The 274,289-nt window shown below is 41.8% G+C and overlaps 1 protein-coding gene and 1 non-coding gene across 6 annotated transcripts; both read right to left on the bottom strand.

The window, feature by feature from the left end:
- Positions 1–73,028: 73,028 nt before the first annotated feature.
- On the bottom strand, positions 73,029–233,640 carry ARID5B (AT-rich interaction domain 5B). Of its 5 annotated transcripts, none has more exons than XM_029059590.2 (10): positions 233,249–233,640; positions 232,589–232,843; positions 212,987–213,212; positions 168,029–168,259; positions 118,758–118,870; positions 108,745–108,949; positions 106,823–106,851; positions 98,822–98,919; positions 82,492–82,690; positions 73,029–79,122 (listed from the first exon to the last, which is right to left on the bottom strand). In XM_029059590.2, exons 1-10 carry the CDS (start codon positions 233,267–233,269, stop codon positions 76,957–76,959), a joined length of 3,543 nt encoding a protein of 1,180 aa, XP_028915423.1. In that variant the 5' UTR covers positions 233,270–233,640; the 3' UTR covers positions 73,029–76,956. The 5 variants fall into 5 exon arrangements, with proteins under 5 accessions (XP_028915423.1, XP_001510085.2, XP_028915424.1 ...); XM_001510035.4 differs by having other exon boundaries at positions 106,823–106,875; positions 233,249–233,639; XM_029059591.2 differs by lacking the exons at positions 232,589–232,843; positions 233,249–233,640 and adding an exon at positions 231,174–231,342 and having other exon boundaries at positions 106,823–106,875.
- Positions 233,641–263,035: 29,395 nt separating this feature from the next.
- On the bottom strand, positions 263,036–263,173 carry LOC114810371. Its single transcript, XR_003758071.1, has one exon. It is a non-coding gene; the product is annotated as a small nucleolar RNA SNORA7 (small nucleolar RNA).
- Positions 263,174–274,289: the final 11,116 nt, after the last annotated feature.

Raw genomic sequence — 274,289 nt, 5'->3', positions numbered from 1 at the left:
GCAATTCCTAGTATTGCGAGGGGCCTTAAGGATGTCAGTCTAGTTGAGTTTATTACAACTCTGGTCTAGTCCATAGGGCATTCTGTCAAGCTCAGAACAGCACAACTCTTCTTCCCTAATCAATAACCCACCCCATATTCCATTTAGTCACCATTGGCTGGACAAAATGAAAAACTGCAGAGCTTGCACAGGCATGGTCAATACTAATCAATAAATGGAGTTTATAGAGTGCTTACTGTGTGCAGAGCACTGTACTAAATGCTTAGGAGAGTACTATACAACAAGGTTAATAGGGAGTAGACACTCAGTGAAGACCATCGATTGACTGAAAACCTTTCTAGAGGTTTGGGTGGGATGGGTTTCTAGAGGAAACAAGCTTCCATTGTTAGCAGTTGCTGTTTCCCCTACACCCTACGCCTCCCACATTCCATCCCCCAGTAAAGCCAAGTGTAGATTAAAGTAGAATCTTGAAGTCAATCTTTTTCAGGATTTATTCATCACTGTTAAAAGTATTTGTATTAAGCTGACTCCGTTTCTTAGTTGAAGGTTGAACAACATTTGCTTTTGTTGTCCACCCATAGTCATAATTTTTCATAGTAATAATTTCCATAGGCAGAAATTTCCATAGCAACCAATCCCAATGAAACAAACAAGATTATGAATTCGAGGGATGAATTGTAAACAGCAGGACAAGGAGTACTTCATAAGGAACAAAAATCCTGTTTTTGTGCTAATGTTCCTGAGAAGCAAGAACAAAGAGAAATTGAGAAAAATGAACCAGTTCTAAATCAATCTGCATGTGAAATGGGAGTAAATTGCTCACATTTGGGTAGAGCCTCTGGAGCACTGGACAAATAAATATTATTAAATGTTATTTCTAAGCAATTGTAACAGGTTCAGGGCTATGTCGGTTTATGACTTATTCAATGAAGTAAGATGGAGCCTGAAGAATGGTGAAGTGTGTAGTGTCTTTTAAAAGTATTTTCCCCAGTGACACTTTAACTGCAAGTCTTATTTCCAAGAAGTCTCTGATAATTTCTGAAAGAACTACAGTAGAACAGGCTTATCCTGCAACCATACTACTGCCTATAAATCCAAAATGCCACCCTATCCAGCCAAAATACACGTGTCCAGAAAACGCAGTATAGCTGGGTGCAACTGAATTATTTCCAAGGTAAATCCTGGCAAGGGAATGCATGTAAGTACACCAGAAGAGGAAAAATATTGGCTGTTAAAGCTTCTGTCAAATAGCAAGTGTACACATGCAGTGGGTGAATTTGTATCCCTTGGAGCAAAAATTTTGCTACAATTATAATGCATTTGTTTAGCATCAGAATTCAGTCATATGAGGTACAAAGACTGCTAAAGAAATGAGCAGTGCTACTAGTAAGATCAATAGTCCATCAAGCACAGTCTTCATGTCCAAGTATTCTTGCTTCTATAGGGTCAAAAGTATGCATAGAGGAAGGATAATTAAATGATTGGCTTAGTTGACCTTGAACCTAAAAGATTTTTTTTTTCCCCCTACATCTCTAATTTTCCCTTTAATAGGAAACCAGCATAAAAACCTATTTTCCTTTCATTTTTCCAGACTCTTCTTGAACCCACTGATATTTTTCCTGTGGTTGTGGCAGTTTCTAATGCTATTAAATGTTTTTTAAATGATATTTCTTAAGCTCTTACTATGTGTCAGGCATTAGTAAGTTCTGGGGTAGATTCAAGAGAATCAGGTTGGACACAGTCCCTCTCCCATAAAGGGCTCACAGCCATAATACCCATTTACAGATGAGGCAACTGAGGCACAGAGAAGTTAAGTGACTTGCCCTTTTATTTTGATAGTAATTTTTAAGTTTCAGTGGGTTATTATTTGTTCTGGTCCTGTGACATGGATGAACAATACTCCTATCTTTCATGTACATTTGTCATTTGTAGACTTCATTCTTATCTCTCCCTCAGCTCTCTGCACACTGAAAAGTTCTAGCCTTTTTATATTATCTCATACAAAATGTCCAGTTACCTAATCATAATTTCTCTATTCTTTCTCCCAGTCTAATATGATTTGGAAAATAGGGTCACTAGTACTGCTTGCCATATCTCAACATGGGCATGCCCTGATTTTCTACCCTCTTCCTGTTGATGCTAAAATACTTAAAAATGTTTTTTGTCTCCTTTGGCCCTCATGTGCCTGCCCTCCAGAAAAAACAAAACTAAATATTTTAGTTGAATATGCTCTGGCTTTTTTTAATTTAAAAATAATTGGAAAGGGGTTGAACTGAACTTTTATGGTACAGTGTTTCTTATGCATCAAAAGTTGATGCAGTTACCTGTCAAAAAATTTCCACAGAAATCAAAGAATTTGCATAATAACTGTCAAGATGGTCAGTCAATCCAAAGCAGCACGTCATTTAAAACAATTGTTAAATTGTAAATATCTCAAAACCTAGTGTCAAATATGCTGATGGTTTCCTCTATTGGACTTAGAATTATGGCATTTTAGTAGTGTTTGGTTAATGCTTTTAAAACTAGAGTTGTTCTTTCATTCGTCTTGTTTACACCCATAAATTATTTCTTAGTGTATGATGCTTATAAAGGGAAGGGAGGGTTTTTAATGAATAAACTTGCCACTGAATCATGGCAACAAAATGAGCTTAGTTCTCATAGTTGATGGAAACAGGTACTGTACATGGCAATTGAAATGAATGTGCTATGATCAGAAGAGAATGTTATCTTTGGTATTTAGTATTTAATGAATTTTTATACCTTTTGCCCATTTAAACATAGGAATACATTTAGTGTTCTAATGCAAGTAATGTCACAGTTCATTGCAATAAAAATAATAAGGGGAGAGATGAAGAGGAAATGAATATAAAGATGTAAAGCTGAAAGATATTGTTAGCAAATAATTCACATATCCTAACTAATGGAAAAAGCCTTTAGCCTTTCAGCAAATTACACATGCCAGTTTTCCAGTTCATTTTGCTATACATTCACTTCTTCTATAATATGTCCTGGAACAGCTTAGAGCTCTGGGGAAATTGCATTTTACATTTAGTGACCAATGATTTGTGGAAATTAATAGGTTAGAGGATAGGTGGTTCAATGATCCAAACTCCTATATTATTATGTCCACCACTAGCAGAATGCTATACACCCTTATTCCTCATTTTACTGTCTAAATATTGTTAAGTTGCAATAACACAAAGAACTGTGGGGTACGGCAAGACTGAGTCAGAGGCTGGGTAGCATTATACGCCGATCAATGCAACACACAGACCCAAAGCTGTTTCCTCTTGCACTGAACCTGCTTGCACAATTTGTGGATCGTGGTCTAGCGGCACAAGCTTGTTGTGAAAAGAACATTTCCTAATTCTGCCATCATGTAATGTACAAGTCATGTAATGAAACCAGTTAGAGAGCTGGATGTGGGTTTTTTGTGGTATTTGTTAAGCACTTACTATGTGTCAAGCACTGGGTTAGGTATCAGTTAATTAGGTCAGACACAGTTCTTGTCCCACATAGGGCTTACAGTTTAAGTAGGAGGAAGAACGGGTATTTAATCCCCATTTTTCAGTTGAGGAAACATAGGCTCAGAGATGTGAAGTGACTTGCCCAAGATCACATAGCAAGCAATTGGCAAAGCTGAGAGTAGAACCCAGGTCCTCTGACTCCCAGACCCGTGCTCTGTCCTGTAGGCTATGCTGCTTCTCTGGGTTCATTTTGTCTCTAGTTTACCAATATATCAAAGAGCTCTTCTTGTAAGCGGATTCAGTCTGCGTAAAATGTGTCGATGTGCAAATGTTTTACTTTTGGCTTGTAAGGCTCTAAAATTTTCTTAGTAGTGTCCTTGTGAATGCAGCAGGACAATACATAGGAGACAATGTACAGTAATCACTTTCTATAAAACTTTTAATAATTGGGTAACTTGGCATGAGTTTCACATACAGAGGTGCTTTTGTTTTTTATTTCCATTTCACCCAGTCCTGAGTTTAAGAAAGAACAGTCTTTAATCAGAAAACATAAAGAATTTTGGGTTTTGAGTTAGACGCTAGGTTCGCTGACCTGAAAGGGTGAGAACTTGGAGTTGTTGCCGTTTGTCTTCCTTCAAAGTTGCTACTGTCCTTCCTCTTTGTTAGCACTCAATAACTTGACAGCTCCTAATCCTTTAATTAGAGTGTACCTTTGCTGTTGTTAAAGCCCTGGTTCTCCGCTGAGGAGTTTCTGCATATCTGCAAACTATCAATATCAATTATCAGCAAACAGACAGTTCTGTTAGAGGTGTGAGACCATTTAATCATGATAGTTTGTAATCTTGAACAAGACCTTTCCACTCTACTGTTGCCTCTGAAGAGCTTTGTTTTCAACTAATCTTGCATTCTAGCACAGACTGAGCAGTTGGGTATCCATTCCTGAACATCTTTATAAAATGTGGATAAGAAGATGTGGTCATCATTCTTAATGTGTTATTAACATCTTAGTATGCAATTTCATCAGGCTTGGGTAATCTGGGATCTAATTGCACTAAATGGGATCCACAAATGTCACTGGAATTTTATTAAATACTATTATCCTTTCCTGTTTAATTCCCCACATACCTTACTCTCTTAAACTGTTTGCCTACCAGATTAAGTGTATCAGGTCTGCCATGTGATCTGAGATTTCTCTACCGCGTGGTGTTGCTTGGGTTACAGCATTAGACTTGACGTTGGCTAGCTTTCCAAAATTATTGTTAAACCTTCACCTTCCATCAGACAGTAAACCAAAAAATCATATTTACTGTTAATGACTGACCAATTCATTTGGATTTTACCACCACCTTTATCATTGCTAGTTTCTCAATTTTTCCACTGCCTAATTATCTGATGTACTTATAAAATCCAGTGGAAAACAAACCCTAGAAACAAAACAGATTTGCATCCAACTACCATAGCTTTTCTCTCAATATTGGCACTCCTGCCACGTGTATTTTCTTTCATCTGGAAAAGAGCAATTATGGCCTGTGAGCCCCATCAGCTAACTTTAAAAGCCGCTAACTGAAAAGCCACACAGGTAGGCTTTCAACCTCAGTTTAATAAAATCAGGGCATTCAGGTGATCAAAAGCAGGATTTTTCATCTTTAAAAAATCTGTATCTTAGATGGATTTTATTTGAAAGAACACATGGCCAAATTACTCACAGAGGATCAAAATACTCCAGTCATGTGTCAGTATCCGCCGATTTTAAATTCCAGCATGTTCTGGCATTTTACTGTGTACTAAATGCTCCATTGAAATTAGCGCTCTTTGGAACATGTGGCTGAACGCAGGTCTTCCTGATCTTTTATTCAGCTAGTCACTCCTTTGGGAATGTGGATTCTAATCCTGGCTTTGCCACTTGTCTACCATGTGACCTTGGGCAAGTCACTTCTCTGTGCCTCTATTACCTCAACTTTCTAATGTGGACTAAGACCGTGAGCCCTGGATGGGACGTGGCATGTGTCCAACCCTGTTATCTTGTACCTAGTCCAGCGTTTAGTACAGTGTTTAACACACAGTCAGCACTTAACAAAAACACTAAAAAAAAGCTGCAAAACAAGAGTACTAACCTTCAAATGGACGATTTGTGGAAGGCCATGGTAATAGTATTTATTATACACTGAGTGATTGCAAAGCTCTAACTGCTTGGAAAGGTACAACAAAAGCACGAGACAAATTTTTTGCTTACAAGGAACATACAATCTTATGTCTCATATGCGGTGAGTGGCATGAAGACTCATCTGTCATCTACTGTCAACGAGGCTCTACCTTTCCACATTTCTCATCTGATACAGATCACATCTCAGCACCCAGTGTAATCATTGCAAAGATACCTCAAAGCTTTGTTTTGCCCTTTTATAGGAAATAGTAAGATTCCTCATTGAAATATTTAAAAATTCAATATTTAATATCAAAATATTTCAATATTCCTCATTGAAATATCCAAGTTTTTGTGTTGCACCTTCAGATTAATCGATTGTAACTGAGCTGTGTGCAGAGCACTATACTAAAAGCTTGGGAGTGTACTCAATACTTGCAGGTTGCAGCCAAACCACATTTTCCAGGCCCAACTTGTCACTCTCCTATGCAACTTATAGGAGATAAGATTATAGGGCTTATAGGAGATAAACTTAAAATAAATGAACATAAATGCTTCATGTAAGCATTTGTTCTTCATACCTACATGGATGATCACTAAATTAAATAATTTGGTTAATTTGAACACTTAGATCTCAAAGACTTACTCTTGGTCAGTGGTAGGAATGATAGACTCTTTCCAGGAAGCATGTGTACAAGATCACCTAATGTGCATTAACAATTTGTCATTTAAAAATTCTTTTTACTAATTGAAAAACAACATTCTATGAGCTCACAATTTAGGGAGAATGTTTTATGCTGAGAATAATAATTAAATTCCTTCTTCTTGTATGACTACTTAAACCAAAAGATCATGCTGAGTTTTTGAATAATAAAACCCTTTGCTATACAATGGAACTAAGTAGCCATTTGGAGGGAGAGAGTGAAATTATCCACCCAAATAATGCCTTAAAAGTGAAATAAATGTAATTTGTATTTTTCTCATTTTCAGGATATTTGACTATGCTATTTTCAGAATTTTTTGATAATCCTTTTGATAATGAGTTCTCAGATTACTAGAGTTTTAAATTTAATTCTGCCCAACCATACTTTGAATCTTCTAATTATAAAACCATAGTGTTCAAATAACCTCCCTATCCACTCCCAAAGGTGAGGGGGACTCTTGAAAGCTAAATTCAGTAACGGCTTGCTACTGAATCTTAACAGAAGCCCAGTCCTAGTTTCAAACTACATTTGAGTATCAAGAGAGTCTATCTCTTCACCTCTAGTATGTATAAACTAGGTCATGATTGGTTAGAGTTGAAATACTAGTTTGGATTATGATTCAAATAACAGTAATAATCATAATAATAATGCTTATTAATTGATTACTATGTGCCAAGCACTGTTCTAAGCATTAGGGGGATTTATCCTATAGCTAGATATAATTCTGTTTACAATGTCATTTCTACTCCAGAACTTAGCTTAAAAATTACAGTGCCTTTTCTTAGATGCCTGTCTATTTCATCTGGGTTGTCTCTCCCTGGCTTAAATCTCATGGCTAAAAATTGTATTATGTAGATCCTCCACCAATTTTGCACCTGAAACTGCAGCAGGAAAATACTCAAATCCAGGAGACTATACAGTAATCATTGTTTAGGACACTTTTAATAACCAAAAAGGACAAGGCAAGAATAAGAGTAAAAATGAGGAAAAATATCACCTTTCACTAAGAGGAAACCATAAAAAACTTTTAGGTGACAGCCAGATAGTTATGCAGTACAAATCCTCTGGCTAAAAAGATGCTATATGTCTTTGGAAATAGGCAATTCAGTGATTGTGCTATTCCCACAGCAAAATAATAAATACAAATCCTATAGTTAAGGTCTACCCATAATAGGAACCATTTAGAAAACCAGTTAGGTCTCACTGCTGGAGTTCAGATGAAGCAAATCAATGTGGTGTTCTCTTCCTAAAGGTCTCACTTTTGAGTTCTGTTTCTCCCTAAACACTTCGGGTTTTTACCCCCAAAGACGATGACCATGGCCCTATTCTTATACCCTAAATGTTGTTTTAGGCAATGTATCACAAACTCATGTTCTCATTGTGGCTGCTTTGTACATAATTGCTTCAAACCATCACACTCCCAGAGTAGCCTGTCATAAAGAGGAATTGCTTTCTACTAGTCATCTCTATATTCCTCCTCTGCCCCAGAGATTTCCCTTTTGTTTCCACACACGCACACACCAAACCCATCTCACAACTTTTGTGGTGTTTTGGCCTTCTTGGATTATCCACTCTGGATTTTGTCTTCAATGATGACACTGCCTTGAATCTGTTTTTCCTGAATCATTTAGTGACTACTGCCTTGAATCTGCTTTTTCTGAGTCAGTTAGTGACTACACTTTCCTCTGACCTGAGATCATTTCTGGAAGGTTTCAGACCTTGGCTCCGGAACCTGACTTGTGCTAATTTTCCCTGTCCAAGCAGAGATTGCCCCACCACTCTAGTACTAATAAAACTGGAAATTGTGATTAAAGACCACTAGTTTTAGGTTGCTTAGTCATGTTTATATTGTCTCAGCAGGCAAGTAATCTTTCATTTGTGTAGTCAAGCACCTGAGCTAACCACTGAGAAGTCAATTACTTTAGACCAATGTAATGTTAGAAGCTGTTTGAATGGCATTTAACATAAATTGAAGCAAAACCCAATCATGTGGGATAAAAAAACACTAGGGAGAGATACTGGAAATAGAAACTACTGTGAAATGCCATATAGGTGGTACTATTAGTAGAAATTTAACACGTTGTTTTTTCAGGAGTGAAATATTTACTTCTAGTTAAATTTTAATGATGTCATAGCCTAAGTATTCCATTTGTTTTGAACTGATTTTTTGCACTTGAATTTCAAAGCATTAGATGAATGTTTACATAGTTACTTTTAATTACTTCATTGGTACTAATACTGAAATGGATCATTCAGATATTGTTTTTCAACTAACAATTGTGTATGCACTGTTTTATAGAAAAAGTATCCATTTGGAAGTAAATGTATAAAGAATTGTCATTTTTGCTTGGAAAAATGTATATGGATTACTTTACTATTTTCTAGTTAAACTGTGTCTTAAAGAGAATTTGTGCATTAAAATGATTCAGTATTCAATTCACTTGATTTTCTTTGTACTAACCATAAACATCCCAAGAGATTGTCCACGTAATTCCATGATTTCAAGGTGTAGTACATAATTACTTTTCTAACTGCTTTTTTCTTTAGAATATCACTGGCTAATCTTGGTGATAGTAAACACTGGTGGACTTAGTCACAGCACAAATACCCAACAGCTAATGTTAACTGCAATATTTAACATTATAAAAGCCTGATTGGAACATTTAATATGCTGTCTTCTTTGTACATAACTTTACATTTCATCACTTTCTCTTTTTATAATAATTTACAGAATATAGTATTTCTAGGAAATAGTGCACCCTAAAGGCATCTTTCATTGGTGTCCTCAGCTTGAAAGAGTTCACTGGTCTCCAATCAATTAATTGTATATATATTGATCATTGTATTAAGCACTTGGGACAGTACAATATAACAGAGTTCACAGACACATTCTCTGTCCACAACGATCCACCTAAGAGCCTAATATTTCCAGGAATACACATAAGCATTGGAAAGAATCAAATCTTCTGCTTTGAAGTAGTTGTTTGCTAGAATGATACAGTGTTTCTGAATGGAATTTTCCAGTCTGTGGACTGACCTGGATGAAAATCAGCACATTAAATATTTCCTTTTGGGAGTACTTCATTTATTAAATAATCTCCCTGCCCTACAGAGGTATGTCTGCTAATTCAACCATAAATGCCAGGACAAATAAGATATGTTTTGGTTCAATTAGCATAAAAAACTAATAATAAGCCATTACAGAGCAATTACAAACATTTTAATTTCAGTATGCTTGATTGATTTATCTGACTCTATTTAAAAAGCCCCAGAATGTTTGATAATTACAAAGCAAAGTAATATAATTCCATGATTTACTGAAAACTGTGTTGCATTCGGAGTCGAAGCAGTTTGCTTTGAGGGCTCATGTCAAAATAGGATATGATCATCTCTTAATATAACCACTACTGAACAGAATTATAGTGAAACCTTCCATATGTATATTATGCATTCACATAAAATTCTGTCTTCAAGACATCAAAATAAATTGCCTTTTGTTGAAAATATATGTCTTCTGATCATTTATATCAAAATATCTTTTACATTTTTCTTTCTGTAACCTCCCAGAAGATAAAAAGATTAGGAAACAAGGAAAGAGGCTGCTGGGAGGGCAATTGCCTTCATAAATATATTTGAAAATCCTGAAAGATAATGAATCCTCCTGACTCATAGGAAGGCAGGAACTCCAAAGGTTATCTGATCCTGCCCCTACCCTAAAATGGCATTTTATAATTCAGATGGATAAGCTGCCCACCCACCAATCATTCTGAAATGTGTTTTTATACTTTTTATCTCCAGGTATTCTCAATCGGATATGAAAAGTTCCTTGACAAGGGTAGTGTATTAAATGTAGGGAAATGGGGAGGGGAGGGTGATGAGAGTGGTAGATGTGAGAAAGTATATACTCAGGAGAACAGTAACTTGTGATCTATCCCAATATATTACGCATTAGTTTTGATAGCGTGAAATTTGTGTAAGAAGGAATTTTTTTTGTGGGTGGACCTTAGCAACAGCATGCCCAGGTGGTAAAAGGTTATAGTAAAAATAAGCTAGCTAAAACTTTGTTACTTCCCTCTCCCCCTTCTCTTTCCACCTCCCACCCTTAACCCAAGTCCACTTTCTACTCTCTCCCCCACAGCCAAATGTCACCCTTCACTGAAATGGTCTGGTGACGTTGCTTATTGTGGACGAGCTCTCTCAGCTGCAACAAGTGGTATCCCTGGGGAAATATGAGCCAGAATTGATTTCTCGTTTTCAATCCAATTTGCTCCATCTCCATTTTAAGATATCTGTTTCTCCTTTAATACACTTAAACTTTTATTTATATCAGGAAATCACCTTTTTCCCCAACTGAACCTTCTAGTAAGAAGCTCCACTTTAGACCACTTCTACATAGCATAAGCCTTTTTTCCATGTATCATAGTTTAGTCAATAGGGCTACAATACCCCAGAAAAGAGGCCCAAACCACTTGGACTACCCCAGGAAGACTAGTCAGTGTCAGCATATACTCCACCCTACCCCTCCACTATTGTATTGGTGGCCTCATAAGAATCCCAGACCACCAAGAAGAATGTTCACAGCTTAGCCACTTTCTTGTGGAAATTGTTGTTAATTAGAAGTACTTACAGGCCCAATGGGAGGCACATGTGAGACAACTGTGACAGACACCAAATGCTGTTGTCTCAACAACCGTAACATCCTCAATTGTGAACTGCAACTAAAAATACTAATTCCTGTTAGTCCCTGAATCCTTTAAAGTGTCTCAGACCAAGGTTCTAAGGTACAAGACTGCAATTTATCCCATATGGTTTTTAGTGAATACTGGTGCTAGTGGTAGAGAAACCAGAAAAAGTGGCATAGAACCCTCAGATATTCCTCAAACACACAGAACTCTGTCACAAAACTTCAGCCTGATGTGTAGAAAATAAAAAAGGGAAAAGCAAAATTCCTTCCAAATGCTCACGTATCACTAGACTGGCTTTGACATATAATCTACTGTAGAAGACACAAGCAAATTTCTTTAGATAGGCAAATACCCAGCATGTGTACTCACATATAAATATGTGGATCAGCATTTCCATAGAAGTCACCAGATAAGGTCCCAGCAGGCAGGAAAAAAATAAGCAGGCTAGCTCTCTCTAACACTTCAGGACTCTGCTCAATTTACTGATTGGGTCTCATTCCAAGGGGCTTCTGGGAAGTATTGGTTCCTTGGGAGCAGGTGTTGCCAGAATAATCTGATTACATCCTCTTCAGTCAATTAATAGAAATTCTGTCTCCATAATGGGTCTGAACATTGCAGACCTCACTACGTTTCCAGTATAGACTGTAAACTAGTTGTGGGCAGGAAACTGGTCTACCAACTTTGTTATAATGGTACAATGCTTTGCACAGAGTAAGTGCTCAATAAATACGATTGATTGATTGATTCAAATCCCCCTTGAGCTGCATTTAAATCAGAACTAGAGATGCTGTGGCATTTACTTAGTTTTTTTTAGCCATTATTAGTTTGCCTCTTGTAGAAAATACTCCCCCACTACTACAGAAGAATGCTATCTGAAAATGTGGTTTAATCATTAATTATATTGCAAGGTAGGTTTACTCGTAGATTTTTACTTGTTATAAATTGGGATCTGTTCCAGAACTTCTGGAAAAGTAGTGTGAGCTACATTCTGTGCGCTGTAATCTGTAATGATAAGCATTACTAAACTATTGTTTAAACTATATCGAATAAATTCAGAATATAATATCTCACTACTAAATAGGGCATTATAATATGATTTTGAATCTTTGCAGGAGGGTGCTGCAGTAGAAATCTGTTCTGCTGAGTGTAGAAAAGGATTTTCCAGTTTAGTGAAGAGTATGTCCAAATGAAGGAGAACAGCAGACTTCTTCTTGAGATTGATTCATCCACTTATTCATTTGTATTTATTTAGCCCTTACTGTGTGCTTATTATGTGGTAAGCTCTTGGAAGAGTACAATACAGTAATAAGCAAATACAATAAGCAGACACCTCCTGAATATCTCCACACATCTTTGAACTCCTCCCTCTGTAAGGATCTTCCTCAGTCATACGTCAATAATCAATTGTGTTATTGAGCAACTTCTGTGTACAAATCACTGTACTAAACATTTGGGAGAGTACAATAGTTGGTAGACTCGAACCCTGCCCACAAAGAGCTTATAAATCTATCCACTTACCTGATAATTGATGGAAATTTTTATAATCCCCAAATTTCAATTGGTGGAGGAGAAACCATAACTGCTTCACCTGTTTTGACATCTTGCAGTAATGTCTAAGTTTGATGGGGTCTCCTTGGACAATGATTCTCCTGCATGAAATACAATTAACTCATTGACATCTGCATTGTCTATTTCTACATGAAAGCGTGTTCCCAGTTCAACAGCATCTGTGATTATCTCTTCAGGGGGGCTATTTAATGCCTTAAAGTTTTTCAATCAATTGTATTTATTGAGCACTAATTGTGTGCAGAACACTGTACTAAGCACTTGAGAGAGTTCAATACAACAAAATTGATAGACTGTAATCTCCTTATGGGCAGGGAACATGTATACCAACTCTGTTGTATTGTACTGTACCAAGCCCTTAGTGCTGTGAGCTAGTTGTGGGCAGGGATTGTCACTGTTTATTGTTGTATTGTCCCTTCCCAAGTGCTTAGTACAGTGCTCTGCACACTGTAAGTGCTTAATAAATACAACCGAATGAATGAATGAGTGAATAAGTGCCCTGCACAGAGTGAACACTCAGTAAATGCCACTGATTGATTGATTAATTGATTGATTGAAAATCTGACACAAGCTGAGAACAGAGCTTCCTCTGAGATCTATCACTGTTGATTGCTTAATTTCAGCTCAGAGGGCAGAAGATGGGGAAGGACTCACTAACCAGTGAAGTCCTTGGCCAGAACTTTGGGGTCAGTTGGGTATAAGGGAGGGCTAGGCCTCAAACAATGCAGGTTATGTAATAATAACGATAATAATAATAACATAGAGGTTTTAAGTGATAAGCACTGTACTCAGCACTGGGGTAGATACAAGTTGAGGTACTCCTTTTAGGCACCAAGGGTATATATCAGTAACTGTAAGCGCAGGGCCTTTGAGGCACAAAGTCTCAATGGATGAAACTAATTAGAAAGAGGAAGTGTCGGCGGAGACATTACTGCTATTTTCTGAAAATCACTTTCATGACTGGATCTTACAGTTTGGTGGTGTTTGAGTTCAAACTAGAAGCTTCTTAGATTTCTTAATAAGCAGTGAAGATAGGCTGAATCCTGAGCTTGTTATTGACAGTGATTCATCCCCACTTCTGCCACAGGATCCCATGATATTCTCTGCTTTTCAGATTTTATATTTGGAAAACAATCCATCATTCTTCAGTCACGTTCACTACTTACCTACCTCACAGGAAATTTGAGGTTGGGTGAATCGCAGTGTCAAACATTTCTATCCACTCCAAAGAAAGATGCTGTGTAAGGGCAAATTATCATATTATTATTGTTACATTAAATGGCTAGGAAAAGACATTTATGCCTTAGGGTTGCACTGGCATTTTGATACACTTGAACTGTTTCATTTAGTCTCTTGTGGTATGAGAGTGTTCTCCCAGAACTGGGCTCCCTTTTCGTAAGATTTTTGCTCATGCCTTCTGTCAAGCAAGATTTTCTCAGCCTTTGATTTTTATCAAGATTTACTTCACTATGTTCTTCAAAGCATTTAATTCAAAGTTCACTCCTTTGTGGGTGGATTAGTTAAGTAACTGAAATACCAGCTTTGAAAGCTATAATAATCTGTTATTTCTTTTTCATATATACTTACCAAAAATGTGCGTTTATTAACTAAAGGGAGATAGCCATCCAACTGACACGAATGAGGTAGGTAAAGCAAGTTACCTGTTAAGTAGTGAATGAAATTTAATGTTTGGGGCATTGAAGTTCCAAGAAAATCAATGGGGGTTGGGATTGAAGGAAGCTATGTTTCTGTTTCTGTTTCTCCAAAAGGGAGAACTTTCTCACGTAAGCAAATAAATTTACATGTTTTAAATGCTCTATTTATGTTTTTTATTTATTCATTGAATGATTCTCAAGGAAAATTAGCAGACTTTGTAATTAATGAAGATGTGCCCAGATAGCTTGTCCAAATCCATTAGCCTTAAACCTAATTAAGGCTTTCATTGAAAACTAGCAGTAACTGGTAAAAGCCTGTCAAACTTTAAACCAGAATTTGCTGGTAAATATTTGTTTAAGCCCCCAGAGCCCAAATATCCATGCTCCTAGCCAAATGCTGACTAGTTCTCAGGGCTTTACTGACTGTCGTAAACAAAGCTTTTCCTGAAATGTTTATCTGCTCTGCATGTGTCCTTTTAATATTTTGCTGAATCAATCGATCAGTAATAATTATTGAGTGCCTAGCACTTGGAAGAGTTCAGTAAAATAGAGTTTGTAGAGACAAACCTTGCCCTCAAGAAGTTTACAATCCATATTAAAATAAAATACAGATATGGGAAGCAATCAATTAGTCGATGGTATTTATTGATATTACTATTTATACATATTACTATGTTATATTGAGAACACTGTACTAAGCACTTGGGAGAGTACAAGTCAACAGAGTTGACAGAAACGTTCACTGCCCATATGTGCATAAGTGCCGTGAGGCTGCAGGTGAGGTGAGAATCAAAGTTCTTAAGGGTCACAGATACAAGGACAAAAGTAATACTGAAAGGAGGGTAATTAGAGGAAATGAATAGGGTAAATAGGAAGTTAGTCACGGAAGGCTTAATGGAGGAACTATGATATTAATAGTGAATACAAGAAGGCCTCTTGTAATTGCTACATATAATGATAATAATAACAATGTTGGTATTTGTTCATTCATTCAATAGTATTTATAGAGCGCTTACTATGTGCAGAGCACTGTATTAAGCGCTTGGAATGTACAAATCGGCAACAGATAAAGTCCCTGCCCACTGACAGGTTTACAGTCTAATCGGGGGAGACAGACAAAAACAATAGCAATGAATAGAATCAAGCGCTTATTTGTTAAATGCTTACTATGTGCAGAGCACTGTTCTAAGCGCTGGAGTAGATACAGAGTAATCAGATTGTCCCACGTGAAGCTCACAGTCTTCATCCCCATTTTACAGATGAGGTAACTGAGGCACAGAGAAGTTAAGTGACTTGCCCACAGTCACACAGCTGACAAGTGGCAGAGCTGGGATTCGAACCCACGGCCTCTGACTCCCAAACCCGGGCTCTTTCCATTGAGCCAAGCTGCTTCCATATGGATAGATTATATATGGATAGATCAGGTTATGAAGCGATATGTGATCTTCTTAAGCAGCACCCAGTTTCAAGTTTTGATTGAGAACCCCTCACCAAAACAGGGAAAGTAGCCAATGAGATCAGTGAAAGTTGGAAGGGCTGAAAGGAAGATACATAATTTTTGAGCAAAAAGAGTTCTGCTGTTGGGCCAGTGGAAAAAAAGCTCTGTTCTAGGTATCAGAGACCTGGGTTCTCATCCTGGTTTGGCCTGCAGCTGGCTCACGTGGCCCAAGACCGCACGTAAATTTAGCAATACGTTGCATCCCTGCCTCTCGATTCACTGCATTCCGTGCTCCAGTGGGAACACAACTGGAAGAGACAAAATAATCCCAGTGACACTACTGAAACCATTAGCATTATAATCAGTTACTCTGCACGGTTCTCAAGTCTGAGGACAGAGGCTCAGCTAGACCTCCTGACAGGCCATTCCATCATAACAATGCAGTTTCCAGAAAAAAACAGAAGGTCACTCACTTCCACTGCCCCCTCTGGGGAGTTCCAGACGGATGAGAGATACTGTCTGCCAAACCATGCCTTCAATCAATCAAGCCAATGGTATTTACTGAGCATTTACTATGTGCAGAACACTGTGCTAAGTGCTTCGGAAAGGACGATGCGCAAAATTGGCAGACCTGGTCCCTACCAACAACAACAATAACAATAATAATAATAATAGTAATGGTATTAAAGTGCTTATCATGTACCAAGCACTGTACTAAGCACTGGATAATGAGCTTAGAAGCTAGAAGAGGAGCTATACATTCAGATAAATAATAATGTACAATATATAATTTTAAGATTTGTACATCAGTGCTGTGGGGTTGAGGCTGGGGTGAATATCAAATGCCCAAAGGTCACAGATCCAAGAACATGGATCAATCAATGGTGTTTATTGAGCATTTACTATATGCAGAGCACTGTACTAAACACTTGGGAAAGTCAAATACAACAGCACTAGCGATCACATTCCCTGGCCACAGTGATGATGCAGAAGGAGAGGGAGCTAGGGAAAAGAGGGCTTAATTGTGGAAGGCTTCTTGGAGGAGATGTGACCTTAATAATGCTATGAAGGTGGGGATAATGGTTGTCTGGTGAATATAAAGAAGGAGGGAGTGCCAGTCTAGGGGGGAGCCAGTGGAACGGAGTCAGTGGCAAGATTGATGAGATTGGGGCACCGTGAGTAAATTGGCATTAAGGGGGCAGAGTGTGAGGGTTGAGCGGTAGTAGATCAGTGATGTGAAATAAGAGGAGGGAGAGCTGACTGAGTGCTTTAAAGTCAATGGTCAGGAGTTTCTCTTTGATTTGGAGGTGGAGGGGAAACCACTGGAGGTTCCTGAGGAATGGGGAGACACGGACTGAACAATTTTTTAGAAAAATGATCCATGTGACAGGGAGAAATATGGACTGAAGTGGACAGAGGCATGAAGGTCAGCGAGGAGGCAGATGCCATAAGCAAGGGGGGATAGTATAAATTCTTGGATCAGCGTGGTAACAGTTTGGATGGAAAGGAAAGGGTGGATTTTAGCAATGTTGTAAAGATAGAATTGATGGGATTTGGTGACAGATTGAATATGTGGGTAGAATGAGATGAGTCAAGGACAATGCCAAGATTATGGTCTTGCAAGATAGGGAGGATAGTGGTATTGTCTGTGGTGGGAAAGACAGGCGGAGGACAGGGTTTGGGTGGGAAGATATGTTCAGGTTTGGATACGTAAAGCTTCATTTGACAGATTTTCTCTGAAATGGTATTTCCATAAATCTTGACAATTCTTTCAGGCCGTTATTCATACTTTCTAAAAGTTCATTCATTTGGCCAGCAAAAATATAAAATTTAACCAAATAAAACAGTCTTTATTGGAAACATTTCAGGATTGAATTAGCAAATGGGTCAAATGAAGGAACATCTCATCATACAACGGACCCTGACCACTGCTCTTGCTCATCACATGAAAAGAGTTCAATATTATTCAATCACAATCAGTTGGGAAGATAATAATGATAAATGTGGGATTTGCTAAGTGCTTACCGCATATGCCAAGCACTGTAGTAAGCACTGGGGTAGATACAAGATAATCAGGTCTCACGTGGCGCTCACAGTCAAAGTTAGAGGGAAAACAAGTAATAAATCCCCATTTTACGGATGAGGGAATGGAGAAACAGAGAAATTAAGTGACTTGCCCAAGGTCACACAGCAGCAAGTGACAGAGCAAGGATTAGAACCCAGGTCCTCTGACTCCCAGGCCTGTGCTCTTTCCACTAAGCTACACTACTTTCCTAGTAATAAGACCAATAAGATCTACCGTGCAGTACAACTCCTGGCTTAGATTCAAGCAAATTCACCCCATGATGAAAACTGGTTCCAGGAAAGACAGCTGCACTTATACTCTACCTTACACTCTAATGGGGGGAGACTGGCAAAAAGGGAGTAACAGTGAAATCAAGATCAATAATAACTGCAAGTAAAATGGAAGAAATATATATTACATCAGCACTGAAGATAAATGTGAATAAATACCCAAGTGCTAGAGATAGCTAGTGTGTTTATATGATTTGGGCTGCTGGGAATTTATTGACTTACAAGTGCTACAGTGCACTAGTAAGACCAGGAAGGTAAAGAATCAAACATGAAAAGTTTCCTGGAGGAGGAGAATTCTTATAGGGTTTGAGAGTTGGACAGGGATAAGGTTGGTCTGGTTTGAGGGAGAAGCTAGTACATTCTATCCTGGGGAAGGTATGAGCAGTGGCTTATGGATGGGAGTGCCCTAAGCAAGCAGAGAAGTAGCGTGGCCTGGTGGAAAGAGCACAGGCCTAGAAGACAGTGAACCTGGGTTCTAATCCTGCCTTTGTAATTTGCCTGCTGTGTTACCTTGGGCAAGTCACTTAACTTCTCTCAGTTTTCTCAACTGTAAAATGGGGATTCAATACTTGAGAAGCAGCATGGCCTAGTGGACAGAACACAGACTTGGGAGTTAGAAGAACCTGGGCTCAGCCACTTGTCTGCTGGGTGACTTTGTCAAGTCGCTTACTATCTCCGCTACCTCATCTGCAAAATGGTGATTAAGACTGTGAGCCCTATTTGGGAAATGGACTGTGTTCAAGTCGATTTGCTTAGATTCATCCAAGCGCTTAGTACAGTGCCTGGCACACAGTAAGTGCTTAACAAATCCCACTATTATTATTATTATTAGACTGAGAGGCCCATAAGGGATAAGGACTGTTTCTGACCTGACCTTGTACCTACCTCATCGCTTAGAACAGTGTTTGACAGTCATTAAATGCTTAACAAGTACCATTTAAAAAAAAAAGGTGCAGCTGGGAGGTTAGCTTGTTCATCTAGTTTCTTTGATCCCAAGCAGAGTTATACAGAATTGAAGTCTGGGTGGTCCTGGCAGTGATTTATGATATCTGGCAAATGAATAGAATTGATTATAACTTTAGCATCTGTAAACACTGAAAAACCCCAATCCCCAAAACCCCAGGAAAGATTTTTGTAGGGGGGAAATACTACCTCACTCATCCGCTGGATATACCTGGAGGAGTTAACAGCAAGCATGTGAATGGAAGGGTGCCAGAAGACATAACAAATTGAGATTTTCAAAAGACCTTTCACACATTACCATATCAAAGTCTTTGAAAACTGAATAATTATAGAACTGTAGAGAAAATTTTTGTCATCAATAGAAACCTGAATAAGAATTAAGAAGTAAAGGCAAGCAGTGAACAGTCACTTGTCAAGGTGGAGAAGTGTAAAAAGTGGGGGACCTCAGAGAAGAGCATCAGATCTGGTTTTAATATTTTTATAGAAGACCCAAAAGAGGGAGGGTGCAATGAAAGCCTCAAGTTTGCAGGTGACATTGAGTTCTTCTGGGTGTTGAATACCAGGTAGATGGGAATAAGTGGCAGGAAAGCCTCATAAAGCTGTGTGTACTAAGCTGGAAAATGGCCAGATGAACTTCAGTGTGAGCAATTCCAAAATACTGGAATTAGAAAAAAGTCATCCAAATTATAATTACCTTAAGATGGGCTCTGAGTCATCAGTCATGACTCAGAAAAGTGATGTCACAGTCTTTGATAACAATTGTGATTTTTTGAAGTGTTTAACTATGCACCAAACATTGTAATGAGCACTGAGGTAGATACATGATAATCAGGTCAGACACAGTCCCTTCCCCACATGGGCCTCACAGTCTAAGAGAAGCAGCGTGGCTCAGTGGAAAGAGCATGGGCTTTGGAGTCAGGGCTCATGAGTTCGAATCCCAGCTCTGCCACTTGTCGGCTGTGTGACTGTGGGCAAGTCACTTAACTTCTCTGTGCCTCAGTTCCCTCATCTGTAAAATGGGGATTAAGACTGTGAGCCCCACGTGGGACAACCTGATTCCCCTATGTCTACCCCAGCGCTTAGAACAGTGCTCGGCACCTAGTAAGCGCTTAACAAATACCAACATTATTATTATTATTATTAAGTAGGAGGGAGTCCAGGAATTGAATCCCCCTTTCTACTGAGGAGCAAACTGAGGTGCAGATAAGCTAAGTGTCCAAGGTCACCTAGTGAACAAAGAGCAGAGCTGGGTTTAGAGGGCAGGTCCTCTAGTCCCCGGGTCCATGCTCTTTCCACTAGGTCACTCTGCTTCCTAAATAATAACTATTTATTCAAACAATAACATTTATTGAGCACCTATTGTGTGCAAAGCACTTTTCTAAGCAGTTGAGAGATCACGATACAAAAAGAAAGTGTGTTCCCTCCCCACATTTTTTTTTTTTTAATTATCAGCTTAATGTGGAACAGGAACAAAAAAGGCCAACCAAATCCTGGGCATTATCAGGAAGGAGAGAAAACAAGCAAAAGATCTAGTTCATCCATGGCATAAAACAAAAATTCAAGCTCTTTAAGAGCAGGAATCCTCTCTACTAACTCTATTGTAGTGTACTCTACCAAGTTCTTAGTACAATATGCACTCCGTAAATGCCACTGATTGATTGAACTAGGACAGTGCTCTGCACATAGTAAGCGCTCAATAAATACTATTGAATGAATGATTGAATGAATGAAACACCCAAGTTTGAAATTCTCTGTGCAGTTTCGTGCATTTTAGGAAAAACATAAGTGAGCCAGTGAAGACACAGCCAACTAAGATGATCAGGGTAGGTGGAGAAGCATCTACTGTCATCATAGGCCAAAGGAACGGGATTTCAGGCTAGAAAGATGCAGACGAGCAAGGGAATTGTCTTCAGGTTTCAACAATGCTGACACAGAATCGTCGTCCACTAAATCTCAAAACATAAGGAGGCACCGTTAAAGTTCGAAGATAGCAGCTTCCAAACAAACGAAAGGAAAGACATTTACACAGCGGATGATGAGCACATGGAATCAGTTTCCACAGGAAGATGGGCAGCCAAAATATATCAGTAGGTTCCAGGAAGTCTGGATAAATTAATTGATGAGCAATTCAAAATGCACTACTAAAGGGAAAGTTAGGATTGAAGAGGAAAAAAATGTAGATATTTAGATGGAACATTCCCAGTTATTAGAATCAATATGAAAGTGGATAATCACTAAATTCCTCCAAGCATTCTGTTGCCACTGTTAGAGCCAGAGTAGACAATTTGTCTGACCAGAAATGGAACTTCTTATTGTTCTTACTGTTCAGTATCAGGATTTGGCTCATTTATAACAGAGGGGGAGGAGAATAGAGAAAGAGCAGAGGACAAATCCAAAACAACCATCAAAATGGTGGGATGATTTTTGAATTTTAACTTTAATTTATTAAATGAGAAAACCCCAAATGAACCATTTGTCCATTGACTTAAACTGTGCTCGGTTCATTTTGTGTGAATGGAAAAGTAAACAAAGCATGCAGTTTCTTGCCTGTCATTCTCAGACCATAAAAAATCTACCTCATTCACACATTCCTCCAGAACCAAATAGCTATTAGAACGTCACATCCACTCTCAGAGAGGAGAAATTGAAAGATTTGAGATGGTAGTTGGTATTTTATTCCTCATTTCATCCTGGCAACTGTATCTTGAGTTCCATGTTTCTTAAATCCATTTTCGTTATGGAATGACTGGTATTCTAGGGGAATGAGATTTAGTCATTTGAGGTTTTCAACCATTTGGTATTTTGGCAAGTAAAATCCATGTCTCACTAAGGAATCCGAGAAAGAACCTTGTCTTATGAAGCTCTAAGGAGTATTGAGTATTTTGGATAGTTTGAGCTCAGTTAGGTTAAGTGATGTTCAAAGGTTCCCATTTCCAAACCATGGAGGGGAGAAGAGCCTGCCTTTGCCCAGCTCTGAGATTCCTGGAGGTTGCCAAACTCCCTCTCTCCGGCGGCTTTCCACATCCGTTCCAGGATCAGAAGCAGAACCAAGAGCAGCCCTTTCGTGTGGACAGGGGGCTCAAGATCTTGAAAGCCTCAGGGTCCAAGGAAAGTACAAATGGACCCAAGCCCCAACTCTAAGCAAAAAAAGATCTGCAAGTACGAAGGTTGGACTATGGGAGGTTGAAGCGTGCTTGGATGGGGCTTTAGGGCTACGTATTCGTGTAGCTTCGAATTGCACATACTCCACACCCTGTCCCAGGTTTTGACTCCCAAAGGCAAAGACACTTCTTTCTCTCAATGATGAGAAGCGAGGACAGGGGCAAGAAGAAACGATTCTGACTCGCAATTTTGCCCTGGGTCTCAAGGAAGTCGGTCGGACAAGCATGACCCCAGAGAATTCTGGGACTGCCCACTTCTTGACTTCCTTCCCAGCTTCCCTCCAACAAAGCTAATAGGTAATAATAATAATAATAACAATAGTAATGATGATGATGGTATTTGTTAAGCACTTACTCTGTGCCAAGCACTGTTCTAAGCACTGGGAGAGATACAAGGTGATTAGGTTGTCCCAGGTGGGGCTCACAGTCTTGATCCCCATTTTGCAGATGAGGTAACTGAGGCACAGAGAAGTTAATAATGTTATTTGTTAAGCGCTTACTATGTGCCGAGCACTGTTCTAAGTGCTGGGGTAGATACAGGGTAATCAGGTTGTCCCATGTGAGGCTCACAGTCTTCATCCCCATTTTATAGACGAGGGAACTGAAGACCAGAGAAGTTAAGTGACTTGCCCAAAGTCACACAGCTGACAAGTGGCAGAGCCAGAATTAGAACCCACAACCTCCGACTCCCAAGCCCGTGCTCTTCCGTCCCGGTCACATGGCTGCAAAGCCGCTGGATCGGAATCCCTCTGAGCTTCTTCTGGCACCATGCTGCTCTCCTCGACAGTAGGGAGAATTAAGCTCATTATCTCATTTTTTCTTAAAAGTTCATCCTTGAAAATAAGATTCCTTTGGTCACAGAAAAGAGAGGACATAAAATAGGAAGACCTAACGAGTTAATTTCATGCTTCTTCACCAAAACATGCCACTGTAGCTCTTAAAAGCAATCCCCATTTTGCTGGTCAAAATAATTTACAATGGATAGGTATAAAGTGGACTAACCAACTTAGTCTTATTTTCCCTGCTTGTTAGATGTATGTTTTACACTTCAGGCCTAGACAGCATTTTCCAAATAAAACATATATTTTAGCAAGCAAATGCTCTTTGTGGTAAAATTCCAACAGCTCAAATGTAGATTACCAAGACAAACATTTGTTTCACTAGCAAATGTTTTCATTTCACTAGCATTTGTTTCAAGTGTTGCAGCAAACAAACATTTGCTTTAGACAGTTAAGGCGGCCAAAAGTTTTTGCAAATATTCTCACAAGCTGGCTTGTACTTGCCTGGGCATCCTTCCTCTTCAGGTATTTTTCAATTGATGAAGTACTCTTGTGAGAGTTGGGAGATGCCTGAGGAAATCTTGCTACAACATTTGGGCCATTAGGACAGGCAAAGTATTTTGAAAGTGTTTTTAAAAAATCTGTGTAGTTAAGACATGCCAGCTTCAAAATGCTATCAATTCTCCACAGGGCTTTTCTTGCCAGTGTAAATTTGGCCTTCCTATAGATGCCTTTCAGAAAAGGAAAATTTTCTTTCTTCACAGGTTTACATGAAGCTAAATCGCAGGGATGCTCAAAAGATTTGTTACTTCAATACATATTTGTGTTATTTTGAAGACATTATTCGAAGCCACAGACCACAAGAGCCAATTATGAGAATATAACTTGATTGTATTTAAGCCTGTTTTAACATCTGTTCTTTATCCTGCTGAACAAGATGTGGAGTTTCAGTGTAAATACAGATTTATAAAACTTTTCTAAAACCCATCCCCCCACTGTTGCTAGTAATGACTCCAGGAACTTAAATCCTGTTGTCCTAACTGCTTTTATAAATGTCTTTTCAGTGAATCATTGTGCTATAGAAAGTCATTTATTTAAACACTCGTGCTCTACAACATGAAGATAACTTCTCTCAAAAAATCCCACCAAAGATGGGGTATCTAAGCAGATCGTCAGAGATTGATTTTCTGATGAGTTCTGGTGAGAAAAAATGACCAACCGGGAGTGTTCCTTAGTAGAAAGAGCAGGGACCTGGATATCAGAGGACCTTGTATCTAATCCCAGCTGTACTGTTTGCCTGCTGTGTGATCTTGGGCACGTCACTTAACTTTTCTATGCCTCAGTTCCTTCATCTGCTAAATGGGGATTCAATACCTGGTCTCCCTTCTACTTCGACTATCTGGGATCTAATTTTCTTGTATCTACACCAGCTCTTAGGATGACACTTGGCATACAGTATATGCTTATTAAATACCACTATTATTTTTCCTTTTTATGATGACGTTGGCATTTGTTAAGCACTTACTATGTGCAGAGCACTGTTCTAAGCGCTGGGGGAGATACAGGGTAATCAGGTTTCCCACGTGAGGCTCACAGTTAATCCCGATGTTACAGATGAGGTAACTGAGGCACAGAGAAGTTAAGTGACTTGCCCACAGTCACCCAGCTGACAAGTGGCAGAGCTGGGATTCGAATCCATGACCTCTGACTCCCAAGCCCAGGCTCTTTCCACTGAACCATGCTCAGTGCTTACTATGCATAAAGCACTGTTCTAAGAGCTGGGATAGATACAGGGTAGTTAGGTAGGCCAGAGTCCCCGTCCCACATTGGGGTCACAGTCTAAATCAGAGGGAAGGGAATTTAATCCCCATTTTGTAGATGAGGTAACTGAGGCACAGAGAAGTTGAGTTGCCCACTGTCACACAACCGACAAGCGGCAGAGCCGGGATTAGAGCCCAAGTCCTCTGACTCCCAGGTTGATGTTCTTTCCACTGAGGCTTGCGCCTTCCTCCATTAGGCCACGGGTGGCCTTGTAAAAGTCTAATCAACTTCCTATTTGTTATGGTTATTTCTCTGGAGGAGCTGAATGTTGCACTGAATTGCCAAGGCAAGTTCTAGTCCTTTTGGCCCATGGGTACATAAGAGCATAGAGGCAACATCATTACCAGTTTATCCCAAGCCCAGGATTGTGTCTCTGATTGAGGCACCCAACTGATTGGAAATGACCCTCAGGGACAATATGGGCGGGGAATTGTTTGTTATACTGTTATATTGAAGCTGCGTGGCTTAGTGGAAAGAGCACGGGCTAGGGAGGCAGAGGACGCAGGTTTGTTTGTTATACTGTTATATTGAAGCTGCGTGGCTTAGTGGAAAGAGCACGGGCTAGGGAGGCAGAGGACGCAGGTTCTAATCCCGGGTCTGCCACTTGTCTGCCGTGTGACCTTGGGCAATTCGCTTAACATCTCAGTGCCTCAGTTACCTCAGCTGTAAAATGGGGATTAAAACTGTGAGCCCGTCGTGGGACAACCTGATTACTTTGTGTCCACCCAAGAGCTTAGAACAGTGCTCGGCACATAGTAAGTGCTTAATAAATACCATCATTATTAGAGAAGCAGGATGGCTCAGTGGAAAGGACCCAGGCTTGGGAGTCAGAGGTCATGAGTTCGAATCCCGGCTCTGCCACTTGTCAGCTGGGTGACTGTGGGCAAGTCACTTCACTTCTCTGTGCCTCCGTTACCTCATCTATAAAATGGGAATTAACTGTGAGCCTCACGAGGGACAACCTGATTATCCTGTATCTACCCCAGCGCTTAGAACAGTGCCCTGCACAAAGTAAGTGCTTAACAAATACCAACATTATTATCATTACTCTCCTAAGTGCTTAGTACAGTAATCTCCACACAGTAAGCACTCAGTAAATACAATTGACTGGCTGATTAATGTAGAGAGATTTTCCTCTCATCCTACATCCCTAACTTTTCCCCTCTACATCTATAACTTTTCCTCTAGTACCCTATTAAGGCCTTCTTGTCCATGGATTTATACAAACCCTCACTTCCCTGGTGCACAAACTTCCCATGGTAATGAATTCCATATGGCTTTACACATCTCCCCCCACCTTCCACCCCCTCCACTCCCAGGGTAAAGAAGTGATTCTCCTAGTAGCTCATGGGAGTGGCTCAATTTCAGTGGTCTAAATCTAAGTGAACTAAGTGAAATTCAATTCCCCCTCACCTCCCTTTGTGTCAAATAATCCCCATAAATTTTGTGCATTTATGCATCAGAAGGTAAATAGTGAAATGTTAACACCACCATTGTACATACCAAATTCTGCAGTTAATGTGAAATTGCTGCATAATTACATTCTTCAATTGGCTGGCTGTGGGAGTGCAGTTCAAATAAACCCAGCCATTGCAGTTCAAATTAGTTGTCTAGTTGCATTTGAAATTTCTCATTTGTTGTTGGCTTGTTGGTTAAAGGTGAAAAGTTTTAAATCTGATTTTTTTTTTTGTCGGGGGTGGTCAGGATCAGGCATTCCACCTACCTCATCTTTCTGATCTCTTACTACAACATTTCACTCATCTCATGCCAAGTTACCACATCTCCATCACATCTGGCTTGGTGATGACCCCTTATCCACATCAATCAGTCAATAAATCATATTTATTAAGTGCTTACTGTGTGCAGAGCACTGTACTAAGCACTTGGCAGAGTATGATGCAAATAGAGTTGGTAGGCCCACAACGAGCTCACAGTCTAGAGGGAGAGACAGACATTAATATAAATAAATAAATTACGGATATGTACATAAGTGCTATAGGTCTGAGGAAGGGGTGGATAAAGGGAGCAAATCAGGACAACACAGAAGAGAGTGGGAAAAGAGGAATTGAAGACTTGGTCAGGGAAGGCCTCTTAGAGGAGATGTTCCTTCAGTAAGGTTTTGAAGGTGGGGAGAGTAATTATCTGCCTTGATATGAAGAGGGAGGGCATTCCAGGTGAGAGTCAGGATGTGGGCAAGAGGTGGGGGGCAAGGTAGACGTGATCTAGGTCCAGTGAGTAAGTTGGCATTAGAGGAGTGAAATGGGCAGGCTGGGTTGTAATAGGAGAGCAGCAAGGTGAGGAAGACAGGGCAAGCTTTAAAAGATGAAGGTTCTGTTTAAGGTGGAGGTGGAGAAGCAGCGTGGCTCAGTGGAAAGAGCCTGGGCTTGGGAGTCAGAGGTCATGGGTTGGAATCCCGGCTCTGTCACTTGTCAGCTATGTGACTGTGGGCAAATCACTTTACTTCTCTGTGCCTCAGTTACCTCATCTGTAAAATGGGGATTAACTGTGAGCCTCATGTGGGACAACCTGATTACCCTATATCTACCCCAGCACTTAGAATAGTGCTCTGCACATAGTAAGTGCTTAACAAATACCAACATTATTATTATTATTACTAACTATTGGAGGTTCTTGAGAAGAGTGGAAACGTGGACTGAATGTTTTGGTCGAAAAATGATCCAGAATGAAGTATGGACTGGAGTGGAAGAGCCAGGAGGCGGGGAGGTCAGCAAGGAGGCTGATACAGTAATCAAGGTGAGATAGGAGAAGTGCTTGGATTAACATAGTAGCAGTTTGCATGGAGAGGAGAGAGTGCATTTTAGCCATGTTGTGAAGGTTGAACTGATGGGACTTAGCGATATATTGATTGTTTGGGTTTAATGAGAGAGAGAAGGAAAGGATAATGCTAAAGTTATGGGCTTGTAAGACAGGAAGGATGGTGGTGTTGTCTACAGTGATGGGAAAAATAGGGGAAATATAGGGTTTGGGTGGAAAGATAAACCATTAAACCACCCTGAGAAGCAGTGTGGCTTAGTGAAGAGAGCAGGGGTTTGGGAACCAGAAGGACCTAGGTTCTAATCCTGGCTCTGACACATGTCTGCTGTATGACCTTGGATAAGTCACTTAACTTCTCTGGGCCTCAGTTATCTCATCTGTGAATTCGGGATTAAGAGTGTGAGTCCTTTGAAGGTCAGGGGCTGTGTTTAACCTGATTAATTTGTCTCTACCCCAGGGCTTAGTAGAGGGCTTGGCACATAGTAAGTGCTTAATAAGTACCATAGTAATAATTACTAGTATAAGGATTCTGTTTGGGACACACTGTGCTTGAAGTATTTTGACAGCAGGAAAAAATGTGAGACTGCAGAGAGGGAGAGAGATCAGGGCTGGAGATGTAGAATTGGGAATCGTCCACATAGAGGTGGTAAATGGAAGTCATATGAGCAAATGAGCTCTCCAAAGGAGTGGGTGTAGATGGAGAACAGAAGTGGACCCAAAAGTGAGCTTTGTGGAACTCTCACAGTTAGAGGACGGGAAGCAGAGGAGGATCCCGTGAAAGAGACAGAGAATGAGCAGCCAGAGAGATAAGACATCCAGGAGAGGACAGGGTCAGTGAAGCCGAGGTTGGGTAATGTTTCCGGGAGAAGGGGGTGGTTGACAGTGTTGAAGTCTGCTGAGAGGTTGAGGAGGATTAGTGTGGACTAGAGACTGTTGGTTTGGCAAGAAGGAGATCGTTCATGACCTTTGAGAGGGTGGTTTCTGTGGAGTGAAGGAGACGAAAGCCAGATTGAAGAGAGACATGGAGAGAATTGGAGGAGAGGAACTTGAGATATCTCAAGATCTCCTCTTGAGATACTGCTGGGAAAGATGGAAAAGTTGAAAGTGGGGCAGGAGGAGACAGAGGAGATTGAGACTTTAGGGAGACTATGCCTGATAGTTTCAATTTTCTCAGTAAAGTAGGTGGCCAGGTCATTAGTACAGTGACTAGAATTGATGAGATAGAGTGTGTGTCCAAGTTGGTGAATGGAAGAGCTGGGGTGGAGCAGGAGGTCACTGGAATTGAGGATTGATAGCAATCTGGCAGAGGAAGTGTCATCAGGAAGATCTATGTGGATATTGAAGTCCCCAAGTATCAATGTAGGGATGGAGAAAGATAGAAGGAATGCGAGACAGGGATCAAAACGTCCAAAAAAAGTTGAAAGGGGGGTGTGGGGAGCAGAAGATGAGTGTTACTAGAATCTGGAGCGGTTGGTAGCAGTGGATGACATGGTCTTTGAAAAAAGGGAAAGAAAGAGATGGGGAAGGTGGAATGGTACGAAAGCAGCAATGGAGAGGAAGAAGGAAGCCAACTCTTATCTGTTTTCCAGTGAGTCTAGGGGAGTAGGTGAAGATGAAACCCCCTCTGGAATGAGCAGCAGGGGAAACTGTGTCATCTGGGGAGAGCCAGATTTCAGTGATTGGGAGGAGAAGCAGTGACTGAGTGAGGAACAGGTCAAGGATGAAGGGAGGTTTTCCCATAATGGAGCAAGGGTTCCACAGGCCGCACTTGTCTGGGGCTGTGGGGGTGGTGCTGGGGGAAGAGACGGTGCAAGCGGTGAGGATGGGTTGGCTGGGATTTAGCTGATGGGGGTCGGTTCAGCGGGAGGGAGGGAGGGCGGCACTGGAACAGGGTACCAGGGATGGGAGTGGGGGAGGGCCTGGGGCAGAGCAAGGAACTGGAAGGGGGTGAGTGGAGGGGGAAGATGGGGTACTGGCTGAGGAGGACTAGGATAGACTGACTGGAGTTTGGCGGGGGAGGAAAGGGGACTGAAGGGTTATGGTGAGGTCAGGGAACCCTCATCCTCCCTAAGGTCTGGAATTCCCTCTCTCCTCATAGCCAAAAGAACACCACTCTCTCTAGCTTCAAAGCTCCTCCAAGAAGCCTTCTCTCACTAGGTCTTCATTCCACTTCTTCACTGTCCCTATTTTCCCTCCCTTCTGGGTCACAAATACACTTGAATCTGTACCTCTTAAAAACTTGATATTCTCACCACCCCAACCCTACAGTTCTTATGTACACTTCCTTATACTCTGTTTCTTCTCTTATCTGTAATTTATTTTAATGTCTGTCTCCCTATCCAAACTGTAAGGTACTTGTGGCAGGGACTGTATCAACCAACTCTGTTGTATTGTAATAGCCCAAGTACTTATTACAGGGCTCTGCACACAGTAAGCACTCAATAAATACCAATGATTGACTGATAGTTATGGCAACTGTAAATATCCATGAAAAAAAAAATCCATCAAAAGGAAAAGAAGTAGGTAAGGTAAAGCACTAAATTAAATTCCTGCAAGTTCATGAGGACTAGAAAACAATGGATGCAGAAAAAGTTTCAATGTGCCACGGCATTAATTAACCGTTAATGGAAAAGGGGCAGTAAGGACGCCTGGCAAGCAATGACCTTACACTGGACATGTCGGGAAAAAAAATATCGTGTAAATTACATTTACTCTTATACTTAAAGTTATTATTATCTTCCCACCAGGAGTCAAGCTCTACAATCTTGACTTAAGATTGAATAATACCAAATTCTTCCACCCCCTGCCCCTACACCCAAGATAAACAAACTTCAGGAACAGCCAATGGGATTTTCCAGTTAAATTAGCTCAGCAGGAAACTCCATTGTTCCATGATTGCAGTGAAGTTCTATAATGAGCATTACAATGGAAAATTAATAAAAGCTCAATGAAGCCCCCCTCTTTTCTCTCCTCAGCCCACTCACGTAATTTTTAATTCATAGTGGAGTTCACACTAAGGCTGGAGCTGAGAAATATCTAAGTCAATTTGTCCCTTAATGAATAATGTGAAGAGTTTTTCACTATGGAAAATATTTGGCAAGAATTAAGCTGATAAGAGTCCTGAATAAGAACATTCAAAACTGGATGAAGGATGCGGCTCTAGGATTTTGTATTTTTATGACAATCTTCCTGTTGCCTCGATCTGCAAAAGGGATATGTGCCAGTGTCAAAATAGATCGTCTCTGGCACAATTCAAAAACAAACAAAAAAAGCAAAACAGAAAGCCTCAACCCCAACCCCAGACCAGGAGACAAACTGATTTCTCCATCTTAACAATGAACTGTGCAAAGCCTTAAGGAGATTCCCCAGTTAGAGTGAACTTTTCACCTATTATCATTAAAATATTTATCAATAACTATCTCTACAGAGTAAGGTGAACCGACACTATCCCTTACAATTGAAGGCAAGTAAAACTATGCAGATGATCATATATGGCCATTTCCTGTTATACTAATCAGAATTTTAAATTCCAATATTACTTAGTGCTGTCTCTCTCTCTGAGTTAGTGCTACCAAGTTTAATTTAGCCTAAACGCTTCCCTTTTCTTTAAAAAGGGTCCACAAAGGATTATTGTCATTTTGAACTATTGCCCATTTATCTGGCAAAGTCCTCCAAGATGAGTGGATAAGCCGCCGCAGTTTCTCACCACCTCGTCCATTGTCTAAATGGTTTACACTACATTAGCCGCTGCTCTAGTGAGAAGGGGGCAGGATCAGGAGAGAAGGAGGTGGGGTCATTCCTTTGAGCCCACATCTACCCCTCCGCGAGTGGCCTCTGTTCCCCTTCACCAACACCACCCCTCCCAAAGCCCCCCTCCAGTTTCTCTCAGCCTCTCTCTCAATCTCTGTGCCCTCCGTGCCTCTATGATTTCACTGTGTCAGAAGACTGGCGGATCTTCCAATCAACCAATTGCTGTCTTTGCAAACCAACACCTGCTACTGGCTGGAGGACAATCAGATTCAGGTGCCCATTAATCCCCGCGATCCAAAGGTACCTTAGGCAATTCACAGCTGAATTCCCCCTTTAAATAATTTTGCCTACTTGGAGTGATTATAACCCATTTCAATTTAGCATTGGCTACTGACATCTATTTCATTCATTCATTCAATAGTATTTATTGAGCGCTTACTATGTGCAGAGCACTGTACTAAGCGCTTGGGATGAACAAGTTGGCAACAGATAGAGACAGTCCCTGCCGTTTGACGGGCTTACAGTCTAATCGGGGGAGACGGACAGACAAGAACAATGGCAATAAATAGAGTCAAGGTAAATCTCTAGTTTGTTAACACAAAATACCTTTATGTAGCAGCAATATCAGTATGAGTAGTATTAGTATTCATAGGACACAGTTTACTATAATGTACTGTACTAGGTGCTTGGGAAGACCAGAATTAAAAAATGTTTCCTCCCCACAAGGGGGTTATAATCTAATGGGAAAGACAAATATCACTCTCTGCATCAAAGAGGATCTTTTCACTTTGGGCTCCAAGGTTCTCCTTCACCTTGCTCCACTTTATCTCTCTGCTCTCTTCACCCACTGTTTGCCAATTTTCTCTCTGTTCCTTCTAAGCCAAACTTCTAATGGTACTTCACTCTTGTCAGTGTTCCGCCTCTGCCCCCTTACTCATGCTGTTTCCCCAGCTTGGAACATCCTCTATCCCCAAGTCCAACAGACCACAGCTCTCCTCTTAAATCCCACCTCTTCCAACAAGCCTTCCCTGATTAATTTCCCAGTACCCCTAAAGCCATAAAAACCCATTTGCCAACTCTAGCATTTATAAACTTATTTATACCATTCTCACCACTCGTGTACACATTTAAGCATATTTAACCTTTTATTCTGACCACTTTAGTTGTAAATATTTTTATATTTGTCTCTCTCACTAGAGTATAAGCTCCTGGTGGGCAGGGAACACGTAACTTATTTATTCTGTACTTCCCAAGCACCTAATACAGTGGGCTCCATCAAGTGGGGGCTCAATCAATACTGCTATTGCTATTACTGTGACTATGACATAAAAATGTTTACAGAAGTAGTCAAATAAATAAATGTACACTTGAATAGATATATTTGCACAAGAATGCACAGATTTAAGTTTGGGGATCTGTAGTTGAGAGCTATAACTCTGCTCCTAAGAAGTCTTGAATTTCCAAAGCCTTAGGTAATGCTAAGAGCCTGAATTTCATTTCACTGCTCCTGAGGGTGTTCACTGAGGAATTTATGGAACATAAATGAAACAACTGAAGAAGCATGGATAGGGTGGACAGTGACAATATTCCTCAATATTGGGTGGTTTTGGTCAGCCCAGAAGTCACAGTTAGGCTGCGTATGTTTGGCAGGTTACCCAATGTTACATAACGACCTCGTGTAGAATGACTTCGTAGAGAAGCCGTGCTGCCTAGTGGATAAACCACAGGCTTGAGAGTCAGAAGGATCTGAGTTCTAATCCCATCTCTTTCACTTGTCTGCTGTATGACTTTGGGTAAGTCACATAACTTCCCTGTGCCTCAGTTACCTCTTCTGAAAAATAGAGATTAAGATTGTGAGCCCCATGTGGGACAGGGACTGTGTCCAACCTGATTTGCTTGTATCTACCCCAGTGCTTAGAACAGTGCCTGGCATCGAGTAAGCGCATAACAAATACCATAATTATTATTACTGTTACATGGAATTTGTTAAGGAAATCCTCGGAACCTATACCACATCCCTGAAGGGCAGTGGGGGAATCATTATGCTACGCTCTTGCTTACTGTAAAAACAGGCACCGCTTCCAAACCACGGGACTCAGCTGCTGGGGCAGAAACAGAAGGAGACCAGGCATTCAAAATAAAAATAGTAGGCATAAAAGCATCTGGTGCCATATCGGTACTGAATAGGGAATAAGCCAGCTGAAAACTGGACTGTCTCCTATAAAATCAGATGAATGGCAACTTTAGACATGGGGAGAGTAAACAAAAGAACCAGGAGGGGAATATATATGCTACATTAATTCTATGATACATTCCTTTCTCAAAGATCCAGTGCAGCTGTTGAATAAAATGCATGAGTGAAAAGGTTCAGTGTCTATAATTAAACAACAGCAAAGGCCTCATCTTCCTTGTCTGCTTCAGAAATAAAAGTGAATTCTATCTAGTGCAGGCATGCACACGCACACACCAATACAGGCACACACACACACCACCTCTATACAAATTCACTTTTCCTCACTGATACCCAGGTTGTCAGTCATCCTGGGTATCAAAGAAGCAGCCTGGCTCAGTGGAAAGAGCATGGGCTTAGGAGTCAGGAGTCATGAGTTCTAATCCTAGGTCTACCACCTGTCAGCTGCGTGACTTTGGGCAAGTCACTTAACTTCTCGGTGCCTCAGTTACCTCATCTATAAAATGGGAATTAAGACTGTGACCCTCATGTGGGACAACCTGATTACCCTGAATCTACCCCAGCGCTTAGAACAGGCTCAGCACATAGGTGCTTAAGAAATACCAACATTATTTTATTATTATTATTATCAGCCAGGAACACATTTTAACTACCCATTATATAATTCCAGTAATTGGAAACTGCAATGGAAAGGCTGGAGGACCGGGCCTGAATACACCAGCATATATTTTGTAGGCTTGGCAAAGGGATTGGTTTTCCTTACAGAACAGGACAGACAGTATGAAGTGATTTCTATGGCACCTTCTGAATACTTTTTTTTCCCAATTTGTTGTTCTTCCCGAGGTTTTGTGTGTGTGAGGAAGGACAGTGGGGGCCATGCCACCTTGGGGCCCATGGGCTTTATGTGACTGGTCTGCTGGGAAGGTAAGTGCCATCTCAACCTGCGCTCTCTCTCTCTCTCTTTCTCACAAACACACTCACACACACACACACACACACATACACAGAGAGCACAAGGCACTGAAACAATGTGGATATGCGAGCCAAGCATAATTGGAAACAAATGTCCAGGTTGCTCTGATTTAAAGCTCAAGAGACAGGAACGCTGATTTCTTCGAGTCATCGCTGTACAAAAATAACATCCTTGTTTTAAAGAACCAATCCCTCTTCCAGGCAGAACTCATTCAGCCTAAATTCAGTCGCGGGGTGTATTTTGAACACAGAGATCAAAAGAAGGTCATCATGCCCCTCGACTTCAAAATAAAAACTCAGGAACCCTAGCAATAGCCCCATGACTCTCTGTTTATCCACCCAGCCAAGATGGCATCAGAGTTGGAGGTGCGGGGCTGTCCCTGGGAAGATTGGACTGGGGCAATTAATTGCTCCAGGGTCAAGGTGTCTGGGACACCTTTCTAACAAGCAAGTGTGCCAGATTCCTTAGATGAAGGGTTTATTGGTCTCTTGAATCAGTGGTTCCATCTTGTTCCTGGAAGGGGAAGAAAAGTCATTTAAGGGTGAAATGACCTTTTTTTAATGATATTTATTAAGCACTTACTATGTGCCAGGCACAATTTTAAGCATTGAGGTAGAAACAAAATCACCATATTGGACAGAGTCCCTGTCCCACATGGGACTCACAATCTTAATCCCCACTTACAGGTGAGGTAACCGAGGTACTGAAAATAATAATAATAACAGTGATGGTATTTGTTAAGCGCTTACTACGTGCCAAGCCCTCTTCTAAGCGCTGGGGTAGATACAAGGTAATCAGGTTGTCCCACGTGGGGCTCACAGTCTCAATTCCCATTTTACAGATGAGATAACTGAGGTAAAGAGAAGTTAAATGACTTGCCCAAAGGCACACAGCTGTCAAGTGGCGGAGTAGGAAATACAAGCCTTGACTTCCGGCTCCCAAGCCTGTGCTCTTTCCACTGAGCCATGCTGTTGAAGTGACTTGCCCAAGGTTATACAGCGGATAAGCGGCGGAGCTGGAATAAGAACCCAGGTCCTTCTGACTCCCAGCCGGGACAAACAACTCCCTACCAGGAAAGATGTCTTCAGGCCCAAAACCATCCCCTTGGGAGTGGGCCTTTTTGGGGACCTGGGGCTCTCCCCAGGACCATTTGGGGAATTCAGTGGATTCATCTGAATTGCCTATAATAAATTGTATACTTTTCATTGCAATTTTGCTTTGCCCAGTAGATATGTTGAGAAGCAGCTTGGCTCAGTGGAAAGAGCCCAGTCTTGCGAGTTAGAGGTCATGGGTTAAGCTAAATCCGGCTCCTCCCCTTGTCAGCTGTGTGACTTTGGTCAAGTCACTTAGCTTCTCTGGGCCTCAGTTACCACATCTGTAAAATAGGGATTAAGACTGTGAACCCCACGTGGGACAAGCTGATCACCTTGTATCCCTTGATCACCTTGTATCACCTTGTATCCCGCCCCTCCACCCCCCCAACACTTAGAACAGTGCTTTGCACATTGTAAGCACTTAACAAATGCCATCGTCATCATTATTATTGTTATTGTGTTTAAGAACAGACTTTTTGGTAAATCAGAGGAGTTTTTCACCTTTAAGTTAGATTTGGATTTAGATTCAATAGCTCTGAAAAGTGGGGCCTGAATGGTGATTATGGTGGTTACTAGTTTGGCTTCTAATGCTCCCACTGTCCCAGGGCTCCAAGATTCCCCAGTACACAGTTTTAAAGGCTCGGTTACAAAGCTGGAGTATCTCTAGGATGTCTGGCACTGCATTTCGGTTGAACACGCAGGAGAAGTTTGAAAATACATCACGCTTTTCTCCTCCACAGCCAGTGTCTAAACACTTCAATACAGATGGACACAGCACTACTGTCAGCACACAATGTGGAATGTATTTTTGCTATGGAACAGATGCTTCTAAAAGAAAAGAAAATCTATCTTTAAATATGGAGTCATTTGGGAGGAATACTCTGGATTAGGAACCAAAATGCCTTTTGGTCCATAACACGTCTGTGCAGAAAGAAAAAACAAAAAACAAAAAAAAAACAAAAAAAATTCCTTCATGGAGTGAGATCACTGAAAAAGATCCCGAATCATCTTCAACAATGGAACGCCCTCAGAGAATTCAAAAGACTTTCATTTGGGATTTCAGTACCAGACCAGACCAGGCTAGCCAATGCTGTAGACCACTGGAGTTGTGGACCTGGCTCATCTGAGTAGAAAATCATTACCATCGGGAATTTGGAGACAAGCTATTGCTTTGGAATCCCCCCCGTAAACATTTTAAAGGCTCTTTGGGCACCAAGAAGAGGACTGGAAGTCAGGAGACCTGGGTTCTAATCCCAGCTGCACCAGTTGCCTGTGTTCATGGTTTAGTGGGTAGAGCACGGGCCTGGGAGTCAGAAGGACCTGGGTTCTAATCCCAGCTCTGCCACCTGTCTGCTGCGTGACCTTGGGCAAATCACTTCACTCTGTGTCTCAGTTAGCCCATCTGTAAAAAACTGGGGATAGGAGTTTGAGCCTTAAGTGGAACAGGGACTGTGACCAGCCTGATTAACTTTTATGTACCCCATCACTTAGAACAAGCTTAATACGTACCACAATTATTATTATTATTATTACTTAACTTCTCTATGGCTCTGTAAAATGGAGTATAATTCATCAATCAATGGTATTTACTAAGTGTTTACTATGTGCAGAGCATCATACTAAGCACTTGGAAGAGTGCAGTACAACAGAATTAGCAGGCTCAAGATGAGTTTACAGTCTCGAGAACACCAATTTCCTCTCTTCCTTAGACTGTGAAGCCTGTTTGGGGCAGGGACTGTGTCTCATCTGATAATCTGATCCAAGACATGGCAGGTGAAGCCCCTGCTCCCAGACAGAGCTAGGATACATTTCTTACAGAATGAAAGGAAAGACCAGCTCTTCAAGAAAAGGTTTTTTTTCAATAAAAAGACTCTAAACAAGTGACAGACTCGTGACTAGCCAGACTTAGAGATTCAAGGTGAGGGCCCGGTTAGAAACTGAAGCTAAGCATTTGGGCACTGTGCATTAGAGAGAGATGGCTAGGAAGTGGGGATAAAACTAGTTTTTCCTGGAATTGCTCTATCTTAATCTGGAGAGTGTCTTGCCATCAATGGTATTTAATGAATGCTTACTGTGTGCAGATCATTCTAACACTGAGAATGAAGACCACGCCTATAGAATGTGACATTTTCCTTTGAAACTCAATTTTCTAAACTATCAATCTTTGCTTCTCATCTCTCTCTCTCCTTACACACAACTACTCGCCTCCCCCCCACCCCATATTTAGCTAATGTCCTTTTGGTGACTCAACTATCTTGCCTGATGTTTTTGTTTATTCTTAATATTTCAGTGTTCCTGAAAAAGTACTGCCTTTCATTTATCATTATTATGTTTAATGATAATAATACTAATAATAACTGTGGTATTTGTTAAGCATTGCTAAACTTCCAGCACTGAACTTAGCCCTTGGTTAGGATAATGAAATCCCAAACGGGGCTCACAAAGTAAGTAGGAAGGAGAACAGGTATTGAATCATCATTTTGCAGATGAGGGAACTGAGGCACAGAGAAGTTAAGTGACTTGCCCAAGACTACCCAGTAGATAAGTGGATAAGCCAGGAGTAGAATTCAGGGCTTCTGACTCCCAGACCCATGGTCTTTCCATTAGGCCTCACAGAAATTGACCAATCAATAGGATTTATTGAATGCTCACCGAGTGGAGAGCACTGGACAAGGGTTCTAACCTTGGCTCTGTGCCTCAGTTACCTCATCTGTAAAAATGGGTATACAAACTGTGAGCCCCACAGGGACAACTCTATTACTTTGCATCTACTCCAGTGCTTAGAACAGTGCTTGGCACATACTAAGCACTTAACAAATGCCATCATTATTATCACTAAGCATTTGGGAGAGTACAATACATCAGAATTGGTTAGAGGGGGATACAAGCATTATTATTATCGTTATTGTTGTTGTAATATTTTAAGTGCTTACTATGTGCTAAGCACTGTTCTCACCTCTAGGGTAGATTCAAGGTAATTAGGTCAGACACAGTCCCTGTCCCACATGGGGCTCACCCTCTCAATCGTGTCTGACTTGGCTCAGTGGAAAGAGCTTGGGAGTCAGAGGTCGTGGGTTCTCATCCCGGCTCTGCCACTGTTCAGCTGTGTGACTTTGGGCAAGTCATTTTGCTTCTCTATGCCTCAGTTACCTCAGCTGGAAAATGGGAATTAAGACTGTGAGGCCCATGTGGAACAACCTGATTACCTTGTATCTAATCCATTGCTTAGAACAGTGCTTGGCACATAGTAAGCGCTTAACACATACCATCATTATTATTAGAGAAGCAGCGTAGCTCAGTGGAAAGAGCCCGGGCTTGGGAGTCAGAGGTTGTGGGTTCTCATCCTGGCTCCGTTACTTGTCAGCTGTGTGACTGTGGGCAAGTCACTTAACTTCTCTGTGCCTCAGTTACCCCATCTGGAAAATGGGTATGAAGACTGTGAGGCCCACGTGGGACAACCTGATGACCTTGTATCCTCCCCAGTGCTTAGAACAGTGCTTTGCACATAGTAAGTGATTTTAAAATGCCATCATTATTATTATTATTATTTATCTCCATTTCTATTTAGTTGCCTTGATTCTATTTAGTTGCCATTGTTTTTGCGAGATGTTCTTCCCCTTGACTCTATTTATTGCCATTGTTCTTGTCTGTCCGTCTCCCCCGATTAGACTGTAAGCCCATCAAAGGGCAGGGACTGTCTCTATCTGTTGCCGACTTGTTCATTCCAAGCGTTTAGTACAGTGCTCTGCACATAGTAAGTGCTCAATAAATGCTATTGAATGAATGAATGAATGAATGAATACAGATGAGATAACTGAGGTGACCTGCTTAGTACAGTGCTCTGCACATAGTAAGCGCTCAATAAATACTATTGAATGAATGAATGAGTACAGATGAGATAAATGAAGTGACCTGCCCTAGGTCTCACAACAGACATGTGGCAGAGCCAGAATTAGAACCCATGTTCTCTGACTCCCAGGCCCGGGCTCTTTCCACTAGGCCATACTGCTTCCCATATATTTATATTTACACTAATACATCTATGTTAAGCCTGATTATCCTGTATCCCCCTAGAGTTTAGTACAGTGTCTGGCACAAATTAGGTACTTAACAAATACCTTAAAAAATCGTGGATATTTACATAAGTATTATGGGGCTGAGAGGGTGAATAGCAAATGCTTAAATGGTACAGATCAAAGTTTGTAGGTGACACTGAAGGGAGAGGGAATAGCAGAAAAGCAGGCTCAATTGTGGAAGGCTGCTTGGAGGAGATGTGATTTTAAAAAGGTTTTGAATGTGGGGAGAGTTTTAGTCTGTCATATATGAAGGGGGAAAGAGTTCCAGGTCAGAGGGAGTATGCGACCAAGGAGTTGGCCGTGAACTAGTTAGAATCAGGTTTAGTGAGTAAGTTAGGATTAGAGGAGTGAAGTGTGTGGACTGGGTTGTGGTAAGAAATCAGTGAGATAAAGTAGTACAACATGGCTGTAGTGGAAAGAGCATAGGCTTGGGAGTCAGGGGAAGAGGATTCTAATCCCTGCTCTGCCACTTGTCTTCTGTTGACCTTGGACAAGCCATTTAACTTCTTTGTGCCTCAGTTATCTCATCTATAATGGGGGACTTAAGACTGTGACTATGTGACTGTAAGCCCCACGTGGGACAACCTAACTACCTTGTATCTATCCTAGTGCTTAGAACAGTGCTTGGCACATAGTAAGTGCTTAATAAATACAATAATTATTATTATCATCGGTAGTAGTAGGGAGCCAGCTGTTTGGGTGCTTTAAAGTCAATGGTAAGGAGTTTCTACTTGATGAAGTAACAGATGGGCAATCAATAGGGATTCTTGAGGCGTGGGAAGATATGGACTGAACTTTTTTTAGAAAAATGATCTGAGCAGCAGAATGAAGTATAAACTGGAATGGGCAGAGATAGGAGGCAGGGAGGTCAGCAAGGAGGCCGATGCAGTAGTCAAGGTGGGATATAAGTGTTTGGATCAACATAAAAGCACTTTGGATGGAGAGGGAAGGGCACAGTTTAGCGATGTTGTGAGGGAGAAGCAATGTGATTTGGTAACAGATTGAATATTTGGTCAAATGAGATGAGTCAAAGATAATGCCAAGATTATGAGCTTCTACAGGGGAACGATAGTGGTATTGTCTTCAGTGATGGGAAAGACAGGATTTGGGTGGGAAGATGAGGAGTTCTGTTTTGGACACGTTAAGTTTGAGGTGTCAGTAGCTCATTCAGAGAAAGCTATCTTAAAGGCAGAAGGAAATGTAAGACTGAAAAGTAGGAGACAGATCTAGACTGTTCTCCCCCTCTGGTCTGTTTTCCTCAATGTGCGCAGAGAACGTATCTACCAATTCTGTTATATTGTACTCCACCAAGCTCTTAGAACAGTGCTCTGCACACACTAAGTGCTCAAAAAATATGAATGATTGATTAATTGATTGACTGTCTGGAGAGATAGATTTGGAATCACCCATGTACTTGAAGTCTTTGGAGCAAATAAGTTCTCCAAGGGAGTAGGTATATGGAGAAAATAAAGGGACCCAGACCTGAACCTTGAGGGACACCTTCTCTTAGAGGGGGAAGGCAGAGAAGAAGCCTGCGAAAGAGACTTGAGAAGGAGTGGTCAGAGAGATAGAAGGAGAACCAGGAGAGGACAAGGTCAGTAAAGCCAAGATTGGATAATGTTTCAAGGAGAAAGGGGTATACAGTGTTGAAGGCAGCTGAGAGGATTAGGATGGAGGCTGTTTGATTTATCAAGAAGAAAATCATTAGACTAAAGTTTCCATGTTGTGAAGAGGGAGGAAGCCAGATTGGAGAGGGTCAGGGAAAAAATTGGACAAGAGGAAGTAGAAGTGGTGGGTGTAGACAATTATTTCAAAGAGTTTGGAGAGGAATGGTGAGGGTGGGGCGATAACTGGAGGGAACTGGGGGTCAAGGAAAGTTTGGTGTTTTTTTTAGGACGGGGATACAAGAGCATATTTGAAGACAGTTGGGAAGAAGACATTGGAAAGTGAATGGTTGAAGATGGGACTCAGGGACAGAAGAAGGGAGAAGGCAAGTGGTTTGATAAGGGGCACATTCCTTTTGAAAAGCAGCATGCCCCAGTGGAAAGAGCATAGGTCTGGGAAGGCCTGGGTTTTAATCCTGGCTTCACCATTATGGATTAGTGATGTGAGCTCGGTGGGTGGACAGGGGAGTGTGGGAGCTGAGTTCAGTGGAGAAAGCGGTGTTGAGGATATCAATTTATGTATTAAGAGAAGGTAGTTGGGGTATGGAGACCAAATGGGGCATGATGACTTTGAAAACTTGGAGGAGGTCAAAAGATTGGAGGTCTTTGGAGAAACAAGACAGATTTGTGGGGAATGGGTGGGTGAGAGAGAAGGCAGGTGAGAAGGTTGTGGTTGGATAGAGGAATTTTAGACTTGGTGAGGTTGGAGAATGTAGAATGATTAGAGATGATGAGTGGTGGTTGAGTGGGTGAGGTAAGGTGGAGCAGGAGGGCAGTGGAGTTGAGGAGTGATAAAAAGCGGGCAGGGGAAAGGTCATCAGGAACATCTATGTCCCCAAAATCAATGTAGAGATGGAGAAAGAGAGAAGGAATGTGAAAAGGGATTGACACGGTTCAGAAAGGTACAGCCTGGGGGACAGCGATGATCAAGACTGGTAATGATTTCTTTCATTTAGCAGTGATTTCTTATATTATTGAATATATCCTATTATTTCTACCCCGATAACAATGCTGACCCTTGTTTCGTTTCCGAGTTCAAATCCAATTTGAATTTTTTCCCTATTTTATGTTCCCCCAACTATTTTTCAAAGAACTAAAGTACCTAGGTACCAATATTCTCGAGCAAAATATGATGAAAATGTTGAGCTTTCATAACTCATCCTCTGGCACATTAGCTCCTAAAGATCAGATGTCTCTCCCAGACATCTTTGCTCCAAAATATCAATTGTGTATACAACTGTTCTTCTTTTGGGATAACACTAAAAATTATAAATGGAAAAAAAATTGTCTGCCAGTTTAACAACTTTGAATGGAAAATATTTTTCTTGTTATTTTTAAAACCATTGAGGCCAGGGAAAAATGTTATGGACCACATACTCTCACAGGAGAGTTCGTTTATGTGTAAGTTGGTTTCTCTGCTATTTTAACAGTGCCATAGAGATCATTTATTTGGGTCCCAGTTTAACAGTTGAGAGTTGAAAAATAGTCTTGTTCTCTTACTCATCCCTTGCGAATGGTAAAAACATCACCGAAAATATGAAAATGGGGCCAATTTCATGTCTCCTCATGATTCAGGCTAGTATTAGCAACTCAACTCCTTTCTCCTCACTCTTGCATCGCTCGGAGAGCAGTCTCCTGGTCTCCTCGCCACAGCCCCATCTTGGTCCGTGCAAGGGCAAGAGGAGCTTCAGCAGCTTCCCTGGCAGCTTCCCTGCACTCACAGTGGCCAGGGGTTAGACATTCTCTCCGGGTGAGGGAGTCCAGTGTGAGCATTCAGGGGTAAGGGGTTGAGGGAAGGGGGCCTGGAGTGGAAATAAAATTCCTGGGAATTTTCGGTCCTGTTTCGACGACCACCATCCTAACATCCATGCCAGTCTTCCAGAAGGGATCAGTGATTCAGGTATAACTTGCATCCATCTAGAGAATGTGTCTGTTTATTGTTATTGTGTACTCTCCCGAGTGCTTACTACAGTGCTATGCACACAGTCAGCGCTCACTAAATACGATTAAATGAATGAATCTGGTGGACTGGCTAGATTCAGCACTTAGTACAGTGCTCTGCGCCCAGTAAATACCACTGATTGATTCTCTGCTGCTGCTCTTCTCATTCATTCAATAAATAGTATTGATTGAGCGCTTACTATGTGCAGAGCACTTGACTAAGCGCTTGGAATGTACAATAATAATAATAATAATGTTGCTATTTGTTAAGCGCTTACTACGTGCAGAGCACTGTTCTAAGTGCTGGGATAGATTTACAGGGTAATCAGGTTGTCCCTCGTGAGGCTCACAGTTAATCCCCACTTTACAGATGAGGAAACTGAGGCACAGAGAAGTGAAGTGACTTGCCCACAGTCACACTGCTGACATGTGGCAGAGCTGGGATTCGAACCCATGACCTATGACTCCCAAGCTCGGGCTCTTTCCACTGAACCACGCTGCTTCTCAATTCGGCAACAGATAGAGACCATCCCTGCCCAGTGACGGGCTCACAGTCTAATGTGACTGTGGGCAAGTCACTTAACTTTTCTGTGCCTCAGTTACCTCATCTGTAAAGTGGGGATAAGGACTGTGAGCCTCACGTGGGACAACCTGATTACCCTGTAAATCTATCCCAGTGCTTAGAACAGTGCTCTGCACATAGTAAGTGCTCAACAAATGCCAACATTATTATTATTATTATTATTAATATCATTATTAAACAGGGGAGACAGACAGCAAAGCAAAACAGAACAAAATAAAACCAAAAACCAGACAACATCATCAAGAGAAATAGAATCAAGGATATATACACCTTATTAACTAATTAAATAGGGTAATAAATAATATATACAAATATATATTGTATAAATATATGAAAATATATGAATACATATATAAATATATATAAATGTTTATATATATATATATATACATATACAAATATATATATATTCTCCTGCCTACTGGGAAGATTGCATGACTTGCTAGAGCCATGGGAACAGATGGTTCTGGAGAATATCATTTTGATACCACTTAACCTTCATCCAGGTCGGCCCCTGGGACGCAAGAGGGTTCTGACACCCTCCAGAATGATCTACTGGTGGAGGAGGGAGGATCACAAGTCGATCATCACAGGATCAAGTTCACGGAGCCAATGCTCAATAAATTCCATTACAACAATTACTGCTGGTGGTGTTACTCCAACTACAGTCACTTTTCCTCCTACTGCTGCTGCTCCCCAAAGCTGCCTCTACTGTTCGATGTACATTGGACTATTTTTCAAATTGCTAGTAGTTCAAATAAAAACGTTTAGAGTTTGCAACTACAGCCACAAGATAACCCAGCTAGACCCATCTGAAAGTCCTTTAAAAGGCCTCTATTTCAGGGTGTCAGATCTTTCCCAGCATCCTAAGATTGTGAGTCATTCGCTCATTCATTCGTATTTATTGAGCACTTACTTTGTGCAGAGGACTGTACTAAGCGCTTAGTCAAGTTTCTGCCTGCGAGGAGGGGGCAGGGTAGAGTCTGTACCATTGAAATTCATATTTTTTCCAAGATTTTTCATTTTTAAAATTTCTTCTTTCCCAAACCTTTAGATAATGATGATGATGAGATGACAAGACCAACACTGCTGAACTCTGAGCTAAAGAGGGGGCTGATGTGGATTTTTCTTTCAGATATTTATTTCAGAGTCTCAGGGCTAGTTAGGGGTAGAACCAGGCCTTTGAAGCCAGAACAAACTATGCTGTAAAAGGAAAAATATTTTCTATCAACTTGCTGCCAAAAGGTAACACAATAAAAGATGTTCCTCTAAGCTGGTGCTCTCTCTCTGAAGCTAGTGAACACATTTGCTCCAGTGTTTCTGTCAGGGACATATCAGCAATTAGTCAACCGAAAACTAGGTGAGTGCATAGAAAGGCATCACTTTTAGGTTCTTACAAAATGGACTAATTGGAAACTCTTTCTCCCCTCTAAACTGTAAGATCATTGTTTGCAGGGATCTTGTATGTCTACCAAGTCTGTTGTTATTCTGCTGTGCTGTATTCTTCCAAATGCTTAGTACAGTGCTCTACACACAGTAAGTGCTTAATAAACACCATTGATTGATTGATTGTATCTGACAGACCATCCCTTTCTCCATCTTCAAACCTTACTAAACTCACATTTCCTCCAAGAAACCTCCCCTGAAAAACCTCTCATTTCCCCACCCTAGTCATCCTCCCCTCTGTATTTGTCTGTGCAATTGGGTTGTTCCCCCTTTAATACTTTACCCCATCCCCATCCCCACAGCACTTATGTACATCTCCTTATACTCTAATGCTTCCCTTATCTATAATTTATTTAAATGTCTGTCTCTCCATATAGATTGCAAGCTCGTTGGTGACTGTGTCTACCAACTCTACCATATGGTCCTCTCCCGAGCACTTAGTACAGCGTTCTGCACAGAATAAGCATTCAATAAATATCTGAATGATTAAATGATTGAAAAACCAGTCTCATCTTTAGGAACAGAATTGTTCTTGTCAATCCTTTGACCAAAGCCCCTAGCAGCCATTAGGTAATAACGACATTTTATTGCCACCAATGTTGGTCAACTTCAAACCTGTGACATAGTCGTGGTGGCTATATTTTTACTTGTCAGTCCCTGGAGCCATTCATCGCAACTTCCGGACCTTCTCACATGGCATGTCGATTGGAAAGTCGTGCATACGGAGGCAACTTTCAACTTCCAGAGGAGGTCCTGAGGAATCTGTGACTGATAGGGAGACCAAGTTAGGAAGACTACAACTGTAACTACTCCTGTGTTGTGAAAAATTTAGAATGATTTGTTAGTCTTCACATGCAGCCTCAATACCCAGAGTAGAAATACAAAGTTTGATTCCTGAATATTAATTTTACTAAAAGTTCTAGAAGCATTTGATCCTTTCTAGAAACTCAAGACCCAGTGTAGTTCTTGACTACAATGGGCACTCAGGAATTATGACCATAAAAGGATTATGCTACCATTATCCACCAGAGAGATTGATTTCAGAAACATCTCCTAATCCCAGGAAATTTAATTCTTGCATGCTTTGTTCCACTGGTTAAAATTCTTCTTAAAGCAGAAATCACCATGGATATTTAAGTTCTAATTGGCAGGGTTTCTAGTTCTAGCCAAACCTGGTATATGATTCAGAGTTCTATTCCTTTGCTGCTCTAAACCTCATCCCGTATCTGGAGAAATGTGCTGTCTAATGTTGTCTGTGCTGGGTTGTTTCAGGAAGCTTTTCCAGCATGGGGATTAAATTTCTAGATTTTTTTTCATGGTTGCTGACTTCTAAAGAAAAGAAAAAGGTCATTTACGTTAATGAAAGATTTGTGACTGACAAAAAAAAATTTGAAAATGCTCCCTCCAAGTGAGGATGGCCCCTACTCCCACAGGATTATAGGCAACACCATTTCTTTTAAATAAAATTTGGGACAGTCCCCTCCAGTCTGGGGTGACTAGGAGCCCTGTCCTTTTTTCTCCATGCTGTCTCTGAGTCATTTGAGATGCCTCCAGCTCCAGCTGAGCAAGAGAAGACAGTAAATCTTGGATCTGGTGAAACTGACAGTCTGCATAATCCCCCACTTTCAATATGTTTATTTTTGTCTTTCCTTATTCCTTTCCTAGGGAGGCAACCACAGAAGGATCTAGAGGTCCAGTGAAATCTCCTTCATCAAGAAAAATACATGTATGACTCACTGGAACGTAATTAAGTTGGAGACTGAATGGGCAGGACCATGAGGATGGTTCAGGGAAAGGAGAACTGAACAGAAAGGACTGGAAAGAATATGACTCATTAGTCTGGAATGACAACGGGACACGGTTGAAGTTAACAAAATCTTGAAAGGTGTGAAAGGAGGAACATAAACTTGCTGTTCCCCAAATGCGTCAACGACAGGACAAAGCGGCGCCCACTGAAGCTTGAAAGTGGGAAGTTCAAACAAGCAAAAGGAAACACTTCTTTATGTAACATGTGGTAAATATATGGAGTTTGCTACTACAGAAATTGGGACAGGCAGAAATTACCAGCAGGTTCAAGTAGGTTCAAGAGAGCTATGAATAAATTCATCCTTTAACTCATTTAATTTGGGTTACTTATGGGAAAGTTAGGAGGTATGGGTAAAAATTAGGATTGTTAGATTGGTACATTCCTAATTAGTAGGATGGATGTCAAAAAGGACAGTCATCACGTAATTCCTCCAGGCATCCTGTGGTTTCTGTTATTATTGTTCATCTGTAAAATGGGGATTAAGACTGTGAGCCTCATGTGGGACAACCTGATTACCCTGTATCTACCCCAGCGCTTAGAACAGTGCTCTGCACATAGTAAGCGCTTAACAAATACCAACATTATTATTATTAATTATTACAATAATATTGTTATAATAATTTTAATTATCATATAATTAATATAATAATACTAATGATAATGGTGATAACTGTTGAGTACTTACACTATGCCAAGCACTGCACTAGGTGCTAGGGTAGATTCAAGAAACCAAGTTGGACAGAGTCCTTGGCCCTCATTGGGCTTACAATCTAAGTAGGAGGGAAAACAAGTACTGAATCTCCATTTTAAAGATGAGGAAACTGAAGCCACCGAGAAGTTATGTGGCCTGCCCAAGGTCATACAGCAGGCAAGTGACAGAGGCAGTATTAGAACACAGGACCTCTAACATCCAGGCCTCTGCTTTTTCCACTAGACCATACAGCTTTGTTGGAGACAAAGTACTGATTTGGATGGAAAGGTCTACTCCCGAAGTGGCATTTTTTATGCTATGTTCTTGTCCCACATATGAAGGATTTGGTCTTCCCCAGCTAAGCAATCATAAATTTTAGCCACATCTTTTTAAGCTCATCGTTGACATCAATGAATATTCATGAACCACTCTGTAGTGCCAAACTGTGAACTAGACGCTTATCACAGATCATACATTCCTAACCAAAACAAGCTGACCTTCTGTCAAACAAGAGGATGCATATTGCTAAATCCTGGATTAATGTGTTTTGCAAAATCAAAGCCGGGGATTTTCTGGGGTTCTATACCTATTTCACTCAACAGAAACCTCTGACAATTTAGAGGGAAATCAGGGGGATGCAGGGGGATGTGGAGAACACTTGAAGTTAGGTTGGGAAATGAAAATGAAAGAAACTGTGAGGAGATCCCTTAGAAAGCTTAATCAATCAATAATGATATTTATTGAATTAGCAGACACCTTCCCTGCCCATATCGAGCTTACAGTTTAGAAAGGGAGGCAGATATTAATATAAATAAGTAACTTGAATAATTTACAGATATGTACCTAAGTGCTGTGGGGTTGGGAGTGGGGCAAATATCGAATTCCCAAAGGTCACAGATCCAAGTCCACAGATGACGTAGAAGGGAGAATGCACATGTGAGTTAACAAGATGACCAGAAGTCCCAAAAGAATAGTATCATTGTGCTACTTGGAGGTTTTTCATGTAAACCCAGGGCAAAACCTCACTCAAGGTCCCATTAAAGGCTGGGTGGGAGACAGAGAACTGCTCGTGGGCATGGACAATGGCCACTGATGTGATAGCCGAAGAAAAGGAGGAAAAGAAGACCTCCTCTTTTTCAAGATATCACCATCGTCAGCACTGTTGAATTGGTTCTCGGGGTCAGAGAGTCAAGTTTCTGGCACAGCTGAAAATGAATTATCTGACTACACCCACAGCTATCCCTAGTTCTGAGGGCAGATTTTGAAAAAAAGGATCCACGTGCAGATTCTTCTTGAGAAGTCTTTGCCTGAAGCCTCTAAGATGTGCGCCTTTAAGTTCAATAAATGCTTCAGCCAACCCTGATTGTTCTGTATCTACCCCAGCACTTACTATGGTGATTAGCTCAAAGCAAGCACCTAGCAAATGCCACTATTATTATTATTGTTACTGGGATTAGTATTTTTAATTTTTTATTGTCTAACCCCACAGGAAGAGTGGGATCAGGTGGTAGTGATGGGGGTGACAGCCTTGCCCTCCCTAAACTGCTGGAGAAGATGGCAGGACACAGCCACAGAAGATAGTTTTTCTAACCCTGGAGATAAGCACTCTTTGTTCTCTTCTACACTTTTCCCTTTTTTTCCTTTTTACCTCCTTGTTTTCCCTTTCCCACTCATTTTCCCTCTTCCCTTTCCCCAGTACAGTCTCTCCCAGAACTTTTCCTCCCCCTCTCCTCTTTTCTTTCTTCATTCTCTCTCTCTCTCTCTGTCTCTTTCCCCCTTTTCCTTCTCTTATTTCTTTTCCTTCTCATTTTTCCTCTCCTCCTTGGTTTCACTTGAAGGGATAAGTCTGTTAAGACAAGACTTCTGGTCACCTTAGTCTTAGAAACATCTCTCACATAAGCCACTGTATGGAATAAATGGAACAGTGAGAAAAGAAGAAAGGCCAACATGGAGACCTTTATTATAAGAGAGAAAACAAAGACACAGTCAAAGTGGTAAAGCATTCCATGGGGGGTGGGGGCGGGGGGGGGTGGGAATAAACACTGTTACAGTGAAGGCTGTTTGTGTACCACCTCACCATTATGTTTATTTACACTCTCATTAGAAGAAGGGTCTTTAACAACCAATTTAAGGTATTTCCCTCTGTTAACTAACCCACTGGGAATAAAATGACCATGGGAAGATAAATTGACCTCAGGCAGTGGAACGAAAAAACAAAACAAAATCAAACAAGGCTTCTGGGGACTTCCCTTGTTGAAGTCTACCAAAAGGAGATTCAGGATGCCAGGGGTGAAACTCAATACCCTGGCTTAGTCTGGCCCCACTCCAGGAGAACTTTGGATAAAGCAAATATTCCAGATGATGTCCATTTTTCAGCATTTCCTGACCTCTCACTAGAGCTTTGCCCAAATGGAGTATCTGCAGCCTGGTCCAACCTCAACTGACCAAATAGTCTGAAGTGAGAGCACAGAGACTTCTATGCACGGCCACTTTTTGAGTTTGCAGGGAGATAGGATAGCACAAATCATCACACTTGTCTGGGGCTTGGAGAGACCTGGACTAAGGAGGTTCACAATGAGGATGTGCACACACTTTAAGCCAGCCAAAACCTCACCCGGTCCCCCATCCCAGCCTGAGGCCCCATAGAGAATTTGACCTCTGCCTTAGTGCAAGGCCTCACCTGGAGTTGGAAACCCAAGGAGACATATTCATTCTTTTAGGCCACTAAAGGACTGTCAATTGGTAGGGAAAGTGTGTTATATTGTTACATTGTCCCCTCCCAAGCATTTAGTATTCATTCATTCATTCAATAGTATTTATTGAGCATTTACTATGTGCAGAGCACTGTACTAAGCACTTGGAATGTACAATTCGGCAACAGAGAGAGACAAGCCCTGCCCACTGACGGGCTTACAGTCTAAGCGGGGGAGACAGACGGAGAAAAACAAGACAACTTAATCACGATAAATAGAATCAAGTGGATGGACATCTCATTAACAAAATAAATAAGGTAATAAAAATATATACAAATGAGTACAGTGCTGAGGGGAGGGGAAAGGAGGGGGGAGGAGCAGAGGGAAAGGGGGGGAAAGGGGGTTTAGCTGAGGGGAGGTGAAGGGAGAGCAGAGAGGGAACAGAGGGAAAAGGGGAAGCACAGTCTGGGAAGGCCTCTTGGAGGAGGTGAGCTCTCAGTAGTATGGTGCGCTATACGCAGTAAGCGCTCAATAAATATGATTGATTGATTGATTGATTGAAATGTCCTGGAAAAAAACTGGGCCATTCTAGAATATAACCTCCTTGAGAGTAGGCACAGGATTTGTGCTTACTAACTATTGTATTCTCCCAAGCACTTAGTCCTGTGTTCTGCACGGTAAGCACTGAAGAATAAGTGCTATTGATTGAAGAACCATTTTGGTCACAGCAGCAGAAATCACTAAAAAATGACATACTCTAATGACCAGAAAGAGTTCACTGGGATGCTACAATGCCAAGTCTCTTTGAGAAATGAATTCTATCAACATCAACGGTGACATCCCTTTTGTTTGGGTTTAGTTAGGTCATTTTCCCTTTGCGCAGAGACCTTTTCTTCAAAAAGCAATTCACAAGAAAGCCTCCGCACATCACTGAGCCTTGTGGAAACCTTCCTTGGCACTAGCTGGGTCAGGGCTTTGATTCCTTGAAAAGTAAGTAGGGGAGAGCAGGTCAAAATACAAATCTACCCTTTCCTCTTCATCTGAGCTGCTACTCCACTGTCCCAAGCACGTATCTTATTCCTCCTCGACTACTGCATCAGCCTCCTTTCTGAACTCCCTGCCTCCTGTCTCTACCCACTCCAGTCCATAGTTAACTCTGATGCACGGATCAGTTTCCTAAAAGAATGCTCAGTCCACATTTCTCCACTCCTCAAGAACCTCCAGTGGTTGCCCATCCACCTCCGTATTAAGCAGAAACTCCTTTCCATGGGTTCTAAAGGACTCAGTCAGCTCTCCTCTTCCTACCTTACCTCACTGTTCTCTTACTACACATTTTGCTCCTCTAGCACCAACTTAGCTCACTGTACCTCGATCTTGCCTCTCTCGCCACCAACTCTTTTCTCACAACCTCCCTCTGGCCTGGAACTCCCCCCTCCTCCTCCATATATGCCAGACCACCACTCTCCTCACCTTCAAAGCTTTATTCAGAGGGCCTTCCCGGCCTAAGCCCTCTTTTCCCCAGCACCCTCTCCCTTCTGTGATATCTTTACACTTGGATCTGTCCCGCTGGAGCATTTAGTATTCACCCCACCCTCAGCCCCACAGAACTTACGTACATATCTATAAATTATTCATTTGCAGTAATGTCAGTCTACCCCTCTAGTCTATAAGCTTATTGTGGGCAGGGAATGTTCCTACCCTCTCTGTTGTTTTGTACTATACCAAGTGCTTAGTATAGTGCTCTTCATGCAGTAAGCACTTCATAAATACCATTGATCGATATCAAAATATGCTTCGGCTTTTTGTTTTTCAGTTCCTTGGATAGGATCTGTATGCTTTAAATGATTTTTTTTCCAATGGCCTCCATCCGTGGCAACTGTTGTTAAGAGTGACACACTCATGGTTCGGGGAGGGATAAAAATCTAATTTTGGCTAAGGCCCACTGCAGCCTACCCATGTGAATGGGGCTAAACAATTTATTTTAATGAACAGGTCATTCAGGGTTGGCTTGAACTTTAGAATGACGCCATCGAGTATTTGGTATTTTTGTTGCTCCCCCACCCCAGTGGGTGTAATGCCCTCCCTCAAAAATAAAAGCCCTTTCTCTCCATGTTCTCTTTTTTCCCATTTGGCAAAGATTAGCTTTTTCCTGAACCCTCCCTCCACCCCAAGAATACAGTTGAATTTGAAATTAAACTTAATTCGGACGACTACATTGGCGTGACTTTAATCTTCTGGTTAACTGGGCGAGCAGAGTTTACCCTCCAGCTTGTCATCAGGGTCGCAGATGTGATGGTGAAGGGATATTGGTGAAAAAGGCCTTGCACTTTACAGACCCTGGGGCCTCAGGCAGCTGTGCAGAGGGGGAGTGGCCAGTGAGGGCACAGATGTTCCCAAGCAGCTCTCTCCACCAATCGGTGGCAGATGCTGCTTTGAAGATTTTCCTGGCCTGCCAGATTAGATGGAAGCCTCAGGTAGGTTTGAATTTTTACCCTGGGGACCAAGAGAGAGTTTTGCAGAGCGCCATTACAGTGGCAGGACCGGGATTCTATGCAAGACAGTCATGCGGCCTATGGCGCTTGACTTTGTGGAAAGAGCTTGAGCTTGGGAGTCAGAGGTCATGGGTTCTACTCTCGCCTCCACTATTCATTTCATTCATTCAATAGTATTTATTGAGTGCTTAACATGTGCAGAGCACTGTACTAAGCACTTGGAATGTACAAATTGGCAACAGAGACAGTCCCTGCCCATTGACAGGTTTACAGGCTAGTTGGGGGAGACAGACAAAAACAATAGCAATAAATAGAATCAAGGGGATGAACATCTCATTAAAACAATAGCAATAAATAGAATCAAGGTGATGTACATCTCCTTAACAAAATAAATAGGGTATTAAAAACATATACAATTGAGCGGTCGAGCACAGTGCTGAGGGGAGGGGAAGGGAGAGGGAGAGGAGCAGAGGGAAACGGGGGGAAAAGGGGGCTTAGCTAAGGGGAGGTGAAGGGGGGGTAGAGGGGGAGCAGAGGGAGCAGAGGGAAAAGGGGAAGCTCAGTCTGGGAAGGCCTCTTGGAGGAGGTGAGCTCTAACTAGGGTTTTGAAGAGGGGAAGAGAATTAGTTTGGAGGAGGTGAGGAGGGAGGGCATTCCAGGACTGTGAGAGGACGTGGCCCAGGGGTCGACGGTGGCATAGGTGAGAACGGGAGGTGGGTGGCCGAGGAGCGGAGCGTGCGGGGTGTGCAGTAGAAAGAGAGAAGGGAGGAGAGGTAGGAGGGGGCAAGGTGATGGAGAGCCTTGTAGCCTAGAGTGAGAAGTTTTTGTTTCGTGCGAAGGTTGATAGGCAACCACTGGAGGTTTTTAAGAAGGGGAATGACATGCCCAGAGCGTTTCTGCAGGAAGATGAGCCGGGCAGCAGAATGAAGAATAGACTGGAGCGGGGAGAGACGGGAGGAAGGGAGAACAGAGAGAAGGCTGACACAATAGTCCAGCCGGGATATTATGAGAGCCCGTACCAGTAAGATAGCCGTTTGGGTGGAGAGGAAAGGGCGGATATTGGCGATATTATAAAGGTGAGATCGGCAGGTTTTGGTGATGGATTGAATGTGTGGGGTGAACGAGACAGCCGAGTCAAAGATGACACCGAGGTTGCGGGCTTGAGAGACGGGAAGGATGGTCGTGCCATCCACAGTGATAGGGAAGTCAGGAAGAGGACAGGGCTTGGGAGGGAAGATGAGGAGCTCAGTTTTGGACATTTTGAGTTTTAGATGGTGGGCAGACATCCAGGTTGTCAACTGAGTGACTTTGGGCAAGTCACTTAACTTCTCTGTGCCTCAGTTACCTCATCTGTAAAATGGGGATTAAGACTGTAAACCCTACGTGGGACAACCTGAATACCTTGTATCTATCCCAGCGCTTAGAACAGTGCTTGGCACATACTAAGTGCTTAAGAAATACCACCACTGTTATTATTTTTACGGCGCTGAAGGCGGCTCCAGACAGTGTGACCACAAAAGACTTCCAGTCTCATTTTTGTCCCCATCTAGAACCTGACTCTCCCAGCACTTCGAGGGTGACTGGTACTATCAGCAGATCCCCTGAAGTCGCAGACTCTGATGGCAGGGATGGAGGCTCCCAGCAGCGGTGAACCTTGGGCAACTGCTCAGTTTGCAAATGGTAAGAGCAATCAGGGGGATGGCTATAAGTCTTTAATGTTTCTTTTCCCTGAGCAAAATGTTATTCTTCCCAACATAGAAATCAGGTCTATGTGCGTTTTAATTTAGTATCCCATTTGTTCACTGGCAAAGCCTTCCCCAACTAAGCCCTCATTTCCCCTTCTTCCTCTCCCTTCTGGATTGCCTACGCACTTGGATCTGTACCCTGTAAGCACTTGATAGTCACCCCACCCTCAGCTCCACAGCACTTACGTACATATCCGTAATTTATTTAGTTATATTAGTGCCTGTCTCCCCCTCTAGACTGCAAGTTCTTTGTGTGCTGAGAATTTGACTAACTCTTTTGTATTGTATTCACCCAAGCCCTTAATATGGTGCTCTGCAGAACAGTAAGCACTCGATAAATACCACTGACTGATTGATGGATGGATACTGGAGCCAGAGCAGCTTTTAGGAATAGGTCTTAATACTGCTGCCCTGGTCCTGAGCTGGGAAAACAGGTCGCTGACTATCAGTGAACATAAGCACCCAGCATCATTAAGCACCCAGCATCATCCAAACTCTTACCATCTAACCACCAACATTCCATAATAACTGTGGTATTTGTTATGTGCTTACTATGCGCCAGGCACTGTTCTAAGCACTGGGGTCAGTACACGCTAATTGGGTTGGACACATTTCCTTTCCCATATAGGGGTCACAGTCTTAATCCCCATTCTACCGATGAGAGAACTGAGGCCCAGAGAAGTGAAGTGACTTGCCCGAGGTCACACAGCCGACAAGTGACAGAGCTGTGATTAGAACCCAGGCCCTTCTGACTCCCAGGCCCGACTCTGACTCTGACTCCATAGCAACATCCATCATGCTGTGGACTTAATTTCAGTTCCATTACAAATGCCTTTACACTGTTGTCCCTCCTACTTAGATTGTGAGTCTTATGCGGGACAGAGACGGTGTCCAACCTCATTAGCTGTATCTAAACTAGGGTTTAGAATAGTGTTTAACACATAGTTAATGTTTAGCAAATACCATTAAAAAAGGGCAATACTAGTAATGTTGGTATTTGTTAAGCGCTTACTATGTGCAGAGCACTGTTCTAAGTGCTGCGGTAGATACAGGGTAATCAGGTTGTCCCACGTGAGGCTCACAGTTAATCCCCATTTTACAGATGAGGTAACTGAGGCATAGAGAAGTTAAGTGACTTGCCCACAGTCACACAGCTGACAAGTGGCAGAGCCAGGAGTCGAACCCATGACCTCTGACTCCAAAGCCCAGGCTCTTTCCACTGAGCCACGCGGTTACCCTTCACCTCAGCCAGATGGAAATAATTATGAACTATCCACTGAGCTTATCGGATTCAAGACAGCCTGTTGCTTTTTCAGATTTGGATGTCACACTAGCCGATGAACAGAAGCAAACACTAGAGCAGAGCTTTAAGCAGATCAATTAATTTACTTCTAAAAGAGAAGATAACTCATCCCCACACCTCCTGCCTTCTTTCTTATGCTCGTCCAGTTAGGTCCCTACCAGCATCTGCCCCAGTGTTATCATTGTCTTTAAAATGGGAGAGAACTACAGTTCTAAAATGGTGGAACCTATGTTTCCTTAACAAAAAATGAAATTTATATGCAATTACCCCTCATGCCAGAAATCAATCAAAGGCACCTGTTATCATGAAAAGCATGTTTGTGGATACCTGAACGTTCTGGCTAAATCAGATGGAATTGAGTTTATTTACAAAACCTTTCCCTTCCCTTGCATTGCAGAATTATCACGCAATCATTCTTGTGGTAAAACACTAGATGGAGTGCATAACATCTTTTTAAAATAGAAAAAATGCCTTCTGTTTGTACAGTCTCAGCAGGCAGTTCCAACTGGCTTGTTAGAATAAAAATTAAAATAATAAAAAAACATAAGAACTACTGTAAAGATCTTTGAAGGAATGAACCATGGAATTCCTTCCCAGATTGGATTATTTGGAAAGTCCGTAAAGTCTCGTTGGAAAAGTGAAATTAGAAATCACTTCTGGGCTTTATGTGACCTAATGAAAGGGGATTAAGAAGATCTAGAATGGGCAGAGAGGTGATCCACGTAGATGTTGAAGCCACTGTTTAATTTGGAAGTGGCTCCAAGTATTTAACTTTGGATCATTATTAGTGGGGAACTGGATAGGATATTGACTAAATAAATCCGAATATGAAAACTAGTACTGACCTTTAGCCCCCAAGTGAAAAGAGGGGTCACATAATAGATATGAGATGGACTCTCAGCAGTAATTCTGCATCTCCTAAGGTCTCCAGATCTCACTCATCCCCCCTCATCTTCCTCCACCCCCATCGATACCGTGACAATGATGCTTACTGATGCTTGGCAAAGGTGCCAGCCATGATCACTGAAAAGAAACAAACTAAAGAAGCACAGGGTGATGTATTTCAAATATGCCCAAAGTGAAATGACTTTAGACAGGTCCTGGAATAAATAATTTCTTCTTCCCTCTCTCTCTGGCCAACTTCCCTGCCTCTAGTGCCCTCCTCCAACCTCCTACTACCTCTGGAAAAATGAAACCTAAATCGTTTTATTATTGAGGATTTTTCGGGGAAAGATGGTCGTAGAACCAAGAGAAACATGGAAGTTGTTTACATATTAAGTGAGCCATGTTCTTTGTGGAAACTTGGGAGCATTAGATGCTTTTCATGGCTGAAAAGGGGTGTGTGTGTGGGGGTGGGTGGGTGTGTTTCTTTCTCAGGTTCGAAGAGGCACTAGTTTGATTGGCCTGCGATGAAAGGATGTGAGGCTCAGAACCTTGAAGCCAGTGAGCTGAAACCAAAATGGTCACCATAGAGCTTTTCTGTCCTTCAGACTCTCTGGCCATCTGACCTGGAGAGTGGAGCCTTCCTTGTGCAGCACTGACTCCTATGGGATTACTAAAATAAAGTAGGTTGGTCTGGGCATGGATGTTTGTCAGTCTGGGGAGTGGGGTGAGTTGGTCTGGAGAAACGAATCAGTGTGTGAGGGGTAAATTCATGTAAAAAGGAGTGCTTGTGTAAAGGGGGATCGGAGTGTGTGGGGATAATCAATGGGTCAGGGAAAGGGTATGGGGCAGTTGTGACCAGCTGAACAGGAGGAATGGGGGGAAGGAAGAAAAAGGGAGGTTGAGAATGCAAGAGATGGAGGAAAGAGGGAGGAAAATGGAGGTGGGGAGGAAGCTGTTAGAAGCAGCAGGTTGGGGGAGAACAGAGGAGTGGAAGACAGAGGAAACGGGGAATTTGGAGAGAGAAACCAGGCTTGACGGGGGAAAAAGTACAAATAGTAGGCAGCTTCTGGTACTAGTTTAAGAACAGAGTAGGGACTCCTAACCTCATTCTAAAATGAACACAGGAAGCAAAGTGAGGGAGAAAACACACTTTGGAAACCAAAGTGTCAGCACCTCTTATACCTGTCCATCCCATCAGGATTTTTTTTCAAAATTTCAAAAATTTTGTGAATCTTTTTTCACAAGAATATTTGAGTTTGATACTCTTTCAGGAGATTGTTTTGAAACCCTCCAGAGAATACACCGGCTTTCTATTGAGCTTGTCTGGAAAATATCTCATTCTCCAGAATTCTTTCAAAAACTTCGCCTTGCCAGGTTAGAATCAATCGATCGATCGATCGATAGATAGCATTTTTGAGCATTTACTGTGTGCAGAGCACTGAACTAAGATCTTAGGGGAAAATTCAATAAAATAGAGTTGGCAGATATGATCTCTGCCCTCGAGGAGCCTACAAACTAGTAGGGGGATGCAGACGTTAAAATAAATTACAGATAAGGAAAGCAGCAGAGTAAAGGTTATGGACATCAGTGATGAGTGCCTGGGGGTTTGGGTGAGTATCAGAGTGCTTAAGAGAAAGTACATAAGCATGCAGAGGGGAGGGTGAATAGGTGGGAAAATGAGGGGTTAGTTAGAAAAGTCCTCTTGGAGAAGATAATGATTTTAATAGGGCTTTAAAGATGGGAAGAGTGCTGGTCTGTGGGATGTGAAAGGAGACACGGTTCCAGGTGAGGGGGAAGACATGAGCAATGGCCAGTAATGACATAGGTAAGATTAAGATACAGTGATTAGGTTGGTGTGGACAGTTGTCAGAAATACAGTCTGGATTGTACCTTAGCAAAGAAAAGTAGAGAGGGAGAGCTGGGTGGAACCCCCAGAAGAATGTTTTTGCACATTCTAAAGAGCTAGTTGGAACCCCCAGAAGAATGTTTTTGCACATTCTACTTCCTTCTGTGTTTACTGACTCAGAAGGTCTGGATGAAGAAATACTCGATGAATAGAGAAAAGTGAAGAACTAACCTGCTCAACCTAAAAGAGATGGCGATCAAATTCAAATCTTGGTTCCACTTGGATTTTAGGCGTGGTTTTTCTGGTACAGCTGACCACCTTCTCCAGTACATGACACAGTGGCTGGAATAAAGAAACCAAAGCAGACAATGACAAGAGGGAGGCAAGGAAGTGCCTTTGTGAGCTCACTGGAAAGTAGTCAAGTCAAAAGCAAACATCTCACCTCTGGGAGTGAAACCAAATCCCTTTCTGTTCCCCTGCTATTTGCAACAGCTCTGAACTTTTCAAAAAGCAAATGTGAACTTTTCATTTTCCCTTTTGTTTTCTTGGCGGCTGAGAGATTTCTGGTTTTTTTTTTTAATTTCACATCCATAGAGTCAATTCCTCCTTCTGGTTCACTGCATCTTTACCTTAGGGCTTGTGACATTGGGTAATGATCAACTAAGGTGAGGCTCCCTCTCAGGTTTTCCCAGAGTCTCTCAGGTGAATGAAGGCCCTGAATTGAAGAATTTGCATGAAAAGGTACATTGCACAGGCCTATATTCCTGGGCAATTTTCAAATTTACATTGTATCATTGCTCTCATGCAGGTTATCATTTATTGATTTTTTCCCCCTTTCATGTTTCTCCTTCCTCCCCCAACCAGAATCCTCCCTCAGAAGAAAGTGACAGACTGAGGGAAGTTCGCAGACCTAGAATGAAGAACTAGACTACTACTATTCAAATAATAATCATAATTATTATTATTGTTATTATTTTATTTGTTAAGCACTTCCTATGCTGATACATGCCAAGCACCAGGATAGATATAATATGATCAGATCGGACCCAATACAAGTCCTACATGGGGCTCACTGTCGAAGAGAGAGGGAGAGCAGGTATTGAAACTCTCTTTGACAGATGAGGTAACTGAGGCTCAGGGAAGTTAATTGACTTGCCCAAGGTCACACATCCCTCTATACTGTGAGCTCATTGTGGGCAGGGAATGGGTCTACCACTGTGTTTTACTGTACTCTGCCAAGCATTTAATGCAGTGTTCTGCGCACAGTAAGAGCTCAATAAACGCAAGTGTTAGATTGATTGATCCATCAGGCAAGAGGCAGAGCCAGGATTAGAACCACAGTTAGAATCTAGACTCTGATGCCTCCGCCTGTCCTCTTTAACTAAGCCAAACTGCTTCTGGGATGGGTTTGGCTTCTGCTTTCCTGGACTAAACATTCTGAGGACATATTAGGTCGAGTGGGTTGTGTGTTTTCAGTATTCTGTTAAGGTTTACCACAAAAGACTTAGAGGAGGGGAAGGGAAAAGCAAAAACAGGGGCCCATATCTGCTTTGGAAATCTCTTTCTATTTTATCTATAGAGAGGAAATGCTTACATAAGTATGTTCTTTTTTTATGCCCCATTTCCTTCCAGTTGTCTTAACTCTTTCAGTTAGGAAGGCCAACCCTGAAGGATTTGGGCCCATGGGAAAGCTGTGACAGGAATCTGATTTAATTAAGAGGCATCGGGTTGGTTTACGGAATTGGCTGGGCATCCTATCGATTCTATCATTCTCAAGGCAAAGGAGCTAAATTCCAGTCTAACATGGCATCGCCTCCCCCTCCCAATCGAATGATACAATCTGAGGCGCGCCCTGGTGCCTGCCCCCAGTATGCAGCCCCAATTCATGGCTCCGCCTCCTTCAACCACTTTTATGAGGTAATCTGATGTGTGGCCCCAGCACTCACGGCTCTGGGGATCACCCTTGCCTCCAACCGCTTGCTGCTGGTCCCGGGGAATTTATTTTCTAATTTCTTTTTAAATAAAAAGAAAACAAACACCAGGCTTCAAGCTCGCGGGCGGCGGGGAGTGTGTCTACTAACTCTGTTAGATTGAAGTCTCCCGAGCGCTTAGTACAGGGCTCTACACACAGTGAGCGCTCAATAAATACGATTGACTAATGGATTGATGGTCGCATGTGTTTCCGCTGCGGTTAGTACGGCTTTCCTGCTTGAGGGAAGGGAAGAGGCCCGCCTCCTGACTGCGTGTGTGTCTGTCTCCATTCACCCATAAGGCCTAGTGGTGCGGCTGTAGCATCGGCAGCTCTCTGTTAGCTCCGGCTCTCGCTCCTCGTAGTGCTTTTTCGCTCCTGGCTGATGACCTCAAGGCAGCGCAACACGATTCCTCCCGAGGAGTTGGGAGAGCCCTGACTGTATAGGCCCAAACAGGCGTGCTCCCTGCCGCGGGGATCAATTTCAGGGTCACCCACACGTGCTGCTGTTATGGAAGGAAACTCGGGCATCCCCCATGGTCAGTCTGGGTTCCTTCCTCCCTACCTTCACGGAAAGTCTTACTTCCCTTTTTCCTGGTGTCACACTGACCTCATCCCTCTAGACTGTGACCTCTCTGTGGGCAGGGAATATGTCTGTTTAGTGTAGTATTGCACTCTCCCAAGTGCTTAGTACAGGGCTCAGCACACAGTAAGTGCTCAATAAATTAGAGCAGCAACGTGGCTCAGTGGAAAGAGCACGGGCTTGGGAGTCAGAGGTCATGGGATCTAAGCCTGCCTCCTCCACTTGTCAGCTGTATGACTTTGGGCAAGTCACTTAAATTCTCTTTGCTTCAGTAACCTCTTCTGTAAAATGGAGATTAAGACTGTGAGCCCCACATGGGACAACCTGATTACCTTGTATCCTTCCCCAGTGCTTAGAACAGTGCTTGGCACATAATAAGCACTTAACAAATACCATTATTATTATTATTATTATTATTATTATTATTAATAATAATAATAATAATAATAATAAATACAATAGAATGAATGAATGACTGCTCACCAATTCAGATAACCTAGCAATTTCAACCCCAAGGAGAGCGAACACTAACCATTAAAAAATGTGGGACTTTCAGATCCTCTTAAAGGATATCATCTGAATAACGCTTCATAGAGCAAAGTGTATCAGAATATCATGGAACCCCCCCAAGTGCCATGAAACTATGTAATCACTTTCTAATTGCTCTCATCTCCCGCTATCTTCCAGCTCCTGCACCGTGCTACTCTGCAACTAGGTCCTAACCGTCCCTGCTTCTGACTCATTGCTCATGATTTTTCCCTGTACTTGACGTGTCCTCCCCAGTTCTTATTTGCCAAACAATGTCCATGCCCTTTTTTAAAATCCTCAAAGCCCTCATGCCTCTAAGTTCCCCCATCCCTACCCCATCCACCAAGTCTTTCATTTCTTAGCATTCTTGTCTATTTACTCACTTATCCACTTATGCTTATCATTTACAGTCATTCTCCTGTCCTTTCATTCAGTGAAAGGGGTCACATTTTATATCGATCAATCAATCAATCAATGATATTTAAATCCCCTCTCGACTGTAAGCTCGGGAATCTGTCTACCAACTCTGTTATTCTGTACTTTCTGTTCTGCTCTGCACACAGCGAGCACTCAATAAATAGCATTGATTGATTGATTGGTTCGTTGGTTGATAGTCAGGGAAGAATTCCTGAAGGAGATTATGATTTTAGTAGGGCTTTGAAGATTTAGTTTGTAACTTTCCCAAGGCATACCAGAGGCACTCAAGCAATACTAATGAAAATTATGATGATGGTCTAGATCCTACCTATATTTCCACAGCACAAAATGAAGGGGAGATCTGGATATTACCTGGTTAATTGAAGGACAGTCCAATTGATTAATTCAGCTAAAAACTCCTTCCACTTTGAGACTCAAATGCTCCATTTGGGCTGGGTCCAGACATCGGATTAACCAGTTAATCACCTCTTATCCATTTTTCTTTGTACTGTGTCGACACAGCCTCTTAGTCACATAGGGAAGAGAACAGCAAAGCCTAATACATTTCAGCATTCCCGATCCCATTTTCAAGAAATATTTTGTTGTCCCAAATACGATGCTGTGGTCAATTTTAAGGAAGCTCCATCTTGAAACTATTACACTTTTGCTTCCTGACAGAAATAGGTTTTACTCTCATCATCGCACAGTCCCCAGGTCCACTGTGGCACATGTCACAGAGACACTGCTTTCAACTCTGCCTTAAGAATGTGAAATTCTTATGCACAACACTGGGGTCGGGGCTTTTCGATACCGCACCGAACGGCACACCTACCTCAACCGCACGTTGGCCTCGTTTAGATATGGGATTTATTTTAATGTTCATTCATTCATCCAATCATAATTATTGAGCACTTACTGTGTGTTGAGCTCTGTTCTAAGCTCTTGGGAGAGTACAATATAACAATTAACAGAAATATTCCCTGCCCATAACGAGCTTACAGTCTAGAGGGAGTTTGCATACATCTCTCCCTTTAGACTCTAAATTCCCTGTGAGCAGGGAATGTGTCTACCAACTCTATTGTATTGTACTTCCCCGAGCACTTAGTATAGTGCACACCGTAAGTGCTTAATAAATACAATCCATTGATTGGTAGGCAAACACCCCCTCCCTCACCCTCACAGGCCCCAGGACTTAGAGGAGCTCCTGACAGGATTCAAGGATACCATAAACCCCTTTGTCGACCTGGAAGTAACAGATGACTGCTATAAGTGTATTGTGCTGGTTATGCAACATATAGTGAGAAGCAGCATGGCCTAGTGAATAATGCCCGGGGCCCCGGATTCCCAGGACATGAATTCTAATCCCGGCTCTGCCACTTACCTGCCGTGTGACCTTGGCCATTTCACTTAACTTTTCTATACCTTAGTTTCCTTAACTGCAAAATGGGGATTCAATACCCGTTCTCCCTCCAACTTAGACTGTGAACCCTATGGGGGACATGATTATCTTGCATCTACCCCAGTGCTTGGCACATGGTGACTGCTTAACAAATACCACGTTTAATAATGACATCATACGGGAAGTTTTGCGGAAGTCTGCAGAACCCGGAGCGTTTCTCTGGATGGATGCACCCCTACACCCTCCCCTTGGGCCAGTGCCTTGCCATTCCCTCCAGGTCTCTTTGTGGCTGTCATTTCTGAGTTGTGCAACACAGCCACAGTTAGTCATTCAATCATCCAATATTATTTATTGGCTTTCTTTTCTGCACACAGCACTGTAGTAATAATAATAATTATGGTATTTGTTAAGCACTTACTATGTGCCAAGCACTGTTCTAAGTGCGAGGTTAGATACAAGTTAATCAGGTTGGACGCAGTCCCTACCTCATATGGGGCTCACACTCATCCCCATTGTTTACTGATGAAGTAATTGAGGCACAGAGAAGTGAAGCGACTAGTTCAAGGTCAAACGGCAGACTTGTGGGGGTGTCGGGATTAGAACCCCATGTCCTTCTGACTTCTAGGCCTGTGCTCTATCCACTAAGTCGTGAGGCTTCCCTGTATTAACTGCTGCGATACAATGGAACTGGTAGGCACAATTCTTGCCCTCAAGGAGTTTACGATCTAGCTGAAAATATAAACACCAGACATAAAGGCACTCAGTGCTGAATCTCTACCAGTTAGGAAACAGACGAGCAGAAAATGGGACAGCTGGTCAATCTACCATGGGCTCTCTTCAAGCCCCATTTCTCAAGTCGAGCAGAATCAATTAATCAATCAATTCCCTGCTGGTCCATATATCTGAATATAGGCAGGGCAATGCCTTAAAAAAAAAGTCCAATAACTACCTGCAATCCCCATTGGAATTAGTCAATCACTCCATCTACTGAGTGCAACCTGAATGTAAAGCACCAACTGAATGTAAAACTGAATACAAACCTAAAACACTTTGGAAATTATAACAGCACCTGATTCCCCTAAGTCTACCCCAGCGCTTAGAACAGTGCTCGGCACATAGTAAGCGCTTAACAAATACCAACATTATTATTATTATTAGACATCCTTGAAAAGAAGTTGAAAAAGGGAGACTGTCTGTTTGAAAGTACATTCAAACCAAATGTACCTTCTTAAATCCAAATGTACATACTCTGTTCCTCCTTTGTAAGTGCTTTTCTCGAAGTCCCCAGAGAAATGCCTATGGGTGAGAGATCAATTAGATGTGATCTACAATAGAAAATTTCCTTAATAATTCAGACCTAAAATCACACTTTGGCCACAATCATTTATCTGGATATTTCAGTCCAAAGAAACCTCATTAGCCTGAGACGGCTGGTTGGCTAAATCCAGGCCGATGTGAATTGAGCACTGGGTAATTCTTTGATGGCTCGGCCTTATTCATTCATTCATTCATTCATTCATATTTACTGAGCGCTTACTGTGTGCAGAGCACTGAACTAAGAGCTTGGAAGTACAATTCAGCAACAAAGAGACAATCTCTGCCCAAAATGAGCTCACAGTCTAGAATGGGGGAGAGACAGACATCAAAACAAGTAAACAGGCATCAGTCACAGCAGAGTGGCATAGTGGCAAGAGCACTGGCTTGGAGTCAGAGGATGTGAGTTCTTTATAACATGGGGAGTGTGAAAGGGAGATGGGGAAGGATGATGAGACCAGGGGGAATGTGGATAAGGGCTAGGTGGATGCAGGCAATTTGGGAGATAAGTTTTGAAAACTATTCGCAAGGCTGAGAGAGAGTGGGGCCCAGTATTTTAAAACCTATTCCGGGAAAAATAATAATAACGTTGGTATTTGTTAAGTGCTTACTATGTGCTAAGCACTGTTCTAAGCACTGGGGTAGATACAGGGTAATCAGGTTTTCCCATGTGAGGCTCACAGTTAATGTTGTTTCTTGGTGGCGTGGTGTCCTCTTTTGGTCCCTAGACTCAAGGAGAGCTATCCCCTTCTTGTTGGCAGTGCACCCTACAAGTCTGTCCTCAGGAACTGACTAAGTGCTGGGGAGGATATAAGGTGATCAGGTTGTCCCACGTGGGGCTCATGGTCTTAAGCCCCATTTTCTAGATGAGGTAACTGAGGCACCGAGAAGTGAAGTGACTTGCCCAAAGTCACACAGCTGACAAGTGGCGGAGAGGGGATTTGAACCCATGACCTCTGACTCTCAAGCCTGGGCTTTTTCCACTGAGCCGCTGTTCCTAGAAATATCACTGTGTGTGTGTATGTGATTCTTATGGAGCATATTTATTTATGATTATCAATATCATATTTATTGAGCACTTACTGTGTGCAGAGCACTGTACTAAACATTTAGCAGAATACAATGAGATACATGTGTTTGCATGAATGTATATGTGTATGTGCATAAGCATATATACATATATATGTGAAAAGACATGTTTAATTGTCTTTCATGTATATTTGAGGACATCACTGATGAAGTTCACCTATAACGTGGGTATTTATGAAACGCTTACTATATGCCAAGCACTGCTCTAAGCCCTGGGGTAGATACAAGGTAATCAGGTTGTCCCACATGGGGAGCTCAGTGTTCATCCCCATTTTACAGATGAGGTAACTGAGGCCCAGAGAGGTTAAGTGACTTGCCCAAAGTCACACAGCTGACAAGTGGTGTAATTGAAAAGGCCGATGTGGCAGCCACACTGGGCACACAAAATGTTGTTTCTTGGTGGCGTGGTGAACTCTTTTGGTCCCTAGACTCAAGGAGAGCTATCCCCTTCTTGTTGGCAGTGCACCCTACAAGTCTGTCCTCAGGAACTGCCTCCCAGTTTTCCGCTGGGCTACAGCATCGAACCGTGGCTCGGTTTTCCCAGGTCCCTTAAAAAAGACTTCCTCTGCCCTCCTTGCGTTTGATTTCCTCATTTCAGCTGTCCAAATAGCAGAGGCTTTGGTGTCCTGCTCCCACCCATTCTTCTCAAAAACCAGAGATGCACAGCACTGACATTGGTGAATGTTCTGGACTTTTTAGGGAGGTGGAAAATCCCCAAAATTCTAACATTCCTGTCTACCAATTTCTCTCCAATTTATGTGTCATTCGATTAGCACAAACATTCCAAAAGGGGTCATATTCATCATCAGCGGCCTAGTGGCGGGGCTTCACCTGGTCCAGATTCCGCAGCTGCATCAGCTCTTGAAAGGGTGGGTGTACACTATCTGCTGGTATGGACTGAGCCAGTTTCAGCAGTTTCTCATTGACCCCAGTAGTGCGTTTTTTCTTCCATTTGGTCACATTTACACACCCAGAATTTTTTGATCATTGTTTTAAAATCAGTTTTTAACACTTTTTTTTTAATTTAGTTTTTCCAATTTCTTCAATTCCAAACCTTTGTGCTGGGATTCGGTCCCGTCAGGTGTGAGTACATTAATATTTGCTTTACTGGCAAGGATCCAAACACCGGGAGCGTTAGCTACAGATTAAGCTCTGGGGCTGCCATGTATGCTATCATGGAGATGATGGAAGTTTTTACTGAAAAATTCAGTCAGCGAAGGTGCATTCTGAAGGAGAGGTTGAGGAAGCTTTTCTGTCTTCAAACACCAGACCAGGGGTAGGAAAATCCAGCGTGGCTCAGTGGAAAGAGCCCGGGCTTGGGAGCCAGAGGTCATGGGTTCGAATCCCAGCTCTGCCACCTGTCAGCTGTGTAACTGTAGGCAAATCACTTTACTTCTCTATGCCTCAGTTCCCTCATCTGTAAAACAGGGATGAAGACTGTGAGCCTCATGTGGGACAACCTGATTACCCTGTATCTACCTCAGCACTTAGAACAGTGCTCGGCACATAGTAAGCACTTAACAAATACCATAACAATAATAATTAAAAGCCCATCAGAGCTTTAACACAGTCGCCCCAGGGGATGGGTCGATAGCCCTGCTCTTCCCCTCACTCATCTCACTGCCTCTGGACGCAGATGTGGCTCTCAGGTTGAAATGTTTGCCCTCCCTGGAGCAAGCAAGGAGAATGCTTACAGATGGAACATATTTTAGGGACTTTAAGCTGAACCTCTCAGGACCCAGGAGAGGGTGAATTCACCTTGAGTTCACTTCAAAGCGTTCTGTGACCTAGGTGAAAAGAGGAGCGTGGAAACAAAACCCAACCTTCGGTTGCTGCCTGTTTCAAGGACGTCTCCTGAGTCAGGTGTGTGGAAGCGCCTTTCCTTCTTGATCAGGGTAAATCTCCCAAACACCGGTAATTTTACCCAGAGTTTAGGAAGTCATCTCAGGTACAGGCATACGTCGGGTAACCCGCACCTCTCGATGCCTACAGTCCAGAGTTGCAGCTGGTATTATTTGGTATCTTTTCTCAATCAGGTTACAATCACCCCACAGATACAACCTAAAGTGTTTGTCACCTTACCCAACCTGCTATTTTGGCAGAGCACTACAGGTAACTCCCTCCTTACCTTCTCACCACCTTAGCTGAGATTAGGATCAAGCCATGGATCTCGAAGGAAGCTATGTCAAGAGTTTGCTTCCGATTTTCAAGATGCAGAAAAAAACCCTGAGCAGATAATCAAATAAGCTGTTGAACTGGGGAAACTGCTTCACCTAGAAATGGATGATGAAAATGTCTGTGAGTTAACTGCTTCTCATTCAGAGAAATTGAGGACCTCATGGAATTTTGGGAGTCCAATGCGCCACTGCAAGGTGTCAAACCAAAGAAGTAATTATTGTGTCTCCATCACTGGCTAAAAATTTTAGCATTAGGAAGTCTGCATTAATTTTAAAGAGAGCAGGTGAATTTATAGAGAAATGACTGAAGAAGACCCCAGGAGAGAAGTTTGAAGGGCACTGAGATGTGCAGGCACCAGCGTGGCTCAGTGGAAAGAGCCCGGGCTTGGGAGTCAGAGGTCATGGGTTCAAAACCCTGCTCAGCCACTTGTCAGCTGTGTGACTTTGGGAAAGTCACTTAATTTCACTGTGCCTCAGTTACCCCATCTGTAAAATAGAGATTAAGACTGTGAGCCCCACGTGGGACAACCTCCCCACCTTGTATCCTCCCCAGCACTTAGAACACTGCTTGGCACATGGTAAGCTCTTAACAAATGCCATCATTAATTAATTAATTACTTTATGAGAAACAGCGTGGCCTAGTTGAAAGAATGTGGGTTTGGAGTCGGAGGACCTGGGTTCTAATCCTGGCTCTTCCATATACCTGCTATGTGACTGGGGCAAGTCAATTAAATTCTCTGTGCCTCAGTTACCTCACCTGTAAAGTGGGGATTAAATCCTCCTCCCTCCTATTTAGGCTGTAAGCCCCAGGTGGGACAGCGACTATGTCTAACCTCATAAAATCGTATCTACTCCAGTGCTTAGAACAGTGCTTGACACATAGTAAGTGATTCATTGGGTAGGGATTGTCTCTATCTGTTGCCAAATTGTACATTCCAAGCGCTTAGTACAGTGCTCTGCACATAGTAAGCGCTCAATAAGTACTACTGAATGAATGATTAATAAATGCCATAAAAACAAAATTCTTTAATCTTCTTAAAATCTTAAAATCTTCTTAATCTTCCTAAATTGGAAAGATTCTTCATTAAAGTTGAAAAACTGCTCACAGCCAGAACAAGCTTCTACTGCAGCCTCCCTTGAAGTCTCGTAATTATACAACTCCTCATTTAATGTTGTGATGCTATGCTTTGAATTATTTTAATAAAGATTAAACAACCATTTAGTGATGTTTAAGTAACAGAATATAGCACATTAAGCAATTCCTTGTGATTTTTACAGTGTTTGTGGAATGCATCCCAATTTATAACATGTAATTCTATGGGGAAAAAGTGAAGCACAAAACAGCCATTCACAATACTGCCACATTATCCAGGAACGTAACTCCATTGTATTTTGGGATACACCTGTTCTTTTCATTGTGCTCCCTCATGGTTGACGCTCACGTTTTACTTTCTTCACTTCCACCTTTAACTCATACTGCTAGTGTCACCTGGGACAAACCAACACCACATCACTTTTCCCCGTTAGAAATTCAGTGAAATTGGAGGGCTGGCCATTTCTTTTCCTTGGAAGATTTGATCGACTCCACTGGGTGGGTCAGAGATGTGTAATGTGTAATGTCGGTCACCGTCCAACAGGAATTCTGAGAGGGGTGGGTTTAGCCTGAGGAACCTTACAGAGAGGACTATGGAAGACTCACACAAGTCTCCCCGCCTCCAACCTAGGCCTTCTTAACCCTCGGCTGCCTGAATCATTTGCCTAACGTTATTTGCCTATGTTTTCCTTCTCCTCAGACACCTCCAATGTTTGCCCTCTCATCTCTGTACCACACCACAAACTCCTATCAATTAAGCATAGTTATTGTGTGCTTACTATATGCAGAGCACTGTACTAAGCACTTTGTAGAGTACGACAGAATTATCAGACACTCTATCAGCTCGGTCACCCCCCTTTACCTATTTTCTCCCACTATACCACAGCATACATTCTGTCTTCTTCTCAAACCCACCTACTTATTTCACACTCACCCTTCTCTTTCCTTACTCCAACCCTTCACTCATACCTTTCTTCCTGCCTGTAACTCCCTCCCACTTCAAATGTCAGCTATTCCTATCTTCAAAATCCTTCTGAAATCACTTCTCCAGGTTCCTCGATTACCTTCTCCTCTCTTCTAGTTTTTCCCCAGCTACCTCAGCACTTCTACGTTAACTATTTATTTATGCACACACGACCACCTGTAACACATTAGTATAAACTCTATTAAGTACTCACCTAAATATTACTCAATCAGTGGTATTTATTGAGCACTATACTAAGCATACGGGAGAGTACAGTACAACAGTGTTGGTCAACATGTACCCTGTCCTCAGTGAGCTTACAGACTACTGCAAATTATCTCAGTATATATTGTAAGCTCCTTTAGGGCAGGCCTAGCTATTAATTTACTGTGCTCTCCTCAGTGCTTAGTTCTGTTCTCTGTCCCAAGTACTCAATAAAGATCCCTGATTGACAGAGCGATTGATTACATCAAAGGTTAACACTCATTTTGGAGGAGGATTAGAGTTGCTCCTGAGAAGAAACTCTTGGAATCAGCAGTTTCATGGGGAAGCACAGGTGGGAGCCTGAAATGATCCAAAGGAGCCTTGCTGAATGCTGAAATGTAGCCTTTTTAAAGGATTAGCAAGATATTTGCAAGATATTCCCTACAGGTCAAACTTGCCCAAAGTATAACAGACGATCAGAAGCTAAATTTCCAATTCCCCAGTTCTCTGCTACTGAAGATGATGTAAAAACCGGAGGGCCAAACAGTTCAGTGTTCAGTTGGCCCCCCAAATTCACATCATGAGAAAATTCCTACATAGAATTATAAACTGAGGCCATCGGGGAAGGAGCAATGGGAAATCCACAAGTCAAACTAGCTCCTTGTTTTGGCATCACTGCTGAGGAGCGGTTCCCCTGGGCTTGCTAAGAGTGCACCACCAAATCGAATCAAAACCTAGAGTTCTGTGATTCCCCCCTCCTCGAATTAAGAGGAATTTTATATGGCAAAACCCTCTGTAATGACTTGCACCGGGTGACCAGCAGACCGGCCGGAGCGGGGGGGTGGGGGGCAGACCTGCACCAGCAGGCAGGATTGACCGCTGACCACAGGAGGGACCGAAGCCTCCCAGTGGCACGCTTACACTCCAGCCACTCTCCACAACCACGGGAGCTGGGTTGGACTCCAATCCCAAATCCAGAGCTTGACAGATTCACCACTGCCGACCGGAACCTGCTTTCACGTTCGCAAACCGGATGGGATTGGTCGGGCTTGAAAGGAGATGCCAACTCCATTCCGGACTCATCCCCCTCTCAATCCCTCGTGACTACAGAGAGCAGTGGGATGTGGCCCAGTTCGGGCACAAGGAGCGTGCCTCCTCCAGCATTTCCCCAGTATCCTAGTGACCAATTCGTTGCTGGGTAGGGTGGCTTCTTCTTCATCATCGGTATTTATTGAGCACTTACTCTATGCAGAGCACTGTGCTAAGCGCTTGGGAGAGTACAATAGAGTTGGTAGGCAGGCTCCCTGCCCACAACAAGCTTAAAGTCTAGAGGGGGCTTGGCAGAGAGGCTTAACTAGGTTCATCTCTTCTGCTGCTTGATTGTCAGTTTCTCGAGGGCAAAGATCATATTCACTGACTTCATTGTATTATCACCATCATAAAATGATATTCATCAAGCGTTTACTGTGTGTGCAGAGCACTCAATATTTATTGAGCACTTACTGGATGGAGAGCACTGGGATAGTACAATGTCACAGTATTTATAGACACATTCCCTAAACACAGTGAGCTTACAGTCTGGTCTACTTACAGTCCAAAACACTCTACTAAGTCCTAGTGAGAGTTCTCTGCACAGAGCAAGAGCTCAATAAATGACTGAATCTGCATCACTGCTACGACTCCAGACTTAAAACGGGGACCATGTTTCCTAGACCCTCCCTCCCAGGGAGAGGGGGAATGGGGTCTATAGACTGGGGTGCTCCAGGGAAAAGTTGAGGTGTGACCCCGGTTTACATTACTCTAGTCTGGGGAGATGATCGCTATTTACTACTCAAAATCAGCTTTAACTAGCAGCATGGCCTAACGGATAGAGCACGGGGCTGGGAGTCAGAAGGACCTGGGTTCTTACCCTGGTTCCGCCACTTGTCCGCTGTGTGACCTTGGGCAAGTCACTTGACTTCTCTGGGCCTCAGTCATCTCATCTGTAAAATGGGGATTAAGACTGTGAGCCCCATGTGGGACAGGGATTGTGTCCAACCTGATTAGCTTCTATCTACTCCAGGGCTTAGTACAGTGCCTGAAACACAGAAAGCACTTGATACCACAATGATCATTATTAACAACTGATTTGGAGTGACAATTCAAGGAGTTTAACACTTTTTCACCCCTTCCTGGATAAACACAACTTTCAATTTGGGCATTTATCAAATGGCCTTGACTCCAGATGCTGGCAACATCCTGAACTCTGTCCCCTCCTCTGAGGGAAGATCAGGTACAGAACAGAGAAGCAGTATGGCCCTGTGGAAAGAGCATGGGTCTGGGAGTCAGAGGACCTAATCCTGGGCTCTAATCTGGGCTCTGCCACTTGCTTGCTGTGTGACCTTGGGCAAGTCACTTCATTTCTCTGTGCTTCATTTTCCTCAACCGTAAAATGGGGATTAAATCCTACACCCTCCTGCTCAGACTCTGAGCCCCACATAGGACAGGACTGTCCCCCACCTGATAAAACCGTATCTAACCCAGAGCTTAGAACAGTGCTCGACGCAGAGAACGTGCTTAACAGATAGAAAAATAAAAAAACAACATCATTACTCAATCACCCAATGGAACAGATAGTAACATTTTTTATTAAATATTACAGTGGATCAAAAAGTACAAAATATCTCTTGCCTGCTATGTGATTGGGAAACTATTGGCACGTAATACAGTATCAAAAGCATTAATAAGTACAATTTGGAAAACATACAAAATTGAGTGTTTATAGTTGGCTCAGCTTTATTCCTGGTAGTGTTTAAACTAATGCGAAGGTTACTCAATAACCTTTTCGACGGGAAACTATATAATATTACTGGGCCATTTTGCTATATACAAATAATCACCTTACAGAGCATATAGGTTACATAACTTGAATCACCAAAAGTATACAATATTTACAACAAAGGAAAGTTTAAAAAAGTATAAACAGCCAGGAGATTATGCTGCAATTCTTAGGACATATTTCAACCATGGGGAATGAGCGAATATCAAATACATTTACAGCAAACACGGGAGTTAAGTGCTCATGATTATCAGTTCAATGATGTGGGCCCCACTGGCTTTAAATCATTGCCATTTCTCACTAAATCAGGACAATTGTAAAATTAGACCAGATGTGACCTGACTGACCACGTGGAACAATGACTGCAGAGAAATTAGCTGTTCTCTTTGAAGGCACACTACATAAAATATTTTTTGAGACCACCTAGAAACTTCCATTAGACACACCAACATAATAAGATACAGTACTGAAGAATTCATGCACCAATTCAATAAGTTGCAAAGTTCAAAACTGGGTTTTCCCGAACTACTTCGTATGCCCTGAAAAACAAGTGGATGTGTCATCTCCAGTGCAGAAATAAATCAGAGCGTTCTGCTGTAAATATTACAATTTTTAATAATCATTTACTAGAAGGACATTGCATTCTCAAACTCCGCTTGGTTCTATTTTTAAGTTGTTTCCTAAAGTCAAACAGTTTGAAACCAGAAGTTGAGGGGAAGGTTGTGGGTTTGTTTTTTGTTTTTTTTTTTTGCTTTTTTCTTTTTTTTTTCTTAAATATATCTCGCAACCTTCCAGAATCTCTAATGAATCATGAACTTAGTGCATTTTGAATTGCAACATTTCTTGGAAGCGGTTCTCAGTAAATAGATTTATGACTCCATTGCCAATTAGATTCCACAGTTTCCTTTACAAAACTACCAATAACAATGGTTTGATTGCACAAAGAAAGGCTTGTGCAATTCCATTCAATAATAAGGCCCCTTGAACTCAAACAATGCAAACAAAGCCCCATTTAAGACTTTTTTTTAAAGTAGTTCTGGCCAATGAAGAATTCAATAGTCTTTTTGAAAGATTTCCAAGATTTCTGTTGAGAGTTTTTAAACAAATAATGCACTGCTTCTGTGGGGAATTTATACCACCATTTCTCTTCATTTGGCCTAATGCTGTGCCCAGCATCTGAGTTTCCTCCGACAGAAACTGAGTCGCCTCACGGAACAAATGAGAAAACATTTGAGTTAACATTGTTTTAAAATGGTGTGATCAAATTCCAGCATGATGTAACCAAACTGAAAGGAGATCTTCGGTGAAAATAAATGCCCCAAATCTCAAACGTTCAGGTTGGCTGAAGAACGGAAAGCACCCATTTTCTTGAATTAACTCACCCCACCACGTACAATTTGGTCTGTTTGCTACAGAGTTCTTTTTCCACATTTCTGTCATGATCTCTCATGCTTTCAGGATTCACATCTAGTGCAACTTTCTCATATGTGTCCTCACTGGCATCCTGCCAGATGAGATTCTGATTTTTTCTCTATGTCTTGTGCAAAAGCAGGATAATTTGCACTCACACATTTATATCCTAAATTCTACTCATCTATTTATTCTATTAAATATATATATATATATAATATTTTTCCCCTCAGGAAGATAATTAATGAATTGAAGCATATGGATTTTTTTAACACTGGATGACTACATTCTTTTTTTTTTCCACCTTTGGATATTAAATATATTACATTATATATTTGGCTTTATATCATGGAGAAATTTCAGTACAGATGTATGACATGCATGGCTTCATTTAAGAGCTTGAATTTTTATTATTACCAGTTTCGATTATTCTGCAGTTGAGTTACTTATTTGGAAGTTGAAAATTGTCATCAATTTCCACCCCGTAAAACATCTGAGGTAAAAGACTCAGTTAACTAGGGTACTAACGTCTACATATCACGGCAGGTGGGTGAATTCATCAGAGTAAATATCCGTCTATGTCACGGTGGTGTCCTCCGTGAACGCTGAAAGAAAATCCACCGTATTTATCGATTGGTTTTAATACATTCAGAAACCAAATGCCATGTTATTACATCTCTGTAGCAAATGTAATACAGTGGCAAAGATGACAATATAAATTCTCCACATCTTTTGACTGCTTGAACAGCTTTACCATTTCTTCCCAACGACAAGAGGAAACATAAAGCAAAACTGATTTTGAAAATGAATCTATTACCTTGCAATCAGTAGGTGGCTAACGCAAAGTCTCACTTGTCCTAGAAGATTATTCCTGTTTCCTTTTTATTTTTTTACTCTAAAGGGGCAACCCAACAGGCCAGCTAGCCACAATGAGGTGGATTGATGCTCAGCCCGCTAATTATGCAAGACTAACTGGGTCAGGCTGCACTGGAACTCACAATTCACATCATCTCAGGTTGGGGGAGGTATTGACTGGGGAAGCCAATCACCCTTTCCCTCCCCGAGTAGCCGAACGCCCTTCCTCTCGTCCCTCTCTTCCTCTCCCCACCCTTGGTCACTTACACGGGGCCTGCCCCATCTTCCATACCAACTGCTTGGGCTCTTCTAATTTCTGAAATTCCTACGATATTTTTACAACCCACAAATATGTTCTCTGGACTCTGTTGTTACTCAGCAGCTTGTTGCCAATGAGGTTTTTGTTTTTATGATTCCTCTGGTATGTAGGACAGTTTCACAGCCTAGATAAGGTAAGTACAATGCTCAACAATTTCCCATAACCCAGTACTTCAAAGCAAAGTGTTTTGGCTGGGTAAGCAATGGGTAAGCTCTTTCAACTCTGCCATTTAGGAGGAGCAAGATCTTCCAACTGCATATTTTTTAAAAAGGAACTTTGTTTGCACCATCATATATGTGATTTTCTTTCATGGATTCCCCTTGAATCAGTTGCTTCAATTTGTAAACAATAACTTTACCCCCCAAAGCTGCTCACAATGATAAGATGTGGAAAAATTACACACACAGAAACAGGAAGGACAGTCCAACGGACTCCTAGGGAAAAAAAAAAAACCCGACAAATAGAAACACCTGCAGACAAAGTGATATTGTTTAATTAACAGGGCACAGGATAAACTGGAAAATGGGACTACCTGTATATAAATTATGTGAACAAACAGTGATACAGGTAGTTTGTAAGAAGCAGGTACGTACACACTCAATTTAACAGTGTTTACTTTTCTGTTTTACTAGTGTCAGGGTGAAAGATCTATTGCAGTTTTACTATACATTGCATTGATCGAACCTTTAAAAGTCAAAAATGTGACCCCCAGACCACATCTTTTGATTGTATGTTCTCCGCAGCCCTCCCTCACCCCTTCCTTCCATCTTCCACCTCAACGTCTCCGTTTCCCAAAGCGCTAAAAATCAAGTCCGGTTTCTTTTCATTCGTCTCAGAATGTGGATGCAAATAAAACCCCTTCCCATAACGACCGTGCAAAGTGAAATGACGGAGGTGGAGGAGGCGAGGGAAGGGGGAAATGAGGGAAGGAGTTATGGGTGAAGGGCCAGAAGAGCAAAGCAGTTCTATCTCAGTCGAACAGAAGCGTTAGCCTAGGCGGGCTACCACACGTCGGTTTTCACGAAAGAAATACTGATTTCTAATTCTGCAAGACATTATCACAGGGTAAGGGGGCAAAGCCACGTTAAGCGACACCTTTCACTGGGAGGCTCCCGAGCGCAGAATTTACAGTTTTGTACTGGGGTGGACAGAGGACAGCTGGGAGGGAGGAAAGGCAGCTTGAGGATTTAGAGCAGCTAAAGGGTAGATACCGTTGTGCAAAAGGTCGCCATACGAACTTCCTACAGGTGTGGCTGCTGCGGCTAACTGTCTGTAGAGCTGTTGAGAATTGGCCGGGGACGTAAAGATTCCTCTCTGCATCACAAGCGAGTGGAAAGCCAAAGGCTGCATTAGGGGCGAAAGCACAGTCTGGTTTTTCAAGTACTGCAGTGGGTGGGAATAGCCGGCGGGGAGGCGGGAGCTCAGGCTGGAACACAGGGACCCCGGGTACAAACCTGGGAAGATGGGCGACGACAGGGGGAACTTCTGGCCCTCCGACACGCCGCCGGAGTGGGGGCCGTGCCCACCTTTGCCGCCCTCACCCTCCTGATCGGAGGCCTTGTCTTTGGCCGAGCCCTCCTTGGAGGAATGCAGGGGAGACACCACCCGGATCTTCTTCTCCGTCATCACACCGTCCAAATCCTCCAGGCCGCGCTTCAGGGGCCGAGCCGTGCCGACGGGCTGAGGGCTCGACTTGCAGCTCAGGATCGGATGGACCGCGCTCTCCATCTTCCTCAAGTTGTCGAGTCTCGTGTGGTGCGGCTTTCCGGACCGGGAGAACAGGTCCTGGTGCTTTTTAGGGGCCGACATGGTTATGGGCGAGACCCGGCAGGCTTTCGGGTGGCAGTCTCGACTCCCGGCCTGACCGCTCAAGGCCTGGAACTGAGAGAGGCTCTTACTCTCCGGCAGGCCGCCGCCCGCGTGGGACAGGCCCGCCGTCTTCACAGTCTGTTTGTGTGCGCTGCTCTTTGGAAGACTCAGATCTGTCGGCTGATCGTCCGAGGAGGCTTCCAGGGCAGTTTTTTTGTCTGGCTGATGCAAAGACGGGAGGTAACCCCCGCCGAGTTTTTCTGGGTGTTTGTGCGGAGGAAATGGCGAACTGTTTTCCGACTCCCGGTACGTGCCCCGAGGGAGGAACTTGGATGCCTGTTCGCTGGGAAGGTGGTGTTCCGTGTGTCTATAGAGGCTGTGGAGGTGGGGGGAGGAATAGAAATCGGCCAGGAAACTGGGCACGTGGGAATGATGTAGTGCCCTTTTCTCAGCCATCTTGTCCTTGCACTCCTGGATATCTGGCTTCAGCGCATAGGACTCGGCCAGGGGATGAAGGTGATGCTTGGAGAAACTGCACCGGCGGGGATCGGGACCGCTTAGAGCGTCATGCTTAAAAACATCGTTAAGAGCTTTCCGTTCCTCCGGGTTCTTGCTTTTGAAACTCTGGACGTGTTGGATCACGGAGGGCCTACTGACCGCCAGAGCATCAGAGCTCGAGCTGTGATGAGACTGCACTGACCCGGAAGAGGGTTCGTCTCTGCTGCTCAGTTTCTTCTTGCTGATCAAGGGTGGAGGGGAGCCGTAGGGATAGCTACCTGACAGGCTAGCACCGCTGACCTGCGACAGCAGCTTCTTCTTGGCCAATGGAGACATGATCCCTGGATTGCCCCTCGAATAGAGCAGCGGGGTGTAATTCAACCCAGGGTCATCGTGAATGGGTACGGGCAGTTCCTTTTCCTTAAACATATCGAACGACTGGACCACGAGGACTTTGGGATTCCGCTTCAGGGCGTCGTGGATGTCTTCGTTCCCGAGCTGATCCAGTTTCACAGTGCAGTTGGCGATGTAGTCCGCCATGGCGGGGAGTTTGTCGTCTTCCATGTCGCTCTGGCTCGGCGGCGGTACTTGGACCGGGGGGAAACCGTGGAAGGGGGCTTCCGGCGGTTCGTTATCGGAGCCATCTGTAAAACTGCACGCTCTCTGTTCTGGCTTTGGGTCAACAAGGGCATCCGGCGATGAGCGTGACTGTTTGCCGACGGTTAGATTCCGGGTCGCATCCTCTTTGGGAGGTGCTGGAGCACTGGGGAAGGAAGCTGAGCACTCTTCTTCTTCCTTGGCTGGCTCACTGATGGAGCAGCGGTCCTTCAAGTTGACTTTCGTCGGGCCCGCTTCCGTGCCTACTCCCTCGGGTATCAAGTCTTGGAAGTCTTCGGTCTGTTTCTTCACTTCTGCCATCACCAGGGGCTCCATCAAGCTTTTCTGGACTAAAACCTCTGGCTCCTTCTCTGGTTCCACTGAAACCTGGTAAAACATTTCAGAAGACAATCAGAAGAAAGCAGGGCATGCTGGCAGATTTCGTTCCCAAACCTCATATTGCCGATCCCTTGGAAAAACCTGCTTGTCAGTCACCTTTTGAGTTCTGAAAAGCTTTATTTCCCCCTGGGCCCTCCCCAATCACAGCTTTAGACAAAGAAATATCAATTTCAGAAATACTCAAATGTGCATACCCATTTTTTGCTTCTTATACGACACCTATCGAAAGAGGAAAATGGTGTACATTGAAGGTACGCGATCATATCGTTGCTTGATTCCAACATATAGTTTAAATTTGAGGTTGTCCACTGTTCAGATCAATCTATTATCCAAATGGGCTCAAAATTACATGTTGTAGTTTTATGATGTTTTGGAGATTTTTTTTTTTTAATTTCCAACCAATCCCATGTAGCCCTCTCCAAATTCCAAACTCTCCTGATAGCCAGAAATGTTCTACTTCCTGCCGTTCGGCTAAATTAATGATAGTCATTGCCTAAGTGTTAATAATTCATATTTTGTGTCACAATACACAAATACCATCAGCTGACAGCGATAGAGAGAGATTTATAGGAAGAAGGAGGAGAAAGAAAGAAAGAGGGGAAGGGAGAGAGGGAGGACGAAAACACAAGGGGAGAATGGAAAAGAGGTGAAAGTAGAAGAGGAAAGGAAGAAAATAAAGTGGGGAATGAGAGGTAAAGAGCGGTGGGGGGGGGGGGGGGGGATGACAGGCACAGAGATTAAAGAGAGATTAGAAGAGAGTCACTGCAAATTCTTCTGTCAGTTTAGGGGCAAACTATGTTTGTATTAAAGACAAAAATGAAGCCGTCAACATTCAGACAGTGTGCACTATTACAAAAATATCTTTATCATTCTTTGAGATAAGTTATAGCCAACAGGACTTCAGCTCTTTATGCATCTCCATTAACAAAGCCTGTGTGCACAATTCCTACTATTCACTGCATTATCAAGCTGGATGAACTGAGCCCTAAAGGTCATTATAACTTTCCATCAGTGACCCAGCTGACTGACAGCCCCTTTCAAAACTGCTGTCACTCTGCTCTGTCCTGCCTTGGTCTAAGTCAGTCACAAAACAGTTGTATTGTGCAGATCCACCCCCTCCTTTCCTCTGAGCATCAAGAACGTTATTTTCCAAATGCTGCTTAACGTTAAGGGTCGGGGGTGAGAGGGTGGATATGGCGTAGCTAAGGAATCACACCCATGCTTCTCTTGTAGAGATTTTAAAAACATTCTTGGGTGGCGGAGTTTCTTGATAGTCACGACCTCAGTATCTTCTTCAGTCCAAATACCATCACTAGTCCTTCAAAAAGTCTATCACTGGTCTCTTGAGCTTACACAAAAAAATACCAGACAGATGCCAGACAGATGAATACAGTAGGGGAAAAAAGGCAAATCATGTTTAATACCTCATCCTCTGCCCTTGGTTTCTGTTAAGCAACCGTTTGAAGGTTTAGCTATTTTTGAGACGCACCCAGGAGCAACATAACAAATTGTCTTTCGTCCTCTGCTACTTGGAGCAGCACAATTATATTTCTAGAATGGGCTAAAGGAAACTTCAGTTCAATGGCAGTAAGAAGTAATAACTGAGTTGTTAGGATTATTCTCCATAGCTTACCATAAGGTAATATGGCCATTGTACCTCAGTTTAACTTCCATCAAGTCAAAAAGTATGTGCCAGTAAGACAACACATTTCAAAAGGTCTGTTTATGGCCAAGCTGAAAAAGATCCCCAAAATCTGGATAGAGAATAGTACCATTTCAACCGATAATACAAAAGTTCCAACAGGATTACACCACAGTTCGTAAGCTCGATGTGGGCAGGGAATGTATCCATCAACTCTGTTACATTATATTCTCCCAAGCACTTAATACAGTGCTCCGCACATGGTAAGGGTTCAATAAATACAGTTAATTGACTGACTTGGAGGTTCCCTGCTTTGGTTGATTGATTCAGTCAGCAGCATGGCTAAGGATTTTTCCAGTATCTTGCATTCAATCTTTCAGTTCTGGCGCATCAAAGCTCTATCAACTAAACAGCAAAATCCAGAACATTGAATGCTGAGGTGCACACTCCATCTTTGGCTTCGTATGTTCTGCTTAGGCAATGCAATACATATGGTATCTAAAGGAATTCTCGGCTCTGAGAAGCCCGCAATAAATAACCAGGCACAACAGGATGAATGAAGAATGGAATGCTAGCCTTAACTCTGAATTTCCTTGCTTTTGGCAAATTATGTTTCAAGCCTGCAGATGTCTATGCATCTCAGTGTATTAATTTTTTTAACTAGGGTATAAAAAATTGTTTTGAAATTAAAAGACAAATTTCTCCTCATGGTATTGATGTGATCCACTTTACAAGGCTCTACTGGGCAAGTTAATTTCTAGTTAGGGAGGTTTTTGGTTTTTTTTTTTTTTAAAAAAAGCTAGCGATTAATTAGGTAGTCTCTTATGTGTTCATTATAAACCTGATTTTTAGGGGATTTTAATAGAAGCATAAAAATTCCCTCCGGGGTTGAATCCTGGAACACAAGATCTCTACTGAGTGCAAATATAGCTGGAAATTTTTTTATGTTCTGAAGAATTTTTATTATTCATATTAAAACACATTTTAAAACCAATGTAAATGCCTACTCACTCAACCGGCTGTAATGGTTTCCAAAGAACAGCAGTGGCCTACTGGATTCATCGTGCTTGTTTTAAAGATTCGGAAACTACCCGTTAACATGAAAGATAATAATGGGTCCAAGAGGAACCGTTTCTATCTCCCCTATAAATAACATGTGTTTACGATGTTTCTAAATACGTCTCTACACGAAGGCACTTTAGTATCATCGGGTCAATTACCTCAAGCTCGAAAAACTCTTCAAATTAAAAATGCATAGCTCTGGCCTACACGTACAAAGGATCCAGACCTTGCAGGTTGAGTTCCAACCCCCAAAACACTGAAAAATCCTTTTAAAAACCTTAAAAGACTGGTTTGGAGTGGAAACGCTAATGCATCTTTAATGCTGGAGGTACAGTTCAAATAGGCTGAGCAGGAGCGGAATCTTCCTAAATTAAATCTTGGTCATTTGCCATCAGCTCTCTGCACTATGGAGCTTGCTGGGGACTGCTTAAAGCCCATCAATATCACAGCACTCATAATGCCATGAATTACCTTTCAGCTTGGGAGCAAACTGAAAGGCCAACTATTTTTGGAATCCCGAAGTTTAAATGATGTATTTGATTCATTTTTATCGTTCTATTGGCGGAATGGGGTGTTTCAGCAAGACGGGGGCTTTACTGATTAAAAGCGGTACATTTTTAATGGAAAAGTTTCAAAGTAGGAAAGCAACTAACCTCCGATGCATCCTGGGGTTTCTGAACATTATCTTTTTCTTTCTTGCTCTTTTGGTTTTCATTTTTGATGCGCTTGGTGCCGGATACTTTTGTTTTATTTTCACTCTCCTGGGAACCGTTATCCTGCTTTCGAGGTTTCACTGGAGGCAGTGGCTTATCTTCCTCTCCTTTAATAAATCTTTCATATGGCAGGATTAATCTAAAGGATTAAGGAACAAATCATTGATCAGCTCTTGCAATTCCCGCAAAGAATTGTATTTCTCTTAGCCCCGAGTCACGCAACTAGTGGCTCCACCGTTTTTTCCTTCAACTCTGCGATGCATTTCTAGAAACCCTCCGGCCTGTCTCCACCTACCGCCTCACCACAGAAACCAGCGCGTGGTATTTTAGAAGCTCCTTGGGGACGGAAACCTTTCTTTTTGGTTAGAACTGGCCGTTCTGCCGCTCGGGCCGAGAACCCCGGGGGGATTTAGCCAAGACGACAGCAGGTGGTGCTCAGAGAAGTATGGCAGCGGCACAGAAGTGTCCTTGCAGAGTGGGAATTTGGGATTGGAGAGGTGGTCAGATCCACCCCCCTCCCCCCAAAGTGGGGCTACATGGAAGGCACTGGGCTGTCTTGTGTCCAGGGGCAGCTGCCCTGCTGGGCAGGCCAGAGGGGTGATCCCAGCAGGGGAAGCTATTGCCGGATCTCCCCTAAAAGGGCCCGGTCAGAAGGGCTGGACCCAAGGAGTCGTGAAAACTGAAGAACTGAAAAAAAGTTCAAGAATCGGAATGACATGACTTTCTTTAACAAAGTACACAAAATTGCTTTAAAAAGGAAACATCAAACAGCTCTAGTTTTAATCTGTTTTCCCTTTGCGACGTAGCTCTTGATCTGAAAGGGAAAAATAGCTGATGTAATTAAAAGGGATGGATTGCATTACAATCTCAGTTTCAACTCCAGTGATTAAAGTTTTTATAATGCATTTGGTATGATTAATGACTCACTGAGGGATTAATACAAGACTCCGACTTAAAAATATGAACTTTAATACAGCAAACATAATTTGTTTAAAATGAGACAAGTCGACTCAATGAAGAAAATGTACTTTGCTTATAAATAACATAAATCTGTTCGAAGATTGGGAATCCTAATTATCTTTAATCTAAGACTCCCCTGCAGAAAACCCTTTGGTTTAGCTGTCCCTTAGCTCCCCAGCAATCAATTTCCATCCATTCAATCTGGGTTCCAACTACTTAAACGTTCAGACAGTTTAAGCTGAAGAATGCAGCAACCGGGCTGTTGTGACCACAGCATTTCATATTTTAATACAGTGCCACCTAAACGATGTTAAAATCATAACCCAATCTATGCCACATTAGAAATAAAATTCATTAACTGAGCATGCTCTGACATGGTATGTGCAAGAAGGCGTGAAGAATACTTTCGAGCCCAAAATTTGGCAGTGGGCCAAGCAGCGAAGCTAAGCAGAGCCCATAGGGAATATTCATCTTCAGATCCCATTACAAACTGAGTTTAAACATGTTACAGCTGCTAAAACTGGAAACGGCTCCCTCTATGCAGACTTTACTAAAATAATATATGGCTGCCAAATACCTGTTTCCCACTATAATATTACAGTTAATGTTGATATAATAAAAAGCATAACTAAGCAGAATAACAGAAAAAACAATCATGTTCATACTTGAAAATTGTTCCATTTTATTTATAAAGCCCCCAATACCAAAAAAAACCCCAACAAAGCAAAACAACCAACCAAAAAAAACCCAAAAACAACCCACCTCCCATCATCTCTGATGCTGTCAAGGCCTTTGAATCTCACAGGGGTGGCAAGTTTGGGTTCTGTCCGGGCCACTATTTACATCTTATCCTCATGTGTTAAATATTTTAAATCTACTTTAATAAAAGGACATTTTATTGCAATAATTGTTAGCCCAGCAATAGGATTGTTTGACTTTTTGTTTAGTTTCCATGGAAACTTGAGGTATATTTGAAACCTGCATGTTTCAGGGGTAAATGTGCCCGCTTCCTCCTTGCTCTGCCTTCCCCTTACCCCCCCATCATTCCTGTCTCCAAATGAGATGGGGTTATTATCATGAGTCTGTCAATATCCACCAAGACAAAGGGATTATTCTTCTATGGAGGTAGGCATGATGAGGTTGAGTGGGGAGGTGGGGGCTGCTGTGGTTTGCCCAGGGCGGGGTGGGGGGTGAGGGGTGGAGGGGATGGTGGAGGGGAGAGAAAATAAGGAGAGAGGGGAAGTTGGATGGAACTGGGCCTAACAGGACAAATCATCCTTCTCATTCTTCCAGGTGGCCTTTTATGGCAATCTCTGACTGAAATTCCCTCCCTCCACCCCAGTTTTGATACATGGCACTATCACAACATGAGGGTTCATTAGATGGGGATGGTAATTAGTAACCAGGGTTTAAATTTCCTTTTATACTCTTAAGAGTTCAAGGGGGTGTGGCCAACTTTTTCATTTTAGCTATTTTCACTGAGCTCAGATGCTGGCAGTGGGACAGCAGTAAAAATACATTTCGGGATGCTGGTCAAAGGCCTAGAGCCAGCAGCAGGAAATCTGGAATTAAATGTTTCTTGTATCTGGAAAGAGGCATGACTAAGGTAAAACTGAATCAAAATACAAGGATTGCTTGTTCTAGGTTTCCAGGGTGTGTGTGTCAGTGCGGTTTTTTGGTTTTTTTTTTCAAGTAAAGGTCAGTGTATTGCTTTTTTATGGTAGAAAGATAATTATAGAGACAAAAAGAAAAAGGACAAAAAGGGAAGCAAATTCGAATATGCACTGTGAAGCTCTGGGGACTAGACCAAAGTCTGACACCACGAACAATCGCTGCTTCATATAGTGATTTCCGTTTGTTGCAATTTTCACTGAATGTTTTTTCAGTTATCCTGTCATGGTACAACACAATTACCCACAGGATATGATCTTATCATCTAATTATTAGAAGTTTTTACAGTACAAGAGCAGTAAACCTACTACAGGATTCAGAACATTGAAACAGCCAGTGTACACACAGTACCATTAAAACAAGTTAGCCAATTTAAGGTCAATATTGCCCAACACAGGAAGAATGTGGTTTTGTATTATACAAATAGTTTAGCAGAATGCAACATGCCTGAAACTAGCAGAAGATTATTTTCAAATATTTGTAATACAACTAAGATTTAATCAGTTTTTAAACAGTACAGATTAAGGCAAAAATGTCAAAAAAAAAAATCTAGCAAAGACAGAACTCATTAAACTGAAGAAATCAGTTGTACAGTATCTGAAGCAGCTTTCAGCTTTGGTTTGACTTCAAATGGGTGAAGGGTAGTGGGGAAGAGAAGGAAACAATATATTCATTAGAAAACCTTGAGATCATTCTTTCCCTCCTGATGTACTGATTTACAGGGTTGGAAGCAATACAAGTGAAATGGTTTTTTATTATCCAGATTCAAAATTTAAGATTAGCAAACTGCCTTATTTATGATACCATTAATACAGCAGGAATAGGTAAGCCGTTGTGTATTAAAAAATAACATCTTTCCATAGGCAGCAGATTTGTAGCAGCGTGAGGCTTTTTATTCCAGGAATAATACAAGAATAACATTTTCCACCCCAAAGCAGAAACAGTAGGGGAGCCTTTGCTATCACAGAGCTTCTTATTAAATCCAGTCACTGTGAAAAGCAAGGTTTTTTGTGTTGTTGTTTTTTTTTTTTAAATAAAGACAACTTAAAATTGACTCAAGTTAGATGAACAAATCAGTGCTATGCTAACCCTGATTTATCAGGGTCCATAAAACTAAAATTTAATCACATATAAATGATTAGTTTGAAAAGATTTGGCTTTTCTAAATCTCAAGTTAAATAATGGTGCACAGTGTACTGAGTTTTTAGATCAGCCTCATCTGATATTATGAAAAATTCAATGTACTTCGCTGCAGCAGAAGTCAGAGGTCAGCAAATCTATTACAGTAATGTAAGTAAGCTGGCTCTCTGCCAATTGTATTTTTTTTTAAACACTGAGGCAGATAATTTTATATTTACAAATTCTAAAATCCTCCAGGGATCTGCATCTCTTTCCTTCAACAAAAAGCAGAGACTTCACATCAGAGAAACGTATTTCACAGTATATCCAATATGTCCTCGTCATTAGCAATTCATAAAAAGAAGAGAAGGCCCTTAATCTTTATTAGTCAACATTTTCCCCAAGCAGGGGAAAAAATAAATGTAAAAATCTAATCTGAACTAGTAACCACTAATGTCTCCTCTATTGATTAATGCCTGCACAGAATGACTGAGCTTTTTGGCCAAAACATTTAGCAAGCTGTGCTTAAGAGGAGAGATGAGAATGCATCTATTTATAGAGAGAGAAAAAATGTTTCAGCAATGTCTGCGGTCAGGTTCCAACTCAGAAAAAGAAAGGAAATAAAGAGTTGGGGTACTTCTTGGCTGTCTAATTCTCCCATCTGGGTTTGGGCACTTCTGTGCATTCCAATGCGATAGCCACCCTCAAAATACTGCCAGTTCACACAAGTGAAGTCAGTAAGCGGCACGAGGAAGCATAGGGCGGCATCAAGCCCCCATCCCGGTGATCTTTTCATAATGCTCATTTTGTTGTTCAATCTAATCTCTCTCTCTTTTTTTTCTCCTCTCTTGAGGCAGAACAAAAAAGAAAAGACATATTGGTTCCATAGACATTTCAGACTCAATCTGATGTAAGATGGAGTCATTACATTTCTTAGTAGTGATTCCAACATCGATGAATTTCAAGCTTTGGCCAGACGTGTTCCTTCTTGGCTGGGAACTGAAAATGGAACTTCATTGCAGAATGTGTAAAACAGCCCAAGACAAAACATGCTTTCAAGGGGAGGTATATTTTTCTTTTTAAACTTTAAGAGAAATTTCAGGATGCCAAGGAACCGAGAGAGTTCCAACACACATGCTGTTCTACTCACCAAAAACAATGTGTGGCGGCATGGCTTAACACCAGTGCAAAATGAAGCCCTACTAGGCCCAGTCCCCAACTCTGCCATGGCTTTCTGTGGGAACTCAGGCGCGTTGCCTAACCTCTCTGGGCTTTGGTTTCATCAGCGGAGAAATAAACTTAACCTCCCTCTCAGAGTCCTATAGTAAATTCAAAGCTAACTACAGAGCACTTCGAAATGGTATGGAAGTGCCATATAAAGGAGGAGCCTAATGTGCTTCTTTGGAGCTTTTCTTGTCCTGAAAAGAAATTTCTAATTAAGAAAGTCGTGGGCTGTAGATAAAGATCTCAGTTTTGAGGTGTGAATATCAGTGGAGCGAATAACATAATGTGCCTTGACTGGTGCAAAGAGTGAAACAACCGTAACAAATAAAGAGAATAAAGAAGACCTCTTTCCCCAACTGACCAGTGTTGGGGGTGGCAGGCATCTGTCAATTGGTGGACACAAGAACCAGGCTTGAATGAGAACTACCTGTCTGGTAACACCTCAAAGACCGACAATGGTGGGGAGGAAAAAGAGCATTGTTCTGCAAAAGATTTAGCTTGTTGTCTAGCTGAGGCTTGGGTTGCTCACGGCACTCTGCAGGATGCTCTTTGCAAAGGAAACAGGTATAAATAGCATAATTTGCATCAAAGTAGCAAACTGGTGTGTGTTTAATTAGCAAAGACAGAAAAGTTCACTTTTGATCTTTGAGAAATTGTCTACCATGAAGAAATCGTTCCCAATCTCTCTGAAAATTCATTTCAAATAAAAATAAGGTGTATTTACATGTGCACGCACTTTCTCTCTTTGGCTCTCTCTCCCTCCATATCTCTCTGTCTGTGCCTACCTCTATTTTTTCCAAAGTCACTGCATTACCCTTTATTGTAAAAGCTGTTAAGAGTCTGCATCACAGACTCCGAAGAGACTCCCCCAAAATGTAGATTCAGGGAAGGCATCCTAATATTTCCTTCACAATAAATGGGGAATCTGATCCCCTTCTAGACTGTAAGCCCGGTATGGACAGAGATTGTCTCTCTTTATTGCTAAATTGTACTTTCCAAGTGCTTAGTACAGTGCTCCGCACACAGTAAGCGCTCAAAAAATATGACTGAATGAATCATATTTTATTCATTCAATCATATTTATTAAGTGCTTACTGTGTACAAAGGGAGAAGGCGCTGGTTTATTCGCTGGTTTGAGAAATGGGGCCACAGCGATTCCCAGAGACAGGATGGCTGAAAGGTGGATATACTTTCATTCCTCCAGATTACAGAATTAAGGCAGCAGGAATTGGCACAGATTTAAATGGGTTGCAGATTTCATGAAGGTGCATTGTCAACTGGTTTCCGCTCAGCAGTCTCTCATATCCTTTCTGGTGCTATAAAGATAATACACCACCTGCAATTTGCCTAAGAGACTTCTCGGGAGCAGGATCATTCACCTTCCAACCTGCCAGCAGTGACTTAATGTTTGCAGGCCTCCACTGAAAACTGATCCAACATCCATAGACTGTCAGATACCTGTAGGCAGGGATTATGTCTACCAACTGTTTTGTACTTCCCCCAGCATTTAGCACCAATAATTGCTTGGTAACCATCATCGATTGTCATCATCATCCTCAATGGCACTTACAGATCACCTAAGAGCAAAATACTTGGCACACTGGGAGAGTCTAAGAGAAATAAGATCCACGGCCTTGAGGAGTTTATAATCTGAACATAAATAAAAATATGCCACCTCCCACAGTGGAGACCCCCTGATATTAAGCTCCATACCTGAAGGCTGGAATTGATACCCAAATGAGCAGGGCATAAAAGCCAGAAAATATGATCCCTTAAAACCTGCCCTCCATATAAGTTCCACCCCAGAGGAGGCAGAGAACAATCAATCATTTTTACTGAGGACACACTGTGTGTAGAGTACTGTAATACACACTTGGGGGTGTAGAGTATAACAATACAATAGAGTTGGAAGACATTTTAATAATAATAATAATGATGATGGTATTTGTTAAGTGCTTATTATGTGCCAATCACTGTTCTAAACACTGGGGTAGATACAAGGTAATCAGGTTGTCCCACATGGGGCTCACAGTCAATCCCCATTTTACAGATGAGGTAACTTTCTCTGCCCACAATAATAATAACAATAATGTTGGTATTTGTTAAGCGTTTACTATGTGCCGAGCACTGTTCTAAGCGCTGGGGTAGATTCAGGGTAATCAGGTTGTCCTACATTAGGCTCAGTCTTAATACCCATTTTACAGATGAGGTAACTGAGGCACCGAGAAGCTAAGTGACTTGCCCAAAATCACAAAGCTGACAGGTGGCAGAGGTGGGATTAGAACCCATGACCTCTGACTCTTAAGCCCATACTCTTTCCACTGAGCCACGCTGCTTCTCTGCATAATGCGTTTACATTCTAGAAGGGGAGACAGACATGAATATAAATAAATTTTGGATCCATACTTAAGTGCTGTGGGGCTGAGGGAAGGGTGAAGAAAGGCAGCAAAGGAGAGTGACACAGAAGGGAGTGGAAGAGGAAATGAGGGCTTAGTCAGGAAAGTCCTCTTGGAGATGGATCTTCAAGAAAAGTTTGAAGGTGGGGAGAGTAATTGTCAGATACGAAGAGGCAGGGTGTTCCAGGACAAAGGGAGGACATGGGTGAGAGGTCGGTGGCGAGATAGACGAGATTGAGGTACAATGAGTAGGGTGACATTAGCGGAGCGAAGGGCGCGGGCTGGGCTGTAGTAGGAGACCAGCGAGGTGAGATAGGAGGGGGCCAGGTGATTGAGTGCTTTAAAGCCGATGGTAAGGAGTTTCTGTTTGATGTGGAGGTAGCAAAATTCAGTGGCCCACATGGGGAATGAACCCTTAAAACCCAATATCCCTCTGTCTGCGCTGGCAATCCCTTATGTCCCCTTACGGGGACAGGGCTGTTGAGGAGTGGTTCAGATCCATCACCCTATCAGCTAATGGGGATAGTCACAAATTTTTGGCTTTCTTTTCACTTCTTTAAAAGGAAGATACCATTGACCCTCACCACATAGACAAGCTGGAAAAAAACAATAAGCTGTTATTTCTATAGCATTGTAACCAGGGGGAGAGCCATGGAAGTGTAGTAATAGCTGAATCCCCATGGAATTGGGCTTTCTGAAAACCTTTGCTTGTCCATCTTCCCCTCTAGACTGTAAGCTCACTGGGGGCAGGAAATGTGTCTGTTATATTGTTGTGTTGTACTCTCTCAAGCACTCAGCACAGTGCTCTGCACACAGTAAGCGCTCACTAAATATGACCGATTGATCGATTCCTGTGGTATCGATGCCTGTCTACTTGTTCTGTTTTCTGTTGTTGTCTGTCTCCCCCTTCTAGACTGTGAGCCTGTTGTTGGGTAGGGATTGTCTCTGTCTGTTGCCAAATTGTACTTTCCAAGCTCTTAGTACAGTGCTCTGCACACTCTTAGGACAGTGCTCTGCACACAGTAAGCACTCAATAAATACGATTGAATGAATGCATGAAGGAAAGCCACGTAGAACGATGTCTCCCAAAGACTCTCCAATGTAAACTATCAATACTGATTTCTGTACCATGTCCAGCAGTTACCCCAAACATTTATCATTTAAACCAAACTCCAAATAACTTTCACAAAAACAAAATGTTCCAAGATGTTTTGAATGGAGAGCTAAGGATATGTTTTAATGGTAAACAATTACATTCTTCTGTCATCTGATACTTTTATTATTTTTTTTTTGGAAACATGCTTTCTGAATTTTCAATAGTTCCTTTGTTAAAGCATCTGTTACTCACATAATTGAAAAGATGTTTGTGCAGTGGCATGCTTGAGAGTACAGTTATTTAATCTTAATGATAAAGCCCTGAGGACAGAAAATCATAAGTAGAAACCTCTTGTTATTTATCAAAAAGAAAAAGGACCAAGACACCTAATCTATTCTCAAATTCAAATTCACGCTTGATGAAAACTATCAATACCGTATGTAACCTGCAGAGTTTTCTCAAATAGTGTGGCTGGAACTTAAGGGGAAAAGGTAGGGTGAAAGCCAAAATAAAAGAAGAGAGATAGAGCGACAAAGGAACACTGCTGTTTGGCAAGGTTTTTTTTTTGGGTCAAACAAAGAACTAGCTGTAGTTTACAGCATGACATACACACTTGATTAGTTTCTGCCTGAGGGTGTTTTCACACTCAGCAGTGTAAACTAAAACCTTCTATTAATTACAACTTGAATTGAAGACAAATCTAAGAATTATAGAAAATAGAGATTTTCATAGGCTTTTTTTTTAAGCCTGTTTTTCTACCTTGGAGCCTGACTAACTCTATTTATTTTAAAGTTTCTTGGAATGTCCACACATTAGAAAGTTATCTGAACTCTTTAAGAACACCAAGGAGTATTTGTGTGGAATGTAAAGCCCTCCTGTATTAAATTACCTCACAATATCCTTTGGGTAGAAAGTCTTTACAGCTGTTTAAAAGAAACCACTTTTGTTGATCTGACTTGGGTCCATTGTAAAAGAAGTTCTGTTCTGTGTTGAGGGAATATCAGCAGACTGGGGCTCTCCCATCTAAACTGCAGAAACCTGTGTTTGATCACCTGGAATTTCCTTGCTGATAAGGGGGCTTGTCTGTTCCAAGACCTGGGAGAAGGGGTTTAGGAAGAACACATCCCAAAGGAGTCAGCTGCTTTTCCGACTCTTCTGAAATGTGCTCCACCATGGACATAATAATAATGATAATAATAATAATAATTGTGGTATTTATTCAACGCTTACTATGTACCAAGCACTCTTCTAAGCATTGGGGTAGATACAAGGTAATCAGGTTGGGCACAGTCCTTGTCCCACATGGGACTCACAGTCTTAATCCCTATTTTACAGATGAGGTAACTGAGGCACGGGGAAGTGAGGCGACTTGTCCAACGTCACGGAGCAGACATGTGGCAGATCTGACATTAGAACCCATGTCCTCTGACTCCTAGGCTGTGCTCTTTCCACTAGACCATGCTGCTTCCCTGCTAAGCTGAACTGGATAAACAAACCTGATTCAGCAGAGCTGTGGCTTTGGCAATCAGGTCTGATGCACACACATCCACTCACATCCACTCACAAACATCACCATTTTTAGTTCTATGAGTTTGTGTTGCGCCGTTTCCTTTGAGAAAGAAATTCCCTCCGACAAGCTATCCCCATCTAGCAAAAATCCTACACCTTACAGTTTATAAGGCATCAATCAAAAGAGTTCCCTGAAATGGCTTCTCCCGGTAGGCATCAAAACCAATCACTCACGGATTGGGATTTTAAAAGCTCCCTCCACACCTAGCTGTCCCTCCACTGTGTGTGGAGGATGATAGCCATGGGAAAAATTGGCACCAACTGTTGAAATCACTCAAATGTCAGGAATGCTCATCCTCACATATATGCATTTCTTGAGAAAGGTTTTCTAGACCAGCCCATGAAAGTAAGTGGTTTCTGATATAATGGCTCTAACTAACTTCCCATGTGAAATACCAGTAGGATGATTTTTGTAGTCACATTCTTCAGGGTGGCTAAATCTTACAAGAGACTAGGAAGCTTGGAGAAGAGAATGTAGTTATTTTAAACTCATTACATCTTTCACATCATTTAGTAGATGGAGATCCAGGTACTCATATTTGAACTTCTCTGAAACTACACATCCTACTACGTCTTCCTCATAATAAACATGGAAGGTGAATGTTCCATCTGGATATCATTATTTCAGGACCCAAAGGACATTAGTTCAAGGGCCAGTTTATACCCCAGATAACTCTAAGTCTCCATTATCCCTCAAAATGGGAACTGCACCCTAAGAATGGTCACAGTGAAAGCTGAGGGTCTGATGCTAACCATGCATTCATTACACAAGAAAAACTTCATTGCTCAGTGTCTTTTTTCTCAAATACATTTGTTTATGATTTTGTTTCTAAATACTCAGAAAAGCACACATCATAAAGTACTTTTGTCTTAATGCTCTTTTTAAATCCCTAATAACAACTTCATGCACTCTACAGAAACAGACCATGTAATTTATTCAGGAAAATTAAAACCAGTAATCGGGTTTTTTGTGTGAAGGGATTTTTTTAAGAGAAGAAAAGAAATCCCCATGTGAAAGCACAACCATTAAAACTGCATTACTGTCCTAAAAAACAGACTAAAGAGCACTACTTAAAAGAGAAGTCAGCTTTCTTATTTGTTCTTCTATTGATAAAAGAAACAGATGCGGGATCCTGAAGTGAAATAAGTATTTCAGCAATGCACAGTTACGCAGCTTGGAGACTGTCTACCTAGCAGAAGTCTGGGTCAGTAGCCTATAGAATCATTTCATTATACTCCCGCCCCAGGTAACTATAAGTAAGAGTTTAGAACACTTTAATGTCCAAAATAACCACAATTCAAAAGCTTTGCTGAGTTTGAGACATCGACATAGCAACAGCCTCACGATGGGAAAGCATTAATGCTTTTTATATTGGTAATCATCTGTAACATGAGCAATTAAGTACAGTACTAATGGACTATGGCCAAGAGCCTGGTACTAATATTAAAAACTGACAGAGATGAATAGGTTTGGAAGTCAAACTAGGCTGACAAAGACATTTTTATGAAGTGCTTGGGCCTATTTGATTTAAACCAATCAGAGGCAGGTTCAGACTAGTTGGGCCTAGAGCGGCAATAATGCATTCACTGGCATTGTACGATTCCTGCTATGCTTTAAATAAAAACATCTTACTGATTCTCTTCAACAGCCTGCACTTTCATTATTACACTCATTAATAAACCAACAGTTACCCAGCTAATATACAAGTAACACTCACTGAGGCCCTGGCTACTTTTTCCCTTGTAAATTGAAAAATAAAATTTACTGGAAACATGAGCCATACTACATGAAAAATGAATCAGTGGATAAATTCATCCTAGCTCCCTTTCTTCTTTATCCTACTTTCTCCAGAAACAAACAAAAAAACAAACAAAAACATAGTCATTGCTGAGTTAAACGCAAGATTCAGCTGCCCAGAGAATAAGGAGCAACAAGCAGTGGTTTTTCTGGGTCCTAGAATTCTTGTCTGATGCGCAGCAGAGCTGCCAAGCAGTTTCTCAGTTTCCAGGGTTGAAATTTTAGGCAACTATGCTCAGTATGTGACAGTTCTACTGGGGAGGCCCTGCTCAACTCCCTCTATAGGAGGTAAAAACTTCCTAATCACTGTGGCCGTTCGCCTTCTAAGCCAGTTCTTGCCCCCTGTAACAATGAGCTACTGGAATGGCACTGCAGTCACAGAATAAATCCATTGTAACCAATACTAAAGTTTGGACGCCTCTCCAACTCATGCTCAGTTTCAGGTGGATGTACCCGTTTGTAGGAAAATGCGCAAAATATAAGGTAGTAGGTAGGAGAAGGCACTGAGGAAAGAGGAGAACAAAGAAACGGGGGCATGGATACTCCCCAGTTTAGATAATCAGTTCTGATGAGTTGAGAGTTGACTTGTCTCTTGACCTTTAGCTTGCTCATTACCAATTCCTGTATGGGAGCTTCCAGGGTCTGAATGTCCTGGTTGTCAGAGTATAAGAAAGGTCCTAGAATTAGTACTTTTAATCCCATTCTGATGCTTGATTTTTCTAGGACCATGGGAAAGTTACTTGACTTCTCCATGCTTCAGTTTCTTCATCTGTAAAATGGGAACCTGTTCTCCTTCCCCTCTGGATTGTGAGCTTCATATGGCGTAGGGATGGTGAATGATCTGATTACATTCCATCTACTTCAGCACAGTGCCAGAAACTTAACCAATGCCACAAATATTAATATCACTATTACTTTAGAGAAGCAGTGTGGCTCAGTGGAAAGAGCCCGGGTTTAGGAGTCAGAGGTTGCGGGTTCTAATCCCAGCTCCGCCGCTTGCCAGCTGTGTGACTTTGGGCAAGTCACTTAACTTCTCTGTGCCTCAGTTACCTCATCTATAAAATGGGGATTAAAAATGTGAGCCCCACGTGGGACAACTTGATCACCTTGTATCCCCCCCCGCGCTTAGAACAGTGCTCTGCACCTAGTAAGCGCTTAACAAATACCACCATTTATTTATTTTACTATTTGTAGGAGAGGCACCATGACCAGGATCCCTTTTGAGATATTCCACCCAAGTAGAGACCAATCATCATTAAATCGCTTTGCCTTTCGAAAAGGCATTATAGAAGGTTACTTGATTATCTACCCCGTTAGAGGAAATGACAAATTGACAAAGTATATTACATTCACATATGGGATTTAAAGAACTATATGTTTCTGATACCCAGGAATGGATCATAAAAGAGAAGCACTTTTACATGTGATTTGCATGAAGTGGAATGTATGTTTTATCATCACTGAATCTAAAATCTAAGTTTTTGGAAGGCAGGGAGAGCCATGAAGATGTTTTGTACAGCACTTAGCACATTAGGATTTACAGTAAAAATTCATTATAATTAAGTGTTCTCCTTGGAACACTTATCTATGTTCTAGCAGTACACTGGTACTGTGCATATTACAGGTCAGGGGAAGAAAAATGGTATTTTGAGAAGAAAGAATGCTTTCTAAAGTTAGGGATTAAGCTTGAATAACTGTACTCAAAAATGAAGCGGTCAGTAAGTAGCCAATGGCATGGCTTTTTAAACTACACTAGGGATCACGGTTAATACCACTGACCTGAAAATTTTTCTGTAATATTCCATGGTACCTTTTTTCCTACTAAAAAGGGCTCTTTCAAAAATATAGTGGCTATAACCTAATCCATTCCACTTTTAAAAAAAAGATCCTGAATCATCGCTCCATATACCACCTAGCAAGTCAAAATTTCTTTTTCTGCTAGAGGTAGGTGATTAAATTGACTGGCAAAAAGGAGCAGCCTCAGTTCAAGTGAGAGGAGGGAGTGAAGGAACTCAGAAGTGTAAGCTCCTCACTCTAGGCTTCAAAGCTCTCCATCACCTTGCCCCTTCCTACCTCTCCTCCCTTCTCTCTTTCTACCGCCCAACCCGCACGCTCCGCTCCTCTGCCGCCCACCTCCTCACCGTCCCTCGGTCTCGCCTATCCCGCCGTCGACCCCCGGGTCACGTCCTCCCGCGGTCCTGGAACGCCCTCCCTCCTCACCTCCGCCAAACTGATTCTCTTTCCCTCTTCAAAACCCTACTTAAAAATCACCTCCTCCAAGAGGCGTTCCCAGACTGAGCTCCTCTTCCCCCTCTACTCCCTCTGCCATCCCCCCTTTACCTCTCCGCAGCTAAACCCTCATTTTCCCCTTTTCCCTCTGCTCCTCCACCTCTCCCTTCCCATCCCCACAGCACTGTACTCGTCCGCTCGACTGTATATATTTTCGTTACCCTATTTATTTTGTTAATGAATTGTACATCGCCTTGATTCTATTTAGTTGCCATTGTTTTTACGAGATGTTCTTCCCCTTGACGCTGTTTATTGCCATTGTTCTTGTCTGTCCGTCTCCCCTGATTAGACTGTAAGCCCGTCAAACGGCAGGGACTGTCTCTATCTGTTGCCGACTTGTTCATCCCAAGCGCTTAGTACAGTGCTCTGCACAAAGTAAGGGCTCAATAAATACTATTGAATGAATGAATAAGCTGAACGGAAAGGATGCCTCTGGGAATTGTGTACCTGAAAGTCACTGGGCTGGCAGTACACAGTAGCTGCAGAACTGCACAAGCTTGGACACACTAGTACACAGATGCATATCCGTCAGTCAGTCAAATTTATTAAGCGTTTACTGTGTGCTGACCACTGTACTAAACACTTGGGAGAGTACCATATAACAGATACATTCACTGCCCACAGCAAGCTTTAGGAAAGTGATGTATGCAGTTTAGGAATGAGCCCTACCAAAGTCACATCTCCACGGAGCCTGTCCTGACTAATCTCTCATCTCCCCACCGTATCTCACCCCATGCCTCATACTGTATCTCCTATATATTTGAGTATGACCCTCTAAGCACTTGTAAGCTCAACTCACCCTCACTGCCACAGCACTTACGAACCTATCCTTAAATTCTGTTTCTTCTCCTTCCTGTAATCTATTTTCATGTCAATCTTCCACCATTAGATTGTAAGCTCCTTCAGGGCACGGAGCATGTCACTTTATTCTACTGTACTTTCCCAAGTGCTTATTCAGCACTCAACAGATACCACTGAGTGACCGAAGGAGGCTCCGACGTCTAATGGGATAGAGTCCCGCTCAGCGCAAAAAACTAATTTTCTTGTTTCTTAAAACTCTCCCCAAAATGTCTTCTCAGGAACAAGTTATGAAGGAGGCTAGGATAAACCCTACTACAAATTTCTCTCTGCATTCTTGCTACTGGGAAGCGATGACAAAATCTGACCAATTTTATGCAAGAACATCACATAAGATCTGGAATTTCTGATGTTCATAGAACACTGCTGAAATGCCAGTGAAGACAAGCCCTTAGCTATTAGCTGCATTTGCTAAATTTTGTTCAGGTTGCCATCTCCTCTTCTAGAGAGACAGCAGCTGTTAAAACAAAGGCACAATGTAACAGAAACCTGGCTCAAAAGCATTTACTGTATAAATGCATCTCCCCAGACCAACAATACCCGAAGGGAAGGGACAACTCCTTTAAAGACTTTTCATAGCTAGGTAGGATTCCTTGCCTCTCGAGTAAGGCTTTAGAAACTACATTTAAACAACGAAACGATCAGAGTAACGCCACCCTAAAATGCATTCTGAATATTTCAGGCTGATTTTTGGACTTGGCCTTAAATACTAAATGCTATGCGTTATGGATAGAAAGTTGTTTTCCAAATGTTGCATCGGGGACAACACGATGCAGTGTTGGTAACAGAAGAATTATTTCAGCACAGATTTCAGGTGTTTTGGGTCAAGGAGAGTGTATTTCAGTGCAAGTTTTCCTTATCGTGGCATCTATCATTGACCCAACTCCCATGGTAGAGAAGAATGTAGTGTACAAATATCAGATACTAATGGCCATTTGCCTTAAGCTAATAAAGTCCTCCACCTAATTTTTCAAGAGGCCATCTTCTCGGCTACCGGCCCCAGACACAACTGTGGGGGGCCAAATGCCATCCTAAGAAAACGAGATTTTTTCAAGACAGATTCCATGTAAGCCAAAACAGATGAACACCTTATTTTAGGATGTGTGACCTTAGAACGACATGCTCATGTTGAAATTACTGGGCGTTATGTTAATCCAAGTGCTGGAGAGAGATTTGCTGTGTCTTCAGTGGTCTTCGTCCTTCCTCTCTCTCTCTCTCTCTCTCACCTTTGACCCAAGGCTTCTGCAAATTACCATCCTATTAAACAAATGCTTGGATTAAATGTCTTACCTTTCATAATGTCTGCGAGTACATGTAGCAGCGCTTGTGCTCCCAGGATTCCCACCTAATTCATCATAAATATGTTTCCACTGTCGACGAGCTGTTATCTGCAAAAATGGCAATGAAGAGTGTAATCTTCTATCTTTAGAGATTCAACAGCATCGGCGTGCCCAGACTAGGCAACACTTAGAACAGTTTCTTTTCAAGAGGCCTGGAGCAGCCAGGGCATGAATGCATAGTGGTCTTAAGTTTTGCTTCTGGTGGGTTTTGTTTTTTTTTTACAATTCCATTCAAACCATTCTGTCCTAGAAATGTGAATTCTGCTTCCTGCTACTATATCAGAGCATCATTCAAGACATCTCATAGACCACAACAGCTAAATGTCTCCATGTTCATTCATCACCATCCTCTGTAAATCACCCCTAAGGGCACAAGAAAAAGGACCCAAACGAAACCCGAACTCAGCACAAACATAGATCAACTTGTGATTTTAAACGAATCAGGGAAATCACATTGGTTGTGGAATTCCTACCATCACAGACTGTATTTCCTTGCCTCTTCTTAAGTCCACCAAAACAAAACTGTAGTCGGTAACACTATATTTTTATCTGCCTAGGTCAGGAAAACATATACATCCAACACAAACAAATCTAAACATCCTCTACTGATACTAAGAGAACTGTGGGTTTCCCTGGCCAAGGGCAGAAAAGTTAGCATCTTGCAATATATTGAATTGCATTCCACAGTTTTGTATTCTGCACAGAAATTAAGATTCTACAAAATAACAGATGGACAATCTGGTAAAAGAATAGTTTAGGGAAACCACGTCATTAGTACATCTCTGCATGTCTAAGGTTTCTATGAAATAAGGAAGAAAGGGTAAATGCTCTCAGTTCCCTATAAAATGTTCCTAAGCAGAGTTGGTGAAAAACTGTCACTGAAATTGGGGGGGAGGGGGCAGGAGAAGTGGGGGCTTCCATTTCCAGGGGTGTTGTGGGTCCCGAGAGACAGAGACTTCTTTAGCGAATCCCACAGAGGCACCAGTGAAGTTCACTACGGAGCTAAAGGCAGCAATCAGGAAGAAAATAAATATCGCAACTTGCAATCTGAGCTCTGTAATTGTAATCTAAAGGGGAGGAGATGGGTGGTTAGATATTATAGGGTAAATGGTGGCTTTCCTGCTTCACATAAAAAGAAACCGTTCATTTTCATAAAACCTTTTCAACAAGCAAAAGTAGGCCTTGAGACAATATGTTATTTAGTATTGTTAAATTCCCTGGGAAATAGTCTCAAAGCTCTTTGTCTCGTGAGGCTTTATTAGAAATCACCCTCTCCCTCTTCTACCAGCAGGTAAAATTAAAATTAATATCCTCCTTTATTCATAGGAGGGTTTAGTTTACAATAATCAGAACTTAAAATATGCCTGTTAATAAGGAATTTATTTTAACTACCATTCTTTTCCAACCTGTTTAAAGAGAAAAATTTACTGTGACCTGATTCTTCTATTTACCAGGACTCTTTCTTCTCAAAGACTGTTGGAAGGAAGGAAACTAAGAAGAAATGACACAATTTGTCCTAACCAAACTTCTGGGGCCCTACATGTATGCTTCAGAACTATGGCACAATTCCTTGGATCACGGGAAACTGGCAGCAGACCTTTCGTGATGCAATGAATGTGTATGCATTCTTCTGCCCTTCTGCTTTGGGGGCTCAGCTATTGGGCCCATTTTGAAGCAGGCATCCAGTTTTATTATCTCCCATGGGAAAGTCATAGCAAGTCAAACCTTCCAGAAGTAGGTTGAGACTAATCTACTTACTTATTTGTTTTTGATACCTTGGTTTCTAGCAAGTGTGTTATGTCCTTATAAAAGTTTTTTTAGTTCTCCATTTTCGATTTTGGCCTTCTGTCTTCTCCCAGGGCAGGAACAAAGTACTATCTGAGTGGTACACTCAAAAGCCAAAAGGAAAAATACCACCCTGCTTGCCTTACTTAACCGCCTTTTTAGACCAACTCTTTAGCTGAAAGGTTCCCTAGCATTCTCTGTATGTATGCCATCTTTCTTGGTCAACTTCCCTTGGATTTCTGTGCTCCCTATACAAATGTCCTGTCTCCTAACCCTTTCTTCACTCTTCTTTTATTACCTCCCAGACTAGACATAGGCATAAATCGCATCCCCATTCTGAGAGGTTGAACTCCAGCTCCAACAGCAGAATACCACAAATAAAACTGGATGAGTTTTTATTCTTGGGTGTGTGGGGTTAATTAACTTAGATTTGCCAGAAATTACTGAGCGCTCTATTAAAGTACACATAGCCTTGAAAAAGACACTGAGGAGGAGTAATGCATTGATAAAGATGGGGAGAATCCTGTTCAGGGTGAGCTGAAGCTGTCAGCTGACGTCATTTTTAGCATCCCTGGGCGTTAATACGTGCTGGCAATGCTGACTAGGGAATCTGTACTTGCCTCCTCTGCTAAGTGGAGAGGTTTTCAAATAGAATTGTATATTTAATCACAAATCCTGTTAATAAGATTTCATCTGGAGTGAAGACAGGAGTTCTGGCAAGATTATCTGAGTTTTCACTGCTTCACGGTGTCGAGCCCAGGATCCTTGAACAAGCCCTGACCACATCTATGGCAAAACCTACCTCTTTCCCCAACGAGAGCATAAAAATGGGTTAGTTGCCCTGTTCTGAGTTCCTGGGTCACTTTAACACAGGGGGCTTTAGGAGAGAGCCACTCAAAAATAAGTCCGTACTTATTTAAACGTATACAAATATAAAACATATGATCTATGGTTCAGGGTATACGATGGCAGTTTTATGGTTAAGAAGGGGCTATGTTGAATTAAAACTCTAGGCTATGAGTTTTAATAGTAAAATGCAGGAGCGGAGTGGCTTTATGTTAATTAAAAGGCAAGTTTAGCCTTGCTGACGGTCAGGTGGAAAGAGTACTGCTCTGAGAATCAGGAGGCCTGGGTTCCAGTCCTGGCTGTCTGAAGCTGGCTAATTTGGGCCAAGACCACACATACATTTCTCAATGTGTTTCACCCCCGACACCTACTTGCTCATTGATTGGCAGGGACAAGACAGCAGGAGTGGCTCTGTTCAAGTCACTAACACTCTAATTAATTCCTCTGTGCAGGACTGAGGTTTATCTGTCATTCCTCCTGGAAGATGCCATTAAAAGCCAAGTTTACTAATAGTAGTAGAGCACTAATTGCCTCAATGACATATTTTTTTAATTAGGAAAAAGATTTGTATGAGGAGGCTTCATGATAGCTAACATCCCCCTGTCTCAAGAGAGAGTTTATCTGGTGGTCCCAGTGGGGATCAAGCCCTTCACATCTATGTATGTTAAAAATCTCTTTAGATTCTGCTTCTGCAAATGTTCAAAGTGCGCAATTTTCTTCTTTTATTATATCCCCAAGCTCTTTGCTCCCATCAGCTGTCTATTAAGTTCTTGCTGGTTTTATATCATACTGCGATTTTCCAAAGTACCAGGGTCTTCGAGCATCAGTCTCTCCCCATTTAAGGGAGGTAGAGAGAAATGTTTTTGGACAACTTTCTCAAGATTCATTACACAAAAACCACCTCAAGGGCCAATTTAAACTCGCTGTGGGCAGGGACTGTCTCTCTTTACTGCTGAATTGTACTTTCCAAGTGCAAAATACAGTGCTCTGCACCCAGTAAGTGCTCAATAAATATGACTGAATGAGTGAATGAATTTGAACTAAGGCAATAACTCATGTGTTATGGGCTTAGGTAGCTAAAGGGAGCCATTCGTCACACTGATGACAAATTCACAGGTACAGTTATCGCTGTGTGTGTGTGTGTGTGTGCACGTGTGTGTGTGTGTGTGTGAAAGAGAGAGAGAGAGAGATTGATTAACTGATTAATCAGGACTGGTGGAAGATTCAAGTAGTCTGGATTAACACCAGTTATTTCTTTGGCACAGGAAGACTCTCGCAAAATACTTTCCACTAGCCTCCGTGACAACTGACTGGTTGCCGTAAGACCCTAACCAACCCTGGGGGGATGGCGGAAGCAGCACAGACCTCCTCAAGAAGCAGCAGATCTCATGGCCCATCAGGCTCCTGAGGCCCAGTGAGCAAAGAGAAGCGTTTCTGGTAGTGAGGTGGGGACCTGAACCGGCCGAGCCTGACTCAGGAAATTCAGTGACAGCGGAATGACGTCACTTCCCCAGTTGATCTCTCCCAAACAGCATTGCTCAGGACACCTTGAAGCCTTAACTGTATTCAAGGAAAATGCCTTTTTTTTTTCCTGGTAGCACTCCAGGAACTCTAGCCTTTCAAAATTGCATGACATCATTTCTGGCCCAGGGAATTTCAAATTAAGCAAGAGGTTTGTCTGCCCAGAGAACCGAGGTCTTATTTGGTGCATGTCACAAGAATGATGTCAGTCCCGGACATCACATGGACAATACTGGTTCAGAGAATTGAAGCTTTTTTAGTCGTGATAAGAGGTGAGCTCACTGAAGGCCTTAGGACATGGTGTTGACTGTCCTCATCTCAATGTCCCCAGTCTGGGAATCTATTAAGTGGTTCACTCAACATCCTCTTGTCAGTTTTTGACTCTTCATCACACCGCAGCCAAAAGAAGGATCAGGCTCTCATACCGACCGAGGGATTTTCTGGAGGATAATCGTTTCGACCCCACGACTGAAGTGAGGGGTGGATTGGGCCTCTGAGAGCATCCTCGCTCCAGCCTTGACCATCCACTGGCTCTGTGCTCCCTTCAACACAATCAGAAGGAAAAGTCTGAAGTGGCTGTGAAGTGAGCGTGCAACTGACAGTCTTCCCTTTAGTTCCAATGAATTATTTTTGCGGAAAATTAAATCTATCCAAATTCATTTGTGGCTTCTCAACGTAAGGATTTGCAGATAACGCATCCATTACCAGATCTAGAGCAAGAGGCCACTGGGAATTGTGCTTAGGCTACAAGTTGGAGAACATAAAGGTTGGAATCAAATACCGTCTGTCTTTAAATTTGTCATTCAATCTGAGGGATGTGAAGGACTAAAACAAGATGATCCCACAATATGAAACTCAAACCAGAAGTTTTGAAATAGTTTATAACCACGAACAAAAACAAGCCAATTAAAATGGCTTATTTTATAACCAGGACAGATTCCAGGGAGATGTCTCTATCCCATCACATGAGTTAGAAACAGAACAGCTAAAGCTCTCTCAAAGTTTTACACTTGTGGATTCCTCAAGGCTGCCTGTATTTTCTTTCATCAGTTCCTTTCTGTCTCTTGCATGAGTTCACATTAAACATATTTTCTACAGAAATCAAGAAAAAAAATCAAGGCATTTTCAATCTTGATAGTAAGGTACTGTGGCCTACCCTGCAGCAACAGATCCTGGGGAAATGCCCATGAATATACCTAGTAATCCCAAAACCAGTTCATGGGGAGATTCAAATATCTCAAACTACGATGACTATCACTTGGACAGATCAAGAAGGAATGGGATTCAATTTTAATATGAGCAATTTATATCTGTTCCCAAGAATGGAGACTTGAGCATGGCTACGGCCTTGTACCTTAAAATAGGGCTGAACCAAGGCAGCCTGAACTTGCTGGGTCAGTGAAGTCCTGCCTGAAGGGGTGAAAACATGGATGAAAGCCAATAAGAGTGGTATTTCTCACCCCAATTAGTGAAGATTTCACACTCACTCTTCTCACATGGGTGGGGACTATCTCCATTATGTGGTGAGCTCCATGTGGGCAAGGAAAGTGTCTTTTGTTTTTGTCTACTTTCCTAAGTGTTTACTATCAACCAATCAATTGACGACACTTACTGAGCACTTATTTTGTGCAGAAACTCTACTAAGTGCTGTGAGAGTACGATACAACAGAGCTTTAAAAGGAGTTTAGGGTCTAGAGGGGGAGGCAGACATTAATATAAATATGAATTACGAGATGCGTACTTAAGTGTTGTAGGGCTGAAAGGGCATATCGAGGGTATGTCAAGTGAAAATAGACAACGCTGAAGGAAGAGGGAGTAAGATAAAAGAGGACTTAATCGGGAAAGGCTTCCCGGAGGAGATGTGATTATAATCAGGCTTTGAAGGTGGAGAGATTGGGGAGAGTACAGTGCTTTGAAATCAGTAGGTGCTCAACAGATATCACTTCTCCTGTAATGTGATACAAGTGATTCCCTACACCTCTCAAGCTAAAACATCGTCCTTCCATCAATCAATCCATATATAGTATTTACTGAGCGCTTACTGCGTCCAGGGCCTGTATAAGTCTTGGAAAAGCACAATACAATAAAACTGGTAGACAGAATCCCTGCCCACAAGGAGCTTAGAATCCACAGGGAGAGAGCGGCATTAAAATAAATTACAGATAAGGGAAACTGTAAGGTATAAGACTTTGTACAAAGTCTTATACATAAGTACCATGGGGCTGGGATGAATATCAAAGTGCAAAGGCATCATAGAAGAGAAGGGGCAGTGCTAGACTGTCAGTTTGTTGAGAGCAAGGAGTGTGTCTATGAACTCTGTTATAATGTACTCTCCCAAGTGCTTAGTACAGTGGTCTGCACACGGTAAGCACTCAGTAAATATGAAGGACTGACTGACTGATTTCTTAAAGGGTATACTGGTGGATCTGGCTAACCCCTGATCTAACGAGATGCCATGAGCAGCTATTCCCTAGGCCCATCAAAAGCCTCAACTCTGTATGTCAGAATTACACGTAGATAGATAAATACACAAGTACATATAACCTCTGTAGGTTTAGACTCATACAGAGTCACTTTACAAAGGGCATGGTGGCTGCAATTCATAAAGGTCTAGGAAACATACTTAATCTGTGTTTTAATACAAAAACTATATTCACCTCTCAAGAAACACATACCATAGGGAAAATAAAATCGATACATGCACACATACACACACATGAAAAGAGACCAAGTCAAAATATACAGCAAACATATCTAGGGTAAATGATATTCTGTGCCACATAAAACCTATCATCTTCTCCTCCCTCCCCCTGGCCCCCAAGCCTATTACATCAAACTATTATATTAGTTTACGGAGCAGTATACTTTATCTGGCAAACATACTGGTTATTACATTTAAGCTAAAATGAATTTCATTTTCTTGATTTTGTGTCTTATTGTCATTTTACTAGAGTAGAGATAATCCAGATTACTTTTTAAGGAAACAAAAAAATAATTTCTTATTCAATTGCAGTAAAAACTGTACAACTTAATCAGATCATATTGTGCAAAGAAAATATTTCCAATGACGACATCTTATGTCAATTGGTTTTATTGCAGATGTCATCTCTATGTGCTATATTAATGCAGCTCTTTCTTCTATTTCAAGATTTTAATCAAAATTTGTTGCTCTAACATTTTATTGGTTCAAAATACATGCTGTAAAATCCATGGGCATCCAATTTTCTTGTGAGCTAAAAATAAACTGTTCATGTCAGATAGAGTTAGCTCATAAAAAGTGTCAGAGACTTTTTTTCTGAATTACTTTGATAACTTCCTGTTTATTTGGTATTGACCCCTGTCTAATAAAGCTTCTTTTTTCCTTTTTGCCCTAGCAATAGGAGAAGATCCTGTTGTATTCTGTTCCTTAATGGCCAATACTGATTACTTTTGAAAGCCTTTAATACACTTCCCATATTAGACATGAACAGATGTCAGGTATGTTGCCAAGTGAAATTTCTTTTATGCAATCTTGGCTTGTTGTACAATAATAGCCCTTTCTCAACATGGGAAAAAATTACAGACCCAACTAATTTCCTTGACAAGGAAGAGTTACATATGTTTTCCACTTGTAGTTTTTACGACAAGTTTACAATTTTGCCAAACCTGGAACTAATTGGGACCATTTCCAAGAGCGACCCAATAAACCTCCAGTGTGTACAGGCAAAATGATTGTTTGCTTTTGCATTTTCTCCATTTTTGTCAAACTGGGGAAAGTTAGATTGCACAATTATTTCATTTAAGTTACTTAAACACTTACTGTTTCATATCCTCCCAGTTTTTGAGCAGCTTGAAACATAGTCCAAAGGTTAACTGTTAGAGGGACAATAAGTATTTAGATAAGCATTGCATTAACATATTTCAAAATATCGTCAATCAAACATTTATTTTCCAATGAGAGAACCCGAAATGCTAAAACACCCCAGAGAGATATATTTGTGGGAAACGATTTAACATCAAGATATACTGCTCTTAAAATATTTCTTATGGCCAATTAATAGAGCTGCAGAATGATATTGCTTTCAGGATAAGAAACACAGAATAGTTTTAGGTCTTTGGCTATCACTCAATCGTCCTTAGAAAAAAGCCTATTATTTTCAAAACAGAGTTCAGCACTGGGCTAGTATAAAGAATCCATTGATTAAGCCATAATACATTATCTCCTCTCAGTTAAGAACTCCCATAATCAATATATTACATATCTTTTAATGTGGCATTACTCTTAAAATAAAATAACTGATGGCTCTACCATATTAAAGGGCCATTCTATATTTCAGAAGAGTTTGGTGACTTCCACTGCACATACACACATATTTCAAACTAGGGTCTGAAATAATGGAGCAGATCACAGAGGGCAGAAAGTATTCGTTCACAGAGGAATTGAAAGGTGAATTGCGGGTGTACTGGCTCAATCCACAAACTCATTTGGGTCTGCAATTTCTTTTTTCAAGGTTTTCTTTGCCATGTTTGCACATATTTATGATGTTAAGCAAATATACCTAACTGCTAACAACCTCTGTTCATTTGAGCAAAATAGCACGGAACATGACATGGCCAGAACACTGGGTAGATTAGAAATATTTTTGAACTTCAAGTAATTTCTTACTAGGGGGCTGAAGAATAAAATGAAAATCAAGAAGTGGTCTTTGACACAAAACGTTCTCAAAGCCTCATTGAACCCTGTTCTGTTTCAAAGCCATCAGGAGCTTTGCTTAGGCCTTGATTTAATCTGAACCAATGCATAATGCAACAAAGCTGTTCATAGTACATTAATTTTACTTCTATTTCAAGCAACCAGTTTTCAGACAAACATTGTAATCATTCGTAGTTATATAAGTTTATAATGGCTGCTAGAGTTCTGGTGCAATCAGTGCCAATCGCTATTAGGTATGTAAATTGTTATGTAAAACATACAGGTTTGACATTCTTCATCAAAATAACACATGGTTTTCATCTCAGAAGATGCGTTTAGGGAAATAATATTTCAACCATGGATTCTTCTCTCTGGGCACACTGAATCCACTGGCAAAATTTACAGTTTGAAAATCAAAAAGAGTGCTGTGTTTCCTCTCTTCCTTTACAGGATTCTGTCTTTCTCATCGGCTCTGGTTTTTCCATCAGCCACAAGAAACTCCACAGCATTTGAAATTTACCTGTCAGAGCATTTTAAATATGCCCTTCTATGTTCAATACTGTGGATTTCTTGTGTCTTCTGAAGTCAGCTATTTGTTATCTATACACACATTTTGAGCTGGGAAAACATGCTTTCCCTTTGTGACTGTTCTGACCACCTTTAAATGTCTTCCTTTAATATCTGTCTTTTCACAGGCAACATCTGTGCATAATAAAGCTACGTCATATTATTATCTCAGAAGAAAGGCATTTAGGTTGCTGCAGATTGACAAAACAGAAAACTAGAAACTTTCAACATGCCTATTTCCAGTCATAATCAGTGGATTTAAGCCTATAAATATCTCACAGCAACTGCCCCAAAAGGGAGAGATGTAAATCTAGAGGGAAGAGATCAGTGCCTGCCATAGGAAATGTATAGCTCCAGTATAAACACAAGTCACTTAACCTAAAATCGGGTTTTTCAAATAATCTGTGTGAAAATGCTTTTCATGAAGGACCTGAACAATTTTAGAAATGGCAAAAGAAATAGGAACACAAAAGTATACTTACTCTGTTTGAAACCTAAATAGGGAATTCGTTCTATTGGTGTTTTTCTTTCTTTCATGTATTTATAAAGTGCCACGAGAAATGCCTGTTCATCTGCCCTGCATTCTTCACCAATGGCAACCTTCGATTTGTCTTCGCTCAAGCCTTTCTTACAGTTATTATGGTTGGTCTTGGGCTTGGCCAAAGTTGCTTTGGCTTCACATTTCACCTGGAAAAGGAAAATACACCACATCAAATCTGGACGTGGAACAGTTCTGGACCTTTCGTTCAGAGCTGAGGCCAAAATTTTCATCAAGCAGAGTGGACTGAGACAATCCATTCCATCTAAAAAAGCTAGCTGTCCAAAATGACATTTAGCCAAGCAGAACCTGTCCTTCCCCAAATGTGTGAATGGTTACATTTTTATGGGGCTATCCACTTAAAACACTGTGGTCTTCCGCTGAAAATCTTTCCCAGATCCCAATGCCTCTTTGTTTCATTTTTTAAAGAGACCGTCACTTTGACGAGTGAGATGCCCATACAGCCTCCATGTTTCCTGGGTCCTACCCAAGCCATTAACTCCCTTTATGCCTTTTGCAGCAACCTCTGAAAAACTATGCAAGAAAAGTCAGTGAGATCAGGAACCTTACGGAAGTTAAGAAAATGGAACTGGGCTGGTTTTGCCTTAGTTGGGAGAGAATAAAACCATCTCATTTGTCAAATATGCCTGATCTGGGCCCCTTCATGGACACTACCCTTGGAGATTTACTTTATTGAGGGCACATCTCCTCCATGAGACCTTTCCTGCCTAAGCCCTCCTTTCCTCTGCTTCCATTCCCTCTGAGTCACTGTTCCCTTTAGTCATCCCTCCTCCCAGCCCCACAGCTCTTATGTACACATCTGTAATTGATTTATTTAGATTACTGTCTGTATCCCCTTCTAGACTGTAAGCTCCTTGTGGGCAGGGAATGTGTCTGCTTATTGTTATACGGTCCTCTCTTTAGCGCTTAGTACAGTGCTCTGCACACAGGAAGTGTTCAATAAATATGACTGACTGACTCCCCGATTGTGAAAACTGGATTCCCATGCAGCAGGTAAGAGATGCTTTATATTTCGATATGTGTTATGCTTTTGCTTTTAATCAACCATGAGGATAAAATTTTCATTATTAATAATAATGATAATGGTATTTGTTAAGCATTTACTATGTGTCAACCAATGCATTAAGCACTGGAGGAAATACAAGATAATCATGTAGAGGACACAGTCCTTGTCCAATATGAGGCTCAAAGTCTAGATTCATTCATTCACAAGTGCTTGGGAGAGTCCTATATAGGAATAAGCAGACATATTCCCCACCCAAAGTGAGCTTCCAGTCTAGAGGGAAGGGAGAACAGGTATTGAATCCCTATTTTACAGGTGAAGAAACAGAGGCACAGAGAAGTTAAGTGCCTTGCCCAAGTTCACAAAGCAGACAAGTAGCAAAAGGGGTTTTAGAACCCAGGTTCCCTCAATCCCAGGCCTGTGTTCTTTCCTCCTAGGCCACACTGCTTCTCGATTACTTTATTTTAATGAAGAAATCAGCTCAGAACCTATAGATGGCTTGTGGAAAGCTCAGGAAATAAATAATACTGGTGCACTGTGCCATATTCTTCTAGCCCAACTCCTTGGACAGGTATGGAAGTTCACATATTGAGAAGATGACCTAATGTTTCTTCCTCACTGACATGAGCTATGAGCGGCCTTTGATGACTGTTCAATATATCATCAGGTTGCAAACCTTCCCTCTTTTAATTGTGAAAAGAGAAAGCACCAAGAGTCAGATTTTCAGGCTAAATGATTCTATGGGAAACTTCTATAACCCAAATATTTTCATATTCGCTTTCCACTTGCCCACATCTTTATGGGAAAAGAAGAGGGATGAACAAAGGGAAAATGTTACAAATAAAGCTGTCCCTCTCATTCTGCATTCCCTCAGATTTGCTAGTTTCATTTATAAAATAAAAACCATTTTTTTCCCCAACACTACACATGTACAAGGCCATGACTATTTATTAAATGGATACATATCCTGTTTAGAGTTTTATTTATCACTTACCCCCTAGAGTAATTTTGCTGAATTGTTTAATATCCTTTTGCCTGGTACTGGAAAATAATACTTCCTACAATTGCAACTTATTGAGCAGTGCCTTTTGGTCAGATTTTAATTTTTTAAGAGGCCGTTGTACTGTGATTAAACCATTTTTCACTGTAGATCTATTACTTTCTTTTTTCCAAACTCCAGATCCTTGTAAAATAACACAGAAACTTACACCACATAATATTTGCATTGTATACAATTTCAATGTCACCACTTGGATCTTAATTTCCAGTATGAATCTATAATTTTCAAGACTTCATTTAAATCATAAATTAATTCCAGTCTGTAATCTGCATCTGACTATAGTCTGGGAATCATCTTTTAAATATTAAGTTTCCAGTCAAAACTTGCAATTTAGAAACACATTTTAATCAAGTTCAAGGCAATAGAGAGTCTAGGATTTAAAACGGTGATTTACATATGTGCAAAGTTAAAAATAAAGTGCACATGAAATTTGGAATGTAGAAAGGCAATTTGATTTTTATCTATTACACAATGAGAGAAAGAAAGAATACAAATGGAGACAGATTTGGGAGGAGTCTGATTGTTAAAGGCACACAGCCACAGGCTTAAGATACAGAGCAAAGGTAGTTACCACGATATCCAAAAATTGCATGGACTCCACAATGAACAAAATGTTCCTAGGTTTATTGGGCAAATTCCGGGTTGGAGACAAAGAAGTCAACCCCACGTGAACATTTTCCTCATCCGCGGACCACCATGTCAAGAAGACCATGACAATCTTGAACAATTATCCATTTTAAGGTCAGTCTCATAAATCCACTGTCCAATGCGTGAGACTGCAAATGTTTTCTATTTTCTGATACTTTTCCTCCTTCCCGCTAGATCGACCCTGCTTTTATGTTTCTCATGAGATGGTTTCTGAGAGGACTAAGACTAGTCCATCCTTTTACTTTACCTTGGAAAGATCCCAATTTCCATCTTTCAGCTCATAGCCGCTTACCATAACTCCACACACACTGCCGTCAACTGGACTAAAACCTCATGCAATAATTGTAAGTTTATAGGAGACTCTTGGCTGATATGAATGTGTTCAGCAAAGCTAGCAATTTCCACTAAATACCTCTGTTGGGGGAAGTGGGGGCTGCTGTTCCTAAAGAGGGTGCTCTAAAGCAAGAGAAAAATTCTGATTATAATAATAATTGTGGGCTAAGTGCTCCAGCGCTTAGAACAGTGTTTGGCACATAGTAAGTGCTTAACAAATACCATCATCATTATTATTATTACTGTACAACTTGAACTCTTCTAAGCACTGGGGTAGATACAAGATAATCAAGTCACATCGAGTCTGAGAAGCAGCATGGCTTAGTGGACAGAGCACGGGCCCCGGAGTCAGAAGGTCATGGGTTCTAATCCCTGCTCTGCCACTTGTCTTCCTTGTGACCTTGGGCAAGTCATTTCACTTCTCTGGGCCTCAGTTACTTCATCTGGAAAATGGGGATTGAGACTGTGAGCCCCACATGGGACAGGGACAGTGTCCAATCCCATTTGCTTGTTTCCACCCCAGTGCTTAGAACAGTGTCTGACACAGAGTAAAGGCCTACCAAATACCATCATTAAAGTCAAACACAGTACCTGCCCAATATGGGTATGACAGTCTAAGGCACAGAAAAGTCACTCGCCCTAGTTCGCATGGCTGGCAAGAAGCAGAACTGGAATTAGAACCCAGCCCTTTGCTCTTTCCCCTACACCATGATGCATCTGCTTGATCAAAGGGGACCCCAAGTAACAAAAAGTGCCTTGGACTGACCTTTAGAGGCTTGCACAAGCTGGTCCCGGAGTCTTATGGCTTGGCCAGTGGTATCCATTCAATCTTATTCATTGAGTGCTTACTATGTGCAGAGCACTGTACTAAGCACTTGATAGTAAATGTGGTATCTGTTACGCATTTACTATGTGCCAGGTACTGTACTAGGTGCTGAGGTAGATACAAGCCAATTGGGGTAGACAGAGTTCCTGTCCCACATGGGGCTCACAGTCTCAATCCCCATTTTGCAGATGAGGGAAGAGAGGCACAGAGAAGTAAAGTGACTTGCCCAAGGTCACACGGCAGACAAGTCGTGGAGCCGGGATGAGAACCCGTGACCTCCTGACTCCCAGGCTCGGGCTCTATCCACTAGGCCGAGCTGCCCCTCCCCTATTATGGCCCAGCGAGACTTTGGCAGGAGATGTGGCACTGAAGTGAAAAAGCCATTGTGAAGCACTACTGAAGGCCCACCTCCTCCAGACTAAGCCTCCTTTTCCTTAGCTCCCCTTCCCTTCCGCATCACTCGAATCGCTCCCTTAGCTCTTCCCCCCATCCCTCCCCCCACAGCACTTATGTATATATCTATAATTCTATTTATTTATATTGATGCCTGTTTACTTGTTTTGACGTCTGTCTCCTCCCCTTCAAGACTGTAAGCCCGTTGTGAGCAGGGATTGTCTCTCTCTACCGTTGTACTGTACTTTCCACGAACTTAGTACAGTGTTATGCACACAGTAAGCTCTCAGTAAATGTAAGTGAATAAATGAATGAAGTGAAACAACAACAAATAGGCCTTATTACTGAAGCACTTTCTCTCACTTTAAGTATGGTCATTAAGCAGAGGGTTGCTTCCTATCTGGATTGTGGAGTCTAAAGCTCCCAGCTTGGGTACCCAAACTCACTCTTTGTTTACTTCAGGCTCATGTTGGTCCATCTCAATCCCAAAATGGATTTGGACCCTATGGCCTAGGGCTCCACTCAGAATAGACTGGGTTGGGCTGGAGACTTCTGGCTCCTGCAGGAGTCTCGATCAATCAGTAGTATCTATAAGCACCAACTCAGAGGGAAGCAGAATTTCCGTAACCCTAACCTACACCCTTTGGTGACCCTGGGACTTGTCCGCCAAACCACCCCAGGATTCAGAAGACCCTACATCTTAGTAAAGAGATGTTTGCAGAGCCACAGGTCAGACGGAAGAGGGAAATGACCAAATCCCCCAAACCAAGCCACTTCAGCATTCAAGCAGTTCTAACACATGCTTTCACTATAAGATTTGGATTTAACACAATGGAAGAATTAGAGACTATTCTTCTTATTCAAAAGTCTGATTGGTATAACCAGATCCATGATCTGGAAGTTGGAACGAGTAGGTCTGGTTGGGCGCATGGTGTCCATCAAGGTATAATGTTGCTATGCTTCCCGGTCTCTGCCTCAGTTTTCCTTACTGTACCATACAATTCTTTGTGTTTCTACAATTTTACAGCATTTAATACAGTAATAGAGTAAAAAAACAAAAATTGAGTGGCAGGGGTGTTAAGCATTCTGCTAATGATTGCCATAACAATAACAGAGGAATTTGTAGTGAAAAATGTCTGTCCTTGTGATATCTCTGAACAATCTATCCCTAGGTTCACAATTTCTATTGAATCCAGGGTTACTCATTAGTTTCCATAACACAATGCCTACATTATATAACTCTGTGAATTTATTTTTATTAATTCACTTGTATCTAACATAATTTCCTTATTTATATTCATGTCTGTCTCCTCCTCTAGACTGAAATTTGTTGTGGGCAGACAATGTGTCTCTCTATTGTTGTGTCTTACTCTTCCAAGCGCTTACTACAGTGCTCTGCACACAGTAAGTGCTCAATAAATGTAACTGAATGAATGAATCTATTAGCTGTGTTTCCACTTAACAGTGAAAAATTAATCTATTTATTTCTAAAGTCCTCTAAGCTCTAAGCTCGTTGTGGGCAGGGAATGTGACTACTGTTATATTGCACTCTCTTAAATGCTTAGTACAGTGCTCTGCACACAGTAAGCGCTCAATAAATATGATTGACCACTATCTCATCTGCTAGAGTGAGAGTTCCTTGAAATCAGGTATCACACCTGTTAATTCTTTCATATGCTCTGCTTGTGCCTAGAACAAGTGCTCTGCACCCAGTAGATGCTCGATAATGACAAAGTTTTGGGATAGAGATCTCTGAGGACCCAAGTCTTCTGATCAAGGACTGCTTGAACCTGACTCAGCTGTCATACATTGGCACGGCCTAATGAAAAGAGCACAGGCGTGGGGGTCTGAGGATCTGGGTTCGAATCCTCACTCTACCACTTGCCTCCGGTGTGAACTTGGGCAACTTCCCTGGGCCTCAGTTTCTCCATGTATAAAATGGGGATTCAATACTTGTTCTCCCTGCCTCAGACTGTGACCAACATGTGGGGGAGGGATTGTGTCTAATCTGCATATATTGGATCTACTCCAGCTATTAGTTAACTACTATTATCGTTATTACATACTAAATCTGAGCTTCATCACAGATGAGGAATGGAAGATATGGAATTTCCAAGAGTACAAGGTTTCCTTTCTCACAATGTAACTTTGAGGGGTTCCAAAGAAAGGTTTCATGACAGTAGTTAGAACTAGCTTTTCCAACTTCTACAGACAATTGGCCTATCTAAATATATTCATCTACTCTACAAAACTTCCTATTTTTCATTGGCTTTTAATTGATCTCTTCTTCATGAACGTAAAGAACCCAATTCCTCCTGAAAAACCTTTGCTGTTTCCCCGCTCAGGAGGAGGATGGTTGGAGACCGGGTGGATAGAGGGAGAGACGGGGAGGACGGGGAACAGACCAGATGGTCATTGGCTCTCACTGAATATTAAAAAAAAAAAAGGGCCTTAATGAAATAAATCTCAATTCACAGGTGTGCAAGTCATATGAGGTTTTAAGACCAAAAATCTGGCATCAAAATGTTAACGCAAAATCCTGACATGATGGAAAAACAACATTTAAAGCCACAACAAGGTCAACATCAAAATACTCTTTTTCAGCCTTCATGTGTCTATCCTGCTCATCTTCTTGCATTTCATTAATGAGAATCTCTTCGCAGGGTCCTAAGAAAGTAGCAGAAACAGCAAGCTGGCTCAATGCTGGGGAATCCAGGAAATGGGTAGTGGGACACATTCTCTGCTCTGGGAACTGGGACTTGGGCCTTTTCCTGTGACTTGCCTTGCTGACCCTCTGTTCTAGATTCCAGAGGATCCCTGCTTTTAGTGAGAGCCATCCGAGGCAACCAGCTGCAGAGAACCAGGGTTGGAGTTGTTGGGGGGGGGGGGTAGATGGGGGAGGAGGGGGGAATCAGAGCTGGTTCCATGCCTTCTTGACACCCTCAACAGGTGGGTGGCTCCCATCTGATACAAAATCAGGGACTGAGGGATCGTGTCAACCGGCTTACTGTCCTAAGCTCTTAGTACTGTGCTCTACACACAGTGAGCACTCAGTATACAGCACTGATTGATTCCATTCTCCAAGGTCCTGGAGCCAGAGCCCAATCAAAGTTTCCAAAAGCTCATACAGGGGTGGAGTGAGACGGGCAATCGATTAATCGATCAAGACTGATTAGCGGCAGACAAGGAGGGAAGAGCCTGGAGGCCTGGAGCCTAGGCATCTCTCCTATGCTCAGGGACCAAGCCCAGAGAAAGATCGTGAGGGTGATACAGATTGGCAGGAATTCTGAATGTCCAGATTTAGGAGGCAGGGTGGTCCTTGGAACACAGTGTTTTCTTTTCTTAGTTAAGGATAAAAAGTTAGCTAACCAAGAAAATCAGTCACAAATGGCCTCAACCTCATGGCCATGTCTCAGGCATGTTGTAAACTTGCATGGCCTAGTAGAAAGACCTTGGGCCTGGGAGTCAGAGGACCTGGATTTCAATCGTGGATCTGCTACCTTCCTGCTGTATAACCCTGGGCAAGTCCCTTAATTTCTCTGTGCCTTAGTTTCCTCATATGTAAAATGGGATTCAATACCTGTTCTTCCTCCTGCTTGGGCTGTGAGTCCCATGTGGGAACAGGCACTGCGTCTGACCCGATGGCCTTGTAGCTACCTCGGCACTTAGAACAGCGCTTGACATATACTAAACCCTTAACAGATACCATGTTAGTACTAAATAATAATAATCAAATCTACCCCAATGCTTAATACAGTGCTTGGCACATAGTAAGCACTTAAAGAATACCACAGTAATTATTAGTAAAGAGAAGCAGCGTGGCTTAGTGGATAGGGCATGGGCCTGAAAGTCAGAAGGACGTGGGTTCTAATCCCGGCACTGCCACATGTCTGCTGTGTGACCTTGGGCAAGTCACTTCACTTCTCTGGACCTCAGTTACCTCACTGGTAACATGGGGATTAAGAGTGAGAGCCCCATGTGAGGCAGGGACTGTGTCCACCCTGACTAACCTGTATTTACCCCAGCGCTTAGAATAGTGCTTGGCACATAGTAAGTGCTTAACAAGTACCATAATTATTATTATTACTACTACTATTACTATCGATATATGATACATATATATATATTTTCATATGTAATCTTAGAGCAACGTAATGTGCTTTACAGAACTTCCCGGCTGCATACTTCGGTAGTGACTGTAAATGACATGGGGCGGGCCCACGTTCTGCCGGGCACAGGTACAGAACATGCTGTCTCCGAAAATGATGTCACTCCAGAGGCACGAGGCAGTCCGCCAACACATGGAATTGGCAGTGAATTGGCCCTGCAGAGGGCTCCTATCCTGAAACCGCCTTGCCAAACTCTACAGTATCTTGCAGGAGCCTGCAAAAACCACATCACAGGGATTGAACCTGTTTCAGCTGACGTCTCTCTTTGCAACCTCATGCGCTCATCTCAGACTCTACCTAGTCACCACCACAGGGCAACTCGGAGATCTGGCTGGAGGTACCGCCATTCCCTTTCCTCTCCTCTCATGCCCTCTGAATAAGTTGCCCCTTCAGGATGAACGGCATCCCCGGGGAGGAGAGCTTTAATCGACTCTTCACTGGAAAAATCAAGAATGCCCATTTTTCTCCTTCCTCTCTTTGACGGCTCGGGATCCCGGAGGAACCCAGCCTGTCCGGCGAGATAGGACTCGGATGCCGCTCTTGGATAAGGCAAGAGGGCTTCCCTGTGTGAAAGTCAAGTTCTGGAGTTGAGAGCTAAAGGACGGGAATGGAGATGATTTATCTCTTAACAAACTCTGAAGGATATTTAAGGTGTTCAGGAACTGAACCTGGGCTCCTCCGTTTTTAGGCCTGTCAGTGTTCTTCGCTGGCCTTCGCAACTCAACTGCCCTACAACGAGGCTCCTGGTTCTGATCCCGGTCCTGCAGGAACCATGGCTACCCATGTGTTTCTGAAACCTAAAAAAACTCAACACAAACACCCAAGGAAGCTGAACCACAGAAATGTGACCTAAGCCTTTAAAAAGTTGAAGAGATAAGTCTAAAAATATAAGCTGACACTTCAACCTTAACTCAGACTGTAGCTAAATACTGCAATCCTACCCTATTCAAAGCCTCTTGGAATGTACAAGCACTTTGCCCGCACCAAGGACCCAGCCCACAATTTTTGCCTTCTTTCTAAATATCTTCCATTTACTCAAGCCCTGAATATCACTCAAATGTAATTTGGGGGTGATGTTTTTTTAAAAACCATTACAATGACTAATTCTAGACATTTCTAATTTCATCCTCTGTTAATCGCTGAAACATATTTGGAAGTGCATTTTAAGAGGGAGGGTGGCTCAGCTGGTTTATTTTTAATATGCACTGAGTAAACTATGTTATTGTGTCACAGAATGTGAAATCTAACACCAGATGACTGGAAGCTTAATCACTGCCCTTTATCTAACAATCCATACCCTTCTGTGTAGGCGGCTTCTCTGTTGACTTATGAAAATGTCTCTCCTTTCCCAAAACAGCGATACCAAAAGAGAACCTGCGTAGCTTTGGATACAAAAAGTCATCTTCTGAATTTAAAATTGGATTGAGAAACAGGAGCAGACAGAGAGACCAAAAGAAAAAAAAAAGATGCAGTGAAAGGAATACTACCGAGTGATTGACTGTACCTTGGCAACAGCTTTGCCATCAGAATTATTGTTGGAATCCTTAACACCATTTAATGAATCTCTTCTCTGTGGGCACGGTTTCTTTTTGCGAGGTCGGCCTTTAAGGTTTGGCGCTGAAAACAAACGGAGAACAGTTTATATACATTTTCATCTACCGGGGCTTTCTTTTCCTTTTTTTTTTTTTTTTTTTTTTTTTTACAAAGTACCCACATACGCGCACACACACAAGCTTCAAAAATCAATCCACTATAATTGTTCTTAGAAATGTAGACATCTGTATCCAGCTAGTTCTCATTATGAGCCTCTCACACTCAAGGGCTGCATCTTGATAGACTATAAACTACCGTCCCATATTTCCCAAGGCCAATCTATTATACTTTAACATATCTAATTAATATAAAACCAAGCGCTTGGCTCTAAGGGACGCTGACAGAAAGAAAATGCATTTCCCTATTGTCAGAAAAGATCTCTGAGCAGAAACATGAAGGCTTGGAAGAAAATTCAGAACTAGTCTGCAAGATGCATTCTTTTTAGTTCTCATAAATCCAAGTGATCGACCAGCCCATTATGATCTCATAGTCATGTAACCTTTTGAAAACATCTGTCGTAGAAAATATTTAGCAAGAGCTACATTTTCTCAAACAATGAAATCAATATTAATAACTTCCAAAAATAAAACTAAGTAATATTAATACTTTGTTGGCACGATCAGCCTTGTGAACATATTTGGCAGAACACGTTTGAAATCGTCACATTTTCTTTTCTATACTACTCTTAGGAAAATCTTAACAGTATTTATTTGGGAGCGCCTTTAAATCAATCACACTGAAGGTAACCTGGCCTTTATGAGGTTTTTTTTTAAGAATATGGAATGGTAATCAAATCTAATTTCATCCCTGATGTCAAACTTAATTCCCACGAAGGCTCACGTATATTAAAAAAAGACAGATGTTTATTCAATTCTAAAACTCTGCATATGCTCTCTCATTTAAAATCCCATCAATTAATAGTCAAGCAAAAGCAAAAAAAAAAAAAAAAAAAAAAAACAGCTGTAAACTAATTAATTCACTAAAACAATTCACTCCAAACCTTCAATTTCTAGGTAACCACACTTTTCATTAATCTAAAGACGAAGCAGAACAATGTCATATCTGACCACTACAAATCTCTCGGGTGCCTCTTAATGGTTGTTAATTTTACATTTGTAGACAGCTAGCCAGTGATTTCAGGACATTTTACATTCTAATCATTTTTCAAAAGCAATTAAGGCTATTAATTCGATTTTCTCCTCTGGATAATAGTTTTGCAGTTGGTAGAACCAGACAAAGCAAAGCACACTCTGCTGTCTGAAAAATTCAAGGAACAGTTTTATGCTGAACACCCAATTACCCTCCACTCCCCCCCCCCCCCCCCCAAGCCCTTTCCTGAAAGTCTATCAGAAACCCAGCCTAGAATTGTTATCTGAGGTAAACATGCAAAAAAACACGCAAAGAAAAAAGAAACTGTTACCCATTCCAGTCGACAAACATCTGCCTGATTTATATCTGTGCTCATGAATGCTACAGCATGTGACTGCCCACTACTACAACCCTGGAAGTCTCCACTTGGTGTGGATGTCAGCTTTCCACAAAATGAGCACTAGGGCTCTTTGCTCTGGGTTTACAACTCCCCTCCCCCCAGCTGCTCCATTACTCATATAAACATAGATCACTGCCTAGCACAGACTGTGGGATGAGCTCCCAGGACTTAGCAAGGGGGTTGCCAGACTGCCAGGGAGTGCTACACTATCCTACCTTCTTAATGTAGCCTGTGATTTCATCCTAATTGTTCTGTTGATTCTGACCTCTTGCACCACTCTTTGGCCTTGACGCTGGGTTGCGTGAATCCGACACCATACTTAGCCGGGAGCCAAGGTGCTAATATCTTGTTTAGAAGACACGGGGTAGGACAGAAGTGTTTCCACAATTTATTGCGATTGGGCTGAGTGCTAAAGCTATAATGACTGCAATCGACTTGGATACTTATCCATTTCATTTACTCAAATAGCACCTAAACAAAATCCGAACAAAAACTCTTTGGACTAGTTCCAGTTCCTGAGGTTCTTTAAAACACCACCACCATCACCACCACCACCAAAACACTCACGGACATGCTTGACACAAAAATATCTTAAATCTGGACCCTGTAGTCTGTTCTCTACTAGTAGCACTTCTATCATTTTAGCTAAAAGCTTTCAAGCCAGAAAGGATTCGCTCCAGGTACTGTGAACATACTGTTTAAATTGAGACTTCATTATATGGCAGAACTGGCAAAATCTCATCAGAAAAATCCATTACTACATTCTTTCAAGAACTAGTGAACATGTCTTCCTCCAGAACATTCTTACATTTGTACACCCAGAATAGATCGGCATTTTAAAGTCAATTCGAAGCAGACATGCACTAAGGATAAGAGATTAACATCTGAATAAACACAGAACAGCAGTGGTGAGGAATTTCCATAGTGGCCTCATCAAGAGAAGGTCCTATCTAGCTGCGTATCTACTATATCAACACAGGGAGGCTGTTGATTGGCTAGCGGAACACCCCACGCATGGATTTTCTGACTAATCAGCATCTGTCCTGTAATGTCCTGGAAGGAACAGAGGGCTGAGTTGGGAAAGGAGGGTCCCGAGGAGGGGCAGCGAAGAGGATCCAAGGAGAAACCTAGGTAGGGGGAACTGAAGCTGGCGGAAATTGAATTACGGGATCACGGGAAGGAGTGGATAGGACTTTCGCTGCTGCCGTTTTTCCCTAAGCGGTCGGTATTCATTCAGTTGTATTCACTGAGCACTCACTGCGTGCAGAGCACTGTACTAAGCTCTTGGGAGAGTACAATATAACGATAAATTGACTCAGTCCCCGCCCACAAAGATGAAAGCATTTATTAAGCCCTTAGTCTGGTAGATATAAAAGAATCAGATAGGCCACAGTCTCATTCGTACAAAATCGAAGAGGTAGGGAGGACAAGTATTTTATCTCCGTGTTACAGATGAGGAAAACTGAGGCTCAGAGAGGTTAAGTGACCTTGGACACAAGGTCATACAACAGGGCAGCTCGCAGAGCTGGGAGTAGAACCTGGATTTTCTAACTCCCATGTGCTTTCCACCAGGTTGGTCTGAGAAATTCTTCTCTCTCTCTTTTCCGTTCTCTCTCCCTTCCTCCACATACTTCTCCTACCAAGAGCTTCATCTTCTCTTCTACTCTCTTGCCAATATCATTGACTGACTGATACCCCCACCATGTGATGGCCCTTATTCCAGTCCACAGTAGCCTCCTAAACTCACCTAGCCCTTTCCCTCTGCTATGAATTAAAAATCAGACTGACATTTCATCTGACTGTATCTGCCGCGGTGTTTAGTACAGTACTTGGCACATATAAGTGCTTAACAAATACCTCAATTATGATTACGACTACGCACAGTAAGTGCTCAATAAATACAACTGATTGAAGTACTTCATTTTCTAGTAAGGTGCTTGTGAGTGAAATTTTATTCCTCAGTGGAGTTTCCAGGGATGACTCCACACTTTTAAAATACAGAATGACCAGACTCATAAAGTTGGGTCTGAGTGGGTCTTCAGAAAGTCCATTCAAGGGCACTGTTGAGGTCCATTCTGGGTCTTTTAGAAAGACAGGACTATGGGATTGGGATGGGAATGGGAAGAAATGGGAAGCAGAATGGCCTAATGGTTAAAGCACAGGCCTGGGAGTCAGAAGACCTGAGTTTTAATCCTGACCCCACCACTTGTCTTCTCTGTGGCCTCAGGCAAATCACTTAACTTCTCTGTGCCTCAGTTACCTCATCTGTAAAATGGGGATTAAGACTTTGAACCCCATTGGGGACATGGACTATGTCCAACGTGATTATCTTGTTTACCTCAGCACTTAGTATAGTGCCTGACACACAGTAAGCGCTTAACAAATACCATAAAAAAATCAAACAAAATAGGAATGAGGACCAAACCTATAGTGCCTGACACACAGTAAGCGCTTAACAAATACCAAAAAAAATCAAACAAAATAGGAATGAGGACCAAACCTTTGCCGAGAGATCTACTTCTCGCTTTTGCAATGGCTCAAACTTTCTGACACTGTACTTGGGAGCTCTCTCCCTCAATCATCATGTTTCCTGGGGGTGGTGACTGAAATTGAACAGGACCCCTAAAATTTTTTATGTCAAAATTCCCACCCGCACCCCAGCCCCCTTAAGATCTCCACCCCCAAAGGCCAAGGACTGGGCTCGGGAGGGTGTCCAGGTCTAAGGTTCCAGAATTAGAACAGCAGCAGTGCTGAAGGCTGGGATTGCTGTCTTTTGGCAGAGTTGTGCTGGGAAGGCTAGCAAAGCTAACAAGGCACCTACTAATATTATACATGGCGCAAGCCAATTCTTTTAATCCATCCCTTCTCAGAGAGTATTAAATGTGTTAAACTCAACCCACACATTAAATGAGAGTATGTCTAATCTACATTTATAATGTATATCCATACACACCTGCTTTCTTTCCTGAGACAGATACACACACACACTTGAACTTGCTTTATATTAGTAACTGTAGCTTGGGAATCCTTCAAGACCATTTCAGAGGCCAAAGAAACCATGTAATGCTTGTCCCACTTAAACGCCTTAAATATTGAGGACTATTTTGGGTACATTCAGACAAAAAGTACCTGGTCTCCTGCTGATCATATACTACTAAGAGCCCAGTCTCCACTGATTCAGCAGGATCATCCCGGTACTAGGTTCAGAAGACAGGAAGAAAAGAAGTTAAAACATTCGATTCATTCACTTTTACTCCTCTGATTTAGTTTCACTTGCCGTTTTGGCTAATCAGCAAAGATCTCTGTGGTTTAAACAAATATTTCCTCTCTCATCACCCATCTTCTCCTCATACTCAGTACGACGGGGAAGTTAACGAATATTCACCTCCATTATACTACGGTTGTTTCGAGAGCCAGGTCTAAACTAGAGAAAGAAAACTGGTGTTTGTCCAACTCATCTTCCCACCTCCGGCCCCAACAATTCCCGGCTGTTTTTCACACCCTGTGCGTTGTTGTTTGGGTGCGACTGTCAAATGCTGGGGAACAGCTCATAAATGGTAATGAGCATTCCCCTTGGCTTTACAACCAGCCAGGAAGATGTAACTTCCGGGGCCCAGGATGAATTATTATTCTGGAATTGATGCCACCCAGGTCTGCAAAATATTAGCTTGATATTATGACTTCACTACCCATCAGGCAAGTTGTGAAGTTACGCTGTGCAGGTGTGGGAAACTCACACTCAAGCACAAACATTTGCAATAATAAAAAAAGGGAAACGTAACCAATTACTGGCAAAGTAAATTGTTTTTGGCATAATGTTCCTGTTTTTCAACTGGGTCTTTCCTGGGGTGATAGTCTCTTTAACATTCATGCAGTTGGAAATACCATAAAGATAAACAGCTATAAAACTGGATTGACTATCATCATTTAATAACTCTTTCCCATTTTGCAAAGAGATTTTTGTTGCCAACATAGCTACAGCCTCTCTCAAGAAATTCCTTGTGCAGCCCTGCTCACAGATAGGAATAGCTCTGTGAATGAGGCCTGGATCGAGCCCAGTGGAAATCATATGCATAAGTTTTCCAAAGTTTGACACCAAAGGTCAATGTCTAGAGGAAGTGAGCGGAAAGTGAACTCATTTGATTGTACGTTTTGGCCAGAGGGCAGGAAATAAAAGTCCACTCACTAAAGTGTGCTGAGCTAAAAAGTACTGTAATGGTGTCCCATAAGTTGGTGATAATATTTTGCAATTCTATAAGGCCTTTCATCTGAGGACCTCAATGCAGTGACATACTCTCCATGGAGAAAAGAATCTTCAACTGCTTCAACACGTTAAAGGGTGGGACGTGGTCTTTCTGGAAACACTAATTTAATTTTCATTTACTGGGTTCTATTTTAATGTTTTCCTTTTGACTATTTAGAAACTTCCTCTTTCACTACAACAAAAATAGAACAAACTTTTGAGTGTTTTTTTAAGCTATGAATGTAAAAGTACAAGACATGAGTTTCGACCAGTTCTCTTTTACATCACCCGCACATGGTTTGGGATTTAAAGACTTAAAAAAGAAAACCATTTATCAGATCATCCCTTAAGGGATTCAGTTGCTTCAAGATTTTTAAAACAAAAGACTCTCATAGGCTGTTAAGTTGGATGCCTAGAAAAATATAATTACACTGCAAATTCAACATGCTCCATATGCCCTGCTATCTAGTGAATATTATTTACACTATCCATTAAATACTCAATATACCTTACATACTAAAGGGTAGATCTGGTAAGTATCTAGATAGTCTCTATTTCTAGAGACTAAAAATGCTCAAAAATAATTTCTGCGAAAAGTTTCTAGGTGCATACGCCCACATCAAACAGAAGTGCTTTTGCCACCAACATGTCTTACAAGTGTTTGGCGGTTCTGGTGAAATGAAAACATGCAATATTTGAACTTGAGGTATTCTAACCCAACTTGGTAAAATCTAGACATAAAGAATATACACACAGGCCTTCAAACATTTTATGACTATGGTTCATTTTATTATTTTTCAGATACTTCCCCTCAAGAGTTTCCCTATTTCAAATTAAGAAATAGAGTTCCCCAAAAATATACCTCTGTCATGGGAAGATTCTGTCAAAAGCATCAGCGAAACAAAATTCAAAACCAAAGCCAAAGATCCATCCTTAAATTTCTCCCCCTGGCGCCACTGCTATCCAATAGCCCTTCGTGATAATCTTAACGCATCCGCCACTGATACAACAAGGCAAACCCACAGCCAAGTTTCGTGTTTTGAACTTTCTGGCTTCTGTGGTTGTGTGTCACAGTTTAATATATCTCCACCACTTTATGCCTACTGAATTAAAATTCACCAGTCCAACATGCTTCAATCTCATCAAAACCACCAGTCCTGGGCTGTGCAGACATGTTGTTATAAGAGGATGACAAAAATAGAGTTGAACAAATTTGAGGTCCAACCACACTGGCTTTTTGTCTAAATAAGTTATGTAGCCAAGAGCCTTTAATGAGAGCAGAATACATTACCTCATTTGTCATACCTGGATCACTTAGGCAGACCAAATCCAAAATAGCCTTAGACCTCGTTGACTGCTCAACAAACCGTGTAAGTAAACAGTCGTGTACTCCGCTCTGAAACATGCTCTCGCTCTTACTCACTCTCTGTCTAACCCTACTCAACCCTGGAACAATTGTTAATGACCACGATCAAAGTTCCAGCTATTTTACTGGCCTTTGATTTGCATAGCTATTTCCTGATATGACTTCTTGTTCTGCCCTGGAGGTCCCTCTTTCTCAGAAACACTTAAAGACATAAATTATTTCTTTTTTCACCATAACCTAAACAAATCAGGGTAGCTCCTCTGTATTTCTAATTGGTTTGAGATGTGTGTGACTCCACAAGGTCTTGTCGGGATTAATATGTTGCATGGCTGTTTCTGTCGCCACAGGCTTTATCAAACTTACTGATTTTCCTCTCCGAATGATTCCCCCAGTGAGAATGGAGAAGAGAAACGACAACAGTTGCCAACCTGGACATTCACTATTGACCAACTTGTTCAATATGCTGTTTTGAAATTGTGTGAAGAGGCCCAGTGGCTGTATGATTGGACTGTGGCAGGGATGAAGATAAATTTTAGAACTCTGGGGTTGAGGCAAGTGGACACTTTGAACTGCGCTGAATAGGCAGAGAGAAAATTTTGTAATACGCTTAGTTCTGCTGGGACATGTGTTTTGATTCTGGAAGGGAATTAGTGAACGCTTACCAGATATATTTGGATACAGCATGAGACAGGGTCGGAAGGAACTGTTATGTGCATGGGCAAAGTGAGTATCACAGAGTAAATTTTCCTCAATGTGGGATTTTGCAAGAATGCAACCTCCATGTTGGGGGGGTAGGGAGCACCAGAAGCAGTTGGTAAATGACTGTGACTGAAGATGAGTCAAGTGGTACAGTAGGAATCATCTTATTTATTGAGTGTTTACTGCGTGCAGAGCACTGTAGTATGTGCTTGGGAAATACATTATAACAAAGTTAGTAGACACGTTCTCTGCCCACAACAAGCTTATAGTCTACAGGGGAGGACAGACATTAATATAGATTATGAATATGTACATAAGTGCTGTGGGGCTGAGAGTGGGGTAAATAAAGGGTGCAAATCCACCTGCAAGGGCAACGCAGAAGGAAGTGGGAGAAGAGGAGTTGGGCAAGGCCTCTTGGAGGAACTGTACCTTCAACAAGACTTCAAAGATGGGGAAAGTGATCATCTGTCAGATATGAAGGGGGGGCATTCTAAGCCAGAGGCAGGATGTTGATGAGAGTTCGGCAGCGAGACAGCCGAGATCGAGGTACAGTGAATAGGTTACCATTAAAGTGTGAAGGGTACGGGCTAGGTGGTAGTAAGAAAGCAGCGAGGTAAGGAAAGCAGGGCTACAAATCTCAGTGGTTTAAAGCCAGTGTTAGATAGCTTCTGTTTGATACGGAGGTGGATGGGCAACCACTGGAGGTTCCTGGGAATTGGGGAAACATGGACTGAACTCTTATGTGGCATAGTAGGCAGGTTTCTGGAAGGCTTCTAGCTGTGGTGCAGACCTGCCTAAGGGAGAAGAAGAGACAGGACAATTTTCCTCCAATCAAGCCCCCAACACTTCCTGAAGAGTGGCACTGAGAGGTAGATAGCAGCCCTTTCTAAGAATAACTCAGTCCTTGCCGCTGTCTCAGTTTTGGTTGAGAAGTGCAGGTCGCCGTAGTGTCCTAACCCCAAGAGCTCATGGAGTAGTCGATAGAGCACAGGCCTGGGACTCAGAAGGTCATGTGTTCTAATCCTAGCTCCATCACTTGTTTGCTGTATGGCCCTGGGCAAGTCACTTCACTTCTCTGTGTCTACCACCTCATGTGTAAAATGGGATCGAGGCTGTAAACTCCATGTGGGACGGGGACTGTGTCCGACCCGATTTGCTTGTATCCACTCCGGTGCTTAATACAGTGCCCGGCACATAGTAAGTGCTTAACAAATACACAATTATTATTATTATTAGGATTTCAATCTTTCGCTGTTCCTCCCTTTTTACACCACTCATCCTCTCCCATCAGTGAATGGGCCTGGATTTTCAAAAATTGCTCGCTTTCCAATACTGGGGCATACTCTACTGACGAATCCCAAGCTGGAACAAGGCAGGTGTGCTTAACCCAGTGGACTAAGGGGAACAGCATAAAGTAGTCCATTAAAATCAGGAAAAAGGTTTATTGTGCAAACACTACACTATTCAGACTCTGGAAAAAATGCAGGTCCTAAAATTAGAATAAAATCCCATTTTTTCCATTTTGGAACACTTCTGAAAACACAGATATGCACTCGCTTTCTATATGGAATCAACTAATAAAATTTTTTTAATGTTAACCCATAATATCCTGGCATTTTGCTGACTGTTTAAGGATCCATACCGTATATGCTTCCAAGCACAAAGACAACATTTATATTTCCTTGGTCTTAACACTGGAGTACTTTGTAAATTCAGAGAATGAATTTTTGTCATTTCTTATAATCAAAGGCCCTACTCATTCTTTTCTATAATTGAAATGTTCTGTGGACTTATAATTGAATACGACAGAACAGATTTGAAAGCTACATTTCGTATTGAATATCCTTGAAAGGAGCAGTAAATATCAGAACAATTTTCTAACTCATATGTACACAGAGTATTCTTGTTCAACCGTTTCTTCAGGTTTTGTTTTGGAAACGAGATATTCTATTCTCAACATTTGGGATAATCGATTTGCTACATCTCTTAAGAAAACATTCCCCATTTGGAAGTAACTGGAACGGACACTTTTTGCTTTGGTGTGGATTAACATGGAGACATTTAACTTATTGCAGACTCAAGACTGAAATATTATGAGGGTGATTTTGGTTTTTATCCTGGACCGTCTCTTAATAAGAGTCACAAAATAAAAAAGGCAGATTGTCACCATGCTATGGGCTTCGGCTTAAAAGCTATCCATTCTACTGGGTGAGGGAAGGATTCCAAAGGATATATCCGAAGACTTGCGATTTTTCTTCCATCCACTGACTTAGGTAAGGAAACCAAAATCCTAAATCCGTCACACCTGGAAGGTCTTTCATCACAAAGTGTTGCTCTTCTCCAATATATACGACGACTGGCCTTGCCTATCTAAATCTACATGTCTCATTCATCAGCAATTTCTCATCACCTCAGAATTATAACTATTAGCCCTCCCTCCATACCCAATATGCATAAGTGATTCATTCATTCAATTAATTCAATCTTATTTATTGAGAGCTTACCGTGTGCAAAGCACTATACAAAGCACTTGAGAGAGTATGTTCAGGACACCTCACACCACTCCTCAAAAAACTCCAGTGGTTACCCATCCGCCTCTGCAAACAAAACTCTTCACCTTTGGCTTTAAAGCAATCACCTTGCCCCCTCCTACCTCATCTTGCTACTCTCCACTACAACCCAACCTGCACATTTCACTCCTCTAATGCTAACCTCACTGTGCCTCCATCTCACCTATCGCACCACCAAACCCTTGCCCAGATCCTGCCTCTGGCCTGGAACACCCTCCCTCCTCAAATCCAACAGACAATTACTCTCCCCTCCTTCAAAACATTATGGAAGGTGCATCATCTCCAAGAAGCTTTTCCTAAGGTTCCTCTTTCCTCTTCTCCCACTCCCTTCTGTGTTGTCCTGACTTGCTCCCTTTGTTCTTCCCCTTCCCAGCCCCACAGCACTTATGTACATATCTGTAATTTATTTATTTATGTTAATATCCGTCTCCTCCCCTTTAGACTGTAGGCTTGTTGTAGGCAGGGAATGTGTCTGTCTGTTGTTGTACTGTACTCTCCCAAGTGCTTAGTAAAGTGTTCTGCACAAAGTAAGCAGTCAATAAGTATGACTGAATTGATGAATGAGAGGACGATATACCAATAAACAGACACAATCCCTGCTCAAAACGAGCTTGATTGGCCATCTCTGTTCATGATAGCATGCAGGTCCCAGCACTGAAAAAGGGGACCGGAAAAGCACTGATTTTTGGGGGGTTTTTTGTTCCTAAAAAAAAGCCCCACAGTTAATAGGGAAAGATGAGGGAGTTGAAGCTGGGGAATGGGAGGGACAGAGAAGAGGGAGATAATAGTGGTACAATCCAGTTCTCTATAATAAAGATGTAAAGACTACAAGGCAACAGGGCAAAAGCCAGTATAGTCCAAAAATCCAAGTCAGAGTGTCAAAGGGACATAGGCAATGTATTTAGGACTGGGAGTCAGAAGGAACTGTGTTCTAATCCTGGTTCTGCCACCGGTCTGCTGCGTGACCTTGTGTAAGTCACTTAACTTCTCTGTGCCTGTTACCTCATCTGTAAAATGGGGAATAAGATTGTGAGCCCCATGTGCCTATAGAACTGTGTCCAACCTGATTATCTTGTATCTATCCCAGTGCTTAGTAAAGTGCCTGACACATAGTAAGTGTTTAACAAATACCATAAAAAAGACATCAGCAGGTACCCTAGTATAAATCTAAATAAAATGAAAAAAAAACCAAAACACTTATCTTTGAACACCCCACCCCCACCCCCAACATTTTTCCCTTTGCACAGATGATTGCCTAAACCAAGAGATCAACAAACCAAATATATACACTGTCTTATCACACAGCGCTAGTGTCTCCCAGGGACAAATGCCTCCAGGAATCTGCCTGTTTCCTAATGGGGCTCATGTGCCCTGGTTCATTAACCAGCTAACGCAAGGGGGATTTTCTACTAGTACTGCTGTCCATTGGTCATAATTCGACATGGTAGGACCGAAAAACAAATAGGTTAAACATTTTGAGCAGGGTCAATTTTAGGGGTGGTTCACATATGAGCTCTCTGGCTCATTCAATCGTAATTACTGAGTGCTTACTGTGTGCAGAGCACTGTACTAAGCTCTTAGGAGAGTACAACAATAAACAGACACATTCCCTGCCCACAATGAGTTTACAATCCCTGTCCCAGGGGCTGCTGGGAGACCTGGGCTCCCCTGCTCTCTGCCAGCCTGATTCTGGAGATGTCTCTGAGGCCAAACCAGGGCATCAGTGGGCTGAAGAGACATTATTTACATCAATATTGGGAAGCAGCATGGCTGGTAGATAGACCGTGGGCCTGGGAGTCAGAAGGACCTGGATCCTAATCCTGGGTCTGCCGCTTGTCTGTAGGTCACCTCACTTTTCTGTTTCTCCAATACTTCATCTGTAATATTGGGACTAAGACTGTGAGCCCCATGGGGGACATGGACTGTGTCCAAACTGATTAGGTTACACTACGCCAGGGCTTAGTAAGCAACTGGCACATAGTAAGCACTCACAAAAGCCACTAAAAATAATTAATGGAGAAAAAAGGGTTGAAAATGTTCTCTGTTCTTCAGGTGGCTATGCTGATGGAGGTCTCATGAGGACTAGGGGTTAGTTTAGAGGTATGGGACTCGATTAAGATTGGATTTGTCCACATGGCTTAGTCACAAATAATGTTCTGTAGGTCCTTAGTGTGAGGTTTGTCCACAGTGGCAAAGCATAAAAACGGAACTTTTCATTCGGAAAAAGACCCTTCAAAAGTGATCATGGATTCTATTATCATGAGAAACAGCACAGCTGAGTGGATAGAGCATGGGCCTGGGAGTCAGAAGGTCATGGTTCTAATCCTGGGTCCATCACTTGTCTGCTATGTGACCTTGGGCAAGTCACTTAACTTCTCTGGGCCTCAATTCCCTCATCTGTAAAATGCGGATTAAAACGGTGCACCCTATGTGGGGCAGAGACTGTATCCAACCTGGCTATCTACTCCAGTGCTTACAAGTGTGTCTGACACTTAGTAATCGCTTAACAAATACTATGATCATTACTATTATTCATGCACACATGACCCATACACTAATGAATGAGAGTAAAATGCTGTTCTCCACCTCTGCTGAGAATACTAGAAGAAGTGTGCTAGAAAAGCAGTAGGAGAGATCTGGGTGAGAGAGAGGGAAGAACTTCCTGATATCACAGTTTCATTAGTAGCTGGACCTGGGAACAATGTTGGGAGGGAAGTTATCAAACTTACTTTTCTAGAAAAAACAAATGGGCTGATATACGCATCTGCCCAGACACTTAAATAAAGCCCTTACCTGAGGTGAAAGGGGTTGGAACGGATAACCTGATCGGCGTCTTTCAAGCTCCCCAATTCTAAGTGAGAAAGTCAGCGTAGAGGAAAAAGGAAGGTTTATAGAGGGATTCTCCTCCTTTTTTGACCCATAATAGAATTTTGAACATCTTCCCCTTCGCATATGGAAATGATAAATGTGTATTTAGCGTTCATCCTTTATATTACCTTCCTATAAGACACCAGTAGGGGAAGCATAAGCGCTTCACCTCCGATACTTAAAATGCATTCACTCCAGACGCAACACTATTACTGGGTTGTCATAATAATTTGCTAATGAGAGGCTCTCTTCTAAGGACATATCTGGGAAACAAGGTGGGATGGCAGAAGAGAGACATCGCTACGTGTGCTCTTGCCCGCTATTAAAACTAACGGGTCCAGAGCCTTAGACAGAGGAAACAGCCACACGACGCACCTACCGGCTTTCTTGTGGTTGCAGGCTTCAAGCTATACAATAACCATACTTAAGTAGCTAAAACCAAGGCCATTTTCCTTCGTCTTTCTGTTCCTTCTGCAGCAGCACAGAAGCCTAACCAGAGATTAACAACAAATCCAACCCCAACATACCAATTAAGTGCCACACACTCCAACCTGGATCTATTTATGGAACTCCCTGGGGGCTCTCATGGGGGGAAAAGAAAGGGAAAATCAACAGTCCCCGGGCTTTTAAACCTCTGAAATATTTTCTCTTCTTAGAAGGCAGACTTGTTGTGGCAATCACAGTAGGATGGATCAGGAGTGAAAAATTTATGACACCCAAACTGAATATACAGCGTCAAGAAAATCTCCACTCCTAGTAGAAGCTCTCAGATGAATTACAAAACCTCTTATCCAGAATGTATTCGTTTTAATAAAATCATCTGAGTGGTTCAACTGGGATACTGTTAAACAGTTTACACACCTCTGGTATGTTTCTGGTGTCTAACTATAGCCGTGTTTGTCTTCAGGCTCAGAACTCTTTCATACCACATGGTATGCATATTTCAGCATCCAGCATTATTAACTCATGACCAACTGTCAGTTGATCATTATCTAACACATGGGGTCTCCAAAAAAAATCCTTATTTGGGCAAAAGCTCTCTTCTGAACGACTATATTTTTTTTTTCCGCAGAAGAACTTTATTTGGATTATTATTTGCTGTCAATGGAAACTCACAGGAGAGGTTACATATGTAGAAATCTGAAGTCAGGGAAATAAATCTTAAGTAAGTTTAAACACTTAACTGATATTAATATCATTTCAAGCCTTGTTAGTTTGCAGCAAACTCTCAGTTGCCCTCTAGTGTTACATCAGTAACATGCAGAGGAGAAAACATGAAGCAGAAGCAGAAAAGAGGGGAAATTCAGGGACGGTAACGGCAGGCAGGTAACAATCTCCTCAGAGGGAAAAGTTACATGCTTTCACCTTCAGCAGGATTATATGCCTTAAACTGACACATGACATCCCTCCCGGGCGGAGGTCAGAGGGCATTCTAAGCTTCTGCAATCTCAATTCTTTGTCTTTCTGCGATACAATGACTTCATTATGTTCACCTCTACGTCTGCCAAATCGCGTTGATGCAACTTCGAACATTCTAAAATCACTGCCCTGTATTCTAAAAGTTCCTTCAGAACCCAGAATAGACTGATAGACCAACTAGTTCAGCATTATAGAACTGGGGAAAGATAGACGCCTGAGAATTCCCAAATATGGAAAAGTAATTGAGTTTTTAAAAGCAGCAGTTTGCCTGAAAATGGCCAACATGTGTAAAGATTTAATAGACAGAGCAAGGTGGAGACCTATCTTTTTAGAGGCTGATGTTCCCTCCATAAAAAAACCTCTAATCGTCATTTAATAATAGTTTACCAAGTTAAACTCGTACAAGCACTTTACACAAAAAATTTCAGTTCCATCTGGGCTCTCAGATTTTGACAACTTCCTGCATAATGGGACCATCCCAACAAAGTGTATAATTCTAATATTTAAACAGATTTATCATAGTGTTATCATATGTTAGGATGAGGGGGAGAGGTAGGGAGGAGGAGGAGAGGATAAGGGGAAGAGTACATGAAAATGTAAATTCCTTTTCAAGAAAGGGCTACTCGATTAATCACTATTACCTCTGACAGAATTGAGGAAAAAAGTCAGTATTAAGAAATATTCTCAATATGACCTTAGTGCTGATTAAATCTTAACTTGGTTTTCAAAATCTCACATGGAAGTCCAGTTTTGCAATAAGAGTTATTTCATTTTTTTCTTTGAATTAGCGAAGTTCTTAAAGTCATTTTACTATAAAATTAAACAGCTGTGAGCTCTTTAGAAAAACACGATGATTCTTGTTCTCCTTTCATCTACTATTGTGCAAGTTTAAAATACCCTTCCTTTCATGTTCTTTGTTCCAAAATGAATTCCCCATTTAGTCTGCTTAGCTTTTAAAAAATAATAAGGAAAACTGAAAACAAAAAAGTATTTGATGACCTCTAAAATTCTTCACTGTTTACGCACTGGGCAATTATGTAGAAGTCTACAAAAGGTATATTTGTCAATGGGTCTTTGTTTGTTTTATATTATTTACTGAAAGAGCAGCTTGACTCTCCTCCTCTCCCTTGTAAATGGGCTTTTGAGTGAGCAGGGGATAGAAAACTCCTCCTGTGCCTTCTCCTTGACAATTGCTGTTGGCCACAGCAGCCGTGACTACGCACCCCCTTCACTGCTCTGATTTTCACCACATGAAATGACCTCTCTGTGGGCAGTGGTGCCGACCAGCAGGCACACCCTAGCCAGCCACTCCATGTCGCCCCTCTTTCCCCACTCTGGACCCTTAGGATTATGAGACCCAAGAAGGGCCCAAGGGAGAGCACACCCATAGTCCTTTGATTGTAAACACCTCCTCTAGACTGTGAGCTCCTTGCGGGAAGGGGTCATGTCTACCAACTCTACTGCATATACTCGCCCGAGTGCTTAGAACAGCTCTAAGTTCTCAATGAACATCCTAGATTTACAGATCCACTAAGTATTAGTGGAAGGAAGAGTAGAAGCAAGAGTTGGCAAAAATAAGAGTATTTTATACCTGTCTCCTCCTTGTTTTTAGGGCAGGTAAGAGTCAGGCCCACCAGCACCTCGTAGAGCCCATCACAAACATCCTTAGAGAGCGTGCAACCTTATCCCCTTTTCAAAGATGAAGAAGTTGAGGTTCAACAAAATTTCTGATTTTTTTAATGCTATTTGTTAGGCGCTTACGATGTGACAGCTACCTTGGGCTAGACCAAGGTAATCAGGTTGGACACAGCCCATGTCCCACATGGGGCTCACAATCGCAATCCCCATTTTACAGACGAGGTCACTGGGGCACAGAGAAGTTAAGTGACTTGCCCAAGGTCAACCATCAGGCAAGATTTCTTGTCTCAGTGCTCTTTCTGCTTGAGGATCTCAATCCTAAGAAATAACACAATTGCAATGTAAATCTTTTCTCTATTATTACCAAGAGCTTTAGGGGCCAGATTTTTTGTAGGTGCATTACAACTGTGAAATTGGGGGGTGCTTTGGGGGTTCTTTACCAGTATCACTGAAGTCTCCTCTTTTTAATAATAAATTCAGATTATATGCATTATCTGTGGATCCCAATGTTTTAGATATATACAGACTTTCCTCCTCAAAAGCAGGTCTCTAGCAATCCAGAAGTTCCACATTGATTGGCTTTCATATGCACAAAAAAACCTGGGTTACCACTGAGAGTATTACGGATTGACAACATTCTTAGGAGTGCTAGTTCGACATACTGCCCCTCAGTAGCATTTGGAGATGTATCCTGTTGTCTACCTTCAGTAGGCCACAGAAGGGATGCAGATTTGCTGGAGCCAGAGCTCTGTAAGAACTTAACTCTTTCCATTTTGATCTGTGACAGCTAGACGGAGAATACTAATTCTGAAGAGGACATGTTACACAAATAGAAATTCTGACAACAGCCATTTCCCCAGGTTACAACCAACCCATGACACAACTGGCAAGCGGCAACCTGATGCCTTATCCCATGCTTACGGTCGGTTTACATTACAGGTTAAGTAAATACCTCCTCACCCTCTCCCACTTAAGCCGAAATCAAGGACTCAACAATGAATGGATCTTGGAGGAAGCACTGTCCGCTGCTTGTGTCAGATTTTAAAAGGGTTGAGAAATCACCTGAGCAGAGAACCAAAGAGGTTGTTGAACTAGGGAGGCAACTTGATTTAGAAATATATGATGCAGATGTCAATGAATTAAGTGTATCTCATTCTGCGGAATCCCCGCCCAGAGAGGACCTCATCAAATTTAGACAATCCAGTGCGTTACTGCATGGATGCTGGAACAGATGAGAAAGAAGTTATGGTTTCTTTAACCACCAGTTAAATCTAGTTATTAAGTCTTGCAACAATCTTCAAGAGAGTGGCTATGTTTATAAATATGATTGAAGAAGAGCCTAATGGAGAAACAAGTTCAAAGGTGCATGGAGTAGTACAGAAGGAGTCTGTCTGCTCCAAGGTGCGTAAGAAAGAAAAGAAGCCTGCTGTTCAGCCTAAATAGGACACATTCCTCACTAAAGTTGAAAATCACTATCACAGTCAGCAGGACAAGCTTCTTTTCTGCAGACTCCTGCAAAGACTCATAATCACATAACAACTCATTAATTTACAATTGTGATGTTATGCTCTGAATTATTTTAAGCAAGATTATAAAACAGTTTAGTGACATTTAACATTACAGTATATAGAGAGTATAAAGGAATTTACGCATTACTTTCCCTGAGATTCTGGAATGGAGCTTAATGTATAATTTATAATTCCCCGGGGAAACGCACCTCACCATATAAACACCCATAATGCAACCACATTTTCAAGGATCAGAACTGGTTGTATCATTGTGTATGCCTGTAATCAGTGCGGTATATGAGAGTCAGTAAGTACGCTTCCAGCGAATTCCAATGCCCAGGTACCCCAAAGGAAAAGCTTATTGGGAGAGCCCTTTCCTTTCAGAGCTGTCAATTCAGACGCAATTTAAATGGGCTGAACAGGAGAGACTTTGTAAAGGAACTGGGAGCTCATAACTCCAAATGGTTGAACACTGCCAGTTGTCATCTTGCTGCATTTTTATATCTCCCAGACCCATCTTCTCCCAGCTCCTTTCCACCTGGTCTTGGGGAAATTCTTTTGAAGTTCTGCCCTTCCAAAGATAAAGTGGTCTCCTGGTTCTACATCAATTAGTAAGCTCAACGTGAGTGAGAAGAAAAATGAAAACCCAATGGATCAAGTTGAATGAGCTGCTGTGGATTGCAGTTTATCTTGTTGTCTTTAACATCTTTACACACCAGGATTGGCCTTCGCCATTCATTCATTCAGTCGTATTTCAGGGGCGCTTACTGCGTGCGGAGCACTCTTCTAAGCTCTCAGGAGAGTACAATACAACAATAAAAAGACACATTCCCTGACTACCACAAGCTTTCACCAGAAAGACACTCACTCATACCCCTTTTCTGGGAAGGCCCATGAGACTTAGGAATCAACATTGGCCAGATTTCCTCTTCATTAAGGACTTAACATGACACTGCAAGTTTAGAGCCACCCTTTTCCTAAATTTTTTCAGCTCTGAGCATCCACCAGTCTTGTTTGACTTGCCGAGACACCTCAGGTTCAACAGAGATAATACCCAGGTGCAGGAAAATGTTCTCAAATGGGAGAAGTTGGCAGAATTTCAAAGAGGCTCTTAGAGGCAGAGGTAGTCAAAGGACCCGGGTTCTGATTCTGGCTCTGCCACTTGCCTGTATCAACCTGAGCAAGTCACTTAACTGCTCTGTGCTTCAGTTTCTTCATCTGTAAAATGGGGACTCAGTATCTGTTCTCCCTCCTATTTTGATGTGAGCCCCATGTAGGACATGGACTGTATTTGACATGATTTTCTTGTATCTATCCCAGTGCTCAACACAGTGCTTAGTGCATGGTAGCACTTAAATTTATATGATGGCCTGGAGAGTGCTATTTTAAAGCAGTTCTACTTAGGCAAAACATAACTGTGGGTGAAATCATAGGCAATCCATAATGAAGGGACTAAAACAAATTAAAATTAAGATTTTAACAAAGATCAATGAAATGGATGATTGATCTGCAGCTAACAGCTCCCACTGTGGGATGAGAGTCTAAAAATTTCATAAATAACGCTTCTGTCTTGATTGCAAAATAGCATCACGACAGAAAAACAAGGAGAACTGAGGTAGGAAATTGTTCAGTGGGAATCAAAACGTCTCACTTTACCCAGAACGAAGGATTGCAATCGCCTCTGAAAGACACACTGCATAGATCATTTACTTATAAAAGTATCCACCTTTTGACTTACTCATCAGCTAACCATATCTGGTTGGACTTTAATATATACATGCAATATTTCGAGGAGAGAGTCTGTAATTACGTCCGGGCTGGCACTGTTCTGCCCTGAAATAGCAAGTGCTATTAAACTGAGATGCAATCACATTGAAAGGGAGACATTAACAAACAGCAGACAATTGAGATGAAAATACAGTGAGCCCGTGTTCTACATGTGCTTCAAAAACCTTATATAACTATTCATTGTCTATTTCATCTGGCTTGCATCCCGGTTTGTTCTATGTTATACCAATTTTATAATAATAAAGTGCTACATAAGCTTTATGCAGTCATGCATACGGAGTGGCTGTGGATGACATTACATCTGATTATCTTTCCAGCAAAAGACTGGTGTCCTGAAATTAAACATAGCCTGGTGCAAAATTGTCTCTTCGCTTAAAAACCCAAAATGGATTGCTCAATCTGTTTCTTGAAAAATAACACATTTACAAAAAAAAAAAAAAACACCCAAAAATCCCCACCGTCAAGCTTGTTAAAATAACCACACAGCGTAAGTTTTTATGAACTCAATGTTTGCTTTATTCCTCAAGCAGACATACTGAAGTTTAAGTACCATGCGTAGCCTGTGAGGTTCAAATCTTCAGTGAATTGAAGACAAAGCCCTAGTCATTGTCGTCCTGAAAACACCAACATTTGTTGTACAGGTGAGCACTTTGGCAAAGCCGGGGAAGAAAGAATTTTTTTAAGCGGTAGGATCAACTGACACAAGTATCTGGCATATTTCCATGAAGTTAACTTTTGCTTGCCTTAACGTATTTATTAGGCAGCAGTTCTGTAGCAAAAAAATTTGAAAATATGGACAATTTTTCTTTTTTCTAAGTGTGAAATTGTTTCTGGATTCTCTACTTAAGCTTGTGGTGTTCAAAAAAAAAAAATCCCACAAATTTTCAGCCTTTGAGGTAAGCAGGGTTTCAAAATGTGTTATATCACCAAAAGGAGTGGGAGGAAGGGAAATTCCTGGGTGATTAGGAGGGTCTTATCACCCAATATTGTCCAACAATATTAGAAACCATTTTCACGCATCATTCACTATGGTTCTATGGGTTGCACTATGGTTCTATGGCTTAGACGGGGAGTTCATTCATTCAGTCATATTTACTGAGCAGTTACTGTGTGCAGAGCAGAGCTCTTGGGAGAAGACTACATAACAATAAACAGAGACATTCCCTGCCCACATGGAGCTCACAGTCCAGACGGGCAACCAGGGTTCTAACCTCAGCTCTGCCACTGACCTACTGGGTAACCTTGGTTCTCAGTTCCTCATCTGTGGGATGTTAACTGCCCTGCCCGCTTCTTGGACTCCTAAACCCCATGGAAGACAAGAGCTTAGTACCTAGAACACACTTAATAAGAGTGCTTTCACAGATATGAGCAGCGTGGTCCAGTGGATTGAGCACGGGCCTGGATGTCAGAGGATGTGGGTTCTAATTTCGGCTTCGCCACCTGTCTGCTGTGTGACCTTAGGCAGGTCACTTAATTTCTCTGGGCCTCTGTTACCTCATCTGTAAAATGGTGATTAAGACTTTGAGCCCCATTTGGGACAGGGAATGTGTCCAACCTGATTAGCTTGTATCTACTCCACTGCTTAAAACACTTCTTAGCACATAGTAAGTGCTTCACAAGTACCAATATTGTTATTATCATTATTATGAATATACACCATCCAGAAATATTCCAGAGACAGTAAAGATCTGTGATGTCAGTTGATTCAATCAAAGATGTGCCTTATTAGTACTCTGAAGTTTACTGGGCTCACTTTAGCCTTGACATTATTGTCACTATGATCAATGGCATTTATTAAGCATCCATTGATTGCAGAGTACTGTACTCTAATAGCATATTAACATTAATAGCACTATAAGGCCAGGACCTGATCCTCCTGGAACACAGACACAACTAGTCATTTGGGGGATGCACAGGGTTTGGATTTCAAATGCTAAAGATGCTAGTTATGAAGTTACCTGCTTATTTAAAATAATAGTAATAATAGTAGTAATTATAATAATAGTACTTGTTAAGCTTTTACTATGTGCCAAACACTTGTTTGAGTGCTGGTTGATCAGGCTGGACTATGTGCCAGACACTTTACTGAGCACTGAGGTAGATACAAGCAAATCGGGTTGGACACAGTCCCTATTCCATATGGGACTCATATGCTTAATCCCCATTTTACACATGAGGTAACTGAGGTACAGAGAATTTAAGTGCCTTACTCAAGCTCACCAAGCAGATATGTGGCAGAGCAGGGATTAGAACCCAGGTCCTTCTGACTCCCAAGACTTTTCATATATTTCTGAGAAACCAACTAGACCTACTAATAAAAAGGGTCAAATCAGTTAAGACTGCAGAGAGATGGTTCATCCCATATGAACACCAGTGGTTTTTCTTTTGGATGGGCCTAACTCAACCTTTATAAGAGAGAGGAGCAGTATGGTGTAGTAGATAGAGTACAGGCCTGGGAATCAGAAGGTCATGGGTTCTAATCCTAGCTCTATCACTTATCTGCTGTATGGCCTTGGACAAGTCACTTCACTTCTCTGTGCCTCAGTTACCTCATCTGTAAAGTGGGGATGAAAACTGAGCCCCATGTGGGACAGGGACTGCGTCCAACCCCAATTGCTTGTATCTACCTCAGTGCTTAGTAAAGTGCCTGGCATATAGTAAGCTCTTAACAAATACCATAATTATATAATAATGTACTGGAATTGGACTCCAAGGAGAACTGGCAGGATCTTATTTTCCCAGAGACTTCAGAGACAGGAGCACCACATGACATTACTTAGGAGCAACCTACTTGGAAGAAGAGATAGGGACTCAATGACCCCTAGAAGTCTCTCCTAGTTTTATAACCCCGATTCATTTGCGGAAGGGAAGCTGTAAATGAGCTCTGAATTTTTATTGTATTGTGACTCAAAATGCACAGCAGCCAGGTATTTATCCTGGAAAATGAGAAACAAAACAAAACCTCCCTTTTGTGGTACATATGATTTGGGTCCCTCCTCATCGGAAGTATAGGCCTCTCGCAACTTCCTGGTAATAACTGAGATTTCTATTCATTCATTTTATGCCCTTTGCTCTCCCAAAATGTTTCTTGATGGTTGCTAAGCAACTATTGTTGAATACATGCATGAGGAATTAATTGAACACTTTCAAAGAAGAAAAATATTTAAAACTGAGGGACACTGCCATATCTAAAATGAGATATTTCCTTTCATATCCTCAGCGATCACGGTCAGGAATGCTGATGGTTGTAGCATGTGGCATGGTCACGATGAGTCACCAAAATTACTCATCTATACACATCCCGGCTTCCCTTCCTCCACCTCAAAAAATATTCTAAGTGGCCTCATCCTCTAACAAAGATTAACTGGTCCCTGTCTTAATTTTTCCATTTTTCACCTCACTTTCTGTGTTTTTAACTGAAATTTGCATTTCACACTTTGATTTGCTCATGGCAGGACAACTTTGAGTTCTTTCATTATTAGAGTTAGCTGTGAAACAAACATATTGTTGAACCATCTTCTCTTCCTTATCCCAAAATGGTAACAGTAAGAATTCTTGTGTTCCCTTCTCTCCTTGAAGAGAAGAGATGCCAAGAGTTTTGTGCTCCACACCAACAAATGTTGATTTAATTTTATAGTTCTCTAAAAATAAAGCAATATTTCACCAATATGATCAAGCTCCAAAGACAGTAAACATAGAATTCCATAAATTGAATCAAACTTCTAACTCAAACAGCAGTGAGATAGCCTCTAGGTACTTTCCCTTTGGCTTGATATTGAAAACAAAAAGGAAATAGAAGTTGTCTAATGGGCTGGAATTCTCAGCAGAAAAGACAGTATATACAAATCACATACCATATTCCGGGCTCATTACTACAAGTGGCACCATTACGCTCAAATTCACACTTGCCCAACTGACTTCATTTCTGGCCATTTCTCCTAAAGAGATGCCTCATCACATATTTGGTCTGAAACAAACAGGGATAAAAGGGCGAAAGAGAATGTGGAAGGGATAAAATGTTAAATAAAATGATTCTTTCTTGATTCTTCGCATGCTGGATTATTTTTGGGGAGGGGGAAGTCTGGAATGTTATGGTCACGTGCTTTCTTGGAAAGGAGAAGTCAGCCTGAAACGATGCTGTTTCTCACATGGTGTGAATCTTTTACATGGATATAATACAGGGGTCTCATTTGCATGGCAGCAGTCAATTAGTTTTTTTTATACGTAAATGGATCATAAAATGGTTGACTTTCATGACCAAACCTGGCTTGAGGCAGTGCTGGAGAGGAGAAAAGGAGTAAGAATCCTCAATAGTGCTGGTAGCAGCCCACACACTAGAGCTGGGGGAGAGGAGAGGTAGGAGAGGAAAATGTCGGGGATGACTCCGTAAAGTCTTCTTCCCACTTACTTTTCTTAATCTAGGTGTTTTATTCTCCTGTGGGACATGTTGATTTTTATGGGGCATTTCATGTGCCATTTTCACCTCTCCCACTAAGAGAGTTAAGGGACTCTGTTCCTTTGGTTTATTTCAAAATAACCCTCTAACAGATAATTAATTGTATTGCTTCCTCTCTTTCCACAGTCATTATCAGTAAATTAATGGTATTTCTCCAAGTGCTTACTATGTGCAGAGCACCGCACTACATGCTTGGGAGAGTACAATACAATACCGTGAGAAGAAACGTTCCCTACCCATAATGAGTTTACAGTCTGGTGGACCCAAGTACTTATCATATCCTTTTGAGAATACTGGGTCAGGCTCCTCACATGTCTTCCTGTTTTTAGCCTCTCCCCTTTCCAATCCATTCGTCACTTTGCTACCGCTATCATTTTCCTAAAATGTTATTCTGCATCTTCTCTCCATTCCTCAGAAACTTCCAATGGTTACTAATTCCTCTCTGCATCAAGCAGAAATTCCCCAACACTGACTCTGAAGCACTCCAACAGGTTTCTCAATACCACTATACTATTCTATGTGTGCTTCAATCCTCCCAAACATAATTTCCCACTGTGCTTCTCTCTCGACCTCTGTTCTGGACATCTCTTTCACAGCCTTCTTCCCTGGCTCCTTCCCCAATTCACATCTGTCAGACCGTGGCTCTCTCTATCGTATATCCTCTAGACTGTATGCTCCTTGTGGGGAGGGAACGTGTCTACCAAAGCTGTTATAGTTTCCCCTCTCAAGCCCTTAATACAGTGCTCACAAAGTGCTCAATAAATATACCGTGGATTGACTGATTTAAAGCTCTGCTAAAATCCCATCTCTTCCAGTATTCTTTCCCTGTTAAGCTCCTCTTTCCCAGGCTGCATCCATCTAACCACTGCCCTTAGTAATTACACTAATATAGAGTCTCAGGTTAGACTAATTTACATTTACTTCTCTTTGTCCTTCCATGCTTACATCAATCAATCAATCATACTCACTGAATGCTGAAAGCTCTGCGTGGGCAGGAACGTATCTGTTTATTGTTATAGTGTACTCTCCTAAGTGCTCGGGAGAGTACAATATAACAGAGTTGGTAGACATGTTCCCTGCCCACAATGTACTTACAGTCTAGAGAGGGAGATAGACATTACTATAAATAAATTAGCGACACGTACAAAAATGTTGTGGAGCTGGAGGGGAGAATATAGGATGCAAATTCAAGTGCAGAGCTGACGCAAAAGGGAGTGGGAGAAGAAGAAATGAGGTCTTATTTGTGGAATAATAATAATGATGATAATATTGGTATTTGTTAAGCACTTACTGTGTGCCAAGAACTGTTCTAAGCACAGGGAGAGATACTAGTTAATCAGGTTGGACCCAGTCCCTGTCCTACATGGGGCTCACACTCAATCCTCATTTTACAGATGAGGTAACTGAGGCCCAGAGAAGTTAAGTGACTTGCCCAAGATCACACAGCGGGTAAGTGGCAGATCTGGGATTAGAACCCATGACCTTCTGACTCCCAGGCCCGTGCACTATCCACTAAACCACGCTGCTTATCTTGGCCTCTTGGAGATGTGCCTTCATTAAGGCTTTGAAGGCAGGGAGAGTGATCATCTTTGGGGTTTAAAGACGGAGGGCATTACAGGCTAGGGGTGAGAGGTCAGTGGTGATATAGATAATATTGAGATACCGGGAGTAGGTTGGCATTAGAGGAGTGAAGTGGGTGGGCTGGGTTGTAGTAGGAGAGCAGCGAGGTAAGTAGGAGGGGTCAAGGCGATTGAGTGCTTTAAAGCCTATGGTAAGGAGTTTCTGTTTGATGCAGAAGTGAGGTGACTTCAAATTTAGCCAGGGCTAAAATTGTCGATCTCCAAGACTGATCTTTTCTCAAAGTGCAGATTTTTCAGGTATTGACCCAAGGGAGTCCAAAAAACTTAGCACATCAAGAAAAGCTCCCTATGACCATGTTTTCCTAAGAACTACATATTAAAAACCGGTATAAAAGGACCATTTTTATTTACTTCTCCATGGTGGGGATGTCAAAAGAGTCATGAATTATTAGCTTACATAAAAATATATAATGCTAGAGACAAGAATGGTTGCCCCTACTGCATGAACTCCTGATTTTTTTTTCCCATCTTCCTGGCCTCATTCACTATGAACTCTAACAACAGCAACAGGTATAGAATGAAATCATCGATGGATCACAGCACTTCTTAAGGCATTTTTACCCTCGCACCCTGTCATTATGATACCAACTATTCATTTGTACATGTCATTCTCATGGACAAAGGAATTAAAATTACACCTTTCATTCTTTCCCATCCCCTCCTCTGCCTCGCTCTGTCGGCTGAAATGTCCAGATTAATATGTAATTTCTTCTCCTGTGTCTATTAACAAACACTTTTGAGTTACTGTATTCTCAAGGCCTTTATGAAGGTTCCTAGCTAGGTGAATCTGTAAGCCCTAAAAAAAAAAAGGCAATTTCATGCCATGAGTGATGTTTTGGAATTTTATTGGCATTAGTCAATGTACTTATACAAAATTTCATAATGCTTCATTCATTTTCCAGACCTGACTCAACCAGGATACCACAGGGCAAGATGAACAAGTGGGACTAATATTTTAGTCAACTGCAAGTGAATCCTACCTTTCTGCCAAGTCCATTAGTACTACCAAAAACATTTCAAAGAAATATTCAAAGCTGAATGGAAATTGCCATATTCTAAATATGTTTCTTTCCATCAGTCAATAGTACTTACTGACCACTTTCTGTATGCAGAATAATGTACTAAACATTTGGGAGAGTACAATATAACACAGTTGGCAGACATGTTCCTTGCCAGCAATGAGCTTTCAGTCCAGAACCGGAGGCAAATATTAACATAAACTGCAGATATATACATAGGTGCTGTTGGGTTGAGGGGTGAATAAAGGGGACACATCCACTTTCATTCATTCATTCATTCATTAGTATTTACTGAGTGCTTACTATGTGCAGAGCACTGTACTAAGCACTTGGAATGTACAATTCGGCAACAGATAGAGACAATCGCTGCCCAATGATGGGCTCACAGCCTAATCAGGGGAGACAGACGGACAAAAACAAGACAACATACGATAAATAGAATCAAGGGGATGTACACCTCATTAACAAAATAAATAGGGTAATAAAAATATATACAAATGCCAGCCAAGGACGACGCAGAAGGGACTGGGAGAAGAGGAAATAAGGGTCTAGTTAGGGAAGGCCTCTTGAGGGAGATGTGCTAACAAGGCTCTCAAGGTGGGAAGGGAATAGTCTGTCAAACATGAAGAGGGAGGTTGCTTCAGGCGGCCAGAGGCAGGATGTGGATGAGAGGTTGGTGGCTAGATAGACGAGATCGAGGTACAGTGAGTAGGTTGGCCTTAGAGGACTGAAGTGTGCGGGCTGGGCTGCAGAAGGAAATCCGTAAGGTAAGGTAGGAGGGGGAAAGGAAACGGAGTGTTTTAAAGCCAGTGGTAAGGAGTTTCTGTTTAATGCGGAGGTGGACGGGCAGCCCTTGGAAGTTCTTGAGTTGTGGGAAAACACAGACTGAACGTTTTTGTAGAAAAATAATTCAGGCAGCAGACTGAAGTATGGGCTACAGTGGGGAGAGTCAAGAGACAGGGAGATCAACAAGGAAGCTGATGCAGTAGTCAAGGCGTGATAGGATAAATGCTTGGATTAACATGGTAGCAGGATGGAAAGTCAAGGGCAGATTTCAGAAATGTTGTGAAGGTTGAACTGACAGGATTTGGTGACACAATCTGTGGGTTGAATGAGAATGATGAGTCTCTGTATTCTCAATGTCAGGGTTACGGACTTGTCAGACTGGGAAGATGGTGGTGCTGTCTACAGGAATTGGCAACAAAGAGATCAGTTTTACTCAGAAACTGAGAGAAGGGATATATTAGAAAGAGCCATATCCATAATTCACCACCTAATAAACTTCTCCTTTAAACTGTAAAGCAGCACTGCCTAGTGGAAAGAGCATGGGTCTGGGAGTCAGAGGACCTGGGGTCTAATCCCAACTTTGTTACTTACCTGCTGGGTGACCTTGGACAAGTCACTTAACTTCTTTTGTTTCAGTTCCCTCATCTGCCAAATGGGGATTCAGTACTTGTTCTCTCTTCTACTTAGACTGTGAGATCCAGGAGGGATCTGATTATCTTGTACCCCAGTGCTTATCACAGTACTTGGTACATAGTAAGTGCTTAACAAATACAATTATAATCATTATTATCATCTTCTTGAGGGTAGATAATAGGTGGTTTCCTTTTACTGAACAAAGCACACTGCTTCACATTCAGCAGGCTCTAGTAAATATCACTGATTGTAAGAGAATTAGAGGCTGTCTAGATAGTCAAGTAAATGGCCACCACATTCAAAGCCCTAGGGATTAGAATTCCATCACCTTGAACTGAATGGAGGTCTCTTCCTTTTGGCAAAGAAGGCATATTTTAATCAGCATCTATGAATAGCTGCACAATATCACATGCAGAATGTTTCACATATCACTCAGTCAATCATATTTATTGAGAGCCAATAATAAGCACTGTGTCTCATTCTGGGGCACCTACTACAGAATTAGTAGACATGAACCCTTCCCTCAAGGAGTTAATAATCTAGTTAGGGTGGGGGTGGGGCAAGGACAGATACTAAAATAAAAAGTGGTAGAGTATGAAGAGGTTCTATGGAAGGATGTGGGTACCCAAGTGCTAGGTGGCCTAGAAATGCTTAAGTGGCAATTTTAGGGCATGGTATAGGTTGGAGAAATGAGAGGTTAAAAATAATAATAATGGGTGGTATTTATCAAGCACTTACAATGTGCCAAGCACTGTTCTAAGCACTGGGGTAGATACAAGGTAATCAGTTGTCCCATGTGCGGCTCACAGTCTTAATTCCCATTTTACAGATGAGGTAACTGAGGGACAGAGAGGTTAACTGACTTGCCCAAAGTCACACAGCTGACAAGTGACAGAACCGGGATTAGAACCCATGACCTCTGACTCCCAAGCCCATGCTCCTACCACTAAACCACACTGATTCTCAACTAGGGAAGGCCTCCTGGAGATGAGATTTCAGAAAGGTTTTGAAGATGGGGAGAGCAGTGCTCTGCCAGATGTGAAGTGAGAGAGAGTTCCAGGCAGGAGAAAGGGTGTAAGAGGCTGGCAATTGGAGAGAAGAGACTGAGGCACAGTGAGTAGGTTAGCTTGAGAGGAATGAAGAATATGAGCTAGGATGTAGTGGGAGAAGAGAGAGAATAAGTAAAAGTGAGAGAATTGATTGAGTGCCTTAAATACAATAACCAGGAACTTCTCCTGGATGCAGAGAAGTAAAGGTAACCATTGGAGACTTGAAAAGAGTGGAGAGACATATTTGGATCAATGGAAAATGGTCTGGGCGGGAGGCTGACTGGAGAGGAGAGAGACTGGAGGCAGGGAGGCCATCGAGGAGGCTGAAGCAGTAGTCAAGTTGGAATGTGACGAGTGTTTGGATCAGTATGGTGGCAATTTGGATGAGAAAGAAAAGATGCTGATTTTGGAAATGTAGAAGAAAATCCTGCAACAGACTGAACGTGGGGGCAGTAAAAGGAGGCAAAAGTCAAAGAGTATCAGGGCTACGAGCTTGAGAGATGGGGAGGATGGTGATGCTGTTAACAGTGATGGGAAAGTTAGGTGAAGAAGAGGATTTTGGACAGAAGGAGTTTAGATTTGGATATACTGATCTCAAGGTGCTGGCAAAATATCCATCCAGAGATGCCCTACAGGGAGAAGGAAATGCAAGATTTCAGGGGAGACAGATTTTGGTAGTCATTCGCAAAGAGGTGATAGTTGAGGCTGAGGGAATGGATGAGCTCTTCAAAGGAGTGAGCGTAGACTGAGAAGAGAAGGGAAATCAGAACTGAGCCTTGGGAAATACTCGTAATTAAGGAGAGAAAGGCAGAGGAAGAACTAGTGAAAGCGATGGAGAAGCATCTGCCAGAGAAGCAGGAGGAGAAATAAGAGAGAACTGCATCAGAAAAGTCTAAATTAGATACCCTTTTCAGGAGAGGGAATGATCTTCAGTGTCAAGGGCAGCCAAGAGGTCAAGGATTAGGAGGCAATAGAGTCTGGTAGATTTGGTAAGGAGGAGGCCAATTGGTACCTTTAGAGAGAGTGTTCTCAGTGGAGTGAAGGAGGTGAAACCAAGTTGTAGAGGGTCAAAGAGGGAGTTGGAAAAGAGGAAGTCAAGACAGTGGATGTTTAAAACTTGTTTGAGGAATTTGGATAGGAATGGGGAAGGGAGATGTGGTGAAAGCTCAGTGGAGTCCACAAAACTTTTTAGGATAGCATAGACATGGACGTGCTTCAAACCAGAAGAGAAAGAACACCTCCCTTTTCAAAGTCCTACTGAGAGCTCACCTCCTCCAAGAGGCCTTCCCAGACTGAGCCCCCCCTTTCCCTCTGTTCCCCCTCCCCTCCCTCCTCATCCTTTGCTCCTCCCCCCTCCCCTCAGCACTGTGGTCATTTGTATATATTATTTATTACCCTATTTATTTTCTTAATGAGGTGTACATCCCCTTGATTCTATTTATCTTGATGATGTCATCTTCTTTTTGTTTTGTTCTGTTTTGCTGTCTGTCTCCCCTGTTTAGACTGTGAGCCCGTCACTGGGCAGGGATTGTCTCTCAGCATTATTTATTATCTGTTGCCAAATTGTACATTCCAAGCGCTTAGTCCAGTGTTCTGCACATAGTAAGCGCTCAATAAATACTATTAAATGAATGAATAAACCAGAGTTGGGGGCTGAAGGTAGCAGTCAGCAAGGGAAGAAGTGTGGGCACAAGTGTTTTTATAAGGTGAGAAGATAGAGGTAGGAGGTGCGGGTGAAAGAGATTTTGAAAGGAGGCGGGAGATTTCTTGGGAGGAGTTATGTCAGATGCAAGACATGCCCATTAATTTTGAAAGAGGAAAGGTATCTTAATAGTATATTCATTAACCATCATATCAATCAATCTTATTTACTGAAAGCTTACTCTGTGCAGAGCACTGTCCTGAGCACTTGAGAGTATAGTATAACGGAGTTGGTAGATATGTTCCCTGCTACATTTCAAATAAACTCTCTCTTCAACCACCTTTCCAACCAGGGTGCTTTCTGTAGAAACAACTACAGTTCCAATTTTGCAGTAAGGGCTTGATAAAGTTGACACTACACTGTTTCGAGTTTTCCAATACCAATATATATGAGTGGAAGGGGAACTGGCAGTTTTCAGAAAGGAATCTGGGGAATTTGGGAAAGACGATCTCTTTGTATAAAGGACAGCTAGTGTTTTTAAGAAAGAAAGGGGAGTCATAAATCAATCGGTGGTATGATTTGAAGATTCACTGTGTGCAGACCATGATACTAAGAACTTGGGAAAGTACAAAACAAATGATTTGGTGGATATGATCCCTACCCACGTGGAATTTATAGTCAAGAGGGGAAAACAGACATTAATATAGATTAAGGGTAGGGGAAATAGTAGAGCATAAGAATATTTACTTTGGTACTGTGGAGCTCGGGTGAAAAACATGAAACTTTTGATCAAGATTTAACCTCTAGGTAAAAACATGTAATGAACAGCTGGTGCTAATCGGTTTGTAATTGTTACTATAGACCAAAGAGAAAGACTACTCTCCTCAAGCTTCGGGAAGATACCCTAAGCACAGGAGTGTGGCAAGTATGGAGCTGGCCAAAGGCATGAGATGGTAGATAGGAAAGGAGGAGTCACAATCCTACCACAGTTAGCATGCCCTTCCCCGACTCTGGTCTCTTCCAGCACTCAACTCTGGCAGAAAGGGAGAAAGAACAGATGAGCAGAGAGGACCCTGAGTCATCACTCCTGCCACGGCCCTACTTCTTGCTCCCTCACCTCTAATAAGAAAGGAAAATGGCCAGGAAAATCAGTGGGCAGAAGGAAAGAAAAGGTACTGAGTGAGCACCTGAATGCCATAGATACTTGAGAGGAGAATGAGGGGATGCCTGTGGGAAATCTTGCTCTGACTCCTCCTTTGAAAATGAAAAGAGAGCAACACTGAGTGGAAACCTTGGAGGTGAATTTCCGGGTCCTGAGGGCCACATCCCAGGAATCTCGCCTGACAGGCTGGGTAGCCCGGAGGGTCCAACGAGCGGACCGCTTCTCCGACGCTCCACCCGAACGGGACAAAATCTTTCAATGTGCTAGGCAATGACCCGGACGTTCAGTGGGGCATCTAATACTGAATATACAAATGGGGAGCTGTGTGGATACTGGGAGAATCTGACAACTGAGGTAGTGATTGCTTTCATTCAACCCCGACCAAGTCTGAGGCTGCCAATGAAAGAAGCAAACCACACAGAAGTGTTAGTACTGTGCAAAACAATGAGTCAGTGAGTCCAGTCACTGTAAATATGCACCAGAGATCTGCATGAAGATAACTGAACAGGTGTGTGCTGCTTGAATACCAGTCCTAAACTGGAATACACTCATTCAACATACATACACTGTAATACTTTTACCCTTTTTTTTTCATTATTTTATGGTATTCATTAAGTGCTTACTATATGCCAAACACTGTACTAAGAGCTGGGGTAGGTACAAATTAATTAGGTCAGATGCGCTCCCTGTCCTACAAAGGGCTCACAGTCTAAATAGGAAGGAGTACAGGTATTTAATCCCCATTTTACAGTTGAGGAAATGGATGTACAGAGAAATTAAGTGACCTGCCCGAGGTCACAGAGCATGAGACTGGCAGAGCTGGGATTGGAACCCAGGTCCTCTAACTCCCAGGCCCATGCTCCTTCCACTAGGCCTCACAGCTTCTCTGTTCGGAGCTGCTAGTATTTTCCTGTTAAAGTTCAACATCCCTATCCCATTCTCATTGGTTCTTCCATGCTCCCACAGGGCCCTCTGCTCTGACCCTCCACTCTCCGGCTGATCCCTGGTCTGGATGCAGCATGTTCCTCGGCAAGGCCTCCCGCACTTCAATCGGTTATTGCCGGATTTCCGGCACGCTGCAGTTTTCTAACACCTAGACTTAGAAATCTTATTGCATTTCAGATGTGCAGCCGCATCCCATATGCCCACAAATACAATATGGTATTTTGGTGACATTTTGTAGAATGTGCCTAAAATAAACAGCACATCAAATGCTCAAGATTCATGACACTCCTCTCCTTAGAGCTATTTAGACACTGCAAAGTAGAGTACAGTAAATGGATTATGAACACGATGAAAGCAAGTACCAAACATTGATGGGATTTGACATTTGTATTCCATTTACACAGTTTCTTTCATACACTTCACACAAAACACAGCACCTCTGGCATTTAGCCACTTCTGGAATTTTAATCTATGCAAAAACCAGGGAAGAACGTGGCACAACTGTGGAGAGGTGAGAATTGTTGGCCAAGACTCCAGGAGCAAAATCCTTACTCATAGCATCTTGCCTATCCATGAAGCACAGAAATGACCTCAATTTTTAAGGTCTTAGTGATTCTGTTGCTAAGGAACAGACGCCACCCCCCCCCCCCCCGAAAAACAACACAGTTTCTTGATTTATCTTCTCTCAGAAGATACTGGCTATCAGTAGACCTCTTCGCTACGCTAGAGTGTTGGAATTTGGAGGGCAATTTGGAGTCCCTGAATTTTAAAACTCCAAACACTTCACGAAATGCAAAATTCTGTCAACTATGAAAACATTCACACAATTTGATATCCCATTTGGATATTTTACAAAGACAAAGGCCTACAAATTGTTAATAATTTTCTTCCTCTGACTTCTCGCTATTGTATCATCTCCCAATTACTGTGATTGTGCTGAATATGCCAGATTCTTAAAGGCCCAGCTATAAAATGTATGGACTAATTGTTGAGCAGAACTGGAGAGCTATTAAAACCACAATAGTACAGCACTTCCAGTGGTAGTCTATTATTTCTACATGATTGGTTTTGTACAGCTCTAACTCATGCATTGAAATGCCTAAATAAATGAACCCCTTTATTTAGACATAAACATCACATCCTTTACAGGATTAGATCAGAGTGAGCATTTTCTCTTCACACATTTCACGAAGGGGAAGTGTCATTGTTGTAACTGTTCCTGACTGTGATAAAAATTACTCTATTTTCCCTTTGAGAATATCTTTCCCCTCTGATAAACTCTTTAACATTTGCCATAGCAAACCGAAGCTGGGTTCACAGTCCTGCAAACTTTCTCTTTCATATTACTTTGTCATGTGCACTCTGTTTACAGAGCTTAACAGTCTTTCTAAACAAATACACAAGAGAAGTTCTGAAATGTACACATTTTAAAAATGACTTGGTGCACAACAAGTTTTTTCCCCAGATGTTTTACATTTTAAATTTCTCAATAAATGAACTACATACTAAAAAAGCAAACAAGAACTGACAGTATTTAGTCTAAGTTTTTAAAATGGCATAACATCTGTAGCTAAAAACAATTTTAAATAACTATATTTAACTATCAGCAGTATTAAAGCCTTCAAAATCCAGCTTTGAGACCCAGCTGTGAGACTTTACAATGTTGTCTTTAAGTTTCTTTTAATTGTTTTGTGCGCCTAAAATCCACTCTGCAGCAAAAACCCTGTTCTCCTATCTTCTGAGTTTTATATATATTCATGTGACAATCCCATGATCTCAGTTAAGTGCCACAACTGCTCATTAACACGCATCACAGTCCCCTAGTCAGTCCTGCCAGCTTTGAAACTGTGCCAGAGAGAGAGCTTCAGCAAATGACACTTTGGCCTTTTCACTTCTAACTTCAATCTTGATTAAAATCTCTGAAACTCCAACTCTGTCTCTCGTTTGGCCATCTTTCATCTCCTTTAGAACTACCAAATATTCACTCATTAGACCCCCAAACTTTGCTCCATTCTTATGTAATACTCAATCCTCTTTTCACTGGTGTTGGCTTGTGAAATGTCTTTAATTAAAAAAACTGAAGAACTCTAAATCTGGATGGCAGACTCATTTCCAGGGCATTCAGGCATGTTGTCTAATTTTAAAACTCTGACAGATACATGTAAATTTATGCTGGTTTCATAAAAGTCACAATTTCCTCATTGAATTCAAGCTAAAGAAAATGCCCAAAGCTCTTTGCTCAAATTGTGTTTTTCTGCAGAGCTCATCCTGACCATTGTGTTGGTGAGACCGCTTTTTCCTACCAAATTTCTCCAGCGTCAGGTCTCATCAAACCATTAAGTACCAAGACCATAGATTTCGCCACTGCTGATAAACAGTTTAGCTGATCACTGTTTGGGTCTCTTAAAGACAGATGGATAGAAGAGGGAAGTAATGGTTATCATGCAAATTATTTGGGTTGCGCGTAATTAACTAATTATATGTTGAGAAAAATCGGTGATTGTTCATATGAGTCATTAATGTGTTTTCATTCTTTGTAAAAACTTTCTGGCCCGCCCTTCCTATTTTGCTTTAAATAAGGACTGGAAAATATGTACAGCATTTAGAGCTAAGGGGAATGACATACTAATTCAAAGTTTGCCATTCCTCCCCCGGAGTGTAATTCTTTGAAGACTAAGGCTTGTTCTCAACTCTCACTCAACTTTTACCATTCTTTTCCCAAGAATTAGCTCCAGAATGTATCTTGTGGCTTCCTCCTTTTAGCAAATGAAGAGGATAACCAAGCTGAAACATCACTCTCCCTAGTGTTGGCTCTGACTGTTAGGATCAGCATTACTTAGCAGAAATCCCTGCCTTGGAAATACGGTAAACCACAAAACAGTGGATAACAATTCTAGTTCGTTGGAGATGTTATTAACCACTCTGTTAACAATGCTGTTGCTGCTACTGATTCACTTTCGGGAAGCAGTCTTACCTCATGAATTGAATGAGCAGGAGCTTTTTGGAATGGTTTAAATCCACAGAGAAATTCAAAGCGTGTTATGTACACCTGTGATAGGCTCAAGGTATTTAACACACCTTAAAATGAACTCAGGTAAGCTGACAAATAGCCTATCCCTAAAAGAGCATGAACTAAAATTACATTTGTTTTTACTGAAAGACGGCCTCAAGTGCTGACATGCAATGTATGACATGTGATACATAATAATACTCTTAAACCAGTTCTGACATAATATCTCCTGGGGCACAATAACCACAAATGATTGCTTTAGTTAAAAACTAGCCAGAAGCAAAATAGATCCATGTAAAAGTAGCTTAAACCATAAATACCTCAACAATATTTTATGTCACTTTGTAAAAAAGTTAAAGAAGTCCCATAATAATTAACAACAAAAACTCCATGTTCTTTACTATTGTATGGAGGTTGTGAAAAGTTATTTCATAAGCCCACAGCTGCCAATGTCGTAAATTATGCAGGCACCAAGAAGCATTAGGGAGAAATAATAGCAATTTCAACTAAGGCTGACGTCATTCATGATAAACAGTCATTGGAAAATATTACAATGTTGTCTTTTTTGAGTGGGTTTAATCAGAGGAATGTGACCATAGTCTAACATAAACCACTTCTCTTTTCCATTGTACTAACGTCAGGAATGCTGGCATATAAACTGGCTGTGAGGGTCTCTATGTGCAACAATTGCTGATTCCAAGGCCTGAACACCTCAGGGAATGTAACAATGTAAATTTGGTATTCTGATTGATTGAAAATTCTTCCAAGACAAAGCTCAAGAGCACTGGCATGCATGGTGGTCCAAAAGAGAGACTGAAATCTGAGATTCTTGCAATCCGGATGTCAGAAAGGAATACATATGAAAAAGATGCCTAAAAAAATGCTCCCATAAAATAATTAATTCACTGTCGCATCTAATAGTAACTTAAAAAAGGGCAATAAATCCCCCAGTTGCACTGATAAAAGTCAATCTTACCACGGGTCTGCTAGGTGAACTGAAAATACAACCACCCATTTTACAAAAGCAAATACTGGTTGGGGGGAAAAAAGCAAACTTGGCAACAGACTAGTAAAATACATCAATAAATCTGTTCCATATTAAAACATATAAGTGATTCCAACCTGACACCATCTTTTAAACACAAAATTGTTTACCCTTGTGTTATGCACCTAGAATGACCTACATCAGACCTTGGAAGGGCACTCTTATAACCAAGAGGAATCGCTGCGCTGCCCAGCATGGAGACTGCTTTGGAACAGGGAGGCCTCAAAACATTTACCCTGATGGACTCCATTCCACCCTGGGGAATGAAGAAAAATGATTCAAATGCCATTTGTCACTGAATATTCCATGGCTCTGAAACTCATGTGTATTCTTAAAAGGAAAAGCCAAACCGCTCATCTGTTGATTCATGCAAATGGAATGGAGACCAGGAGCAGAGAAATGCATAGACAGTCTAATGCCCATGGCTGTCTAGGACAACCCAGAGGCAGGTGAAGAAACAAGCAATTACAGATCCTGCCTATGTTTATCAGCACTAGTGATTCCTAACTAGGGAGCAGTTTACTCTGTGGATCCGATACTGGTATTTTCCATCGCAATGCAACTCAGAAGTGCCCAAGTGCCGCAAATTGTGGAGTCGAGGTATTTTAACGTGATACCGTGTCCTCATTTTGTCTCCTGGTTGGCCTGGAAGCGGTCCACCTGACTGACAGCTGCAACCAGACAACCGGTGTCGGGGGGATAGTGCAGCAGTGGGGTGAGGGAACAAGACTGAAGCTTGAAAAGCCTGAAGTGCTAACTTGCCAGTCGAATGGGAATTCTGGTGTCAGGGTTCCCAGATTAGGTTTGGAAGTGAGACTGTGTGGAAAAGTCTGGTCGTCTTTCTCCAGGGTGCAATTCCCACTAACCAATCAGTAGCATTTATTGAGCACTTACTCTCTGAGGAGCACTGCACTAAATGCTTAGGAGAGTAGCTAAGTAGACACAATCCCTTCTCCCTAACATTAAGTTGAAGCTAAACCTGTCCTGGATGAATATATATATGTATCCAAAACAGAATTTCCTGCAAAAACAATTCTCTAAAAGATATATTTAACCTCTGTAGATCTGGCCAATATCTTAGCTTTGTGGTGGGTTTCAATATATTCTTTACGGTTCAAGGATCGTTCATGATATCTGACCTTTGTATTTGACGCCGACTCCACTGAGGTTGATTTAAAAAAAAAAAAATCCATAGGCACTAAATATGGCGGGAAAGTCTGGTTCTGGATTGACATTCCTTACCAGACTGTGCACACACAAAAACCACCCCCTGTCCTGCCGATGTATATGATGGGTGGAGTCCCTGGCTGTTCAGAACTATCTGAATAGCTCTGAAGTTTCCTTTCATTCCCTTCAACTGCCAGCCCTCTGTTGGAGGTGCGGTCAAATGAAGGACAGGAGAAGAGAGAAACATCAAGAGGCATGGGCAATCCCCATATTGGTTAATCTCTCCCCCGCACCCCTCATGTCCCCAGTGGTGTCTCTGGCCTTGTCGAAATCAACTCAAGTACCTACCACACACAAGAATGGGATCATTTCCGAATCTGGATCTTCTCTACAAAAAAAATACATCTTACTTAAATATTTCCAGAAGTCAAACCTCTTTGGTCTGAAAATAAGATATATCATTTTGCATTTAAATGGACACAAATGTATTTATCTTATTTCACTACCCAGTACTTGCCTTCTCTAGCCACTGCTACCTTTATCAACATATTTTGCTCAGTACACAAATATTTTAGGTATTACAATGAGTGACAGAATGCAAAACTTGCAAATATTTATTTTTAGATGTATGGGAAAAAAAGCAATTAGAGCTAAAAATGTGAAGAATGAAGGCCTCACTTAACAGATGCAATTACATTGGGCATACAGACAGTTCTGCCATCAGACTTTTATTTAAATGTTGCAGAGCATTTTAAGAAATATCACTCACATCAAAAAAGGAAAATATTATTTCACAACTGAAAAAATTCAATCACTATAAACAACATCTGGGTATCGTTATTAACTTACCCTGCTGTTGGATTAGCAAAATAATAAAAAGGTCTGACCAAGAATTTAAAACATTTCCATTAAAAATAACAGGATTATGGTTGCAGATATGCAGACGTTACATTACATACTACTTGTGAGTGTATAAATGTGTGTATGTACTGAACATACACACACGTTATTATGCATTAATCATTACTTCCCCTCTAGCCATGTCCTGTTTTTGTTTTGAGGAAGTTTAAAATTGTAATACTGAGCTAAGCCTCTGTACTTAGAGTCTTGTATATAATTTGCATATTTTTCAGACTGGTGAGGCAGCATCCAAGAAGACTCCAGCTTCCATGCAACTACAAAGACTTGCCTACCTTTATAACATATTTATGAAAATGCTAAATGCTCAAATAGTCCAACATAAAGATGAAAATACCAACTATATTACTGCCATGCTATAATGGTATTTGTTAAGCACTTACTATGTGCCATGTACTAAGCACTGGGGTAGATGAAGATGATGAAGTCCCACCCTACGTAGGAGGGAGAAACATCTAATATTTAGATGAGGAAACTTAGGCAAAAAGAAGTTTGGTGCTTTGCCCAAGTTCATACGCAGTGGGCAAGTTACAGAGCCGAAATTAGAAACCAGGACTGAGCTCTTTCCACTGCACCATGTCGCTCCATAACCCAATACTTCGCACAAAGAAACACTCAATGCAATTTTATTAATGTGGTTTTAAATAACCAAAGAACAATGCCAAGATACGTTTTAAGATCCATAGCATAATTCCCCTCATTATTTGTAACAGCCTACTGGAAAACTGACACACTCTACTGCTTTACTAAATTCATTTCATTCCATCGAAGGGATACGTGCACAGGCTTGTTATCACAGATTGGTCACCCCAGCCAGCCAAGAAAGTGATGCATTAGTTGTTTTAAAGTTGGAGGAAGAGCAAGCACCGCAGCTTTTGTTTAAGATGTATTAGAAGACTTATGTAGGCTTTCCAGGTTGCCATAAGGAAGGGTGGGCCAATTATCTTGGATTTGGTCCCAGTACCATTATAGACAATCAAAAACAGGCAATTAAATGCTAGCTGTGTAGTTACACGGTACCTGTCACCATGATACTAATGCATGTGAATAATGTGTCCCTGCACCAAAGCTATTTTAAAGATGAGTAAACTGATGGTTCAAGAAAGCTAGGCAACTTGATCTAAGACAACAGGGCTCATCCACAATGTGAACTCAAAGTTCCTGTAAGTTACCCCATCTCCACATGACCTTTCTTCTTTCACACCCTAGTAGACAGCTACATGAGCATATCATAAAACAGAGAGACCTCAATTGGCTTCCCAGAGTTTTCCATTTTTGTCACATTTTCATTAAAAAAAATCCATAACAATGCATTCTGTCTGGGTTTTAAATAAGAACCAAATCTCAAAAGAACCAATTAGCATCAAACTTTCATTGTTTCTGAGGAGGAAGCAGGCTGGGAACTTACAAAGTACAACTTCTGGAGCCTTTTGATCTCCTTATTAAAATATTCAATCTTTGTTAAAATACATGTGGCATTCATTTTAGGAAATGAATGGGTAAAATGCTATCTGCTGAACTTGTCCTTTTTATATAAAAAAAAATCAACCTCATCCAATACTGAAAGACACCCCACATGGCCCTGAGGATAGAAAAACAGGAGTCTTTGTCCTTGCTGACAACTAACGAGAAATCCATTAACTTTCCAGACTGACTTAAGATCTAGTGGCAATTAAGTGTTCTTTACCAACTTTTCCTCCTCATGATGACTGACCTTATCAGACACAAGTCTTCTCCATTTTCCCCCCTGAATACTTGTTGGATGGAATCCAGCCTACACTGTGACTTGTGTTGGATTTGTTCCCAATCCATAAAACCTCTGCAGATTATAAACTGAAGGATCCGTCGATACCCTGCTCTCCACCGATGTAGATGCTGTTACTCATTTTCCAAACTGAATTTTGAAGCATAAGCACTGGAAAGTGGAAAGTTCATTTGGTAACCTCTGGGCATAAAAGATGTTTTGGCCAAACTCACGCATCACTTTCCTCCTCACGCGGAATGAACACAACCCAGCTTTGAAGAATCTACTTGCTCTTTTTAACAGCTTAAAGGCTCTGTGATCCCCATCAGATGACAGTGAGAAAAGAGAATAAAATTTCCTTTTGGTAAAAACAGATGTTAGGGGTTCCTAGGAGCATTTCTATTTGGACGAAGAACAAAAAAGACCCTTAATAAGAATTCAATCTATCGTGAAAGGGAAAGACTTGACTCAGTAAAAAGGCTGAAAGCTCCTAAGGAAGCAAAGACGATGAAAAAACCTTAATGTAATAAGCCTTTGCCATTCTACATCCGGATCTGAAAATGCTCCACTTGAAGCTAATCGATGACGGGGGGCAGGTGATGATGTTTAGCTTTGAGACTGGAACACATTCCCTTTTTTGCTGAACTTGGAAGCTGGTTTTCTTGTTGGAAATTAGTAGAAGTCAAGTCAGAGGTGGCTTCAGTCATCCCTTCGAGGTGTTTTTTTTTTTTTAATGGCACTTTTTAAGTACTTACTATGTGCCAGGTACTTTATTAAGCGATGGGTTAGATACAAGATAATCAGGTTGAGCACCATACCATGGGGCTCACAGTCTTCCTCGCCATTTTGCACATGAGGTAACTGATGCACAGAGAAGTGAAGTGACTTGTCCAAGGAAACCAGCAGACAAGTGGCAGAGATGGGATTAGAACCCAGGTCCTTCTGACTCCCAGACCTGTGCTCTTTCCACTAGGTGCAAGTTGGTTTGATTCTACCATTTTCTTTTTTTAATTTAGAAAAATGTGCATTTACATTTTATCAGAGAAAAAAGGCCACTGTTCTTCAACACCTCACCCCGGTATATCCTATAAAAATTTACTTGGGCCTCTATGAGGATGCAGTCCCACTTGGACTAGAGGATAAGACTGTCATGAAACTAAACTGTCTCCAACAGTCTCGACAGTTTAGCCTAGAGACAGTGGGGGAATATGTGCAAGAGGAGTAAAGGAAATACAGGGCTTCAAAGATGGACCCTATTTTTCCAAAAATAGCAGCTGATAAAATGACCTCAATGCATGGTCCCAAAATCAGGGGACCAAAGAGGAAACGATTCTTGGAGGAAAGCACTAATACCTTTCTTTTCACTTGATACTTTCAAAATATCAGTGGAGGGAGGGAATTGGACCTAGCATACTCCAAAGAGGCAACCAATGGGGGAATTCCATTTCCCCATGAGTTATCCTGCTACCCTACAACCAAGGTGAACATGGAGAAGAAAGGTGGCCAACCATCCACAAAAGATTTTTTGCATATGCAGGACAGCCTGTTTCCATGCCAGTAACTTGGCTATGCTTTGAAAATATCATTACCAAGATTTAATTTGGGCAAAGCTGTAATTTTAAAAAGGGAAATGATTTATATGTTACAGGAATAAAGAAGTGACAGAAGCAGGAAAGCTCACATGTGTTTCATTTATTGAAATTAGACCTGTAATTTTTTCATTAAATAAAGATGCTAAACGTGGTATGCCAAGACCTTCTAAGCAGAAAATTGAAGCAAGGTGTACAATGAAAGTCCTGTCAACATCCTAACAAACTAGCGTAAATGAGGACATGGACCTAGGTCTACTTTCCTGCTTTTCATCCCTTGGAGAATCCCAAGCGTTGCTAATTTTTAAAGGAGCTCTCCACAAACATCCCTTCTCTCATTCTTTGCTCATCCTACTCTCTCCTCTGTTATAGGATGTGAATCCTTGGGTACCCCTCATTGCAAACTTAGACCTGAAAGCCACTGCTGATGATCTAATTCCCTGGGGTGAGGGACATTTACCCTCCCGGGACTCAACCCTGACTCTCTGGAGATGTAAAAGGCTGGGGGGCAATTGAGGGGTATTTTCATTTTTAAAGCATTTTTGTAACTGAGTAGGTAAACGTAGTTTCAGTGTGGCTTTTCCTCTCTCCAGAGTGACTATACATATATTTCACTGGCCTGTCTCTTTCCCATGGTTTTTTTTTTCTCATGACAAAAATGTCCATTTCATTTTGTGGAAAAATATGTTGACATTGGTAGTATAATGGGATACAACTTTTCTTCTTTCTGAGATGAAATGTTTAGTGAAAGATTAGCCAATACAGACAAAAATACCTTCTTCTGGGGTGAACTAGAGTTTATTGTACCCAAGAGTCCAGACAGACTTTTTAATAACCTATTGAGCCGGGTTTGCTAAAAATGGAGTCCTAAACAATTTGAAAAGTTACTTTCATGTTTAAAAGCTAAAGAAAAAATCCACTAATCTTACCTTCCCACACACTATGCTTATGTGTGGGGCAAGATAATTTACAACAGCAACAACAAAATTATTTCCATTAACCTCTAATACAAGAGATATATTTCTATTCAATTTACTCCTTCGGTCAGGATACTCTAACTTCTGAGATCTATGCCGAAATAATTCTACATTCTGGGTTTCTGGCACACTATCTCAATATTGCATCCATGACCTATAAAAGATAAGGTATTTGATAGGCCTATAAGATGTTTTAGTCAGATTAAAATCCATATACTCATTCAATAATATTTATTGAGCACTTACTATGTGCAGAGCAATGTACTAAGCACTTGGAATGTACAATTCGGCAACAGAGACAATCCCTGCCCAGTGACGGGCTCACAGTCTTAACGGGGGAGACAGAGAGCAAAGCAAAACAGAGCAAAACAAAAACAAGACATCATCAAGATAAATAGAATCAGGGAGATATATACCTCATTAACAAAATAAATAGGGTAATAAATAATATATACAAACGAGCACAGTATTGAGGGGAGGGGAAGGGGAACAGCAGAGGGTTGCGGGGGAGGAATACAATATACAATACTGTATGAGGAAAATGTACAGTCTATAGTTTCTCTACAGCTTTCCCTTTGTAGCACTTCCACCTACTGTATCATTAGAAATGGAATTTACAAAGATAGTCAATAATGGGATGGTACCAATGTTTCCAATCCACTAACCCAACCAGCTACTTCAAAGAAAATCATATCTATGGAAGACTTGATGTCCTAAGCCTCTGCCTAACTGAACTATTATGCCCAGGCAACTAAATGTCTAAGCGGCTAGTCTTCAAGACACTTAAACAGAAAAGTCTTAGTGGTCACCCAGGAAATCTCAAGGGGCGAATGGAAATATAATAATAATAATTATGGTATTTGTTAAGCGCTTACTATATGCCAGGTACTGTACTAAGCACTGGGGTAGCTATAATCAAATTGGGTTGGACACAGTCCCTGTCCCACGTGCGGGTCACAGTCTCAATCCCAATTTCATAGATGAGCTAACTGAGGCATGGAGAAGTAAAGTGAATTGCCCAAGATCACCCAGCCAACAAGTGGCGGAGCTGGGATTAGAGCCCATGACCTTCTGACTCCCAGACTCGTGCTCCATCCACTACGCCACGATGCTTCTCTATCAACAGATGTATGCTTGTAAAGCGAGATCAACAATGAAGATTTTTTTTAAATGGTATTGTTGAATGGTTACTATGTGGCAGGCACTGTATTACGCGCTGAACACACAAATACGCTAAAACCATAAAACCTGCTATGGCAAGGGAAAATGATGTTTACTTGATATATATTCTCATCAATCTTAAGAAAGTAAATGCTTTCCCTTCCTGTATCTACCAATTCTGTTATACTGTACTCTCCCATGCACTGAGTAGAGTGCTCTGCCCACAGCATGCATTCAATACATACTATTGGTGAACTGATGTCAGCAATAACATGGATGTGTGGAAAAGAATACACAGAGTCTAGCTGGCCCTTTTTTCATCAAAATAATTTTCCACCTTCATAAAAATTCAGGTTTTCCTCCTTTACCCTCAACTTTCTTACCTATCACTGCTTTCTCTTTTCATTCAACAGGAAATAAGGGGTAAGGCCTCTGCAGAATCAAACAATCTTTCTAAAAAGTGAATAAGAAAATCTGGGAGAATGATGTTGTTGTTTTTCCATTAAAATTGTGCACTGGGTTCCGTTGTCAAGGTGTTGTTGGTACCTGGTTTGCTGAACACTGTAACTATTAAAGGTACTCTTGTTTTTCAGAGACAGTGCTATATAAATTTAAGATAAAAATAACTGTGGTCTCTTTCCCTGAGGATCAGTTGTTTTTTCCATAGTGTTTCTCACAAGGATGAGTATCCAAGAATATAAAATATATTTTCCAAAGCCTAAATTTTGAAGAAGATTGAAGGAAAAAAGCCCTTCTTTGACCTGATCCTGTTCCTTGTATAGAAATGAAGTAAACAACTAAAAGATATCAAATTATTTCACTGTTTGTTTTTTTTTCAAGAAGCTCAAATTAACTACAGAAGAATCATTTTTCAACCATCTTTAAAAATTACTTTAGTCCCATATCAATAATTTAAGCTCCCTTTTAGATTACATTGATAAATCCCAGTACCTGGGATCAACCTATTTATCTGTAATACCATTCTGACTCGGTTTAGATTTAGATGTCTTCATCTTAACATGCTAAATCAATCCACGTGATGACACTGTAAACTACTTGTACTAAAAGGTGTTGTACACTTTTATTGCTCTACTAGCAAAAACAGCAGAAAAAAGTATTTTTTTCCACAGTATAAATATAAATGATAGCATACATTTTGCAACAAGGAAATCAAATGATAAAATAAAGGATAAAGACCTGATAGTGAGTTCAGGGAAATAAGGAATTATTGCCAGATTGAAGGTTTTCATACAATAGGTTAACGCAAGGATTTACTGAACTTTAAATTTACAACTATTACTAAGGTCTAGTTTCCTACTAGTACATTAAACACCCCTAAATTGCAACATCATTAAATGTTCTCAACTTTAAATTTAATCCAATGTCCTGTATATGCTAAAAAAAAGCCTATTTGCCCTCAAGGGTACGACAGCTTAGAAATGAATGGAATTCTAGCAGACATGCATGTTAATTCTTTTCCATCACCTATTGCTAAAATGCCACATGATATGCTGATGTTACAGCTTACATGCCAAACAAAGCCTAAACCAATGAATGAATCCAAAGAAAATGCAGTGAAGAAAGCATATGGTATGCTATCAAAACCCTTGAAGCCTAAAATAACCTTTCCAAAGGATAATTAATTTTAAAAGAAAATATTTACTATATTTGGGCTATCTCAATAAAAATATAAATCAATATGCCTCTTTCGTTATACTGAACTGAACCCTGAAGAAATCTCCTGTTTGAATTTTTTTCTTAATAATTTATAATCCAACTTTCTCATTAAATATCTTCATAAAAGCACAGTGGAGATTTGCAGTAACTAGTTACAGATTTAAGGACTTCATGTTTTTCTGTTTAATTAACCACCTCTTTCAAGTGGACAACTTTAGTTCCAGCAAGCAGAAATCTATGCAGTTAACAGCCAACAGAAGGCTTCAGCCCCTTACATAATGCCAGATTAGGAATGAACAATTCCTGTCACAGTTGCGGTCCACAGCAAAGGAGAACACACTTTCATGAATTTAGGGGGATGCTAAGGAACAAACTAGAAGCCGCCATTGACCTTAGGAGGTTCCATTCTGCAGGAATTTACAAATTTCACATTTGAAAGGTGTGGTTGCTAATGTCATAAACTTTTTGGCATCAGCCATCCTTCCACCTGGTGACAGGGCTAATAAAATTTGATTTTCATAGTAGAGGCAACATAAATTACATTTGACCAATTACTGAAGTAATCAAATGTGTGTATAGAATGTATATTCTGCAGCAAATTCATCTGGTGCCCTCTGGCACTTTGGTTTTTCTGACAGAAGTGTTTCAGTCACCTGGCAGTCTTTAATATTGATAATATTTGTTTAATGCTAGTAACAAATTCAATTTTTATTGTTCTCCAACTGTTAGTTGGTTGGAAAATTATAGAAATGCAATGTCACAAGCTCATGGATTTCCATCCTTTTCTGAGTGGAGCTAGAATGTTTTAAACTGGCAAGTTTACATACAATTAAAAGGAAAATCACTTATAAAAGCTCTCAAAACTAAGAATCAGGTAAAACAAAGTTATTTTGATCATTTTTGATAACACTGCATGTAACAAGTGAAACCTTAGAGAAAAACTCTAGCATCATTTTGTATCCTAATTATTATGGCTAGTTATGCAGAAGGACAGATGTCTTTTAAATGCATTTAAAAAGAAAACCTCCACTTTTATAATCTTTAGAAAAAACATTAAAAATAAGCTCTTTCACTACTCATCTAAGGAAATGAGTTCTTTAAAAATTAGAGGCTAAGTTTTATAAGAAACACTGAAAATTAATTTTGACAGGAATTGTCAATTCCAAACCTGGAATTTTATGTAGGGCTCTAATACTATCTACTGGATATTGCTGCATAGATTTCTTTTTCCTGGAACTAAAATTGTCCACTTGAAAGAGGAGTTTAATTAAATAGAAAACATGAAGTCCTTAAATCTGTAAACTCAGGGGAATTTTTATGTGGTGGTGACTAGGGGGTACACAAACTTAAGCCCTAAAAATTGAAGTTCAAATCCTCTCCTTAATCTATATTTTTAATTAACCTATTAACTTTCATGGCATTGGCCATTATTAGATTGGAAACTTCTTAAATTACTGAATTTAGATAGCAACTCAATGACTAATAACTCCTTCATTAATTAGAGAGATCAAAACAATTTTCTGCTGCACAAACATGTTGAAACTCTAATTTTGAATACTCTCAAAGGAGGAGAGCAATACTTTCAGTTTTATTTTGTGTCATTAAATTAGGAGGTAACACTAGAGTGACAGGTTCATGTGGGCGACTTCAGTGGTCCCATGCTTAGAGTGGAAATTCCAAAAGATTAAGATTCCAAATACTGCTTTAAAAATCATTTTACAGACATGGGTGCATATATACACATATGTAATATATACTACATATGTTTTATATAGATATATATATATACACATACACACACATATACACACAGATGGAGAAAAAGAGAGAGAGAGAGGGAGGGAGAGAAAAAAGGTTGGCCTTTGTGTTTGAAGAAGACACCACTGATGGTGAAATGAGTTTGTGTATGGCTGAAAAGGTCAATGTGGAACACAGAGTTTCAACCACAGTATGCACATGAAAAATGCCATCCCTGTGTTGTCAGTTGTGAGGTTTGCAGTGTCTGGAGCTCTTTCATTTGCATAGAAACATTTTAAATAAAATAATGCACATAGAATTGCACTTCAATTCTTTGACAAGATTAAAGATGGTTTATTTGAGCAATAAAAATGTTCTTCAATGATCGAATGATGGAGTTCCAAATGGAAAGGCCACCTCATAACTCAACTGCTTCCCAGCTTCACGTAGCCACTGAACACCAAATGACATTCCCCAAACAAGAGCATCACTACCTAAACAAATGGAAAACTCTTTTCGCGATGGAATAGCCATAAGGCTCAGTCTCGCAGACGTCTAATGAGAAAGGCTATATACTATATGAGCAGGTTGGAAATGGGTAGGTAAACTTCTAGTGTTGCACAGGTCTAGGAATTATCACTTCAAAGTGATTCTGGGGTAAAATTAGCAGCCAGAATTTCTGATAAGGCAAATATTTAGAAAACTGGTAAGGCTCTCAGACCATTAACCTGTAACCCCATAATCATCTCAGGTACCTTAATTGTAGAGGTACCTTATTGTAGAAATTTGGACTAGATGCAAGTTTACAGTCAGACACACAAGTCTTTATTACAACTATCAGTATCCTACAGACTATAATCAGTAAATAAACACTTTTTACATGGTTAAAGTCCTCAAGCAGAGAACTGCAATATAAACTACCCATCATAAAGTTCAATTTCAAGGTCCAACAAATAACTTTGAACTGTATGTTGAACAACTTTTCTGTATCCTCTGCCCAAATGCACAACAGTTTCACCTGTGGTAACTAGTTTGCAATAAAGCAAAAGGAATAGGGTTAGGAACCTAGAGCCAAAGCCTCATTACACAAAGATTCGGAAGATGTTCTTGTGCTTTTCTCATACATGAATGTGAACTGCTCATGTAGAAAAAACACAGGCATTGTTCCAGTTGGACAAAAAACAGCTGTGGAACGAAAAGAGAAAGATTCTATGGGTAAAAAATAAGAAAGACTTACCATATTCATCACATATGCTCTCATTTTCTATCAGAGTTGGGTGGTCAAAAGTGTCCCGACAGTAAAGAATCTGTGGATTCTTGCTGACCACTGCAATGCCACCCAGGGCTAGAACAAACTGGTCTGTCAGAATTGAAGACGGCTTGTCCTGAATGCGCTTCAGCATGGAACGGTATCGACAGTACTGTGGATAGCTGAGGACAATAACGCTGGAGTCTTCATCATCCTCCCCTAGAAAACAAGAAAAGGAAAATGATCAGCTCTCAAGAAAAGCCACCAAGACCACAAAAGGTTCTACTAACCCCTGGTGCCATCTTGAATGTGCTTCAATCCCATCCTCAACTCTAATGTCTGGCATGTGGGGCTTTCATATGGCTCAGTTGTCCAGAGAACAGTCCATCAACCTTCAGGAACTGAACTGGAAAATACCTTCAAAAATTTCTTTTTTCATGGAAGGAAATCTTAACAGTTAGCTCAGATGTCTACGGACCCAAACATCCTCACGTAGGTTTCCTCATGTCCCATGTTTCTTTTACTGCCTTTCGCCCCTCTCCAACCGGACTCACCTTTCTTTCCACCTCTTCATTCCTATACAACTTGACATTTGCTGTTTGAAGAACAGGAGGCTCTCCAAGGCCTTGTTAATAGCTCTCCACTCATGTCAAAAGTGCTTCAGAAGAAAATCCTTCACCAAGTCTAATTAAGCCTGCTATTGCAATGTTCTTAATGTGTGTTTACTCCTCACTATGTTTAGCTATTCGTTTTTCTAAAAATACTCTCCTTAGATAGGACTTTACATCACTTTAGGCTTTATAAATAACAACAGCCTCCACTGACTTCTCCTTACTCATACAATGGAGAGCTAAATTCTGCCTCCTGTTAACTGAGTTAGCCATTCATTCTTGACAAATTCAAGACCAGTGCAGCTGAAACAAACCCCAAATATGTCACTTGCATATCCAAAGGGAAAACACTCAATATTTGAGTTCTTAGCATGCTGCAGGGATTTATACAAGACAGTTGTTAAGGATACCAATACTATCATAGCCATCTGGAAGCCAGTGGGAGATGTATTAGGAAAAAAAAAATATAATGACAGAATATAATCAGTACCAGTGGAAAGTGTGGATGTCACCTTTATAGATAGAAGGTTAATACTGCTACTTATGTTCATTTAGTTCCCCACGTTGGTTGTTTCTCTGTGAATGGAGATACTTAACTGCTTGCAATTTCAAGGCTTGCAAGATGACATTTTTTTACAGTTTACATTTTCTAGCCTACTGCTTTGTTCATGTGTAGCCAGCACTTCAGTTGACTCATTTAATTAAAAGGAAATGTGTTTACATTGGAGAAAAGTTCCAAAATTAGAAGTTATATACAAGAAGATAGAAAATCTAAAAGATGCTAATTTAAGATTTTTAAGCACACCAAAAATGAAAAAAAAATATTTTTCATTAAAGTACACACTGTCTCCAAAGTTAAAGTACCTCAAAAATTAAACTGATTTACCCCTAGTAGACTTTGTTAAAACTCAAGAGTGCATAAGTGTTATAAAAAGAGGCAGCTATAAAAGCTACAACTGTACTATTATTGAAATTCTCCTGGCAAGAAAGATTTGCAAGAAGGGTATGGCTCAATATCCTTGCTTGGATACAGAAAACTGGAAAAAAAAGTCACCAGTTGGGGGTTCTAGTGGTGACATTGTGTGGACTTGGTTAGATCATCAAATTTCTAGGTCTTGGTTTTCCCTTCCTGTAAAATGTGAATAATGAAACTTTCTCAGCTAATACAAGAGTCCAAATATTAGAGATCAGTCAGTTGATTATATTTACTGAGCGCTTACTGTGTGCAAGGCACTGTACGAAGTGCTTGGGAGAGTACAAGCATAACAATATAGCAGACACATTCCCTGCTCACAACGAACTTACAGTCTATAAAGTTGAAACGTTTCAACGAACTTAAAGTTGGTGGAGGAAGGGAGGAAAGGAAGGCCAAATTTTTGAAGTGAGAAAACACCGCCTCAATAAAACTGGGAACAAAACCAGCTGAGAGTACAAATCTCAGTACACTATTGCAGTGGAATTTCAGTGGTAATGGACTTTGTGCCTTCCTCTATAGGCATGCATCATATTATTGATGCAATATACCCCCCAATTTCTTCATGATTCTGATAGAAAGCAATGCCTTTGATCTTCTTATTTAGGGGTCATTTCTTGATAAAGAACATCTCACTTTCTTCCCAACAAAGAGAAGGGAGGTGCTACCTCTCACCTGCTAGCTATCTCTGCCAACTCAGAGAACCAAAAGCAGTACACATTCCCCAGCACCTGGGGACAAATGACCTTATCTCAGGAAATACTGGAGGTGAAGGTGTGTGGAAGACCACAGTGGCGGTAGCTGGTTTGAGGGCATTATATTCCTAGGGTCAGCCCCTTGTGGGCAGACATCGGGTCTACCAACAACATAAGCACTCAATCAGTACCACTGACTGCCCGACTGAAGCAAGTTACTTGAATGATGTGTCATCAATGGTGAAAGTGTCTGACTGAAGAACGCCCCAGAGCATTAAATAAAGTGGACGGACCCAGAGGAATCCTGAAAAATAGTAGCCAGCTACTGGACAGCGGAGGCCCTAGTGCGCACTGCACTTGGTTACTTCAGCCATCAAAGGGTTTACCACAGAAAACACCTGTGTGTGCTCTACGTTCTAAAAAATCCATACTCTGCCACATGCTGCACTCCTGCCTGCCTACCGCTGGTTGCATTCTAGCCGATTCCTGTGCGCAGGTTCTCGCATCCCACACCACAGCATTTAAGTACACAGGATAGAGCATGGGCCTGGAAATCGATAGGACCTGGGTTCTAATCATAGCTCCACCATTTGTCTGCTGTGTGACCTTGGGTAAGTCACTTCACTTCTCGGTGCCTCGGTTTCCTCATCTGTAAAATGGGGATTAAGATTGTGAGTCTCATGTGGGATAGGGACTGTGTCCAACCCAACACCTTGTATCTACCCCAGCACTTAGTACAGTGCCTGGCATTAAGCACTTAGTAAGTGCTTAACAAATATCACTATCATTATTATTATAATACCCATCTGTCATTTATTTGAGCGCCTGTCTCCCCCTCTAGTCTGTAAGATGCTACAGGGTGGGGATCATATCTACCAACTCTTTTATCACATTCTCCCAAGTGTTTATCTCAGGGCCCTGCAGCCAGGAAGTGCTCAATAAATAATAACACATATTAATAATAATAATACTAATAATGGTATTTGATAATCACTTATTATTTTCCAGGCATTGTACTAAGCGCTGGGGTGAATAGAAGCAAACTGGGTTGGACACAGTCTCTGTCTCACATGGGGCTCACGGTCTCAATCCATTTTACAGATGAGGTAACTGAAGCCCAGAGAAGTGAAGTGACTTGCCCAAGGTCACACAGCAGAGGAATAAATACCATTGATTGATTGTACTCTTCTTCTAATAACCCCTTCCCTATATGTTCCCCCAAGTTAAGCCTTAACAAGGCCTTCTGCCTCCAAGATGGAGATGGCCCAAGGTGTGATGTGACCACTTGGTCAAGGGAGGTGCTGCTCTGAGGCAGTGCAGAAGGGCACCATGAGGAAGGAGAAACCACATCAGAACACAACACCACAACATCCACAACAGCATGCCCCACAATAAGAATCACCCCGAGGCTCTACACAAACTGTTGGCCCAGTTCTGCTTACTGACATGGCCTCAAATACTCCCCTAAAACTTTCAGTGCCCTGTGGCTGGCATTTTTGTCCTTCCCTGCTCCACTTCCACCAACCGAAGCCAAACCATCCTTTCTGGAATTTTACTTACACACACTTCAAGTTGTTTCCCCGAACTACTTTCTTCTGACTTGCGCATTTTATATGTAGGTAAACAAACATTTCCATGCAAAGCCAGCCATGCAATAAGGAATGCCAATAAGTACTTTGTAGTTCATTTTTTCCCCCTTTCCAATTCATAATAGGGCCAACAGATAAATCTAAGAATGAATAAAGAATGGATAAATTGCACATTTGTTTAGTGAAAGACAAACAAAGTGTTCCTGGAACAAAGATTTTCTTTCAACCACACCCACATGTGAGAAGAAATCAAAGTACTACCCTAACAAATACAGCCCTGAGAAAAAGGAGTTTTCCTCTTACTAGCTTCAGTAGGTTTTGTTTGGTTATGAACGTATACTATTTCTCTTTGTCCACAGAAAACGATCAACAATGGACTGCATGTCTGAAATTTTTTACACGGCAATCCTGCCATTCTGTTAAAATAATAAAAAGAATCTGGCTTTGTACAATAAAAGGAAAACAAAACACTGCATTACTACTGAAATAACTAAGCCTCACTGCGACTTCAATTTAAAAATAAATTTACCTTATAAAAGTGAATGCTTAATGCATCCTACAGGTCATGTTAAAAATTCCTCCGATTCTCTGCTCCCATCACAATTCCATATTTTCTTAACCTCTCTCAATGTCAATTTTTCATTCTTCTCAATGAATTTCAAGTTCAAAACCCAATTCCATAGAGAAACTGTAATTACAACGTAAAGCCCCACCCAGGTTTTCAAACAGTAACTGAATACACATTGCCCTAATCCACAGAATGAGGTGGGGGGGAGGGTGTAGAGGTGTGGGGGGAGTGGGGTGTTTGAGAGCATAAGGGCACGCATTCACATTGAATAGCATGTTGCTCAAGTTGGCTTTGTAAGCAGAGAGATGCATGAAATAGCAAACACAATGAATTAATGGAGCACTGACTTTCACAAATCCATACTGCCATTTTTAATAGATAATGCAGGATTAATGCCCAGAATGTTAAAAACATGAACTCCTGACGGAGACACTGGAGAGCAAAATCTGCTTATGCACACACTTTATCAAACAATTTAGAAATGTTACTTTTGTGGGGGGTTGCTTGTTTCGGAAACATCAGACTATTATGGTTATTGCTAACCACGGTAATCTACTTCTAACATCAGTGAGCTTTTTTTTACTTTAAAAAACCTTCACACCAGGATTTTATAGAGCTTGATGGAAAAAATGTGCATGTTCCTTCCTGCACCTAATTACCTCAACTGCAAAAGCTGCCAAGTATTTTGCCCTTTAGTTCTCTTAATCGTATTAGTGCGAATGTATTTTGATGCCAATGGAAACAAACATTTAAAGATTTTTAGCTTAAAAGATTCCAAATATGTATTAAAACTATGCTTGAAACACAGGGTCCCCTTTGCTTCAAAGAAAATGTATAGTTATTTTAAAGGACTAATATGAATTTGTTCATGTTATAAAACCTAATGTCGAGTTTTGAGCCAATTTAAGTAAAATAATGTCAATATGAACTGCTCTCATTGATTTATGCTACCTTCTGTTACTTTATTACATTAGACATTCCATTCTCAGAGCTTTATACTTTCACAGTGCTCCTAGCAACCAGGCAGAGGGAAGGTACCCACTTTATATACCTGGCACTGCGCCAGGTTTTCCTGTTATTGATAATTATATTGAAGTTTCCATTTAATTGCTACTCTGTTGTGACATAGAATATTTGTCATAATTAAACATTCCCCATTTTCTGTCCATTCATTTTTGATATTACTGAAAATGAATTTTTATTCATGAAAACATAAGCAGAACAATGATACAGAAAAGAGCACCTACATCTGTTTCTATCATTACCAACATTGTAACGTGCTGCAAAAAAAAAAAATTGTGAATATAATTTCTCGGAAGGTAATTTTCCTTTCAGTCTAAGTGCTCTTATTCATCTTACAGTTACTCAATGATTTCCTGTTCTAATTACAAGACATTATACAGAAAGACGTTTGTAAAAGGAAAATGTGGCCGTGCATATGGCTAAATAGCTTGAATTGGTTGGAAGTGTTTAAAATTCCAAACTTATGCAACAACTTTATCAATTCTCTGATACAGCTCTGTGTAATGTGTCCATGTGTCTACCACAGATCTAAATCTCACTCAAGGCAGCCAATACCCAAGTACACATCAAAGGAGAAAATACACTTGCAGTTAAACTGTTGGGAAAAAAAAATCAGTTATTTTTTTTTTTTCTCACCAAAGCTGTTAAATTGGAAGCATGCCAAAGAGCGGAATTTTTTTTTTTAAAGTAAAATGCTCCATGAAAGGGGAGAGAAATATAGAGAAAGAGTGGGGGGCAGTGAGAGAAAGAGAAAGGTTAAAGATATTGAATTGATAGCTAAATGAATATGCCACAAACTATTTCATAAAAACATATGGTGACGTAAATTACACATCAGTATTGCATTGTTGTGGTTATTTTGAGAAATGCTTTCTACTGTAAGTCAGCTGATTTTGCCCCACCCTTAATGATTTTGTAATTCTCTATAGGACAATCAACCGAAGCAGTTCTGAAATTGCCAAGAAAGAAAACAGACATAACAGTATAGAGTTGGTAATAAAAAGATAATGTACTTTTAACATAACAGAACAAGAAGATTGGTTTTATTAACTAAAAAACTACCTTAAATGGTCCCAAGCTTGCTATTTATTTTGATAAATGTTAAAACAGATCTTCATAAGATAAGCAATAGTGGCATTGTAGGAGAACTTGAAAAAAATATGGAAAAATGATCCAAGGGGCTATGGATTTGCAAATTGAGCAAGAGATATTCTGAATGCCTAGTAAAAATGAAATAATGTTAAAAGCTTTCCTTAGGTCATTTTTTAATAAAGTACCCCCATAGGAAAGTACAAGGAAACAGTACAAAAATAGAACAAGGTCTCTTTCAGAAATGGTACAGCTCCCACTTTCAGCTCATATCAGTTCGGTTGCAACACAAACAAGGATAAATGGCTAAAAAATCCCGTGACGTTTGCTAAGCACCAGGAGAGTTACACCATAGCCAGTGAATATATTTCAGAGACCTCTGAGAAAATCTGTCTGATGATAAGGCTGCAATGATGTCGCAAAGTCCACCTGGGATACTAATTGCACTTAATCTAAACAAGCTTCTTTCATATTCCCTCTTTTGGGAGAGTTCCGTGCTTGGTTTCTGTCTGGCTCAACTGCCTGAAAGCACTAATTTTTATTTAAACTGAACTGTCCATCCCTGAGATCAGCAAATCTGATTTTTTTTCTTAAAAGATCCCCGGATGATAAAAGATGGTCAAAGATCAATCAATGAGCACTTACCATGTGCACAGCACTGTACTAAGTGATTCGGAGAGTACAGTATAACAGAGCAGTAGACATTTTCGCTGACCACAGTGAGCTTACAGTCTAGAAGGGGGAGACACTATTTACATATATAATACATATATATATATAATGTTAATAAACAAATTACATATATATACGTAAGAGCTATGGGGGGTGAGAGAAAGGTGAATAAAGGATAAAAGGGGAACTTGGAGGGGAATGGGAGAAGAGGAAATGAGGGTCTAGTCAGGGAAGGCCTCTTGGAGGAGATGCACCTTCAATAAGGCTTTGAGGGTGGGGAAGAGTAATTGTTGGGTATGAGGAGGGAGGGTGTTCCAGGAGATAGGACAGGGATGAGAGGACAGAGAAGAGATAGTCTAGATCGAGGTACAAAAATTACATTGGCATTAAAGGCGTGAAGTGTCTGGACTGAAGGCTAAGATGAGGCCTAAGATCCTGCTTTTTTGAACCAAGGTCTCCTCTCCTTAACAGCGGACCTTAAAACATAAGATGACTGGATGTTCTGCACTAAGCAGGGAAGCTTTTTGGCCACCCTAGTTCTGGTCTTGGACCTGCTGGGGGGTTGGACAGATCCTCTCAGTTGTGGTGGCAGTGATGAGGCTAAAGACTGATGTCCCCATTGAGGAGGAAGAGGAGAAAGAATCCTCTTTTTCACAATGGCAACAGTTTTCACTGCCATGGCTATCACCTCCACCACCAGCTTAGCTAAATGGACTCTTCAAGGCCGGAGAGGAGTTCTCAGAGTAGTCAAAAATGCATCATCCAGTCTCTTCATAAACTCCCACCCTTGACCCAGTAGGCTTGTTTTTGGAGCAGTTAGGTAGTCACAACCATTCACTCCTTGATGCCATCACCGCCCTTCATGGCTGGCATCCCCAAATTCTGGTCACCTTTCATTCTAAGCCAATCATCTTCCATTGCTCTGGAGCCAATAAACTAATGAGGAAATAGATTGTTATTAAGCAGATTAACACTGGGTACCTAGTTCACCACTAGGTACCTAGGTTTTCCCAACGCAATGGTGAATATCAGTGACTTCTCAGAGATCAGTTGATCAATCCCCCATTCCTGCTGTCACCACAAAGGACACTATTCAAGGATCTATGATGCACTTCAGAAATCCATGTGGACACCTGACTTGGGTTCATAAATAACTCAAAAAATACAATTAGTTAACCTAGTAAATGAAACTGCAAATCTTCATTTTAGGTTTAAGTAAGATTAGGTCACTAGTAGAATGGAAATACTACTTGGTGAAAAACACTTCTAAGGAGGAAAGTGTTCATAATCAGTTCAACCAAATGGGCAGCTGAAGTCTAGCCATGTTTGATTCACTGAGAAGTAATTATTTAATAATTACTGAACATTCACCATATCCAAAGGTCTGTAAACTCATTATAGACAGGGAACATGTCTGCTAATTTTGCTGTAGTGTACTCTCCCAAGTGCTTAGTACAATGCTCTGCATGTAGCAAGCGTTCAATAAATTCAATTTACTGATTGAATCTAAGTTTTTCAAGGGTAAGACTCCTTACTATTTCTTTGGCATTTTCCTTGGAGGCTAGAAGAGCACACAGAGAATACTCACTACATACCAGTGTCTAGAAGAGTACAATTAAGATATCAAAACAGCTCAGTGTGTCTATTTTGTAAAAGGTTTTCTTCTTTCCCTTATTAATACTTTGTTGCTTGGACAGCCTTTTGGAGACACACTCAGTTCTACCACTACACGTTTTCTCTACACAACTTGCCACTCTTCAAAACCTTCCAAAGGTTGTCCATCCATTTCCACATCAAAAAGAAACTCCTTTCCCTTGTCTTTAGGGCACTCAATCGGCTCTCCCCCTCCTAAGTAACCTCATCTCCCACTATAACCAGCTTGCACATTTCGTTCTTTTTTTCTGTGGTATTTAAGCGCTTACTGTGTGACAGGCACTGTATTAAATGCTGGTTGGCACTGTCCTTCACACCAAACTACTTCCCGCACACCAATCTCATCCCTCTTGCCATTGATTGTTGTTCACATTCTCTCTCTGGCCTGTAATTCCCTTCCACCACTGACCCCATTTTCAAAGGCCTACTAAAATCATATCTCCTCCAGGAAGCCTTCCCTGACTATCCTCTCATTTCCCCAACCTGTTCGCCCTCTCTTCTACAATCCTAGCATGAGGGTCTGCATCCCTTAAGGACTTCGATACCCTAGCTCCACAGAACTTATGTACATAAACTTATCCTCCACTGCTTCCCCTATCTGTAAAGCATTTTAATATGTCTTCCTCACTGGATTCTAAGATCCATGAGAACAAGGATCATGTCTACCAACTCTAATGAACTGTACTTTCCCAAGCATTTAATGCTGTGCTTTGCAAACAGTAAGTGCTCAGTAAACACCTTGAATGATAGAACACAAAGGCAGAATTAGGGAATGTTCTTCCAACTACACTTGTCTGTCTGGATATAGTGTAATGGGACGTCAGAAGAACCTTTTGTATGTCCACATGGCATTACACACTGTATTATTTTTATTGTTGAATTTGTTAAGAGCTTACTATGTGTCACTGTTCTAACTATTGGGATAAATCCAGGTTAAGTAGGGAGGACAGAGTCCCTGTCTCACATGGAGCTCACAGTCTAAGTAAGAAGGAGAACAGGCTTTGGATCTCCATTTTACAGATGAGGAAACTGCAGCAGAAAAGTGAAGTGACTTGCCCAGGTCACATAGCAGGCAACTGGCCTCAAGTGCTTAGTACAGTGCTCTGCACAGAGTAAGCACTCAATAAATAGATTGAATGAACTGGCAGAGTTGAGATTAGAACCCAGGTCCTCTGATTTCAGGCCTATGGTTTTTCCACTAGATTGCACAGTTCCAAGTTTTTCTTAACATGGGGCTCTGTAAATACTTTAGGGCTGGGAAACTGTCTTACTTCTGCAATGCTTAGTACAGTTTTTTGCACTCACTAGACACGCAACAAATACTAATGATTAACTTAAAATAAATGAATGCAATCCCTGTGTTGAGGAAGAATTGGGAGTATATGCAAAATGGGCTCTCCCCTCCATAAACCATCTTCATCAGAATTACAAGAAATCATATTAAGAAGAATTTTGAGAGTGAGGTAGGTAGGAAGGCTTGGTGAAGACTCACAAAAGGTTTTTTCCAAGCGCAAGGACTAGTGGATAAACAGCCTCAGAGATGGTCTCAAAGAACAAAACGAAAGGATAACATGAGAAAAAGGAAAAGATATTGTCATTGCTTTATTTTTCTAATAACCATGACACTGAATAGAGTCCAATGGCCCCACTTTTCATGTGGCTGATAATAACTTTACAGAGCTTTTGCACTTGATATTTTGCTTCTGGCTAATGACTAAAATCAATTCCAAGTCTGACTAAACTTCAACCAAAATATGCAGCCCAGGAAAAGCAATCTTTCTCAATGGATCATTTAGATCATTCTGCAAAAATAAGCTACAAGTTCCACTGCACTCCATGCCATTTTCACAAACTGCTTGTTCTTCTTTCTGACACTGTGCTAAAAGAACACCAGTCTTTTAGAAAGGGTTTTTTGGGTTTTTTCGGTCTGCACAATCCTAAAATTAGTTTAACATCTGAAAGAAAGAGATACTTATAAATCTACTGGAGACTGAAACCACTATTCAATCTCACGGTAATGCAGTCATATAAAAACTCCAGCACCTTCTAATGTGCACTCAAAGCCTACAGTTGAAGAACATTACTTTAGAACTGATGATCTGGATATGTACTTTTCAGTTTCTTTTAACTGAGTTAGTGTTGAGGGAAATGATAGGTGGCAGAGGGAGAATGGGCCCAATTCACCATATTGTCCACAACGCCCATCTCCTTAAAAATTATTTGCATTTTAAATAGCTCATTCTTCCCACACACTGCCTTCCACCCCCAACAAAGAGAAAAGAAATTAAATGTTGAAAAATAAAGTGATGGACTTAAAATGGGAGTCCACTTTCACACTCAGTGACCAACAGTTCAATAGCCCTGAACCAGGAGCTACCAAAGCCATGTGGCCTCATGGATAAGGCAGCCGCCTGGAAGTCAGAAGGACCTGGATTCTAATATCAGGTCCACCACTTGTCTGCTGTTTGACCTTACGCAAGTGACTTAACTTCTCTGTGCCTCAGTTACCTCAGGTGCAAAATGGGGATTTAATCCTGTGAGCCCCATATACAATATGGGCTGAGTCCAATTAGCTCATATTTGTCCCTGCACTTAGTATAGTGCCTGGTACACAGTAAGAGATTAACAAATACCATTTATATAGCACCAAAATGTACCTATTTATGAGGTCCAGAGTATCAGGAATGTACACAGGTTTTGGGTTCTATGAGTTCACCCATTCAATCATATTTATTGTTTTCTGTACTAAGCGCTTGCGAGAGTACAATATAACCATAGACACATTCCTGCCCACAATGAGCTCACAGTCTAGAAGGTAAAGCAGGCATTAATAAAATAAATTACAGATCTATCTATATATATATATATATGCTGTAAGGATGTGAGGGAGGATGAATGAAGGAACAAGTAAGTGGTGGCGCAGAAGGAAGTGGCATAAGAGGGCTTAGCCAGGGAAGGCTTCTTGGAGGGGAAAGTGCCTGCTTAGTCACTGTTGAACCCTCTGGCAGTCTTTAAGATGAGTTCACTCAATGTAGCTTGAGGTATTTCATTATCATCCAATGACAGCATTGACTGAGTGCCAATTTAATGGAAGGTGAAAGCAATCACAATTTACCAAACATAAAAGGAAAAAGAAAGGACAGAAACATAAATGATAAAAAGAAGAGTAAACAGATAATAAACAGTTATTCACATGAATGCTATGGTGGCACTACCAGGAAGAGAACAGGCTAGTACTAAGCAGCATGCTTCGTACAGCGTGCTTCGTACTAAGTATGAAGCAGTGTGGCTCAGTGGGAAGCAGTATGGCTCAGTGGGAAGCAGCGTGGTTCAGTGGGAAGAGTCCGGACTTGGGAGCCAGAGGTTATGGGTTCACATCCCACCTCAGCCACTTGCCAGCTGTGTGACCTTGGGCAAGTCACTTAACTTCTCTGTGCCTCAGTTACCCCATCTGTAAAATGGGGATTAAGGCTGTGAGCCCCACGTGGGACAACCTGGTTACCTTGTATCTCCCCCAGCGCTTAGAACAGTGCTTGGCACATAGTAAGCGCTTAACAAATACCTACATTATTATTATTATTATTACTAAGCGCTGTACTACAAGTGCTCAATAAATACCATCGATAGATCGATTATTCAGGGAATTCCACTTGGAGGAAGTGCAATCTCAGGAGGGCCTTAAAGGAAGGGAGAGATGTCATTTGGTGGATAGGAAGGGAAGAGTTCCATGTGGAGGGAATGGCACAAGCTATAGGTTAGGGACAGGTAAATTGTGAACAAAAAAAATCAGTTAATCTGGACGGAATGAAGTGTGCGAGTTGATTGAAAGTTTTGAAGCCAAGTGTTAAGGGCTTTTGTTACAAGAGAGAAAAAATGGGTAACCATTGGAGGTTTCTGAGGAAGTGAGTAATGTGTTCCAAATGGCATTTGAAAAAGATGCTAGACGATACGTTAGATAACAAGGCCACCTCCTCATCCATAATGCAGATTTCTGGTTCTTATTCCGTTAAAAGGGTTGAGGAGGGTCACATTTCTTCTCTAGCAAACGGAGCAGCTTCATTATCTACTTGTATTAAACACCCCGCCCCCGGCCACCATCTTCACGTATCGCTGAGTGTTGGAGTGCAGCAGAGAATACAGTCCAAAGCATGGACAGAAAAGCATGAGAAGTGGAAACTGCAAAGTCAGACGAGTTGGAAAAAAGAATGGAAAAATATAGCTGGGCCCATATCAATAAATGGCATTTAATAAAAGCTTAGTGTGTGCAGAGCACTGAACTAAGCACATGGGACTGTACAATTCAATAGAGTTGGTAGACACAATCCCTGCCCACAAAGAGCTTACTTGTTATAGTTGGGTCAGCCCAGAGATGGTTGTCCTTCTCCCTTTACTCCCCTCCCCTACCCCTCTTCCTATGAAAGGAGAAAGGAGAATCAATGTGGCCTAGAAGAAAACATACAGTCTGGGAGTCAGAGGACCTGAATTCTAATTGTAGATCTGCCACATTATTAATCTTACTTGTCTGCTGTGTGACCTTAAGCAAGTGGCTTAACTTTTCTGAGCCTCAGTTTTCTCATCTGCAACATGGGAATAAAATACCTGTTCTCCCTCCTCCTTAGACCATATCAGACCTGATTATCTTGTATCTAACCCAGTGAGGAGAACAATGCTTAGAGGAAAGAGCACGGTCTTGGGAGTCAGAGAACGTGGGTTCTAATCCCGGCTCCGCCATATGTCTGCGGTGTGACCCTGGGCAAGTCACTTAACTTCTCTGTGCCTCAGTTCCCTCATCTGTACAATGGGGATTAAAGACTGTGAGCCACATGTGGGACAACCTGCTTACCCTGTATCTACCCCAGCACTTAGAACAGTGCTTGGCATGTAATAATAATAATAATAATGATAGTAATAATAGTGGTGGTATTTGTTAAGTGCTTATTATGTGAAAAGCACTGTTCTGAACGCTGGGGGGGATACAAGGTGATCAGGTTGTCCCATGTGGGGCTGACAGTCTTAATCCCCATTTTACAGATGACGTACCTGAGGCCCAGAGAAATTAAGTGACTTGCCCAAAGTCAAACAGCTGACAAGCTGCAGAGCCGGGATTAGAACCCATGACCTCTGACTCCCAAGTCCATGCTCTTTACACTGAGACACACTGCTTCTCAAGTGGTAAGCTTCACATAGTAAGCACTAAACAAATACCATCATTACTATTATTCCATAGTAAGTACCACTAAAAGAAAAGGAAGAAAAAAGCATTTGAGAGCATACAATAGAAGACACGATCCCTGCCCTCAAGAACCCTAAATCAATCTAATGGGGAATACAAGCACAGATTGTAATGATGAGGAGGATGAGTACGGTGGTAATACTAAGAATAAGAACAATAAAATAATAATAGTGCAGTCAGTCTGTCACCAAATCCAGTTGGTTCTACCTTCTCAACATTTCAAGAATCCACCCTTTCCTCTCCACCCAAACTGCTACCCTCCTGATCCAAGCACTTATAATATACCCAGCATTTGACTACTACAACAGCCTCCTCTCTGACCTCCCTTCCTCCTGTGTCTCCCCCTCCAGTACATAACTCTAATCCACTGCACAGATCACTAAAAAAACCCACCAAAACAAACCACTCACTCCTTGTTTGCCCTCTCCTCAAAAATATGCAATGGTTGCCCATCCATCAACCCGTTGAACAGAAATTCCCTATCGTCGGCTTTAAAACACTCAATCAGCCTTCTCCCCTCCAATCTTACTTTCCTGATCTCCCACTAAAATGCAACTCTCATAGTTGCTCCTCTAACACCAACCTACTCAATCTCATCTTTTTCACTGCCAACCCCTCTGCCATGTCCTTCAACTGGCCTGAAACTCCCAATTCCCTCCGTCTTCATATCCAGCAGACCACCTAACTCCCTGTCTTCAACATCATACTAAAATCACATTTACTTCAAGAGGCTTCCCCCCTTCTTCGCCTATGCACTTAAGACTTTTCCCCTGAACCACTAGATATTCACCCCTCCCTCGGCCCCACAGCACTTACGTTTATATCTTTAGACTCTGTCACTTTCCCTCTACTTATTTCAATGTCTGCCCTCCCCCTCTAGACTGTCAGTTCCCTGAGGGCAAGGATCATGTCTAATGACAACAATAATAATAATAATAATAATGTTGATATTTGTTGAGCGCTTACTATGTGCAGAGCACTGTTCTAAGCGCTGGGGTAGATACAGGGTAATCAGGTTGTCCCACGTGAGGCTCACAGTCTTCATCCCCATTTTAAAGATGAGGGAACTGAAGCCCAGAGAAGTTAAGTGACTTGCCCACACTCATACAGCTGACAAGTGGAAGAGCCGGGATTCGAACCCGGCTACCAACTAGAGTCTACCAACTCTGCTGTACTTATTCTCAAGCACTTAAAGTACAGTATGCTGCATATAGTATACATTCAATAAATACCAGTGATTGAGTGACTGGCACTTTACTAAGCACTGGAATACATGCAGATTGGACACAGTCCCTGTCTCACACAGGGCTCACAATCTAAAAAAGAGGGAGAACTTTTATTTCATCCCCATTTTTACAGATGAGAACAATGAGACACAGAAAAGTTAAATAACTTGCCCAAGGTCACCCAGCAGCCTCATAGCATGACTGGTATTAAAATCAATGTCTTATGATCCCGAGTCCTGTGCTCTTTCCACTAGGCCATGCATTTTCAAGACATTGACTGTCTTCAATTAGTATTTATTAAGCATCTGATGGAATAAGGTTTTGAGCTACACAAGTGCACAACTGAAAAATGGTAGGATCTAATAATAATAATAATAATGATGCTATTTATTAAGTGCTTACTATGTGCCAAGCACTGCTTTAAGTACTGGTAGATACAAGGTTATCAGGTTGTCCCATGTGGGGATCACAGTTTTAATCCCCATTTTACAGATGCAGTAACTGAAGCACCGAGAAGTAAGTGACTTGCCCAAAGTCACACAGCTGACAAATGGCAGAGCCAGGATTAGAACCAATGACCTCTGACTCCCAGTCCCGTGCTCTTTCCACTGGAGATTCTAGCTGATAAGAAGACTGGCCAACTGAAAATCAAATGAAATTCTGGGACTAGGAAGCAAATTATAAAGTTTCAATCTTATTTTTTATTAAACGGTTAGCTAAATCTCAAATGACAATCTTGGACAAAAGTCACCTTCATTAAACTGGGGTTTTCTATCTGTAGGGCCCTAAGTTATGATGAGTTAAAGCTTAAAGTAGATAGGAACTGATGACTTCTGATCCAGACAGCAAATTGAGAAAGCAGGGATAGGTTATTTCAATAGCTTTGTACAGCACCTACCCTTTGCTGTGACTATTTGTGGACTGTACAGATGTACATCAGCAAACAGCAAAAATGCTCTGGGAGCCAGCGTGGCCTAGTGGATGAAGCACAGGCCTGGGAGTCAGAGAACCTAGGTTCTAATACAGGCTCCACCACTTGCCTTCTGTGTTACCTTGGCCAAGTCACAACTTTTCTGTTTCTCAGTTTCCTCGCCTGCATAACAGGGATTCAATGCCTTTCTTCCCTCCCCACCGCCACACCCTACAATTTAGTCTGTGAGCCCTATCAACATGTCAGACAGGGACTGTATCCAGCCTGATTAACTTTTATCTATTCTAGAGTTAGAACAGTGCTTGACACATAGCAAGCACTTAAATGCCATAAAAGAAAAAAAAAGCTGCCTTTGGTATTTAAAGATGGCACTTGAGACAACTGAATAATTCTGCCCTGGGCATAACAGAAATTGATGGATGGCTTTTGACGATGATAGTGGTGGTGATTGGTAATGAGGAAGAAGAAGAATTTAGATTCAGTTAGAGACAAAGTGCCCATGGAGTCCACTGGCTCAAGAACCAATGGAAAACATTCTTGAAGACATGGAGCAATGGAGGTGTTAACTCCCCAGCTCTGAAGGAGATGCTTATCCAGCTATCTGTTGCCAAATTGTACCTTCCAAGTGCTTAGTACAGTGCTCTGCACATAGTAAGCACTGAATAAATACTATTGAATGAATGACTGGAAATGCAAAAGCCATGACCCCAAGAACCTAGACAGTGAAGATATTTACAGAGTATAATTTGGAAGTTTGACCAGGACCTCAAATAGGAACTGAGCCACGGGACATCACCAATTTAAATAGCTGGTTGTTCTTTTGGCATTTGCTTTCCAATGACCTAAGAGTCTACGAGGAAAAGTGCTTTATTCTCCATGAAGACAAATGGCCAAGATCCATTTGAATAATGAAAGATAATAATAATATACTTTACCTGAAATTCCAACACGATTTAATTATTTTCCTAAAGTAGGATCTGGACATTGAACAACCAGATAATAGGTCTTATCATTCACCCAGGCATGACTGAACCAGTACTTTGTAGTTAAATGCAACTTACAAAGTGCAATTTAACAGCCCCATTTACAGACTCTTCAAAATGAAGAGTATTTCAACAGCCCCTGAATACCATCCAGGATACTAACTACCAAGCTATGCTTAAATAGCAGCAAACAGTGCTGTTGTTTTTTTTTAAAAAAAAAACCTCTGTGTTTTCATCTCCTTCTCAGGTTCAAGAAAATAGTTTCTCAGGCCCTGCCTCAAAACAAAACCATTTTAATTCCACAGTCCTAATGTGCAGCCCAAAAGGACTTTACTGAATTTCCCTCTTTCCTTCAATTGCCAGCCATCTTCCCCACCTCCTTTTATTAGCTGTTAAGCTTTCAGCAATTTACCTCAAGCTGTGTGAACACCCATACACCTTCTTCTGGTGCCAACAGCAAATCTTTCCTATCCGGGACCCTTCAGGCCTTTCAGAGTCACACTTGGGGAACAATTTAGGATTGCCTATGGCACCTCCCAAGACACTGACTTTGAAACACAGTGAGGAAAACAAAGCTCCTCCTCCACCACCTCTTACATATTTGAAGAATCCTGAGAGTCCTTTCTTCTACAGCACGTGTTTTTTATTATGCGATTTGGACGAATAGATAAAAAGAGCTACTATAACACGGCTGGGAATTGGTTATAAAGTGATGGGGCTCTGCCAAGAATGCTGTTTCAAACATATGACAGGATCTTCTGGAAATCTTGTTATTAGCCCTTCATTAACATTGCATAGGGAAATAATTTAAAATTCATTGTTTATTAGAAACTCTTTTTTAAGTCTTGCAAATTGATTCCCGCTGAACCAGTAATGACCAACACCAAGAAGAGTCAGATATGGAGCAGAAAATTGTTAGAGAAATGAAAAACAATAGCTCACTTGTTAAATTTTACCTGGTGGAAGATGATAAAGATTTATAAATTTTGTCTTCCACAGTGGTCTTCAATTTCTCCTAGGATAATCGCAATTTCAACTGTTTTTGAACCATCACTCCTTGAAGCCTTATTTCTACTGAGAATTTTTGAAAGACCATTTTTGAGTAACTCAGGGGTTTGAAGGAGTGCAACTAATCTGTGGTAAAAACATACTTGTGCTATACTCATTTACATTGATAATAATAACACTGATGATACTTGTTATATTTAGATACATTCTTAGTTAGTGCCAACAACTAAACACCAATAATTAGGTCAGACCCAATCCCTGTCCCATATGGGGCTCACAAGTATTCCTTTCCAATTATTCCTTCTGGTCACATCTCTCCATCAAACAATGTTATTTATTGAGCATTCACTGTGTGCAGAGCACCATACTAAGCGCTTGGGATGTAGTACAATACAACAGAGTTGGTAGACAAGATCTCTACCCTCAAGAAGCACACAATTATCTCTTTAAAGGTTAAAAGCCAGAGGACTATTCATGATGTGGGTGGACCACTTACCCACTTCAATTCCAAGTAGTCAAAATTACTCCCTCCCCACTCTAAATCCAGAGAACCAAGTTATCCTCAGCCATAAATGGCACTGATTTTCTCCCAAGGAGAACAGTACTGAAATCTATTGAGATCTTCTATCTACCCAAGAGATTGGAAGAGAACAGGAACAATATCTTCTTATGAGTATTAATCACTTTAGGGTTTAAAATCAGTGTCCTCTATGCTCAGTAAATATTGTTAGTTCACATAAAAGGGGGGGGAGGAAACCCCAAAACCCACCATACAATTTTCCTTGGGGCACGTAACCCTTTCTCCAAAGGGCCCAATGAAGACTCCTCCATATTCCCAGACATGAAAAATCTGAGTCAATGACTCTACTGCTGACTGTGAAATCAGGCAAGGGTACTTAAACAGAAAATTCAGTGGAACTTCTGCCTTCTTGAAAATGCAAGCAGTTGACATTCATGAGACAAAAAAAAAAAAAAGATGGGAAGGAAACAGGGGAGGAGGGGAGGTAGAAGGAGTCCAGTGATTAAGCTTTGTTCTCATAACTTCTGACTCACAGTGAACTAGAAGTCCTGTTAATTCCTGCAGGAGATCATTTATTTAGTATACTAAAAAAAAAAATCCCCATCACCTCTGAGATTCTCTGCTGACACGTTCGTGCACACAAGCAGAATCTGGGTCTGAATAAAAATAACCAATTCCTTGTAACCTCAACTCCCCAACTGTGGTACTGCTTTCACCAACACACAGAGAAGTGAGAATGATTACATTTTACCAAGCATGTCTCATTACATTGATTTAAATAAGATTTTTCAAACCTGCAAAGACATTTTTAAATATCATTTGTTTTTAACAGGCCTCCATAAAAATGGGTTAGTTAAACCTTCAGAAATCAGCTTCCGTCTGGAACTAAATTGTATCTTTTTTCCTGTGGACTTGTGACAGAAGGATAATAGGGTTTAGTAACACTAGAGTCAGGTGTTCCTTTTCTATTTAATGTTTCCTTGAAGATCCAATATAATGGAACAGATAAAGTGTTAAGAGACACGCAGTGAGGAATATGAGTTGTGGGCTTTAAAGGGATCTTTAAAGGGAAAGCAGTTTTGCTTAATCTTCAACAACATTCAGGAACAATTTTCTTAGAGTCATTTTCCCTGATGACCTTCGCACCACAACAGGCAAGATGCAGGCCAGTTTACAGACTGCCAAGTAAATCTGAAACATATATCTACCCTTCACTGTTGTTTATTAACATCACCGTCCCCATGATGCTCACAGCAAAATAAAGAAGACAAAAAACCATGAAGGAAGACTTGCCGCTGATCATAAAACCTTCCTAGAAGAGAAGGGTAGATTTATCGTGTGGAGATCTCCTAGGAGTCTATCCTTTTTAGGGCAGAACTTTTGCTCACCTTTGTGATCTTAAATTAGGTCTCAAATGGCATTGCCTTTCCCCCAGTCAAAACAACGTCTCAGGACAGAAATAGACACACGTTTTTACTTACGATTTTCAATGATTCAGTTAGGCAGTCCAGCCTGCTCACTTAAGTCTTTCCCTCCAGGAAAATGGCCGAGCCTTTTCCACTTAGCAATCTGGGGTTCCAACAGTCTCGTGGGTAGCCCTCCGTGGCCCACAGCTCTGCATGTTCCAGATGCAAATGAGCCTCTGCTTTTGGCAATCCCCTGGGCACCAACTAGTCGACATGCATCTCCCAACAAGAATCCAATTCCTTTGGAAATGAAGGCTTATGTGGTTTTGGCCAAGGCTCAGAAATACAATCATGGAGCTCTCTGCTGGTGCAGCCCCAGGGCTCCTAGCAAGGATGGAGATGGGGAAGGGAGCCAAGCACAGGTGGAAGAGAAGAGGAGCTAAGGAGATTCTTAGTGCCTGGTGCGTTTTTTCTTTTCCTGTTTTTTCTAGTCTGCCACCCCACACAGGGGATCTGAGGTCTCAACCCCCCTCATGCTTCTCCTTCTATCCTTTTTCTTCTCACTGAACAGGATAAAATGCCCCTCAGAGGGATTAAGAAGTCATTGGAATTCCCCTCAAATCCAGAAGACACACCTGTGAACAGCTTCACACTGATGAGAAAAGTAAGATTGGAGAGGGGGAAAACTACATTTTTAATTACAGAAGCTGCCTCAGGTGCAGCAGACGAAAGGCTGGTGCAGGAAGGGGTGAGGAGAAGAAAGACAAGGCTTTTCTGTGGTTGGTGACTGGCTGCCATCTGCCCGACAGGAGAGACTCCGACTCCTATTACTCTCATCTGATGAGTGATTTCTGTATGGTCCAAGCCATCTTACAAGATACAGGAGTTGGGTAGGTCCTTCCCTGCCTTCAGGGTTTACAATCTCAGCTCTGATCTGTGCTGGGTGACAGAGCACAAATTCAGCAGCAAAGCAGTTGACAGAGAGAAGCCTAGTCTGGTTTTGCAATTATAATTTCTTCATTACTCACTAAGTGGTGGTAGGTACTTACAGAGATCTGCATTGCTTATTATCATTTTAAAGAGGGGCGTATTAAAATCCTGGGCCTTTCTTTTCGGGAAGTAGGAACCTCAATGAATTTATGAGATCGGCTGCTATTTTTCTACGGTTGTAATGTAATCCATTTCATTTGCAGCTGATTTAACATGAAACATTGTTTATGAGAGGCAAATAAACAACAATTCACATTTGCTGAGCTTTCCCCCTGAACTGCCAGTTGTACCACAGGAAATATTTTTTATTGATTACAGCACAATTACATTATGGCTGAGATAAACCCTGTGAAGAATTGCCGAGGGCAACCTACCTGAACCGGTAGCGTTTAGCAGAACCCCAGAACCCAAGGATTTTAATCTCTTATTACCTTACTAGCAAACTACGAGAAGAGAGTTTCAAGAACCAACTTTTGAAGAGCTACACCATCATCGGATGTTGTGGAGAAACTGTTGAAGGATTCCCGCCATGGATCTACGTAACGTGGCACTTTTAAGATGGGATCGGGCTCAGTTTTTGGTGTATTTGGAAATGCTCAACTTTATTTTTTTTTATTTTATTGTTTAAGTGCAGTAGTTTAATTGTTTGGGGGAAAAACTTCCCTATCATAAAGAGTTCCTGGGAGATTAGTTTGCAAAGAAGATGCGGTCCCCAAAGAGAAAAAGTAAATAATCAGGAGGACAGTAGTAATATGCCCTGTTCTCCTCCTTCAGATGATGAACCAGAGCTTCTTGGATCCTGCTGGGACTACCTGGATATGCCCTGAAGCTACTGTGGGGAGTCCTCTGGCATCCCAAAGACCACAAGCACCTCAAGCGGGCCAGGGAGTGTGGAATGTTGACCGGAGGGCAGGCAGCATTAGATGTTTTCTGCTACACTCACTGGAGCTTGAACACTGCTGCCAACCCAAGAATTGCACCACTGAAACCAAAGTGTGCCAAGTGCCCACCTGCTTCAATGGTGGACTCTTAGAGGTCCTCTGCAGCTGCAGGGCAGGTTCCAAGCTGCTCCCCCCTGAAATTCTAAACTGGTGAATTAGGTTAATGAATAAGAAAAGCAGTATTAAGAGTCAAACTTTATCTGAGCTAATGGAGGGGAGCAATAGCTCAGATGTTGGAACACGGTCTAACAGTCCCTCACACAATCAGACATACAGGTGCACAGGGACAGTCCCAAAGACACACACATCCACTCTCCTCCTCCTCCTCAGCACTCGAATGCTCACTTAGCTCTTTTCCGCCCCAAACACCTTGCTGCTGTAGACTTGGCAGCCATCATTTTTGCCAGATTTCACCATCTCTGGATGGCAGAGAGCGATGGGTGTGGGAGAAGAAAGAGGACGAAGGAGAAGCAGAAGCAGAAGAGGAAAGGAAATGGAATGGCCCCGAAACCTGACTTTGTAGGGTATCCAGAAGGGAGGGTAATTGTGGATAAGCCACAATGTATAATCCACAACACAGATAATAGAGTTGACTGCGCTAAGCACTGCTCTCCCCTTGGGCAAAACTGGAAATTTAAGTATGAAAATAAGTAGGCTTTCGAATCGCCACCCCTTTCTTCATGTGAAGAAAAGGAATGTTGTTAATGATGCATAGGCTGTGCACAGAGATATTCATAAGAGTCATACCACAGCCAAAAGGTAGATATGCACTGGGGCAAATATATCAAAAAAAGGGCTTTATATTTTGCCCAAAAACTTGCTATTGGATTTTTCTAATTTCTAACTGTGCCGTTAAGTGAGCTAGGGATCCTTGAAAAATGCAGGTACAACATTCTCATCCCCAGAACACCAACTAATCACCTGCTCTACAGTAATCATGATTTTTGCTCCCATAATATTCAAGGACTAATCTCCAGTAACCACAGGCTACACAAAACATTATTAATTTATCACCAAAAAACCTATTTGTACTGTGGATTATCAATCTAAAATAGTGATTGTGAAATAGAAGTTTGATAAACTGTACACTGGGTAACACAGCTGCTTTGCATTTTGAATTCTTTATTTATAGAATAAGTTAAATTAATAACTCAAAAATGTTGTTTCAGTCAAAGTAATGGATGCACAATAAAACTATTCATTTCCTAAAAGGTCACTCTAGGAGATGCAGACGTTGTTTAAAAGCCTACCAACAATGCTATTATTCCACAGAAAAGTGAAAATATATAATAAGCAGTTAGTGCATATATCTGCACTAGAGACCTTAGGCTAATTTAAAGTACAATCACAAGGCAATCAATCATACTCTAAAATTACTTCATTTTCCAAACTGTTTACACTTTTTAAGTTACAAATCCACTTTCTGCTATTTCAACTCACGATTTACAGCTACAGATTTAGACTACTTGGCAAGCAGCCAAGCTCTAGTCATGAGGGAACTAATGATATGAGCAGATCAGTGTTTTATAATGGAGAAAAGCGCATGTAAATTTCCAGTATGTCTGCAAGTAATCAAGGCATTGCTGACTATAAATGAGGCCGTCTCAAATTTATTTTAGGAGAAATATCTTAAAGCTGCACTTTTTATTTGGGCCAAAAAAAAGCCTTTAAAAGGAACTCTGAGATTGCTCAAATTATTGTAAATAAACTGTTATGCAAACAATATGTAAAGAACAGTACAATGACTGACTTATTTCAATATTTCTTTCTCACACACCCCGATCACGATTTCTGGAATCCTAAGCTGATGGAAAGGAACAAAGAATATGCCCATCCCTTTCTCCTAACACGCTGTTGTTAACTGTACCAGCAAATTAAGTTTGTTTTAGTAGCCAAAAATGCTCTAAATAAAAAGAAGACCCTAGGGGATACTGTTTTAAATTAAATATGATCTTTATTGTTTCATTACAATGGCACAGTCAAATAATGACTTTGTGTTATTTGTACAAATAATGCAGGATACTCATTTTCTAGCGGAAATAATTACTCTATTCTATCATATTCTGCTTGCCGTCAAAACCTCCCCCTCTTTCTGTCACTAGGCGTGTGCCTTGTCCAGAGTCAAAGGGCTAAATTTAGCAAAGTTCCATGTGTTCTAACATGTTTAAAAGCAGAGGCAACAAAGCAGAGTCAGATGGGTCCGAGGCTTTAAAAATGAAGCTCGAGATATTCTTATATTTTTACATCGGAAAATTCCATTCGTCATGATTGATATTTCTGTTAAAGCATCATTACATGACTAAACTCAATTTTATAATTGGATAAGGCCAGAAACAATAAACTGGCACTGTATTGCTATAGCATCCCACATCTTAAAAATATCTGTAATCATAAATCAACCTAATTATTTGAAATACTGTCATGAAGTGGAAAAGAAAAGAAATTAAAATAAACTAGCTGTACGAACATCTCATTTTATTTTCTAAGGCCTACAGCTTTTCATCGGCATTACTTCCCGGCATCACAATGGCTGGGAAGCCATGCTCCTTTTTAGGTAAAATCATGCACATACTGAATCAGTAATGGCGATCAGAAGGATTTTTTTTTTTTTTAACATCAACAGTTTGTTTGGGCTCTATTCAGAATAATAGTATTTAAGAGTCTGGAAAACAGCACCTACATTCAGTAAAAAACGAATTCATCTGATTTTAAAGGCAGCTATGAAAGCTATTGACTGCTTTCACAATAAACTCCTCCCCAGTGATCTCCCACAGCTGATCTCACATTACCAGGGGGTCATACAGAAAATGCACACTTTGTTGTGTTTAGACTGATTTAGGCCTTTCCTATGGGGTGGTGACACCATTAGGTGTATTACTGGACAGAGTTCTACAACGTGTATAACTGGGGTCCCACGGGGCATCCCTGGGATAAGTTAAGAGGAAAAGAGTTAAGGGCTGTGGTCAGGCTTAATTCCTGGCCAACACTGGTAAGGTGAATTTTACAGAAGTTCTCAGTCAGACTCTCTCCACCCAGTAGGTTAAGTAAATTTGTGAGGAGGCAGGCCAAAGGGTGGGGTTCAGGGACAAAGTTTCCAGAGACCGGGCACATCCTGCAAATGCCCAGGCACTTCCTTGGGTTTGACTCAGAATCTTCCACACCATGAGGATGTTACCCTGACTAGAGTGACTTCCCCTGTCAACCAATCAAGTACTCTGTTTAGAAATCACAATGGTTTATAGTGCAATTTCAATCCTCATTCTCCCATTTTCTTCCCTCAACTCCCTTCTTCCTCCCTCTCCCTTCTCTTTACCTGCCTCTCATTCTATCCTGCTTCATCCCCTTGTCTTCACCGCTTCTCTTTTCTCGCTCTTCCCATCTCATTCTCCCCCTCACTCCTTCCTCTCCAGGGCTTCCAATTGGCATGATACTCCTCCCCGCTCACCCCTGCTTTTGCTGCAGAAGACCTCAACATTTTCAATACTGTGATATTCTCATTGTTCTAATCAAAAGGAAATACAGATATTACACTAAAAGGAGAGAAAAAGTAGAATTAAGTGATCCTATGACCCTTCTTCCTCAATTCGATTTTTGTTTCTTTTAACTTTGGCCAGAGAAAATGCATCAAGGGAATGAAATTTTAAAAATACATTTCACTGGGAATATATAAAAAAAGTTTAGGATAGAGCTAGAAATCCTAATACTCCTCCAGCCTCAGGTACCTTCCTGGGAATTATATTTTCCATTTCTCAGGTTATGTTCAAACTTTGCCATTTTCAGATAGCCAATATTTGGTGGGTACCTATCCATGACAACGATACAGTTAAAAACTCACAGGAAGTTAAACTCCTTAGCAAACCTATAAAGCCATTATTTTTATTGCTATTTCAGAGTGTCTAAGGGCCTAGAACTTAATTTTCAGTTATTTGTCTGTACCACCCTGAGTAATCGGACCCCAACAAGTTAGGCAAGAAAGAGGAGTTTGGAGTTCAGTTTCTTTATTCTTCACTCCAGCTAAGAATTACTATACAATTACGACACAGAATGTCATAATACAATAAACAGAACTGGAAAAGGGAAAAGAAAACATGCTCTTTTTTCTACAAATGAGGTTCAGTGCTTTTTCCTATTAAAGTAAACCAAATATGTTTCTCTGAAAATTAAAGCCAAAAGGCAGAATGCCAAACACAGTTAACAGATAAATTGCTGTTCTTGAGAGTGATTTTTTTCCTCTTTGTGTGTGTGTGTGTTTGTGTTGTGTGTCTTGTGTGTGTGTGCGCTTGACAACAAATCTGAAAGAAGCAAACAGGACACCGGATTTCCATCTTATCAATTCATCTGCATGGAAATAAGGAAGTAAATGGCTTTGGAGTATAAGATTTAACTTGGAAAATAAATGTTGAACTTACCTCTTCAAAGAACTCAATTTCATAACCAAAGACCTAACTTTTGTCCTTCCCAGTTTTGTAGGACTTTTTATTGTATTTCTATTTATCACTAAGGTCATCACAAACTAACTGGGAGTTTGTAAACAAGAATGAATCCCAGCTTTCATTTTTGGGTGCTTTTTGAACTGGAAGACCTCTAACAGTTTCCTGTTCCAACACACAAAATAGTATTACTTCTATAAACCTACCCAAGTCTCCTTGCCAGCAGTTTCCATTTAATTAAACTGACAGCAAAACAGGGACCTCACTAATGTGATCCAGACCAGTTTTCCTTCAACGTAAATTCTCAGGCATGAAATTACATCTGAAATAGACATAATAATCCCTCTATATCTGAAGCATACATTTAATCTCCAATAAAATAACAATGCCTTTGTCGACATTGCCGTTTTAGAATTCAGTGATATTTGTTTTAAAGTAGAAGTTGATGAAATTATTTAACTTGAATTCACCTCATCATCCCTCTACTGTGTGTGAAATGATGTTTGTCTATCCATGCCTTGGCTCCAGATTGTTCCAGATACAAGTCAATCCCAACGTTATTCTCAGATTTAAAGAGGGAATCACTCATTCAGCATGTAAATCGAAGAGTTGACTTTACAACCTCAGGGTGAAGAAAAATGAAAGCCATTATAAGAGAGAGAATAAGTGTTAAGCCTTCTATAATACAGAGAATGAATTGGGAATGAGAATCCAAGACCAAGACCTATTTGTGACCACCAATTGTAAAGCACCAATATGTTGATGTTGCTACAGAGCTTATCCTCAGTTGCTTTGATCAATCCAGTCCTCTTTAACTAACTTGATATCACCTATGGCATGGATTCTTAGCTTGTCCAGCTGTAAAGAAAAACCTCCGTATCTTCTCCAAGTTTATTTCTCTCTCTCTCTTTTTTTTTTAATACTGGGAAAGGACAGTAGTCTATATTGGCCTACTGTTTTGGGTGACTAGGTGTGGTTACCATCTCCTTTGCCAGATGATCTCCATTGCCCATAAAGAACTCAGCACAGTTCAAGAGTTCTTCACTGCAATCTCTACACTTGGCAAATCCAAAGTGCCACTTATGAATTCACAGTAGTAGTGGGGAAAGAATGCACCTTTGCATGTGTCAAAAGGAAGCCATCCTGTGAGCAGACTGAAACTACTTGGAGAACTGAGGTAGTGAAATTTTAATCTTCAAGTAAGAAAATCAACGCCATTGTTTTGTTGGAAATAGAAGATAAAACGTTTATTACGAAAAAAACACCCCAGAACTGCCTTCTGAATAGCCTGACAGATTCTTTGAAAATGGAACATTTCATTTATACAGCAGAAGGCGACAGTTATGGCAAGATTAGAAATCATTTCAACTCTCACAGACAATAAAAATACAGCTTTGTCATGGGTATGAAGGTCTCTTGTTTTACAGAAAATACTAAACAAACAATTCTATGGGCAGAAATATGAATACAATTTATTATTGTTCTAGGTACTCTGGTTATAAACTTTATAAGCAACACAAAGACTATAAATAGTAAGCTTTCTTTGTCTGCCAGATGTTTAAGAGTGGCTTCGCTCAAGTCCCTAGGAAATGAGAAAAAAAATTCTACCTTTTTTTTCCAAGGAATGGAATCAATTCACTCTAATGACTGGAGACCTGTTTGGATGACTGACTTCTGTAACATTTACATATAAGCAGGGCAGGATGACTTGCCCACACTTTAATAGAAATATTCATGGATATTGGACATTGTTTTTCCATTTTGGACAAGGGTGGTTTAATTATTTATGACAATACATTATATTATCTTACTAAAGTGAACGTGCTGTTGAATTAGTAATAAGTTACCTAGGGACGGCTGTCTCTTACCCATGGTGGATTTCCCAATGCAAGAGGTTCTCCTATAACCAGGGGGTTGTGTTCTTGAAGAACTGTATGTTAAAGGAAGTTCTGGTCACAGTAACCATTGACTCAATGGAATCATTTGGTTTGGGGGTAGATGGTTCGAAGATACCAAAATAACTGACATTTCTCTATTATTATTATTGATAATAATAATGATAATATTTAAGAACTTACTTTGTGCCAAGGACTGTATAAGCACTGGGGTGGATCCAATGTAATTAGCTTGGACACCGTTCTGTCTCAAGTCTAAGGAGAAGGGAGAATGGGTATTGAATCCCATTTTACAGATGAGGAAACTGAGGCACACAAGTTGTGACTTGATCAAAGTCACAGAGCAGGGAAGTGGCTGAGCCAGGATTTGAATCCAGGCCCTCTGACTCCCAGGCCAATAATAATGATGACATTTGTTAAGTGCTTACTATGTGTCGAGCACTGTTCTAAGCACTGGGGTAGATACAAGGTAATCAGGTTGTCCCACGTGGGGCTCACAGTCTTAATCCTCACTTGGTAGATGAGGTAACTGAGGCACAGAGAAACCAAGTGCTTTGCCCGAAGTCACACAGCTGATCAGTGGTGGAGATGGGATTAGAACCCACGACCTCTGACTCCCAAGCCCAGGCTCTTTCCACTAAGCCACACTGCTTCCCTTTCCACTAGGTCATGCTGCTTCTTCTGCAATATTATTATACCCCATTCCTGGCAGAATGTTTTACACACTAGCCATGCATTATTACTTTACCCAATTAAATATTGTGAAGTTACCAGAGTATAAACACATAATACAGTGTGTCTGAGGCCAAGGCTGGGAACCGAAGCAACATCACTTGATTGGTGCCACACGCATAACTGTTTCCTCTTACACTGATTTACTTGTGTAACCTGTGGATCACGTTAAACCAGATCAGACTTCTCTTGGGAGAAGTTCCTAATCCTTCCACTGTGTTATAACTAAAATGGTCTAATGAAAATACGTGTTATGGCAGAACTGGTTTTAGGTCCTATAGAATCTCACATAAGATGGCTAATTTGGTGGGAGTTGGAAGATTTTTCAGGATAAAAAAAAAAACAACTTTAAACACTGCAGTTGGAAAGAAAGGAGTAGATGTAAAATGAGTTTGCAACCTACGAACTGTCACCACGCTATAATGCAGACAGCTTGTACGGTACAGTGCAGCAAGGGCCTATGCCTCTGGCAATCTGGAGAACTCACCTCAAGGGAGTCTTGGTTGTGATGTGAAGGAAAACTCTTTTTTTTTTCTTTTAACTGAGTGGCAGTAAGCATAATAATAATAATAATAATGTTGGTATTTGTTAAGCACTTACTATGGGCCAAGCACTGTTCTAAGCGCTGGGGTAGATACGAGGTAATCAGGTTGTTCCAGGTAGGGCTCACAGTCTTCATCCCCATTTTACAGAATAGGTAACTGAGGCACAATGAAGTACTTGCCCAAGGTCACACAGCTGACAAGAAGGGGAGCCGGGATTAGAACCCATGACCTCTGACTCCCAAGCCCGGGGTTCTTTCCACTGAGCCACGCTAATTGGTAACCAGTGACAAACCTGCCCCTGTCCATTGATCACTATAGTAGAGATCACAAGTGTGGAAAGGATTGCCTCTCAAAAACTAGTGCACATCCATCGGGCATTTCTGATAAGAACACGAGTTGGGATTTCTCCTAGGAAGCGGCAGAGGTGCCACAGAATGGGACAGGGTGCTTCAAGGAAGAACTGCAGCTCCTTACTTGACTCAAGATCCTGGTTGAGTCCTTGTCTATATTGTGTCACATCTGTCACCCCACTTGCACTTTCATCTAGTTTGATAGAGCGGTAATGAGAATGATGACAATGATGGTATTTGTTAAACGCTTACTATGTGCCAAGCACTGTTCTAAGCGCTGGTAAGGATTCAACTGGACCTTGTGGGAAACGGGAGAAGCATCGAGAAAGTAATGGAATCCTACCCCCATATGCCTCTAACAAGAATTGGGAGTGGTTGTATTAACTGGAAAGGGGATACCCATGAAAAATGGTAAATTCCAGGTAGAATTGTTGATGCCTCTGACCTGGTTAAAAATAAGCAGGATGACGTAATGGAGAGAGCACAGGCCTGGGAGTCAGAAGGTTGTGGGTTCTAATTCTGCCACTGTCATTTGTCTGCTACGTTACCTTGGGCAAGTCACTTCACTTATCTGGCCTGTTACCTCATCTTTAAAATGGGGAATTGAGCCCCATGTGTGATAGGGACTGTGTCCAACCCTATTTGCCTGTATCCACCCCAGAGCTTAGTACAGTGCCTGGAACATAGTAAGATCTTAAAAACCATAAGTATTATTATTACTGTCCATTAAATAAATCACCAAAAACACCAGCATGGGAATAAAAAATAATTTCCAAGTATCTTTCCAATTGTATTATAAGCATCTACATGGATGTAATATCTAACACCAAAATGAAGGGTAGAGATGAAAAGAACCAAACTACAAAGCTGAAAACAATCCCCTTGCCCAGACCATTAAAACTTCACTATTTTATAAATCTGTACCTTGTGGGGTCTATATGTATGAAGTGAAAAATAAAATTAAGGAATGCACATTCACTCCTTCAAAAGAAAAAAAAAACCCTTAGAATTACAAAAAACTGGCTTGCAGCATCAATGTCCCTAAACCTGATCAGATGTTCAAAACACACATAGATCACTCCCCCTTATCCGTTGAGCCTCTCCAAAGCAGGATGTTTCAGATTAGAGCCTGAATTAAGATACAGTTGGTGAGTGAATACCCTAACAGGAATCTTCCCTGGCAAAGTACTCACCAAATCCAACAGCATTCTCACAACCATAGTCATCCTGTTATCTTTGTAGACACTGTAAGTGGGACAGAAAGATGACCCAGAACTTCCACTGATTCCAGAAACGTGGACCAACCCCAATTATGAGGTTCAAAAAATGTTAATTCCATGCTTTTTAAAATCATTATTACCACAACTATTACCACCAGTGGCAACTTCTAGACGGTGAGCCCGTTCTTGGGGAGGGATTGTCTCTGTGGCCGAATTGTACTTTTCAAGCGCTTAGTACAGTGCTCTGCATTCAGTATGCACTCAATACAACTGAATGAATGAATATTAAGCCCTTACTCTGTGTAATACACCATTCTAAGCACTGGGGAAGACACAAATTAAGCAGGTTGGATACAATCCCTGTTCCTCAGGGGCTCACAATTTAAGCTGTCTTACTCCAGAGAGGAGGCAGAAGTCATAAGTCATCATAACAAGTATTTCCATCTCTTCCAAATACCTTGGATCACCCTTTTCAAAGCTAAAGTTTCTACACTCAGATATTCCTGTACGCGGCCAGTCCACCTGGGATCGTGAGACAGGTGCTCGGGGAGATACAATCTAGTTCCTCAGACCACTAACGGCCACTTCTGCTTCAAAGGTGAGATTGAATTCATGAGTCTCCCTCAGTGCCTTACTTCCTACCAAGGAGGAGCTAAACCCTGTAGAGAGTTCCTGCCGCCAGTGGATTTCTACTTGGTCCACACCCAGAATCTAGATTTCCAATCTTGATAATAAAATGTTCTTCCCTTCACCTGACTTGCCCACCCTGGGAGAAATAATCAGAGCTGAAGAGGTTTCATTAAACCTTTCAACATGGACGTCCCAAAACATTGGAGGTTTGAAATATGTTACTTAATATGTTACTTAATATAGGGTAAATATGTTACCCTACTTAAAAATCACCTCCTCCAAGAGGCATTCCCAGACTGAGCTCCTCTTCCCCCTCTACCCCCTCTGCCATCCCCCCTTTACCTCTCCGCAGCTAAAGCCTCATTTTCCCCTTTTCCCTCTGCTCCTCCACCTCTCCCTTCCCATCCCCACAGCACCATACTCGTCCGCTCAACTGTATATATTTTCGTTATCCTATTTATTTTGTTAATGAATTGTACATCGCCTTGATTCTATTTAGTTGCCATTGTTTTTACGAGATGTTCTTCCCCTTGACGCTGTTCATTGCCATTGTTCTTGTCTGTCCGTCTCCCCCGATTAGACCGTAAGCCCGTCAAACGGCAGGGACTGTCTCTATCTGTTGCCGACTTGTTCATCCCAAGAGCTTAGTACAGTGCTCTGCACATAGTAAGCGCTCAATAAATACTATTGAATGAATGTTCTTCTGAGTACATGTTCTCCCTTGAAGAATGGTTGGGCAAGGGTCATAAAACCATTAAAAAAAACCACCTTTGTCCCCTTAGACTGCTAACAGCTAATCATTAGCCACGCATCTGTAATGTTTACCTGTTTGGTACATTGTTTTCATTTTTCTTCATGGGATCAACCATTAGATCTACATATGATTAACAAAAGCACATTCCTGGCCCACTAACAAGCGATTTCTGAACCAAAAGCATTTTACGGTACAAAAAGCTGAAGTGTGTCTAGGTTTGCAGTTTTATTAGCATCAGCCATGGCATTCATTTTCTTGCAAACATTCAATTCTAGTTTCTTCACGTGTCAGTAAATGATGTACTCAAAGGCCTTGCGCCTTTGTCACCCGCAAATCATTCATTCACTCAGTCACATTTATTGAGTGCTTACTTTGTGAAAAGCACTGTTCTAAGAGCTTCAGAGAAAACAATATAACAACAGACACCTTCACTGCCTACAACGAGATCACTATTAAGTCTAAGAGAATGAAGAATAAAATCACTGTCCTGTTAATCCATTATTGTACTCTGATCATTAGAACCACATCAGAACAAAAGAGCCAAAATAGTTTGTTAGACTTCTTGAAGGTTTCTGAAAGTCTTGCATTTAAACATGGCTGCGTAAACAAGGTGTTCAACTGGGGAGAAATGTTCTAGTCACAAAGAACTCAAGAGCTAGAATGAAGCTATTTAAGGAACGGAGTATTCAATTCCTGAGGCCAGATGCTCGTATAAATATGAAACTATGTTCACACTGCAGATGAAACTATTTTTAGTTTATGCATTTGAAGAGCAAAATGACTGTGTTGGTCCAGAAGTACTGTTCTGCCTTTGAAACTTATGTTTAATGAAATCCCTACACTCCACGATGAATTATAGTTCCACCTTGGAATTGAAACTGAACCTCCTGGAACCAGGGAATTAGGATTGCTATTTAATTTCCCTTTCAAGTGATCTCAGCTACAGCAAGGAAGAGAATTCTGGGAGACAAGATAAATGGGTAACAATTGTAAAAACTCCTCTTGAGTGTTTCTGGGTGGCATTTTTTCCTCCATCATACACTTTTGACCATCGGTGACCAGGAATCCACATAAGATAACCAGAAACTGTGACACGGGTTGAAAGCACAGAGAGAGAGAGAGAGTTTCTAAGCCTCATTAGCCATTCAGGACCCCAATAAAGAGATGAGGTAAGTCATCATCACACCCATGCTTCTTCTGAAGAGTCACTGGTTCGAAACAAAACTAAATAGTGGCCACAGAGGAGAACCTGGTCTTCTTAAGCCCATGTCCTGATGCCACACCACTATTGTTCCCTGATGGTCTACCAATCCATGGTATGCACCAATCTGTGTGCAATGTCATAAACTCTGTGGTTCTAGTCCAACAACCTAATGGGAAAGTAACACTCTCATAGGCCACCTTCACCAGCCTCTCTTTCCCTAGTGATGAGTAAAGCCACAGCCATGACCTTTATCATCTTGGGTGAAGGGAAAAATAAACCAAAGTCCAGACCACGTGGAGGATTACCTCTAATTATGACATTTTTTAATGAAAAAAGTAGAAACAATTTGTCTGTGGGGAGAACGTTAACCAAAGTTGCTGCCATATAGACATGCTCTGTCCTGTTCTTTCTCTCAAGACTATCATTCAAATGAGGGAAAAGTTCTAAAGAGCAAGAATTAGGGAAGATCCATGTTTCTCACAAATCAAGCCTCTAGTCTCCCTCAGACCGACAAGCCATGTATGGTAAGGAGACTGGATCTCTAAAACTGTAGGGTTGTGAAGAAGGCTGAAAATATCTCTCTCAGTTCTGGTAACATTAGAAACCCACTCTAGCAAGACTCAGAGTTTTATTATTATTTATCAGATCCCCTCCATGTATTTATAGCCTTGTAAGTCACAATTACCAATCATTTATTCTAGGTCCACAACTGTTTTTTGGCACTTTACATGTAAAACTGATACTATTAGTTCATAGATTAAGGTATGACAGCGAACGTTAAATATATTCCAACAGACTCCTGGAGTTCATTTGTCACATGTTTCATGCTACTGTTCTTTTAATGATTCATTTATCTTTAGTAATATTGTCTTCCGAAGTATGGTGCCTCTAGCCGACAGCCTCACGCTCTGCTGAATTATCTTTTTCATTCACGGCATAACAAAGTGGAGCGCCGTCAAGCTGAAGATGGCCTTTAGTTCACTGTCAGAATAATACTGCTTACCAAGCACATCCAGATACATTTCTCAAAACCACATTTAATGCTCTGACTACCACGTGCTCGTAAAATCATTAACAAGCATCTTTAAAAACGGTGAGCTCTACAAATCTGAATGTTTGGGGAAGCCAATTGGGTGGACCGGCACAACCGGCAGTAGTAATAGTACTTTCTCTGTGTACGTGCTTTCTCTGTGCGGAGCACAGTACTAAGCGCTGGGAAAGTATACAGAGGTGGAAATTATTCATTCAGTCATATTTATCTAGTGCATACTGTGTGCAGAGCACTGTACTAAGCGTCTGAATTAGATACAAGCCCGTTTTAATCCAATCAATAATGCATCACAACCTGGAGGTGAGTGGCCACCTGTAAGGAATGTGTCTACCAACTCTATTGTACTGTACTCTCCCAAACACTCTGTACAGTGCTCTGCACATAGTAATCACTCAAATACCACTGATTGACTGATTCTCATAAATCATGAAAAACCATTCCTTTTTGGTCAGCCAGGCACTCTGGGTTTGACCAAAGCTTACTGAAACACAGGCAGGAACAACCCAAATTGACAGAATTCATACTGGCAAATTATCTTCCTCCATAAAATTTAAAAGGAACTAATTTTACACGGTTCTGAGTTTTACAAACTAAAGGAAACGAGTTAATTCAATAATGCTTTCTATTCTGCTCTAAAAACCTCCTTTCCAGCACAGATTTTTCTAGGTAGTGTGACGGAAGTTGGAGACTCTGGACAGATGTAAACATGCAACAGTCTGCTCTAACAATCTCTGCAACTTCATGCATCCCCTTGTGACGGATAAAAAATGCAAGTGAAATTATCCAATGGCAGGAGTGCGAAGAGAAAGCTCCGTGTTAATAATGGGGGTCTACTCATTCATTCATTCAATAGTATTTATTGATCATTTACTATGTGCAGAGCACTGTACTAAACACTTGGAATGTACAATTTGGCATGCCACCTTAATGGGTTTTGAGCTCAGATACCTGAGGCCTTCCACATACGTGACTATGGCATTCCATAGTTGTTAAAAGTTTCATACAGGAAGGGCCAAGTGAAGGCACTCTAGAGTTCTAGACAAAGGAAGGGTTGCAGAAATCAGTCGCATCAGTAAGTGAGTAGCAGAAGAGGTGCCCCTAATGGAAAAGCACATCAAGGAATTGCCTAGTTTGCCTAATGGAAGATTCTGCCCTGTTCCCCCACATTCCTGCGTCCATCACCACTAAGGGAAGAACTGGCCCATCCAAGTGGCTGGGAATGTATCTTCAGAGCCAGAGATGGCAAAGTTGGAGACTTCCTTTGGGAACCCTACTGGAAATCCATTGGTAAGTCAACATGGAGACACCAGGAACCCAAAGGAGACACTGAGTGGGAAAATTATGTTCCTGACGTCCTTCTTGTGAAAACTGAACATTTCCCAACTGGTCACTTCACCCTTGTGGGGTGACTGAAATAAAAAGTAGTTTTTAACCATTACCAGTGCTACTTACGGGGTAACCCAGGAGAGATCATTTAACTTCTCTGGCCCCTATTTGGAAAATGGGAATGACACAGCTTGAAATAAAAGTTTTGAAGCCTTTAGGGGAGTAATCCAATGATGCTAATTTAAAACTCTTTTCTAAAAATAGTAAAGACACTGGTAAGGACTGAGCCCGGCCACTAGGGTTGCAATCTATGAATGTAAAAGGTCAATGCATAAAGGTCATAAACAAATTCCTGAAAGATGACTGCTGCAGGTGTTACCTTGTGCATTACCGGGGAGCTTTCAATACTATTTTCTTTCGCTTTTGTAGTATGCTGTATTTTTTTTCCCCTCTAAAGAAAGGAGAAATGGAGAAACAAGCAAGTAGAGAAGCATTCATTCGTTCAACCGTATTTATTGAGCGCTTACTGTGTGCAGAGCACTCTACTGAGCACTTGGGAAAGTACAATACAGCAACAAAGAGTGACAATCCCTGCCCACAATGAGCTCACAGTCTAGAGAAGTAGTGTTGCCTAGTGGATAGAGCACTGGCCTGGGAGTCAGAAGAATCTGGATTCTAATCCCGGCTCCACCACTTGTCTGCTGTGTGAACTTGGCCAAGTCACTTCACTTCTCTGTGCCTCAGTTATCTCATCTGTAAAATGGGGATTAAGACTGTAAACCGTATGTAGGGTAGGGACTGTGCCCAACCCAATTATCTTGTATCTAACTCAGCGCTTAGTACGGTGAAACACAGTATGTGCTTAACAAATACAACAATCACTATCATTATTATTATCATTATCCATCTGTCCTCCCTGCTACCTAGTCTCCAAGCAAGCTTGGAGTACAGTGCCTGGCACATAGTAGGCGCTTACCAAATGCCACAATCACTATTATAAAATGTTTGTCACCTGTCAGACAATAGATGTACCCCCACAACGTCATAGATCCTTGGTGGATGAGAAGACCCCTCTGGGATTTGGACTTGTACCTCCTCTGATATACTTTTACTAATACAAGTCAAAACTCACCTGTGCTGGGCAGCAGTGGCATGGGAGAGAGTAGAGGGTGGAGACTCAGGTTTACTGAGAGGAAGGTAAACCGCTTCCATATTTTTACCAAGAAAACTCTATGGGTACACTATCAGAACGCTTGCAGATGGAGGTGGGGTGTTCTGGGAGAGATGTGTCCACGGTGTCACTAGGGGTCGGACACGACTCGACAGCATAAGACAACAACAACAACAATAAAAATAGGAAGAGTAATTTCTGATGATTGATCAGTGGGCTAAACTGGAAGCTATAACTCACCCAGATCCATCCACCTGATTAATGGACTATGCCCCAGTCTAATCGACGTATTTCTTGAGTACTCACTGAATGCAAAGCCCAGCTTTAAGTGTTTGGAAGAGTATAACAGAAACAAGACACATGTTCCTTGCTCTCAAGGAGCTTATACTCAAATGGGGAAGCTGTACAAAAATTATTCATAAATGCCAGGAGCGGAAGGAAGGAGGAGGATGAGACAGTAAGTAGAACAAATATGTTGGGATGAAATTGCTACACAAGAGATTGAATAAACATGTATATACGCATTGGCTGAGGATGCCACTAGGATATCGTGAATTAATCAGGAAAGATTTAATGAAGGAGGGTGCATTTTAGAAGGGATGAGGGGAGTAGTGGTGGGATGGATTTGAGGGAACAGAGGGAGTTCCAAGGCAGGGGAACAGCGGGAACTAATTTTTTAACCCAAGAGCTCTAGTCTTTTTTACCTTAATAAACAGACCCATTGGGATCCAGGAAATAAAATAAGCAAATCAAACGATTTAAAACCTTACCCTTTCAAAGCAAGAGCAGAGAATGTTTGGAACGCTTTCTATCATGAAAGACACACAGCTTGCTGAAGCTGGCACAAGAGGAATCTGAGTTCTCCTATCTCCTCATGAAAGCCTTGTTTTGTTTTCAAGGATGTGCTCAGAGGCTGGCTTTGGAGGAAGTTCTAGAATTTAAAGTATGAATAAGCTGAGCCTCACAGCTCACTTTAAGTGCTCTCACAACTTGGATCATCCAAGCCCATAATGAGTGTGCTACTAAAACACGCATATAAGTCAGCATTTTACAGAGCAGTCCCCAAGTCCCTGGAGCGATTCACCGACCAGAATTAGAACAGGTTCCCAAGCTGAGTCCTTATGAAGAAGGGCCAAACTTCAGGACTCCAAGGTTGAAGCACTGGAAGAATCAAATGACTCCAGAGACAAACTGACTCAGATGTTTGGGGGATCAAAACACCACAAGGATAAGATATAAAAGTGATTTAACTTATGAAAATGTCTAGCCAAGAGGCAATGATAAAATGGTCTTCAAGACAAAGAGAGATGATACCCATTAGTTTATTGATGGATTAGACTACAAACCCTTTGAGGGACAATGTATTTTGCTTCTTCGGGATGGTTCCTAAGCACCTAGTTCAGTGGTCTGCACACAGTAGATGCTCAGTAAATTATTGATATTGACACCCTGACTCTATAAATAATTTTTATTCATTATGGACTTAGAAGTGAGGCCAGAAGAGAAAGATAAAACACTACAATCACATTAATGTTCTTCCCTCAGGATGTATCTGAAACTATCGGGGGAACAGCAGAAACTAGAGAAGCCTATCCTAGGACATACAAACTTACGCATACACATCCCCCAATTCTAAGTAAATCAAGTATCTTGAGAGAGAAAATCCAGCATTAACACACAAGGGTTAAACATTTCATATCCCAAACCCCATTTCAATTCCTAGAACCAAATCTCCTAGTAAACTAGAATCAATTGCCCAGGAAAATCTCACAATGACTTGATGGAGCAGAGGAATCATACTGACAAATGGTTTACAGGGAAATTAAAACTTTGGGCCCCAAATCAGTGTGCAGAGAATAAGTAATAAAGATTATTTCCAGAGTTCTCAGTGAAAACCCTCAAAGAGTTGTATTTTTACCTACCACGATGAATCCTGTTTAATCGTTACTCCACATCACTGAGAACACTAAAGAGCAATGGGAACAACCTCCAGTACTATTAAGCATAAGAATTATCCAGTCAAGACTTGGGCCAAAATCAGGTTTTTCTTCCAAAAATTTATTTTCAAAACCCCTGCCTACCAAGTGTCCACACATACACTGAACCCTGTTCTTAAAACAAATGGCTTAATATTTGCACTGGAAATGTATACTTGATAGAGAAAACAGGAGTGGCATTTAGTATTTTTTTTCCTAGGGTTTCATTAGGTAGAAGTTCTTCATCTACTCAATAAACTTACTCTGGGTGTAGGAGGAGAGCAATAGGTAATTCAGATACTGAGACTATTCTCCTTTGCTGGAATATAATTTTGAGCTGTCAAGATTAAAGCTGTACATGTGCCTATAAGAAGATATACCTGGCTGCTGTGCTGTAACCATCCCTCTAATAACCTGTCAACCAAAAGAGACAGATTACCAACAGCCTAATAAAAAAAAAAAACTTGCCTTTCAAGTCCAGTGCAAATTCATTTTATTTTCTCCCTCATTTTTGTCATTGCCATAATCTTGAAAAGTACAGTAATGCTTTTTCCAAGACAGAGAGAAATTAATGTGCTGTTATTACTGTATAAAATATCCAAAGGATTGAACACTAGCTATAAAATTGGTCAAAACTTTTAGGGAGAATTCTAATGAGTGATTCTCAACAGAATTGACTCAAAGATCCAGAGGTGGACAATCTTGTTACAAATAACCCATACTTCTTTAATCTACAGTTCTTCCTCCCTCTTTCTGACATCCGGACTCTACTCTAGGACCTCCAGAGGAAAAACAGCAGGGTATAGGTGATGAACTGAAGCTCGAATTTCTGAATACTTGAGACCCATGCAAATATGAGACCTGTGAGGCGGTTTTGGATGATCGGTGTTCCTGAGTTATTCGGGGTTTATCACCTCTGTTATCCTGAAAGAGTTAGCTAGCTTACCCTTGGCAGGTGGACAGATGGAACAAACAAAGCATTGGTGTGCAGCACCTGTTATATCTAGGTAACACCATACTGGACAAAAAAAGTTATTAAATAAACAAAGAAAACCCAAAACAAATACAGTTTAATTTTCAAAACGTCTTTGAAGTGGCAAAATACTTCAGACTGAAATGCAACAAGGACACCGTCCGAAGAACAAGCCAATCAACTGGTCGACCTTTGACATGTAGTGAATTAGCATCTTGAAATCAAACTGTAATATGCACCATTGGGCAAGAAATGAAAGAACCCATATCAATATGGAAGTCATGGAGAAGTATAACAGTTCTTGATGCAACACTAAATTAAATTTCCATTCACAAAAACCTTCCAGAAAATCCAAACTGCTTCATGACAGCCACTGATAAACCAATGAGCAAGAATCCAAAGAGGTTGGAAGGAGGAGGCTAAATGTTCAAAAGAAAACACTTCAGAGCAGGGATACTTCACTGGTTCAACCAGCACAGCTGCATGGAGCCCAGGTCTCCTCCTCAGAGATCTGGCTCCAAGATGTCGACCCTCAAGGGAAGCTCTGCCCATGGCCCAAGAGCCAAATGATTCTGTCCCTGTTTTAGACTCATCATAAAAAGAGGCAAAAAGGGAGTAAACTAGCATTGTGAACCTCAATCAGAAAATGAAAACCGCACAATCAAACCTTGTACAAAACAGCATCTGGGGCCTTGAGCTCTTTTTTGGTCCAGGAATGATATTTAAGTTTTCCATAGAAACAAGGGTTTTCCATGTGGATTATCAGGGGCTTTTAAAGACAGACAATTTAATAGAATCAAATTCAGCCTTCTTCATCAAAGCAGGACTGGGCTGTGAATCATTAAAAGGTGAAGAGCACTAAGGGCACAAAGCTAGAATATTAAGTCTCACCTTCAACACTGATGACTTAAAGGCATAGAGGCCACGGTCTAATAGCCCCAACAGGTTCCTCACAAGCGTGGCCAATGACTCCTGGTCTGAACAGCCAGTGGTTTGATAAATAAGCCAGGTACCAAAAAGTCAAGTCTCAAATCTTGCAAATTCAGCCAAGATGAGATCAAAATCTCATGGCACCTGGGGAAGTCCTGGAGAGAGGGAAACCTGCAGCTACAGAAGGACTTTCCGGCCTACTCCTAATCCATCCACCAGAAAAGGCAGAGAAACTGCAGCAACGAAAGTGGAGGTGAGAGGAGGAGAATGAAAGAGGGTGAAAAGGCAGCCATTTCTCAACAAAAACGAGCCCCAAGGAGGGGGTGGTTGGTGCTTAGAATCAAATTCAGTCACTGCCTCTCTTCCTCCTTCCCCAATCCTCTAGAACACCTTCCTGGTCTCTTTTCTCAATTTCAGTTCAGGCTCCTCTATCTCTTCTTTTTCAAGACACATTTAGAGATGAAACCATTCATAACTGCCTATCCACAGACAGTTTGTGGCAGCATAATTGACAACGAGCCTGCTGCAAAAAAATGAAAATTCTGTTTTAATAACCTTAGCCTAAAATACATTCTGTTGTATGCCTCAAAGGGTTTCAATAAAAAGTCAACCTGTAGAGACATATTTTCTTGGCTTAAACAACAATCCAAAGCATATAAATGTAGTCCAACTATAATGACATATTTATAGACCAATAAAGCTTACACTGCAGCTTTCATACTTCACTTAAAGCAACTCTGTAAGAAGCAGTGTTATATAAAATAATTTGGCTTTTTTCAAACTATAGCCCAAGGAATACAAAAGTGCAAGTTTGCCATGTTTACACTGCTTAGCTGCTAAAATTTTGTAAAATGAAATAATTCCTCATTCAACTATTTCCAACTTCCTTACCAAATATGGGTATCAAGTCCACTTTATTACAAAAGCTAAGTAATTCTAAAGACAAAAATAAATAACTGGAGGCCTGTGTAGTGAGTGATTTAATCAGCCCAATTCTTCTGGAAAAACAGGTTCTTATGTTCATTATGTTTATGAATAATACATTCCTCAGCCATTCTATTTTTACATATTGTTATTTCACTTTATTTTTTTAATCAACCTTTAAATGGAACAGTCAGAAAAAACCTCCACAAAAGTCAAGGCAAAATATGCTATGGTTTCATGCTGAAAACTGAAATATTTTTGAAAAGGAGGAAAGAGGAGGAGGGAAGGAGGAAAAGAAAGCCTTTTATGTGGGTTTCTTTTTCTTCCATTTTTGAGGCCTTTAAGTCAGTATTTTGTGAGAAACCCTAAACAGGACTCTAACTATTCTGAAATCAGACTCTACCTGGACAAATAATGCCTAAAGAGAATATTGATCTAATAACTCTGGTTGTTTTTTGGAGGAACAGTTATCATTTCAATCAGGGCTGACTTTGCAAACTGCCATTTTGGGCATTTCTTTTTTGCTCTTTGCAGGGTATTAATTGGTTGACGGATATTATTTATGAGAACCTCTTGTTACTATTCAGAGAGAGGCAGGAAGTGACACAAACTAGGATTAAAGGGAACTTGTACTACCCAAGATCTGGGTTTCTAGGTTCCTTAATTAGAATTTTATGCTTAAAAAAAGTCTTTAAAGACCGATTTGTTTTTAAACACACGATGAAGTGATTAATTAAAAGAAAAGCACACTACACTTTTCCTTTATCCACGGAAAGGTGAAAAGTTTCCATTTTTGCTCAATTCCACCAAAAAAAAAAGGGTCTTAAGCAATCAGACAGTTCATCTCCCTTTCTTTGGTAGGAACAATGGAGTGTTGGACTGGTTCAGATGAAGGAAAAACCTAATAAGTGTGTGAACTTCCATGAACAATGCAGTTCTGGAAGAGATCTCAGTGTGGCCAAGAGAAAGGTAGATAAGAAAAGCATTGTGTGGAAATAAAAGAGCAGACAACAAACATTTTGAATTTGCAGACAGAGAAGGGAAGGTGGTGGGTAAAGGTGTTATTTAGTTGCTGGGAATAGGACTGGGTCATAGCTAGGAACACCACTATTCCTCTAATATAAATACTACCTCTCTAGGGTTGTAAACCACAGAGCCATCAGATAATGAAAACTCATTACATTAAGGAAAAGTTTTTGTTTCTCTTTCCACACATTACAACACAATGTGCATTCCAATGGCAAAAGCTGTTTGTTTCAAATTCCCATTGCAAATACCAGAATCTGCAAGGCTCTAATCCTAACCTTAAAGGGAAATTCTTTCTTTAAAAAAAAAAAAATTATTCATTTGAGGCATTCTGCTTGCCATCCACTAGAAGAAAATAGACCAAAGTAGGCCTACTGGCCTAAGTCATTCCTTCTTTTGCCCTCAGTAGAAGTGCAGATGTCCTTCGGTATCTTCTAGAACACAAAGGGTCAAAATTCTTCACCCAAAAAAGTCATTTTGGTTTCCAACTTCTGAAATTAACTTCAAAAGGGGAGATGATAGAATGGTGTTTTTCAGACACGTCATTAATGAACAATACCATACTTTTAAAGGGAAGATTAACATGTAAAGAAGGTATTTTTAAAAAATGAATATTGCATGAAGGCCAAAATATGGCTATGTATTTGTCAGTTTTGTCTTCTTGCACCACATCGCACCATCTAAACATTCGCCTGCTCACATAGGTTTCCTGTTGCACTGTTTGTTGATAATATTTTCCACCTCAAGGAATAGCTACAAAAATGGTTAGAGTGGTAGGAAAAACACTAGGCATTGGCAGGGCAAATGAATTCAGCCATTAAAAGCACAATATGATATACATGTTTTCTGCGGGGGATTACATGTGTTAAGCGTGATAATACAGTTCTGGAGACATTTCCTGAATAACACTGTAGACGAACATCCAACAGCCCATGGCAAATTATGTATGCAGAGTTTCAACTTAAAAGAAAAATTCTGGCTACTGGGTAAACAAAATCAGTTTTGTAACTTTCTACAAAAGTGTTGGGTTTACATGTTTGCAAATGGGTGTGTTTAGGAGAGATATCTGTCTCCAAAAACACATTAAGGTTCTGACATCAGATAATTTAATTAAACCTTGAATAGTCTGCCACTCCTTATGGCAAAGAAGAGACATTCACTAGCAAACTGGGGACAATATCAATGAAAGTATGGCCCAGGTTCAATGAAATTGAATAATGGCCAGTTAAAATTAGGAATCTATTTCTTTGATACTCAAAGGACATGAGATAAGTTTCAAGGAAAGATACATTTTATCTTGTTTATTGAAAATATGGCCAGTTGAAGAGTAGGTTTAATTACTTTGACCCCCTGCCCTCTTTTAAATTGGGATGATTTCTACACAAAGGGACCCAAAAGGGTTAACAGCCTTCTCTCCTGATATTTGACCTCCCATCTGTTTATGTCATAAACTGGGAACCTCTGCTTAAGGTAGATGTTTGCACTGAGCCTCCATGTAAATGACAGGGATTTAATCACTTGGGGATGAGTTCCCATGGCCATCGACCACTCACATGGATCTCCCAGATCACACGAGTCATTTCATATATGTACCAGCTGAAGTCTATAGCCTTCAGAGACTCCAGATATTCACAACAGAAATAGGCTTACACATACACACGCATACACACCCGATTTAGAAACGGAAGCTATATTTACCAAGGTCAGCCTTTTCCTTTAGGACATCTTTGAAGTTGAGCCCGCTGTTAAGGGTAGACTGTCTGTATTTCAGCAAAGCTTCTGGCTGTCTATTCTTTCCCAATTCTTCAAGTTTTACTGGCCCAGCCCGGAGACCATAATTCCACTTGGAGAAATCTGAATGTGCCCACTTCACCAGGTCTTCGAGCTTCACAATTACCTTTTCGGAAACTGCAATAACTTCATCCTGAAAGAGGTTGTCACACAAAAACAGAAATGTCACTTTGTGGGTCTGTGATGAATGACAAATGTCCCACACCCCACCTCCGGGATCCCATTTGAAGAGCTTATCATTGGGCTGGCAGGCAATTTTTTTTCTGTGCCACTGCATATTCAAAAACTCATCTAATTCCTATGTTTTTTCAATGTCACTGTTAGTTGTTGACTTAGAACAAATATTTATGTGATAAAAAAATGTCCAAAAATATCAGGGCAGTAATCCTAATAGCAATTTTTAGTGCTGATTGCCAAACCTCATCTGTATATCCAAGAGCTTGGGTGAAAGCTAGCTTTTTAGGTGCAATTAACTGCAAATGTAAAAACTCAGGACTGGATGACTAATGGTTAGCCAGCCCTCATATAAATGGACTAAGTAAATCTTGGATTCTTGGAACTCTGACTCACCAGAAAATTCCTATGTTTATGGTACATTTTCCCTTGGCTTCTACACAAATATTGAATTTAACTTTTGTCCTAAAAATTAAATAAAACTGTGATGTAATCCCAAAAGAAATACTTCATAAATGTTATGTGTTTCCCACTGAAAGAAACTTACACATTCTCATATTTCTTAAAAACTCTGCAAGATGAGAAATGAAATGATTTTCTTAACATGCATTCTAAGAAAACAGTTTAAACAGTCTCTTCTAAGGCACATGAATTTGAATTTTAAGCATCTCTAATTGCTTTCAGGAAACAATCAACTTTCACTCAGAATAAATGAGTGATGTTAATTGGTGTCCCTACATGAAACAGAACTCGCCCCCAAAAGATTCTTTGGAAGACAAGGAAAGATAAACTCTATAGTTTTAAGTTAAATATTTGAAACATTTGACATTTCAACTTGAATTGACTTATACCCTCCATTTCTTTCCACTTCACATTTCTGAATAAAACTTGGCGGTAAAGTCACTTCGCTAGGAACATTTTTGACATAAACATTTTTTTTTTCTCCCAACAACAACAAAAAGAAGTCTCTAAGTTATTAAACAAAAGAATTCACAATTCACTCTGCTTTTCTTTTTTCTTCTTTAAACACATTTCTCCCCATTCACCCCCCCCCACCAAAAAACACTGTTCAGTGACATACAAAAAAAGCGTTTACTGAGATAAGCTTAATACAATATGGAGACCCAGCTCTGGTTTTTTTTTTTTTAAAAAAAGTAGATCTAAAATTTCACTTTTCCTTATCCTGTTCCTAATTGCTTTCTGAGCAGACAGGGTCTATTACACTGCAGTGGAATAACAAATATTTCATGAGAAATGAAAGGTACCCTTATTTCTCAGCCTTTTTTTAAACTTTTGTAATGGAATCCCTTCTGTTATCACTATTAGAAATGAACTTCCAGTAAATGACAGACAATGGAAACAGTGTTTTTATCCTTTGTTTACGAACAATTTTCAATACTTTGTAAACAATGGGGCATCCTACAAAGTATAATTTCAACGGATGATTTCATCCAATTTCATTACACCATCCTCTCGAAATAAAAGATCAGTAGTTGCCATGCATTTTATAGCTATTACATGGTGATTATTAAATGTCAGAGTAAAGAATTCAGTGTGGGTGTTGAATCAAAGTAGACTTAACAGCTTGTGGACAGACCATTTCAGAATTCTTGTTTAGGATGCACAAGAAAATAATTAAGTATCACAATGTATAACACTCAGTGTTAGAAAAATGATTTTTAGAATCAGGTTCCATAAACTATAGTTTCCCAGATTCGACATGTTGGGGAATGAATGTTATTTTCAAATAGCCCTAGTATGATCAGATGATTATAATTTCAATTACCAGTTGCTTCAAATCCTTTCCAAGAAATGGTATGACTAGCTTTGGCTGTTATACAAAGCAATCCAAACAAATAGTTTATTAACCAAGAAAAAATGCAATCCTTATTATGTCATTTATGAATAAACCCATCTTTCGATAGTCAACTCACGAATCTCACATGCACAAACATACAATTTCACACATACACACACAAACCATAAACTTAAGTATGTTTGACTGTGAAACCTCCAGTGTATTTTACTGTGAATTCATACACTGGCTCTACAACATTGCCAAATGCCAGGATTTAGAAGGAAATCTGATAAGAAAGAAAAAATAAAACCCCCAAAGCCACCCATGTGTGTGTGCTTCTATAAAGAGAGACAGAGAGAGAAGAGGTATCAGGAAACATTACTTTCCACACACAATAGCACAAATCACATGTCCATATTTGTTATTCTGAGTGGCAACCAAGACACAAAGACAACCACTCCAACAAACTACTTCGTACTCCCTCGCCAACCCTGGGGTGAGTCCAAATGCCCAGGAAAAAAATCTTGGTACCCTCACCACATGATTACATTAACGCTTCGCAAACTGAGTATTAAAACTGGATAAATACTGCTGCTGTGCTTCACACAAAACAAAAGAGACAGAGAGAAGCATTATATGAGTGCCCTCTGCAGTTTTACCAAGTCAGTTCCTAACCAATTTTAGACCATATTGCACTTTAGTGAAGGACTCCTCTTTTTCCATATTGTAAAAATACAAAGAATGGGGGTGGGAGAAATACAACTATATCCATCTAATCCATATGTCGCAGATGTTAGAGGTCAATAAACGTGCTTTTTTTCCTTTTACTTTCCATACAATGGCTTGAAACATGAGGTTAGTGGTTTGTTTTTTGTGTGTGTGTGTGTTTAACAGGGAGAAGTACTCAAATTTACAGATATTCCCTGCTTAAGAATTGAAAGGGGTTTTATTGTCTGATATACAAAGATATAGCCTCAAATCAAACGAGCTTATGCTTTATTTATGGGGACCATAGAAGGGACTTAATAATAATAATAATGGTATTTGTTAAGTGCTTACTATGTGCCAAGCACTGTTCTAAGCGCTGGAGGTTGGGAGAAGGAATGGGCAATATAAGCTTCATAGTCTGGGAGGCCCACGTTTCCCATCCACAGTCCACTCCCACAAAGTCTAACTGTAGGTAGAGTTATGCTGGAAGCGTATCGAAAATCAATACCCTACACAATTAGAGTATGCAAATAGATTGCATCACACTGGCACATTTATCAAATGCAACAGCGCAATAATTCACACTGTAGCCAACTGTGTTTGCATATCAAGTAAGTAATTCCAAAATCATAAATATTTTATATTCTTAAGTACATAAAACTATGCTAATCTAAAACAATGTTGGGCTCCACATTGTACCATCAAAGAGAAATTAACTAGAGAAGCAGCGTGGCCTAGTGGACAGAGCACAGGCCTGGGGAACCAGTGGATCTGGGTTCTAATCCCAGCTCTACCACCTGCCTGCTGTGTGATTAAGGGCAAGTCATTTCAATCCATCAATCGATCGTATTTATTGAGCATTTACTGTGTGCAGAACACGGTAGTAAGTGCTTGAACTTAATAATAATATTGACAATTATGGTATTCCTTAAGCAGCATGGCTCTGTGGAAAGAGCACGGGCTTGGGAGTCAGAGGTCATGGGTTCGAATCCCAGCTCTGCCACTTGTCAGCTGTGTGACTCTGGGCAAGTCACTTAACTTCTTTGTACCTCACTTACCTCATCTGTAAAATGGGGATTAAGACTGTGAGCCTCACGTGGGACAACCTGATTACCCTGTGTCTACCCCAGTGCTTAGAACAGTGCTCTGCACATAGTAAGTGCTTAACAAATACCAACATTATTATATGTCAAGCACTGTTCTAAGTGGCGGGGTAGACACAAGGTAATCGGGTTGAGCCCCTGTCCCATTGGGGCTCAGTCTTAACCTTCTCAACCCTCAGCTGCCTTTGACACTGTGGACAATGACCTCCAGGATACTTTATCCAACCTTGTCTTCAATGACTCTGTCCTCTCCTGGTTCTCCTCTTCTCTCTCATTTATTCTCAGTTTCTTTCCAAGGCTTTTCCTCCTGCTCCCATCGCCTAACTGAAGGGGTCTCCTTCTACTCTCCATTTATATGCACTCCCTTGGACAACTCACTCACTCCCATGGCTTCTGCTACCATCTCTGTGTGGATGACACTCAAATCTACATCTCCTCCCCTGTTCTCTGTCCCTCCCTGCAGGCTCGCATCTCCTCCTGCCTTCAGGACATCTCTACGTGGATGACCTCCCGCCACCTCAAACTCAACATCTCCAAGACAGAGCTCCCTATCTTCCCTCCCAAACACTGTCCTCTCCCAAACTTTCCCGTCACTGTAGACAGCACAACCGTCCTTCCTGTCTCACCAGCCCATAGCCTTGGTGTCATCCTGACACCACTCTCTCATTCAACCCACACATCCAATCCACCATGAAATTCCTTTGGTCTTACCTTCACAACATCGCCAATATCCACCCTTTGCTCTCCATCCAAACCTGCTACCACGTTAGTACGATCACATATTGTATTCTGCCTAGATTACTGCATCAGCCTCCTTTCTGACCTCCCAATCTCCTACCTCTCCTCATTCCAGGACATACTTCACTCAGCTGCCAGTAAAATCTTTCTATAGAACCATTCAGGGCATGTAATAATAATAATAATAATAATGTTGGTATTTGTTAAGCGCTTACTATGTGCCGAGCACTGTTCTAAGCTCTGGGGTAGACACAGGGGAATCACGTTGTCCCACGTGGGGCTCACAGTCTTAATCCCCATTTTACAGATGGGGAACTGAGGCACCGAGAAGTTAAGTGACTTGCCCAAAGTCACACAGTTGACAAGTAGCCGAGCAGGGATTCGAACCCATGACCTCTGACTCCCCACTCCTCGAAAATCTCCAGTGATTACCTATCCACCTCCATATCAAACTCCTCACTATTAGCTTTAAAGCTCCCCTTCACCTTGCCCTCTCCTGCCTCACCTCCCTTCTCACCTTCTCCATCCCAGCCCACACACTCCGCTCCTCTGGTGCTAACCTTCTCACTGTGCCTCAATCTTGCCTGTCTCGTTGCCAACCCCGGCCTGGAACGCCCTCCCTCTTCAAATCCGCCAATCACTCTCTCCCCCTTCAAAGCCCTACTGAAGGGCACCTCCTCCAAGAGGCCTTCCCAGACTAAACTGCACTTTTCCTCAGATCCCCCTCCCTTCGGCATCACCCTGATTCACTCCCTTTGCTCTTCGCTCCTCTCCCCGCCCCACAACACCTATGTATACATGATTATATCTAAAATTTTATTTATTTATATTGCTGCTTGTTTACTTGTATTGATATCTGTCTCCCCCTCTTTAGTCTGTGATCCCGTCGTGGGCAGGGGTTGTCTCTTTTCTTTTTTGCTGTATTGTAATGCAATTGAATTACTGACAACCCCCATTTTACAGATGAGGTAACTGAGGCCCAGAGAATTTAAGTGACTTGCCCATGGTCACACAACAGACATGTGGTGGAGCCAGAATTAGAACCAAGATCTTTCTGACTCCCAGGTATGTTCTTTATCTACTAGGTCATGCTGCATCTGTGCCTCAGTTTCCTCATCTGAAAAATGGGGATTCAAGACCTGCCTCCCTCCCTCTTAGACTATAAACACCATGTGGAGCAGGGACTGTGTCCAACCTGATTTATCTTGTATATACCTCAGCACTTGGCACAGAGTTACTATTCTTATATCATCATTAACTTGTGAACTAACCACACTTGCAAGCACAACCATGAAAAAAAGGCTCACTGCCAAATGATTCTACTACAAGTGACCTTTAAGGTTTACCCCAGACCCTGAATAACGCATTCCTTTTTTTCCAGATAATCAGAATGACAAAATGGAACAGCAAATTGAATCATACAGACCCAACACAAGTCTAGGCCTCAACTGCAACTTTCTGATGTGTAAGAAGAAAAAACAAAAAGAAAAGAAAGGAGACTGGAACAAATCATTGTTTTGGGTGGGTTTCAAGCCTACCCATTTCCAAAACTACTGCTGCTACCCAAGTAGTCTTTCTGGATCCCAAACCATCCAGAGTTACACAATAGCAGCAGAAGAGGTGTGAATTTCCCTTATTCAGTTTAATGGGGTGTTAACTTCAAAGCCTGTTTGTGACCATTTTAATGTTCACACAATTAAAACTAACCCCCACAAACCCCCAGCTCGAATCATTCAAATAAGAAGTAGGAGACAGCTGGGTCCCGTTTGGGTTTTTTTCCTCCATTCAATCCTATTTATTCAGCACTTACTGTGTGCAGAACACTGTACTAAGTGCTTGGAAAGTACAATACAACAATAAAGAGAGACAATCACTGCCCACCACAGATTTACAGTTCTGCTGACCCCCACAAAAGGCAAAACCACCCCACCATAGCTGTCCCTATACACTACAAGGACTCAACCAAAAACACAATGGCATTTTAACAACTTCCAACCTTTTATTCTGGGCATTACAGGTAGATTACTCTCTCCCTTGGTATGCAGTTTAGCAGGGCCTGAACCACATGAATAAATACTAAATGCGGGAAAGGGAATGCTTTTTCAATGAAAACACAGAGAGAGAGAAATCTTTCCACATATTTGGATTAGCTCTATTTTTTTTGGTAATTTGGCAAGTTAGTTTCAAGTATTCAATGAGCAGTTCTAAAGTACTTGCTCCACTGGTTAATGGCAAAGGTATATTAAGGCTATTTAGAAAGCTTTAATGTAGAAGTCAAGTAAATCTTTCTGTTTTGTGTAACCTCCTCTTAAACATAAACATATGATTTAGACATGCTCCCTCTTGTTAAACATTTTTTGCACTGTTCACTCTGCACAGTTCATGTTATTATCCTTACATGTGCAATGCCAACTGAATAATTTGAGACCAACAGCTTTATTTAATAATATAATTATCCTATATTGGATTACTTAAAAGGGCTTTGTATTTTATGTTCTAGTTTTTTCCAATACTATTGATATGCTCTGTCACAGTAAATGATTCAGGCTTCAATCAAAGAGACAGAGACTCGGTTTGTAAAAATATTGTACGTTTTTGAATAAACTAGGATTAACGCAAGAGCCAATTTTCAACCACAGTTGGTGACCTTTATACTCATGTACAATAGAGGCAGTGTGGTGCAGGGACCATACCCAGGACCAGAAAGGAGGAACTTCAAACCCAAACACATTCCATTTCTGGGATGCTACGTCACAAAAGGACATAAACCAGAATTAAAGCCAATGTGAGTCAACTTCCGTCATTAAAAAACAGAAGAGTCAGGTTTTCTCCAGAGCACCTCTTCTCCCCTCCCCCCGGCCCCGCAAAAAGCTTTACAGCACCACAGATTTATGTTTTCAGGATTTTATTTTAAAACTCATCTACACCCTTCCAGGAAGAGAAATATGTGACTCTTTCTTCAAAGCAGTTGATTTCAACATGATGTAAATGATGGAGAGTAGTTCTTGTGACATAATTGCCGCTCTGGGGCACAGCAAGGCAGAAGGCACAGCCAAGTGATGCTAATCTCTTGTGGATGTGGCTCACTCATTAAAAATACAAGTCTGGGAATTGCTAATACAATGAAAAACACTTATCATTCTTTCTGACACTTGGGCCAGGTCCACACTAGCCAAGTGGTGAGTTTCACTGTATTAGCTGGGACAGCGAAAAGTTGAGGTCATTCATTACCCGGATCATCGAGAATTCCCTCTCCCCTCCAACAACCATACTAAAGAAGGTCGACAAATTATTGAGAAAGAGAGGTGAAGGCTCAATGGAGGGTCTTGAGTTGTGTGTCAAGACCAGTTTCACCATGTAACCAGCTCCCCCTCCGCTTTATTTTTACCTGAGTAGACAGCTCCTCTAAACAGTCCTTCAATCAGATTCATTGAGCACCTACCGTGTGCACAGCACTTGGGAGAGTGCAATCGAAGAGAGTTGGTGGACCTGTTCCCTTCCCCCCACGAGCTTTCAAGTCTAGAGTCCAAGTTCAAGTCCCTCAACTAACAGGAACACTATTATTACTAATCAAAAATACTGGCGTTTAATTGCTTACTAAGTGCCAAGCACCATACTGAGTCCTGGGGTAGATATAAGAAAATCAGGTCCCACATAGTCTAAGTAGTAGGAGGAAGAACAGATAATGAATCACCATTTTGCAGATGAGGAAACTGAGGCACAGAGAGGTTAAATAATTTGCCCAAGGTCACCCAGCAGGTTAGTGGCAGAACGGGGATTAGAATCTAGATCCTCTGACTCCCAGGCCCGCGCTACATTACATGTTATGGACATGTTACATTATGTCACACTGCTTCTCACCATGACGTCAGGTTAGAGAAAACAACCAACAACATTTTCCCCGCCCCTTTCCCTCCCTCCCCCCCACCCCCCCCAAAAAAACACACAAACCAAACATTGGTTGTTGACAGTTAGACTACCAACAAATCTTTAAAAGATTAAAGAAACTTGCTGTCTACCATTGATGTCATCCATAATTATATGCCCGTGAATTCAGGCCGAAACCACCCAAGCAAAGAGAATTCATGACAAGAAAAAAGAAAGAAAATTGTTCAGCTCCTATCAGATTAGCTGTGTACTAAAGTGATGGATCTGTGAAAGCTCCACTGAAAATCTTAAAGGAAGGGAACATTTACACATTTTGGGACCACAAAGAAATTAGGTTTGCAGTTGAAAGTGCTGAACACTAGTTTCAGTTGTGCTGGGGAATTAGATTAATCTCCCCTGTAAAGAATGTTGACCAGCAAAGGAAAAAGCCTTCCCCCTCCACGCAGTTGTCTAAATCTTGAAATAATTGCCTATAAAAAAGTCACTCTATCTTCTGTTCCCATAAAATTTTTAATCTTATCTCATAATTTGAATACACCATCCAAGATTTAGCAGCTAAGTAAAATACAGCCTAAGGAAGCTAGGGGAGGTAGTTGAAAGGCAACCTGTTGATAGAAAAGACTCTTTTATTGGTTTTAGGAGATAAAATGGAGATGTTAGTTGCTTTTTAAAAGGTAGGGCTCAGGAAGGAGCACTATTATGCTGAAATATCACATCTCTGTTGTCTAAGCAACCACCGGTATTCGAAAAGAACCGAGGATGATATTGCCTGCCTTAGCAGAGAGTAACATGCATACCTACAAGGAAAAAGACTCGGCAGTTGAAAAAGTGGAAAGCCTCATTGCTCCTCTCCCTGCCCACCCCCTCTAAAGAAGATTTGTTTTAAAGGCACTTTGCCACAAGACAGCTTGCTGGAACAGCACCGAGCAAGCTGTGGAGTCCCTTTAATCATAACTTCTTATTCAGAGCCAATTTAGAGGAAAGGTTTCTTTTTCTTTAAAGAAAAACAGAAGAAAGCCTTAAAAAATTATGGCACTGAGATCTCTCAAAATTTTGACATGCTGAGAATGTTTCATTCTGCGGCTTCCAGGGGTCATTGGAGGAATTTTGGAGGTCAAAAGTGATTTGAACACCTGCTCGGCCGCCTATTGAATTACTGATCTAGTAACATCAAATATGGGACCAGGAGAAACAGGAGCCATACTCTAAAAATGCCTGTTGATAATTATAAAAGACATTGCCTGCCACTTATCCGATCAGTACAATTTGCATTAGAAAAACATCTTCAGACTTTTTATTGGAACCTTTACCACAGCAGATAGCTGGAGATGCATATTTTACAACCCCGGTGCATTGTTGCTGAAAACACATTCACCCACAGGAATACAAAACACAATTAGTCTATTATGGACTATGTTCACACAGGATAATAGAACTGTACATTTCACTTATATATAAAGGGCTCTATTATGGTCTTTATTTACACTCCCATGTATGTTCAATTTTGCTGTAATTTGGTTTAGAGGGGTGGGAAGACACAGGGCTCACTGGTATCCGGTAGAGCAAATATCTAGGGGAATCCTTTTGGTACTTGGAGGTGACCTGTCCCCCACCCGAGGTTCACAGGCCTACCGGTCTGACTACAGCCACATCGAAGGTATGGTAAGGTAGGCACTTGTCTCAGGAAATGTGACACAATCCTTAGGAACTACAGTCATGATGTCCTAATCCTGCCCCTGATAGGAGAGGGGTACGGGTGATGCAAGAGGGCGGAGGTTTCTGCTTCTCTAAACTCACTCGCCTCTGCATCCAGCATCGGCTAGCCCCCTTTTTTCCATTCACTTCTCATTCGACTCGTGTCTTACATTTCAGTAAAAACACTTTTTTTTTCCAAAGCCACACTGTGTACCAACACCTTGTAGTGCATCGTCGATAGAGAGAAATGAAAAGAAAAAATAATTGACAGAATGAAGCAAATTTTAGGGTTGCCAGGAATCCCAGATAATTAGGCATCACTGAAAATCCGATTCAATTTGACTCCACCCTTAACTCAGCGGATCAGGACAAGGTATCGGGAGGTGGCAGGATGACAGGGGGTGGAGGCGTGGGCCAAGTTTGAATAGAGCTCTATGGTAAAAAAAAAAAAAGGCTGCAACATCTGGAAGGCAGGTTTCTTCCCTCCACCTTGATTTTCTGCCATTCCGCTTATTGAGGCCTCTAGAAGGAATAACTAGTTAATGTCCTGTTAAAGCCCTTACCACGATGGCACCATCTACCGAGCAAAAGCATATTGTTCTTGGGGAGCCTCCTCACTCCTAGTGGCAGAACCCAAGTTAGTGTTATTTGGCAAACTGCAAACATTAAATATTCCAATCCCAAGCAAAGAGAGGGCTTGGGACGTCTGGAACGGCTCAAGAATGGGAAATATTTACTGCTCTCATCTAATGGCAATTGTAGGGTTGACATAAAATCTTCTGGAGGAGTTGAGAAGGCTATTTTTTCCCACAATGGCATAAGACGCTCATCCTCTAACCACAAATCCCAGATGGCAGCATTGTGGGATATCACAGAGCCATTTTGAAAAAGCTAATTAGCTTAATAAGAGGGACAACTATGTATAATTACCTTAATACATGCTATTCTTTCAGTGAAGATCTCCAGATTTCAGAACACTGCCCACTGAGGAAGCAGAGTGCTGTCCTGACCTAGGAGTTTCTGGGTAACCGCCTGAAAGGAATAGACAGACTACAACCCACATTTAGCTGGGAAGCCTTATGGTGGGATACCTTTCTGCTGCATCACTCTCGGAAGAGGGTCAAGCTAAGAAAGGAAAAACTACTTGAGTGTAGTCAATGTCAAAATTGAGAAAATGTTCCAAGGCAAAGAGTTATTCAGATAAGTCAGAAGATAACCTTTTTCTCAGGCAAATATTTTTAAAAGCTTCAAAGGTTTCTTCCAATGCATCGGTTGGTGAGAATCACATTTGCCCCCAGGTCCTGGGCAGGTATTTGCCCTCTCAATCGTAGAATAAGATGGATATGATGTGGTGTTGGGGGCGGGGGAGGGAAGAGGAGGGGAGAAACCGGAGGGCATCTATACCTTGCCTGCTGCCAAGGGTCCATGCAGGACAGACAACAGAAAACAGAAAGGTCAGGAAGCTGTAAATTGCCCGGGCGTGATAGGTCGCTTCTCGTGCTAAAACAAGTCCTTCAACAGCTTCGTTTCCGAGTGACAGCATTTCTAGCCAAAGCCAGAAATACAATGTAACTTGGGACAAAAGATAAACTGACAAACCAGGGTGAAAAGCATGGAGAGAAGGGCCCGTACATGAATCGATCAATGGTATTTACTGAGCACTTACTGTGTGCAATACTAAGAGCTTATACTATAGCAGAGCTGACAGACATGTTCCCTGAACATTTTGGATCTCCACTACAAACACTCTTTTCTTAGCGGAAATCAGGACAGGATTGAAATCAGAGGCAACAGGAATTCTGAACAAATGGGCAAACCAAAGTCAGTCAGAAAGACTTCACATCAGATGTTCTACAGATCTCAAGTGATTGTTTCAGCATGGAAAGCTGACAGACTGACACAGTGCCAATTTGATGTGTACCGTTGTAGTATGCAAAGCCTTACTCGCAGATTACATAATTATACTTTTTTCTTAACTAGAATACATTGCATTAGCAGGTTTAAATTATGCAAGCTCATTCTTTTGTCTTCTGTTGTATTGTGTTCTATTGTGCTGGTAAAACAATATGTGCTTTAATTAGCAAATATCTGTAAATAATTTACTTGCTTTTCATACAACAGAACAATGAAGCCAATTTCCACCATACATTCACTGAGCATGTACAGTGGGTTTGATGCCAGAATCTTCCATTGTTCAATAAACTATATCAAGCTGTCCAACACTTTCAGCCCATGTCAAACGACGGAAGAAAGAAACCCAAGTTCTTAACCAGTCAGTAGCAATCCTTCTTGCAAGACCGCTGTGGGGGGAAAGAACATAGGTTCTCTAGGATGGGCTAAGGTGAATCCTTTCCCTCACCTTCACACCTTTCAGCGGCCATGCGGCCCTTCTCCGAACACCAAGGTCTCGGGACTAATGTCGTCTCTGCTGATGCTCTCCTGACCTCCTGACTAGTTTGAGTACAAATAACAGAAAGTTCAATAATATTTCTCTGCATCGCACATGAGTCTGGGCTGGGGAGGGTTAAAGCCGGCCGTGAGCCTGAGCAGAGCAGAGAAAGATGTTAAATCAAATGAATGTAACTGCTCTAAGACTAGAGGCATTATTATTTTGAATAAGATTGAAAAGGCCAGAAAAAGCAATTCAAAAACATTTCAATTATGTATTTCCCAGAACTACATCTTTGGGCAACTCCAGTAATGTGAATGTTACCACCATAATAAAACTTCTTCCCACATAAAAGAATATAAAACAGGTCGAGCGGGATACACTTTATATATCATATGCATATTGTTTGACTATTAATACAAAAATTCAAAATCTATGTATGCTTTACTCTCCTGAGCAATACAGTAATTATGATTAAGGGACAAGTCGCACCAAAAAAAGCCAATTTATCTTACTCGTGCTCAGGAATACTATTGTGTAACTAAGCAACTAAAGACAAAATATGGTCTAATTAATTCACTCCTATGCTTATTTAAAAGACACAATTAGAACATTTTTATTTTCCAGTCTGCACAGTAGCTCAACATGCTTGAGGGTGTAGAATGTAAAGCCTATTATTCTCATAGACAAGAGTTTAATGTTTAGAGCATTGAACAGGCTGGGAACTCAACTATGGAGAGTAATAGGGGCATGTTTGACAGTCTGAATGCACTCAGAAAAGTCACTAGGGATGGAAAGGTAAGGGAAAAACAGGCTTAGAAGTGACCACATACACCAGCCTGCTGACTAATGGCTCACAACTTAAGCTTCTCAGAGTAATGCTTTTACCCTCTGCTTCTTTCCAATGGGTGCTACTGACAGCAGGATGGAAACCGCAGTGCACAGTGTGGAGCACATCAGCAGAAACTTCCGCATATATAAATACACGTACAGTTGAGAGAATATGTGAAAGCATGCAGACGTGAAGATCTACGCTAAATGACACACATACATCTTTAACAATGGTGTTAACAGTGGAGATGATTTCAAAAGCAGAATGAATCTGCACAAGCTATGCTGGAGATGGATGCTATTAGCATGATTTCAGAGCACTCTTTAATCATTTAACCTATATGTGTGTGAGATGTGTTGTCATTACAGATGTTGACAAAACCGGGCTGTGAGATACACACTCTGAGGTCTAAGGACTTGATTGTAATCTCAAATAAGCAGACAAGTATCACAGTGGAGCTTGAAAAATCCATTATTGTGGCAGTGCGCAGTAGCGGATTTTTCAAGAAATGCAGGAATCCATGACCACCTATCAGAGACGGGAATGAATCCTGAAGCAAACGATCAATAAATTTGTGTCAGAGTTCTTTAAAAGCCAGTTCTATTGGGAATCACTAGCTACAACTATTATTCTGAGCTAAAAAAAAAAAAATACCCTGGATGTGCAAGATGACAGGTAAATTATTTTGAATCAAGTAATGATATCTTGGGTATTGGGTAAAATAAGACTTTGGCAAATGAGCTTGGATCAGCGCCTCTATTAAGATGCCATAATGAAGAAGCGGACAATTGATATTAATTACTAACATTGCATTTACACACATGGACCTTTGTATCATTTTGAAAATTGTTCAGTGGTCTAAATGTCAATAGCCATTTTAATGGAAAAGATGAATTACAGCACTTGACCGCTACATCGTCCACTAAGTTCAGTGCCAGTGGATCTATCAGCAGATTATGTTACTACAAAACAAGACTAGGCAAATTTACACAGCTATCAACGGTATTGACTGAGTGCTCACCGTGTGCAGACCCCGGCAATAAGCGACTGGGAAGGTATAATATAACAGAGTTGGGAGAAACGATCCCCGTCCACGAGGAGCTTACATTTTCACGGGGAAAAGAGACATTGCATTACAGGTAGGTGGAAGTTAAGACAGTATAAGGATATGCACATAAATCCTGCGGGACTGAGGGTGGGGTGAATATCAAGTGCTCAAGCTATAAATCTCCAAGTCCCAGGACAGATAAAACTTTAGTCCCATAAAGTATGGCTAACTATACTGCTATTTTCTCCAAGGTCTTTTTCACCCTCTGAAAACCCCAGGATGACCTATGGCTACCTCTAGAGTTCACCACCATCAAAAAGAAGAAAGCTTCATTTAAAAACCATCGACAGTTCCGTCACTACAAGTATTTTCATTATGGAATTTGGATACAATGGAATGAAAGAATTAAGGAACGTTCGTCTCACACTGCAAGCCCACTTTGGGTAGGACATGACCCAAACGTTGGTGTAAGAACATTCAGGGTGATAATAATAATAATAATAATGATGTTGGTATTTGTTAAGCGCTTACTATGTGCCGAGCACTGTTCTAAGCACTGAGGGAGATACAGGGTAATCAGGTTGTCCCACGTGAGGCTCACAGTCTTCATCCCCATTTGACAGATGAGGGAACTGAGGCACCGAGAAGTTGAGTGACTTGCCCAAAGTCACACAGCTGACAGGTGGCAGAGCGGGGATTAGAACCCATGACCTCTGACTCCTAAACCCGGGCTCTTTCCACTGAGCCACGCCCTTCTCTAATCAGTAATGCACTTGCAGGTATCATTTGATTAAGATGGGATGCTGCTAAACTTCACAGCTTATCCATAGGCTAGCCAGTACTTTGTGTTTGTGCCACATTACAGTAGTTAGTACAGTAAAATGGCAATGAGTGGCATGGGTATGAAGCATTCTGCTAGGGGTGGACCTAATAATAATAACGGAGAGATACATTTTAAAAAATGTCAGTGATTGTGGTATATTTAAACCTTTTAGTTCCCACTGAACCGATGGCTTTTATACCAGTTTCATCCATAACATGAATTTCTTCAAGAACACAACCCAACTTTATGGAATTCACTGTGCCTTTATCTTGTACATAGGGATCTCAGAGCCTCTTGGAAGGCACAGGTATATTACCCCTAATCCCATAACTGCAGCTCATATTATATTTTTGAAGAATCAGGTTTAAGTAGGTACCAGGTGGAAAGAGCTCTGTGTTTATAGCCATTAAACAAAGCACTTGGCAACCTAAAAGAAAAAAATACCATTAGAGGGTACCAAGGATTATCACCTGCCTACTTTGATGTTTTTCTTCTCTAAAGAGTCCCTGGCTGAAGAGTCCCTAGCTGTGGGAAATAAATAATTAATTTTATCCCTTTCCACATCCAATACGCCCATTAAAGTGAATTAATGAAGACACTACTGCTGGATCCATTATGGACAGCTCAATCAAAAAAAGTGGTCTCCTTTATGATCACCTACAAATACGACCAGAACTAAATACATTAAAACCAAAAGCTCTGATCTCTCATGGGCAAAAAAAACCAACAACAAAACAAAACAAACTCATAATACTAGTCCCTTAAAAGGTGTTATTCTAACTTTTATGATAAAACCAATTTGTCTCTGAATAAACCATTTCACTTATACCAACTGTCTTTTGATCTTTCAACCCAATAGATTTACCATTCATTGTTCTAAAATATAAAAGCACTGCCATACTTTATTACCAGCATCCATAACATAATATAACCTCACTAAATTCTGCTCTGGGGAATAGAGTTTTCTTGCTAACAATTATGGTTCGCCTAGCTCTTGGATTTATATCCACATATTTCCAGAAATCTCAGAAAGATAACAGGACATTTCTATTCCAAAGCCAGCCTGGATGTCCTTTAGGAATAGATGATGTCAGTTACATAAAAGAATTATTACCCCGATTTAGTTACTTAAAATAAACTGTGCTATGCTGCCTCAATGTGCTAAATGTTTTCCTTAAGTAACAGAGTGCGACTGGCCAAGACGACTTTTTACACTTAAATACCAAATTTATCATTCCAAACTATTTAAAATCAATAACAAAAATCATTTCAATGTATAAAAACAAGTTAATGGAGTAAGTGAAAACAAAGTACATGTCTTAATGGGAGTGTTATGTTGCCCTCTCTAGGTGCCGGCTCTAAATGCTAGTTTCTGTAGGCTTCCAGCCAAAGAAGTATCAGTGTGTGCTGTTGCTGTTTCTGCTGCTGCTACTCTGCTAATGAATGACTAACTTAGGCCAGAGGGGAAATGACATCACCTGGGTGTAAAACAGATCTGCATTAGGAAACTTTCTACCTGCTTTACATTTGTCATAATTATTTTACACAATGCAACACGTATTTGCATAATTTTGAGGCGTGTCATTATCTCAATTGAAAATTGTTTTAATATGGCTGAATGATTCACCATGACATCAGTTGAAATCTTAATGAAATATACAAGTACAATCATACAGCTAATTACTAACCCTGTTAGCATTAAAAAACAAATCATGCATACTATTAGAGGATGCATATGCAGCTGAGAATTATAAATACCTCCCGCCTCCTCCCCACCCCCTTGAGTTCACCTTTAAATGGTAAGATTAATTTTCTTAGGTAAGGCTTCTATCACAAGAACATCATGACCTGATCATCAAGGCACACTAAAACGCTTCACTTCCAGTCTCTGTACCGATTCAAATAAGTCATTTATTTATTTGGGGGGAAAAAATAACTCATCATCAGCTGTTTTCAAAGATCTGACCTTCACTGCTCCATCTTTTAACCCCAAGCCAGGTTCTCGATTTAATTACACAAACAGAAATTAAAACCTGTTACAAGTGAGGTCAACGAGGGGTCTATTCAAATATCACAATTACATTTTCAAAAGAAGTGACCACAAAATATCCAGTAAAACAGTGAATAATTTCCTTTTGGGTTGAGTCATGAGTCTATTAGACCCAACTCTTTTCTGGATACTTAATCCTTCCCCTTTTTCAGATCACAGGCCATGTTGAAGTAATAAATTTGAAAAGCAAATAATAAGGGATAGTGAAGGGGGGAGGGAGACAGCTGCACGGGGAAAGTTGGATGGCGGGAGGGGTTGGGGGGGAACAGAGATATTGGGAGAAGGGAGGTCAACCTGTTGGAGTTTTCCAATAACCTCTGCATGTTACCCAACATCAACTCCTTAATTGCAGACATCAGAGAAGATGGGCCATTAAAAAAAAAATAGAAACGAAAAGTAGGGCAAGGGAGGGCAGGGGGGTGGGGGGGAGTAGTAGGGGCCAGGGAAATGCTTATTTAAGAAGAGCTTGTTTCCAGGGCAAGCTGTTTGACAAACTACAGTAATTAACAAACATATAATACTGATGGGTAATTCGATCCTGGGAGAAAGGGGGGAGTGGAGGCAGGGGGGGAGTGTGGAGAAAAGTACAATTAAGTCCATCAGACTATGGAATGCTGAAGGGGCTGGCAGCTCGGGTTGGATGAGGAGTTAATAGGTGAACATTATTAAAGGAGCCTTCCACCTACCTTGCACCCCAGGCGCCTGGCACATTGTTAGTAAGTTGCATTCGGCCACAGTCTGATTAACCGAGCTTTTTTCTCCCCCCCTCCTCTTTTTTTTTTACCCCACCCCCACCCCCCACTTGCCATGCAGCCGCATCCACCTCGCGCCGTGGGCACACACCCTACCAAAATAGTTCCCCAGGAACAGAGAGGAGTCAGCTGACAGCAGGAGCCCGCAGGACTGCGGTCATACATGAAATTGCAGATCTGGAAGAAGGCAGAGCGGAGCCAGCCCCTTCCCCGGGATCATCGGGATTGCCATCTGCCAAGGACCTGCACGTCTTACACCTTGCTTGCCTGGATGGCCCGGCCGGGAAACGTGACAAGAGAGAGGAGGGGGCGGGAAGAGGCTGGGGGCAAGAGTGGGGGTAAATAAGGGATGCAGACACCGGAGAAAGGAAGGTAGGGTGGTCTCCTCCCTCTCCTCTCCCCCTCCCCTTCCACCATTCATTCATTCAGTCGTATTTATTGAGCGCTTAGAGTGGGCAGGGCGTTGGACTAAGCGTTTGGGGAAGTACAGTGGAGCCTTAGAGACAATCCCTGCCCATAAGGAGGGTCACGATCCCTGTCCCACATGGGGCTCACAGGTCTCCATCCCCATTTTGCACCCTTTCTCTCATCCATCCTTACCCCCCTGGCCAAAGTGATGTCTGGAAAAGGAAAATCGTTGGATTTTAGGGGAATGAGTGAGACTCCCACACCCCCTCCCTCTGTTTTCTCTCCCTCCAACACCCCGCACCACCCAACCCTCCCCCCTGCACCCCCCACCCCTTCCCCTATTCACGTCCACTATTCTTGGAGTAACTGAAAACCATCACATCAAATGGCACGTATCGGAAAAAAAGAGAGAGAGAGAGAGAGAAAGATAGTTGTTAATGCTTAACGTGTTTGTGCTGGTTACACGACTGCTTTGAAATACGCCCGGGCGGATCTGCAAGTTATTTGAATGTATTATTCCAGTACCTGTCATTTATCACTTTATTCAACACGTCTTTGCCAGCTCAATAGCTTTTGATCTCCCTCAGCCTCCATTTCGTAATTTCCGCCCTCTTAAACATAACCAATACGAAAAAAAAAAAAGTGAACAATATCGAAACCCACCGAAAGAAACCCAGCCCCGACCGAGCCAGACGAGGTAAGGAGAAGAAAAAAAATCAGCAAAAATACCCCCCCCCAAGAAAAAAATGCATGTGACGTTCAAAGAGCAGCAGCAGCGAGAGCAAACGATCTGACACCCGGAGAGATCCTTCGACAAAAACCCCTCTCGAATAAGTTATTTGATCGTTTGGGAAAATGAGCGGTTGGATCGGCGGCGTTAAGCTGACAGCCAAACTCTGACAATGGCAAAGTGCTCCAGCCCCAGATCGGGGCGCTACCCCTTTAAAAAGCGTCTCTCATGCTGCCCTGCATTAGTGAATACAGTATTTCAAGCCTGCCCTGTATTAAGCATGACCAGAAAAATAAAAAATAAAAAATAAAATGAGACACACACACACAGAGCGAGAGAGAGAGAGAGAGAGAGAGAGAGATATGTTTACCACCTCGCCATGGTCGCTATTTCTGCCCTGGGGAGTATCTTCTGGGAGGAAATAAAGTTTGGAGCTGGATAAAAGTTGCCTGCTAGTCCTCTCTTCCCACAACAGCTGGAGCTCCGCTATGCAAATCGGATCCTTTGGCTTACATCTTACAAAGAAAAAGTCGCCAAGGGACAAAATTCTTGGTCTGCCTTCAAGGTGGAATTGAAAAGCCTTGTAGAAAATGTAAGGTCCGTGCAAACCACACGGAGAGCCGACCCACTGCAGGGGGAAAAAATAATCAAATAAATAATGATCATAGCACAGACATGCACACACACAGAGAGACACCCAGCCACTCACCCACATACATCAGATATAAATTGGGTAGAGAAAAAAACAACACATCACGCAAGCTATTTGCCTTCCTTTAAAAACTCGCGCCCCCCTCCCCTCGCCCCCCACCCCGCCCCGACCCAGGAGGTAAGATTGCATATGGATGTAGGAGGTGTGCAGGAATTTTTTTTAAAAAAAAACAATAAAAATGATTTTTGGAGGTGCAGGGGGCAAAAGTTTGGTGAAAAGTTTGTAGAGGGGGCGAGGGGGGGGAGATGCAGGGGCATGGGGGGGCTGCAGGGGCAGGGGGATCGAGGGGGGGGGACGGAGGAGCGGAGGAGAGGAAAATACCTGGAGTGAGTTGAGCTCCATCTCGACGTTCTGAATTGATTGAACTCAACATTCTCTCCAAACTTGTTGGCTTGAATGGATTGCATCAGGTCCTGGAAGGGAAAAGCCTGCCCGCCTGCCACCGGGCGCCGACACTCAATATAAAATCGCCCCTCGGCCTCCTCGGCTGCACCAAAATGTCAGAAAAGCCCACCCAATATTTCTCCACGGCCCCGACTTTCCCTCCCTGTCAAAAGAATCCGACTTTTCTCGCCATTCCCCGGTGATCAAATTGATAATAGGGGAAGAGGATCGGTCGGAGCCCGGAGGGTCGAAGGCTAGATCAAGGCAGAGAGCGTTTCTTAAGGCCGATCAAAATATCTTCGGTTAGGGAACCGTCTGCGGGCAGGGCTCACCTTTTCACCCATCTCGTTTGGGTTTCTAGTTTGCTTTTTGTATTTTTAAGGAGGCCGAGTGTGGGAGAGTGTCGCTGTGCATCTGCCAGGACCTGCTTGTATATGTCTAATATAAAGAACATTTCCTGCAGAGATTCAGGGGCGCTGCTCTTCTTTCTAATGCTCTTTAGCAGATTTGCTTTTATTAGACATGTAGATTTGTTTGATAGTTAAATTACGCTTCCTCACTGCCATGTTTTCCAGAACTAATCTGTTAAATTATCTTTTGATGCCTATTTACATGGAAGGGAAAAGTGGGTTATCGATTATATAAACATATAAATATTAATGCATTTGTTCGCTTTGCGAAAAAAAACACTCAGCAAAAAAAAAAAAAAGAGAAAGACAACTGAGCGGTGCACACATATCACGGGATTTTGCAAACAATATTGAACGGACAGCGACTGCATTTAGGGACTGGAACAATAAACGATGCATGATAAATCAATAAATGGGAGCAGCGGGTCTGCTCGGAATATGAATTCAGCCTCCCGGTTCTGCGTGTGCATTCTTTAATTTTGAAGTATATACACTAGTACGTGTTTACAATGCTGATGGACGCCAAGGGCGCTCTCAAATGATAATGTGTTTATATAACCCAGTGCTACAGGAATAATGTACTGAATGACTCTCTACCCCCGCCCTCCCCCCAAAGGGTGTGGGGGGGGGGGGGCGCTGTCTCAATAAATAGTTTGAAACTGAAAAAAAATCCATTTACAAACTAGTTAAATACAACTAGAAATTAAGCTGTTTAAAACCGGGGGCATGAACCGTGAGACAATAAAGGCTTTAAATGTGTATATTTATTGTTCTTGAGCCTTGGAGCATTGAGAGGCTTGCATGCAGGGTTATTATGCAAACAGTGAGAAACTTAAGAGCGACAGAACAAGGAACAGGCAGAGAGTCTGCACAACCCAGCTCCGATCCAGCTGCCGGAGCTCTTACCAAGCTTAGATTGCATTTTCGCAGTGTTGATGTAAAATGGTGCACGCTCCCCCTCCCCATCCTACTCGTCCTCCCCCTTCGCCCCCCAATTTTATTATGTTGGCACCGATCCCACCAAAGTAGGTCTTCTGGCATGCCCCAAAGTAAACATGTAATATACGGGGAATAAGGTCTGTACAGTATGACAGTTGAAATTTGATCTGTGATAAAATTACAGGATGTTGAAATTACTAGTAAGCTATTTTTAACGCTTTCGCAACGTTTCACCTCTAGTCACAGCATCTAGTTGAAACAGGATTACTTTAATGAAAATTATATTCACATGGCTGAAGTTAATATATCCGACAGAGAACAAATGCTTGATACTCACTTGAGGTAGAGAGAGCTCATGCATTTTTTCATGTATTTTTCATAATGTATGCACCCACTGCAGTAAGAATTAGGGTACTTAACATTATCTAAACCACATTTTTTTTTCTTCAGAAAAAACATGGGGAAGTAATAAAGGCACAGATCTATCTCGTTTCTGTACACAGGGAGATAAACGAAATAAAATGGCAGATCCTCAAATTACAATAAGTAATAAAAGCCTATGCCAAAGAGCAGGGATCCTGAGAGCTGTCGAAAACTATTTTAATAATTTAAAGTAATATCGCAACTCTGCACCATCCAGGAAGACAATATAACAATTTGCTGTCTCCCCATCTTCTGCATTAGCCAAATTATGGTGTGTGCATCACTCTTTAATTATCTTTCTTGAAATTTCATCTGATCTTTAGATTTCATAAACATGGGTTACGAAAAGAAATTACAGTTTTTTTTTTTACTTTATTATACAGTACGCCCTGAAAATGTTTGATTAGAGTAACCTACTTTGTTCATGTTTTTACATATAATGAGTGGATCTGACTAGGGATCAGTTTAAATATTTCTTTAAACATTAGAGACTATGGATATGCGTCTTTGCAGTGCTTGTGAAAATAGACCCCCCCATACACACAGACACTTCAAGAAATGATATTTTAAAGAACTTGAGTTGCAGTATTTTGACAAGATCATATTTGAGATTGACTCTGAGTCAGTTTCCTGTATGACCAATGCAGCAGCAGTTATGCAGGAAACCTCAATAGAATGCTTCAGGGCATCCCTCTATTGTATATTAAATCTCTCTCTCTCTCTCTCTCTCCCTCCCTCCCTCTCTCCGTCTCTATTCCCTCCCTCTCCCCTCGCTCTCCACCCCCCCATCCATATATTTATCAAATACACAGATACCCAGTTCTTTTACAGCAGCTGCCAACTTCAGTCCTGTTTGATGCAATGGTCTTAAAGTGTCTACAGGAGACTTTAATTGGAAACACTGTACCTGCAGGAGCTCCACTGATTTTTTTTTTAATATAAACCCTTAAAAATATACATGATAAGATTTTTGAGATGTTCACAATTTCTGGGGAGCCAGTTTGACTTTCTAAAAAAACAAACACAAAACGAACCCCCAATCTTTAATCAGATGAGTGCTAGATTCAATATCGAGCCATGGGGGTATCCGCTCCCCAAAATGATTGATAAGAAATCAAGCTCCGCATCCAATCCCCTGAATGGCCTGTAATAAGACACATCACAGTTTTGCGTCAAACCACCTCGCTTTTTACCTCCTTTTAATGTGCCGCTTGCTAGCACCTGTAAATTATCTGCGCAGCAAATATCCATACAAAGAAAGTTTCAATTAAGATAAGTAGATTGTATTGAAACTGTTCTTTGAAGTAATGTAGTTAATAGCCTGTTTGATTTCTGCTTGGGAGAGAGTAATAAGGCGGATTCGAGGCTCCATCAATCACAGAGCAGATGTAAGACATCAGACACTGACACCCAGGGGAGAGAAGCTAACTCCTGCCGCGCAGGGTCTCTCTACTAATGTAAAGTAAATACTCATAAACAGATTGAATGTTGTAGGAAGGCCATCCATTCAGGACAGTTATAATCATGAAAGCGACTGCTTTATTTATATCTCTAAACCTATAGCCGGGACTCACTGGATAGAAAGGAGGAGAGGGATAAGCAGTTTGCAGCTCTATTTCTCCACTTTATCTGGGGGGTTTCTTCTTCCAAAATGCGCTTTATTTCTTCTATTTTGATGGCTTTTCGGCCCAACTTCACTCTGTCCCTTTTTGAAAAGTGATTTCGCTCCTTGCCCAGAAAAAAAAAATCATCAAGGGAAAAGTGGATGTTGTTCAGCGTTTCTGTGAACCGTTTCAGAAAGGATCAGGCAGATTAAGTAAGTTGCAGAAACCAGCAGTGAAATAATGAGGCAGCTTGGGCTATAATAAACACGATCATAAAAAAAAAAAAGGAGAGTGTGGAGAAACAGGACATTCATTTTGAAAATGCAACCACCCCCCCACCCCCAGTTGCAAAAGAACTGAAGCATTTTTGACCTTGACTTCAATAATACTTCATGTTTTAGTACTTTAGTCAGCAGTTTATCTACTAATTGCTACACACTACCGCATGTGGCTTGAATCTGTAATTGCAGCTCTCTTTCATTGGGGAGTGAATTGCTTGATAAAGACTGGGAATTGAAGCTGGCTGTTTTCTTTCTTCCTTGCTTTCTTTTTTTCCCCCCTTCCCTTCTCTTTTCCTTTTCTCATAGCCCCCCCCCCCCCTTTTTTTTTTCCTGGCGACAGCCAGATCAGAACAGAGAAAGCAAACTGTCCGCTGATCTCCATCAACATGTCAGACATGTCCGATGGGGAGGGAGGAGGAGACAAAAAATAAAAATAATAAAGGTGGGGGGAAGGGGAGAGTAGATGTGATTTGGAGCCCCCGAGTTGTGCCGATGGTCGGGGGGTCACCTGGGGAGGTGGAAGCTGGATCCCATCCCATCCCGAGCTGCAGCGCTGAGCCTGGAATTCGGGAACTTGAAAGCCTGCGCTGTCCAGAGGTCAGCACCCTCTGCCCCTCTCCCCACCTCCGCAGCTCTTGCCCTCTGCACCGCTCCCTTTCCTCTCTCCGAGTCCATTTTTTAAAATTCCCATCCCCCCTTGATTAAAAATGGGATGGCTAAAGGGAGCCACCGCCAAGAAGGGCGAGTCGGTGCAGCAACAAGTCGGTGGGCTGAGAGGGGGACGCCCGGGGTCATCGCTTTTTCCCTGCGACCTCTAGTGTCCAAAGCCTGTGCAGCACGTTGGGTTCGGGGCCGAGCTTCTGTTCGCTTCTGAGGGTCGCCTTCTCCAACCTTGGGCCTGGACCCATTCGGTCTTTCTTCCTTTCGATCGGATCTATTGAGCGCTTACGGTGGGCAGAGCACTGTTTGAATGATGTATTGGCGAAGCTCTGGGCCGAGCACTGTTCCAAGCGCTGAGGCCGAGATAAGGTAGGGTGTTGTCCCCCCGTGGGGCTCACAATCTTAATCCCCCTTTTACAGCTGAGCCCCAGAGCAGATGAATAACGATGATGGTATTGGTTAAGCGCTTACTGTGTGCTTACACTGTTCTAACCCCTTACACCGCTATAAAATAATCCGGTTGTTGTCCCCCGTGGCGCTCACAATCTTAATCCCCATTTTGCAGGTGAGGCCCAGAGAATAATAATGATGACGACGGTGTTGGTTAAGCGCTTACTATGTGTTTACACCGTTCTAACCCCTTACACCGCTATAAAATAATCCGGTTGTTGTCCCCCGAGGGGCTCACTGTCTTGATCCCCATTTTACAGGTGAGGCTCGGAGAATAATAATAATGATGATGGTATTGGTTAAGCGCTTACTGTGTGTTTACACTGTTCTAACCCCTTAGACCGATATAAAATAATCCGGTTGTTGTTCCCCGTGGGGCTCACAATCTCAATCCCCCTTTTACAGGTGAGGCCCAGAGAAGAATAATAATGCTGATGGTATTGGTTAAGCGCTTACTATAATAATGTCGGTATTTGTTAAGCGCTTACTATGTGCAGAGCACTGTTCTAAGCGCTGGGGGGATACGGGGTGATCAGGTTGTCCCAGGTGGGGCTCACAGTTAATCCCCATTTTACAGATGAGGTGACTGAGGCCCAGAGAAGTGAAGTGACTTGCCCAGAGTCGCAGAACTGAGATTAGAACCCACGACCTCGGATTCCCAAGGTCAGGGTCTTCCCACTAAGCCACGCTGCTTCTTCTTTCCATCGGATTTATTAGCAGTCCAGTTTAGTGGAAAGAGCCCGATCTTGGGAGTCAGAGGTCATGGGTTCTAAACCCAGCTCCGCCACTGGTCGGCTGGGTGATTTTGGGCAAGTCACTTCGCTTCTGTGGGCCTCAGTGACCTCATTGTAAAATGGGGATTAAGACTGGGAGCCCCACATGGGACAGGGACTGTGTCCAACTGGATTTGCTCGTATCTACCCCAGTGCTTAGAACAGTGCTTGGCAAATAGTAAGCGCTTAACAAATACCATTATGGTTATTATTATTATCAAGCGCTGACCGTATGCAGAGCACTGTGCTAAAACGGCATGACAGAATCAGTGTACGATGCCAAACGCTTAGTATGGTGGTCTGCACCCAGTAAGCGCCCAGTAAATACAGTTGGGTTCCAATCCTGGCTCCGCCGCTTGTCAGCTGTGTGACTTTGGGCAAGTCACTTAACTTCTCTGGGCCTCAGTTACCTCATCTGTAAAATGGGGATTAGGACTCTGAGCTCCACGTATTTGGTCATGAGCTCTGGGATTCTCTCGGCCGCTAGCCGCTTGACTTTGAGTCTGATCGGGTAGGGTCGGCTCGTCCCCCGACCCTGGTCATCGCCTGCTTATTAACACTATTGTAGTGTGCCTTACTGTAGCATGTTGCTATATTTGCGATCTCGCTTTTTATTGTTTATTGTCGTCAGATTTTGAATTTGATCAGGTCACCCCTTAATCGAGTCTACCCCCGACCCTGGTCATCACCCCTTTTATTAACACGACTATATTGTATCATACTGTATCATGTTGCTATATTAGCACCACTGTATTGTATCATATTGTATCATGTTGCTATATTACCGATTTCGTTTATTACTGTTTATTGTTGTCCGTGCTGCCACCCACCTCTCTGGCCTCGCCATGTCCCTCCTCCCCCCCTCCCCCCTCCCGCCCCTTCCTATCCTCCCCTTCCCCTTCCCCTTCCCCTCTCTCGCTCAGCTCTTTCCCGCTCTCTCCTCTGTCTCCTCCCCCCCTCCTCTCTCCCGCCCTAGAACCCCACTTTACCAGCGCTACCCCTCTTCCCCCTTCCCCTACTCTTCCCCCCACCAAACCCCCTCTTCACCCCCTCCCCCCTTCTCTCTTCCCCACCCATGCTCCATCCCAGTCCTCTTGTCCCACCGCCACCCCTCATCCCCCTCTCCCCGTCCAGGGCCCCGCCACCTCCTTCCCATCCAAACCCTCCCCTCCCCCCGCCCTTCCCCCCCTCCTCCCCTTGCACCCACAGCTACTTTCAAGTGTGGCCTCTGGAACCCCCGCTCTATCACAGGCAAGCTACCTTTCATCCATGACCTTTTCCTCTCCCGCTCTCTCCTCCTCCTCGCCCTTTCGGAAACGTGGCTCTCTCCCGAAGACACGGTCTCCGCCGCCGCTCTCTCCGGCGGAGGCCTCTCCTTCTCCCACTCCCCCAGACTCACCGGTAAGGGAGGAGGCGTCGGCTTCCTCCTCTCGCCCCGATGCCGCTTCCGCACTATCCCTCCTCCCCCCCTCCCTCTCCTTCCCCTCCTTCGAAGCCCATATCATTCGCCTCTACCACCCACTCCAGTTACTTGTCGCCGTCATCTACCGCCCTCCCGGTCCCACCTCCGACTTCTTCAACCACCTTGACCCCTTTCTCACCTTCCTCCTCTCCTTCTCTCTGCCCACTCTGATTCTTGGAGACTTCAACATCCATACGGATGTACCCGACGACTCCTCTGCCGCCCGCCTGCTATCCCTCCTCGACTCTGCCGACCTCCTCCTCCACCATACCGCGCCCACTCACCGACTCGGTCACACCCTCGATCTCGTCATCTCCTACCGCTGCACTATCTCCTCACTCACCAACTCTGAAATCCCTCTCTCTGACCATAACCTTCTCACCTGCCTCATCTCTCACACTCCCTCCCCCTGCAAATCTTCGCTACTGCCCCACAGAGACCTCCGCTCTCTCGATCCCATCCGTCTTTCCAATAGCATCTCGCCTCACCTTGCCACCCTGTCCTCTCTTCCCACTCTCGACGATCGGGTCTCCGCTCTCAACTCCACCCTCTCTACTCATCTCGACTCTCTCGCCCCCCTTTCCCTCCGCCGCTCTCGCTCCACTAACCCACAGCCCCGGATCACCTCCTCCGTCCGCCTCCTACGCTCCTATGCTCGAGCTGCTGAGCGCTGCTGGCGAAAGTCCAAGCCCCGAGCCGACCTCACACACTTCAAATTTATCCTTTCCTGCCTTAACTCTGCCCTCTCCTCCGCCAGGCAAAGCTTCTTCTCCTCCCTCATCGACACCCATGCCCGTCACCCCCGCCGATTGTTCCGGACCTTTAACTCTCTCCTTAGGCCCCCTGTTCCTCCCCCTCCCCCATCTCTCACCCCTAATGATCTGGCCACCTATTTCCTCACGAAAATCAACACGATCAGGTCTGAGCTCCCCAAAGTCACCCCTCCGCCTCTCCCCTCCCCCCCAACGACCCCCTCCCCTACTTTCCCATCCTTCCCTGCAGTATCCTCAGAGGAGATCTCCTCCCTCCTCGCAAGTGCCACCCCCTCCAACTGCGCCTCGGACCCCATTCCCTCTCACCTTCTTAAAACCATCGCCCCTGCCCTCCTCCCTTCCTTAACTTCTATTTTTAACCACTCAGTCTCCAAGGGCTCCTTCCCCTCTGCCTTCAAACATGCCCACGTCTCCCCCATCCTAAAAAAACCCGCTCTCGACCCCACTTCCCCCTCCAGTTATCGTCCTATCTCCCTACTACCCTTCCTTTCCAAAATCTTAGAACGAGTCGTCTACAATCGATGCCTAGAATTCCTTAACTCCCATTCTCTCCTAGACCCCCTCCGATCTGGCTTCCGTCCCCTCCACTCTACCGAGACTGCTCTCTCTAAGGTCACCCGTGACCTCCTTCTTGCCAAATCCAATGGCTCCTACTCCATTCTGATCCTCCTTGACCTCTCTGCTGCCTTTGACACTGTCGACCATCCCCTCCTCCTCCATACCTTATCTCACCTTGGCTTCACGGACTCCGTCCTCTCCTGGTTCTACTCTTACCTCTCTGGCCGATCATTCTCGGTCTCCTACGCTGGAGCCTCCTCCCCCTCCCATCCTTTAACTGTTGGAGTTCCTCAAGGGTCAGTTCTTGGCCCTCTTCTGTTCTCCATTTACACTCACTCCCTCGGTAAACTCATCCGCTCTCACGGCCTTGACTACCATCTCTACGCAGATGACACGCAGATCTACATCTCCGCCCCTGTCCTCTCCCCCTCCCTTCAGGCTCGCATCTCCTCCTGCCTCCGGGACGTCTCCACCTGGATGTCGGCCCGCCACCTAAAACTCAACGTGAGCAAGACTGAGCTCCTCATCTTCCCTCCCAAGCCCGGTCCGCTCCCAGACTTCTCCATCACCGTGGATGGCACGACCATCCTTCCCGTCCCGCAGGCCCGCAATCTCGGTGTCATCCTTGACTCGTCCCTCTCGTTCACCCCACACATCCTATCCGTTACCAAGACCTGCCGGTTTCACCTCTACAATATCGCCAAGATCCGCCCTTTCCTCTCCACCCAAACGGCTACCTTACTATTACGGGCTCTCGTTATATCCCGGCTAGACTACTGTGTCAGCCTTCTCTCTGACCTCCCTTCCTCCTCTCTCGCCCCGCTCCGGTCTATTCTTCACTCCGCTGCCCGGCTCATCTTCCTGCAGAAACGATCTGGGCATGTCACTCCCCTTCTTAAACAACTCCAGTGGTTGCCTATCGACCTCCGCTCCAAACAAAAACTCCTCACTCTAGGCTTCGAGGCTCTCCCTCACCTTGCCCCTTCCTACCTCTCCTCCCTTCTCTCTTTCTACCGCCCACCCCGCACGCTCCGCTCCTCCGCCGCCCACCTCCTCGCCGTCCCTCGGTCTCGCCTATCCCGCCGTCGACCCCTGGGTCACGTCCTCCCGCGGTCCTGGAACGCCCTCCCTCCTCACCTCCGCCAAACTGATTCTCTTTCCCTCTTCAAAACCTTACTTAAAAATCACCTCCTCCTAGAGGCGTTCCCAGACTGAGCTCCTCTTCCCCCTCTACTCCCTCTGCCATCCCCCCTTTACCTCTCCGCAGCTAAAGCCTCATTTTCCCCTTTTCCCTCTGCTCCTCCACCTCTCCCTTCCCATCCCCACAGCACTGTACTCATCCGCTCAACTGTATATATTTTCGTTACCCTATTTATTTTGTTAATGAATTGTACATCGCCTTGATTCTATTTATTTGCCATTGTTTTTACGAGATGTTCTTCCCCTTGACGCTGTTTAGTGCCATTGTTCTTGTCTGTCCGTCTCCCCCGATTAGACTGTAAGCCCGTCAAACGGCAGGGACTGTCTCTATCTGTTGCCGACCTGTTCATCCCAAGCGCTTAGTACAGTGCTCTGCACATAGTAAGCGCTCAATAAATACTATTGAATGAATGAATGAATGAATGACAACCTGATTACCCTGTATCTACCCCAGCGAGTAGAACAGTGATTGGCACATAGGAAGCACCTAACAGATACCATCATTATGAACTGAATGAATGAATCTGTAGCTTCTGCCTTGGAATGTGGGGGCGGAAAGAAAGACTGTGGAAAGGGGATGGTAAGATTATTCATTCAATAGTATTTTCATTCAGTAGTATTTATTGAGCGTTTACTATGTGCAGAGCACAGTACTAAGCGCTTTATTAAGCTATGATCGTATATCATAGTAAGGTTATGGGTGCATTCTGTGGACGAGGGGGCGAGGGAGGTTGGGAGAGAGAACTGGGATTGATTGATAGATGAAGAAGGAGTTGATTAGAAAGCTCCATAGCCTAATGGGTAGAGCACAGGCCTGGAAGTCAGGAGGAACTGCGTTCTCATCCACTCATCTGCTGTATGACCGGGGGCAAGTCTCTTCCCTTTCTCTGGGCCTCAGTTACCTCCTCTATAAAATGGGAATCTTGACGGTGAGCCCCATGTGGGACAGGGACTGTGTCCAACCGGCTTAGCTTGTGTCTACTCCTGCTCTTCGTGCTTTACACATACTCCGTGCTTAAGAAATGCCGTCATTATTATTGGAAATGGTAGAAAAAGTCCACAGCTCCTTTCTCCCAGTAAAGGTCCCGGCTCATTTACTCAAGCCATCGACCTGAGAGAAGGAGGCCTGGTGTCAAATTATTTTAGAACAACAAAGACAGAATGGAAAAACAAACTTTAATAGCGAGAAATTTGTGTAAAATCTGGTTTGGCCTTTGGAATACACTGGGTCAGAATTGCATTAAGAGCAAGCAGAGTACTTTAGAGCATTGATCTGGGTCTCTTTCTGGTGTTTCTACTCCACCCTTACCCCGGTACCTTAATTTTAACAATTCATTCGCATCAAAGAACCTTTGCCGTTTCTCAGGATATTTAGTTTGGAAGTAACAAAGCGTTAGGTATTTAAAAGCAACACTCACTGACAAAAGCCTGTGTGACTTTCCACTGAATTCTGACCTTGTTCCCAGATCGGGAGCACTGCACACTTTCTATTTCAGATAGCAGGGTGCGAGGGAGAAAGTCTGTAGGTGACGCATTAGACATTACTCTTCCTTCAGAGTCATTTGTGAACTAACATTAAAAAAGCAAAGTGCATACAAAGTGCCCCTGTATGTGCTGAGGGTGCACATCTTCTTTGACTAACTTAAAACTGAGGTCTCAGCCACCTGGGGTGATTAAAGATCTTCCCACCCTTTTTTTCTTTAAAGATACGGACTTAGTGTCTTGCCTACATCGGGAATCACATCCTGTCTACTTTAAAATTCCTCTTTGCAGTTTCAAATGGACGTTAATGATACCGTGTCTATAGTGATTTATATCTTCAAATTACTTGAAGAGCTCTTAGTAACTCATTAATTAGAAGCAGAGTGGTAGAATGGGTAGATTACCGGACTGGAAGTTAAGGGGCTGACTTCTTTTGGATGTGATTCCGGAGTTTCTTTGGCCCAGTCAGAGGGCTGTCCGTATGTAAATGCTCCTGTGTGAATCTTCTGGGCATGGAAAGCCACTGCTTTCTTCGGACCAGGAGATTGTGCAGCATTCCGGACGGGCCGGGGAGAGGAGGAGCAGCAGGGGAAGCTCAGGTTCATATCCCCCGCACTCGGGGTCCCGGTCCGTCAGGGGTTGAGGTCAGGTCTGAAATCATCTTGCACTGGGAGTTTGCTCTGGGCTGGGAACTCCCCGTCTAAGCTCTCATTCATTCAATCATATTTACTCAGCACTTACTGTTTGCAGGGCACCGTACTAAGCGCTTGAGAGAGTACAGTACAACAATAAACAGACACACTCCCTGCCCACCACGAGCTTATAGTCTAGAGTGGGGGAGACAGACATTAATCTAAATAAGTAAATGACAGACATAGGTGCTGTGGGGCTGGGAAGGGGGAAGAACAGAGGGAGCAAGTCAGGGTGACACAGAAGAGAGTGGGAGAACAGAGAGAGGAAGGCAGATAGAGGAAATTACTCTCGCCCCCCCATCAAAGCCTTATTGAAGGCACATCTGCTCCTAGAGGCCTTCCCTGACTAAAACCCCCTTAACTGTAATTTATTTTAATGTCTGTCTCCTAACATAGAATGTAAGCTTCTTGTCTTCAGGAATCGCCAATTCAATCATATTGCATTTTTGCACAAACGGTAATAATCACAATCATAATCATAATAAAATTATAGTAGTCATTCAGTTATTATTATATTCCAAGCACTGTTCTAAGTGCTGGGGTAGGTACCAGCTAATCCGGTTGGACACAGTCCCTCTCCAATATGGGACTCAGAGTTTTAATCTCCATTTTATGGGTGAAGGAACTGAGACCCAGAGAAGTGAAGTGACTTACCCAAGGTTACACAGCTTACACGTGTTGGAACCAGAATTAGAATCCAGGTCCTTCTGACTATCAGACCCGTGCTCCATCCACTAGCTCATACTCTGCACACAGTAATCACTCAATAAATACCGTGATAGATTGATGCTAAGATATGGCTGCCATCCCAGGGGTTCAAATGGGAAGGAGAAGTTTTAGGACTTCAGATGGACTATCATTCATATTTATTGAGCACTAACTGTGTGCAGAGCACTGTAGTAAGTGCTTGGAAAGTAAATTTGAGCAATAGAGTAAATCCCCACCCACACCAGCTCACAGTCTAGAAGGGGGGAGATAGACATCAAAACAAGTAAACGGGCATCGATAGAAATAAATAGTTATAGATACATAAACATCAAAATGAGTAAACAGGCAATAATATAAATAAATAGAATTATAGGTATGTACATATAAACAAAAGTGCTGGGGGGGAGGGGGTAGAGGAAAGAGAGCAAGTCGGAGTGACGGGGAGGGGAGGGGGAGCTGAGGAAAAGGGCCCTGGATTTGAGGGGAGTGGAAAGACTCAGAACCATCTCACATCCCCCAGCAGCTCCATATTTTAGGACCTGGCTCCAAGCAGGTCCTCTTCATCCCTCTTCTCCTCTTCCTCCCCGTCAATGGGAACCCCTAGGACTGTTCTGGTACAACTCGGTGTCCCTGGATGTAAAGACTCTACATAATTTACTAATGATAATTATGGTACTTGTTAAACGTTTGCTTCATGCCAGGCACTGTACTAAGCACTGGAGTGGATACAAGCAAATTGGATTGGACACATTCCCTATCCCATGTAGGGCTCGTGGTCCCAATTCCCATTTTACAGATGAGGTGACTGAGGCCCAGAGAAGTAAAGTGACTTGCCCCAGGTCACACAGCAGACAGGTGGCAGAGCCGGAATTCGAACCCGTGGCCTTCTGACTCCCAGGCCTGTGCTCTAGCCACTCTGCCATGCTGCTGGCCCACACTGTTCATTGACCTGAGTTGGCAACTAGCCTCCCTCTTACCACCCTGCCTTAAAATCCCTACTGTTGGACCTGGGATGATCACTCCGGGGGAGAGGTTAAGGGGAAGGGAGAAGTAGGTGGCCCCTGCAGTTCAATATCTTGGTAGTTGATGGCCAGATCAACTTAGCTGCTGCTCTCAGTGTGACCCAAGCAACCTTGCTTATGTCAGAATTATTCTGATAATTGAGAGAACAGTGGGGTGATTTAACTGGACGTATGAAGATTACCCATTTATTTTACCCTCCTGCAACTTGAAATGTGTAGGCTGAGCATATGTAAACTTGGGCTAGTGTTCTGCTTCAGCCTCCATTTTGCCACCTGGAAAAGGGGATAACAGCAGTTAGGGTTATGCCTTTTTATATGGCTTTTGCCTTTTCTCTGTGCCGGTGCTTAGAACAGTGCTTAGCATATAGCAAAGGTAAAGGGGAGGGATTGTCTCTATTTTTTGCCGAATCATACTTTCCAAGCACTTAGTACGATGCTTTGCACACAGTAAGCGCTCAATAAATACGATTGGATGGATGAATGAATGAATGGAGTACAATAATCGTTGCCAAATAATATCATCAATTGCTAGTTCCTCACTTTCTACCAAGGAGAGTATAAGTGCAAATGGTGAGTCAGCCCAACTGATGTACTGTTTAATCTGGAGTAGATTAAAAAACATGAGTCTGGGTTCATTTAGACACCGTCCTGCCTCGAAACAGGAGGATGAACTTGATGACTTCTCAGAGCCTCTTCCAGGCCTTTGATTTGATTCTCAAACACCTCTGTTGGAAAAAGAGCCTCACTGCTCTGTGGTGGAGAAAATGGAAGAGCCAACGCAGAGTTTTGAGCGAGTGACTCAAGGTCACAGAAGGAGACAATCTGCCTATGAGCCAGGATTAGATCCCAAGAATTCCTGACTCCCAGTTATGTTTCTCTGACTACGGGGTGATAGCTCTTTTCTTCCTTACGGCTTATCCCAGAGTGCTGAATAATTTTGTTGGGCGCTGTAAAATATTTATTGCGTTTCACCTCGAATGTGGCTCTGTTCTTCGATGTGTTTGTGTAAGTGTGGTGGACCCTTTAGGATTAAAGGTGCTCTATAAATACGGGATTATTGAGCCTCTCGTGGTGGAGGTTGAAATATGTAAATAGGCTCACTTGCTAATGTTCTCTCAGTCCACGTATCTGGAATGCCGTACTTGTCAGCATTATCTCATCATTCGAATGTAATGTCGTCTACATCCTTTTTTTTTATAAAATGTCCAATCAATTTTTTAAAATGAGGAAATGCGGTGGAAAAAAAAAACTACTTTAATGCAATACTTCAGCTGAAAGTTTAATGACACAAAAGGCAGGCAATTCAAAGTTATGGTTCCCACAGCAACTGTAACTCTGCTATATAGCACATTTAGGCATAGATTTCACAGCATGTACTGCAATACAAAATACTACATACTGTGCATGCAAGGGGGCAGAGTTATGGTTGCTATGGGAACCATGACTTTGAATTTCCAGATTTTTTGAGAGTTTAAATTCTCAACCAGAACATCGCGTTAATAGTGCTTTCCGCATTGAAAATAATAAAGGGTGTATCACTGTTTCCACTGTAAATTCCGTCTCAAAGCAGTTTAGCCCATCGCCTAATATAAATACACACCCAACAACACTTACTCTTCTTGCTGAAATTAAACACATGACCTCAGTCCAAGAGAACATTTTAGTTTGCAAATTTAAATGGGATAACTTTCATAGCATTAACTAAAATTATCCGGTCTCTCCCAGGCGTCCCTCTTCTCTGATGCCCTCCCCTCCTTATCGTTCAATCCCCACGACGAGGTCGGTATAAATTGAGATTAACCCCTTCAGGAGATAACTATCTTCCTTCTGCTGTTCAGGATGAACAAAAGCTAAGTACCTTCAGAGGTCTGAGAGATGCTCACAAAGTCTTTAAGGCCCAGCTATGTTCCCCGCTATAGTTTTTCTCCTTCAGTTCAATTTTTTACCCTTCAAATTTTGATATGCAACACACGTTTTTCTAGCAGAATCTCCGTGCTTGTTTAAAGTTCTTACTCTGTTGATGTTTGGAGAGCGGCTATTTTTGATAACATACCATATGGTTTTCCCCATGTTGGTTTTTTTTTTCCATGGTAATTGTTAAGCGCTTACTAAGGTGTCAGGCACTGTATTAAGCAATGGGGTAGATACAGGCTAATCAGCTTCTTGAGAAGTCACATGGTCTGGTATAATTCCAATCGCTTAGTACAGTGCTCTGCACATAGTAAGTGCTCAGTAAATACTAATGAATGAATAATGAGCACAGGAGTGGGAGTCAGATCAGAAACCTGGTTTCTAGTCCTGCCTCTGTCACTTATCTGCCGTGTGAACTTGGACAAGTCACTTAACTTCCCTGTCCCTCAGTTTCCTCATCTGTAAAAATGGGAATTAAATGTCTGTTCTCCCACGCCTTGGAGTGTGAGTGCCATGTGGGAAAGGGACTGCGTCTGATCTGATTGTACTGTACCTATCCCAACACTTAGCACAGTGCTTCATAAGGGCTTAATACATTATTTTTTAATCATTATTACTATTATTATTAAATCCCTGAAGTACAGAGACTTTGTTGTGATAGTCTCTGTGACTTCCCTAGAGTCCACGACAGGACTCTAAATCATTCAATCAATTGTATTTCTTGAGCGCTTACTGCATGCAGAGCCCTATACTGAGTGCTTGGGAGAGAACAAAGTAACACAGTTGTTGGATATATTCCCTTCATTCATTCAATCTTATTTATTGAGCGCTTACTGTGTGCAGAGGCACTGTGCTAAATGCTTGGAATGTACGATTCCGCAACAGATAGAGACAGTCCCTGCCCGACAATGGGCTCACAGTCTAAAAGGGGGGGGATAGCACAACAAAACAAGTAATCAGGCATCAATACCATCAAAATAAATAGAAGCATAGATATATACACAATATCCCTGTGTATATATTCCCTGCCCACAAGGAGCTTTCAGTCTAAGGGGGGAACATTAAAATATGATATAGTTGTGCACTTAGGTGCTATGGAGCTGAGAGTGGGGTGAACGAAGGGTAAAAATCTAAGTGGAGGATGAAAAAGAAGGGAGAGTGGGCTTAATCAGGGAAGACCCCTTGGAAGAGATGTGATTTTTATAAGACGTGGAAGGTGGAGAGACTGCTGGTCTTTGAAGAGGAAGGGAGTTCCAGTTCAGAGGCAGGACGTAGGTGAAGGGTTGATGATGAGTTAGATGAGATTGAGGTACAGTGAGCAGTTTGGTGTTAGAGGAAGAGAGTGAGCATGTTGGGTGATAGTAGGGAATCGGCAAGGTAAGGTAGGAGCGGGCAAGGTGATTGAGTGTTTTAAAGCCAATGATTAGAAGTTTCTGTTTAATGTGGAGGCGAATGGGCAACCACTGAAGGTTCTGAATAGCATAGGTGTCCTCTAAATCCGTGTAATAAATGGACAGATTTTCTGCTCATCTATTTGCAGGAAAGAATAACAGAGGTGAGAAACCCAGTGCATAAGCAAAAATACCCATATTGAAAAGTTATTGGGTAAGTTTTTCCATAATAATGAAGTTGATGTCCTGATCTTTTGAGGATAAAACACATAATGGATATTTGATTAATTTTTACCACAGTCTAATTTTTATTCCCATTATATAGCTAGTGAAACTGGGGCAGAGATGTTGGCCCAGGAAGATCAATCAGAGATGAGATCCTGAATTCCACATATCTGGTGTCCCAGTCAGCATTCTATCCACGACTTGGCTACATCTCCAGCTCTCTGGGTTTTAGCTCTCTGAAAAAATGACCCCCCCCCCAAGCCCACCAAATAATAATAATTCACTTCTCATAAAGATGCTGTGAGCCTTGCTTTGAGATCCTTGATTCAAAACACCATTTCATTTTCCACTTTTTTTTCTGCTTCCCTGAGTTACGCAAGGCAGGAGAATAACTTGGGGAATAATGTGATCCTGAGGAACAATCCCAGTGAAACTTGGGTCAAACGAATCATGCTTCATAATGTGCATTTACATGGTTCACCATGCCTGTAAGTCATTCTGCTGGGTGCTGAGAAGGATCTATAGAACTTTGCTTCAAAGACATGAAGTATTATCAAAGCCATTTAGCTTGGATTGAAATACAATTAAAGTAGAAATTGAGGTAATGCATTAAGTCACTTCCTAATTTTGAGAAACAAATTAAAATTCTAAACAGATGGATACATTGGTGGATGATAGGTTCTCCATGAATGACCAGAGAGGTTGCCAGGAATGAAATGGGGAAAGTTGAGGGCTATTTGATGGGCGTGGCCTAATGGATAGAACAGGGACCTGGGAGTCAGAAGGTCTTGGGTTCTAATCCCGCCTCTGCTGCTTGTCTGCTGTGGGACCTTGGGCAAGTCACTTTACTTCTCTGTGCCTCAGTTACCTCATCTGGAAAATGAGGATTAAGACTGTGAGCCCCATGTGGGACAGGGATTGTGTCCAACCTGATTTGCATGTAGCCACTCCAGCGCGTAGTACAGTGCGTTTCATACAGTAAGCACTTAACAAATACCATAATTATTAACTCTTGGAATGAAATCAAGGAGGCCGACAATGTAATATTCCTCCAAGGCACCTATGGTCATCTTGGGACGTGGCCTACTAGGTAATAATGTTGGTATTTGTTAAGCGCTTACTATGTGCAGAGCACTGTTCTAAGCACTGGGGTAGATACAGGGTTGTCCCACGTGAGGCTCACAGTTAATCCCCATTTTACAGATGAGGTAACTGAGGCACAGAGAAGTGAAGTGACTTTCCCACAGTCACACAGCTGACAAGTGGCAGAGCCGGGAGTCGAACTCATGACCCCTGACTCCGAAGCCCAGGCTCTTTCCACTGAGCCACGCTGCTTCCCACTAGGTACTAGGTACCCTAGTCAAGTAAAGACACCTAGCTTCTTCTCCTCTCATGTAATGGAGCAGGTCCAATCAATCAATTGTATTTATTGAGCACTTATTGTGTGCAGAGCACTGTAGTAAGAGCTTAGGAATGTACACTATAATAGAGTCGGGAGACACGTTACTTTCCCACAGAAAGCTTACAGTCTAGAGGGAGACCACGACAAGGCTGTGGCTAAGAGCAGTTAGTCATTTCAAACCTAAATCTCATTTCCCAGTTTCAAGGTGCCCCCTCACTCCAATCACCTACTGTGAATAATTGGGCCTCAATTATTGATTCCCATTTTTTGTGTGGGGAAAATGAGCCTTAGATTTTTCTTTTTCTTTTAAAGATTTGCCTAGTGTCAGCCCCAGTGGCCTGATTGCACCAAAACCTCACTTTTCACTGAGGTATTTCAAGTGCCCCAAACACACCAGTGCGACAAATAACAATTAATATCCGATCACAGGGATTTGGTGTGTATGTACATGTAAACGTATCTCACTGGGCTGCCACTTGTCAGCTGTGTGACTGTGGGCAAGTCACTTAACTTCTCTGTGCCTCAGTTACCTCATCTGTAAAATGGGGATTAAGACTGTGAGCCCCACGTGGGACAACCTGATTCCCCTGTATCTACCCCAGTGTTTAGAACAGTGTTCTGCACATAGTAAGCGCTTAACAAATACCAACATTATTATTATTATTATGTTTGAACATGCTGCTGGTGACTGTTGTGGTTATTCATGAGGATATGGATCTTGTTCTTGGTAAGAGAGTCATTGGTTTGCAGTATCCAATGCTAGGAATAAATAACCAGGGGCCTATCTTGCAAGGAGATGGTAAGTTCCTTGAGGGTAGGGAGCATGTCCACTTATTCTACCCTATTCTCCCAACGGCTTAGTGCAATGCTCAGCATATAGGAAGCAATCAATAAATACTGTTTATTGATGAATTGAAAGAGTGCAGTTTTTTCTCAAAAACTCCTCTTTTACCCTCTGTCCCCGTGAATGAGGTTGGGGGTGGGGATGATGACTCTCCCTTTAGAGAGTGCAGAAAAAATTGGTACCACGGCCTAGTGGAAAGAGCCTGGGCCTGGGAATCAGAGGATTTGGGTTCTAATTCCCACTCTGTCACTTGTCTGCTGTGTGACCTTGGGCAAGTCACTTCAATTCTTTGTGCCTCAGTTCCCTCATCTGCAAAATGGGGATTCATGTGAGCTCGGTGTGGGCAGGTTTTGTCTCTCTTTATTGCTGTATTGTACTTTCATTCATTCAGTCGTATTTATTGAACACTTACTGTGTACTTTCCCAAGCAGTTAAGAGCTCTGCACACAGTAAGCGCTCAATAAATACAACTGAATGAATGAATGAATGAATACCTGTTCTCCCTCCTGCTTAGGCTGGGAGCCCTGTATGGGACCTGATCATTTGTATTTACCCCAGGGCTTAGTACAGTGCTTGGCACATAGTAAGTGCTTAACAAAAACCACTATTATTATTACAATTGTTAAGAAGATAATTAACTACCTGTTTTCCCTTCTAATAATAACATTGGTATTTATTAAGCACTTACTTTGTGCAGAGCACTGTTCTAAGCACTGGGGTTGATACAGGGTAATCAGGTTGTCCCACATGAGGCTCACAGTTAATCCCCATTTTACAGATGAGGTAACTGAGACACAGAGAAGTTAAATGACTTGCCCACAGTCACACAGCTGACAAGTGGCAGAGCTGGGAGTCGAACCCGTGACCTCTGACTCCGAAGCCCTGGCTCTTTCCACTGAGCCACGCTGCTTCCCCACTTAGTGTGAGCCCCAAGCCGGACAGAGACTATGTCCAATCTGATTATTGGGTATCTACCCCGGTGTTTAATCCAGTTCTGGGCACATAATGTGTTAATAATAATAATAATGGCATTTGTTAGGTGCTTACTATAAGCCAGGCTCTGTTCTAAGCTCTGGGGTAGATACAAGCAAATCGGGTTGGGTAGAGTCCCTGTCCCACGTGGGGCTCACAGTCTCAATCCCCATTTTGCAGATGAGGTAACTGAGGCCCAGAGAAGTGAAGTGCCCTGCCCAAGGTCACACAGCAGACAAGTGGTCGAGCTGGGATTAAAACCCATGACCTTCTGACTCTCAGGCCCGTGCTATGTAAGTTCTTAACAAATACCACAATCATTATTATCATTATCAAGTTAAGATCAAAAATCGGTTGAGGGGGTTCCTGGAAACCCATCCTACCCCATGTCCTTCAGGAAGCTGGCGTCTCACGGAAATATTTTGTCACAATTATTTTTCCTCAGAGATAGGGCCTAATCATTTGAAACAGATCTTTTACCGTCTGTACCCAGTGTTCAGTACAGGAGATTGGTTTGATTATTTCTGATTTCCAGTCAGCGCTAGTGATTCCCATCACAGCGATTTATTAAGCACACTACAGAGCGTCCATCACCTTACATGGTGCTGTGGAAAATATAATAAAGACTAGGTAGGAGCTCTCTCGCCAAGACGCTCAACCTAAAATCGGGGGAGACGCATATAGGCAGAAAAAGTTCAACTCTCAGATTACAAGAAACCCAGGTGAGTCAGGAGCAGTGAGTTGTTAACAGCCTCTCTAGGACAGCTTGTCCGCTCAGCCTCAAGGACATAGCTCTCTATGACAACTTTGAAACAGAAACAAGACCTCGTGGCCGACTCCTCGCGGCCCTATCTCCTTCCCTGGTTGAGGGTGTCGTCTCCTCTGGCCCTTAGTGGTGATGGAAGGTGAAGGAAAGGGGCCAGTGGTTGGTCTCTCTCCACAGCAAGTGAGCCCCATCTGTGGCAGAGAATTCTTGGTCAAATGAATGTCACACCTGTAATTAACTTGGACGTTACACACTGGACCTGGTAAATATCTGGACCTAACTCCTTTTCCTTCCCCTCATCCCTGTTACCCCAGCAGATCTCATTAAGAGACTCAGCAAACTTCATCAGCAGTGTGACCTAGTGGAAAGAGCATGAGCTTGGGAGTCAAGGGACCCAGGGTCTAAACCCAGCTGGGCCACTTGCCTGCTATTTGACCTTAGGCAAGTCACTTACCTCCTCTGTGCCTCAGTTACCTCGTATGTGAAATGGGGATTACATACCTATTCTTCCTCCTACTTAGAATCTGAGCCCCTGTTGGGACAGGGACTATGTCTGGCCTGGTTATCTTGTATCTACCCCAATGCTTTGTACAATGCTTGGCACCTAATAAAATTTAACATAAGTAATAATAATAATGGTATTTGTGAAACACTTACTATGTGCCAAGCGCTGTTTTAAGCAATGGGGTAAAAACAGAGTACTCAGATTGGGCACCGTCCTTGTCCCATCTTCCAGTCTTAATCCCCATTTTATAGATGAGAAAACTCAGGCAGAGAGAAGTGAAGTGAGTTGCCCAAGGTCACACAGCAGACAAGTGGGGGAGCCAGGATTAGAACCCATGACCTTCTGACTCCCAGCCCCATGCTCTATCCATTATGCCACACTACTTCCCAGCTGTACTTCTTGGGTGCGGAGCACTCAACTAAGCACTTGGGACTTCATCGCAGAAGTTAAAGATGTGAACCACGAGAAGCAGCGTGGCTCAGTGGAAAGAGCCTGGGCTTCGGAGTCAGAGGTCATGGGTTCGACTCCCGGCTCTGCCACTTGGCAGCTGTGTGACTGTGGGCAAGTCTCTTAACTTCTCTGTGCCTCAGTTACCTCAACTGTAAAATGGGGATTAACTGTGAGCCTCACGTGGGACGACCTGATTACCCTGTATCTCCCCCAGCGCTTAGAACGGTGCTCTGCACATAGTAAGCGCTTAACAAATACGATTATTATTATTATTATTATTGGGAGTCAGAGGTCATGGGTTCGAATCCCGGATCTGCCACTTGCCAGCTGTGTGACTGTGGGCAAGTCACTTCACTTCTCTGGGCCTAGTGATCTCATCTGTAAAATAGGAGTTAACTGTGAGCCTCACATGGGACAACCTGATTACCCTGTATCTACCCCAGCGCTTAGAACAGTGCTTGGCACATAGTAAGTGCTTAACAAATACCAACATTATTAACCTTCCCTTGAAGATCTACATACATAGGAAGGCAGCACGACAGAGAATGTGTCTGCAGGTAGTTATTTTGTATTCTCTCAAGCGCTCAGTACAGTGCTCTGCACACAGTAAGCACTCAGTAAATACGACTGATTGAAAACTACGATTGATTGATCGATTTGGCCTAAGTGCTCAGTAAATACAACTGATTGAAAAATACGATTGAATGATTGATTGGCCTAGTGGAAAGAGCCTCGGCCTGAGAGTTGAGACGCTGGTTCTAGTCTCAGCTCTGCCACTGGCCTGCAGAGTGATCCTGGGCAGGACACTGAACCTCTCTAGGCCTCAGTTTCTTCATATATAAAATGTCTGTGTGGACTAGAGCTTGTGTCCAATCTTATTTCTTTGAATCTACCCCTGTGCTCAGCATGCTGCATGTGGTAAATTAATACCATAATTATATTATCATTGTACTCCAATTGGGGAGAAAATATAAACTGCAAAAATAGCAACAACTGGTGCAAACATTAAAGCTAACATCTCAAAGGACAACGCTTTTATGTGAGCAATGAAGCCGGGTCTGCGGGTCTCACAGTGGCCTTTTCAATCACCCACACACCAGGCTTATGATAGTATATTCATCAGTTTATAATTGTCCTTCACATTTGCCATTGACGTATTTCAGTGGCAAATGGGGACGACGACTATAAACTGACGAATATACGTCGTAAGACTGAGAAAATAGATGAAAATGAGAGGCACCGGGAACACATAAACAGATGAATAGTTGGGTGGTGAGGTGATTGTCGAAATGGCAAAACTCACGATGCCTGGAGATTAATCAGAGAATGCCTCCTGGAGGAAGCGATGTTTTAGGATGGCTTTTCATCTACGTACATTGTGCTAAATTTGACTGAAATTCTTACCCCAAAACTTATTTATAATTGATGAATTTTTATATGTCTCTCCCAAAATGGGGAAGGGGATTTGCAGGCCCCAAGTCAATGGCAACCAACATCTCAAATCTCACGTAATTCTAGATTTGTTTTGATATTTTCAATACTGATGGTTCAGGGCAAAAGAAGTAAAGATCAAAATCTCTGGCCGCGGTTCTGTTAAAAGAGACAAGGAAAAATAAGAACAGTGTTTGCCAAACTACCAAGGGCAATATTGGTGGAGGAAAGAATTAGATTCTCAAGCTACTAAGAATTTATTACAAACAATGGAATTAACTATGTCTTTTTAAACATGCACGCTTTTTATTTGTTCCTCTCGTTAATGTGATTGCTTATGGAAGGTGCTGTAAAAATTTCAATTTTAACCTGCAGACATTTTTTATTTTATGCTTTGGGCAAGACACACACATTTTCACTTCATTGGGGTTACCTGGAAGGTTAAAGGAGAAGCTTGAAAAAGGTCAGGTCTCTTTAAGATCCCATGCTAATCTGAACTGCAACTCAAGGCCTTGATGATAACAAAAAAAAAAAAGAGAGAGAAAGAAATGGAGTGAAAAGAGAAAGAAAGAAGAGGGATACAAAATCCTTTCCTCTTCTGTATTAGGGAAGTGTTTTTCTTCCTCAACCTCCCGAGGAAAGGAGCTAAATCTTCCCTTCCCTTTACCCTTCCACATGGGGGTGAAGGGAAGGGAAGATCTGTTATCCAGTGAAATCTCTCCTTAGTTAATACCTGAGTCTTGTTAGTTAAGAGCTTTGCTCTTGATATAATTACATGCAACCTACATTCTTTGGGAGACTGATATTCATTTCTGGTGGATATGTCTGTCTAAGAGACAGCACTAAAACTACATAACACAACGTCTTGTCTTATACTGTCGAGTCGTTTCCGACCCACAGTGACTCAATGGACACATCTGTCCCAGAAGATCCCGCCTCCATCTGCAGTAGTTCTCGTAGGGTATCCACAGAGTTTTCTTGGTAAAACTACGGAAGTGGTATACCATCGCTGCCTTCTGCACAGTAAACCCAAGTGCCCTCTCTCAACCTTCTCCCATGTCTGCTGCTGCCCAGAACAGGTGAGTTTTGACTTGTCACCTTTCTCCATCACCGAGACCTGCCGGTCTCACCTTTATAATATCGCCAAGATCCGCCCTTTCCTCTCCACCCAATTGGCTATCTTACTGGTACAGGCTCTCATAATATCCTGGCTGGATTATTTTGTCAGCCTTCTCTCTGATCTCCCTTGCTCCTGTCTCTCCCCACTCCAGTCTATTCTTCATTCCGCTGCCCGGCTCATCTTCCTGCAGAAACGCTCTGGGCACGTCACACCTCTTCTTAAAAACCTCCAGTGGTTGCCCATCAACCTCCGCATGAAACAAAAACCTCTCACTCTAGGCTTCAAGGCTCTTCATCACCTCACCCCCTCCTACCTCTCCTCCCTTCTCTCTTTCTACTGCCCACCCTGTAGCCTCCGCTCCTCTGCCGCCCACCTCCTCACCATCCCCCCATTCTCTCCTATCCCGCCGTCGACCCCTGGCCCACGTCCTCCCGCTGTCCTGGAATGCCCTCCCTCCTCACCTCTGCCAAATTAACTCTCTTCCCCTCTTCAAAGCCCTACTGAGAGCTCACCTCCTCCAAGAGGCCTTCCCAGACTGAACTTCCTCTTTTCCCTCTGCTCCCTCTGCTGCCTCTCTGCCCTCCCTAACCTTCCCTCAGCTAATCCCCCCTTTCCCCCCCTTTCCTTCTGCTCCTCCCCCTTTCCCTTCCCCTCAGCACTGTGGTCGTCCGCACATTTGTATATATTTTTATTACCCTATTTATTTTGTTAATGAGATGTACATCCCCTTGATTCAATTTATTGCTATTGTTTTTGTCTGTCTCCCCCGATTAGACTGTAAGCCCATCAGTGGGCAGGGATTGTCTCTATCTGATGCTGAATTGTATATTCCAGGCGCTTAATACAGTGCTCTGCACATAGTAACCGCTCAATAAATACCATTGAATGAATGAACTTGTAGCAGATTGTCTTCCATTCACTTGCCACTACCCAAGCTAGAAATGGAATGGGTATACCTCTGCATGATTCTCCCTCATAGCTGAGACTGGTAGAGTCCTGGAAACTTCCCAGGTGCGATCCTGAAAGGGGGACATAGCAGATGGCAACTGTCAAAGGTAGAAATTCTGACTTGCCCCTGTTAATTTCTAACTACAGTAGTTGGTTAAATGCTTTCATCCAAGGCAGAGTTTGATAGAGCCTAGATTACCCTGAATATCTGGTCTTTGTTTTCTGATGTCCTGTTTAGGACATCTGAAAAGGGATAGGATGGGAGCAGGGTGGGAAGAAGAGGGGGTACAATTGGCTCCATGTATGTTTGACTCATGTTTGTGAATTGTTGGTCAATCAACACTGTGTTTTTTATATTCCCAGAAAAGCAGGGCTTTTTGTGTTTGAGTGAAAAGCCCAGACATACATAGAACACAAAAACCTATTGTGAAAAAGTCAGTCTTTATTAAATGAACAATCGTGCATTACTTAAAGCCCCATAATGAACTCTGTGAGAGTGTTAAGTGTAAATTATGGTTATTAATGCATATATATGCTTTTGTATTAAGAGATATAGTGTTGGGTAGGGGGGAGGGGGATTTCTGAGGCTCAGCTGCTCATTCCCCTTTCCAATGGGGGAGCCTTTCTTGAGGTGGTGGGGAGGGGGGATGTTGTTAAAAGAAGCTTTGGAGAATAGTCCTTTTTTTAAAGGTATTTGTTAGGCGTTTACTGTATGTCAAACCCCCCCACTGGGGTAGGTGTAAGCTAGTCAGGTCCGACACAGTCCCTCATGGGGCTCACAAGAACAGGTATTTAATCCCCATTTTATAGTTGAGGAAACTGAGGCACAGAGAAGTTGAGTGACTTGCCCAAGGTCACAAGGCAAGCAATTAGCAGAGCGGGATTAGGCAATCTTCAACCCAAGTGCAGCAATGACTCCTTGGTTGGATTGGAGGGGAACCACCAGCGGGTTTCAGCTGGGGCAAAATCCGTGCAGGGGAATGAGCCGCAGCCTACACAAGGCCTTTGACCTCAGTAATCTGGGCTGGAGACCCCTCAAACCCACAATGACATTGTCACGAGCCCCCGGCTTGTACTAACCAGGACTTTCCTGGAATGGGGGAGCTTTGGTGACACGTAGTGGAGTCAAACCACACCAGCAACCAGCATGGGTACGGTGGAAAGTTTTTTACTTAGTTTTACCAACGTGCAAGGGAGTGACACATACCCACACTCTCACTCCCTCCACCAAGGATCCAGTACCAGTCTTCTGGTCAAGGGAGCCCATTCTGTCCATCCTGCCATTCTGCAGCAGAAGTTGGGAGAAGCTCCCGGCAACACAGACCACCAATACTGCAGTCCTCCTCCGTACATTGCATTCCCCCAAACACTGCTTCTACTTCATTCCTCCTCTCGACTGCAGCTTGCCCTCTGCATGTGCTTCCTCCTGATTCAAAACTAGCTCCTTTTATCTGCCTTAGGCATCTCAGGTGTGGCTCTACATGACAGTCATTGATTGGTTCAGGCCCATTACTGGTTAGAGGGGAAGAGAAGGCCACGCCACCCTCCACGTTCCACCCCTACAGGCTGGCAACCTCATGTCCTCAAGTCGAGCCCATCAATGCCTTCGTGATTCTCTTCCTCGTTGTTGTTCGTGGGATCACAAACGGTCAGTAATAAGGCAGCTTGCTGTGGGTTCACCCCAGATTTAATGCAGATCCAATGAAGGATAGAGAAAATATTGTCCAGGGAATTCCAGGCACTTTCTAAAGATCTGATGGTCCATCCATATTCCCTGAGTTTATTGATAATGGCTGACCTGTTTTGTTTTGTTTTTTATGGTATTTAAGTGCTTACTGTGGGCCAGGCACCATACTAATCTCTGGGTAGATACAAGATAATTGGGTTGGACATAGTCACTATCACACATGGGGCTCACAATCTTAATCCCCATTTTATCAACTGGGAAACCGAGGCCCAGAGAAGCAAAGTGACTTACCCAAGATCACAAAGGAAGACAAGTGGCTGAGCAAGGATTAGAACCCAGGTCCTTTTGACTCCCAGGCCCATGCTCTATCCACTAGGCCATGCTGCTTCTCACTAGGCTACGCTTCTCATGGTAGATTAAAAAGCCATGAATAGACAGGGGAATTGAATCTCGTTTTTCTGCCTCCCGACCAGAGGTCAGGGTTTGAAAAATTTTGAATAAAAACAAAAAAACCACACCCAAGTTATATAAAAAGGTTGCAAAGGAGGGATGGGATCGATAGCCCCCTATCCAGTTATTTCTTTTTTATCCCCAAAAAAGTCTGAAGCCCAAGACAAACAGGGTACGGATCTTAAATAAGCCTAGAGCAAGCACGGCCCTAGGAGGTTTGTGTTTCTGGAGGTTGTTCATCTTAAGGCCCGTTGGCTCTGGCAGATTTATAGGGGTTATATTTTCACACACAAACTGTCCTTGAACAATGTCTATCCTGCCCTGGACAGCTCTTTTCCCTCCCTGCACCCACATTAGACCCAGCCATCTGCTGCCTCCCTCCCCAATTTTTCTTTAATAACAAAGTAATTGTTGACATTGTAAGAAAAATCCTATTCTTAGTTCCAGTTTTGAGTTCCTCTGGTTCTCTCCTGCAACAATATAGGGGAGAAATACAGGCTGGGATCCTATTGCGCATTCCTGACTTTTAGGCCAAGTCTCTGTGAAGACTGCATTCCCGTCAAACAACTGTTGCTCCTTGCCCAAACTCTTTCTTTTTCCTGCACTGGGAGCATTCTCATTTGACCTGATGAGCCCAAATTGCCCCGCCCCACCCCGGTCTCAAGGATCTCCAGGGTAAATGTTGGAGGTCAGAACTCCAGCCTGGGTCTGGTTGTGAATAAACTTGAGAGCAAGTATGGCCAACTAAACCGAGTACTAGCCTGGAGCCAGGTGATTTGGTTTCTAGCCCTGGCTCTCTTATAAATTGTTTGGGGTCCTTAGATGTCCCTCCTATTAACTAGGGACAGATTTTTTTTTAATGGTACTTGTTAAGCACTTACTATGTGCCAGACACTGTACTAAACTCTGGGATAGATTCAAGATAATCAGGTTGAACACAGTCCTTGTCTCACACAGGGCTCATGATCTAAGTCTGAGGGAGGAGGATTCACCCCCATTTTGCAGATGAGATCCAAGACATAGAGAAGTTAGGGTCCCAGCCCTTTTGCACATGCCTGTAATTTATTTCTATTAATGTCTGTCTCCCCCTTGAGACTGTAAGTTCACTGTGGGCGGGGAACCTGACTACCAACTCTGTTCTATTGTACTCTCCCAGTAAATATTCAAAAAATACCATTGATTGTTTGAAGTGGTGGAGGAGGGATTAGAACCCAGATTCTCAGGCTCCCAGGCCCATGCTCTTTCCACTAAGCTGTTTCCCTGATTCAGGATGCTTTTGTCTCCCAGGAATGCTCTGAGAAGTGGGAATTAAACTATGAAGTAGCCCAAGAGAAATCTAACTGTATAACTGTCCCTCTATTATCTTTATCTTGGACCACACTGTTATTGTTATACAGCTGTATCTCAGAATCCAAGTTGTCTTTTGGCTCTTATTTTCTTGTAGTACTATCAAATAAGAATTTAACAAGCAAAGAAATTTACCACGCCTAATATCTGGTACCTTAATTTTTGTATCTAGTAAGGCAGATGCAGGGAGAGCCTCTAGAATCTAAGTTCCTTGTGGACAAGGAACGTGTCTCATTCATTCAGTCGTATTTATTGATGGAGATTTTTGAGCAGGGGGGTGACATGCCTAAAGCGTTTCTGTAGAACGGTAATCCGGGCAGCAGAATGAAGTATTGTATTGTACTCTCCCAGGTGCTTAGTACCGAGCTCTGCACACAGTAAATGCTCAATAGATACTATTGATTGATTGATCTTAGCTCATCTGGAGTAGGAGTGGAGGAAAAATCCAGATTTTCCTGCTGGCAGAGGACACTACTTATTCATGGGGCTTTGCACATTCCTTTTACGATGAAAGACAAACATGTGGTGTATCTTAATGGCCTGCCAGCAATCTAGACCTCCAATCTAGCTCTCTTCTTCAGTGAAAATAACAACTGCGGTATTTGTAAAGCTCTTGTCGTCTTATGCCGTGGAGTCATCGCCGACCCATAGCGGCACCACGGACACATCTCTCCCGGAATGCCCCGCTCTCCATCTGAAAATATTCTGGTAGTGGATCCATAGTTTTCCTGGTAAAAATAAAGAAGTGGTTTACCATTGCTGCCTTCCACGCAGTAGACTTGAGTCTCCACCCTCATATCTCTCCCATCCCACTGCCGCCCAGGACAGGTGAGTTTTGACTTGTAGCAGATTGCCTTCCACTCACTATCCACTGGCCAAGCTAGGAATGGAATGGGTAGGCCTCTGCTCCACTCTCCCTCCCATAGCTGAGACTGACAGAGTACTGGAAACTCTCCAGGTGTGGCCCTGAGAGCGGGTAAAGAGTTTACTATATGCCAAATGCTGGGATAGATACAATAAAATCACAATTCCTGTCCCACACAGCGTTCACAGGAGGAGGGAGAACAGATCTTGAAACCCCATTTTATGGATGAGGAAACTGAGGCCCAGAGAAGATAAGTGACTTGCCCAAGGTCACACAGCAGTCAAATGGCAGGACCAGGATTAAACCCAGGTCTTCAGACTGCAATCGTGCTCCTTTCATTAAGCCACGATGCTTCTAGTCCCGACTGTCTGTCCAGGACAGGCATGTCAAAGGGATTCCTCTAGAACCATTCCTTACTGAGATTAGTGTCTTCACAGGGCATGTCGGTAAATAGGGGGAAAGTCCTAGGAATCTTACCATGGGTAGAAATGCCTATGCATGCGTAGAGTCTTGTAGGAAATTGAAAAGAGTGAGCCTGGCCCCTTGGGTGATTCTCCTGGGAAAGTCATGTGCTGCCTATTTAGCTCGAAAATTATGAGCTCTTTGGAGGGAGGGAAATGCACATTGGAGTGCAATTATCCTAATAGTTTCACCCTTATTGTCATTCAGGTCTGCTGTTCTATACTCATGGGGGCCTGGTGACTATGGGTACTGAGTGACTTCCACTCTCCACCCCATTAATTGCCTATAACCATCTCTAGACTGTAAGCTCCTTGTGGGCAGGGAATGTGTTGTTTATTGTAATATTGTACTCTCCTGAGTGTTTAGTGCAGTGCTCTGCAGCGTGGCTCAGTGGAAAGAGCACGGGCTTGGGAGTCAGAGGTCATGGGTTCGAATCCCGGCTCTAACTTGTCAGCTGAGTGACTATGGGCAAGTCACTTAACTTCTCTGTGCCTCAGTTACTTTATCTGTAAAATGGGGATTAAGACTGTGAGCCTCACCTGGGACAACCTGATTATGCTGTGTCTACCCCAGTGCTTAGAATAGTGCTTTGCACATAGTAAGCGCTTAACAAATACCAACAGTGTTATTATTATTAGTAGTCAGTGCTCAATAAATACCACTGAATGAATATTACATCGGCTCATCTTCCTTGACACTAATTTTTGGAGAGCTCCTCAGCTTGGCAAGCTTACAGTTGAGTGTTAGCTTCCTTACCAGTGCCTGTATTTATTTATATTCATACTCATCGCTGGTGTGTAAATGTATATTCCATTGTACACATTCAGTTCTTTATTCGGATTCCTTTATCTACAAGTCTTTTGGGGTCTTTCTCCCTCATTAGAATATAAATTCCTTGAGCTTAGGTAATGTGTCTTATGCTTCTATTTTACTTTCACCAAGTACTTGGTTGGTGCGATGGATCAATTGATCTACCATTAGTATTTACTGAGCACATACTCCATTCAGAGGACTGTAGGTAGCCAATAAATATGATTGCTATTATTACTAAATATAGGCATAAGCATTGCCATTTCTGGGTCAGGCCAATGTTCCATCCATCTCAGAAGATTTCATGAGTTGAAATCTACTATCACGGTATGACGGAGGAGTCACTGGCACCTGGGAGGCCACCTTATTGTTATATTCTAGTATTTGTTAAAAGCTTGCTCTGCGCCGGGCACTGTGCTAAGTGCTGGGGTGGATGCAAGAGAGTCGAATCCTACATGAGGCTCAGTCTAAGTAGAAGGGAGAATGGGTATTGCCTCCCCTTCTGCAGATGAGGGAACTGAGGGACAGAGAGGTTAAGTGGTTTGCCCAAGGTCACACAGCAGGTAAGTGGTGGAGCTGGGCTTAGAACCCAAGTCCTCTTGGATTTTATTTTTCCAGATTAACATGACTGATGAATCAATCAGTAGTATTTATTGAGTGCTTAGTATGTGCTTGGGAGTGTACAATACAACAGAGTAGGCAGACACAGTCCCTTCCCACAAGGAGCTTACAGTCTAGAGAGGAAGACAGATATTAAAATAAATTATGCATTTGTACATAAGTTTTGTGGAGCTGAGGGTGGAGTGCAGGTGCAAGGATGAAGCAGAAGGGAGAGAGAGTAGGAGAAATGAGGGCTTAGTTGGGAAAGGTCTCTTGGAGGAGATGGGATTTTAGTAAGGCTTTGAAGGAGGAGAGAATGGTGATTTATCGTATATGAAGGGGGAGAAAGTTCTAGGCCAGAGGGAGAATGAATTTGAGGTATTTGTTTATTAGTAAATCAATCAATCGTATTTATTGAACACTTACTGTGTACAGAGCACTGTATTAAGTGCTTGGGAGAGTACAGTATAACAGACTTGGTAGGCATAGTCCCTGCCACAATGATCTTACAGATTGGAAGGGGAGACAGACGTTAATACAGATTAATAAATTACAGATATGTACATGAGTCCCTTGGGAATGAGGGAGGGTGAATAAGGAGAGCAGATCGAGGTGACATGGAAGGGAGTGGAAAAATAGGAAATGAGGACTTAGGGAAGACCTCTTGGAAGAGATGTGCCTTCGATATGACTCTTGGGTATGTCGAGGGAAGACGTTCGAGGCCAGAGGTAGGACAAGAGTGAGAGGTCAGTGGTGAGCTAGATGAGAATGAGGTAGAGTGAGTAAATTGACATTAGAGGAGTGAAGTGTGTGGGCTGGGTTGTCGGAGAGCAACGCGGTGAGGTAGGAGGGGGCAAGGTGATTGAGTGCCTTAAAGATAAAAAAGTAGAGTGAATAATTATGGTATTTGTTAAGCGCTTACTATGTGCCAAGCACTGTTCTAAGCACGAGGGGCTCACAGTATCTTGTATCTACCCCAGGACTTAGTACAATGTCTGGCACATAATAAGCACTTAACGAATACCACTTAAAAAAAAGAGCAGCCAGCCCATCAGGGGAATGTCGCAAAGGCTCATAGAATGTAGTTTGAGAAAACCCCATCAACAAACCACACTGTAACCTCTAAAATAAGACTGAAAGCCCTTCTAACAAAAAATCCTGGCCTGTTCCCACACTGCCAGCTGGCTCTGACCTCCTACCATTCCATCCACTCCCAGAAACACAACAAACCTCTAGCCATGCAAACGGTCAGTGATGCTCACCCAGAAATGTTTCCATTTACTCAGCGGAGGGTCTCTTGCCCAATATTAGGTCTGGTGGAAACACTCAGATAACCACCCCCAGGCCCTCATAAGAGAGTCAATTTCTCTCATCCTATTAGTCTTCTTCCTGGAATAACATCACTGATAATGTACAAATGTTTACAGCTAGATAGTACAAAAGGTACCTTTGAAACACTCAAATATCTGAGATCGGAAAAGCGGAACACTGAGATGCTGCTGCCGGGGAGATATGCAATACACCGGTTTAGGATTCAGGGGGAGCCGGAGCCCTAGATATGGGGGTGGAAAGAAGGGAGCGTGGATTTAGGTGTGGGGGTCAAGAAAGACGGAAAGAAGAACAAGCAAGGAGATAGTGAGGTCTTCAAGAAAGTCATCGCTAATGCCTGCTGAGGACAGGTCATTGTTTGAGCAAAAGGGCACGGAGCCCGAGAAGTAAATGAAAGGCTCAGATCAATCAGTCAATCGAGTAATCGATTGCATTCGTTGAGTGCTTACTGTGTGCACAGCGCTGTTTTAAGCACTTGGGGGAGAACAATACGATAGGGTTGGTAGACACGGTTCCCTGCCCACAAGGAACTTACAGTCCAAAGTGGTAGATAGAAATTAAAATTAAAATGATGGACATGTACATAAGTGTCGTGGGTCTGAAGAAGTGGTGAATGTCAAGTGCTTAAAGGGTACGTAACCAAATGCGAGGGCGGGGCACAAGCAAGGGAGATAAGGGACATGAGGGCATAGTTGGGGAAGGCCTCTTGGAGGAGATGTGATTTTAGTAAGGCTTTGAAGGAGGGGAGAGCAGTGGTCTGTCAGATATATGAGGCGGGAGAGAGAGTTCCAGGCCAGAGGGGGAATGAGGGCAAGGGGTCGATGGTGAGAGAGACAGGGCGTACGTTGGCATTAGAGGAGTAAAGTGTGGGGACTGGACTGTAGTAGGAAATCAGCAATGTAAGGAAAGAGGGAGAAGGCTGATTGAATGCTTTAAAGCTATTGGTCAAGAGTTTCTGTCTGATGCAGAGGTGGATAAGCAACAACTGGAGATTTTTGAGGAGTGGGGTCAAGTGAATTGAATAGTTTTTCAGAAAAACGATCTGGGCAGCAGAATGAAATATGGGCTGGAGAAGGAAGAAACAGGATGCAGGGAGGTCAGTGAGGAGGCTGAGGCAATAGTCAAGGTAGGAAATGATAAGTGTTTGATTCACCACGGTAGCAGTTTTGATGGAGAGGAAAGAGTGGATTTTAGGGATGTTGTGAAGGTAGAACTGACAGGATTTGGTGACAGATTGAATATGTGGATTGAATGAGAGGGATGAGTTACGGTTAATGCCAAAGTTACAGGCATGAGAAGTAACTTGGCCTAATGGATAGAGCACGGGTCTGGGAGTCAGAAAGACAAGGCTTCTAATCCCGGCTCCGCCACTTGTCTACTGAGCGACCTTGGCAAATCACTTAACTTCTCTGGACCTCTGTTCCCTCTTCTGTGAAATGGAGATTAAGACTTCATGGTCTTATGTGGGACAGGGCCCATGTCCAATCCAATTATCTTGGACCTACCCCAGCGCTTAGAACAGTACCTGGCACATAGTAAGAGCTAAACAAATACCACAGTTATTATTTATTATCATTAATGTAGTGATGTTGTCTAAAGTGATCTACAGTGATGGGAAAAACAGGGGGAGGGAAATAATATGTTTTTGGATAGGTTAAACTATAGGGGTTGGAGGGACATCCGAGTTGAGTTGTCACGAAGGCAGGAGGAAACGAGAGATTGCAGAGAAGGGGTGATATCAGGCAGGGCTGGAGAAGTACTGGTACTGGAGAAGAACTGGAGACATTTTAGCTTCTGAGGTGCAGGAACCACCAGACCTAAAACTGACCTTGATCATATAAATCCTATTTATTTTGTTAATGAAGTATACATCCCCTTGATTCTATTTATCGTGATTACGTTGTTTTTGTCCGTCTGTCTCCCACGATTAGACTGTGAGCCCATTATTGGGCAGGGATTGTCTCTATCTGTTGCCGAATTGTACATTCCAAGCGCTTAGTACAGTGCTCTGCACATAGTAAGCGCTCAATAAATACTACTAAGCAGCGTGGCTCAGTGGAAAGAGCACGGGTTTAGGAGTCAGAGGTCATGGGTTTGAATCCCGGATCCGCCACCTGTCAGCTGTGTGACTTTGGTCAAGTCACTTAACTTCTCGGTGTTTCAGTTACCTCATCTGTAAAATGGGGATTAAGACTGTGAGTCGCACGTGGGACACCCTGATTATCCTGTATCTACCCCAGTGCTTAGAACAGTGCTCGGCACATAGTAAGCGCTTAAATACCAACATTATTATTATTATTATGAATGAATGAATTCCTTAGGGAAGGTGGGGGTGAAGAGGATGAAATGAAGGTGGGTTACCGGGGCATCAATTCCTCTTCCCTTTCTTTTACTTTCTCATCCATTTTCAAGTTCATTTTCCCTATTAAAATCAATACTCTTTAACTGACTGTCCTACTCCCTTCCCCCTTCATAACTGGGACAAACAAGACAAAACAAAACAAAGCTGGAGAAGCATAAATCCACCCACTGAAATTCTGGACCCAAAGGCCATAGGCAATGTTACTACACTGGGTCTGAACTACTGGGTCCATCTAACTAACTCAGGAATTGGTCTCTGATGATGGCAACAAGATGCTTAAAAATGTGACAGTTGTTCTTTGACTTCCATCTTCATGGATAATGTTGTACTATCCAACATCCCTAGTTTTTAAAATCTCTATTCCCCCAGCCCTAATTTGCCCTCTAGTAACCGATTAAGGACTACTCATCCATGGATTTATCAAATGCCTCGTGAACCTATTGATTTTCTTCCACCTGCCCAATATTCTGAGGTAAAGAGTTACTTATGTTTACCACTCACTGTGTGAAAGAAATTCAAGAAAGGGTCAAAACATTTTAGGATTGAGGATAGTTTGGTATACAAAATGAAACCTCTGTTATGGGGGATAAAAATAATAATTATGACATTTATTAAGCACTGACTTGGTGCTGAGAGCTGGGGTGAATACAAGGTTATCAGATCAGACACAGGTCCGTCTCACACGGTGCTCATAATCAATATTATTCCCATTTTACAGATGAGGAAATGGGCCCAGTGAGATTAAGTGATTTTCCCATGATCACAGAGTAGGCCAGTGGGAATGCTAGAACTGAACCTAGCGCGTAGTACAGCACAAAGCAAAGCTCAGTAAATGCAATCGAATAATAATAATGATAATCATAATAACTGGAGTGCTTAAGTGTGTACTATGTGCAAAGCATTTTACTGAGCACTGGGATTGGTACAATGTCAGCAAATTGGACAGAGTCCCTGTCCCACATCAGGTTTATAGAGAGGGAAAACAGATATTTAGGCCCATTTTACAGAGGAAATTGGGGCAAAGATAAGTAGAGTGACTTGCCCAAGATCACACAGCAGGCCAGTGGTAGTTTCTGGATTAGAACCCAAGTCTCCCAACCTCCAGGCCCATGCTCCTTCCATTTGGCTACACTGCTCTTTACTGCAGGTCGTGAATGACTGCCAGTGACTTTCCCCACAGGCTGCCTGAATTCATCACATAATTGCCAGCCCTCGATTCACCTCTTCTCTGTTGGTCTGCAATCCACAGTTGGATCAATAAGTGGGAGAAAACATCTCACTGCTATAGAGTCAGTTTATCCAGATGATATGCTAAACAGATTGGCTGTTAGAGAAGCAGGTGGCCTAGTGGATAGAGACGGGGCCTGGGAGTCAGAAGGATCTGGGTTCTACTCCTGCCCCACCAATTACCTGATATGTGTCCTTGGACAAGTCCCTTAACTTCTCTGTGCCTCATTTACCTCATCTGTAAATTGGGGATTGAGACTGTGAGCCCTATATGGAACAGAGACTGTGTCCAAACTGATTAGTTTGTGTCTACCCCAGCACTTAGTGCAATGCCTGGCATATAGTAAGTGTTTTTGTTCTTTGTGGGATTTTTTTGTTTTGTTTTTATTTAAAAGCACATAGTAAGTGCTTTACAAATACCATTTATAGGTACTAATACTAATTTTTAATGTGCACTCACAGAGAGATTCCAGGGATGCTGAGTTGGGGTGAAATAGCCTCTAGCAAATGGTGATGATATTTGTTAAGTGCTTATTATGTGCCAAGCACTGTTCTAGCACTAGGGTAGACACAAGGCAATCAGGTTGTCGCACGTGGGGCTCACAGTCTTAATCCCCATTTTCCAAATGAGACAACTAAGGCACAGAGAAGCTAAGTGACTTGCCCAAAGTCACACAGCTGACAAGTGGCAGATCCGGGATTAGAACCCATGACCTCTTATGCATGGCCGTATAGACAGGGACTGTGTCGGGTAGGTTATTAACTCTGCCAACTGGTTTATGCTGCCATCTAAATCATCTCAGTGTTCTCAATCTGTCTAAAGTCTATGATTTTTTCCATAGCCTCTATGATGACGGTGTTTGTGTTTAAATCGCATCTCCTTTAGATCATATATATATTCACACACTTATTCATGTTTGTGTACACAAGTGCTTTAGTCTTATGCTACAGTCATTTGCAACGTATGGCAGAGACAGGCACTGTTTGGTACAACGATCCCTATATAAACAGTTTCACTGTGAAAGGAACAATATGGCTTTAGTTCTGATGTATGTTCAGTAAGGAAATGCAAACACATTTGAATATACATCCTACATATGACAACACCAATATGAAACTGGAAACACAAAGACACCCTTTTTTCCAACTATGGCCTTTTTCACAGATGATATCAGCACTTTCCGTACCTTCCAGTGAAAAGATCTGCTTTTTATATTCTGTTTCCAAAATGAAGGAATACACTCAAGCTGAGACTTTTTTAAATGATCAATGTGTCCTCCAACTCTCAGTTTGAAAGCTAATATTAATAGAAACTAAATTGAAGTGGCTTTAACATTTGAAATGTTGCTATAGAGAGGAGCGGTTCAAACTGATGGCAATAGACTAACAGACTTAGGTAGTGTAATACATTTGTGCACTCTGATTAGGTGGTGTCAGATTTATCCAATGTCTCTGAGAGCACTGGAGCAGGGAAGGTTTCAAGATGGGTTAGGATAATTTCTGGAATTTGTGTGCGATTTGTGTGAATTTGTGTGCAATTTGTGTGAAACAAATGACAGTTGTTTCATTAACCATCTTGTTAAACCTGCATGGCATTTCAGCAGAATAAAGCTTAAAATATATGACTGTGATGGAATAGGAGGGGTATTTTTTCTGTGAGAGTGGATCCGTGTGCCAGCCTTCTGATTGGTTTAGAGGTAGGGTTGATTGACAGCTGCTGCCAAGGGTGCTGCAAACTATGTGCCCTTCATACACACTTTATTGCCTGATCTCCAAAAGCAATTCTTAAGATACTCAGGATTGCTGCATGATGGATAGAGGTCCAGAGGCAGGGAGCTGAAACATTTTCTGCAAATAAAGCAACATGTTGCCTTATTTGCCTTATTGTTTATTTATTTATTTATTGCCTCAGAGAAGCAGCATGGCTTAGGGGAAAGAGCACAGGCTTGGGAGTCAGAGGACGTGGGTTCTAATCCTGGCTCTGTCACCTGTCTGCTGTGTGACCTTGGGCAAGCCACTTAACTTCTCTGGGCCTCAGTTACCTCATCTGTAAAATGGAAATTAAGACTGTGAACCCCACGAAGGACAACTGGATTACTCGCTATATACCCCAGTGCTTAGAACAGTGCTTGGCACATAGTAAGCACTTAACAAATACCATCATTGTTTTTATTTTTATTTACATTGACATCAGATGCAGTATGGCCCAGTGAATAGGGTACAGGATATGGAGTCAATACACCTGAATTCTAATAGCAGGACCATCATTTGCCCAGTGTGTGAACTTTGATAAGTCACTTAATTTCTCTGTGTGTTCTCCATCTGTAAAATGAGAATTGGATAACTATTTCCCCTCCTCCTTGGACTATGAGGCCCAATGTAGGACCAGGACTGTATCCAAACTTATTGTATTGCAATTAGAACAGTAGCCGTCACATAATAAGCACTTAGTAAATGCCACTATCATTATTATTAACAGAGTGCCTGGGCCAGATTCTCAAAACACTGGAAAGAGCATAGACCTGGGAATCAAAGGATGTGGGTTCTAATCCCGACCCTCCCACTTTACTGCTGTACAATCTTGGGCAGGTCGCTTAACTTTTCTGTGTCTCAGTGTCCTCATCTACAAAATGGAGAGTCTCCCTGTTCTCCCTCTTAATTAGGTGCTGAGCCCCGTGTGGGACCTGAATATCTTGTTTCTATCCCAGCGCTTAGTACAATGCTTGATGCATAGTGAGCACTTAACAGATATCACAATTATTATTATCATTATTATTATTATTGTGATTATTATTGTCTTCCACAGCAAAATCTGATTATGGGTTATGCCATGCTTAGATATACCCTTAACATTACAGTTGCTCACCGCAGGTTTCTTCCCTAAATACCCTTGGATAATTCTGGTTTCTCAACAAGATTGCTTAGATGAGTCACGTGGCATGCATTTATGTTGTTCCTCTGCCTAGTTCTCCACTGTACTGGGTTGTAGAATTCATCAGAGTTTGCTTTATTGAAATCAACTGAGACCTTGAAAACTGTGCCCCTTCCTTTTGCAAAGAAAAGGCAAAGCTCAGTAATAAAATGACAGCAAAGATGGTGGCTAGATAAGTATTATGTTTGATTTGGCTAAACAGACACAGCCTCTGCCCCCTATTTATGTGCCAGAGAAGTGATCATTAGAGGTCATTTCCCTTCTTGTTCTTCACTTCCATGCTATTCAGATCTAAACTGAGAGAAATATTGCACATTCCCTGCTCAGATCAACGGCAGAGAGGTGATGAGGAGACAGAGGAATTTGGAGATTCAAGGGTTAACACAGGTTTTTTTTTTAAACACACACACACCACAAAAAAATTAGAGCTTTTCATGAAATGTGTTTTACTCTGACAAAATTAGCAGTATTATCTTGTGGAGATTATAGGCAAAAATTAATGTTCAAAAATCTCTGTACTTAAAATACTCTTCTCTGTGTGCAATAAGAATTTAAATTCCTCTTTTAATCAAAAGTTGTGAATTGTCCTTCAGGCAACGACTGGATTTCATTGTATGAATATTTTGTGACTTTCTCAGGCCTTGAGAAATTTGTAAAATGTTGTAAGGGCTGCCGGGCTTCTCTTATGACATTCCAGACTTTGCTTAAGCTCACTCATAAAGAACTATTTTCAGTGGGGCAGAAATAGTTACAGTGCAGCAATTCAATAAAGTATTGTAAAACCATAAAATGCAGCAGTGATAACAACAGAAGATCTGTAGATTAAATGAAGGAAATAAGATAGGGAGCTGCACGGTTTCTGCAGCAACTAAATAATGGAGGACAAAACGATCTTGTTTATTACAAACCAAAAGCTAAACCAAAAGTATGTGAAGTGTTAATTTATTAAATAACCCTTTGCTTTCCCAGCTTAGAATACAAAATATTTGTGGTTAGGAATGTTAGGAGACAGGAAACTGAAGTCTCCTAAACTCATTTTTATGCTTGGAAAGAAACCTAACCTTGATCCAATCATAAACCTTCTGTGTTTGTCTGTGTGGGGGTGGAGAAAGAAAGAGAGAGAGAGAAAGGGAGAGAAAGGGAGCGAGAGAGAGATCAGTATTTTATTTCCATTTAGAGTACCTCTATACCATAATTTAAATCCTTAAGGAGCGTCTCAAAACGGGGTATTGTGGACTTCTTGTCTCCCCACTCCCAGAAGCTTTGAACACGGTAACGCAGAGCAACTCTAGTGGAAACACACGACCCAGCTCTTCGGGATCAGCTTCCAATGTGCTGGAAAACCCATAGGGCTTCACTGAACGCCTTGATGATCAAAGCTGAGCTTGGACCATATCAAAGGAGGTTTGTTTCCAGTTTGGAAATATGAAGCTATCTAATATGGGCAAGATCCACAATAGATCACCCAACTGTCTGCTCCAGCCAGTTTTCAGGAGGGCTGGGAC

The sequence above is a fragment of the Ornithorhynchus anatinus genome, chromosome 3 (assembly GCF_004115215.2).
Source record: "Ornithorhynchus anatinus isolate Pmale09 chromosome 3, mOrnAna1.pri.v4, whole genome shotgun sequence".
NCBI lineage: Eukaryota > Metazoa > Chordata > Mammalia > Monotremata > Ornithorhynchidae > Ornithorhynchus > Ornithorhynchus anatinus.
This window is presented reverse-complemented; position numbering and strand designations above follow the sequence as displayed.

Excerpts from the sequence above, each read along its gene's own strand:
- ARID5B (XM_001510035.4), bottom strand. The coding sequence starts at position 233,269 with ATGGAGCTCAACTCACTCCAG. Across the intron at positions 232,844-233,248 it reads TGGAGCTCAACTCACTCCAG|TGGGTCGGCTCTCCGTGTGG; the intron begins GTATTTTCCTCT and ends TTCCCCCTGCAG. Across the intron at positions 118,871-168,028 it reads GAGCATATGTGATGAATATG|CGCCAAACCTTAAAGGCCGA; the intron begins GTAAGTCTTTCT and ends GTTTGTTTTCAG.